Here is a 287,244-nt window from a genome sequence, read left to right as displayed (position 1 = left end):
AGGTGAGAAGTTCAGCATTTTGAAAGCACCTTGCTGTCCAAGCATCTGTTCAGACTTTAGTCACCCGTTTTGGATGCGTTCCATGCATGACAAATAGCACTCCGGGGATGAGGAGCCTTTTTCAACAGCTTGCCTGGAAGCTCCCGGAAAACCCCAACATGAGCAGAGGAGACCCAGAGAGAAAAATGGTGATAAAACTGGAATTTTTTAAAATGGGTTTGAAACTTTTTTGGAAATGAGAAATATTCAACAATACCAGTGGAAACATGCAAATACGTAGCTTAACAGTAACCATTGAAAAATAAGGTTATTTTGCTGCAAAATGAAAAAAGGGTTTTAAATTGCTTATTGAGAAGGGTACACTTTTTTTTTTAGCTTACATTGTTTTTGTTAGAATGTAATTTTTGTAGATTAATCTTTTTGGCAAATGGTATTCCTTGAATACTGTCCTATAGAAACATATAGGGGCTGCTGAAATATTACTGTCTTGTCTTTCCAATTTGAAAAACAGCAGGGAAACAGGAAGTTGTTTATAGCTCGTTAAAGGTTCCCAGACAATGACATAAAAAATGGGGTTGAGAAACGTGCTATTTTATCTCCCCCATTTATACTCAAACCATATTTTCCAGTATGTTTGAATGAGTATTTGAAACACAAACTAAGGAAAAACTGTCCAAGGAATGTCCACTCCAATATTTGTTTGGGACAGCTGAAATATTTGTGAGTTACCTGCCCTCTGATGTTACCTGTTCTGACCTTTTCCCCTGCAGGTGACAGGATGCGGATCGCCGGGAGAGCACCACAGTGATCGCTATGATTAGACCAGATCAGAGCTGCAGGGTGTGGTGTTCTCTGTGTCGCTGTCACACACGTCAAACAGTCAGGCGTCCCGATCCGGTATGAAGGAGCAGCAGGAGACACACAGAAAGACTAAAGGTGGAGAGTGACTCAAACCTCCTTTCCTCCACTTTTTTTAAAAATCTTTTTGGACTACTCCTCCTATCCTCCTATCACCTCTGAGCTTGTTTACACTGTTTATGCATGTAATGGGGAACCAGTGGGTAGGTGGATGCATGTGTGAAAACAAAGAAGAGTGGGTGTAAAAAAAATTAATGTCTGCAAAAAAACCCAAAACAACTTTTTCCACGCCTCTTCACACTGACTGACTGTATCATTTATGAACATCTCCCTGAAAATAATGGCATAGTAAAATAGCACAGACACGACTCACTCCAATTAATAATGTCATTTGGTCACCTCATCCCTCCCCGAGAAAAAAATAAACAATACATTTACAGACTGGATTCATGAAGCTTAATTAAAAATCTAATTAAAGTGAATTAAGGCTGACCTTATGGACAAATATGACTGAAAAACCAGAAAAGAATCTGATTTAAAAATTTAACATGTTTCCTAGCCCAACATATTTTAAGTAAATCTGTGCTGGAAAGATGCAACGTGAGTTTGGACAATGAGTAATGTTGTAGATCATTCCTCCCAGCAGCTGTTAGACTCCATAACCGTCACTGCTCCTGACAAACCCTTGTTTATGTCCCTGTTGTCATTTCCACAGTTTGTTCATTTTGCATATGGACTGTTTTTTTATGTTATGTGTAAAAATACATGCTCATTTTGTAGTGAATAATGATCCTACTGAGATGCACATCTCTGTTAAAAAACTGCTATTTTTGAGATCTATACAGCATCATTTTTTCTTGCTGTGCAGTCTATTATTTTTATTTTTTTCTTATATATTCTGCATGCTACCATCTGCTTGTCATTTTGCTCGTGGTGCACCTGAATTTTCCTATTATGAGACAACATTCTGTTTCTATTTCTGCCTGATCATGCCCAAATTCACAGAACAAAATGTTAAACTAGACCTGTGATAAACAAGGTCATATCCAGATTTATCTAGGATGGTTAAGGCTCACTGAAAAAAGCGGTATATCTAGGTCAAGTCTACATAATGAAGTCTACATATTTCTAGGTTTTTCACACATCTTTACCATAATTATGGAATCTGGTGAATGTGAAATTTTTAGAGCTACATTGTCATAGGAAAAAGTGTAATAAATGGAAATGTAGATTTTAAGCTATGCATGCTTTAAGACTCTTTGTGCGTGAAAGTATAGACAAAACTTTCACAATTACAAAAATACGTGCTGAGTCTAACTACCTTTGTAATTTTGCACCAATGTAATTTTTTTCTTGACTCTTTAACACCATGCATAGATATCATCTTTTAATTTATAAGCAAAATAATTTGATGTTTACACCAAACGTTGTAACAGAGATTTTAAAGCCTCGTGGCGGAACTTTCAACTCGAACCTGCACAATGTCCAACACTTTCTTTTGAATTATTTCTTCTAAGCAATTAAGCATTAAATTATATTTACAGAAGGCATGTGAATGATTTATAATATTTATTTCATCTTCAAACATGAAGTTCATATATTCTTAAGTGTGACTACTCAAGTTTTTGTTTTTTTTTAACAAGTGCAGACTTTTCTCATAAATAACGTCCAGTTGAAATTTGAGTCAAACTGACCTCAGTCCGGTTCTGAATTAGTACGCCAGCAGGAACATAAATTAATTATTCCATGTGTTCCAAAGGAATTATATGATTGATGAGTTTCTTTGTGCTTTGGTATGTTATTACCAACTAAGAGTAATGTAAAAAAAAAAATAGAAAAAGACTTATCTCTACTGATTTCTTTTGTTAGTGCCTTAGCTTTATTATAGGTGAAAGAAAGTCTTCTGCTGACTTCTGGGTGGAGGAGACTTTCTTTTGCACATCCAGATTTCAGTTTATTGTTGGGAAAGGATGGAGTGAAAGAAATTCCATTTCCAGACAGAAAGAGTCCTCTGTAGTTTTCCACTGTGTGTCTTTATATGAGCCTCAGCATCATTATGGCCAGCAGACTGTGTGATGTCAGCCTTACATCACAAACTAAAGGTGCAAGCTGGAACATCTGCTCACGCTGTTACAGTCACGAAGTCTCATGCCTCAGCCCCAGAGGGATCAGGCCACTCTGCAGACATATCAGACAATAAATGCTGACAGACAGTATTTGTTTCAACCAGTCTAAGTTTGGATTTTGCATTTAGGCAAAGATCCAAGGGACCAGGAGGTGCAGCTAATGATGTCATCCAGGAGTGGCCAAAGAGAAATCATCTGCTTCATTTTTTTTTCAGCAGCATTTTTAGAAAGGCTCATCTGGGTCTGTGGCTGAATTCAGTGTTTGGGGTGATTTGATGAACTGTCTGCAGACACAAAAATAATGATTGTGCTTTAATCTGTTGACAAAATTATACTCTAATTCTTTTTAGAGCTGTGAGTGTTTTCATTCTCAAACTGAAGCATCTTCAGCTCATGTCATTCTTTTCAACAGTGGGGTTTTGCTGGGGTTCTTCATGATGGTTTAGCTTTTGCCCATTCGTCCATCTGTCCGTTCGTTAGGTCTCAGTGGAAACAAGTCCATCAGGGAACTCTAGACATCCCTCAGCCAAGTCAGAGCCTTTAGCTCATTCCAGGGGATGCCAAAGCTTCTCCCAGCCCAAAAAAAGATACATCATCCTTCCAGTGACTTAAGAGTGTTTCCTGGGTTCTCATCCCAATGGGAAATGCCAGGAAAATTTCCAAAGGGAGAAGCCCAGGAGGCATCCTGATCAGATATCGGAAGCACCTCCTCTGACTCCTTTTCTGCTTTGATAATGAATAATGGATAATGAAGCTCCTCACTCCTGTCATCATCTGAAAGAAGCTCATTTTGACCTCTATTATCTAGGATCTTATTCTTTTGGTCATGAGCTATACCTCATGGTCATAGGTAAGGTTTGAAACGTAGACAGATCAGTCAATCGAGAGCTTTGCCTTTTGGTTCAGCTCTCTCTTCATCACAAAAGAGGGACCAGAGCAGCCCCAATCCGTCTGTTCTTCTCCTGTTCAATTCTACTATTAACAAAACACCAAGATAATTCAACTCCTCTGCTTGTTGCAGCTACCAACCACTACACAGAGGCGAGAACCATGGCTGCAGACTTAGCAGAGCTGATTCTCATCTTGACTGCTTCACTCTCAGCAGTGAACCACACCATTGCAGACTGGTGGGCATGGCCTGAAGAGCTTAAAATATCAGTGAAATTTTACCTTCACTTACTGCATCATCCATCCATTTTCTGTACGTTTCCATTTCTAACGTTCCGGGCGAGAGGCGGGGTACACCCTGGACAGGTCGCCAGGAAACACAGAAACAGACAGGACACACAAGCATGCACACTCACACCTAGTGAGAATTTAGAGAGACCAATTAACCTAACAGTCAGAAGCCGGAGTACCCGGAGAGAACCCACGCATGCACAGGGAGAACATGCAAACTCTATGCAGACTGTGCCACTGTGCAGCCCACTTACTTGTAAGATCAAACACAGAAGGATAAAAAAGATAACATTTTTTCAGATAAATTACAAATTATTTTACTGTCATTTGTCTGGACTGACCCTTTATGTGCTTCAGTATTTGACTGATGAAGAATAATAACCGGTGCTTGTCACTGGGACATATTGTCAAGCAGCTCATCTCCTTTTGAAGGATGTCTCCTAAGCTGGGATCACATGCTTCCAGCTGAGACCCTGGGTTTATATGATGGTTGAGTGAACAACACATGGCAAGGCGGGGGCTCAGACATGCCTGGTGCCCTGGTGATGTAAGGTGGACAGTCTCCCTCTTCTCATTATCCTCTCTCTGGGTGTTAAGGAGGAGTGGAGATGAGAGGGTGGAGGAGACTGGCTGGCTATCTCTACATCCCCCGTGGACAGGGAACAGATGGGACCTGACTCTCTGCTCATAAATCACTGCCAAGAAGGCTTTAGCCTGCTCCAGTGACCATTTCCAAAATGATAACTACTGTTTACCGAAACAAGACTGGAGTCATGGATCGAGGGAATGCAAAGAAAATTGAGAGATTACAGTCCAATAGCAAATAAATAAACTCCAGGTTGATGGGAGATCAAATTTAAATCCTGTCAGGTTTTATTGGAAGAGTAATACCAGAGAAGACAAATAACTTACTTTTGAAAATTTGAAAATGCTATAATATATTCCTTATCTGCAACTGTTGCATCTAAGGTTATAACAGCAAACATTTCATTTACACCACCTAAACCTTCTTCTGTCCACAGCTACGCAGCTGTATAAGGTCACGTCTGGATATACAGTAGGTTCGAACAGTGTTAAATAATCTTTTTTTTTTTTCCAGACCACGTTTTGTGGTTCTCTGGCTTAATTGCCATCGTTTGATTTATAATATAACTTCAAAGTTTTCTAACATCACCTGCTTCTGGATATAAAGCTGGTGAATTATTGCTATCCACCTTGTGGGTGTGTCAGCTGTGGTTGAGCGAGTTGTTTTGGTATGAGGTGAGCTGTGTTTCTGAACTATTTGCTGTGGAAGGAATTTCTTGAACTGCCACAGGAAGTAAAGTCTCTGATGGGGCTTTTTGTGAACCATGTCAATGTGTGAGGACCATTGCAGGTGATTTCCAGGAGACATATAACTCCATATAGAAACCATTTCTCCAGGTCATTCCTCATAGTCTTTGAAAGATGAAGGGACTGACTTCATCTTTCAAATCTTTCATTTGTGATAATATTATCCCATTTAAGTAAAAGTGTCTGCAAAAGGCCATTTGTTTACATCTAAAAATGTTGCTCTGGGAGTTACTAAAAATTCTAAGGAAATGCATCACAGGATTGAAAGATATGATGGCTACACCCAAACCTGATCCACCACTCAAGAGCCAATCTTTTGGTTTTAATTGCTGTCTGTGAGTGTGAAATACACAAAACGTAGCTGTTGTCTGCTGCTGCTCAAATAATACTGCCTTCCATGAAGCTTATAGGCATTTTTAATGCCCACTCATAGATACTGTATGTAAAAAAATAAAAATAAAGAACCCATAATGTGTGAAGAGGCAGCAAAAGAACATTATTGTGACAAAATGTCTGCTGTAATAAACTTTACAGAAACACATAACAATTCTCCTGTGGAATTACTGGGAATGATTCATCCCACTGATGGCCCATCTCCAGCCCTCCCTCCCACTTGTCACAGGCTTAGGGTACCTGGGTAATGTAGTCATCCACTGGGGATATAATTAGAGAGCTGCCACCTGTACTTCCTCCACGGTCCTCCTCCTCTAGAGCTCATTAGAGACTGTCTGTGTGGGGTGGGAGAGAGTAAATTAATCGACAGTGGAAATCTGACATTAATTAGTCATTTTGGCCTAAACACTTCCATGTCCACAGAGGCAATGACACGCTCACTGAATACATTTCATTTGTGCTGTCAAACACTGCAAGCAAAAACCCATCAAAACATTAACAACTCGGCTTTAACGAACATTTATGAACACAACAAAGCGGCCTGAGCAGTGAAACCTTTAAGACCCCAGAGAGTCTAGTGTTATGAAAGTATTTAGCCCTTAAATAACCACTGAATTGATTGTTCTGTGTTATTTGTATTTATGGGTTTTGACAATTAATTTATAGCAAGTGTTATAGATTATTACATTTCCATATGATATTGTTTTAATTTCCTTTTCTAGATGTTGTAAATTATGTTTGGAGCAGATTATGTTGAAGAAAATAAAACACCCCAAATTTTCAGAAAATACTGCATGTAATTAGACTATGCAAGGGAAACTTGAACATAATTTGAAAATTTGATGCCATAAATGAAAAACAATTACCAAGAAGCAAGTGAAATATGATGATAATGCACTCCTACAAGTTAAAAAAAGTTAAAAAAAAGTGACTTTTATCAATACGCTTATACAACAAAACAAAATAGATTAACATCCTTTCTTACTCTTGCATCATTTAAAAAAAACTGTAGCCTTGGGAGTGGAACTAACAGACAAACAAGTAATTAATGATGAAATGTAAGCGAATTTAAAATGAGAGAAAATAAATCATTCATGGATTTAGCATTCAGATATATAGATCTGCTTCATTAAAACACAAGGATGTTTTAATCTGTTAATCAGCTTCATTATTTGTTCTCAATATCATACTTTTGTCCTCCAACTGGTGGGCTCAGTGGCCTCCACAGTCACCAGATCTTTATCCAGTTGAGCATGTTTGGGATGAGGAGGAAAGGGAGATTTTCAGCCAACAAATTGTTGCTGAAAATGTGCTATATAAATAAAATTACCTTTATTTTTTTTATTTTTTTGTGAAAGAAGGAATAAAGACATTTCCAAATATTAACAACATATACCCATTATTTCATAACTAACTCCTAGCAGAAACTTCTGGTAGTCAACTGATAAAGTTGGATTTCTTTAAATATAACATGCTGTAATTATTAGGATTTTACTCATGAACCTACTGAGATTTCTAGCAGTTTATGATAACATCATCCATTACAATATGTGTAAATCTGGTGGAAATGTCAGTTTATTTGCAGATCTAAGATAAGAATGAGACTCTGTGACATGCAGGTGTTAAAAAAAACAGTGTAATCACACAGAGTTTAACTTAATTAGTTCCAGCCCACTGTAGGTGTATTCCTCGTGGTGCTGTTTCTGTCTTCAACATTGCAGCTCCTTTGACTGTGCCTTTTTTTTTCTAATATTTTGTAATTTTCCATTACGCTCCGCACAAGTTACTCATGAAAGACACAACGTTCTTCAGGGCCAAAAAGATTTTAGAAGGATTCAAGCATCTCAAATGTCCTTGGATCTGGTAACAGTTTGTTTAGTCCTGAAAAAATGAAGCGGCAGAACTGAAAAAGATGCAATAAACATTCGCATTAAGATGAAAACAGAAGCTGAACTATATGTTTGAATTCTCCGGGGAGGAAACAGATCAAGTAGTGACAGAGCAGGTCTTGTGGCTCACTGTAGTGAAGTCATCAGAGCAGAAATGAAGAGAAAAAGAGGTACAGTGAAAGCATCAGACATAAATAATGTAGTAGTTCTGGGAAAGGGTGTGTCAGGATTAATTTAATAGTCACAGCAGAAGCAGTGCTCATCATATAGTACTTATTAACAGAAACACCCTATTAAAAAAACTATTCCGCAGAGAGAAGGTCATGCAACCAGGAATTCAATGCAGATTTATAAAGTTTATTTTACTCACTGATCCTGTGCCAAACTGCTGAGATTGTTGGATTCACTCCTCCCATTCCGCTAGGGGGCTCTGTAGTTGTTTTGCATTGGTAGTGGAGGGGAGGTGAAAGGGGAGAAGAAACTTACGGCAGGCCAGTAATGCACCCAGACTGCCGTTAGCTGAAGCTAACAAGCTGAAGCTACAATAAGATCATACTCTACTGGCGTTCATGAGTTTTGCCCAACGTGGTGAGTTGTTATTAATGCTGTAAGCTGTGGGGAGATGAGTTTTTTTATCTGTTCTACGCGTGAGCTTGCTGAATTTGCTAGTGCTAATTAGCCCAATGCTAGCTGTGTTTGCTGCGCTGTGATTGTTGAATGCCGATGTTTATTATATGACGAAGTGTTCTAAGAATAAACTGCCTTATAACTGGTTAGTCAAGCCTAGCTAATAAATCTATGTTTAAGTTTGTGTTGATTGAATTCTGCAATACTAAGTGTTGATGTTTTGTTTTTTCTTACTTTATTTACAGTTTAACCGTCCGTGTAAAAGCACTCGGCAGTAAAATTAACAACAACAACGACTATCTTATGTTCTTTGTAACAGAGATCTTTCAGAAAAATTGTATGAAAGGAGAAAAAAAAAAACTTCTTATTTTGTGCCTATAATTGTTATGAAATTCCAAATAGTAGTTCCTTTGGAACAAGTGCTAATGCCATTCATTCTCAGATTCATTTTGCTTTGACAGAATGGGATTAAATAAATTATTAAGGAATTATTATTTAAGGAAAGTGAAGGTGTTACATCAAATTTTTAGTTTCATTAGCACCTCCTTCTCCTAGACATGCATGGGTCACATAAATAGTGAGTAATGGAAAATTATCCTCTGAAAGCAAAGATAGGATTAGGTTAAAGAAACAAAAATAAAAGCACCGTACAGTAGCGCGTGCAGTATTTTTATGCCTGAAACAAATTTGAAAAACACAAAAGTTACAGTAAAATATTTAATATTAAATGTAACATCAATGTATGTCAGGAATTTGAAAATGTTTTCAGTGCTGTTCTAGTAAGATCAAAATAAAGAGTAGGATGTTTTTTTTTTTTTTACATTGAAAAATTAAACAGGAAGAGAAGCTAGATCAGGAGTGAGAGCTTGGTTAATTAGCACTCCAGATTTAGCTGAGGATCAGGCAGCACAGTTGTCAGCAACATCATTAAGGCTCTCGCCACATGAACAAACAGCAAACTCAATGAAGAATTCAAAAAGAGGGGGTCACTGAATTACCACTAATGTTAAAAAAAAAAGATTTGTGACGTTTCTTCGTCGCTTGTGCAGGCCTGGATGTTCACACGAGTGCATGTATCATAAAAGAGAAAAGAATGGCAGCAGAATGATTGTCCCGCTACACAGCGGGGAAGGTATGTGGGAGGAGAGAAGGAGGTTTAGACGAGGAGGAGGAGTGAATGTGTGAAGTAAGAAGAGATACTTCAACATGTCCATGTTTCCAGTGTCAGCTAGGAGACAATAATGATCAGTGTGCCAATAGACAGAGGCAGCGTGTGAAAGAGGCTTTAGAAACAGTATAACACAGCAGAATAACACTGTTTTAAGTGCAGTTTTTCTAAAGACTTCTCGTGTAAAAAAAAAAAAAAAAACATTAAAAATGAGAGTGGGAGCAATTTAACCCATGCAGGTCAATTGTGTGTATTATACAGTATTCATTACCTGCACAGTTCCCTTTCCCCTGAAATATAAACCAAATTACAGCATTGCTCTATGCAAGTGATTTATTTTAAAATACATTAACAATCATCTATTGGGTAAATAGAAGAAACTTTTAGCTGTTTTCTGAATTCTGTTGCATTTTTTTCATTATTTCAGAAATACTATTTAATTCACAGCCTTCTAAGATGAAGAAAAGCAAGATTTCAGACACTCTGATGCGTGACTTTAAAAAATAACAGATTTTCATTTTCACACATTGCCTTGTAAAGTATGACTTGTTAATTGAGTGTGATTTAAAAGTGACATTTGTATTTTTAATGACTTGGAGAGTTCCTCTTTCTGTCTGTTTGCTGGTGGAAACTACAGTTTACAGGTTCTTAAACTACATGTTCAAAGGTTCAAATATGATTTCTCAATGACAGTCAAAGACTTAGATCAACTTGTGTTCAGTAAATCCCTTTTAATAAATGTACTTATACCTTTCAAGCAAAATAAATAAAGCTTGATGAACATTTTTTTTTATTTGTAACTCTAAGCTACTTTAGTTTGGGTTTGAATATCTGTAGGTGAAACTTACTGAAGGAATTGTGCTTCTGCTTCATAAACTTAAAATTATTGAAATAATGGCTGGTATTACACCAGCATGTTGAACGATTTAGCTTTCCTTTACAAATAGGAGTATTCCTTTTTTTGTTGTTTCCATTCAGAAAACTGCATAAAGTAAATGCCAGACTGGACTTCATTCGTCTAATCTCCTCTCTGCACACTTAGGTGTATTGCTGTGCTGCAGGTGTCATTTTAATGTCATCATCATTATTTAATTTCCCTTTGGGATTAATAAAGTATTTTTGAATTTGAAAACAAGAGCTATAAAGCCAGCAAAGAAGTCAGATGAAGAAGGATCTGGCGTATGTGGAAGTACTGGACAAAACTAGTCAAGAAAAATATTTTTAAACCCGAAATGTGGCTGCTAGCTATTCCCAACTCATGATGGAAACACTTATAGTAATCATGCTTTTTGTGTTGTGTACCATTCAACTGGTGTTATATCACAACATATGCATAAGCCTGTGAGTATCTGTGCATGCAGTGTATTTTGAGGAACACCATACCAATGGTGCGCTTTCCTCCTACTTGCCGCCACATGGAGAGAAAGCAAACAAACGCACTCACAAGTGTGAAAGTGATGTCGGTGGTCAAACACATGGTTAGCTAAGCAGGCGGGGAAACAAAACATCGAATGGCTATTTGAATGATTGAAAACAAGGTGGACACGTCCCTCTTTCTCTCTGCAGGGGAACTTGCAAGTGGGAGTATCAGGAACATGGCAATGTTTGTTACAGAAAATAAAATCTGTGCAACCTTCTTGATAAAGTTGGACTTATTACAAAACCTTTATCTTTCATACTTAGTGTACATTTGCACATTTGCTGTGACTTCCAAAGTGTGAATTTGGAATTATTTTAATTAGTGGAAATTATTGAACAGTTCAAGAAAAAAAGTAATGTTTCTTTTTGCGCTTCTTTGGTCAGGTGACAAGGTTGGAAATGTGACCTGCTTGCAAAGGAAATGTGTAAGAAAATTCAACACTGCAAGCCACCTTGAACTCACCATCTTCGTCAGTGGCAGCATCACGTTGGAGGGCTGAATAAGACCAGGGCAGTTTACTTTCAGCATTTCAGTATATAGTATAAAACCATATGCATGTGTTATGCATCACATAAGTAGTGGATTTATGGAAGACGTATAAAGAAAGTCATTGTTGACAGAAAGCCATAAGAAGACTAGTTTGAAGTCTGTTGAAAAATATGGATGGGACATGTGGAAGAAGATCTTTAGAGATGAGAAAAAATGTAAGTTTTTCACCAACTTGTCAAGGATTATGTGCAGAGGAAAAGAAGGACTGCACATCCCATTGAGTATTCCACCCACATGGAAAAACATGGTAGTATCAGCATCATGCTGTGGGAGTACTTTTATTTTATAGTGTCAGGGAAGGTGGTCAGAGTTATAGGGCTACACTGTACTTAGGCTGACTTTATGGTTTTGTTACAAACTGAAGACTTGTTTGACTGTGGTAAAATGTGGAAATGTTCTGCAGTTATTAATATTTGAATATATGAAAGCATGTAAAGTTCATTTAGATAAAAAGTTCAGATTCAAATTTATTCTGTGAATGAATGTCAAGATTTAAGTATTTTATAAAAATGACTGTGATACAAAATAAAAAAAGCTCACATTGAATAAGGTTTTAGATACTTTCTGTCTGTTTTAACATTTACTCTGTTGGGTAAACACAATGATAAGTAACGTAATTAATAACTGTTTGCATTCACAAGCTTGGTTCACTCTGTACTTATCACATGCGAGATGAGATGTGATATTTATTCTGTATTTTTTTGACATTGGCGCATATCTTAAAATTGTGAGTAGGTTTTTCATGAAAACACTCAGGCACTCTGGATTCCCACAAACACTCAGTTTCTGGTGTTTTGCCAGGGACATGCTCCTACATGTAAATTGGAGGATTGCAGTCCGTGAGATGGTCCATCAGTGAAGAGCTCACATTCGAAGGATAGCCACCTGATTTCAAAGCCTTCCACATATGTCACTCCCTGTGAATGTGCATAAATAAGAGTCACCAGCAGCATGGAAAACCCAAGAAAGATTGATTTAAAATGTGAAAAATGCTCCCATGGATACTGCAACTGAAAATGCATCAATTTAGTCTCAAGATGCATTCATAATTAGGTCGTTTAGCATTTATTCATGAGATTGAGAATAATAGCCGGGGTTTGATTGTAAAACTCCAGAAAACCATTAGCATCTTTTTGAATCAAACACCCCACTTCAACAAATCAATCCAAAAAAGACCCAGTGCTAAGTAAATAAAGCCTGTAAAAAATTAAGCTGAGTGCAATTACAAACAACCAGGCTCAAGCACCTGCCTGGTGGATCCCTTACAGACAAAAACAACCACCATTCTCCATGCTCAGTGGTACATGCAAAGATTTGAAAGAGCAGATGCAGCTTCTTTTTCTCCACAAGTATCCGTCCATCTGCAAGGTTAGATGTTCCTTAAAACACTGGAAGTACTGGAGTTAGTCCATTGAGCATTTCTACCTATACAGTCTAGAGATAGGCCAAATGACCTGAAGGATTTTATCTAGCAGGTGCTTTTGTTCTGTAAATAAGGCCATTACCTTATAAGTACCCTGGTAATGGCCTCAACGCATCTCACAGTTGCACAATTGTTCCTTAGACTTCGACTTCGACTGACTTTGTTGTCATTTTCAATGCACAGGGTGTATACAGAACGAAATTTTGTTGCATACGGCTCAGGATAATGTTTGAGGTTCCAATGTTGTGAGTAAAATAAAATACAGTATAAAATATGAATATAAATCTAAATATAAAATATAAAGTGCAGGACTGACAGTAAAATGGAAGTTATTTAGCTCTGTACATGTGCAAGGTATAAAGTGGAGACCAGTTTTTGAGTGCAGTCCAGTTAAGAGTTCAGCAGTCTGATGGCAAGTGGGAAAAAGCTGTTTCAGAACCTGGTGGACCTGCACCGGATGCTGCAGAACCTCTTTCCAGAGGGCAGCAGGGAGAACAGTCCATGGTGGGGGTGTGAGGGGTCACTGATGATGTTTCGGCCTCAGGACACGCGTCCTGCATCGATGGTTGACCTGACACTTCGCCCTTTTGCCTGAGCTGGGTGTGGAAGGTTGTTGCCGAAGCAGTTTCTCCTTGTGTGCCTTCTTCTCACTCACATGAGAGTTACCGAACTCTTTTGCAAGCTCAACCAGGAAGTCCACCCGTCTCTCCTGCACCCCAATGCATGCCTGATAAATGTTTCCATGTTTGCCAGGTTTGCTGACCAGCTGTCACATAGTGATGGAACCTTGGTCACCCCCCGCAAGATTATGACTGAAATAAATGCCATTAGTTCTTGTGAACTAAATAGGTGAAGCAGTCACCTATTTATCCTCCACAGCACAAAAGGCTGCATGCAAATTTGCATGTGCAAAGTCTCCCAGATTCTTTTGCTTACACTTTTTGCATGATTTTTTTGAGGTGGATCAACACAATTAATTTGGTTAGTTTATTTCTAAACTGTCATTTTATACCCTCTTAGCTTTATTTCAAAGAGAAACATTACTCATTTCTTTTAGAAAAACCTTTGCATATTTTTTGAAACAGATTGTATGTTTTGCAAACTCTATGTACATTTGGCAAAATGACCTGGATAATGCAGCACAACATCATGGATCAGCTGCAAAAGGTCACATCTCTCCAAAAACACTTCATGTATGCTTCAAAACTAAACTGACTAGTTGTAGGTATCATAGATACCCACCCCCAACATGGACTATTCACATTCTTACCTTCTGGCCTGACGGTCAACGGCCACATTTACAATTCAAGAAGAATGCTAATTTGAGCCATCAGAGTCGTCAGTTTGGACTCAGGGCCTTTTGGCCCTGTTTCAGTAAGTCTGGGGAGAAGTCGAAAACCTGGTACTCCTAGTTTAAATGTATTTTCACACATTTTAAAGAAACTAGATGCAAATATTTCATATTCTTTCACCATTTTAAAACGTTTCCAAGTTAGAAGGGAATAAAAATACACTTTATGGTCCCACAGTCGGAGAACTGAAGTGTAGCAGCAGCAAAGTTTCAGGTAATGAAAACATGTAAAGACGAAAGAGTAAAAATATACAAAAAAACCCCAAAAGAATAATATACTGTAGGGGCAAAATCACAACATAAAATACTGGGTGCATTAGAGGACAATCCAAGCAATGAAGTACAAGGAGTCACCTGTGCAAAGAAATTAAATTATACATCTAAATTATACATCTGAATATGTTTCAGGTTTAAACATGTTTTTCTGCTACTTTTCTCCATAATCCATGAAATTATTTATCTAACACTAAACTGATGTGCAACGGTTAAAACACAAAATGAGTTATTTCCAGGTAAAAAACATGAATAAGGGGAACAAAATTGTAGATTAAACGAATAGGAATAGACAATATCATAAGAGCAATATTTAAAATATTGAAAGAAAATGTTGCTGTTTGCAGCAGTTTTCTAAAAAGGAGTCAGAATCACAACCAAAGCTACAAGGAAAAAGTACAAACAGGGAGATTCTGCACAGTCCAATTTAATAAAAATATACATTTATTTCAAATTTATCTGTGAATGTTGGAATTTAGGCAGTTTGATTCCAAGATCATGCAAAATAAACAGCAATATTACCCTGGTAGGAAGTAAAGTGTAGTAAAATGTACGGTTAAGAGACAGATTTGAAGTAATTCAGAGGAAGCGCTCAGACATGCTGACCCTCCACACGGCTTCACATTTTCCTCCTCATGTTTTAAAAGCAAACCCGTCGGCTGTCATGGCTTCCTTTAGGTTGAAAAGGCAAACATTTCATAAAAAAGAGAAATCTCACGAGGAAGCAGAAAACCTGAAAGGCAGCGCTGGACGTAATTTCCTGCAGGAGACGCAGGTTTTCTGAAAACCAGAGGAAAATGATGTAAACAATCCGAGGAAGGAGAATCATTCATCATTACTATAAAATAATCTCAAATCATCATGGGAATTAAATAAAAGGTTTATAATCTACAGAAAACAACATTTCAAACACGAGAAATATTAAGGTCAGCTAAATGGACCTTACCAAGCTCCGCCCACAACCGACCCACCTGACCACAAGTCTCACAAACAAAGTTGTTTCTATGTAAACATGACAAGTTGTTTCTATGTAAACATGACAAGTTGTTTCTATGTAAACATGACTGATTAGTGCATCATTTCTACCGGATTTTCACAATATATCAGCTACTACAATGGACAGAGGAACTAACAGGTTCATGTCATCAACTGGGAGGAGGTTACTGGTTTCTCAGTCACAAGCTGGTTGCAAACCTGAGGCCAGCAGGTGTCAGTCAGTTATGGTAGATCTGAACTTCCACCTCAATATGAGAAGCTACAGACTGATAGGAGGAACCAAAGAGCTCTGTAAAGGTAAAGGCAAATCTTCCGAAGTTGGGATATAATTAATTTAATTTCACATAATTACCGCGGTAGAAGCCATTTGTTTGTTAAAATTTTATGAAATATATTTGTTCTGTTTGATGTTTGTTGTGAATGACGTAAACTCACAAACGAACGAGGTAATTAGTCCACCGTTTAGAAACTACAGCGGCTGTAATGCGCCACAGCAAAGGGAAACAAAGGTAAAATAACCTGAACAGGTGATCAACTCAAAACCACTCCTACCTTTTTACTCTCTCTCTCTCTTTGTAGTTTAAGCACACCTGTTACCGTGGCAACCGCCTGCGCCCCGCAAGACGAGCAAAGATTACGGTAAAAACATAACATTCAGTCCGTTACGATATCAAGTTTCCAGGCTTGATATTTATTTCTCGATTATTAATCAGCGCTTCCCTGAACACAGCGACGGTTGATTGACTAGCTGTACTTGGTGCTAGCGTGGCTAACACGAGTAACAGTTTAGTCCAAAGCCTTTTCTGCTAAAATAAAATCTTTAGTGTATGTCAGATACAGACACATTGCATATTGATCTGTTTAGCTAACGTAAGACTGTGTAGCAGACAGGCTTCAAGGTGTAGAAGTTGTATCAGTTCTGCCATTATGCTGCACTTAGCTAACGGGAAGCTAAGTGTGTTTGTGAGACCAGGTAGAATGGGCATCAGCCAATGAAAAGCGGCCCCTGTTATAAGGTCTATTGACCAACTTATCGGATGTATTGATGATTTCAATGATGACAAAATGTAATATTAGTTTCTGGTTCCTCAGTTGGTGACTATATGTTGTTTTTATGACTTAATTTTTGTTTTCAATTCAGTTCAAATGTAAAGATTTGAACTGAATTGTACATTAATTGTACAATTTAATTGTACATTAAACATATTTTGTGTTTTTATTATTTAAAGCCCTTTAATCTGCCATTTTGTTGATGAAATTTGCAAAACAAATAAACTTGATTGATTGATAGAATATTAAAGAGCAGCTTGTATTTAGATGTGAACATACATGTAAATAGGAATCAAGTTGTATTCAATAAGCACATTTCTGTTTACATCCAAATTTTAAAGATTTTTACAGTGATATGCTGCAGTATATGCATTGGAAAATGGTCAAGTATTTAAAATAATCTCTCATATGCCAAACAGTCCATGTTACATTTTTGATGTTTGGATCAAAATTCAAGGTCAAAATCAAGATACATCTTTGGTATTATTGTTCCATTTATTGCCACATTAATATACTTTCCTATAAAATATGATTTTTAAAAGTATTCGACACTGGGACAGTCAGGTTATTTGTCATCCTCCCACATAAAGAATCGTTTCGTTTTGTTCGGCCTCCCCGTCTCGCTCTCTCTCAGCCGTATGTGTGGCAGGTGGATTTCCTGTCTTTGTAATTAGAACCAAATTAGGTTAAACTGCGTTTCTTCCCTCACCATCGTGTTTTTGTATGAAAAGATGTTAAGACACAGACATAAAGTTTACAGCGCAGACACAGAGCCACGCTTGGCAACATGATTCTTTGTTCACAAAGATAAATCATTCTCACTGCTCACTCAACGCACCTCTTCAAGCACAACCACATGTTATACCTGCAGTTCACATTGAGCTGCACAGCAGAGCAACGCAGTGGGGTTTCATCTTGACTCCTACCTTGATGCAGGAGGTCAGGGGGCTTATAATACCCTGGGGGAAACCCTGGATATATGTAAACACATCAGTGACTCCTGGATTCCTGGGCTTCTCACCCCGTCTCTAAGGGAGCCCAGAGACCCAACGGAGAAAACCCCTCCAGTCTAACAAGGCAGCTCCCAGGAGGGGCACTCTCCAGTACCCCCTCCAAGGACTTAAAAAGGTGGGTAAACAGTCAGAACCCGACCCAAACCCGTAGGTAGAGGGAGAGGCTATCCTCTTGTTCACCCCAACGTACAGGCACCAAGATGGAGGCAACAAGAAAGCCCACTCCTGCCCAGCGCCTCTCACAAGGGGCAACTCCAGGGTGGGAGAACATCCAACCCCTTTCAAGGAGACCGGCTCCAGAACCAGAGCCATGCACAGCAGTGAGTCTGACTATTTCTAGCCGGAACCCATGGGCTCTTTTCGGGCTGAGCCCGGCCGGGCTCCATGGGTTAAAGCCCGGCCACCAGGGGCTCCCCAACGTGCCCCGCCCCCAGGCCTGGCTCCAGGGTGGGACCTCATGTAGGGGCGGGTACAACCACTGTTTCCAACGGTCGTATTCATCATAAGGGATCTTTGGGCTGCACTTGGTTCTGGTTCCTCACCTTGGACCTGTCTGCATTGGGTGGCCCAACCAGAGGCATGAAGCCCCGACAGCATAACTCCTAGGATCACTGGGACACTCAAACCCCCCCACCACGATAAGGTGGCAGCCCATGGAGGGGACGTGTAAATGTGTGTGTGTGTGTGTGTAAATATTAAGTAACCTATTAATTATGTAAGAAAGAGAGAAAATGAGAGAGAGGAAGAAAGTTGTTATTTAACACGAGGAAACGAGCACAATGTGGTGGGAAGCATATTCTGACTGTTGGTCCAGTTGTGAGGTGAAATGTATGTTTTAGTTTTTTTAGTCTTTTAGGCTCGAATAAAGTTTTTTAGGCCGTAATTTAACAGGTTGAACAGGAAATTAGGAGGAGAGAGAAGGGAAAGACATGCAGCAGATTCTCCAGGACTGGGAATTGAACCCAGGTTGACAAACCAAACCTAGAAGTAACATCAGAAATAAAACACTTTTTCTTTTAACCAGCTATAAAGCTGGTTAAAAGAAAAACTGGATTAGGCATTTCCTGCCCCTTTTTCTTCTCTTTTATACAAGCAGACAACACATAAGCTCAACAACACAAAAGCTTTATATTTATTACAAAATGTTCATCTAAGAATTGATTTCTTCCTGTAATGGAAATAATTTCTGATTAAGTTTTCTGTTTTCATACTTTCATGGATTGTTCTTCTTTTTACCTTTTCTACAGTTTTTCATGTTAAATTGCACTTTTTTGTTAAGTTTGTTAAACTATCTTGAATCTGTATTTCTAAATAAAGACTAAGAAAGATCACAGTAACTTTTATTTCTGATAAAACCTGTTTTTTCCTTATAACAAACAAACCAGATATAACAAGTTTGAGCTTCTTCATGGTCCGGAGTATTAAATTATGATAACAATTATCATCTAATATTATGTACAGATTAACTCTAATCTTAATTTAACATCCTGGAACCTGAAGAATCCAAACCTGTTAAATCAGCTTTTTTATGTTTGGTATAAAAAGAAAAACAGGATTTATCAAAGAAAAAAGGTGAATGGACTGAACTTGTGTCGTGCCTTGCTAGTCATGTTGACCACTCAAAGCGCTTCACACTACAGTCACATTCACACACACACACATTTACACCCACATGCAGGTCGGGGGGCAACTTGCCGCTAAGTACCCCGCCCCGGGGCAGCTCAACATGTGGCTCAGGAAGCTGAAATCGAACTTACAACCTTCTGGTCATAAGACGACCACTCTACCACCGAGCCACAGCCGCCCTAAAAAAGCCACTGCATGATCCTTTTGCTAATCTTCTTTAAAATACAGATTTAAACAGAATAACGAGCTACAATTCAGTGCAATTTAATATAAAAAGTGAGTAGAAAAGGTAAACTAAAGGACAAACCATAAAAGCACAAGTACAGTGAAAATAAACAGAAATTATTACTATTAAAAGAAGAAATTTTAATTCTTAAATCAATACGTTGCTATAAATATTGAGCCTAGTTGCGGCACTGAGCCGCCTGACACTAAACCAGCGAAGGGAAAAGGGCTAACGTTCGGCTAATTCAATTCATTTTACAAGTTTAACAATAATACTGGACATGGTTGGAGTTTCTTAAAGTGTTTTGGGGGCAATTTACAGTGACCAACTGACCTGACCTACATGTTTTAGGAGATGTGGGGGGAAACCGGAGCACCCGGAGAAAACCCACGCAAACACGGGGAGACCATGCAAACTCCACACAGATGGTCTCTGTGAAGACGCAGTGCTAACCGCTGCACCACCGTGCTGCCCACGTTTTTTCCAATCGGGTCGGGAAGGGATCTATTTTCTAGTTAGTCGATGGGGAAAAAACTTCATGGTTTTTAAATTTCCTCTTGACGGAGCGTGGCATGGCGCCCCGTTCACAGACCTCTCACGTCTTTCTCCTATAAATATCCAAATCAAGAACATTAAACATGTTCTTGATCGTCTTCAATCTTTTGGCTTTTTTTTGGCTTTTTCAATCGCAGAATGTTTTGGACTTTTTTCCAAATTGAAAATTTTGATTTTTTCTTTTTACCATCCTGCAGGGTTTTAGTATCTGGATTGTTTAAATCCTCCAGGATGGTTTCTCCAGCGATCTCAGTCTCTCCTGTGGATTCTGGATCCGTGGAACAACCTGATAATGTTTTTTCTGAGAGTTCCTCCTCCGAAGAAACCTCTGGACTGAAGACTTTAACCGGGTTGACTTGGTTCTGTGAGTCTTTCTCCTCTTTGAAAACTGGGATGTGTTTTTGATGGAGATCTTCTTCCTCAGCTGTCACAGTGTCGGGCAGCAGTACATCCTCTCTTGCTCCGTCCAAATCATTTATCGTACAACTCATCTCCTGCTGGTATTTTGCTGCTTCCTGTTTTAATGCAGTGACATCCGTTTCATACAGCCGGTTTAACTCCAGGTACAAACTCTTAACCTTCTCCAACTCAGCCTGGACACTCCTTTCCTTGTCTTGAAGGAATTTAATCTCAGTTGTTGTTTTATCTTGGAGGACGGCAAACTCAGCTCTCATATTGTCTAGACGCGCCATGTCCTCCTCTGATTTCTCCAGCTGAGCTTTTCTCTCCTGCTGGTACGTTTCAGCCTGCTGCTGGATATCCATAATGTCTCTTTCATATTTACATTTTAGCTCCTCGTAGAAGACGTTAACCTGATCCAGTTCATTTATCAGCTGCTTCTCTCTCTTTTGCAGAACTGTGATTTCTCTGGACATGTTTTGATAGAGCTCCTCCTTCTCAGCTCTCAGGTTGTCTAAACGAGCCTTGTCCTCCTCTGATTTCTCCAGATGATCTTTTCGCTCCTGATTTATCTGCAGCTGAAGGTTTTCTACTTGTTGTTGCAGCTCACAATTGTTTCTTTCATGCATAACCTTCTCTTTCTTTTCTCTGTTTGAAAGAGCAGTTTCCTCCTGGTTTATCTTGTGCTGGTATTTTTCACGGTGCTGCTGTATATCCATAATGCCTCTTTCATATTTACATTTTAGCTCTTCGTAGAAGAAGTTAAACTGGTCCAGTTTTATCATCTGCTTCTCTCTCTTTTGCAGAACTGTGATTTCTCTGGACATTTTATGAAAGAGCTCCATCTTCTCAGCTCTCAGATTGTTAATAAGCTGCAGATTTTCCTTCGTTCTTTCCATGTTGGCGTCTTTCTCATCTGTCGCCTCCTGCCGACATCTTTCCAAGTCTTGCTTTAGTGAAGAAACTTCGCTTTCATATTTGCAGGTCAGTTCATTATATGAACGTTTGATCAGATTTAATTCGTCCTGCAAAAGTTTCTCGCCGTCTTGCAGGAATGAAATCTTTTGGGACATTTCTTTAAACATGTCGTCCTTCTCAGCTCTCAAGTTCTCCAGCAGTCGTTGTTCCTCACTCAGCCTCGCTTCATAAAGCTTCTGTGTCTCGGCCTCCTGCCTCAGCAGAGCATCGGCTGCTTCATACTCAGAGCGCAGTTCCTCGTAGGAAGTCTGGAGTTTGTCCAGATCTTCTTGGAGTCCCTGACTTTTCTTCCTCTCAGCCTGTATTTCAGCCACAAATGCTTCCTGGCTGAGGAGGTGGGCCACCTTTAACTCCTCCAAGTCTTGTTGCAAGTTCTTCTTCTTCATGTACTTCACGTTGTTGTGAACCTTGGAAGCAATGACCGCAGCGTTACGGACTGCTGGATCACTGAACTTCTCTACTCTCTCAAGTTCCCTCTTTGCGTCTTTGGCCTGGTTGATAAAAGTTTCTTTGAGAGCTTTTTGCTTTTTTAACTGGAGTTTGGTCTCTTCCAGCTCGGCCTCCAGGTGGGACAGTTTCTGGTTGTCTTCAAACCTCCCGGCTCTCTCCATTTCCAGAAGGTAACTCAGCCTGTGGATTTCCCCGTGTAAGGCATTCGGGTGTGCAGGAGGGAACCTGCCTTGGGGGTTTTGCTGGCCTCCCCTTCTCGCGTGGGGTCCCATCATCCCACTGTGGTATCTCGCCGTATAATGAGACATTTTCTCCTAAATACAATCAGTAAAATCCTCGATTGGTAAACTACCGAAAAGAGCTTTGCGTCTGAACTGGTCAGTGATATTGCAAGCAATGAAAAATATGCAGAATTGTGTTGCATACAATCCTACAGTTGATGACATCACAGACTGAATCGCCAGTGACATCACAGAATCTTCCTTTGCTGGTGGAGTGACATAATTCCACCACCAAATATCTTCCTCTTTATTCTTGTTTACATTCAAAATAGTCCATGATTCAGTCGTTTTTATCCCAAATATCAGGGCATCAAACTCATTTCCATTTTGGGCCAAAATCTGAATGTTCATAAAGTTCCTGTTGCGCCGGATCGTATTGATAAAAACCAATTCAATTGTTAAAAGTGTTCCTTAAAATAACATCATATTGAACATCTTTTCACACTAATCAGTCCATCCAGGATTGTTTTTGTGGTTTTCTGCCATCAACATCACAGATTTCGTGGCACTAATTTAGAAATATTCGTAAGGAATTTTTACGATATTTGCTCTAATATATGATGTTAAATGTGACCTTTTATTAATCGCTCTATCGGTCATGGACTATAACTTGACATCAGGTCAGGCTGAGACAGCGGTCACTTGAACCAAAATGTTTTTGGTCAATTTTGAGAAAAAATGTTGATAAACTCAGAAAAATGTGGGGATCTGTTGATTTCTGTGTGAATTTTCCGGTTATTTGTGAAAAACTGGAGGGGCCTATTGCTGTAATTTGGAGTCTCGAGGGCCACATAGAAAGCTATGGCGGGCCAGATTTGGCCCTCGGGCCTTGAGTTTGACATTCTTGCCATATATGATAATTTGGAGAACTTTTTTCAATATCTATACTTTGGAAAGTTAATTTTGCTTGTTTAGTCAAACATTTATTTTCTTTTGTACAGAGGAAAAAGAGAGTGGGAAAGAAAATGTATAATAAATAGATGTAAACAACATGAAAAAGTAAAAGATAAAAACTATAACTATTGATTTCTAAATCTTGTTGAAAGTTGAGTCGGATTGATTAAACCTCGTTTTTAATATCAGGCTTAAGACTCAAAAATTGTAAATGAGTAATAATTGTAATGTACTAGTATTGTTGTGGCTTGTTTATTGTTGCCATAGCAACTGCCTACCAAGATGGCTGTCAGTTAAAACAAAGAAAGTTGTAATCTATATTTTCAGTTTGTTTTTGTTAGCTTTTTAAAGGCACCATGTAGTTCTTATTATAAATAGTTTTTCTCCATTAATTCCCGTTTTTACTTTTATCAGCAGAAATGTTTCAGTGTTTGTTATTTGTTACCTGTGTTACCTCCTGAAAATGGCGTTAGCTACAGTTTATTAGCTCTAGCTAGCTTAGTGAACAAGCAGATCACCAGCTAATCACGTTAGCATGTTTCAGTAGATATCTTGTGTCCAGTGTTGTATAAAGTACTGAAATCTCAGAGTCAAGTAAAAGTACAAGTACCTCTCCAAAATACGACTTTGGTAAAAGTCGAAGTCACTGACTGAAATGTTACTTGAGTAAAAGTCTTAAAGTATCTGAAACGTCTTGTACTTAAGTATGGAAATTACTGTAAAAATGGATGTACTCAAGTAATGTAATGAAAAGTACAAGTAAAAAGTAAAACAAGGCAAGTGTGAATGACATTTCTTATATTTTGGTAAACTTGTCAAATGAACTTAAAATAATGTACCCAACCAAGTGCAGGCAAAATGAAACCTGCTAATAAATTGTTCCAGTTTTAAAGAGTAGCGCATGTTAATGGTTTGTGGTTTTGAACTTGCATGCCTTTCCTATATTCGTTAAATTTAGTCTAAATTGCTATCGCTATGGCTTCTGTCCCCCATTGAACTAGGGTGACCAGACGTCCTCTTTTTCCCGGACATGTCCTACTTTTCAGACCTAAAAAGATGTCCGGGGGGAATTTAAAAATTGTCCGGGATTTTGGTCAACTGCCTCAAACACATTACATAGCTTACAGTGCATTATAGGGCACGGCGCTGCGTGTCACGTAATCCCTGAGCCGCGTCAGTGCGGGCAGCACTCTTCTGTGTTCGTCCGTCCCTCCCACCCGCTGTACGGTGTTCTGATTTCTGATTTCCCCAACAATGGGAGAAGCGAAACAGGTGTATCCTATTGGAGGTGATGAACAAGCCCAGGCAAGCAGGCTACGGACTTTGTTCGGTAGCCTACTTGCTAATCAGTAGGTGGGGTCAAAACACTTTGTTTCTCTCTCTCGCTTTTTTGTAACGAGTAACTAAACCACACATTGAAAATGTATCGGAGTAAAAGTACGCAATTAAGTTCGGAAATGTAGTGAAGTAAAAGTGAAAGTCATCAAAAATTTTCATACTCGAGGAAAGTATGAAGTACTCCAAAATATACTTAAGTAAAGTAGTGAAGTATTTTTACTTCGTTACTATACAACACTGCTTGTGTCTAACGGTTCATGGAAAGTTTGAGGAGTTTAGCTGAAACCAAACGTTTTGTGTTTCGAGAAACTCCTGCAACATTAGCCATGACTTATTATGTTTTGTTTATAGATTATAATCCACTATAATCTACCTGCTTCGTCGGGCCAGCTAGGTGAAAAATATAACAAAGATATACAATTTCTGAGGTAAATATTAGTTTGTTCATGTCACAGAACAAAACTTAGTAATTACAGCATTTAAACCTGATTGAAGTCATTGGGTTTGTCTTTTTCTGCCAGGGTATGTAAACTTCTGAACTTCACACTTCGCTGGTAAAGAAGAAGCTTGTTCAGGTCGGAGGACCCAGGAAGCAATCGTCTTTCGAAAGGTGAGCTGCAGGAAAGCTGAGGAGGTTTTGGTACCTGAATAGGACGCCCCGCCCCCCGTCACGGTTGCTTAGAGACGGTTGCTATGCAGCCACGGTGAGCTGCTATCAACCCGCGTCTTTTAACACTAGGACTACCAGGATTTTGAGAAATTCCTATCTCTACCAAGAGGGGCCAAATTGGGTATCTTCCTAGAACTACCGAGAGAGGGCCAAACTGGGTTATTAGCATCCAAATGTGGCCAAACTGACGACTCTGAATGGTCTAATTAGCATCCATGTAGATGAGCAGGGGGGAGGAGAGCCAAACTCACTACATCACCTTTCACGCTGATTGTCCTTGGAACAGGATAGTAATGGCCTTATTTACATAACAAAGGCGCCTCTTCACACCCTCTCTTGGAGGGCCAAACTGGTACCTGGACGAAGATTCCCATTTTGGGAATCTTTGGTAGTTCTAGTGCTAACAGGCAGTTCTGAGATGTTTCCTCAGGGTCTCCCTCTTTGTCCTGGACTCGTATCTTGGTATTGATTTGACCGTTAGCATGTCAGAAATTGATGGAAGAGTTCATCCTTACTTAAATGGAGCAAGTTATGTTTGTCTAAACAGCTGACAGCAAATTTGTTGCAGTGTAACTAATGAAAACAAATTAAAGTAAAAAATGATACAGACAAAATGGTCTTGAAGTGAAAGACTTTAAGACCTTAAAGTCTTTTATTGACAACATATTTTACTTTCTTTTTTACAGTACATTCTGATTTGGTTTCTCATTTATTAAATTGGGCAAAATAAGAGGGGTTTAAAAATAGATGGATGGACTTGTAATCTCATCTTGTAATCTAGAATGCAACTAAAATTATTTACATAAGCTTTCTGTGTAGAAATCAGGTTAAAAAGTTTAATTAAAATAGAATGCATTTAGAATGTTTTTGAAATAGAATTGTTTTTGTACCTTTCATACGTCACAATCGACTCACAGTTATTAACCACTAATGCATGGAAGTTTCAATCCCAAAAACTTCAACAGCATCTTAAACACTTACTTCCCTTGTTCACAAATACAACAGTTGTTGCATAACTCAGTTTTTTTATGAACAAAGCTAAAAGAAAAAAAAAGAATGTTTATTTGCCAAGGAGTCTAAGTACAAGCAACCACTCAAAGAAAGAAAATATCTTTTAACACCTTAAAAAGTGAGAAAATGAAATTATGCGGCGAAAGAATCTGCTTGGATTCTTAATCTACTATATGAAACCTGTTTCATTCAAAATTTTGCAAGCTGTCACAGCTGGTGTTAAAGTGATGACAACCTCCTTTCACTTTATTTTAGCACAGAAGTTTTGCAAATCAATGACAAAAGAAACAAGACCGACTATTTCCTCTCTGAATGCCCACTCCTTTCTTTTCTGAATGCATACAAATCACGACCTGCAACACTGAAAAAACATTTGATATGGAAACTGAGTTGCTAATTTGGTTTTTACTCCAGAGAAATTATGTCTGATTCTTCGATGGTTACATCAAACAAATGGAATTTTTGGCAGACACTGACATTTCCTCCAAGCAGTCTGTTGATCCCTTGTGAAATGCTGATAGCAACACACAGAGCATACTTATTATTTATGTAAACTATATTTGGATTTTAATAAGGACCGAGGACAATGATGGATGTCCAGTAAAAGAAGCTGAACAAAATACAACCACATGTGATTTTCAAACTGTTGCTGCATGAAACTCAGCAGATCTTTTGAAAACCCTAAACATCTTCACTGTGTCACTAAAAGCAGCAAATAGGTTTATATTGCCGTTATATTCTTTATCTAATCTAGGTCAGGGTGAAATTAAATGAACATAGGAAGACTTTCAAATTTCCTTTTGACATTAAATGCTGTTGTGCCATGTGGAGGTTTGTTTGAAAATCTCATTGAAGATGATTTGCTTATTTGATCATCTGGGTGAGCACAGTTTTTATGATGCAGGTTTATTTGCTCAGATGTAGACTTTCAAACTCTGATAATAATGTATGTTATGTTTCTGTCAACAGAGCAAGCGTGGCTAAAAGTCACTCTTTGAAATGCTTCCATTTGTGATCCACAATCATTTATATATATCTCAGCATGTATTTAATATTTGTACTTAATATGTTTCATGTTATTTTAAAATATTATTTACTAAGATGTCAAACAGAAAGATTAAATCAAAACTTTAATAATAACAATACTGGTTTAATACTTGACATTGCGCTATTAATTGTAAGAAGTGATAACCTATGTCATATTTAACAATAAAACTCTTTAAATAACATGGGCACATTATTTTACCTAATCAGGAAGTAATTTCATTGCATTCCTTTTTGATAGTGAAGAGATTAAAATTTTATGAATTTCCTCTCAGAATCATTGTATTGACATTTCAGTTAAAACTGAATCATTATACTGGTGCTACTCACCTATGATGATCCCATTTGTGGTCATACAAATACATATTTCATGATTAACTAAGTAAAGAAAATGAAATATGAAAGACAGAATCAGAAAATCATTACCAACAACCACTACCACCTACTGATCTCAATCTCTGTGGAATTTCATTATTTTAATGGTATCAAAACTGTTCAAACTTCTCTTTAGTGTCTGCAGTTTCTGCCTGCACAAGTGTCTCAAATCCAACCATGACAGGAGGATTCCTTGTGAGGAATCATTACACAGTGAATACCAATTAAGGCCAAGAAGTTCTAAAATCAAAATAGGAAAAAAAAAATGACTAGAATGATCTAGAATGGTAGACTTAAAGTCTTAGGGTTCTTCCAGAGGTCCCGAACCAAATGGTTGGGAAGAAGGAAGTCTGGGTCACTAATGCTTGAGTTGCTACAGTGGTAATCCGACCCCAGATAGAGTAGATAATAATGAAGGGACAACAAATTTCTAATGTTATGCAGATATATATCATTTGCAAAAAAAAATATTTGGCCAGTTGGATGGCCTTTTATTAACCTTGATGGACTTTTGTCATGTTTCAGAGGCTGAAATGGAAAATTTCACAGAAATGGATGAGGAAAGAAAGTGGGTTGATCATAATCACCATCACAACATTCAGCAACATTATAATCACATTTTCTTGTTGTTCTAAAGTCATTAGAACAATACTCTTCCCATTTGATACTTATATTTCCTCAAAATTGGTCAGAAAATTATTTAAACCTTGAAATGTGATAGTTTCAGTTGTGGTGCTAAAAGCTTTGAATGCTATTCCCAGTTGCCTATTTTCTGTTTCCAAAAGATTTATGAGGATGAAAACATGCTTTGTATAAATTATATATCACATGCTTCACTTTCCTGGCTAATTATGCCTGGAAATGATAGATCTGCTCCTCCGTAGTTTCCTCATCCGACCATTGTGGTCAAATAGTGGTCACCGCTGATGGACCGGTGAATGTCATTAGCAGGGCAAGTGTTCCCTAGCTGCAGAAAAGATATAATCCACAGCATTTTTTGGACAACATTATTGAAAACCAGTGGCTTGTTTTGATCTCACATGTGATATGAAATATTCAGTACCTAAATTCATTGCCAATTAGCCGAGCAGTAGGTGGTGAATGATGCTGAATGCATTCAGCTAAATGGATGGGATGTGACCACCATGTTGTCATCCTGTATCACAAGACTTTGTCTCTGTCCAACAGAGTGAACGTCCTTTTCCTGAATATTCTCCCTAGAGAGAAATAAATTAAAGTCTAGATTTATTTAAACTTAATTTATATCAAACATCTTAATTCAGAATTCATATGGATAACCTGAAAAGAGACTGTAGATATGTATATAATCCTCATAGTGCAAAGGTACAGCATCTCTTTCAGATATTTTGACCTGTGTAAAGACCACATTTATATTGCATTTTTATTATTAATAGTCTTAACTAAAGTGTTAAACCTATGAAACTTTGTCATATTTTATTGCATTACAGTCTTTAATGTCTTTTATTAGGATTTCATGTGATTGACCCACACAAAGCAGTGCATAATCCTGAAGTGGAAAGAAAATAATGCATGGTTTTCACACTTGCTATAAATAAAAATCATAATAGCTTCATGCTGTGGGTATGTTTTTCTTCTGCTTGGATGTGCAACTGGTCAGAGTTTCTGGGAAAATACATATAAATACACAAAAGTTACAGAAGAAGACATTGTAAATCTGTAGAAGAATTGCTACCAGGAAGAAAGTTAACATTCTAGCAGGACAATAAGTCTAAACATAGATCCAGAGTCAGAAAGGAATGGTTCAGATCAAAGCATGTCCATGTTTTAGAACGGCCTGGCCAATATCTAGAGCTAAATCCAACTGAGAATGTTTGGTGATACTTAACAATAATTATTTACAGTCACTCTCCATAGATTTTGAGTGAACTTAAACTATTTTATCCAAAATAATGAGCTTATATTTGAGTGTCCAGATGGTGGAAAGATGGTTGAGATCCCAAAAGATTGGCAGCTCTCACTTCAAAGCATTGACTCATATTAGTTTGTATGGAAATGTATGCTAGAAATAAAGTTTCAATGAAATGCATTAGAGTTTGTGGCTATAGTGTAAAAAAGGTTTAGGTGATGTTAATCCTTTTTGCCTAGAACTGCATAACGGTTAGGTACTAAATCTTTTTCAAGGTGTGCTTCTTACTTTTACATTTAAAATTTAAATCTGAAAATGTGATTGAGATTTAATTTAAATTCCTGAGAGGTTACATGATCGTTACAGTGTCCTTGTCGAGGTAAACCTGCTGAAGTTGTCCCAGGCTCTGAAAGTCTCATTTGCTATTGTTTAAGACAAGTGTTTAATCTTCGTTCCTTATCCTGGGACTCACCTCATGTGGAGCTGGGGTAGATCAGGTAATTTTGTGTGACAGCTGAAGCGGACAGAGAGGTAATGGTGACTTTGACAACAGGGAAAAATCGCACCTCTGCTAAGATTAAACAGCAGGTGAATCAATAGGGCGTTTGCTTCATGAATCATGTATGAGGGGCGTTCTCCCGACAAGTCTCTTCAAAGCCCACAATGAAGAGGCACAAACAAATTGTAAAATATGCAGCTGCAAATTGGATTGTTGGCCTTTGGAAAGAGGAAACGGGCAAAGAAATCAAACTAGTGATCAGAAAGAGAACTTTTGATTGCAAAAGAAGAATATCTTTCATGTTATATTTGCGTTACTATGATAAAATTAACAAAACCATAATCCCAACCCCTTATTTGTAGATATCCTAGTGTCTACAAATACATTCAGATTAGCTTCTTAAAAGTTTTCAGTGTTGTCGCTGGGAATATCTCAACATGAAACCTGAATGATTTGAGCTGCTTTTGACATTTAAGATGGAACTGCAGCTGTAATAACAGAACAAATGCAGCAAGAAGGATTTCCAAAGTTTATTTTTTTCCGAGTCTGTGCTCCATACCCTTCCCATCATTTTGTCCATTGGGAACAATGACCGTCACCTGTGTAGCTTTGTGAGCAAAGCCACCATATAAAAGTCCACTTTTGGTCAGGACTAATCAAGCTGACCAAAGGACTAATACACCTTTTGCCAAGTCTAAACATTAACTTTCTGCAGCATCGAGTGGAACAGATCCTTACAAGGACAGAAGTGAAGGACAAGGGACACAAACGCATTAAGAAACCATCAAACCTGTGGACACCCTAAAGTCCAGATGCATTCTGCTCAATCTTTTTGGAGTGTCTCAAATGCAAATATTTCAATATCAAATTAAATTCTATCAATCCTCAAAGGATGATTAATAATTTATGTGTAATATGATATTTTTATTTAAAATTGTTGGCTTGTTGATTCTGCTCTCAACACCTCGAACATCAAAGTCCTTCATCTCGGGAGCTGATTCCCCCCCCCCCCACAAAGGCAGGGTTGTTTCAGCACTGTAGCAGGCACCATCAAAGCACCCAGTGTGTTGTGTTATGATAGAAAGTCAGTGTGCAAGTCAAAGGTCATTTCTGGATGCGGGAGCACCTGCTGAAAAACTTCCAGTGATATAATCCAACCTTTCATTCAAATCTGCAATAGTTATTTCATCTGAATATCAAATAGATCTTCATTAATACTTCACTTTAACTCAAAACAACACAGACAAAAGGCTAACTGTGATTCTAGAGTACTTTGTACTAAATTAATTTGGTTTCATACAATTGTATTACAAAAGTATTCATACTCCTTGAACCTGTGGTTAAAGTCACAAAGCTTGTTGTGCTTCTGTGGAATTTTATGTTACAGTTTAGACTGACACAAAGTGGCTTGTAAAAAAAAAATCAAAACATGTTTTAGATTTTCTAGTTCAAAAAGAAATCTGAAAATTTTGTGTTTTTGCATTCAGCTCTCTTTACTCTGAAGTAAATAAAACCCAGCATAACTGCATTCTGAAGTCACTTAATTAATAAATAGAGTTCACTTGTGTGTAATTTTTAAATTTGCAACTATTTTTTAGGTTAGTTAGAGAACAAGAGAAAAACTAAGAACATTTGAAGTTAGTTCAATTTCTAAAAAGTGTCACAAACTCCATTAGTTTGTGTACAATTTTTCTTCATTTCCCATTTAGGTGCTATTTTGGGTTGGTCTGTCACTTGACATCACAATAAAATCCACTGAAGATCGCGATGTCCACATGACCAAATGTGAAAAAAATCCAAGTTCCATTACTCAGCTATTTTTGCTGGCATTCACACTAAACATGTTCATGTGTTTGATTATTAAAGGGATATATTTTTGCTGAATGCATCCTAAGCAATAGTCTGTCCAAATCAAGTCTTATGCATTGTATTACCTGCTGGTTTCATTTTTACATGCTTGAATTTCCTCTTCCACAATTTAATTAAAAGTTCCCCACATAGCGAGAGTCGTGATAATCAAATGGCAGGTAGCTGCTCTATCTGGTGTTGATCAGATTCCAATGCCATCATATTTGTGGAGCTCAACAGCGTGAGATGCCGTTGTAGCTCTGCTCTTGATCAGGGAGCTCAGCTGTTGCTTTTTAATAACTGTCAAAAAACACCTGCGCTCCATCTCATTGGTAGTCCAACTTCATCCAAACTCTCGATATGTGACCAGTTTGTCTTTAATCACCTCTCTAATACGGAATTTAATTATAAATCTTGTCACAAGTATCTGTGCTGTCCCAAATGATTTAAGAGGTTGAAAATTGACTGACTTGGAATTTGTCTCGTTTCAGTTTTCAAACAATATAATTTGCAAAGTACAAATAGAAGATCACAAATATGCATTAAGCAAAGGAGTATTTAATGACATATCATATCTTAATATGGCAATAGACTTCACAGAGCATTTTCCTCACTTCATTCTTGTTTGAAGTAGGTTCAGGTTTCCAACAAAGCTGAACTTGAAGGCTTACATACTTATACTTTGAGCAGGTAGCAACATAACTTCACACAACCACCAGACCTCCACTTTTCGGACTGTTTTTTTTTTTTTCTTTCAGAAATTTGATTCCATGGCAGGTGATTCCAGCACAGATGAATAGAGGCAAACATGCATCTTTACAATGCCGTACATTCATAAGTCGGTCAGATCAATATGGAGCGGTGGGTCTGGGCTGAATAGATGAGCGTGCGTGGGTTTGGTATGGTGATGCTGTCATTACATTAGTGAATAATCTTAAATGACTGTGTTTTATTATATTTTCCTGTAAAGCTCAGCCTTGACTGAAATCATTGCAAGAAATGTCCTTACTAATTGGCTACTTCGAAAGTTTCCTTTGACATGTAAAGATTGAGCTTTATTGGTTCAGGCCTGACACAGACTGAGAGGTTAGCTAGCCAGGAAGAGAGAAGGAATAGCAATAGCATGCTGAATATGTATGCATGTAAGACTTATAAACTCTTGAGAGATCTGCTGCAAACATAGAATGCATATGTCCTTTAAATATATTTAAATATATAAATATATGGCTACAAAACAGCTTTACCTATTTTTTTTACTGCTTATTTGAACGGGAAAAGATTAACCTATTTGCTATTTGGTATGCAACCATAAGCAGCAACACCTCCTCTGCAGAGCCCAACTGGTCAACACTTCTCCCAAGAGACTATTGTGTTATGCTGACTGCAAGCGTGAAAGCTGGTTGAAGAAACAAGCAGCTAATTAGCCGAAAGAACGGGGCAGGTTGACACAGAACAAGCACCTGGACAAGGAAGTAATTAAAGAGCACAAAAATATACGTTTTTAGATTGAAAGTATTGTCTGTACTCTGGAGACAGTGCACAGTACACCTAGAGACATCAAAGACCTAATTGTCATTAATTAAGAGGAAATAGAAAATAGATGGAGCAATGGCCGACTCCATGTTCCATACAATCTCTACTATCATGTTGCATATATTAAAATATGTGTTTCGATGAGATCCGATTGCCAGATTACGAGAACATTTTGAAAATAATCTTCAAGCAAGCATTAAACCTACTTTTCATTTTTGTGTTGCTTTTTAATTGTGGTTCTGATAAAATATTTTAACCTTAAATGTTTGTATTAGCTGTAAGCAGAAAGCTATAACAGAAACAAAATTTAATCATTGACATAAATGTACTTTTTTCAACACATTCTTTTAAAGAAGATAATTGCAACAAGGAGTTTATTAAAACTTTTAACCAAAAAAATATTTGCTGTAGTCTTAGTGTTGTGATAACTGTGTCAGAAGTGTCTGATTTCAATAAATTGATTAATCTTTTTAAAGCTTGGAGGCAATAAAGTTTCATCTATCAGTTTCCTATCTTCTGCTCTCTGGCTCATGCTCAATGCTACGTCATCTTCCTTTGACAACTTTAGACCTGTTCTGCTATCTCTGTATCAGTTTTATTTATGTATTTAGTTTAATTAAGCTGGTGCACCAGTTTACTTAACGTGTCAGACTTACAATACATTTAAAAGTAGTGCATGGTGTCGAGATCAGGATTTTAAAATAACTGATTAGCCTAGAAGGGTGCATACATCATTTTCTAAAAGAAATAATGCCAGTCTGTGAGGCTTCTCTCTTTGTCTTTAAATACAATGAAGAAAAGGCAAATAGATTTTAAAGTTGTGTGTATATAGTTTTAAATAATGTGGAGCATGTAGTCAAGAAAATGCACTTTACAAACAACCATAACCAATATTTGTTTAACATACATTGAAATGTATTTAATCAGTGTCTATTTCATTTTTGTCGATGTGTAACAGGACTGATGTAAACTTTTCTACCAATTTCTACCAATAATGTGATACGCCTCAACCTCCAGGTCTGTACCCTCCATGCAAAAACCATTAATTAGAGACAAAGACATTTGATCTTTCAGTAGCACGCGCTGACATCCATCTCAATTCATCTCATCCTCCTCATACATAATGAGGCATCTCGTTGCAGCACGGCCGTCTCTGAGCCACGTGAAATGTATCTCTCCCTAAAGACAGGTGCGGCTTGTTGTCTCCTTCCAGCTTGGAATGCCCTACTGAGAAACACAGCATCTCTTTTTTTTCAGCTAGTGAGTTTTTGTCAAGATCAAGGCAAAAAATACAAACTTAAAAAATGTAAAATCACATCAGACAAGAATACATATAAAAATAAATATTTAAATGTAAAAAAGCCCGGTGAAGGCCTTACTCATTTGATTCATGTGGACAGAGAGCATCTGCTCTGTTGTCTCTGTTAACTCTGAAAGTTTGAAACATGCAGAATATTTCCTGTATTGATCACTTGACATTATATTTTTCTCACACCCATTCCTGATCTTTACCACGATCATAAACCTGTAGCTAGCATGTATTTAGTGACCCCACTCACACCAAGCTGATGGAAACTGACAAGCTCTGTGGTAACCCGGTCACACCAAGAGGAAGCAAGGTCCACACATACACACATGACTCAGTGAGATCCTTGTTGCCCAGTATGGGGCTGCAGGAAGACTTGATCCGTTCTGCTCTCTCACCGGAAACTCCAGCAGGTCAAAGCCCATCAGCTCTGAAATCCCATATCCATGTTGTGAATGAATGTGGACAACTCACAGCCTGTTTGGTTCTTTTGCTCAACATAGAGGTTATTTGGAGATAAATAGAAATGATAGTCATGTATGATCGTAAACAGATTTAGTCAATAAGTAAGTGGGATTTTGAAATCTTTTGATTCAGTGGATTAAAAATTTATCCTCACCAGAACATTAAGTCTTATAAAAGAATTATAAGTAGTTTAATTTTTATTTTGGTAAGAACTCGATTTGGTTTAGATAACACATTCGTTTGGAACAGAAACAAGGGGTGGACAATATGGCCTTGTCATTACGTCACATTACTAAAAGAAATGCTGGGATTTTTTTTTTTCCTTTTTAAGAACAATTTGACCATTTGGCATAGAGGACAAGGTGCCTCCAGCACTTTATAGATATTCTTCCTTTAAATCTGCACCAAGGTAATCTGGACCTCAATTTAGAGTAGCAGACTTCCAAAATGACAATGGCATGTAAAGACAGCAAAGAACCATATTCATTTAAAGTCTTACAATGTCTTTTACAGGCACACCCACAGCCTGGACTTAAATCCAATTGAAAATGTCTGGAAAGACCTAAAAATGGCCTTTGACTAACACTGCCCACACAACCTGACTGAGCTCAAGAGGATCTGCAGAGAAGAATGGAGAAAAAATATCCCTAAAATAGGTGAGCCACAACTAAGAGATGAAGCTCACATTGCTGCCCAAGATGTTTCAAAAATATTAAACAATGGATGTGTACATTTATGTTCCCAATAACATTTTTACACAGCAGAAAAATGTCTGGAGACACTTTTTCACTTTGTCATTTTAGGGCATATTGCGACATGAAAACTGTACTCAAATTTATTTTAGAATGTGTTTGTGAGAAAATGTGAAAAAAAAAAGTATTTTCAACTAACAACTTATTAAAAGTGTTTTTCAGAAAGGCTGCTTAATAAGGTCATGTTTACATGTACACAAGCTCGATGTTGTCTAATTGCCCTGGTTGAAATGTACAAAATATGCCTCCCTTCATGCTGTTTACTGCTCTTTTAGGCAAACCAACAAGTCAAAGCATGCAGGGAGTTGTATCTGTTGGCTTCGACCAACAATGTGCTAAATGCCAACGACCAATTAGCCTCCTGTGGCCAACACTGCTGGGTCCTCCTGTAGAGCCTTAATTCCAATCAAGCTCTGGGCCTGACATCCAGTTCAAGGCCATCAGGAACAAGAAGCTCTGCTGTGTTCCACTGTAACACACTGGAAAGTGTACTATTAATCAGCTATTTAATATATACACTTAATATTTAGGTGGAGAAGAATTAAAAAAAAATGAATAAGCAATTAGTTTAAATTGTGAAAATTCTTGAAACTGCACTGCAGCTTGTTTATATTTTTAAGTTTGTTGTCTTATTGGTTAACATAAGACGTTGCTGCACGCTCACACCACCATCTCCCTGTGGGGGGGTTAAACCCTCTCCACATCTCTTTAGCATTTCAGCCACTAAAAACAAGCATGCATGCAAACATGGAGCTGCACTATGTTGTGCAGCTGCAGACTTGATCACTTTCAAGAAACTGATCACCAGATGTTTTACCATGATTCAGACCAAAGTTGCAATCTTATCTTTAATGTGCTTGTTGAATGACATTTTTCAAAATAGTTTTAAAATGTTAACCTGGTGGGAAAAGAACTACTGCCGATTTGTGTTATGACACTCCTATGTCTTATGCTATCGATTTATCCACTCGTTTGTTTATTTAAGTATGTATTTTTGTGACCATCATGTTCTCCGAATTTTGTGCATCCTCTGCTAAAAACAGGGCTGCTGGGTGGGATACAACACTACAAATGTATCAGTCAGAAGTGTAAATCTGCTACAGAGAAAGTCTTTCCTGCTTCCTGTTGGCTGCATTAAGTTGGTGAAAATTGGAGATTTTAATTGATATTATCCTTTTATATCCTCTTTTTTTTGTCTTAGCATCCATTATTTGGGTATATGCATTCTCTCTGAGCTATAAACACAGCACTGATTGAAGAAGAGTGAGTAATTGATCATTCAATAATAGCTCTGACTGAGAGTAAATCAGAGGGTGAGCATTGCGCTGCCCCTCAAACTTTAATGAAGGTAATGAATGAACATGAGCAAATTAGCCTGTCGCTGTCATGAGCCTCCTCACACACTCAATCCTCTCTATCCGCCTACCTCATCTGTGAAATTCACTGCACTCTAAGCAGCTGATCCATAAATTACATTAAGTCATTACCATGGAATACCCTCGAATGATATAGTTCCCATAATGCCATTACATGAAGTCCTTTTTGGTAACTTCAATAATTTGAATTTGTTGACAATGAGTTCATAGAAAAGTCTTCAACTTGCAATTTGTAACCTATTTGTTATTTTCAAAATGTTCTTTTAGTTTGATAAACTAGCCTCATCACATAGCCTAATTTACTGAATATGACTCTGCATGAAGCTGTGTATACTTTGTACCCTTTTCCTGACATATACCTTTGTACAAATCATTTTTGATATTTTGAAACTTTTTCACACATTTCATCTTTAGCTAAATAACCAACAGAGCAAATACCAAGATATTATTATAAGGCCAATAAAAAAAATTCCAGACTTAACAGGTCAAGAAGTAATAGAAATTAAATGACAAATTGTGGATAAATTGATGTAAATACAAATTTATAAGATATATTTAAATAAATATTTCACTTATGGTTTGCTTGACTATCTGGTACTGTTTAGTGAAGTTGGGCCTTTATCAATAATTGTTTTCTGGTCACAATTTTGACCAGAGCCAATTTCAAGTTAATTGGCCACCAAAACAACACTGCAGCTCAAGTTCGTGCCATAATTTGAAATGCCAAAACCCCTGTTTACCAACTCTTCTAATTAAAACACTTTGAAAATATTCAACACCGAATGACAAAATAATCAGTTAACTAACCTTTCTTTTCTTGTTTGCTGAATTTGTGTCAAACAGGTGTTCGCTGCTTGTGGTGCAAGCAGCAAAAACAACACTACTGCACCGGCTAGAGCTGTCAGTCACACCCCAGGTCTCCAGTATTCATCAATTTAATCAGTCTAGGCTTTAGAGTATGACCCAGTTCAACAAAGTTCATTTAAAAATGAGTGGAAATCTCTAAATTGACATAAATTGTCTTTTGTTTGGTGTGTTGCTCAACACCACTTTGTCTACAGTCACATCTACTTTCTAATTTCTAAAGATCTCTTCACTGAAGTCCTCATCCCCCAGATGAAGCTACTGAGAGGCAGCAAGGTCACAGCTTCACGATCAAATTTCCACAGAGAGGAGTCTGCCAACTCATTACACACAAAGAAGGGTGAGTGTCAACAGGACAGGGACTTAGCTTATCACTCAATCATTGATGACATTTTTATTCAAATCCTACCTCTGAGCTAAAAATTTGTGAGGCATGTATAACTGGGACACTGTCAGCAGACAGTGAAGGACTCTAAAGTCAGCCAAACCATAAGGGTCTGTTCCTCTTCAGTTCTGCACACCCTACTTAACTAAATGTTCTAGGAGCAATCACTAAAAAATAATGCAAGTAATGGTCAATTACATTGCCTTGGAAAATAATTAATACCCCTTGAATATTTGAATATCTTGTCATATGACAGGAGCAAACTTTAGCACATTTTATTGTGACTTTTTATGGCAGGCTGACGCAAAGCAAATCAAGTGGAATAGAAACAAAATAATTCAGCTTTTAACCTTCACAAATATGAATCTGAATAGCATGGCATACGTTTGTTTTAGACCCCTTATTTTATAGTTGGTAGAACCATTTTTTGCTGCAGTTGCAGATGAATCTTTCAGGGCATACCTCTACCATCTCTGCACATCTAAAAACTGAAATATTTACTCAGTCTCGTTTACAAAATGGCTCACGCTTGGTTAGATTGGACAAAGAGCATCTACGCTCATCATTGTTCAAATCTTGACAAATGTTATTTATTAAATTGAAGTTTTGACCAATTTAAGACATAAATATGTTCTTGATCTTAACTGTTCTAAAGTAGCTCCATGTTCTTTGATTAATGTTCTGTTTGACAGCTATGATTTGTAGTCTTGCCATACTCTTTTCTTGAAATTATTAACTGAACCATGCTCTATGAAAACCTTGTTTGACTTACAGAGAGCTGCTGTATTAACAGTGGGAACAAATAAACTGCAAATGGGAAAACTATTTACTAATTAAGTGACTTTTACTTTAAAGTTAACTTTGATGAGATGTTTGTATGTAAAGACATTTAAAATCAGATATAATTTTTTCTCTACTTCACAGTTTTGCCCCACATCATGTTGGTCCATCACATAAAATTCCCATTAAATACGTTGGACTTTGTGGTTGTTACATACAGGATATGTTTTTTCTTTTTCAAAATTGTTTGTCCCTCTAAAAACAATTTTGTCAACTTGGCATTATGTCACCAACCAAGAACACACAGCTGTTTGTTGTGAATTTTGTAGCTGTGCATACCTGACAAAATATAGCGGTTCCCACAGAAGAATGCTAATCAGTTTTTAATTAAAATGTTGAAGCACAAGGCATTGGTCAAGGATGTTGCTCATTTAGTTTCTGAGTCCTGAATTTCTCTGTTTTTTGACACTAGATCTATTTTCAGATGACCAAATAGGTCTTTCTTGTAAGAGCGGAAACATTGCAGAAGCCTTTTTTTCAGCCAGTTGATTGGCAGTGTGCAGGAACAGATTTGGAAGAAGCAGCTCTGTGTAACTGTATGTTCTATGCAAACTCCAGTCACTGTGGTATCTTCTTTGACATCTCATCAAAACAACCTTGTTGCCAATGCCTAGAAGTACATGTTTATGAGTCCACACATTGCTAATCATTTTAAAACATTTTTATCTCTGGTTTAGTATTTCTTCAAAAAGAATGTATCTTTTAAATTCTAATCTAAATATCAATCTATAAGATGACCAAACTGTTTCACAAAGTAATAATAGAGAAAAAAGCAAAACAAAAATAGGGCAAAAACTCATCAATCAATAAAATAATATAAAAATAACAAATGAAACATGTAAAAGAGATATTAACCATAAATACATATTTTATGGAAGTCATATCCATTTTAGGATTTCAGTGAATAAACAATCTTTCCACTTTAATATTCATAGCAACATTTACATTAGCTCATCAGTACACAACGAGGATATGTGACTGGGCTCTGTAGGGGGAATAAAAACTCCACAGCTCCACATTATTAAAATGTTTTTGTGCCTGTATTATTATTGTGCTGCGAGGTTGTCTCAAGAACACATTGCACTTATTTAATGAGAAAGTAGTATGATTTGCCTCCCTTGTTTATTCCCAGGCCGCTTTGCTGGGGTATTGTTTTTATGAACAAACATTTTCAAAGGGGAACATTTGAATCCAGGTTTTATAGAAGAATAATACTGAAAGCATTATCAATTCTCACAACATCAAATATTTACACATTTTCTTGATACCCTGATATTTCCCACCATTAGCAGCAAAACAAAATGCAAGGGGAAAGCTTAGCTCCAAGCATGACATAGGCACAGATTACAATAGATGGAGGTTGAACTCAGTGGATGGAGGATCATTGTCCTCGCGGTTGCAAGGGCCCTACACTTATGCTGCCCGTAACAGTGGTGAGCCAGACAGGAGCAATTATTCACCATAAAGCAATGTGGCACTGGCTGGGAGTAAATTACTGAGAGAGAGCCTCTGCCAATTACTTCTATTAATGGTGAGACAAATCTCATTTGACACTAAAACACCCCAGCATCAAAGGGATCGATAATGAGAGAAGTCCTTGTTCAAGCTAGCTAAAGATGAGGAAACAATCCTATCCATGAAACATAGCACGGAGAAATGTTTTTGACATTATTCTACCACTGTCGCCACCATCTTTTGCTTTTTTTCTTTTTTTTAAATGTAATGCTCTGTAATAAATAGAGCAAGTTAGATTGACAGCTGGTGATAAAATGTTTTCAGGGTGGCTTTCTCCCACCTGGATTTTTTTTTCACTTTTCTTTGGCCATAAACTTTAAGGTTATATGAGCCAATGACATGCAGGTTAACTTCATGCCTCCCTGCCCCGTCTTCCATTACAGATTCACCAAATGAAAATGTCTCTGCCAGAACATGCACAGTCCCTAATGAGCACAGTCCTCAGATCCACCATTCAGTTCATGGCAGCTCAGATCACATTACTGTATTAACTTTAAATGAAAACTATATCTTGAAGATTAAACACTGGAGCACTTCTCAGCTGTAAGTCAAAGCTGTTAACTGTAAAGGCAACAGCTGTCAGTCAGTGTTCTTTCTGCCAAAGGCAGCAATACAGTAGAAACCATATATTTATGTATATTATATATAATGCTGAGGTAGGTAGTAGCTAAAAGTTGTACTCAGGTAAGAGTAACACATTCAACACATTCTTACTCAAGTAAAAAGTAGCCGTCCAAAAAATTACTCAAGTAAGATTAAAAAAATATTTTGTAAAAGGTAACTTAAGTACTTAGTAACTAATCATAACATCTGATTCAATATTTTTCAGTGATGTTATCAGACAGACCAAAAATATAAACATATGTGCAAATTCTGGTAATTGAAAAACTAATTCAAAATTAAAAAACCTAAAATTTTAAGCAGAAGGAATATTTTTCTAAGTCATTTTTTCTATTTAAAATGTCAAACTAATAGTTGCAGTCTGTAATGTTAGAGCAGAGAAAATTATTTCCAGTGATCATTTTTACTATTTATGGTACATGACCTCCAAATGAAGCCACAGACTAAGCAAATAGAAAATAGTGTTAGACAACAAAGCTTGTCTACAAACAAGAAGTATCGCTTTAACATAACAGGTGTAAAACTGTGTCTCATGCATTTTTGGTCAAATATATTTGTACCTCATTTAGTAAAGTTATTCACAGTAGGTTTCACTGAAATAAGAGTAGTGATACCTCACAATGTTACTGAAGCTGGAGTAAAAAGTACAGCGTAGCAAGTTACTCCTAAAAGTACATTATTTCCCAAAAAGTTATTCAAGTAAATGTAATTAGTTATTATCCACCTCTGACAAAATTACACATCTACAAAGTTCCACATCTATGACTAAGGGAAAGTTATGTTGCTAAGAAGAAATGGTTAAATTTATATCTAGATGTGTGAACCTGTTAGACAAACCCCAAAACAACTGCAGTCGTAACTTCTGTGAAAGATGGTTTAACAAAACGTTAGCTAAGGGGACCGATTACAAATGCATAGCACATTTATCATATTTATATTTGTTAAAAGTTTGAAAACAAAAACCTGGCTAATATTCTGCTTATACTATTCACATTTAACCATGTATTCAACTCTCTCATGTGCCCTTTTCCTTGACTCTTGCAGTACAAATATCTATCTTTAAACAGCACCACAGGGTATGATTGTGGTTCTCATTGATGCTGCTTGGCAAATATTAAAGGGGAAGAATATACAGTAAATAACACCCAGGAGTATTGGCTCTCAACATCTTCTGGACCACCAGAATAAAACTGCTTTCACAAAATATGGCATGCTCTGTCTTTTAAATAAGCTTTAAGCTTAGCTGTACAATTCACTGCTAGACAGTAATGGGGGTGGTTTGTTGCTCTGCTGAGATTGGAAAAGCAACAATATGCAACAGTCAATATACTGGGATTTATATGACGCAAACTTGAAGTAAATCATAAAGTTTTGTTTTATTAACCACATATTTTCTTCTTACATATCTCAGATTCATCAATAATTGTGCCAAATTTCTTATACATGCTTCTGAGATTTCTTCTAGTGCGAAGAAGGTATCTACCTCTTCAAATTTTTTCTGCTCTGCTATTTAGTCACAAAATTTTTAGGTCATCAAACTAATTTTATGTCAGACAAAGGCAATCTGCATAAAATGTGGCTTAAAATCAAAGATTTTATTGATAGAAAAAAAGGTATCCAAACCAATTTGGCACTGTGGGAAAAAAAAAAAAGAATCATAATTTGAAAATAGCTTTTTGTCTGAGATAGCAAGACCTATTTGATGATCTAAAGTGTTCCAAGAAGGTAAAAACAAAACAAAGCTGTAGTGACGGTACGTTAAAATTTTTTGTATGGCATGCAATAAAATTATCGAAACTTTAGGCCACAGCTCTGCTCATCTCCTTTGGCTTTAGCTTCAGCTACAAAACTATGCTATCAACATCCTTCATCTGCTTTCTCAGTCGTTTGCTCCCCACTGCCTCATCAACACTTCCACACTACGAACAGAGACTTTTATTTCAGGAGCAGTCACTGACTGCAAAGATGAACTGTGAACAGCTAAAGATAGTGACTCTATTTTAGTCCCTGCAGATATTAAAGATACATACGAAACGGGCGACGCAGATGACAAGAGTGATAGCACACTCATTCAGATGGCGACTATGAAGCCACTTTAATCAAACAGCCAGAGGTTAGTTTAAGTCAGTGGCCAGTCATGTAATTATGCATGTTTTGTAGACAAAAGGTTATTGTGTTCCCGATTGGTGCGTGGGTGCAAATTTGTCCAACATCTGTTTATGATCGTTAACCCACTGACTCATTTTTTAGGTAAACAAATGAGCCGTTCAGGAGATTAAACCTTACTTGCTGCTATCTAATAGGAACTATAAAATCAGCATCATCCTGAACATTTACCGCTATTGCCAAACGGATGACTTCATTCCAAAGGAACGTTAATGATGTGTAAAATCCAAAGCGGGATGAATGACTCATTTACTCGACTTTGACCTGGATACGGTTCAGAATGAGCTTCCTAATCATGTATGACAGGAAATTAATTTCTTCCACAAAACAGATTGGAGCAGTCATGTAACTATTACTCAGATAATTTAGAGATATGTTTAGGCTAGAGTCAAAACAGATTACCTTCTCTATTCATCACCTACTTATTAGGGTGTTGCTGTGAAGGGGGCCGCTTAGAGGAGTTAGAGGAATCTGTAAAATGATATTAGGCGAGGCCACTTACATCACAGTTAGGAAGGCTAATGGACAAAATCTTTGACGAAGATAAGTATGAGGATTAACACCAAGAGGGTTTTGCATTATCTGCCAAAAGTGATAAACATTTAAGAGTGGTTCCTTTAAAGAAGTTACATTTAAGAATACCTTACAAACTGAAAAAAAAAGAAGATAAAAATCAATTACAAAATAGATTTTTTTTAGAGAGATTTATACTTTACTGTTTTGGAGCACAAAATGCTTTTGTGCAAAACTTGGTTATAGGTATGAAAGTCTAATCTAAACACATCTAGAGACATTATCACTTTGTCTATTTGCAAATGATAATGTATTGTTCTATAAGGTTTTTGAGAATACCAGTAGGCTAGAGATTAACAAAGTTATCAAGATAGGGTAAAGAAATGTGTCTTCCTGCTGGAGGCAACAGAATCGTTTTTTTATTTTATTTTTAGAGGTGAATCATTTATTGTTGTTTGTAGTGCGAGGCGTTCTATCGCAGAGCACAGGTTTTTTTTCTTCGTCAGCAGAGGGAAGATAAATTAACTCAACTTCTAACTTTAACAGGATTTAAAGCAAGCAGGTGAACTGATTTATCACCACAATTCTGCTGGTGTCAGGTGAATGATGGGCATCAAGGACTGACATTTACTACAAGATGACAATTTATTGTCCTGTTTGCTTTTATGTCTACCTTTGTGGCCACAAGCAAGTTCTGAGCTGGAGAGAAGAGTTTTATTTTCAACATCAGCCTTCGTAAGAATCTGGAAGCTTCTTATTCCTTTGCAGTTTCAAAGTTGATCTCTGCGCGATGATTTCATGCAGAAACAGAGTCTGCTAATGGATCGATCGATAGTGTGATGACAGTGGATACATATTAATGGTGCAGTAATGTGAGAGGGAGTGCGAGTACAGTCTAGCTGTGAGACCAGCAGCATCTCTAACAATGTGAGTAAAATGACATCAGGGGTCACCTGACAAGCTCAGTAATGAGTACAGTGCTCAAGTTCGAGTCCAGGAACACGCTCCCCAACCTCTGGCCTCTAAGCCCCCAGACGTGAGTGACGTGTTATGCCGGAGAGTGCTAATTGGGCTCTGATGTGCTGCATGCGTCTGTGGAGAGGAGAGGCACAGTGCAAAAAGCTGGAGGAAAAACTCAATAAATGGCAACCGATGTGTACTGCAGATGAAGGTTCAAAAGGAATATGGTTGCGAAATGTTGGGTATTTATGATTTTGGGGTGGAACTTTGCTCGGTGGGGTTCTCGGAGCGATCAATAAAAGACGCATGCCGTCTGCTGTGAAAAAATAAGATAAACAGAATCAACCATGTAGCATGGCGTGCAATGAACTTTTTACTCTGTTAATGACGGGAGGATGGCTAGATCGACAAAAACTGTCATTACGCATTTGTGCTGAGGAGGTAATGAGTCTTATTTTACTGCATGCTAGGGATTGGCGTTGGCCGTAATTGGACCCAGATTCAGATCCTGTTTGAAGTGTGATATAGTGAACTTCCTTTCAATGAAAATAAATGCAGAACTTTGGTAAAGGTAAGGAAAGAAATCAGGACAAGTAAAACAATGTGAGACTAAGGAGTAACATGAACAAACAGTATAATCCAGTAGGTAGTGAATGAAAGGGAGGAGATTATAAACTGGGAACTTGATTACTGGATGAGAAACAGGTGGCTAATTGTGAACAGGCTGCAGCTGAGTGTATTGAGAGATCTTCACATTTTTTCAGTGCAAGGCCTGTGGTGGATTAGATGTTTTTCTGGGTTCTGTTGTGACCTCCTAGTTCATCAATGTGTTCTATGGTACAGCATGTTTTGAAAACATAAAATCCTTTTGTTTTTTTATTTTTATTCAAACAAAGACAAAATCTGCGGTCTTAACTAGAACATTATATGAAGAAGCTTTTTAGTCCGTAACACCATCGGTATGAAAATTACTGGAGTTATTTTTATTTTTTTTACCAGGATATATCTTAAACCTCCCATACAAAACTCATTCATCTGAGCAATATTCATAAATAGAGCAACATACTAAACAGTATTTTTGCTTCCAGACTTCACTACTGCAACTTTTTGTAAATATTTTTGAAAAAAGAATTTACTCCATTTTTTGCAAGGCCTCTGTGAAGTAAAATAGGATAATACAAAGAGGAAATTGTGTTTGTCTTTTATTTTAGCTGCATTTTTTAGCCTCTTCTTCAACATATAAGGCCCTGATTGACCAAACTCATTCCTCTATTAGATTGCAGGTTTCCTTTTCCTCATAAACTGGCTTAGATTATCCTGAACTATCTATGAAGTTATGCCAAATATTCTTAGTTACATGAATACATGGGAAGATTTTTGAGAGGTTTCAATGTCTCGCCCTTTTTAGGGTGAGATATATCTGTAAGAAAATACATCTATTTAAAAAACATTTGTGGAAACTATTTGGTACTGTTGCAACCTCTGTAATGCTACCATAAGTGTCCAACTCCAGTCTTTGAGAACTGCTATCTTTCAACTTCAGTCATGTTTATTAATGTAACAATTTCAAAGTGTGTTTGTTCAGTTGTACCTGGCTTAAAAGTTTATTCTGTGGTGAATGTGTTATTTTTAGCTAAAATAAAAAGGTTGTATCTTATCCTTTTCTAATTCAAGCTAGGACATCTAAAAAAGACAAATATTTCCTCTCGAAGTGAGAGAAAAAAAGCTTTTTCAGCAAATGGTCAAGTTTCAATCCTTTTTCCAGGAAATATTCCACCATTTATTTTTAAAAATCCAATTTTTCTTCTGTCATTTTGAGAGAACAAGTTTGTGGGAAGCATGTAAAGGCTTGAGAGTGTAGAGAGTGTGGGCTGCCTGTAATAATGCACAACTCATCCAGCAGGCTTTGTAATGTCTGCTTTACACACAAAAATACAGTATCTTCTAATCACACTAGACTGGCGTCAAATGAAATACCCTGAATGTATTGACTTCATGAAGGTTACTCTTTTATCGCTGGAAATTTTCATTAGCAAAGGGAAAAATATGTTGTTTTTCTGGCCTTGAAAAGAAGTGTCATGTTGAGGGGGCACTGACAGACTCAAGTCTGGTATGAAAAATGTTTTTCAAGGTATTTCTTTTTACTTCGCAGCGTTACAACAGATTTGCTGTTGTCACACAGGTAAAGAAATGTTGAAGATTGGTAAAAAGAAACGTTAACAATTTGCCGGATCAGAACACACTATTCCTTGTGTAGGGTTTTGTCTCCATCTGTGACCAATTCCTGTGGCATGTCTTTCTTTTTAAATGTTTGATGTAGGTCACATAGTTTGGGTGTCTTTCCACAATCTTCCTGTCGCTGGTGTTTCAACAATGGAGCCACTCGGGCTCCATTGTTGCTTTCTGCTTTCTCATTTTTTTAAAGTGAAGGAGTGAAATCTTAGAGTTTAGATCTATAAGAACCAAATAAATCTGATCAAACTCTGTGAGGGATTTACAAAGTTAAATTACCAAGCAAAACAATTTATTTTTTTAGAAATAACTGCTCGATTTTTGCCCCCAACCTCCATCTGTGGCTTTGTTTGATCCAATTCTTCATTTCATCATAAACTCTTCAGTCAGACAGTGTACAGTCTCAATCAATTTTTGAATGTTTTAATAGAGTGACATCATTTTCAATCCACATAAATTTGATCAAATACAGTAGAAAACATTTCATGGTGTTGCAGGTGTAGTCGGCCGGTAGCTCAGATTGTAACTAATTAGAAATATGGCTGCCAACATCAGGCTACATTTTTATACTAAATCAGCATGTAACTGACATGACAAAATAAAATAAACCAAAAACGTTTGCTGGAAAATTAACAACCAACACTGCCTTCTTAAATGATTTATTTATTCACTATGCATGTGCGTTATTTTTAAGTTTTTAATTTGATTAATTCAGCTTAACTTGTGCTCATGTTTGCAGGTGCTTCCTCAGGTAACTTCTTACTACTTTCCATATTCGTAACAATTTCTGCATTTTGTTTTTTTGGTCTGCTTTATGTCTGGTTCGTTTTGTTTCCATCTGATTCACTTGCAAAAGCATTAGTTACACTCTGTGTGCCTGTCTGTACACTGTAATGAATCACTGCATTACTCAACGTCTTCCTTCTCTCCACCACAGACAGACAGAGAGAGGGAGAGGAAGAGGGAGACTGTGTGACTCTCCGTGTTTGCAGCATTCAGCCTGCAGAAGACACCGGAGCTTCGGCTGAATCCGTCTGAGAGAAACGCATCCTTTGTGATGTTTCGTTTCTCGCGAAGGCCACCAACACACCACCCACTCCCAACGCATTCTCCCGGGACTGGTTGCTTGGCAACGGCAGCTGATTGGGTTAGCAAGGTTAAGAAAGGGTCTGGCACGGGCCGGAGGAATCAGATCACTCCCATTGATCATCCTCTCTCTGAGCTCCACTGAGAACTGAGGACGCAGCTACAGAAAAAATCTAAGCCATGCCCTCGTGTCTGAGTGGGGGGTCATCACGCGCTCAGAGGTGGCAGGCCTGTTTGACCGCGTAGACCACCATCCCACCAACCTTCTGCAAATATAACTTAGCTGTAGCAGGAGGCGCCATGATAAGGTTTTAATGTCAACCTAAAAGTTTTTTTTTTTTTATATGTCTTTCCTTGACACTGACATGCACGTAAAAAGGTGATGAAAGAACAGAGTGGAGGACACCAGGGTGGGTGGTGGAGTTTTAAATGCCAGCCTCTGCACCCACAGAGTTTGCATTACAACAGGATATAAACTTCAGTTATTTATTTATTTTTTTTACAGGATTTTTGGCAATCTGGTAACAATGCAATTAGCAGTCTGGTAATTCTTCAAGCGTCTCCTTCAAGGGACAAAAGCTATCCAAAAGCAGATTTAAAAGGGATGTTTCACATTTGATAATTCACTAATCAAATTTGACCAAATCTGTAGAATCAAGTAATCTCTCAAATAGAACATGACTTAATGGTTATAGCACACTCTCAGTTTGTTTTTCTGTTTTTTCTATATTCTTTTCTCTAATATTCTTGATCGTTTTTTTTTTTATGAGGAACGGTCCAACATCTCTGAATTGTTATAATTTACTTTTTTTTTTCCAGATTTTCAGAGCTCCAGTAGTTAGAGTAAAAAATGTGGATTATAATACAGTTAAACCACAAAATATGCAGTCTAGCATGGATAAGTGTCATTATTTCTATCACCCTAAATATTTTTTTGCAAAATAATGCAAAGGAATAATTGTTTATATCCTTTTTTCATAGTTTTATAATTATTATTCCTACAGTCTACATTCACACTTAAGATAGCTTCTGTTCAACATAGTAATGCAGATTGGTGTTGTCAGCATTCCCATAGGTCAATGTGACTGTTCTGAGATGACATAAAAAATTTTGTGCTGCTTTTAACCATGTAATGTGGGAGATATAACAATATGAATGAATTCAGGAAGTGCAGTGGGCGGGGCTAAGATGATCTTAGCAAATGAGCAGGTCATGTAAGTTTGCTCAAGGTCACAAACTGATTTCTGAGATTTCTTCTTCAGGTTTTATCCATGAGCAGAGTTCATGGTTCCATCAATTATGACAAGTCTCTTAGGTCCTGAACCAGCAACATAATCCCCAACCATCACTCCATCACCACCGTGTTAAACTGTGGTTATGATGTTCATTTTCTGAAAGGCGATGTTAGTTCAGTGAACTTCTGGGTGAGTCGTTCATGGATTCTTGCAGAAATTTTAGTAGGCAGGCCAATTGTTATAGATTAACCAATATTTCATGTTTTTTCCCCCTCATTTCTGTTTAATGGCTCTTATTTTGAATCAATTCAAAATTCAAAATACTTTATTGATCCGAAAGGAAAATTACATATACATTAACTACAGTCACAAAGCCTTGAAAATGACTTCGTAACCCCATCTAGAATGATAATGTTGTCAATTTAATCTGTTCTGAATGTGTTTACATTCTGACATATGGTTTGCTTATTCAGATCTTTTTGCCTTCTTCTTGTGTGTCAGACTGGTTCTATTTAAGTGATTTCTGAATTTTACAGATCAGGCAGCAATCAGGCTTGTGTGTGGTTTGATAACACTTGACTGAAAATGTATCATCAATCACAAGTAATTCATGATTTAATAAGGGAGGCAAAGATAGGTAATCTTTGTACATTTTAAAATTTGTTTGCTTATCCAGCTTGTTGGATGTGACGAAAAAAAGCAAGTCCTGCAAGTTCTTACCGTTCATAAATTGTGAAAATGTGTTTTTTACACATGTATCCCCTGATGTCTGCGTATGCAGCCTCCTCTGCTTCATATTGTTGCTCTCTTCCATGGAGCCGGGCACGGCCAACTGTTCCTCCAGGCCCCACAGGCCCTCGGCGGCGCCTGCTGCAGGAGGGGAGGTGTAAAGTGCACCGAGACAGCGTGTGGCGCGGGCTGGGTGATCCCTCCCACGTCTCCCTTTTACTCATGCTGTCCCAAATGGAGGCAGACACCCGGCCAACTGGTGTCAAAGCTCCTCCGCCAAAAACCACTGAGTCACTGAGAAAAACCGGGAGGAGAGTCTCTAAATCCTCTCTTTCCCCTTTTGAATTTTGTTAATTCGGCTTGCTGATTATATCTGAGGTACAGAACATCCATACCATCCTAATGTATAATGACGAGTTTAACTTGCTGTTTTACTCTGTTCAAAGATTCACAGCTCATCTTTGATCTTTTTTTCTTTTATTATGTAAGACCCCATAAAGGGTAGAGGGTATATTTCACCTGAAAAACTACATATTTTTAGATAAATTCACATCTCAAGATATTATTAGCTTCAAAGATTGGACAAAATATTTGTTGTTTACAAAAATTTATTCATACAAATCGTACAACACCTTTTTTTTCAGACATTTATTGACTCAAACTTTATAGTAATCTAATATTCACTTTCCACACAGTAAATATATATATATATATATGTATGTATCTCTGAAGAATAATTCATTTTTGTAAGGCTATTGGCGCTTTCATTATCATACATGTCATATTTCTTCGGGGAGCTGCCACCTTCCCCCTCCCCCGCTGTTTTCACAAAAACATAGAGCTCTAAAACAAAGTGCCAAACAAGAAGCAGTGCAATAGGAATTGATGTCTAAGCAGTTAAAGATCCTATCAAACACAGAGACGAAAATGACAAAAAAATTTGTGATGAAGTGTGCGCCAAAGATGTGCAGCATTGTAGGGCCACTAAATAGCCATCCATGATTCATGGCATTTTTTTATTGTTTTTTTTTTTTTTCCTTTTTCTTTTTTTTTTGTTATAGTCGATGCAAGGCACCACAGCTGCAAACTGCTCCGCTGCGTCACAAAGCCTGTAAAGAAAAATTGATACAGTAACAGAGGGATGGAACAACTTTAATCCTGTTCTCTTTTTATTCCTCATACAGGAAATTAATGAATTAGAACATTGTCAATGAGGTGATTTCTTTCAGAAATTCAATTTAAAAATTTTGTCATATGCTCTCCAGGTTCATTACACATTAAGTGATACATCTTGAAAAGTTTCTGTATATTTTGATTTAAGCATGCATGATATAAAATCCCCAAACTCAATATTTAAAAAAAAATTCAACATTACATTAAACTTTTAACAGAGAAATGCAAGGTTATAGAAGACACAATCAAAGTGAAAAGCAACGACTTGGCAGTTGTTCAGCAAGCAATCATTGGCACCTAAAATGAAGATAAACCACTGGAGAAGATGCTTGTTCTCACATTTAAGGAAAGATGAGTGGAAGAGAAAATTGTGCTAGAAGAAAATGCACAAGTAGTAGTAGGATGACTACAACCATGGGATGATTGTGACACACTTTGAAACTGCAACAATCCAATTCTGAATCTAGCACTATCAATAGGAGGAATAAGGACACCAGAACCTACAGTACAGACGAAATGAAATCCATTATTATACATAGCCATTCTGTGCAGCATAATCTCTGTTGGTTGTGCACCTCTTTCTAATGTACGTTTTTCTTCCACTCAACTTTCTCTTGTAGACTTGCCTGCAGAACGTTTTAAATAGGAGGCTTCTTTGTGGCTTGCCCTATTTGAGCTGCATAGTAATGATTATCTGCTGGACAACTAGCTTTTTTTAAAATTAATTTAGTCTAAATGCTTTTTTTTTTTCATTAGATTTTCATCAAACCCGAAAAGAAATATGTCACTCCATGTGTAATGAATCTACAATATCTAATACTTGAAACTGACATTTTGTATTGAATTCCTGAAATAAATGTACTTTTGGGCATGTTTCAGATTAACTCACCTGGAAGTGAGTAATGGTTTGGTTAACTTTGCCTGAAAATCAGCAGATATATTGCCTGCTTCCCCTCAGTTTATGTGCTTTCTGTCCTTAATATGTCATCACTTATGGCAGCTTTTGTGCCTCTATTTGCAGGCAGATATCATAAGATGCTTATTTGAAAGTATCTTTAAAAAGTAATAATAGGCTTTAATAGATTCCAGCAGATTAAGCATCAATAAAGTACAATCAAAACAAGGTGCAACACACTACTTGTTTAGAAGAGTAAGTGAGAAGAACAGAGCACAAAATATCCAGCAATGGTAGATATGTATGTACGCAGAAGTCAGAAAGCAAGCAAAACCATGTAGTTGTCTGCACAGATGCAATGAGCTGGTGCAATTACTTTAATCATGCAGTCTGCTTGGAGTTTGTACAGCTGTTCACATGACAGAAAATAGGGAAGCACAATAGATCCAGAGTTCAAACCACTTTGTATGTCCTTTACACAGAACAAACTGATGGAGAAAACCATGTAATAAGTATTGTTTGTTTTGGGGATTTGTATGCTTGAAATGTCATTGAGACTTATTATATGGACAAAGAGACAAGAGAAAATCTCCAAACACATTGGATTGAAGTTGGTAGATACAAAGCATTGGCAGTTTACATGGGTCAAAGTGGAGGATCTCTTTGTAAACATTGCTGAAGTGGGAGGAAAAAAATAGGAAAAAGTAAAAACGAATTCTCTGTTCCTCCTCTCAAATCTGATCATTTCTACTTTTGGAAATCATCTGAATCTAACGGGACATGGACTCATTTCAGTGAGGTACTGTAAACTTACAAATAGTCATATGTTTATTTGTCTGAGGCAGAAAGGTATCATATCTTTATGAATTTGTAGAAAATTTAACAAATCCAAAGAGCAGTAGAAACTTAATACAAACTGTCAAAGGGGCAGGGATTTAATTAATTTTACCTCATTAAAACACTCTAAAAATGTTCACACCTGGTGATTCAACACTATATTTACTGATAACCTTCTATGTTTAATATAAAGTGGATTAATTAATGTGTGCCAATTCTCAGACACAACACAATAATAATGCTTGATTAAATTATGTTTAGATGAAAACTAAAGGCGAAATTTGCAAAAGTAAAAAGAAAAAAATCTTAACTTAGCTACCTTTGTAAATGAAGACCTGTAAGGCTCTTATTGCGCTGTCATTTGTAAAGTTATTGTCATTTTTTTAAATTCTCACCAAAGCTGAGATACTTCACTGTTATTTTAACTGTAAGATCAGTTTTTGCATCACTTTAATTTGATTATTTGTTTGTATTTTCTCATTTATGTATTTATTATGCATAATGTATTTCTTCTAATTGGTTTAACATGTTTGTTTGTTTTTTGTTTGTTGTTTTTACCGTACATGCATGTAGTTGGCATAAAAAACTTTAATTACATGGGTCACGGTGTGAGGAAATCAAGCAGATTTTTGGAGCATCAAGATTTTGAAATATATGTGCCAGTTTTGATTGTCCCAATATGAACAGTGCATGTGCATTGGGATCAGGGTTGTGGAATAGGTTAGAGGGAAAAGTATTTTTGCTGTGATGAGCATTCAGTGCAGGCAGAGCTTTTGCGTGATGTTATGAGATTAAGTATTGTTAATATTGGGTCTTTTTAGTGATATCTGAGTAGCAGACAGACATATTTATGGTGCATGTAATGCATGAGATCTGCAGGGTGGTTGAATTTTTTAACCAGTCATTGGAGCTAGTTTAGACAGTGATCAAAATATTATATACTACAAGTCAAATTCATAAGAAGGCGATGCTGCTATATCTTCCTATGGCATTTGATCTCAAGGTTGATATGTAGGAGAGTGATTGGATAATACTGAAGGTTTATAATATTCACTTTCACTAAGGCACATAAGAATTATAATTAAAGACTTTCTAGTGAAATATGAATCTTAAAAAGAATTACTCCTCATTTAGTTGCTAATGGTCATTCATTTGCATCATTTTAATGTATCATATTGCAATGAATCAAACTATAAAGTGTGAAGGGAAGCCTATGTTCCTCTTATTTTAGCTTCTTTTCTCCAGGTCACTGTAAAAGGTCCTCATCTAGTCAAATTAAGAAGCTACATGTAGGCTTCTTAATCCTACATGTAGCAGCCAGTAGCAAGAAATTTCTCTGTATTTCATACGTTTGAACACTAAAAGAGCCTGCTTTCTGTCAGCACTATGTGTGTCACTGGAATAATAACATGCAAAACCTCATGAGTGCTGATAAGTAGTTTTTACCTGTAACTTTTACTAGGTTTTATATGAACAGAGGCCACTTTGGATACTAAAGAATTCTGATTTCAGGAGGTGGTGTTGTATTTACAACCAGAAATTATGAATAATACAATTTCCATGTAGTAAGAGAACACAACAATACTTTTGGTGTCTGGAGAACATGTTTTTAGGGAAAAGGTTCCACTTTTCACTGGCTGTGTGATACTCAGATTGATCAATATACTTTAATTAGAGGAAATATTAGTTGGTAAGTGAATCTAATCTTATTGAAATTGGGATTCTGTATTTTCAAATTAGCAGATTGTTGGAAGTGTTACGAGATGTGAATTAAATAAGCAACAAAGTAAATACACTAAAACCTAGTATGCACCATATCAACATTCTCAAAGATTTCAAACTAGATCAGGACTGAAAAGCAAGTCAGCTCAACAAAAAAAATGTATAGGGCCTTTAGCTTGGGCTATTTTCTTTACTTGGGTCTCTGTAAACTTCAGTTTAGCTACACAACTACATGTACTCTTTCTCCTGTGTTTTTGATCACATTCACATCTGCACTGTCTCCACAATTAGCAACCTTGCAAAACCTATGCTCTGCCAACAGGTGGCAGTAACGTCAACAATACGTCAAATTTCCAAAGGAAAATATCCTAAGCATGGCCAAAGCTGTGTTAGGCAACAGATTTATCCTAAAACAGCCACAGCTACTGTTTTCATTAACAATAATTCCCCCTCAATTATAATGTGAAGCAGATGTGGAAAGACATTCAAATATGCCTCATTTTTGTTGTAGTATCTAGTACAAAAACAGAAACAAAGGTGGCCGGGGCAACTACATTATCATGTCTGCTACACTCAGATACCTAGCACCCACATAAATATCTCAAGTATTCATTTTAGAAAATATTTCTCAAAGTTAACTTTTTTTTTTCCTTTGGCAAAACTTCATATGCGAGTGGACGTGATGTGCAAATGCACCAGTTTCTGTTTTGCAAAATATCTGTGTTAATGTAGCTATTATTAACACAATATATCCTTCTACTGCTCAGAGGATATATTAACTTTCCTACAAACTCACTATTGTGCAGCATCTTTCCACTACAGGTAGATAGTATCTTTAAATTACCTCTCTTTAAAAAAGTCTAACCTGCCACTTTAACCTCAAAGGTTACGTCAGATTGACCAATTTCCTTTTCTCAGTCATCATCATTAGCAACCTGCGTTCCTGTTGTCTGTGAGCCAAAAGCACAGATGAGGTGAAAGGAGAGTTTGATTCGAGAGTCTAAAACAACCTCACAAAGTGAGAAAAAAGAATAGAACAAAGAAAAAAAAAGAAGGAGGGACTTGAGAAATCCCAGTTTCGGGAAAGAGCCGGAAACTCACCGCAAATTCGGGAGAAAACTGTTTCAGCCAGTCTCCCAAAAAAGCGTCAAGCTCATCCCCGTCCGGGAGGGCGTCAAAGTCTATCGCTTGTAGGATATGTTGAATACCTATGTCTTCAAGGCTGTTGTGAATAAAGACAACTAAACTCTTAATATCATGTTTCAGGGAGGAAAAAAGCAGCATTTAATGCATTGATTATCTTTTAAGCTGTTTATTTCCCTCTTGTTTCTATGTCTTTGCTAAAAGCTTAAAAGACAAAACTATCAGAACAGATTTTCATGTTAGACCAGGGACATATTTTCTCCCTAAATGAACAAAAAATGGTCCACATTGCAAATAAGTGCATCCTTAAGTGCTTCAAGTACAAAATGAAAACAATATTATCAAAATATTCATTTAATGGCTTACTTCATACATAAATACATGTCTTAGGAACACAAAAAGCGATCCACTGATTGGTAAAATCTCCAAAATGACTTCATCTGGGACTGAACACATTGATTTTTTTTTTTTTTTTTTTTTTGTGGGAGGGGGGCGGAGGGGTTCTCTATACTCAGGAGGCTTAGTGGGAGATGCTACAAATACGCCATCCGCCGTCCTTTGTTTCTAATTCTCTGTCTGTACCTTTTCCCCAGGACCGCCGCCAGGTATTTCTTGACAGCCATTTGCTTCCTGTAGCGGCTGTAGCTGTCTGTGAAGATCCCGTCTGAGTGTCGCTTGGAGAGGGGCTCCGAGCTGTCGTCCAGCGTTTTGCCCCCACTGTAGGAGATAAAATAGGGAGCCAAGTTACAGAGGATCTGTGCTGGGCACATATACAGTACATTTCAGTAACCCTAAACCCTAGAATAATAACATGGCTGATTAAGAGTGTCAGGAGAAGACCTTGAATGAAGAATCCTAAATAAAATTAGGGATTTCAGTGTGCATTTTCCACAAACTGCATCCACCCATTTCCCTCCAATCAGAATCCACTGGGATTTAGTCCCATAAATTATTCAGAGGGAAATAAATCTAAAACTGTTTAACTTAATTCTCCCTGACTGCTTTTTCCATAGCAGCCAGCTTAAAAAGTAACACTTCCGAAATTAATCAAAGAACAGTTTGCTCCTCTTCCTGGCGATTTCATGATGAGCTGATTTAGTAGGAAGGGGTGGGGGCACATATTTGGCATCACGTTGAGGGAAAACAATTACACCACAGACATATTACAGCATGAGTTATGAGCATTTAAAGACCCAGCACACAGAAACAAAGACGCACAGAGAACGAGAAACGGCAGATTTAAAGAAAAAAAGAGACGAACAAGAAGATTCTTACCCTACACGTTTTGCCATCAGAGAATGAAGGTATTTCCTTGCTGATAACTGACCCAGCGCTTTCCTGTAGGCTTTATTAAACATGCCGTCTGCATGCCTTTCCATTCTGGGATGATATAGATAGCCACACAGTAAAAATCACCACACACACTTAACGTAGCGGCACATATTAAAACTCTACAGGGCAGCAAATATCCATCCTATGATGTTATTTGGTGGAATTAGCTCAAATTTTTAGATAAAAATTTGGCAAAACTGCTAAAAAGAAATCATGAGATTTTGATAATTATGTTTATTATTCTAAAATATTATAGTTTAATTGAAAGATGGTATATATATGATATATAAAATTGTTAGTCTTACTTATCTTCTGTTTAGATTTATTTTTATAATAAGCTTTTTTTCTGACTGAAATTGTCAAAGGCATCTCCAAATAGTGAATTGAACTATGACAAATGAAATACAAGATCCGCTGGGAAATACAGAAACATTTTGACGATACACTGATTTTACACAGAACAGATACATAGACAGACATACAGAAACAACATGTTCAACAGGGATGTCTCATACACTAATGAATGACAAAGCTTTATTCTCCAGTTTTGCTTGTTGAAAACAAAATTACCTTTTCTCTGATGGGTAGAACATGGTGAAGACATCATCTGCGACAGAAGAGGGGCTTCTCACTTCCAACTGATCTCCATCATAATCCAGGGAGGGCAAGGAGTTGCCACCCTCATCATAAAGCTCACTGTCAAGTCTAAAATTTTATGTTTAAAAAAGGAGACAAGAATTTTACAACCTAAACAAACTTTAATTTGAAAGAGTAAAATTTTTAGTGTCTGTACAGGAAACAGTGTCTTATTGCTGTTTATTGTATCCATTTTGCTCCAGTTTAATTCCTATTAATTATACATCCAGATAGATTTATCGATTAATTGCCAGGTCAGCCTAGGGCTGTGGCACAGGAGCCTAAACTACATTACCTCCTCTCCCTGGTAAATGTATCTCAGCCCTATAGATTGTCTGTCAGTTGATGTTATCCTGTAATAAGCTGTAATACTCACAGACATAACTTGCAGATCTCGTACTTGCTGCTACGCTTGTACAGTAAAGGGATTTTCAACCAGTTCTACCAATAAATAAGTGCTAAAATGACTACATACCTTATGCTTGGAAAGCTTATTCCTACAGGCGAGCAGTTGATGCTGTGATGCATTATGATTCCATAGATGAGCAGTGCTAAAGTTGCTTTACTAGACATGGTCCTGCTGGGGGAAAAAAAAAAAAATAATAAAAATAACCATGAGACTATAACAGTGATCCCAAGGATATTATTGGATTAAATTAAATTCTGATTTTTATGGAAAGAAAAAAAAACATAATCAGAAGATGTTTTAATCAAAAATTTTATCACTTTTACGCTGCGTAAAAGCGCCTCTTCTTACCAGTTTCGAGACGATAGACACGATCTTCCGAGGACCTCAGCTGAGAGTGAGATAGGATCTCTATCTCAGTCTCTCTCACTCTCTTTCTCTGGGAAGTGTATCTTCAGCGTCCTTGTTGGGATTGTGCAGCGTACCGTGCGCCCTCAGCTCAGCTTTTTTCTTTCTTTCTTTTTTTTTTTTTTTAGTAGCTCATGGACGGGACAAAAAACTCCACAGCAGCAGCAGCTGCTGTCTCTGTCAAAACTTTCCTGAGTCTTGTGAAGTTACCTCTCTTTTGGTTTTTTATCCATGAATTCGAAAGGCTCGTCTCTTTGCCAGCACTTATCATGTTGGCAGAAGGGGTGGGAGTTAGAGTTAGAGGTGGGGTGTGGAGGTGGATGGCTGCGTCATCACCCCCTCCCTTTCTCTGTCCCATAAGAGCGCAGACGTCTTCCGCGTCAATGAAAGACCCAGAGCCGACTCATAAAAAAAAAAGAGAAAGGATGAAATGGCTCTTCAATTCAAACATCATCATTAATTAAACCGTGAATTAATGTCAACAGCTTACGTCACTCCATAAAAAGCGTCACGTGACGGGCCTTCGGAGGCTGTTGTGGGCAGGATAGGAGCTGTTCACAACTGGAAGTGCTGAAATGAGCGTTAGAGGCCAGAACAACACAAACGGGAGGAAGTCATTTATTTTATCAGGCTACTTTCAATTATGTTTCCTTTAAGTTTCCATTTGACCACTTAAGCAGTTCACGCAACTCAGTACTGAAGCATATTGTTCAAAAGTTTTTGATAAATCTTTATAATAGAATTAGTCATTTTTAAAGAACTACAATATTACTATTTTTCTCAAATAAAGCACTTTAAAAACAACAACAGCTGTGATAAAGTGCGGTACAGAAAAAGAAATGCTGAAAAGACAAAAGAAAATACACAACAATATCAATAAAATGTTAAAACGGAAGTAAGAGCAAAAGTCTCAAAGAAATAAAAAACACCATTTAACTTCTATTTTTAGTTTTAAAATGAATGAAAACGTGTAAACATATGCTTCCTCATCTGCATATTTCTGATAGTCTGAATATGCCATTTTCTTAATAACTGCCCTGTATATCTTTTCCTATATGCTGTAAATTTGTTCTTACTATATCTTATTCTTATTTTTGTAGTTTTACCTGCATGTTCTTGTTTACCTCAACTTGCTGCTGTGAAATCTGAATTTTCCCACTTTGAAAGATAGTTCTATTTTATAAAACTTGTGCAGAAAGAAAATGGGTGCATTTTCTTCAATAGAGGGTGGCGAAATATTATGCAAAAATGAAATAGTAAAACACACATTTTCAAAGCTAATGACAAGGAAAAACAAGTCTACAAATATTACTGGTGCTTTTAGTCATTCTATCATGGAAATTTAGTGTAATTATTTCACGAAAAACCTCAAAAACTTGCATTAGTTGTTATATCTATATTTAAAAATAATTGTTGGCTCGTTATGAGGCATTGTGGAAGGTAGAAACAGCGACTTAGGCATCCACAGGTTCCAGACCTGTGGTTTACTATTCAACATGCAACTGCAATAAATCATTAAAACTGGTTGCATGCACAAGTTTCAATCTATTGTAACTTCTTCTTTATTCCACACAGGCTCAAAAACATACATAAACCTCCAGTAATATTTAGATGCATGAATCTTAGCAAGTTGCAGTGCAACTAGATGCTTTTTATAGGCATCAAAGCATCAACAGCGCAATCTTTCCAAACCTGGACATAAAAATTTGATTTGATTTATTTGCTTGTGCAACAAATGCAGCAAATACAATTTGCGCTTGAAGGTGTTGAATTTGGGGAAGAGTTTTAATCTCCTTTTTCAGCTCCCTGTCTGGCGTCACTGTGGACGGTGACACCAGTATTCAAGCTGCTTCCAGTCATGGTGGCTTAAGCCTCGGTGGTTCTTGAACACTATTAAACTGAAAATCTATGTCTTCTGTGAGTGACAGTTTAGGTCATGTAGCTCATTTGATTTGTCCAATATACAAAAGAGGCCGACACATTCATCAGAACTGGTGTTAGAACGGATCGGGCAGGATAACACCAAGCTTCTCCAGTGGACTCCACATCTTTGAGAAGCTGCCATATGAGCAAAATTAGACTAAAATGTATTTTCCCAAAGTTGTGGGCAGAAGTGTGAAGTTGCATAAGACTAAAACTCTGATTAAAACTTGTGTTAACTTGGCTTTTTTTCATTTTTCTCCCTCTACCGTGTTCATTAGAAGTCAGATGTGCCTTTCCTCTGCGCAGGCATCATCAGGGCCATGTGTTGAATCTTTAGTAGGTGATTCAGACCTCTTCGGTCTTCTCCGCTCTTTGACGTCATGTGATGGTTTGCTTAGCTAAAAGGAAATGCTTTAATTTAAATTCTTGAGAGATAGAAGAAGGGGAATATGTAAAGGAAAAAAAAAAAACGTCTTAAAGATTAACTCTGTTTCTTGTACTGGGTGAGCACTGCACCCCAGTGGTTATGGGAAGAAAATGCACACTGATGCATCACAAGTCTAAGACAGATCAAGAAAATCAGCATGTTTAGCTACCAATCTTAAATCAAAGTTGCATAGAATGAGCTAAAGTATCATTGAACTGATTTAGACACAAATATATACTTAATGCTCTGATGTGTAAAAATAGGTCAACTGTCTCTTGGACACTTAACCATGTAATTATGACTGAAGCAGCTAATCATAACATTTCCATGACTATCTTATGTTGAAATGAATCTAAGTAATCATTGTAAAGTGATGATTACTCATTCAGCTTCAATCATCTCTTAATAAGCTCTTCTTCTGATTATAGCAGGATATGTGGATCTAATTACAGCCTGCATAAAGCAGATATGAATGTTTAGCTTTAATAAACCAATGCTTGAATCACTGCAACCTTTAAAGCCCTCATATGTTTAATACTGATAAACCTGCTGACTGTAGTGTATTATATTTGCCTTACACTTCACTAATCAAAATGCACGATGGCACCAGGTTTTTTGATAACTATTGCAAAATAAATACATGCACTGTTTGCTCAGATGTGCCTTCATATTGTTTTCTCAGAGGCTGAGGTCTCCGTAATCATATTACACCACATGGAGTAAAACTGAGCTTTATCACTTCAAACAAGACAGCAGAGGAACATATGACTCATTCTAATTTTAGCTCTGTTTTCTTTTAATAGCCTCAGCTGTCTCCGCAGCTGGTACGTTGTGTCTTAAGAATTTTATTGATGTTGCTGTCTCTTAGCTCAAGTGGTTACAGAACAAGCTTTTTTGGTAATCAATTTTGAAAGGTGTGTGGGCAAAGTGGCATTGCTCACATTGTGGACCCTCTGTGGGGAATTGACTTCATTGCGGGGAAAAGAAAGGAAGCCCTTTTGTTGTAAATCATTACATTTAATGTGAAGGTTTGTGGTCAGTGTTCATCTCCAGGAAATTAACATGACTCACTGTTACAGTATAATAAGTAAAGTTTAGTTCGGGAAATTCTGTGTACTTTTTAATGTGATATTTTTTAACCGATTAGAAACTGACTCAAGAAATAAAAGTCAGAAAGTTCTATCTTGTTGAGTCTACTGTTTAATTTATTGCTTGTTGTCTACTGTTTATTTTGTCTGAAAAAAATGACAAAAGCATTAACGGCATTATGGTGCTTTTGTGACAACTTACAAAAGACACAGTCGGAATAAGCAGAAGAAAAAGAAATATGAATTCAAACACATTTTTACCCTTTTTTCCCACAACACATTTGTTCAAACGCATTATCTTATTTTTGACAAATAAAGATAAAGATTGGTGAATTCTGACCAAGTATCTTTTGTTATTTTGGTGTTAGATGTTTTCTGAACATTGAGACTAAACTGTAATCTTTTTATTGTCCTTTGTCTTTCACTGGGGAAAAAATTGTGCAAAAGAAATGACATAACCATGGAGCCTACTAAGTTAGTTTTTGCATATAATTCTGTAGCAACTTCCTGAAACTGATTTGAAATACACACTTATCTAATGTATCAAAACGGATACAAACATTTTTACCATTATTATTGAATATATGATAAAAAAAATTAAAATAAAAAAATGTGATTTCTGAAATCTTTTCAATAAAGAGGACACAACATTTCCAAAGAGACAGATGTCTTGATTGTACAATACATAGTTTAAAAATGGAAACATATTTTAATATTTTTTCATTCGTCATACACCTGTTCCACACTTCCTTATTCCATGTGCAAAGATAACAGCGCACTGTTTTTATTTGCAATTTCAGCTTCATTATCTCCTTTGAGTTAATCATGGTAGAGTTTTCATATAAACTCAAAATTAAAAATGATCATACCTCATAAGAATTCATCGGTGGCAAGATAATTGACTTGATTTGTCAATAAACTGGGTCCATCATAGATAAATTAATGGCAGGAATAGCTCATCAACCACACTAAACTTCCTGGTGCATCGTCCTGTAGGTAAACATTTCTGATAAAAGTAATCATTTAGTGTAAGCAGACAAGACAGTGAACAGATTTTATGAAGTACAATGAAGGTTAAAATAATTAGTGCAATACAATACCCTATCAGTAAACCTTCCAAGACAAGTTTTTCAACATTTAATGTTATGCAATAATTGCTTTTAACCTAGTCATGGGCAGCAAAGTCAATTGACATCTATATCAGTTCCTATGAAATAAGTTCAGTTCAGTTCTCATAAAAGGTCCTTTCCTAATACCCATTAGGGGGACTGAAGGCTCCAATACAAAATATCCAAGTTTCTTTAAACAGACATTATAGATGGTGATTGCTGTGGGCTGGAAGTGTCTCCTGTAATCTCTGCATTACAGCAAATCTGTCATGATTTGCAGTTTGTGGTGGTGAGGTAAAAACTCGGTTGGACCCAGGACGAGGTGTAAATGATGAAGGTTTTAATGAAGAAACAATTTCACAAAATCCAGGCAGCACAGATGACCAGTGACAAAAGCTCTGAGTCTGGTAGCAACTGGTAAATCAAATGATAACTGACAGCTGACACTAGACAGACATGAGATGAGGAACCGACAAGGAGTAGGGAACACAAGTGGGATTAAATACTCAGGGAGACAATCAGGGGAAACAAGGGAAAGGTGTAAACTATCAAAGCTTAGACTGGGACAACACAAGGACTCAATAGAACAGAAACCTAAATAAATACACACACACAAAAAAAATCCTTACAAAATCTGTAAATATCCATCCATTTTCTAACACCCTTGTCCCTAGTGGGGTCGGGAGAGTTGCTGATGCCTATCTTCAGCAAACATTCTGGGTGAGAGGCGGGGTACACCCTGGACAGGTTGCCAGGGCAACACAGAGACAGACAGGACAAACAACCATGCACACACAGGGAGAATTTAGAGAGACCAATTTACCTAACGGTCATGTTTTTTGGACTGTGGAAGGAAGCTGGAGAACCCGGAGAGACACATGCACAGGGAGAACATGCAAACTCAGTGCAGAAAGACCCCGGGCCGGGAATCGAACTCAGGACCTTCTTGCTGCAAGGCAACAATGCTGCCAACTGCGCCACTGTGCAGTCCCATCTGTAAATATCTCTGACTGAAAACGCTCTCTTTTGGTATAGCTACCTTTGAAGAGGATGCTTAGTTGTCTGTGTGTGCTTCATTTATGAAGCATCTTTTAAAAAAGACTGCATGGAACTAGTGGCCTGTATTCAACAGTAGCTGGACAGGAGGAAGGGCATAGAGAGAAGGGAAAGACATGCAACAATTCCCAGGGTTAGGAATCAAGCTGGGGACAACTGCATTCAGGACAGTAGCCCCTTTGCATGGTGCTCTTGCTCTACCACTAAGCTTTTTGTTGCCCCACAGTATCCTTCTTTGCACACCCAGCTTCAGAGGTTCAGATTACTCTCTGCATGACAGTTCCAGAAGATTTACAATACCTTTCTGCGAAAACTGAACCACCTAAATTTCCTCAGGAACTGCAGTCTGTCCTATCCCTACTTGTAAACATCTTCACTGTTGCAGCTGTAGTCCAGTTTTCTGTCTAGATAAGCACTCTCTACGGAACTTACACTCTAATGCTACCTCCACTTGATTTCCCATCATGGAAATAGTGTTTGATCTATTCCCGTTTCTCCTGAAAGCTACAGCTATCTCCTATGTTTTGTTCACATTCAAGATAAGATAATGGTTTCCACCACCACCATATCTCTGTACTCAGCTTCCTGTAGATCACTGGCACAGCAGCATCTGCAGACTTGTCAAACTATATACTGGGGAGAGTATAGTTCTTGGTGGCACCCCTTTGCTGCTGATCACCTGGTCAGGCACTGCAGGCAGGGGAGGCCTGAATCAAACTTGACTACTCACTCAAGTGGGAGTCAAGAGGACTGATGGATGAGCGTTCTTTGGTACCGGATCAAGTAAGGATCTCTTCCACAGCACTAGAACAAGGAATCATTAGCATCCTTTTGACTTGGTTGAAGTGTTGTTATGGTCCTTAGGTGTTAGACATTTGGTTTTCAATTATGTTTCTGTTTTGATCATTTCATTGTTGTTTATTTACGTAGATCTTTTCTCTTTGTGTTAGTTCAATTATTCTCGTCATTGGTGGGCTTCCTGAGTTTTATGTTTGTTTCTGTTAGTGTTTATGTTTGTTTCAGGGTCTTCTTCTATTTGTTGAGGTTTATTTTCTCTCTTCCTCCCACTTGCTTCTTTTTCTCCTTTCCCTCAGCCTGTCTTTCTGTACAGTTGTTGCACATATCCTATTTTTTCTCAGCAAACACTCTTCCCCAAATCCCACTACTAACCTCTAATTGCTCTTCTCTTATTTGTCACTTCCTTCTCTTTGTCAGAACTGAAGTACCTCTCTTTCCTGTTCCTGATTTTTGTCAGTCGTTTTCATATTCCTTATTAAAGACTTTTTACCATGAGCCTCCCGAACTACTGTCTACATTTTGACCCTCCTCTAACACTAGCCTACTCAGAAGACTAGCAAATATTCTTTATAGCTTTGTACAAAGACTGTTTCCAAGAACTTCAACATAAAAGGCCTAAAGACCAATCTATTGAACAATATATTGCATTTTGCAATATATTGCTATATATTGATGTGCATTAAAAAAAACTACAAAGCTGGTCACAAGGGCGAAAATCCCATCTCATTATTTGGGGGGGGGGGGGGGGGGGGGGGGGGGGGTTACATTTCAATGTAAACCACGTTACATTAAAATGTAACGTGGTTTAAAAAGTTTTTAAACCACATTCAAGCTGCAGGACCAAAAGTGACTAGTAATGCACATCAAACATGTTTTATTCTCAGTAAGCAGCCTGCAGAGAAGTAAAACTAAAATCCAAATGTTGCTTAGACTACGTAAAATGCTCTTTTACGCAGTATTCACTCGGTGAATATTACTGTTTGACATGCAATAAACGTATAAAACCAGCAGAGGGCGCCACAAATTTACATTTGTGAATGGGAACGGTACGAGTGAATACTCCTTTTTTGGAGATTAAAAATTCTCCACTGGCCGGTCTGCTTGTTTTCACCTATTTCCCTTCTACTCTTTGTTATTTTACCCAGCATAAGGTTTTTCACGTGAATATTTCACGCCGCGGCTGCGCTCAGACCAGCTGCAACCAGACGGCTCCGTGTCTGCGTCTCCAGCTGCGTGGCTCCAGTCCCGCAGGCTGGGTCGGCCATGTTGTTGTGTGGGGGTTGATGGAAGTTTGGTAGTAGGAAGTGGAGAGGAGGCTCCATCTCTCCGGGATACTCCAGGATCCCACTTTTCCTCCTTCCTCTTTGTTTTCCATCAGCAGGCATGCCTCTGCCGGATTTTCCCTTCAGTGATTTCTCCACATGACGGACAATGACAGCCTCTTGCAGCGCCAACATCAGCCTTCAGGACTGCAACACTTGATTTAACTTAAAACCAAACCGCTGGATGGATGAAGTGAGGATGAAGGCGGATCGGTCCCGGCTGGAATAACTCGGATTTACTTTGTCCCGAACTGATTCAAGGAGAAAGTGGTGAAAATAGGAAGAAAAATCACACTGGAAGGACCGGGAAGGTAAAGGCAAAAATAATAAGAAATGTAATTATTTGTTTCTTTGTCAGAGCAGGATGATTAAATCAAGAAGGGCCAGCTGCTCCGCTGTGTGACCTGTCATCAACAAAGGACTGCAAGCATTGCCAACACTGAGAGCTGATTATATGCTATTGTGTTTTTATTCAAAAATGTGTTATATGTAAGAAAAAGAAAAGGCAATGCACGAATTTAATCCCAGTGGAAACAAAAAGAAAACACACTAATTCCCTGGAAAAATTTTAATCTGGAAAATTGCATATAATTATAGCTTTATTACAAGAAGCGGGAATCTTAACATATCATTATGGAGTATAGCTGTAAATGAAAACTTCCAACTCATTTTATTACCGTATTGCAATGTGTTTAACTCAAATATATATATTTTTTAATGGATTTTCTAAAGTACCTTATCATTTTGGTAAACTGTTAAATACTTAACCCTCGTGAGTCATGCTGATTCAGCCCTCTGGAACATCAAGATTCTTTTTTTTAACAGCTGGAGTTTCTCTATGCCTTTCATCAGCACAAACTCCACAGAATGCCTTAAGATTAGAACTGTTTTACTAAAATGATTCAGTAACATGTCACATCCTGAACAGCTCTTTGCACAACTCTACCTGAATCAGCTGCTTTCAAACCTTATAAGGTAGCTTGGACCTGGAGAGTTGGGAGTGCCGCTATTAAAGCTGATGTCGTCCTTTTTCTTATCTAGCTGTATGTTAGTGTATCTAAAATGGGTTTAAATCTGAAAAATGAAATACATTTTGTGACTTATCACAGACATAGGGTGATGTTTGTCACCCTGGCATAGGGTCAGAGTAGAACATCACCAGTTGTAGATAGGTTCCGCACCTATTTCGTTTTTTCTTTTCCAGGTCAATGAAAGCATTGACCTTTCAGTCTCAGTATGAAAGGTCAATGCTCTGTATACAGTCTATGAGGACTCCCAAATGGTCAATACAATTATTAGCTGAAATATCAGAAAGCAGGGTCAAAGTCCCTGTAATGTAGTCTGGGTGGAAAAGGAGATCCATGGGTCCTAGCTGTGTCGCTCAAGTTGAATGCATTTTCTTAATATCATTCTGAGAATCAGTTTAGACCTACAGGAGTTGTGTGTTGTCACTCTATGTAGTAAGAAATCCATTGTGAGTCCTTATACACATGCTGGGTGGGTCCAAGCATGTGTAGGAGTGAGGTGAGTGACACTTCATCAGTCAGACAGAGAACCTGAATACTGTAGTAAATGAGTAAGTAAAGTAAATATGGGATCATTATTGCGACATTTAGGTGTTGCTTGGTTGAATTTTAGGGTGGTGGTTCACATGATAGGTATAGCAAGATCTTCTGCCAAGAAAACATGAGACCAAAACACAAGATGTGTTCTTTGAGGACACTTTATTTACATTTGAGACTTTTATCTTAATTTTTTTTCTTGTCAGGTTGACTGCACATACAGTCAACCTGACTGTATGTGCTAAGTGCTAAATATGTACTAAGCTAGAGGGCTTAGTACATATTTGTACTAAGCCCTCTAGCTTGAGTTGAGTTCATGTAGCCAAATTCCTTTTGTCCCAAAAGATGTCACCTTAAAAATCCATCTGTATTTTCTAATATTTGTTACAAGAAATAGTCTATGATACTAGTTATGTCGTCCCTTTATCGGATTGCAGATTCCAAAAATAGGCCACATTTACACATCTAGGTATTCCCATGAGATCTGTTATTCTGGAAAATGTGCCTTTTCTCAGCAGTCAAGCGACGAAAGTGAGTTTGACATCAAAGTCTTAAGTTGTAGTCTTCTTGCATACTAGCCATGTTCTGTGATAATGTTGGTTATGCAAAAGTACAAAAAGAAAGATTCTGAGCAACGGACACACCGGTGTACCGCATACAAAACAATGATAACAAGATACAGACTATTTAAACATTACAAAGTTCACTTAAGTATACACAAAATATACAAACTAACTATCAAAAGTAGAACATAGAATTGTACTTTTGTTCCTAAATCTGCCCTAATCTGATCTAAATAGCAGGGTAATCTTAAACCAGAAATCCCTAACCCTCATAAGACTCAAAATAAACTAGCTAGTGATGGCTTTCTGAAGGCTATGAAGGCTTACTTGGATGTAGTGTGTTAGGTATTAAAATTAATGTGGTGCTCAGTGGCAGCAAGCATCTGCTACAGATCTGAACTTCAGCAAAGCTCCACAGACCGCCGTCCTGCCTGTACTCACAGCTGGGCACGCTTTCAGTCGGAGCGCTGGCTGATGGATGGAGGAACTCCGGTCTCATGCTTCCTTTAAGCTCAGCTGCCGGGCTGTCATCCAGCCAAATGTCTTGTGATCTAAACCCCAGAGGAGAAGAATCTGTTTGAAATAGTGAGACTTGTTTTATTTTAGAGTCAGCTCTCAGACCATTAATAATCCACAGTGCGCTTGCATCATTGCTATATCTGCTTATTTGTATTTTCAGCAAAACTCTATAAGCTTTGTTAAAGGGGCAGGGTTATTTGTTTTCCAGCCACATAGTATAATTTTTTTAGTACGATCAAAATGTCACCTTCAGTTGTATATATCAAACATGACTTAAAAGAATTGTCACTTCATAATTTAATATCTTTAAATTAGGCCTTTGTATCTTTAAATTCCTGCCTTCATCATGTCAACATTCTTCTATCAAGCATTTACAAATGTTCATCAGAGCGCTGGACTGAGAAAAAATACGGTGATGAGATTGTGCAACCTTAAGCGATAGGAATGGCAGGTCACTTGAGTTTACTGAAACTCTAGAATCAGCTGTATACCATTGAAAGGTCAGAATATAAAATTATGGATCTCCTTGCCTATTATAAACGATTCTAGTAGCGGTGGTGGTGGTATAATGCGTGGTGTGGGGGACATTTTCTATGAGGATGTGTCCAACACTTTGTTGAATCAATGCCTTGAGGAGTAAAGAACTCAGAATCATCAAGGTGTACGAAATAAAGTGGAACATTCATAGACCGCTGAGATCCTTTCCAGATTAACAGATTTAACTGTAGGTAAGGATTTCTCTCATACCTCCAACTTGCTCTTTCTATGAACTTTGAAAAAACTATTTGAGTTCAGATCCTAAGAGTTTTTGCCAGAAAATAAGCCTAACCTCTCCCAGTCTTATCAGCATTTTGTAAATCCTGCCTTGACTGATCACGCTGTGGTTGGAATGGAAGAAGGAAACCACAGGAAGGTCTTGGATATGCAAAGAATGATTTCCTAGCTTTAAAGCTCAGGGAGACATTGAATATGTTTTTTGTGCCGCAGCTGGCCGTGGATCTCTGCTCAAAGTGGTATGTTTTTGGTTAAGCGTGCACAACCCTGAGCCTCTGTGAAATCCCTCCAATGCTGTCACTGCACACTGACTGGAGTGTGAATTATGAGAGCCAATATTAGTAAATCAAACTCACAGAGTTGCATGAGAGCGTGCCTCTGAGACTAATGAAAGCACCAAAGACAGAGGGTCAAGAGTCAGAAAGCCTTTTGGACATGCAGCATCTTCTGTGAACGTCGGATGTTTGTGGATAGATTTTTCCTATCCAGACATCTGGGGCTAAATCAGGACGTCTGCAGATAGATAGAGTTTTTGTTTATTCTGTTTCCTGGAAAACATGACAATGATAACAATTGTTACTCAACAAAGAATCATCCTTAAAAGAATGCAAATTCTTTCAGTTAGAGGCAGATCACAGCAAGTCTTTGCTTTTTTTAAGGGCCTTGAGCAACAGACTAAACCCCTGTTATTCCTTCAGGCAGTCCGACCTTGCTGGAAGAGGTATTAAGCAAAATTATTGCCTAATCTGCCACACTTCTTACTGGACAGAGGCATGAGGAGCAGGAAAATAAGCACTAGCTGGAAAGGTATTGCTGCTTTTATTGCACATATTTGACTGTTTTTGTATATTATTAAGGAGAGACTACTGGCAGCGTTGACCAAGTGCTTTTCCCAGCCGTGTTTATATTTATGCAGAGTTTGGCTGCACAAGAAGAGATCTATGCCTGGAGGAAAAGGTTTTAAACAGTCTGTTCCTGATTGCTTAACTTCGATTCAGGCTGATTTAAATGCCTGATTTACGTTTGATTTTCAGTCTCTGTGAAGCAAAAAGGAGCACAAAGAGCTTCAGTTTGTGTAAATGCTTACTTCTTGTCATTGCAGCTTCCTCGTTTGAACTCTTCTCCTTCCTCTGTCACTGTGTTTGGCTCCATCTGGGAAGACTTGGATGTCTTCTTATGTTTGTAGGTCATGCTATCATCCTGGGGGCGGGATGTTGTCCGCAATTACAATAAGTTGCTATAATTAGCAGCACATCATAGTTTCCCAGTGGTTGCATGGCTGTACTGGTCAGAAATTGCCTCATGTGCAGCAAAGGGACATCTTGAGCTTTTAGATATACTATAAGACGTAATTGCATAAACTTGGCAAACAAGAACAAACACACAGATGTGATTCCAGATTGCCTCTCTGTTTTTAATGACTTTGCTGCACTAAACTAATATTTCATTTATTACATTACATTTGAATATACAATTGCAGAGGAAAGAATGGTATCATTATTATTTATCCTACAGTTAATATTTGATGATAATGGTGTTGCTGATATTTTTTAAATTTTTATCTATTTTACAATTATTAATTCATTTCCTCTTTTTAATTTGTTTGTTGCTTAACATTATTGTAAAAGTTGTATTGCAATAGTAGTCACAATTTCATTTATTTATTAAATAATTTGTTTATCATCTTGTACTTAATGTATTGTTATGATGATTTTTTTTTTTATCAGTTTGTTCCTTGTAGTATGGGTAAACCTGAAATTTAAATTTAAATATTTTCACATTTATTATTCTAAATGATGATGATGTTTAACTTGGTGGTAGCAGCAGCAATAGCATCAGGTCTATTATTGGCCTATTTATGTTTTATTAATTTGTTTGAAATATTAAAGAGTAGCTTATACTAATTAACATTATGTTTTGAAAGTCCCATGACACATTAATTTTTGTATTTTCTGTCTAGGATGAGGCACTTTTCAGTTGTTGAAATTGTATATAAAAAAAGAAAACAGTGTCGTTATGTAACAGCTGTCTGATTTATCCGACTGACAGTGAGTTGTCTGGCTTTAGCTCTGGGCAAAGTCAGGCTTCTGTGTGACATTACAGGCATGGTGAGCTTGGCCAAAATGACTACACACCCCCATGGACCCTGGTGGTCACTCTTACTTTGTTTTCTGTTATTATCCTCTTTGAGTAAATCCTTCACCCTTGTAATCCTAGTAGTTCCAGCTGGGAGAGCTGGCACTGTGTGTGCCTGGCTGCCCCCCTTTCATTCAGCCGGCCTGCTGTCTCACTTTGCCGTTTCTCCTGCTCCGCAAACAGAAAGGTCAAAATCATTTTAAATGTGCCTACACAAACACTCGGATGAATTTTTACTTGAACTCGCTGTGCTGGACTTATGAGCAGGGATTTAGAGGCAAGGCAATTTTATTTTTATAGCACATTTTCAGAAACAAGGCAATTCAGACTACTTTACATAAAGTAGAAAAATAAAACAGTAAACAAGCAAAATAAAGAAAATAGAGTAAGGAAAGACAATAGGAAGTTGAAAAACAGATGATGTTCCAGTTGTTATTAATCAAAGGCAGCTCTGAACAAATGGATATTTCTCCTTGATTTAAAGGATCTCAGTGTTTTAGCTGTTTTGCAGTTTTCTGGAAGTTTGTTTTAGAATAGAGGAGCATAAAAACTGAATGCCTCTTCTCCACGTTTGGTTGACTTCAGGGATGGATAGACTTGAACCAAAAGACCTGAGTGGTCTGGTACGTTCACACGATGGCAACATCTTTAATGTGTTTTGGTGCTAAGCCATTCAGTGATTTATAAACTTACAAAAGTATTTTAAACTCTGTTCTTCATCTCAACAGCTATTGCTGTGCATTTTCTTTAACAATCTTTGTCAGGGACTTAAGAGGTACAATATGTGTTTTTGATCTGTGTTTAGTTGTTTTACCAACTGAGGTATTTTCTTTAACATTCATCCTGGAAGTCTAAGACATTCTCCCCCAGAAGTCATAAAAGCAGAAATTTCTTTGAAATTTGCTTTTCTTGCGTCATTTTACAAAATTGAGTTTTTGCAAATGTGGTTTAGGCAGAAGAATAGGACTTTCATTATTGTTCAGCTTTTCTACCACTATTGCTGTTTTATACAAATAGCTACAAACAAAGGGTTGATTTTACCTATTATAATATAAGTGATATAACAAATGAAACATAAATCAGTTTTCAGCCTCATTGCACCTTGTAGGCCGTACATAAAAAAACATCAATAGATTATATTTCTTAAGCTTTTTTGCGTATTGTCGACATAAATAACGTAAATATAGTATAAAACGTTTAATAAGGTGGTGGTTTAGTTGAAAGGACTGAAAAGTCTTCCTGTTTTCCGGTCAGCTTGGCTAGGTGAGCCCTGAGCAAAATCAGCAGACTTTCATCAGTTTTTCTAATGAAATTTAGACCCCACCACCTCCTGCCATAGTTGACAGGATGAAGCCTGTCTCTGCTTTCCATGACAGTTGTTTCATCCTGAGGCTGGAACAGCGTCTGGCTCAGGAACTGTACGTCTCTTCTCTGTGCCAACATTCTCAGCATGTTGGCTGCACATCTAAAGTCAGACATTGGATTTATAGCCACACTAACTTCAAACCCTTTGTAAGAAATCTGTTATTTAGAAACCTCTGTAGTGCCTTAATACATCTAAAACTGGTTTCCTTAAGACAACCATTGTTGCAGCCTACAATTTAAGCACCTGCAACATTTTATTTGTGCAAACTGCTTTAAAATGTTTGAAAAATACCCATTTTGTTGAATTACTTGGCAATAAATTCGAAGAACTCTGTGAACTCTCAATTATGCACCTCCCTCTAAGATAAGACATAATACACCCTCCTAACATCAAGGCCATGGCTGCAGAATGAGAGAATGCTACACCTCTTTGACTAATCATTGCATGATGTTGACTCAGTAATAAAGTACCCTGATGTCTTTGCAACTGCTGCTTCACCAGTGTACCTTCATGCTAGTCAGCAACACTTTTCTTTGTATTATTTTAAAGGACACCTTCTACTGTTTCTACTTATATCTTAATAGAACAAGTTTTTGTCATATTTTGTATATTGAGAGTAGGATAAGAATGCAAACAGGAGCTTGGAATAAGCATGGCAAAAGAACTGATGAACAAAAAAAAGTAAACATACTAAAGTGAAGCAAAGTGAACCGGACATGGGCAGAGCAACAAACTAATCCAGCAATCAGGAATGAAAAACCAGGAGCTTAAATACTCAGGAAGGGGTGGAAAATGTCAAAGTAGCCAGATTAACTAATTAGATTCAATCTGGAATAGTTGTGGTAACAGTAAAGTATGGAGACTGAGGGAGGGAGACTAATGAATACAGAGGACGTTAAACTAAGACTCAAAAAGAATACAAATCAAGGAGAAAAAAACCTAACACATACCTAAGAAACTAAATCCAAATGCACAAAGAACAGAACACAAGAATAAAGCAATGTGACTGCACCTTTCTAACAATAATAAACACAGAAAAATGTACTAAATATGTCACGATCTATGCAAAATAAATGAACAGACAATTACAGGCAATCTGTAATAGTAATGTTTCATTAAAGAGGAATTATCCATAATCTGACTTTTTGGACTTTTTTGGATTTTACAGTCAGTTGTCAAAATGATTGTGATGAGTTCTGATAATCGCTCAATTTATTTTGTTATAGTTCTGAATAATATTCACTAGTTGTGAGAAAAAAGAGATCCGATAAAAAGTATCTATAAACATAAATGTTCAAGTCTAGGCACAGATTTCTTAATTAGATAATAGTCTGAATTTTCGCCAAGCCATTCTTTGACATGAGTAAAGTGTAGTATCATAAAACCCAGAGGCTCTCTTACATGTTGTCTCTCTAGTTTATACCTCAGTATATTCAGAGACTCATTGTTCATAGCTATGTTCAAAATTGTGATTCCAAGCAGATTTAGAATTCACCATATGTCCCAGTTACAACAGGGCTTAAAGTCTTAGTGCTTGAAGCAGCAACAAAATGATTAACATGGAAATATCAGGTCATTACACTTTGATTTCATAACATTTGTATCAGAGCTGGCAAACCATATGTCATGATTCCTAATCCAGACTCCTCCTCTTAAGCCTTTCACTCTACACTGTGCACTTCTCCAGATTCTGTTTGTGTTAAATTGATCTCTTTTTGCTTTGTCTGTTTGTGCAGGCTGAGACGATGGGCTGTGTGAAGAGCAAAGAAAACAAAGGTCCCACCATGAAGTATCAGACCGACAATTCCTCACGGTCTGACCCCAACACCTCCACCGCCGTGCCTCACGTTGGTCACTATGGGCCAGATCCGACGCAGACACAGCAGAATCAGGCTCCCACATCTTCCTCCAGCTCTGCAGCTCTGAATTTCAACCACGCCCTCACTCCGTTCGGAGGCTCCTCCTCTGCCATGACTCCCTTTGGAGGAGCGTCGACCTCCTTCTCTGGTCCCATGTCCAACTCCTTCTCTGGTGCCGTCTCTAGTGAGTAGAGTTTTCTTTCTTAAAGCTTTACATCATTACATTGCTACTATGTTTGCATTTCCAATGTATTTGTTTTCAAATATTTCTCGTCAGATTTAAATGTCCTGAAATCAGCTGCCAATACCTACTGTTGACATTTAACAGAACTCATTTTGTTGAGCTGCTCAATGCACTTTATGGCCAATCCAAAAAGCTAAATTGTTTGGTCAGTTAAAGACAAAAACATCCAATTGTCACAGAATTAATGACCCTTGTTGTGAGTTAATACGGTGAGTTTGAAAACTGTAAAAGATTAAATCATTAATAATAGTGTCAAAAATATATTTTTCCTTTAATGTATCATACTTCCTGCACATTTAAACTGAAAACAGACCAAAGATGCTGCAGTAACCTGGTTACATAAGTACCTATGTCATTTGACTAATATTGAGTTGAATGACTTTTTAGTTTTAGTTTCAAAATGCATATTTTTTTGGTGGGAGCTTCTTTTTGTCCACGGCCTGTCAGGCAACCTCACAGATTAATAAAGGACAAAACTCATTCAAAATGAATTTTCTTCCTTTTAAGTCATTGTTTTGTAGATTTGGATGTATGCTTTGACTCACAGTTATACTGAACAACTGGGTTCCCAAAACTGACCAGTATTTAAAAATATTCATGTTTTCAGCCACCTTATTAAAACTCAGATTTTCCCTGACGCATGACACTGCCATCATCGTGTTTTACAGTGGAGATGTTGTTGTTTTCGTTAACCACAGTGTTGTTTCTTTCTAGAATATTTGACCCCTAAGATGAGGTTTGTTTCCTTCAGGGTTTGAGAGAGTGTAGCCAGGACTGGACGTTTGCTTTTGTCTTCAAACCCTCTGCATAGACGCCCTACATTATTAGAGACCTGCTTTCTCTGTGTTTTCAAGACTAAACAAGAGGAGCCAGTGTTTAGTTCCCATCTCTGTCAGCTTCGGAACAGCCTTCCTGTCAACCTGAGATGTTGTTTAAGTCAGCATGTACATTTTGTTTACAGCAGCTATCGATCAAAGAAACTGAATAATTAACTGTTTGTCTAGACACCATAAAGTTTGAAAATAACTATTAAATTTGGACTTAAATTAAAAATGTAATTAAAGTTTTAAATTTGCATTTTAAATGCTTTGTGTTTTTAATATTTATATTTTCTTCTAATACATAAACACATAATAATTTACCAAGAAACAGAAAATCTGAATAAAAATGGCAAGACAGTTTTTATAATTTAAATAATAACACTATATTATTTGGCCTAACATGCAGTACTTAGGGTCACCATTGTTTAAGCATTTTTGCAATATGGAAAAGACATTGCAAAAAGTAAACTGTAAACTTGTTTTGCTTTTTTTTTTCTAGTTATACTTAAGAAAATTTGTACTTTTAAGTAGTACTGCAAATGGGGTGCACCCTGGAAAGGTCAGGACAACACAGAGACACACAAGAAAAACAATGATGCATCCATAGAACAATTTAGAGCAATTTAGAGAACTGACCTAACATATTTGTCTTTGGACGGGGAGGTGAAGACTGGAGTACCCAGAGAAATGTGAAAAACAGTGTCTTTAGACGTGCCATTAACTGTTAGTTGGGTTACTCATTATGTTTTTAGGCACTTTTTTCATAGAATACTGAATGAGGTGTTTACAAGCCACTAATCCTGTTTCATGCCGAAACCTCCTGCCTCTGTGTCATTGTTATTTTACGTTGATACATTTTTATACAAGTCTTTCTGTCAGCCTTGATCCACAGAGAAAAGAACTGATGATCAAACCCTCCTGTTTAGATGGGATTTCGGTTGTAATCCTCCCCGGTGTTGGATTATCTGCTCTTAGACGCGTCGCTGGCTTGCTGTTTGCTTTCTGCAGGTGATAATAGGATTGTTGTTGACAGCATTGTTGTCATGAAAGGCCTCCACGTGGGAAGGCTGCTGCACAGTAGGCATGTTGATTTACAGGATGTTGTCATGGGATGCAAAGAAAGAGCTGATTTATACCGTGTAATAATGACAGGTGGCTTTTAATGGTTCATTTGAGGTCCTGTTCTAATAAATCAAAGCCACCAACCTGATCTGAATTATGACTCAAAGAAACGTCATATTTCTGGAGACATGTTGGATATATATAGAATTTTCTTTGACATATGTAACAATGGTATTGTCAGATTCCATCTGTCATTTTTATAGCTGATGCCAGATATTTACATACACTGAATAAAAATGAACTTAATTTTTTCCCCCTCACTGTCTAACTAAACCGTGTCCATTTTAGGCTGTCAGCGTTCTGGATCAGCTGCAGTTGTCTGACTTTTTAGGCACAGCTCTGAAGATCCAATTGCAGTAATTAATTCAACCAGAGATAATTGCATGGACGAGTTTCTCGAGATCTTGCAGGAACATTAGTCTGTTTTTTTTTTCTCCTGGAAACATTCTTTAGGCGATAAAAGGCCAACTTTGTAACTGTCCTTATGTGTCTCTGAAGTTTGGGTTTGAGTCCATTACTACACAGATTTTGGGCCTTATCACAAGATTCTAGCTGTGTGCTGACTCTTGATAGTTCCTCTTTAGGTCCAAAAATATTCACTTTTGTTTCTATTCAGATGAAGAAAGTTGCATTGATTTGCATTTCACATCTGTGCATTGATTTGTTTTATTCATCTACTCAATGCTAAATTGTCACCTGGTGATATTGTAATGTAGAGCATAATATTGGAGACTTGTCTTGCTATTTGTTATAATCTGAGCATGTAAATATAAAATAAGATGAACCCCAGGATTGAACCTTGAGGAACCCCACATGAGATTTTTGTCAACTGTTGTGTAAAGTTAACTGAGATTTGTCTCATTTTCATCATCTGGGCTTTTCCAAGTTGTTTAAGAGTTTAGTATACTTGGTGTATTTAAACTTTGGAAATTTAAGAATGTAATAAAGCTTTCTTAATATTCCTTCTGGTCTTTAACTGAAACAAATAATGTTAATCTATGCTGACATAAAGCAGGAGAAGTTTAGTCTGTTATTTGTTTTTTATATACAGAACATATAGATATCTGGTTTCAACTGTGGATGTAGAGCCGATACCTACACAGTGAAATTACACAAAAAGGCAAATACTGACACTTTAGCCGAATGTGCCTGTATCTTTCTCAGTGGTCTTAAACTGGCATATTTTGTAATGCTTTCTATGCAACCACACAGTGGTCTTTAATTGTGGGTTTTGTTTTCATATTTTCAGGTGGTGTCACCTTCTTTGTTGCCTTGTACGACTACGAAGCCAGAACATCAGATGATCTTACATTTAAAAAGGGGGATCGCTTTCAGATCATCAACAATACGTAAGAATCTCCTCAAGTTGACATACACTCATCATAGGCAATGAAGTTTATTATGATTTCAAGATTTCAACAATGTATTTTAATTATTCTTTTTCCACAATGGATGGATTAAACAACTAACTCATGTAGGACAGTTTATAAACTATTTTGGGGTGCATAAGTTTGAATTTTATGTGGATTTTCACCAGTTGATGCAGGCCCAAATTTGATTTTTCACTATTTGACCCAAAATATGACACTCGTGAAAGGAAATTGCTTACCTCAAATCAACAGCTATTCAGTTGAAACTTGAAGATATGTTAGTGTTTCATTTAGATAATCATCTTAAACACATCAAAACTGATTTTGCAATAAACAATGTCGGCTGTCATTAAGATTCTGAAATAACATTTTTAAAACCATCTAAGATTTTTGGACTATTCCTAGAGGCCGAACCTGTGGCATAAAAACACAGGTCATAAATCACCACTTTTTGATGTCTGCAGAAAACAATTGGTTGAAGTAAAACAATCTAACAGAGGGACCTTAATCAAATAATCAAATATTTGTAGGAGTGTATGTATATATACAACAAATTCAAACTTGTTCAACCAAAAACATTGACATTGTATGCTGTATAACAATGTATGTAAACCTCCAACAGCAAAAGTAGCTTGCGATTGCACACTTTCAATGAGAAGCAGATTTATTTCATTTTCTTTAACGTCTTTTCAGAATCAAGTTCATGTCACAGTTTTTTTGATTTAACAGAACCTCTTTCATTATAGAGATGGACAGAAAATTATTAAGTACCATTACCAGTGTTTCATTGCTGCTCTGAGTCAGTCTGCCATATATATGTATAAGCCTCAGTCTTGACAGTTGACAGTTGAATGAACAAACTGTCTATGTGCTCTCTCCCGTGTCATTGTTCTCCTACAGCGAAGGAGACTGGTGGGAGGCTCGCTCCATTAACACCGGGAAGAAGGGCTACATCCCCAGCAATTATGTGGCCCCCGCTGACTCCATTCAGGCTGAAGAGTAAGACTGGGTTGTTGCCTCTCCTACCCTCTGTCTGCAGATTGTGTGTCAGAGAGTAGTGGCCGTAGCATGAGTGTGGATGTCTCAGTGTAGTCCAACATTATTGACTTCACACCCTTTTCTGTGAGCTTTCCAGTCATAGTGAGCCAGAATCTGCTGGGTTTGCTTTTCTTTTCTAGTCTCTTCTCTGTTCATATGCTGTTTTGTTTCGCAGGTGGTACTTTGGCAAAATGGGGCGTAAAGATGCTGAGAGGCTGCTGCTCAATCCTGGGAATAATCGAGGGACTTTCCTGGTGCGGGAAAGTGAAACAACTAAAGGTGAGTCATTCCTTCTTTTTGAACATGTTTCATTCAATGTCTACGATTCTTTCTGGTTTTACTGGTATGCACTTTAATTTCAACATGAGCAAAAGTCTGCCGTAAGCCTCTTGATGACATTTTAAGGTTTTTGGAGACTTCTTTTAGCTCTCATGATGAACTTGTTTGGATGGCCAGCATGTCAACAGTTGTAGTCAGTTTGTCATACAGTTGAACAGCTAATTTCAATTTCTGCTTTTTGTAAACTGATGGGACAAAAATAAGCTGTTTGGAAGATGTGTTTTGGTATTAAACCAACACAGAATTTCAGAAAAAGAAATTCACATTTAAAGTGAAACATAATGGAGGTAGTAGATGATCTGAGGAGGTTTTGCTGCTTCAGAATTTGCATAACCTGCTGTAATTGAAGGGACAATTAATTCTGCTTTCTACTGGAAAGCAGAATTCCAGTAGAAATCATGGGAAAAAACATGTCTAACTATAAGTTTGTGACATTAAGCTCATGCACTGTAGTCTTATATCAGTTTGGGATGCTGTAGCATGACCTAAAACAATCCACTCAGTCTTAAAGCCCTCCAACATGGCTGAATAAAACAATTCTGGATCAAAATTGCTCCACAAGAATTTAATGGATGGCAAAACCAGTTATTGTGTTTAGAGGGAGTTAATTTTTCACATAGATCCTGGATTATTTGGATAGATTTTTTAAAAATACAGAATTAAATCCTCATTTTCCAAAGAGTCTTTTGTTTTTGATAATCTGAAACATGTATGTGTGACAAAAGAAAGAAAAAGTGTAACCTTCAACAAGTTTAGCTTAAAAACAGGGATGTCACAATAGTTTGCTGAAACCTGCAACAGTAAGCTATGTTGCAGCTAACTGTATTCATTAAAAAGGTGTTAAAGCTAGGTGATCTTGTAGGAAAGGTGGTAGACTCTGGTGCAGAACAGGAAAGTTCCAAGTAAGTAAGGTTAGAAATACACTTTTGAAACATTGTCTTTCAGGAATCTGTGGCATACATCCACTGATTCATTCTCCACTTGTGAAAAGAATCCCAGAAAACCGCCATCCCAGCCCAGTTTAAAACTTTTCAAACTGGTCTTTGACCTTTCTTTAGGTGCTTATTCTCTCTCCATACGGGACTGGGATGAAGCCAAAGGAGACAATGTGAAGCACTACAAGATCCGCAAGTTGGATAACGGGGGATACTACATCACCACGCGAGCCCAGTTTGACACGCTGCCGAAGCTCGTCAAACACTACACAGGTATGGTCCTGTCCTTCCCTGCGGTCAGACCTTGGAGAATTATCTTGAAAATTGTTCTGTGCCACACACCTCGCTGTGTTGCCAAGGGAGATGAAGAATAGTTGATGTTATCGTCAGATTTGCCACATCTTCAGCCTGAGGCCGCCTCCGGTTAAGCCTCTGTGATTCCACTTGATTTCACTGTGACCCCAGAGAGGTTCTTCCTGTGATTTAAAAAACTTTGTGAAAGCGGCGCATCCTTGTAGCAGTTTTTATCTCCGTATCGCAGAGCACGCAGACGGACTCTGCCACAAGCTGACCACGGTCTGCCCCACGGTCAAGCCTCAAACTCAGGGGCTCGCTAAAGATGCCTGGGAGATCCCGAGGGAGTCGCTGCAGCTGGAGGTCAAACTGGGCCAGGGATGCTTTGGAGAAGTGTGGATGGGTAAGAACAAAGCTTGTACATGCTTAATAGAAGTGGATGTAGATAATAAGGAGACCCTGTGTCTGTAGTGTCTTTCCGTTGGTGTCAAAACTGGGACGTTATCCACTTCCTGCAGTTGCTTCCTTTGTTTGTTGTGTCCTCTTTATCTCAACATGTTGCCTCTTGTCAGATTAGCTGATGCTACAGAACTGTGCAAAACTTGTAAACCACCTCGTTATATTTACGTGTGGAATCCAGGGATGCCGACTTTTGCTCATTTTAAATTGGCCCTGACTATTAGTTGTACAGTTGATACTTTTGATACTTCTCTTGTTTTATCTTTGACTGCTTTTACTAATTTTTTGTAGTCATTAACATCAATCAAACATCTAACAGTTCCTGGGGGATACACAATCAGCAAGCCTTAGCATAAAAGATGTTTTCTTCCGTCAGAATTTTTTTTAAATAGGGTTAAAAGTTGAAAACATATCTGGACAAATACATCCATTTATGAATAAAATGTTGCTGAAGAGTTGATCAGATTGGTTTACTAAGCTTGTTTGTTTAGACCAGACATGTGGGCTAAAAATGGTCCAATTTTCAACATATTTCTCTGAACTAAATAAAGGCAAGTAATGAGAGCGACCGGAAAAAGCAACTAAAGAGATGTAGCATTATAGACATTTTTGATTGCAAGAGTGCACACTTCACACTCTGACCAAGGCTGTTGAAAAGGCCTTCATCATGACTTTAAAATTTTGTTGCATAAGCTTTTATTTTATGGGCGTTCTTGAAACCTGACAGATAATGTTTTCATGGCCTTGCTAGGTTGTTAGGATTGAAGCTTTTCTTTGGTTGTGTGTTTTACATTTTAGAATACCCCTATCTGCTGTCTTCAAATATTTACCTCAGACTCAAAACAGATAATTGTAAGATAAAGAGAGAGAAACGTTTGATGACGTTAAGTCTTTTAAATGAGCAATGAAATAAATCGTTTCTGCAAAAGATGTCCAATAGATAGTCAGTTCTGGTGAAAAGGTTAAATAATTCTTCTAAAATTAGATTCATCTTTGACAGAAAATTGCTAAAAGAAGAGCTTCGGAAAGATCGGAAGAATGTACATGAACAATATTATATGTGTGGTTGCTTAGAGGGAGAAAAAGATAAATAAGGGATGAACCAAGACTTTTGTACACCATTTGTTCTGCCACTTTCTTAACTGAGGTTGAATCTGCTCATAGCTGCATGACAGCACACGTCTGAGCAATTATAAGACCTAATTAATGATACAGCCTTTCTCCCAACCGATTATTCACACTGATTCCCCCTGTGACTTCCATTACTTTGCTTCCTGTCTTTGTCTCTGCAGGCACGTGGAATGGCACCACCAAAGTGGCCATAAAGACGCTGAAGACGGGAACCATGTCGCCCGAGGCCTTCCTGCAGGAAGCTCAAATCATGAAGAAACTCAGACATGACAAACTAGTGCCTCTTTATGCTGTTGTGTCTGAGGAGCCCATCTATATTGTCACAGAGTACATGTCCAAAGGTAACCAAAACAAACCCGACTACATTAGGTATTTTCCCCGCTGTAAAAAACACAACCCGGCTTTATTTTTCATCCAATTCTACTGAGTTCTTTAAAAGAGAAGTATCATAAAACCAATCTGTACAGCATGAGTTGGATTAATGCATGGAGATTTCCTTGAAGGAAGAATTTAAATTTTACAGGCATTTTAATTGATATGCTGTTCTGGTTGAGAGCCCCCTGTGGTTCCCTGAAGCCTGGAACTGAAGACTGCAGCAGTTTTGTTGGAGGTTTTTGCACCTTCAGCTGCAGCAGCACTTTTCTTTTTTTAAGTGGAGGTGGGGGGTTAGAGGTAGTTAGATTTATGTGAGGGTGAATGGTTACCATTTTACATGCACCACTCTATAATTGAATACAGTTTGTTCATCTATGGTGTGTTTTCAATGTGAGAAATAAACTGCATTAATATTTTTCATACTTTCACTTGCAGTTTATGGGAAAATATTTTATTTTACTCTCAGTGAATTGGATTCTAAATCACAGTTACTTCCACGTTGTTTTTAAACTGGATTTTGTGGTGCTCATCGACATTTAAGATTTGAAGTTGCACCTACTTTAAATACTTTCCCAGAAGTCTTTGCCAGACTTTTATGCCTACAACAATATCACAGGCTTCCTTTTATTTGAATTTTCAAATAATTTGAGTTAAATCAACATAATTGTTTGAATTAATATCCAGAAAGCTTCAGAATGACTGACTGTGTGTTAAATTTTGAGTGTTAACATTTTTTTTTACTTACTGGAATGAATATATGGACTACAGATAGTTTTTCCAACCCAGCTTGTCATTTGGACCTAAAAAGTATTTTCCAGAACCTTCTGTATATGGTGGTTGGAACGGAAATAAAATTATTGATTTCCAATCTGGTTAAAACAGCAAGAAGAAAGGAGTCGCCAGTGTAGGTAATTATTGTGAGTAGGGTTAGAAGCAATGCTTGGACAGCTGGTTAATGATTTATTACAGGATTATAATGTCTTCTAATCAAAAACAGGCAGAGACGTTGTAAAAATAAATGATTATACTTCATTTGTATTACACCAGACCGTGTATAGTCTTGTACGGTTTGAACCACAAAGACAAAATACTGAAAGCCTTCAATCTTAAATTCAGCTACGGATGAACTGAAAAGCTGATGAAATACAAGGAAAGGTATATTTCCCAATAGAAACATTAAAAATAATTATTTGAGGAATCTAAATGCAACTTTAAGCTCGAAATGTTGAAATACTTGCAGAAACTCAAAGTTATAGAATTTTTCAAAATTCTATAACTTTAACTTTAGTAAATTACTTCTTACTAAAGTAATTTCTGTACTGTACTGTAATTTCTGAGAAATATTCTTGCTTGCTAATGTACAATCCCTTGAAAGCCAATTGGACTACCTGAAACTGGACTTAACCACCAAAGGGAAACATTCTCATTTTCTGCATTAAAAGTGCCAACTTTGCATTATTTTATAAATAAATGATATTTTAATGCAAAGTTGGCACTGTTAATCGACTTTCAATGCAACTTTTAGAGGAACTTTGCATTAAAAGTTTTCTTATTTACCGAATGACACTTCACAAACACACACACTCTAAAATAAAATCCTATTTGCGCTTGGTAGCTCAAATACTCCACTTTTAAAGTGAAAAAAAATGTTTTCCAATAACAAAAAATTCCGCGTCCAGTTTCTTTCACTAAGCATTAACTGAATAATGGGCTTGTGTGATATAGAACAACGTAGACAAAAATAATATTTCTGCTGTAGCATGTGGATTATTTCACGCAGTCACATCAACACCTTCCTTTTTACAGCTTATCCTCTGTGCTGCTTTTCCAGGAAGCTTGCTTGACTTCGTCAAAGAAGGTGATGGCAAATTCCTGACGCTCATCACGCTGGTGGACATGGCCGCAAAGGTGAGACAAACACCCACAGTTTCCCCTTTAAATAAAGAGCCTCTGTTTGTGCATTGCTGATTTCAGAGCTTTATTTTAAGACGTTTATAAAAAGAACCGCTACAACAGGCAAGCCTGTCAGGTTTTCCTTTTTGCCTTTGCTTTGTGTGTTTTATGTCCGACATTGTTTGGAGCTGAAATGATTCACGCAGATATTTTATTTTTAGATTGCAGACGGGATGGCTTTCATCGAGCGGATGAACTACATTCACAGAGATCTGCGCGCCGCGAACATACTCGTGGGCGAGAACTTGGTGTGTAAGATTGCCGACTTCGGTCTGGCCAGGCTGATAGAAGACAACGAATACACGGCCAGGCAAGGTTGGTACATTCACGTAGACACACGCAGAGAAACAGCTTGTGAGTGTGGAGTAGGAATGGAAAATACAGGAGAGCTATATGTGGTCTCCCATCATGGTGAATTAGGCTAATAGTGGAAACCAGATGCTGCTATTTGCTCTGATTAGTTGCACTTTTCACACACCGTGAAATAAAGTATTTTTGTCACCAGTTAGAACACATTTCCTTCTCTACATGTTTTTTCTTGTTCATTGTAAGATCACCATATCAAATTTTGCACAGTGCTGCACTGTTAGTCTTTTTCACATTTTGTCATGTTGCATCCTGGAATCAGTGTGTTTTAATTTATGTGATAGACCAACACAAAGTAGGTTACAGTAGGGAAATGAAGGTTTAAACACGTTTTAGAAATAAAAATCTTAAAATGGCTGTTGTGTATTTGTATTCAGCCCCTCTTAATCTGAGACCCTCATATAAAATCCAGTACAACCAATTAGCCATCAGAAGTCATCCAAGTTATAAACATAGTCCAGCTGTGTGTAATTTCACTTTATAAGCCCAGATGTTCTTTGAAAGCCCCAGCAGTTTGTCAAAGAACATTACTAAAGAAACAGAAAACTATGATGCTGTGGTTTTCATGATGCAGACAGGTCAGTTTAAAGTGAGGATAAGTTATGAAGCAACTCCAATAGCTTCGAACCCCTCACAGTGACATGTTCAGCCAGTTATCTGGAAAAGGAAAAAGTATGGAGCAACTGCACACAAGCCAAGACATGGCCAAAAACCTCAACTCAGAGATCCAAACATTTCTGGCACAACTTTACTGACTCCCAATGAGGAAAGTGAAGGTTAAAAGAGCTTGTGAGGCAAAGACTCCAGGAACCCTTCAAGTACTAGAAAACAACTTTATTTGCAAATCAACACGTTTTGGCTTGTGACCTTAATTGGGGAAACAAGCCAAAACGCCGTCGGATGCTAATAAAAATTTTTTTCTTGAATGTCTCCACAACAAACTTGGAAGATGCTTTGGTCAGACAAGCTGCTGCTGCCAACACCTGAGTGTACTTCTTCTACAAACGATTCTCCTGATTTGGAGGAAAACCTGCAAAAAGACTGAGATGGTGATTTATTATCCAGCATAACAACAACCCTTAACAAACAGCCAAAGCTGCAAGATTAAAGCATCCTGTTAAGGTTCAGACCTAAATCTGATGGAGAATATTTGACTGTTTTAACGCTCTTCATACAATTACCTGATCTTGAGAAATTTTGCAAAGAACAATGGGCAAAATGTTCTATATCTTGATGTGCAAAACTGGCAGAGACATACCTCAAATATTGATTCAGGGGACTGAATATAGATGCACAGCCTTATTTATAATGGCTTTATAACATTTATAAAACAAATGTTCTTCCATTTCACAATTGTTTTGCTACTTTGTCCTGGTTTATATTATTCATTAAATACATTAATGCTGTGTTTGTAATCGGATTTGACTGCTTTCGTAAGGCATTGTATAAATCAACCTTTGTCAAGTCACGATTAGATTTGACCAAAGTAAAATATGCAATATATTATGTATTATGCAATATATTTTTGGAGGACACAGCCTCTGATGTTACACCTCTTCATAACCACCACAGGAGCCAAATTCCCAATCAAGTGGACGGCCCCTGAAGCCGCTCTGTACGGTCGCTTCACCATCAAGTCAGACGTCTGGTCCTTTGGGATCCTCCTCACTGAGCTAGTTACCAAAGGCAGGGTGCCCTATCCAGGTGAGCGACAAACTCCTCCATCACACACGCAGTCTCTTTTTGATTTATGACTGCACCAGATTGACGCCAGTCTGTCAGGTGTTGTCATGCTGCTGTTATTAATGTCAGAGGACAAAGTGAAACGTCTCATACTTTGTGTAAGGTGGTTGTTTATGGCTCTGGAGGGGGGAATACTGACACACACTTTCACACACATGGTCAGATTTGAGATTAGATGAGGCCATCTGGTGGGAGGCGATCAGGGGACCGAACAGCTCAGTTATTAATGGCCATCTGCCGGACTCATTCTGCATCTCGTTTTCCTGCAGTACTGTTGCAGATCACCTCGCAAGTGCCTAATGTTGCGTCTTTAAGAGATTAGTTCAGATACACAAAATAGATGTTTAAACTGTGTGTGTTATTTAGAAATGTCTCTCTTATATATCAAGTTTCAAGCTGTACAGAGCAAAGAAAATGTTGCATTATTGCAAAAAGTAAAATTTGCAGAAGGAGCTTCAGGAACATTTTAAAAAATATATGCAAATTATTATAATTCAAATCAGGAGTGTAACTTTTTTTAGCAAAAATTAGCAAGATTAAGAATTTGACTTACCGTAAGTATTTTCAGTCTGGATTTTGTCCATTCACTCATCCATCTATCCATCCATCCATCCATCCGACTGCCTGCCATCCATCCACCCATATGTTACTAATCCATCCATCCATCTATCCATCCATAATTAATGTCCCATACTTTAAAGAATGACCAGTGTAAGAATATCTGCAGTAAATTCATAATAAACATTTGTATTAATACCCAAGATATGCTGAAATATTCTAAAACCTCTCAGGAATGTCTGGAATACAACATAATTAATTCCAGACATTAATTTGTGTATTTTGAATAAAAGAAACACAAAAAAATGTAATCAGAATCAAGTACATTTAGACTGTCCAGATTTGTCCTTTCGTCCAGGTTTGTGATTATTAATGATATTGAATAAGCATCTGTCATGGATGTCCAGCTCTCAGTGTAATCTGCGATCCTATCGCCGCTCCTTTTAGGTATGGTGAACCGGGAGGTGCTGGAGCAGGTGGAGCGGGGTTACCGCATGCCCTGCCCACCAGGTTGCCCTGAGTCACTGCACGAGATGATGATGCTCTGCTGGAAGAAGGAGCCAGATGAGAGGCCCACCTTCGAGTACCTGCAGTCCTTCTTGGAGGACTACTTCACCTCCACAGAGCCTCAGTATCAGCCTGGAGAAAACCTATAGCCATAAGGAGGAAGAGGTTTTGCTTAAGACTGTTGAATACAACTCTACTTAATTTGTGTCCATCGTTTTTATTTTGGTTGTTTTTTTTTGTTCTTCCATTGTCTGTTCAGATTTTTGTTTTTACATGATTTTTTAAAATCATTTCACATCTGGTACAACAATTATTGGAGGGAGGGAATTTATTTGCCTCTTAATGTAGATTTTATCAATATGTATGATAGCAGTTATGGGCATACACATTCACGTTTAAATACCAGACATCACACAGTGTTATGTTTCTGTGAAATAAGCTGTGATTGAACATCCACAAAGAAATGTAATTGAAATAATTTTGACGTCTCTATGGTTTACTATGGCAATTTGCCTCCTTTTGCTGAACATATTCTCAATGATTTTCTCAGTTCACAACATGAAACTATGAAAGTATGGAATGTTATTTCAGTTTTAGATTTTTTTTAAAAAGTGCACAAATTTTATTATTTTCTTTTTTTTTTGGTCTAGTCGGTATTCCCTACACTTATAGAGAAGAGAAGGGGCAAAGTGCAGTAGCCAGTTCAGTATGTGGTAAAGACAGAAACGGTCCAGAGGAAAAGCTGTAGTGTCCAGTCTTTGTAGTAGTAATGTTTGAATCCAAATATTTAGTTCCCGATCCTGACACAAGTCATTTATGATTCGCTTTTTACCCAGGCTGACAAACCTTAACGTCAAAACCATTTATACACCCAAAACACTCATCCAATTTAAAGTAACTCGCTGCGTTTAATCAGTATTACAGGGTCCACTTTTGATTGTGCTCCACTTAACTCATTCGCCTGTGGCATTTTTCATGATGCAGCATGCATTTTGTTTTGACAGCAACCAATGTTTAGTCCGAACTCTATTTTCTGTTGGACAACCTTATGTTTCTAAAGGTTTCTGTGACTCAACTACTTCTATACTACAGTCTTCAATAAACCCCCTCCTCACTTATGCTGACTTCAGAGCAGTTTTCAGAAATGGTAGGCTAAGTTTGTTTTGTGTTTTGATATGACTCTTTGATAATTTGGCTTATAATGTGTAGAAATAACATACAGACGGTGTCCTTCTGCCTCATCAACTTAGCATTTTGTTTTGAACATCATAAAATCTAATGGATTGTGTTTCAGATGCTCTCTGCCCAGCCCTGTTACACAGTGAAGGTCTTTTTTAAAGAGTGAAACACTTTCTGAGTGATAAGGAACACCCAGATTCGTAAGATTGACAAAATAATGTGAACAACCTAGATACAGTTTTGCAGACGTTACAACTTGTAATACAATTGCTTTGATCAACTGTTACATCACAGTAGAAAACTGTGTTCCTAAAATCCTGAACAAGCAATACTTGTTTTGTTTTCTGAGTGTGATTTACAGCAACAATGAACTCTCATCAAGTTTGCTGTTTCAGTTTTTTTTCCCACTCCATAAGAGCATTGGTAAATATAAATGTAATTAAAGTACTACTAAATGTTTGTTCTTTAGCCGTTTTATTGCGTCATCGAATTGGTGTTCGAAAGTAGCCCACTTGAAGGTTAGGTTTTATTTTCATAGCAATGTTTCTGTACCAAGGAGCAGATGTGTTGCCAAAAAACTGTTTATCATCACTTTTATTATCACATTAAAAGCCCAAAATCATTGTGATCAAGTTTTAAAAACCATAGATTTTGTAAATGTACCATTTGTTATATTAGCAATTTCAGAAATAAGGTTAATATATTTTGTCAGTAGAAGTTCTCAGGGGGATAATCTCATGCATTCTTATTCATTTTGGGGTGATAAAACTTAAAGGAAATCTTACACAACTGAATATTATGTCCTTTGTGTGTTTTCTGTGCTCCATTTTCATATTTTGTTATAATATGCATTTTCTTACATTACACAGTTGGTGTCTAATAATGTCACTTGGAGACTTTCTATTTGCTCACCACCCAACCAAGCAGTAATTTGTGTCCTGATTATCACAGTCCTTCTCTATAACCGTTCTATATATTGTCTTACCTGTTGGGTTTTTACAGTGAAGCGCTGCTGAAGAAACCTATGGACTAAGGCTTTCTGTCAAGTCATCATGACATAAAACATTGCTTCCAGCTAAGTATGAAGAAGACCTTTGCTGACCTTTGTCTTGAAGAAAGCAAAGCCTTTTATCCACTAAACTGTGACTGTTGAGAAAACTTTGGACTTGCCTGTTTATGTAACCAAAAGGACTCTGCAAACACTATATTTAAGACATTGGATGGATGTTTTTAATGGGGTTTTTTTCATCTTTTTTCTTAATGTTCTTTCATGGACTCTGCAGGATTGTATTAAGATGAAAAGTGAGCACAGGCCTTGCAATGAGGGCTTTGTATCATAAAATCAGAATGCATTTTGAGGAGTTAACCTGTGGGGAATCATCTGTGGAATTTGTAGAATAAAAACTTGATTTTACACGCAATATGTCCGTTTTGAGGCAATTTGATATGTTTCTTTAAATCGTGGGTTGTGTTTTTTAACCAATGGCGGTGTGTTGAGGGAGTGGGTGGGATTATAATCTGCAGGTGACTGGAGAGTGAACCATTGTAATAGACTAGTTCATTTGAGTGCACAAATGTTGCAAAAAATAACTCATTTGACTGTGAGGGACGTGAGATTTCCTACGTCTTTGGAGCAGCACGGCTCAGATGCGATGGTGAGAAGTTTATGCACAAACATCGAGCAGATTAGGTTCAGATACAGTTACAGACCAGGCCTTTGTGCGCTGTTTTCTGTCCACGCTGCAGCACATGGACCCGGATTACTCGGCCGCTTACGTGGTTCTGGACACGGACAGTGGGCTGAAAAGTTTCGGGCTCACCTTCACTTTAGGAAAAGGAACAGAGATCGGTAAGAGTTGAAGCAGTTCCGGAGACGGCGTGGTGTGTTGCACGTGACCAGAGCTTTAACTTAGTGGTGCATTCAAGTGCTTATAGGAAGCTCGGATTTTTAATCTTCTTTGGGTTTTAGCAAGATTGGTAGATCGTGCTGATTGGTGGACAGAGGCTAGGGTAAACATCACATTTAGGCACAATGTAAAGATACATAGACAATATGTAAAAGTAATACTGAAAAAACAAGAATAATATATAACATATAAGATACAAATAAGAATTTTCACAAGTCTGATCTATTTTTATATAACATATTTTCATTTGTGACATTTAAACTGAAATAATATATGCACTCATTCTGAAATAACATAAGAGACGTATAAAAAAATATTTTGGCAATTAACGTTGACAAAGATTTTTTTGAAAGCCTTAAATTAACCTTTTCATTGAAATAAAATATTTTCATTTTAGGAAAAAAAAAAAACCCTGATATTTAATTTGAGTATTCAGGGAAGAAAAATCCCACAAAATCACTGGTGAAACAATTGGTTTAGTAACCTTAACAACTCCTTTAAAATAAGTTAAGAAACTTTATAAAATTTCTCACTTAAGTTGGTTTTTGTTTGTATCTTCTATCTGGAACCCAGAATTTTCTCTGTCCTTGTGAGACAAAAAGCTTATGAACCCACAATTATTTGTACCAGTGGCAGATTTGGAGTCAATGTATTGTTTTCAGCTGCAATTTGTTTCCGACTGAAAATGTTGCTGTGGTCCAGGTAGAATCTTGGCTTGAATCAGAAAGAGAAGGTATCAGGTAAGACAAAGATCAGGATAATGGCTCAGAAGCCATCCAACCTCAAATACCTGGAGGTCATCACCAAGTAATATATAATACATATATGGAAAACTTGAAATTTGATTATTTTTATTCAATACTATTTGTCACTGGTTATTAAGAAAAGTTTAATAATGCTTTAATTGATGAAACACATAATGCACTGGCTTTAAAAATGTAATTCACTAACAGGTTCTGGATAGGTGTGTTTCTAACATTACTGCAAGAAAGCTTTTCTGTTCTCCTGTCAAAGCCAACAGTGCCACCTTGTGGTTAGTCCGTGCATTTGTTAGATCTCTGTTGGATTAAATATTCAAATGTGCTTTGCAGAATGTGGTGGCCTTTATGCATACATTAATGCATTCTAATGCAATATTTTTCCATTTGAACTCCTGCAGTGGTGCGTGCCGTCCAGGCTCTAGCAGGACTGGTTGTTGGGAAATCTTTGCACGACATTGTGAGCAACTTCCGGGGTTTTTACCGGCTGCTGACGAGTGATGGCCAAATGAGATGGGTAAGTTGGGATGGATCTGAAACACATAAAGGCTTTTAGATTTTTAATTTGGTTGCTGTGTGAAATTCTCTTTCAGAATTCATAGAGGATTAATGCTGTAACCAAGGAGGTTTTGGTGCAACTTTTTAAGAAATAGTTTATTGATTTCTCAGTTTATTGACAGTAAAACTTTATGTTCATTACACAGAGAGTGAGTGTGGCATGGAGCCAACTGGCCTGAGCAGGTTTCATTTGAAATCTTTAAAAGTCTGGGAAGAAATAAAGCACAAAAAGTAATCTGGTTATACAGACTTTTTTTTTCCTTTTCCATGCTTTAAAGACAAGATCTAATAATAAATGCAGCTAATTTTACATATGCTTGTATTTATTGTAATCATTTTTTTAAATTCCAGATTCGCTGAATGTTTGGTACTAAACAAAATATCTAGTTTGTAAGCTAAATATGTGGTTTAGAGATAAATATTTTGTTAGCTGATTAAAAATTTGTCTTGGGACTGTGACATTTATAAATGTATAAATAACATGGTGAAAAGATGACTGAATAATTAGCCCCCATTTATTTCTCTTTTGATGATCTAAACAACTCAAATTGACTGTTCATGTTTAACTATGCAACTTTAATGGCACCCCATACAGCACCATCAAATCAAAATGATAAAAAAAACAAACCTTTTTGATGATATTTTAATTTGCCACTCAGCCCTAAAGTGGGGTATTTCCGTTAATGTAATTCGCAGCTGAAGATGAAGATATTTGTAGAAATTTTCCTTCTAAAAAACACAAAAATATCTACTTTACCGATGATAGCCTGTCTAGCCAGTTGCTGTCTCTTATTGTAGAAAACTATGAGATCTCCTCAGATGGGTAAATAATTAGTCATTAATTTTCCTGTCTTTATGGGGACCCATAAATCTTTTTATCCTGGACAAAATGGAACAAACAAACAAATGCAACAGAGGTGGAACGCTTCAATTCAGGCTTTTCTTTATTCACATCTGTTGTAAAACCTAAAAAAACACTCTATTAGAGATAAAATGTAAAGTATTGCTTTCATTAAAGCATCTGCAATACCTTATCTTGGCTGGTATAGCTGGGTCCAGAGAAAGGAGTGATCCACTTGGCCACCGCTGCCATCCTGAATGCTGTTTGGGACCTGTGGGCTCGGGTGGAGGGCAAGGTGGGACTTTCATATCAGGCTTTCGTGATAACATTCACAGTTGTGGGCTCAAGATTCACAACCTAGTGTCTCTATTTCCCTGTAGCCTCTGTGGAAGCTGCTGGTCGACATGGTGAGTGTGAGATAAATTAGATTCGCGTCCAGGATGTGATCACCGGGGACAGATATTGTGTCGTGTGTCGATTCAGGATCCGAAACAGATCGTCTCCTGCATTGACTTCAGATACATCACCGATGTCCTGACAGAGGAGGAAGCTCTTGGTAAGACACGTTAGAGGACTACTTGGCCTTTCGGTCAGAGCTTTTCATCCACTCCTATACATGAATTTACTATACTGCATTGACAAGTATAATTTTATAGACAAAATACAATATTTGGATTCACAAGTTTGAATTTGCTGTAGACTTTCTCTTATTCAAACATGTTGAAAATTATACATAAAAGCTAAGGAATACAAACTTATGTCCCTTAATATCTGGCTAAATGTCCAATAGAAAGCCCCTCAGAGACAAAACAACCTCTTTATCATCAAGAAGCCTCCAGTGTAATCCTGTTGGATGTTTGACCACACTTCTTACTAAATTTATATTTATTGATTGGTTTCTTGTTCAGACCTTGCCTTAAAACCTAAGCCACATATCTTCAATGTAGTTGAACTTTCCAGAATAGTAATGTTAACCTCCTTTATCTACTCAAAAATCCATTTTTGATGTCTGTTTGGCATAATGTCTTGTTGGAGCACCTAGTTGTGTCCAATTTCCAACCAGTTAGCTGCGGATTTGGGGTGAAATTGAATAAACTGTCCTTGATTTTCATTATTTTACTCACTTGTTGCAATCCACTTGGACGTCTGGCAGAAAAACACCAAAGCCAGCACCTTGGTGGTTGCTGGATTTCTTTCCCTCTGAAGATGATTATTTGGGTCAGACGGTTGATGATGTCAACATAGCCGCATGGTCCCATAGGAATACGGTCCTAAACATGAATCAAAATTAGAGAAGAGATGGACAAATCAACTAAAATGAATTCCATTGACTTCCAAAAAGCCTCATCCAAAGTCCTTTGTTCATAATTTTAAATTCTCGCTTGTGCACCTCTTGTTGTTTTTAAGTTGTTGTTTTATGCTGTAAAATTAGTCCAACCTCAAAAAAAAAAGGTTCAAATGTGTCTTTAAAATGTCCAAGTCATTATATCTGTTAATGAGAGGCAGTAAACTCTTCACTGCTTTTCTTAATGAGACTAGTCGGCTTTATTTGCTCCCTTTTGCTTTTTCAGGCATACTTGTGAATGCAAAGGAGGGAAAGCAGCAGAGAGGTGAGCAAACAGAAGACCCATTAATTTCACCTCTAAATTGGATTTCACATGAAAAACCTCTTTTGGCTCTAACTCAAGCACTTTTAGTTAACATAAATATCTTCACTAAGATCTGTTGTGGGTAATACTCTTTAACTGCATTGACTTTTCTCACCTGCTAGAGGACCTTATGATGAACCAGGGTTATCCTGCCTACACCACCTCCTGTGCGTGGCTGGGATACTCAGACCAACAGCTCAAACAGGTGGACTGCACAACAACCTGCTGCGTCTCCACACATTGGAGTGTCTCGTTTTAATGTTTTAATGATGTTGTTCCTCCAGCTTTGCACGGATGCTCTTCAACACGGTTGGACCCGGTTTAAGGTGAAAGTTGGCGCTGACCTAGAGGACGATATCCGGAGGTGTCGTCTCATCAGGCAGATGATTGGGCCTAGTAACACATTGGTAAGGTTATTTATTTATTCACTTTTAAGCATTCAGTGAAGTGTTTTTGTTGAATTTCGAAATATGTTTGTGTCAGATGATTGATGCCAACCAGAGATGGGATGTAGCCGAGGCCATCAGCTGGGTGACCAGACTGGCAGAGGTCAAACCTCTGTGGATCGAGGAGCCCACTTCTCCGGATGACATCCTGGGTCATGCTGCTATTTCTAAGGTGAGAGGAATGTTCATAAATATATATTAAACAGCACATTAAACCAGATTTTTGGTGTATTGTTTTTAATTGTAGTTTGTTTCTCTAAGCTTATTTCAGAACTTTTTTGTTGTTATTTTTTCAAGAGTTTTTAACCTGCTTGTGGTTTAGTTATATCTGGAATGCTTTGAAATGCAATATCAGCATAGGCCACGTACTTCTAGAAAGGTTTCAATTTGGGCTATTTTTGAGCTAATTTAAGGACTGCACATTTAGACAAATCACTAAAGATAATTAAAAAATGAATAAATATGAACAAATGTGATATAAATTAATATATTTTTTAAATGCAAGAATTTACAAATAACATTATGAAAACCTAGTATCCTAGGTCAGAACTTTAACATGTTTATTTTTTTTAATTAATGCCTCTTTGATCATAAATGAATTATCTCTACAATTCTTTTCTCAGGCTTTGGCTCCACTTGGGATTGGAGTGGCTTCAGGCGAGCAGGTTGGAGTTCAAGCATTTTCTATGCACTTAAAATAAGGCTAAGCAACTAGACTTGTTCCTCAGTATAACAATTTTGGTTTTTATTCTGCAGTGTCACAACAGAGTGATGTTCAAGCAGTTCCTGCAAGCTTCAGCGCTGCAGTTTGTTCAAATAGACAGCTGCCGGTTGGGCAGCGTCAATGAAAACCTGGCTGTGCTGCTGATGGCCCACAAGTTCAAAGGTAAAAAGCAGGACAACTGTCTTCAGTCATGCATCATTCAGAGACCCATGCTCTGGAAAAATGTTGTCAGCTTATTTATATAGCGACACGTCACAATAAATCATGGCAAGGTACTTTACAACACAAACACACCCAAAAAAACTCATTAGTAACTCACATACAGTGAAATTATTTTCACTGATGCCCAGTCATATTTGGATTAAAATACACACAATCCAGTTCAGTTAAAATTCAACTGAACAGCCAAGTTCAGTTGCTCGTTCAATGCAATTAGCAAGTCTCAAGTAGCAATTTGTTGATTTGAGGCATCAGATGAGAGACGGACATCTCCAGCAGAACCGGCTCGGTATGAGTACCCATCTGCAGTGACAGACTGGTGCGTAAGAGAACAGGAAGCAGACAGAGGAAAAGATGGAGGCAGTAATCAAAGAGTTCTTTCTGTAGGAAGCAAAAGCGGCAGCAGTTACTCTGTGAACGGGTTTGTCTAGCTAAACACAGAATCACCAAACCAGAGTTACTTTCCATGGGGCAAAAAGTAGAGTACACAAATTTCAACAAGGAAAACTTTAAATGGGAGAGAAAAACAATGAGGGCACAAAGTCACAACTAAGGAGCATTGAGGCAGGTCATTTCCAATAAATTAGAACATGATGAGGCTCACTTTAAAAGATTAAAAGTAATTTTTGCAAATTAACAAGTATTAAGTATGCTTTTAATACCTTTTTCAAAAGGCTACATTTCTGCAGAAGTTTATTACAGTCAGAGATTAATCATTCTTCTTTTGTACAAACTGATAATTACACTGTATAAACATGATCATTTCATCCAGAAGGTGGCCTTTTGGTGCTGAATAATCTTGCAATGTTACTGAATAACAAAGTTAAGACTATCAATTGTATCAACCGTGTTTTAACACGTATTGAGTACGAAGTATAAACATTAAACCCTGCTCCAGTTTCTTTATATCAGTGGATCCATCATGTTTTTAAATAGTATTGTGCAACTGTTTGTTTTTTCAGTGCCTGTGTGTCCTCATGCTGGAGGAGTCGGTCTGTGTGAACTGGTTCAGCACCTCATCCTGTTTGATTATATCTGTGTGTCGGCGGATCTCAGTGGCCGGTGAGAGGTGCTTTAATTACCGACTGCCATGAATAACGGTACCGTCTGAACAACCTTTGGTGCCTTTGCAGAATGTGTGAATATGTTGACCATCTCCATGAACACTTCACCAGTCCTGCGGTAATACAAAATGCCCACTATCTGACCCCGAAGGTAAAGAAATCACAAAAGTCACTGTGTCATATTTGACTGAAAGATGAAACTATGCTAAAGTGCCGTCTTTAGCATAGTAGATTTTGTTTGTTTATCTGATGGACCAAGGCAATGATCTGCAAATTTGAAAATTGGAAAGAATGTGACAAGGTTTACAAAATATTTTACAGGTAAAAAAAACTGGCATATAATAGTAGTCAGCCCCCTTTAGTCTAAATACAATGCAACCAAATGCCTTCTCAATTCACCTCATAGCATATACTTGTGTAAAGATGTCCCAGTGAAAGTCCTGACCTAAATCTAATTAATCTGTCCAGTCTGACTGAACTGAAGCTATTTTGCTAAGAATGGTTAAAAATTTCTGTGAGGCAGTGCCACAGCCAGACCTCAGGTGTAAACACAGCAAAAGGTGGTTCTACAAAGCATTGACTCAGGGTGGCTGAATACCAAGACACAACGCTTTCAATATTATTTTCTGGTCTCGTCTATCACTTAAAATAGATTTAGGCTGGTAGTTGTAAATTGACAAAATGTGTGGCAAGGTTTAGAGGTGTGAATACTTTTACAAGGCACTGAATCTGTGTGGTGCTTGTTGGTTTTAGGATCCAGGTTATTCCTGTGAGATGCTGGAGTCATCAGTGAAGAGACACGAGTACCCGGAAGGAGATGTTTGGAAACTACAAATCAACAAATAAGGACTTTATTGTCAACATTTCACAGTTAAATACTCACTGTAAATCATTTCTCTCAAATCACCAAAGTTTGCCAAAAGGCAAAATTTGGAGGGTTCTTGTGATTTGTTTGTTTCGAATCAGGTTGATCGCAAAGTTTTTTACAGAATTAGATAATTTATCAATTAAAATACAGGAAAGAAAAAAAATAGTCAAGTACCAACAAACAGTAGAAAACGTCTTTTGGGGCAAAAGAAACATTTTTCCCCTAAATTAGGCAAAACAAAGCCTTGTGTGAACTACAGTCTTTCAAGGTTAAAAGGCACACAGCCAATTTCAGGTCTCACACGGCCATCTGCATCTTTATGGTGGGGTGTGGGTTGTAGCCACAGATCTCAAAGTCCTCCGCCTGGAAGTCATTGATGCTTTCCACTTTTCTTTTGATTTTTAGTGTTGGAAAAGGGCGAATCTCCCTCTGGACCTGCACATTTGAACAGATCGCACGAATCAGAAATCAAACGCAACTACAGAAATGTTTTAGCTGAACTGATCGATCTAACCCACCTGCACTTTCAGAGGTTCAACGTGATTGAGGTAGACGTGAGCATCTCCCAGAGTGTGGACAAAGTCGCCGGGCTGCAAGGGACGAGATGTGAGACGTTGGACAACACGTCTGTAGATTAAACAGAAATAAGGCTTGTGCAGCGCTCGTACCTTGAGTCCTGTAATGTGTGCAATCATGTAGGTGAGAAGTGCATAGCTGGCGATGTTGAAAGGCACCCCCAGACCCATGTCGGCGGAGCGCTGGTACAGCTGACAGGACAGCTCCCCGTCGCAGACGTAGAACTGACAGAGGGCGTGGCAGGGGGGCAGCGCCATTATGGGGAGGTCTGCAGACACCGAGGATGTTCAAATCAGAAAACAAACAACGACAGAAAAATAATCAAGAACTGTAACCTCTTACCTTTGGGGTTCCAGGCACACATGATGATCCGTCGATCTTCCGGGTTTTTCTTGATGGTGTCAATGATGTTTTGCAGCTGGTCGACACCTTGTCCTGTGTAATCTGTTGAAAGAGCGGGGGAATCAACACATTTAGATGAATGAAGGTCAGACTAAAAGCTGTAATTAAAAAAGAACCCTTAGCAGATGTACTGTAGTTCTTAAGAGGTTTACTATAGGTTTTAAGGTTAATTCAAGGCATACCGTAGTAGTAGGTATTTTGAAAAAGGGATATTTTCATACAGTTCATGGACTTAATTAGTTATTTTACATTTATGTTTCATTTAAATAAACAAGTGTGTATTGGTTGGCTTATAATAGGTATCTAATATAAAAAAACTAAAGGATGGGCCAGTTCAGCGCTCTGCAGTGTACCATAACAGCTGCAGGTTCTGTTTTTTGTAGACTGTTAAAGTGTTTTGATAACAAATTAGATCAAATATGTTATTAAAGCTAAACAACGTGAGAAAATGTATTTTAATTTAAAAAAGACCATCGTATGATATGCTTTAGTGGACTTTATGGGTCAAACATTAAACATCCCACAGAAGCTATTCTAATAGCTTTGCTTTTTACAACAGTGCAGTACCTGTGTGCATGTCCTTGTACTCTGCACCGAAGTGCCTCCATTGGAAACCATACACAGGTCCCAGGTCCCCCTCCTCCCTCTCTGTGAAGCCCAGGTTGTCCAAGAAGTCACGGGACCCGTTGGCGTCCCAGATCTTCACTCCTTTCTCTGACAGCTCTTTGGCATTTGTTGATCCCTGCAGCATATAAAACAAATGCAACAGCCTCGTTAGCCCTGGTGAAACATAGAAAATGAAGAGTCAAGTGGGGATTTCCCATCATCTTCACCTTAATAAACCACAGCAACTCCTCCAGGATTCCTTTCCAGAAAACTCTCTTAGTTGTCAACAAGGGGAACTGGTCTGCAAAGAGAACAAAACCAAACAGATTAACTGTTAATAATGCAAATGCTCAATTTCGCAATTCTAAGATGTTTTGTAATTCATACCTTGACCTAAGGGAGCTCTAGTGTTTTGAAAAAAAATTACATCTTCACACACCTTTAACTCTTTCTGACTTTATTACATCACAAACAAAATATTGTGTGGGGATTTTTTTTTCAAGCCCAGCCAGCCTAGTCAAAGTCCATGTCTGGACTTTGACTAGGCCAGGTGTGCTCAGAACAGTAAAAGCCACATTTAAGTATGTAGAGCACATCTTTGTCATTCCTCTGTAACAGCCTCGCCTTGGTTATCTTCCCATGAACTCTAATTTTCTCACCTTTTTGGAAAACTAAACTAAAATCACCAAACAGAGTTCAATGTCCTAATCCCTTTTTGTTCTAAATCTTAGATCTTCGTAACTCAAAACATTTTATACTCTCTTACCATCTCTGTACCTGTACTGCATTTTCATTCATTCATTCATTCCACGACTATGTTTTTTACGCACATAGGCTAAAGCTGGTCTGTACCTCGTAGGCTGTATCGGACTTGAGCTCCGAACAAAGACAGGACTCCTGTCCCGGTTCGGTCTCCCTTCCTGCAGCCGTGCTCCATGATGTACTCTGCTAGACTCAAATATCCGCGTTCATCGCACAGAAAGCCGAACTTCTTCTCCTCCTTCTCCATTGCTGGCTTCTCGTCCGTCCTAGAGGCGGCATCTCTGCGCACCTCCTCGGTGTGTATGTCAGAGGTTGCAGGCATATTAACATATAAAAGTTGAGGTTGCAGCGGGAACGGAGCGGAGCCCGAGCCTCCTCAGTTAATCAAGACAGTCACGAACCCGGATGTTTGTTTGTATTTCCCGGGCAAAATGTCCCGGGTAATCCAGGGCTTCCTATTGGCCCGACAAGAAGGGGAGGAGCCACAGGGGGGAGGTGGAGTTCCCCTCCCCAGAGGCTTTACCTGTTTTGGCCGAGCGAGAAAAGTCCTTTACCTCCCACATCTCTCCCGCCACCCATAACCTTTATGCAAAAAGAAAAAAAAAAAAACTTCACTAAAGAAAATAAACTTTTGCTATGTTTTAGTATTATTTGCCCAATAAAATATTATGAGTATATTATTACAGAGCAACATTTCACACAGCACATTATTTAATAATCAACAGGTTATCTACACTGCATTAGCCCGGCACTATAAAAACAAATCAAAAATGGAAGTTGCATGATGCTGATTGTGCAATTGTGAAAACGGTGGTGCCCGAGTCCAGTTCTGGAATGCTACTAATCACTCACTATGCACATGCAACCCCAATACGGATAGATTTTATTTTTATTTTATTTTTTAACTTGCATAAAAGCTGATGCCTCAAGGTGTGATTCTCCGATTTCTTTATTTTCATTATGTCATTGTTGAGGATCATGCTGAGGATAAGTTTGGTGCATTAAGAAGGAAAAATAGTCATCAGTGCATCAGACTGTATACTGTCAAAATCTATCAATGAAAAGCCAAGAAGCTGAAAAGCTTTACCAATTTGTTTTAGTGACATAAACTTCAAATTATGCAGGATGAGTGGACTGGACTGCAGATTTGTTTCAACTTCAGAGAAATTTGTTCAGAAATGGAAGTGGTCAGTTCATTCCTGCAAGTAAAAAAAAAACAAAAAACATTTTTGATTTCTGTTCAATGTGACTGAGATACAAAAATCCACTTCAGCATTAAAGTATCTAAAGTTCTAAGAGGTTTTAATCGCAGTGTTTTAATTTTGATTTAAGGGGTTTCTAAGGTGACACACGGTGCATCTTGGGAATTAAGAAGAACATTTACCACTTATTTGCTGCTTATAGAGAGTCAGAGCATGGTCAGCAATATATTCCACGAAAGCAGGATCCTCTACCATTAGATCTGCTGGGACTGATACAGTTAGAGGAGCTGAATCCAATATGGACACAACCACACTGCTGTCAGCTCCGGGACTGCTAGTCCTCAGTTGCTGCAGATTCACCTGAAAAATAATCAGAGTACAACTGCATCATCTCACTATTTAAATAAGAACAGCTCATTTAGGTTTCTGTTAATAAAGCGACTATGTATTATTAATATTTTTGAAACTGTTTTATTGCAAAAACATCAGATACTGCATTAGCTTGATTATATTCACTCTTTATAAGCGGCAAATCTCTCCAGAATTGATGTTGCGATCCAAAAAGAGAGAATGAAAAGCAATACTTTTTCTAAGTATTCTCCAGACGTACTGCGATCACCCTGAAGATGCTGCTCTGAGCCTTTGAGACATTGGCCACCCAGCTGATCCAGCCATACTTGTCCCTGGTGTCCCCAAGCCACCTCTGTGTGTCCACTGTGTGTCTGTGAACAAGCTGCAGCCTGTCGTCATACTGAAGACGAGAGGCGTTCATCAGGGTGTGCATCTCTTCCATCTCAGAGTGCAGCTGCTGCAATTGCGGACACTCTGTGAGCAGAAACGTTAATAGAAGGATAAAATTGAGGTAAAAAACAAACGTTATTATGAAATCCTATGGGTCATAATGTTCAAAACATCTCTGGGATCTTTAAGTCCATCTTATTTATACCACTGCGGACTATTGTGTATTTTTTCTTACGAAGTAGGACTGAGGTTTTGCTGTTGTGATTAAAACTTAACAACGCCCACAGATGTTGTGCAAAAATGATAATTTTATTGATAAAAACACAATTCAAACAATATAATAAAAATTGTATAAAGTTTTTAGCTAACTTATTTAAGTTTTTTTGCAGCTCAACACCAACAGCATCATGGAACCTCCGCTTTCCTTCAATGTTCTTATTTTTAATTTTTCCTTTCGCACAAATTTTTCCATTTATATATAAACTCCATGAAATAAAAACCTGACATAGAACCAACTTACAGGAAGCACAAGGTTGTAGGAGACAAGTTTTGTTTTCATTTTCTTTTTAAACATCTTGAAAACCATCTGTCATTTCTTTTCACTTCATGCTCTGCTTTCTGATAACCCACCACTTAAGATTTGAATATAATACATTACGTTTATTGTAACATGATAAATGTGTGAAAAAAGGTCCAGGGGAGGCTGCATGTGCCTCTACCTCAAAAAGTTAACATAACTCTTTTCATCATGGTTTTTGTTACATCCTCTACAGTGAAAGAAAGCAGTACAATTTTAATTAGTTTAGTTAAATCAATTTATTAAGCCAACAAAGGGCTGGGAAACAGCACTTTATTTACCTTTTATTAGATTGTTTCCGCAGGTCTCACACAGGTTTTGGAGCTGCCAACATTGTGATGCCTGTCTGCGGAGCGTTCGACACAGATACCCATTTGGATGCTGTCCAAACGAGGAAAGCGATTCTGCATCTTTGGACATTAGTAAGGAATCGGTCATTTCTGCTCACATAAAATAGATAAAAATATATGGTGCATCAGGGTGTGTCAGAAACCTCTGTTTGAGTGGTGAAAATATTCATCAGCTTCTTGAATCTCTTCGAATACATCCTCCACCGTGGAGCTCAATTCCTCCAGCACATCTTTCCCAAACGCAAATGCTGAGTAAAAGATGTGATCCAAGCCCCAACTTTTTAAAAGACTATCATCAGATTCATCTGGCGATGCAGAGATCGACCCCGACTGGAGCTCTGAGGTTAAGGCTTCGAGAAGGGAGGGTCCAAGCACATGCTGCAAACTCGTCATCAGACTGATGCTGTGGTTGTACAAGTCACTGATGTTCGACAGCAGCTGAGTGAACGCAGCATCAGCCTGAAGAAGCTCCACGTCTGTTTCATCCTCTTTAATCTCAGCTGAACCAGATTTAAGTTTATCTGAATTCATCTCTGTGGCCTCAACCTGGGAGGCCATTTTCCTAAAAAATTCCTCAACCTGTAAATAAAGAGAGATTTTTCAGGTCAGCACCTGTTATGCATCATTGTCACTTTCAGCCAGTCTTTTTAGAAGTGAAGTCAAACCTTAAAAGCAAAGGAAGCGTAGCCACGGCGACATGTAGAGGTAAAGAAGGCCTTACAAGAATCCTCCAGACAAGGCCGACACTCCCCAAAGAAAGACTTAGTTAAATCTCGACACTGCCGCTCGGCCTCCTTGAGTTTCTGCTCCGTTTCCCTGGCCAGCTGCATGGCCCCCTAAAACAACCCCCAACAGACACCGCTTAATAAGCCAGAAGTTTGGCATGCAGCCAAGCCCATTCTTCTAAAAAGAACAGAAAACATATAAATCTGTAGACGGTTCATTTATCCAATGTGGGAGCACACAAGCTGTGCTCCCACATTCATGATTCTCTGACTGCCTTGTGGTTTCTCTGTGGCTCTGCTGTTTAGGAGGCAGAAAATAATAATTTTCTTTGATAAGAAGCAGAAAGACAAGCATAAAACTGTAATGCTCCTTCTCTGTCAAAGCTTTCAAGATGCAATTTTTTATTTTGAGTATATGCATCAGAAATAGAGGAGGATAAGAGACATTAAAAATGAGAGGATTCCAACTTTAATCTCAAAATTCTATTTTTTTTCTTAAACTTTAAATCTGACATCTTCCATGTTCCAATACAGGAAGGTGAAACTGACCTGCTGTGATACGTTTACCCTTCCTGTTAGCTGCTGAAGGCAGCTGGCTTACTTGTCTCTTCAACGTTTAGTCTCTGTGACCGATAACTAATTTAGTGAAATAACTAAAACTGCAAAAGTATTGAATGGTAAGTAAGGAAAATGACCTGCACCTGGTGAAGACCAACTTTCTATTGTAACATTCTGGATGAACAGATAACATGCCAAAATACAGATTTCCTTTAAATGGCTGCTAAGACATTTGGTGCTTGCTCTTGTTTCCTTTTTAGACACATTGCTGAAATAGAACATAGATCAGATAGACTACTTTAAGTCTTCTTCCTATAGGAATAATTTTCTCACTGTATGATGCATTCAGTGATCATTAAAAAGAATTGATTCTTAAGTTTGCAACCTATTATCAGAAGCTAGTACTTCCATCCACTAATAACATGCAAAACTGTTATTAAATTACAAAAATAATAAAATAAAAAATAGCACACCCTTTTCTTGTCTCCACTGTGCCTCACTTCCTCCATCAGGTATTTGTGCTTCTCTTCTTCTTTCTCCATTTTTTCTTTTACTTGTTTCACTCTGAGTAGAGATTTCTTTATCTCCTCATTCACATACTTCTCGCCGGCTGCAGACAGATCTACACAAATCAGAGAAGCTATCAAGTTTTCCTTGATTTTCTTTCCCTTTTCACAGTCAGATTATGTGCTGAAGTGGGAGACCTTACTTGTCAGGATGCCTTCACTCAGTGAAGGAGAATTAGCAGAACACAGGAAAATGTTAGTGATGCACAGGATTTGAACTAGAAGCCTCCTCATCCTGTTTTAAAACATCCAAAATGCAGAATTTCACTTATTTTTTGTTGGATAAAGCAAAGGTTTCTTATGTACATTGTAAATCTGGGAACTTTGGGAGACATTTAACTCATAAAATATGTGGAAGGTGTGGATTCTTTTCTATTTCAAAATTGCAGGAATTCTGAAAAGGCGGCCACAAGGTGGCGCCATTTCTCAAACCTTTCCCTCAAAACATGAAACATTTGCAACATAGTAGGAATACATGCAACTTGTGTGACCAATTATCTTACTTCGTAAGTTTTCTGGAAATTCACAACATATAACTATTAAACATTGCTAGCTACAGAGATTCTTTCTGAGTGATTCAGGAAGAGAACATTGCAGACATTTAGGCTTTGATAATGTGTGTGAAGTCATTAAATCAAACAATTCTGTTTCCTTTGGAGCACCTGTATATTATTAGCTGCTGCTTTTGGTACTTTACTTATTTTTCCATTTAAATGCTACGCAAAACAGAACCAGAAACAGAGTAGACCAGAGTTTTACCTTGATGAATAAACCAGACTCAGAGTGAAGGCTGCAGGTCCTCTTGGACGGATGAGAGTGGAAGAGTCTGCCTCCTGTATTCTATTTTTGTGGAGCTACTCAGCAGTACAGATCCTCTTAATGTATTTGCATTATGTGTGGAGCATACCCAGAGATCAACGTAATACCGGCATTAATACACAGTTGCGAGGCTCAGTTGTTTACATGTCTGTCTCTTGCACAGACCTGCCTGTAACAGACTGCAGGACCTTCCTCAGGTTAAACTTTATACTCTAATCTCCAACAGACTGACGGTAAGCCTCAACCTCCTGCAGAGACCCAGCACCTACTTCCTTTGTCTCAGACAGTGGCTAAGCTCTACTTTAGAGGCCACCGCATGTGCAGAACAAGAGAAAGATGTTACTGGGAGACAAGGAAACAACTTATTTAATTTCCAGCATAAAACATGTCTATTGTATACTCATGTTCATCAGTTGGCTAGTATTTTTCTAACTCTCTTTAGCTTTGCTCCCAGATCCTGGACACTCTGGGCAAACATCATGAGTATCTGTCTCTGACAGAAAGTTAGATCTAGACCTGGATATTTAGTTAGATTTGTGGGCATCTTCTTTCTGCGCTCTGAGGATGCAGAAAGACTCACAAAAACCATTTTTATGAACTAAGTTAGTGGTTGACTTTTTTGTAAAGAGGTCTTCAGATTGGTATCAGAAAGCGACAGTCCCGACATTTAAGTGTTTTTCCGAGCTTACTGTGGAATGTGTGTCAATGGAATACCGGTATAATTCTGAAGTCCTGCAAAGTCCTAGAGAGTCCCCCAATCATTGAACAACATCATCTGTGTGGAATCAGCTCAAGCATCAACTCTGACCCAGTACCAGTGTGAACGATTTCAAAGACCGGGAACAGCTGTGGGCGGACTTGTTGCAGGTTTATGTAGAGTCTCTCTCTGATTCAGTTTCTCTGATTCAAATTGCCTCTGTACTCAGGCACAAGGGAGCCCCAGTCCACACTGGCATGAGACCAACAGTGTGTCCACCTAATAATCATTACAAGACCTTTAGCATGTGTGATTTCATTTCAGTTCCACCTACTCTGCCTGATTTATTGGGCGTTTTTTTTGTCAGAAGGTGCACGAGAATTCAGATACAGATGGAGCCATGCAATCAGCCACAAGGAAAAAATGCATTCTGATCTGTGCAACATTGTGCAGCCATAACACGAAAGCCACACACAATATATCACACACAACCTTCCCGTGCTGCATAACTGAAATTGTTGGACTCTTAAGACCTATAAATTTTTTTCTTGGAGTATGAACCGTTTTTTTCCCCATGTGCAACCCAAAGATAGTAACTGGACTGAGTTTAAGGAATCTGGAGTTAAACACTTTAGAAATCCTATTTGAAAGGTGCTTTTCTGCTTCCTGTCATTCAAGCCTGCAGCATCAATTTCCCTCTCCTTCCACCAGCTCAGAAATGTTAGTTGACATACTTCTCTTCATAATATCCTCTCATGTAAGCTGCATGGTAAATGTGGAATTCCTTTGCCGTTTTGGAGCCTTGTTTTAATCCGAATCCGCTGCTGAAAAGCCTTGACCCAGCAAATGAGATCCGAGACCCTTGAGTGAAAGCCAGCAGAAGGAACCTGCAAAATATCTGACCCTGCATCTGCTTTTTATCATCTCAACACAATCTTTGAGCCCTAACAGAAACCTGCTGCTGCAATTATAACTGACAGTGGAATAAGAGTTTTGAAGCCTTTTAAAAAACAAGTAATTAGTGTATTTATCATTGAGAGGTTGGTCTGAAATCTGATATATGGCATACTTTGTAGTCTTTTGGAAAAAAAAATAGAGAGAAATAGAATAAAGAATACAGTTCAGAATAAATGAGAGCAAGGTTTTCTAAATCCTTAACTATAAATTAACCAGTTTGAACTTTTGTCAACATAAATTATCATCAGTAAATATCAAGACAACAGCATGCATTCTGTATTGCTTCCTGTTTGCCTGCAGGGATGCAGCTGGGCATTCAACCTTTGATCATTGAGCTGCATCTGTAGGCCGGACAGACTGCAGACACAGGAAGTGTTGGAATTATCACAGCACCTGGAAGAATTAAAGGAAAGTGGTTTCTGGTGGAAGCTCCATTTTGATGAGACGGGGATCATCTCGGTTGCTTTAGGGAGGTCATCTGTCTGTCACTGATAATGTTGACAATAAACACAATCCATCCACACAATGAAATGTGAAAAAAGATGAGAAGTCATCTTTGTATATTAAGAATAATTGAAATGTATTTATTTTTGCATGTGTGTATGTAACCAAAACACTTTTGTGTGAATATGTCAAATTTATTTATTTATTTATTTTGGTTGGAACACTAAATAAAATACTTTCATATTATATCACAACATATATTATGCCAGGACGTAATTTGGCTGAGCTTACTGTTTTACATATTTTTGCAGGTTTTTAGGCCTATAAAAAACACATACTCACACTTTTTATTACAAATATTCCACCGATTCAACATTGACAACATTGTTATCAACAAGATACAAAGACTTTTTAAATTTTATTTGTTCATTAATTTATAGAATAGGTGGAACGGGTATGTCTTATCAGGTTTCTGATCTATAAAGACATTAAGAATATTAGCAAACGTCAAAAAAAAGTTACAAAATGCGTAGGCTGCCTTTACTTATTCTGGCTATTAATTAGTATATGTGCCTTTTTAAGTATATAAACAAGATGATGTAAAAACAGGAACTCGGCACAAATGTTGTCCTTGAAACACAGTAATTGGTACCAGGTTTTCTCCTGGGGGACATTCATGACGGCCATTCCCTCCGCCGCTATACTCATCTCCGGATGGATTTGACGCTGCAGTGCCGCTCGTTGGAGCTTCGTCTTCCAACAGGAGGAGACAGGGCAACAGGAGACTGGACTCTAACGTAGAAGCAACAAGTCAAGTTCTAGAGAATACTGCGGAAAATACCGGAAACGGAAGAGCTGACAAAACAAAGGTTTCTCAGAGGTTGGACATTTTACTTTTTTAAAATTACAAGCAGATGGATACTTTTAACTAATCACTGGACTGGTGCTTTTGTCGTTGGACCCAATAACATTAACCACAAACATAACGCAAACACCGTAACTTGCATCTCTAGCAAAGATTTCTCCAGACCTGAAGCTACTTTTTGTTACGCCCTCTGGTGGATGATCCCCAGTATGCTACACGTGGCCAGATGCGATTATTAATAATGGCTGCGCACACACTTCATGAAGCGTAATCATCCATCCACCCATTATCTTTGCTCACTTTTCCTTGCAGTGTCCATTACCTCTATCCAGTGGTCACTGGCCGAGTGGTGGGGTCCACCTGGACAGGTCGATAATCAGAAACAGACAGTTTTCTTATTTTAGTTTTAAAGTAATAAGACTAATATATATATATATATATATATATATATATATATATATATATATATATATATATAACCTACTAAACACGTGTGACTAATTCAGAATTTTATATGAAAATATGTATAAGATTAAAATTTGATGTGTCTATATAATTGATCAATCCAATAATCTCATGACAGATTTTTAGATAGCTTGTCAAAAGCAAACAGTTCAAATTTTAAAGTAAGGCTAAAAAGGATATGATATAATTCGCTAATGCATTGGTTCAAAGAATTAAATACGATCTTCTTGACGTGGTCGCTAGACTGAGCTTTATTTTGAAACTAACAGCAGCAAACGAAACTCTCATCTAGGCCTCATTTTGGTTAACTTGCTTCAGCACAAACTACTCGGCTCCTCTCCGCGCACCGCTGAAGGATAAGATTCTCAGATCATCAGGGCAGCTTCCGGAGCTCCTCTGAACCCCAGCGAGCGGAAAATCAGAGACGATGGCATTTTAAATGCAGAGCTGGACATGAGCTCAGGCATATAACGCTGCAGATTGTAAGGCAAAGAGGAAGGTGTTGCTCTTAGCGTGAAAAGTTAACTCCTTTGCACTGGATGCGGAGATGCGCAGAAAGTGATTGAGATCCTCATCGCTTCTACAAACCTCAACGAGCAATTGAAACGCCATGAAAGGTATGAACTGTGGAGCGATGCAGCTTCATGCTTGTTTACCTTTGTAATGTATTCGTAGTTTCAATTTTTGTTTAAGCTGAAAATACGTTTGTGAAATGATCGGGGTGATACAGCTCTACGGTAAAGAAGTTGTAGATGACTGGGGACGTTTCTTTCGTTCTTTTTTATTATTCCAGTTATCTAATCATACAGCCAGACTACATACAATTTCACTCGGATGCTTACTTCAAACTCGGAAGCGTACACTAAAATGGCTCAAAGCAACTTGTCACATCTCAGATGATGTCGGAGACTTGTCAACATCAGGTCAATTAGCAGAATTTCAGTTAAATAGAGACACACCTGTGGATGAACTTTAACATATTACCTCAAATACATTGCTTTTTTTAATGACATCATTGAAAATTGTAAAGAAATAAATGAAGATATCAGAAGGAGAATTGCAGAGTGGATGATCTATGCAAGTTTGGGTCATTTTGGGTTCTATTTCCAGATTCTTGAACGTGTCACATTCACATGTTCAAACTATGCAAACTCTATTCGCATAGAGAAGGAGTCAGGCTATGTGTCCCAGAAATGAGCATGTCTTGGTATGAAATGTGGATATCAACCACCAAACCAAAGTCCATTCAGAAATGAACGGACTCTAAAAGCAAAGACCATAATTCCAGCAAACTATTCTGAGAATCTTGTGGAAGGATTAAACCCCTACAACAAAAAAAACATCTCTTTCAGTTTTTGGCATTGAGTAATATACATAATTTTGGTATTCTAAAATGATCTAAAAGAGGAAAAGTTTATTTAGTTTTATTTAAAATCAGACTGTGAGGGGGAAATGGAGATGTGTCAGGTTTCAACTGTATAATCATGCAGAACTGGTATGTACCAACTTAGTGAAACATAAATAATCAGACTCACCCACTAGCAATGTTAGTGCAAACATTAGTAAAGTTGCAAAGCTAGCTCCTGCAGGAAATTAAGAGGAAAAAAAGACATTCTATGGGATTGTTCATGGTTCTTTTATTGATTATTAAATTCCTGATTCCCTAACTCTGGCCCAAGCCCCACTGGCGTTACCCTAAATGACTCTAGAGGTTTTTAAAAACCTTGAAAAGAGAAGTAGTGAGTTGAATATTTTGAGATGGACAACAGTAAATCAAGTACAGGTGCTGGCTTCTATCTGGGAAGATCCAAGTCCATTCGAAAACCAATCAGCGTTTCTTATCAATATAAGTTGATGAAGATGAAAAGCTGTGGCTGAAATGACTTTTTTCAACAAACTGTGCAGTGAAATAGAATACTTTTTTCCTTTCTTTATATATCAACACCAAGTACAAATTCTACTGTTGTAAAATTTTGGTCAGTAAGTCTGTACTTATAAAATAACCAACTAAATATCCTGTCTCCCAATTAGTCTGGTTTTGGGACACAACAGTGCACTCTCATTGCTTCAGCGAAACTTTCAGTGACTTTGTGGAAGCCTTGAGTGTCAAGGACCACTATGCTGCACTTTTTATAGATTTGGAAAAAGTATTTAATGGCTTGTTTAACTCTGTGATTCATTCTTTTGTTAGCTCATTGTCACAATTTACAAAAACAAACTGTTTTTGTAAATTGCATTGGTATTTTGGGGTAAAATGAATCTGATGGCACTCCCCATTTCTAAGCTTGTTTACATACATATAAACTCTGTTGTCATGGAGTTTGACTGTCTAGTCTACAAGTTGCATTCAATGTCATTACATCACATTTGTTCCACCTCAAAATGTTACTTAATGTCAATAAAACAAAGGGTTTGTTGATTTTAAGCAAAATGAAAATGATTGCTGCTTTTCCGGCTGTTATGTCAACACAAAATATTTTGTTTTTTGTGTTTTGCTATATATCTAAATAGATTCAAAAAACTTCAAGTCACATACTAAACATGTGACTAACTTATTAGGTAAAGAACTTGAACAAAATTTCAATTCTTACAATGGCCACTTGCAAGACTTGTGGCTGCACATTTTAGTTGAACTGAAGGATTTTAGACCTGGTGTCTAAATTAGATTGCATACCTGTACAAGTAACAGGTAAAAAAAAAAATAAAAAATAAAGTTTGAGAACTATTGCACCAGTCTCACCCAGTGACCACTGGAGATAGACAACAGCTCTCCTGCAACCTCTGCATGCATAAGTGGGTATAGGGATTTGATGACTGGAACTTTTATATCAAATCATTAGAAATTAAACCAAAATCCTGAACAGGCAGCCAAGAGAAGATACAATTAGATGCTACAACAAACTATTCAAGGATGAAGCTTATTGACCACCACTTGCTTTGTTTCAGCTGAAACTTCAAACCTTTGCCAATGTGAAAGACATTGACACTAAGTGAATAGGAAGTGGACTGAATTTTATTTAGCACACAAATAGCTTTACACTACATCCAAATTCACTGAATCCCACTCATAAATTCATCTTCAGTTGCTAATTTGGTATTAAAAGCAATGCCTGCTGGCAAACCGGTACATGACAGAGGCAAGCTGGAATCAAACCCACAACTTTTGCCACAGAGATCCACTAAGTTACGCAAACAAATAAGTGATTCAGTCTTTATCCGCGTCTCTTCATCTGATCTCACCCCCTCTGACGTCCCAGGTTATCACCTCCTACATTTCTTACTTCTCCCCTCTCACTCATATCTTTCTCCCCTCAGCTCCATCTGCCTATCATTACCCAAGATGCTCTCCATGTTTTTGTCCTGGTTTTCATTGTAGTGTGGCATGGTGTAATTAGAGTTTACCGTCAACAAACCAGAGAAACCACAGCTGGTGGCATTCCTGGGACCACTGAACCCCACATATGAACACAAACACAAAGACAAGAAGTCTTCCTTGCATTCCTACACAAATTATTTAATTTGAAGATGAAAATCTAAGTATTTGGCTTCATGAACTTATCCATGTTTCTGTTTTTTTATGACAACAGCATTCTATTAATTTTTGCTGTATTTTTCCCATTATGTCCCCCAGACGATTTTGGAGACGAGGAGGAAGTACAGTCTTTTGGATACAAGAGGTTCGGTGAGTGGGAACTTCTTTCTGTTTTAAGTGTGTCTTAAAATTGTAGTGCAGAGAAACAAGCACACTTGGAGCTCTGATTATAAAACTTTTATGGCTTTTCAAAGAAGTTGCCCTCGGGAACAGACACTAAGTGTGTGGGCTTAACTTTTTCTGATATTAAACAGTTACTTACATACAATTATCCTTATATTCAGAAACATGATGCAAAAATTGTCGTATGCCTGAACCTCAACAGATATCTAATACGAATGCTGATGATTACATCACCTGATTTGGTCTCAAAATGCAGTAAGGTCCAGCTCACTGCAGGCGGAGTACTGTGGTTGTTGAAGGTCATAGCAGTGTTACTTGAGAAGAAGAATGATTCCTGAAAGCTGAAACAAAAGGTGCTTTACAAACTTTTTGTTTAAGGTATGCATATTTCAGCAACATGCTTATTGCAGTTTTTGTCCAACAAACTAGTTTGTTTTTTGCCTCAATTATACAGGATACGTCAGATTTAGTCTTGAAAAAACTTTCAAATGATTCATTAAAATATATTTAAAATACAATATCTTCTCATTTTAACAGGAGGACTCTTTTGAGAGACCCTGTGTCTGGTACTAACATTGATTATGACGCTAGCTATTAAATAAGACTGAAACTGTTCAGTTAACAGCAGGTCTTCAGTCTGTTAATGGGGCTAACCAGATCAAGACATTTTAAAAATGGTTTCTTCTGTGTATGTAAACAAAGCTAATTAAGTCCAGTGATTCACCCAAACAGGAATGGGACAAAAAAAAAAAAACTGGATTGCTTAAACTACATTTTTATGGGTCTGTTTTGGTGTTTAGGACAACATCTACCCTTGTGTTTGTTAAAGAAGCAAGCAACATAATAGTTAATTTGCAGTAATTTACACAAGCACCGGTTTTAAAACAAAGGATTTTTTAAGCAACAAAGGTAACACATTTTTTTTCTGCAGGGCTGTAATAAAAGAGCCCATAGTTAGAGACACTACCACTGTAAAAGAAATCTTCCCTTGTTGTTACTCATTACATACAGACTGACTTTAGTGCTAAAACACAGCAATCTGCGGCGAGAAGTTAGGAAAAAGAGATGCCTAAAACTTTAATCAGACACTTGTTCAAAAGTTATGGGATTGTTTTTTGTCCCGTTTGTTGACTTTTTGTCATGTGTGCTGGTGTTAATTTTCTTGTTGGTGTTCTGCAGCCAAAATTTTTCATATTTGTTTTTCACTTGATTTCTTTTTTCACTAATGTACTTACTGTATATCTGAAATGCTTCTATAAACACACCTTGATTCAAAGTTTCAGAAAAAATATTAGAAGTGATATCTCTCCACATTACCAGCAGTATAAATTCTCAGGTACATTTTTATCTGGTTTATCTGTTTTTCTAGGGATGCACCGATTTATTGGCCACCGATTTATCGGTGTCAATTTCCCTAATTTTGGGAAATTGGTGATTGGCCAATTTTTACACGTGAAGCCGATCTTAACCATCATTCTTATCTAATTCGGCAAAGGTATTTAAATCAACTATTATCTTCTTGTGCTCTGCTGTGAGAGAGGTTTGACTAGCAGACCGGCCCACCAGATCAGGTCTATATGTTTGCAGTTAACAATAGTCTTCTCACTGTTGGTTACTCATCAACTTTCTTGCTACATTTAGCAGCATTTTAGACAAAATAAATTGGTATCTGCCAAAATCGGAATTGGCAGGTCAGGATTTTTAATAAATTCGTAATCAGTGATCAGCCAGAAAACTGCAATCGGTGCACCCCTAGGTTTTACCCTGGTAAATGCTTTTAAAGCTGAGAAGTGTAATTCCCTAGAAAGCTACAGTTCTTGGAAAGGGTCTTTGAAGTGGAAAGACTCTTATGAGTAGATGAATACTCTTAAGAGTTTTGCCCATCAAACGTCACTAACTTCATCATAACTTCTTTCTTCTTCACTGCAAATAACACACAAAAAAACATTTTCTCCACTTTTCTGACATATCAATATTGTCACACTGTAATTCTGTTAATTCAACACAGGTTTGGAGACCTCTGTGTTTCTGTATGCAGGGTGTTACAGTTTAGTGTAACTCATTCAGACCAAGATTCAGACAAAGGTCCTCCACAGAGACCATGTAAAGCAACGACCAACTCTGCCCGACTCAGCACCGGAAAAGATGGATTTAAACTGTGTTGGAACGCAATCTCTTTCATCCCGGTCATCCGAGTAGGGGCGTCCTGTTTGTTTTTCTCTCTGAGCGCATGTGAGTCCTGTGAATGTATTACATTAAAGATCTGTGGCGAGGGGAGCTGAATCCAGCTCATTTTTTAACTCTGTTCAGATGAACCCGTCGCGTTTGTACAAGCAGAGGCAGAAAGTCTCTGAACTCTTTGCCGAGTGTCCTATGAGACACAGGGCAGCTGTTTGGGTGAGCTGGCTCCAAGGTTCTGCCTCACCACTCTGGAGGCTTTGTTGCACAACAACACTGCATGCATGCAAACCATCACAAGCTTTCATTCTTCTGCTATTAGAGCTGTAGTGTCAGTTCTCTTGGGATATCAAGCAGTTAGCTCCTCTTGACGTGCTTGGTCTTAATTCATTGCAGCCTTAATACAGTCTGAGGGTGTTTAAAATGATCAGGCATGTCAAAACTGTGAATGTTTGGAATCTGTCTCAAGTTTCTACAGTCAGGTCTCAGTTCTGAAAAACAGGACAATTCATCCTGACTGTTTTATGCGGTGAATAACAAAAAAAGAGTTCCTATTAATGTTCATATTCCTATACGGGATAGTTTGAATAACTCCAGAAGGTTTGCATGGTAACCATGAAGGCAAACACTGATCAGTTTTAGCTATTGACATATAGACAGTAGATTTGTCACATAGGTTAGTTCCTTGCTTTTAAATCATTATGCTAGCATCAGAAGAAGGCTCCGTACACACTTTAGTCTTACAGAATGTCATGCAGGACTGTAGAGGTTAGCCTCATGCCAAGGCTACAACCTCACCATGCCCACACTGGTCTGGCAGCGCTCCAAGTAAGCTGTGATGGTCAAGAGAGCCAACTGTGTGACTCTGGCTTTAACCAAAAGATAGTCCACATTCTCACCATCAATAAATACAGCTGCACATTTAGACCTCTTGCATACGAACTGGTTTGCTACTTACTTCCCACTGGGGATAAGCAGACACACACACATTTCCAAAATACAACCCTAGAGGATGGCTACAGCAGATTCGAACAATAACTTCTGAGATCTTTGTCCACAAGAGTGTAGTTGGAGGAACATTTATTTGTTTAATTTGTTGTGTAATAGAAAGCAGCCTACTGACATGGCCTCTATTTAGTCAAGATAAAACATATACACTTTAGTAAAGTCTGGCATGTTTCCCAGTTTCCCCAAAAGCTCCCATGAAACATGTGCTGTGTGTAACATCAACATGTGTACATGTAACACTATGTGACCAGGTGCTGAAATATGTTTAGAGGTACATTTGGAACTGTCAGCGGTTTTACTGATATGCAGACTTACCAGATTCTTGAACTCAGATTGAGCCCATTAGACCAACACACGCCCACACACGCACACGCACCCCCCCCCCCCCCACACACACACACACACGCCCTCATTAAAAGCAGTGAGATGTCTCTGAACCTCTCTGACTCACTTGTCATCCTGAAGGCATTTGAACATTTTCTAAAAGTACACAAATACATGCATATGCCTCTTCAGCTCACTTGAGACACACAGTTTGATATATAAGCTGATCAAGTTCATGTGGTTATTCTATTGTCCGCCCTGCCAAGGTAAAGTCAGGCATGACTTGTTTCCATGCTACTTGAGGTTGAAAGATATTTCTTTTTCTATGAGGGTCTGTCATTTAAAGGCCAATTAGGCAAAAACAAATTTACTTCAGCTTTGGCTGAACTCTTCCTGCCCAATTATCGGCTGGTTTAGTCATTGGCCAATATACTGGTACCGATTAACCCTTATGTGGTTCACTTTCAGCAGTAATACCACTCAACTAACCAAAAAGAGAAAGTAATGTCACTTATGCACATTTTATTTCTATAAACATTTTATTTCTAAAATCACAACACCAAAGCACACTACGTGAGTCACCTGCTGTGGTGGTCAAGGTCAACACAATTTATATAGCACATCCAAAACAACAATGCTGAATAAAAGTGCTCTAGAGACAAGATAGAAAGATATTAGCAAAGTGTTCATAGGATGAACAAACCTATTAAAAATGTAGTGAATAGTAATGACTAAAAGCAGAGAGCTATCCAATCCAATCTGACTTTCTAGGCAAACAAACTATAGTTCAATTAGAGCGGACCAAACATGGCTAGTTTGAATGTACCATAAAACAACAGTCATAAACCACTCCTAAGTTTTTGAAGGTATGGTCACGTGTGTCCAAGTAACTAAGAAAGGTCTGAGTAGTGGGGCCAGATTTTCTTTGTCCAACACATATAAAATGAACAATAGTGAACTCAAAATCAAACCTTGAGGAACACAAAGGGAGAGATGTAGCTAAGGATAAGACATAACGACAAGTGAAAAAGATAGGACAGAAATCAGCTCTAAGCTAAACCTCTAACACCAACCATCATGTCTGAGTCAAGGAACCAGGATTTGATCAACTGTATCAAAGGATGCAGAAAAAGCACCAAAATGCTTTTTGGTGTCCTAGAGTCCTAGAGTCCTATGTGGATGAATTGTATTTAATGCCAACTTCCAAGCACCACTTGCATCTAAGGTCAAGCACCACCCTGAGTATTCCCTGCTGTTGCCTGTATTTGCAGTGCAGCATCTCCGGTACAAAATCAGCACTTGACACTGCAGTTTACTAGTTTTTACAACTTAATTTGCTTTGAGAGTTCAGTTAAACAGATGAGTATCCATACCTATTAAGTGGAATGAAAATGGTATTCCATTCCACATATTGAGTGGAATGAGAACATTTTTATTCAGGGCACTAAAGTGAATTTAAACTTTACAAGGTTATCCTGTTGAGGGTCAAGATGAATAAAGACAAATTACGATAAGCCCAATATTAACAATAAATTCCAAGATGGCTGATGCAGTTATAGACCGATGCTCTTACTTTAGAGGGTAACTAGAAACGAGAGTTCTGGGATGTGCATTGATGTCGGAGGTCTCACTCACGACACTGTCTCTTGTTCCCACACATGTGGATTTGGAAAAGCTGGACTCGGGAGGGTTGTGGCTGGCGCAGGACCCTGAATGCACTGTATCTATTTCCTGCACTTGTTATGGTTTGTCCAGCAAGGCTCTGGAACATTCCTGGAGTCGTGCTTGGTATTGGAGGGGTGTCTGTGCCTTGAACCAGCTGTGTCAGCACAGACCAGCTCGGATCAGTCCTGGGGTCTTTGTGGTTGAGGGAGTACCCCCTGCTTCACACTGACACCTCACCCATCACCTCATCCCTCCTGGCTGATGGGGATTTAGACATGCTTATGTTAACATGAGCACTTGTAAAGCTCTGACACCTTTAATGCAGACTGCAATATTAGGATTTTATGCTCTTTTGTGTGGTTCCTAGCTGTATTCTCATGTTCTTCTTCCTTTCTGCAGCTTCTGAGCACTTAATACATCTGCGAGGTGTAAAATTCCCTTTTTCACTGCCTGCCATGCCACAATTTCTTCCATTGGCTTTGAGAATTCAAAGTCAGCATGTCTCAGCAAAGACATTAATCATGTGTGTGGATGATCTTAATTTTCTTTGATCACTTCTCTTTCTCTTCATGCAGTTCACACATATTTTCTTAAACTGTCATAATCTATTTTTCTTACGTTAAGTTACTTACTATAATAATGACGTTTAGTATCTAAAATGAATATGTGTCTAATATATTTGCTCTTAGTTTGGTCCTGCTGCTTTTGAAGTGGCCAAAATAATTAAAAACAAGTTTACGGGTAAGACACTGGCCTTAAGTGATCGTTTTATGTGGCTAAGAACTTTGTGGCCAAGTTGCTGTCCTTCTCAATCAATTTCATTTTGCTATAATACCACTAGTATTAATAGCAAGAAGTTTTAATGACTGGCCTTTTTGCAGAGGTGGCACGCAAACTAGAATTCACTAAGCAACCAAGATGGATCAGTTCTTTTAATGGCAATATACCCCATGTTTATACAGAGAAACTACTGTAGTTTAGTTATTTGTAAGAATTTTGGGTTCTTACAAATAAATAAAACAACTGCATTACTAGCACTTGTACCTGATTATTTGTTATTTGCACACATTGCTCATTGTGTATCTCTACACATCTAAGATAAACAGTATTGTTTACTTCATTTCTTTTGTTAAAGACGTATAACTTAATGTTGTGACATGAGGACAGTGAGGACAAATATATGTCATCACTGTCTTTTATGAGATGGCGCATAAACAAATGTAAGCAGATGGTACCAATTTATTTTCCCGCAGAAACACCCAAGTACACTGAATTAGTGTGAGTTGAAATAAATAAAGTCAGACGTCCAACATTGTGTTTGCATCTCAGTTTTACTTAGGGGACGTTGTTTTATTTTTGCTGGACAGTAAAGCGACAGACTTGTAGATAAACAATAAGATGGTGTCTGGAAAAAGGAGGAAGGATTTCTTCAAATCTGCTTTTTGGGAGTATCTCACACCCTGGGATAGAGAGACTTATCTCATAGACTTAAGATGAGTAAGGGGGTCTGGCACTATGGTATTTTATCCCAGGAGAAAGTACAGAAAAGTGAGAGGTGGGAAAAAAGGCAGCTGGTTGAAAACAAGGAACAGGGAGTAGTTGAATAGGCTTGGAGGAGTATGAGGTACTGTTGTAAAGATATAAGTGATTTAGATGATAAAGCAAAGCTTGAATGTTTCCAGATAGAAGGGTTTATTTGAATCACACTTCCCAGATAGCATGTTACCTAAGTGTTTTCTACGGGGAAGAAAAACAAAGAGAGCACAAAGTTGATGGTAACCACAGGTCTGTTAGTGGAACAACCCAGTGAAGATGAAGTTCAACACAGAAACACTGACTCAGGACTAAGAAAATAAGGCAAAGAGAACCCAGAGGTTAATGACAGCAATATTTTCTTACAGGAAAGAGATATAGCTAAACAATAAACTAGGGGTACTGTGTAGATCTACTCAAAGTTTTATTTCTATATAGAGTCTTTACTGGAGGGCCTCCATCAGGTACACATGGTGAAACCGGGGCTTAGCCCGGTAAATCAGTGAGGAGGCACTGCTTTACTGTATTGACAGGAGTCAGCTGAGTTGGTTTGTGCATCAGATCAAGATTAATCCTTGTTAACATCCTTTGTGCATCTTTCACGACATGGGGCTGGTAGAGAACTTGTAGAAGGGACTTTATTTAACTCTTCTGGCCAGAGAACTCCCTAGGATCCCAACAGAGTGAGACAGAGGGTGTTTTTGGCCTTTCTAACTCTGCAGCTCCAGATGACAAAACCTATGACCTGAATAATGTAATGACAGGCTTGAGAAAGCCTCTCTAGTGGGATCTAAAACACCTCAGTTGAGTTGTTCGTTTTATGGTTTGTTATGTAACTTTGATGTATCATTAAACTTCTAAAAACAGCTTTGACTGCATGGCGAGGGAACAATGGTGTTAGCATCTTTTTGGGCTCCAAGAGGTCCCATAAACCTTTTTGTCCTTTAACTCCCTTTATGTTTCTCTCATTGGCATGGCTTCATTAGGCTATATAAAACATTATAGCAAAACTCCAGGTGCTACATTATAAAGAGGAGGCTTTGATTGGTGATGTGCTTGTCAGATGAATGCATGTGCTATTAATTAGCTGCTGTTTTCAACATAGCCTGTGATCCCTGAGTGTCACCCACTATTCTGACTCTCCATTAAGAGTGAAGAAAACCAGCAAAGTCTGTGTGTTCCTCCTCAAGAATAATCTGGGTGTCCTTGATGTGACCCACATTACAGATGTCAGGGGAGAGTTTCAGGAGTTCAGCAATGCCTCCATAAAGTGTCTTTCAAACTCTTGGGCTTGACTCTTTGAATGAGTAATTAAATAACGGCAAAGGTTTGCCAAGACACCTGTGTTTCTGTAACTCCTGCAGTTGGAATGCTTACGCTTTGCTTTGGCAAGCTGCAGTTCTCTGTACTGCAAGAAACATACTTGTACCTTAGCTCTTACACCGGTATTCCCTGGAGGGTGTGTGCTTTTACATACATACGTGAGTTAAGCTCAAGAAAAACACACGGCATCACTCTTTTGTTGAACCAACTGGTACTTTTCCGTGCTCACAAACACCTCCGGCTGCAGAACACACAGGCACACTTTTACAATGTGTTTGGGGATTCTAATTTTTTCCTCTTTTAGTGTAGGCAATAAAAAAAAATTCAAGATTTGGTACTCACGCTCCAAGATGTTAATGAAAGGAGGAGAAAAAGGCAACTGAGGGTTGCCAAAATCAACCCACTGCTTCCTGGTTTGCAGAAAGGGAGTTGAAGCGGAGAGAAGCAATGTTCGACTCCAAAAGCCTGTCAGTTGTATAATGGTTATCACATTTTCCATGTGTGCATGAGACTGCAGACAGATGGAATTCACTATGTTTCATTTTCTGGTGCCTTTCCGCAGTTCTTATCATACAGATATGTTTAATAACAATGACTAAAAACATCCTTCAATCTACAGTACATCTCTGTTATCTTGCAGATTCCATACCTGATACCGTTCAGCATAATTTGATGTAAAAGCATCTCTGAACGTTCTGTTTTTAAAGGTCTGTGTCTTGTGATTCCATCTGTTCAACATTTCCAAGTTTCCAAATCCGGTAGTTTAGTTTTGTTTGTGGAGAAATAGCAGCTGATGTGCACATTAACAGGACTTTAGACTCTGACCTAATTTACTCTGAAAGCCACGAAAGAATTTGCTGGAATACTCTAGAATCCTTTGGATGAGTTTCATGTGTTTGCTATATGACTGCACATGCATTTTTATACATTTTAAACATACATGATTTATATGTAAGGTCTCTAAACTGTTTGTTTGTCCAATTATTAAAAATCATTATTCTGCTAAAAGATCCAGTGATGACTCATATTAACCCTTCTGCAAAGGCCACCAAATTGTTATAGAACACTTTCAGATATTTTGAAGAATTTACAACGCAGTCGGTTCCTCCATATAGATAGGATCTTAGTCATTGATGCAGCTTTATGACTCCTGACCTCCTGCTCCCTCTCATATTTTGCCTATTTTCTGAATGACTACTGCCAATGAAGGTCACTAGCAGGATGAAGTTTTTTTTAAAAAACAAAATGACTGACTGATCCTCGATTGTACTTAAGAGTGTCAATTTATTCAACACACAGGTAGCGGTGTGTTTGCAAATTCAACCTCAGTAACATTTGGCCAGTAGCTATTAGCAAACTCAACATACTTACAATTTTATGGTAGGTCTGAAAAGACGTCTTACTAGCATGCCCCTGGCGTAGCGTTTAATTGTTGCTATGGAGACTGATTACCCCGATATCACCACTCTTTGGATCTAACAGATATCTTTCCTTTCTTACAATTACCTTATGATTTGTTGCAATATGTAGGTGTAGCCTTTTTTAATAACAGTTTCAGTACCTTTACACAATTAATTATTACTTTGATGGTACCAGAGTGAAAAACTATGCTCTTGCAGCCATTTTCTGCCTTTTAAGATAAAAAAAACAGCTGCCTTACTTAAGTGATATGTTCTCACATATTCCCCATTTTTAATAAAGGCTGAAAATGTGTGTTTGGTCATATTTATGCAGTAGAAAAACAGAACGTAAAAAAAAAAAAATCCTTCATCAATCTAACTTGAAGCAGGACTTCATAAAATGACTCAACTGTCTTGTTTAGAGGTTGTTTGTGTGTATGTGTGCGTTAATATTTTCTCTGAGAAGGCAGCTGAACAAATTTGCATAAATCATCTTGTTGATGTTGTATGGCACTTATTATAACATTCACCACACATGTAAATCCAATTCAAGACATGTTCTCATTTTAGCAAATTGAACCAGGAATAAAAAGCAGAAACATGAAAGAGTTACATTAAGTGCTTGCTTCAGCTTTGGACATTTTTTGGTTAAACATGAATAAATCAGCAGATAAAAGATCATACTTTTGCATGTAATCTTCAGGACTGCAATGGCATTTTGGCTTTAATATTTGTCTCTCTTGTGGTATGAATGTAATTGCATTTTACTTTAACTTCCTGCCAAGATTTCCTTGCTGAGATAAATTTATTTCAGCCATGAGTCTGACTCTTTCCTTCAAGGATTTATGTGCTAGACTCTGCTACTGATTTGATCCTGAGATTTTTTTGTTCTGAAAATATTCCTGAAATTGATCTCTCCTAAATCAAAAAAAATTTGCCGCTGATTTCTGTGCAAAACTACAGCAACGTGAGTATTGTTAGTGACAGTGGCAACAGATGAGTTTTGTCTCCAACCGATGGCTGAATCTCAGATTTTAAACGCCCGCTCTTGATAAAGGTTTGTCCTCTGGCACTTCTTAATAACTCTAAACAAACTGTGATGTGGAGTAATTCAATCCCGTTGTCTGGAGTTGATTATTGCTATCAGTGTGTGTGTTAGTGTGTGTGTATGATTCACAAACCAGATGTCAGGCAGTTCCTCTTGCCTTGAGAGGGTTCATGTTGACTGCTAGGAAGTGGAGGAGCGTGCCGCCCTCACGTCTGGAGTGTGGCTGTCTGAATGGACGCTTCTTCCAGCAGCAGGATGGTTTGTTGTCTTTCACACCGACTTGCCACACACTAGCATAAGACCACAGAAGAAGTCGGAGGGCCCACCCAGTAAAAGACCCACCGTGCTGCATTGAAAGGTTATGTTTCAATTGATCAGCTCTTTTTTTTTTCTCTGTATTTTGACTTGTTGATTTTGGAGGTTCAACAGCATTTGGAATATGTGCATAATTGTGTAAATTAACATTCTGCATGTGGGTTTTAAAAATGTTTGTGTCCTTGAATGAATTTTTGTGGTGAGCACATCATACATGATTGTAGTTATTTTCTTTCCGTTCTGAGGTTTCCTCCTTAAGAAAGAAGTGTACTGGACTGTCCTTAATGGAAAAAATAACCATCACTTTCTGATGCTTGATATTTGTGTTGTCATGCTGTAGAGTGCCTCACAAGAGGATTCATAGTCATTCAACTTTTCAGATTTTGTCATATTATCATTATCAAATCAAAGGGATTGTCACCTTTAAACTTATAGCTTCAGCTATGTAGAGCACAGTTCGTCAGTTGTACAGTTATCTTTCCATTAGGTGTCTACCAATGGTAACTAGACTGGATTTTATTTAAAGGTATTCAAATAAAGGGGCTGAACACCACTCTTCAGCTTCTTATTTATAAAATGCTTTGATAACCATACAACCTGCTGCATCTGCTTCACAATTAAGTGTGTGTTGATCTATCACGTTATAAGACACCGTAGAGTCTTTATCTGAAAATATATTTAAAATTCAGTTGGGCTTCAGCACCCAGACCACAGTCTTATCCGTATTTTACTGCTGCTGTTGGATGATATTACACAAAACCCTAAAATCACAGAGCGGTTTCTTCCACCGTGACCATAATGTTATATAGCCACTGCCCACAAATGACAGCAGAGGTAAAACGTCAAGAACGCTGGATTGGATAGGGAAGTCTGTCCATGAAGACTTCTGGTGAAGACTTTATTTGTCCAGGTGGCAGGGTATGTGGTGGATAGGGCTGATCTGGTGACACGTTTTTCTTCGGGTGGGGGCAGTTTGTTAGACCACTACATTCTTGGCATGTTTTCCAGAGACACACATAAATCCTTCAACTGTTCAAGGTTTAATGTGGCAACATCTCATCAGAACAGTTAGTGTGTTTTAGTGCTTTTGAATGTCAGAGGCTGCCTTGGGATGACAGAGGAAGACATTCTCTCTTTTTATGGTGTTGTTTTTTTTTTTAGATGTTGTCAAATTGGGCTTTCAAAGTGGATTTTGAAGTTTATAATTTTGCTACTGATTTTATTCATCTGCACAAATTTATATCATTTGCATCAGGCCTAAAAGAGCCATCACGACCCGAGGCCATAAACATTTTGTTCAATCCCGATTCAACGTGACTAATCGTCACGTTGGCACTGGCCAGTGTATGTTGTCATTACCTACCAGTTTAAAATACTTCCAGATCTCTGACATTCCACTCTGTTGGCTCAGTAGTGTTACTTCTCCTGTTTTTAGCTTTTGTTTAGCTTCCATCTCCATTTTGTCACTTGTTATGAATGTAGGAGGAGTCAAATGCAAATCTTTTAGGTTATGTGATTGCATTAGTTGTGCAATGCGCTGTTTTTTATAGTCTAATTAACTTTTTCATCTTACTTTTGATGCTACTTGTGAATAAGTAGATTAACACAACTTTATATCACACGTTCTAATTTATTTTCTTTGTGCTGTATGCATTGTAGGTTTTTTAAAAACCATTAAGCATATCTTTTAGGTCTGGGTTGGGCTTAGGCTATAGATTTAAACTCGATTTTGCCTAATAGTGTCCTTGAAAAATCTGAATCTTAGAGCTTCATGTGGCTAGATGGCTTTTTGTTTTACTGCTTACTATTATTGCACCATAAGCAACAGTTTCTCAGTTTTCTTTCCCCCCCCACTCCCCTCACAACTTTAGTATTTTCATAAAAGTTATAGATTGAAATAAGACCAATGTCATAGTGAAGTGTTTTCAGCTGTTTTTGTTTTTTTGCCTCTGTGGTTATGGCTAAATAGCTAAGAATGACGTATTTGTCGGTTTCCGTAATTAAAACATGTCCTTCGAAATATCTTCACTATACTTGTGACCTTGTTGTTACTTTTAATGTTACAAACTGTTCTTTTAAAGCATTTTATTATGTTGAAATCAAAGGACAACAACTTTTAAAAAAAGAAAGCTCTCAAATAAAAAAAAACATATTCATATAGTAAGTTGTGTTTGTAAGAGATTGTCCTTTATAAAAAGTTCAAGTTGAACTATACCCCAAGTACCATTCTGGGGCTTATTATTCCAGCTACTCATCAGAGGGAGGACGTCACTGTATTTATTTTATTTCTGGTTTTCTCCGATTAGTGACATTTAGCTGTTTGTTTTTCTTTGAACTGCTTTCCATTGCTCCATCTGCAATGGGGGTCTTTGTAGTGGGTTCCACATTTTGACTGGCACTTGAAGAGAACAGCAGGAGGTCGGATAGAACTAACCAGAATTTGTGTTTTGTGCTGTTGCGGGTTTAAAGCTATGACAAACGATTAAAGATTTACAGTTTATATTGTTTTGTAATTTTAGAGATATAATGAAGAGTGTGACATAAGTGATTTAAGCAAAGATTAAATTTTTTGGTACTTTTACCATTGCAGATGGAGCAATGGACACCTTTGAATTGTGTTTTGAATCCTAGATAAAAATCTTTCCTATTTTCCTCGATTCAGTTCAGACTAACTTTTCTCCTTGCTGACAGCGTTGTTTTTCCTTTAAAGTCAAGTGTGGGCAGGCTATCGAGTTCTGGATGCTAATGTGATGGTCATTAAGCAGTGGGCCACACACACAAAACCAAAGGACATCACACACACATACTCACCCCAGGACTAGAACTTTTGGAGTGCTTAAGCTCCGATGTTTTGCTTTGAAACCAAAACCCAAGTCACTCTGTGGGCCCCAAATCTCAGAGCTGAGTAAGACCATTCCCACTGCCCACTGCTTTGTTGATAAAATTTTTTGGAAAGATGAACTGTTTGTTTAACTGCAGCAAGCGCTGAGTTTCAGAGTCGAGTGGGGGCCTTGGAGTTCGTGGGAGGGGAGTGGAGAAAGCAATGCAGGAACGTTTCTGGAAACTGCTGCAGCCTTGAGGAGACAGCATCTGAAAACTATCTTTTAAAGACTTTTTTACCTTTCATATCAACTGGGCTATGTAGTAGGACACGTTTGGGTTACACAACCTCCTGAAAACTGAATGGGAGTAATTTTGTAATGAAGTTGTTTTTGGATTATTCTTACATCTATTTGAGATATCAGACTCCAAGCCTCAGTGTTGACTTTGGCTTTACACAGAGTTTTGCCGTCTTTTAGCTTGTTGTTCTGGATTGACAGCCATGAAATCTGTTCTCATCAGTCCAACTTCAGCAGCTTTTTGCAACGGGAGCCAAAAAGCTGGGATACGTCTGCTGTCCACCACCTTAGTAACAACCATAGAAAACTGACTTTATTCTACAGGATCTCCTGTAATGCTGCTTCATGTTGTTTTTGTTCAGCTGTATAATAACAGGGTAATCATTGATGTTTACTTTTTTAGCGAATAATTATTAAATGAGGTAAAGTTGAACTGTGTCAATCTTTTGTGATCATTTATCTATGGTGATTCTTGTACAAGTAACAAAGGCTTAATAAATCTCAATAAATATATTAAAGTATCAGTGTTCCAGACTTGACTTATTTAAACTAGAGATAGTAAATATTGCCCAGATTCCTTACAATAAGTGAAATGTTCCTTTACTTTGGCAAAGATTTTGAAACAATAGATCAGATGCCAACTTCAGTGTCATTAGAAGAGAAAAGTTTATGGCAACATTGGGCTTACTAATAATTTATGTTCTGTGTGTTTCAGACTGTACCTTGTACCCAAAATGCTGCAACACATGCAATTCCAGTTTCTCAAAACAAAATGAGGCCTTTAGTTTAACACCTAATGGACCTTTTTTCCAAAATCATGTGATACTCTGCATCTTGGCAACTTCTTGTATGGTATTTTTACATGCAGCCACGCGAAAAACATGTGAGAACATCATGTTTCACAGCTTAAACTGGATGATATTGTTGTATCAGCTCCTTCATATTTCAAAAACTGGAGAGGGAAAAGCTTTAGAAATGGACTCTGACTATGTATACCAGCTTATTTATCTGACTTGTCAAATTCATAGTTACAAGAACTGAAGTACAATATAATTTATTTAGTTTTTATTTGGCATTTTCCATACTTTTTGATCACTGTTAGCACATTAATGGTCAATTTTTAAGTGAAACCATTCTGTGGCAAGCAAAAATGTGATTAGATAGGGAATGATCAGGGCATCATGCACAAAAGGGTTATCACTGATCATGAAAGAATGTAACTATGTTACTTGTTATTTTGTAAACACTTAAGTCTTTCTAGAAGCCTTTGTTGGTAATTGATTTAAACTAATCCACATATCCAGGAATACTAAGTGCTACATCTGGGGTTTGTGCCATTGAGTTTAATCTCTCAGGATTTATTTCATCCTGGCCAATAAGTGACCTGTGAGCGATGGCCATGAGTTTCAGAACTGTTTTGTGAACATAAAGAATCATCAAACAGCACTGAATAAGTTGGATATGAAACTGAAAATCTAATATAAACTTTAGCACCATTATTCAGTAGTGGTGCAAATGTCTATGTTTTTATCCAGGACCTATGCTGTAGACAACAAATTTGGGGGACCAACTCAGTTTTGAAATAATATGTAAATAATTTTATTTATAAAAATAAAAGTTTATTTGCATCTTGTCTGGTAATTATCTTATTGGTAAGTTAAGATACAACTTTATTATATGCCTTTTTAGCTACAATCTCATATTGCACTCCTCCCATGTAACACTTCACACAGAGTCTCAGTGTCCTGTAATGTGGGGAACAAAATGGCATGGCTTTCTGGAGCTTTAAATTTGCACACTTTTATTAAAGGGCTATACGGTTGATAGAAACAAGTAGTGGATCTAACTGTAAACACCTCAGCCTAAGTGCTGAGTTTTATTGATATGGAAAATGAGACTTCAGCTACCAAAAACAAAAACAATCCAGACTGTCTGGGAGATAGATTAAAGGAAGTAAAAAGGATTAAGTAACCAAGGTTAGTTCTGGTGGCCTTTTAGAATATTTTTGACATATTCTCATGTATATCTTTTACCTAAAGTCATAATTTACAGAGGTACTTGAAGGATAAAAGTGATCTCATTTCACCAAGATTTCAGTAAGAAAGAGGTAACAATGTACATCAAATATAGTCGCGAAAATGTCGGACAATTACTTCACAAAAATTGGACTCTACACACCTACTCCCCAATTTGGCTCTGTGTACATATGTTGGCAGCTCAGACACAGCAGATTAACACCGTCCCCATGCTCCATTACATAATTCCCACGTTGACAGGGCCGAGGTGTTTAGAGTCTGGATTTCTGAGAGATTGTAAAATAATGTAAGCTTGATTTTTTTTTTACATTTTCACAGTGGGTCTGATATTTGAGGCACATTGAGAGTTCTCCTGTCAGCGAAGTGCTACGTTTTTCTTGATTTTTTAATTTTTATACGGTTCTTCTGTCATGTGGCTATGTGCTGGAGAGATTCTTGGCTAATTCTTTTGACAGAAGTGAATGGATTTCAGTTTGTCCATCATCCTTTTCTCTGTCCAGCTCTTACATCTTTCTTTGCTTTCCTTCTCTAATTTATAGCTTTTCTCCCAGTCCATTCTGTTTGTAGCTAAACTTGGCTCTCTCATCTTTACATATCTTACTTTTCCCTCCTTTGTTGACAGGCTTGGGGCTTAATATCTGACTGTCTCGTGTGACGAAGGCGTATGTTTTCCATAACATGCAATACAAGAGACCGAGCCTGAACCAGACCACACAAGACGCTGGGATGGTGTTAGTTCCTAGCAAAGCGCCAAAGCATTCTGATGAACTCAGAGAGGGACCCAGAACTTTGGCCTCAATTCTGCCCTTCCTCTGGTTGCGTCACTTTCCAGGTACAACCTTGAAGTGACCACAGTAGGCATGTGGAAGGACATAATGTATTCTCCATACTGCTAAACAGTTATTAGGGGGAAGTATCCTGAGAGCCAGGACCTCCACTGCGAGAGAAAAATGTATTACCAGCAGATGGTTTTTAGCATGGATGCACAACATTTCCATTCGCTGCCTCCATTAGAGCAAAACACTCACAGGAACTCACAGGCGTTTTGTCTCAAGATATAAAACTACATTTTTCTCTCCTCTTCATTACTGCTACAACAAAATCCTCCTCAGAGTAAATATGCTCATTGAGTGCCTAATTTGACACTCAACCCAGCACCTGAACGTTTTCTTTTTTTTGTCAAAAACATGAACAGGGGCCCCACCTGATTTAGTGCAAAACCCTTTAACGTCCCACTGAGAAATTTGAGCAGCGGGTGACTCATTTACTGGGCCGTCATCTGCCTTCTGACTGTAAAACAACTTGGCCCAGATTACATTATGTCAGAGATCCTGTAAAACATCTTAGTAACGAAGGACAGATGGTTTGACATATTACAAGACTTTGGAAAATAACAACAGGAACAAACACGCTGAGATTTGGCGATGCAGTGTGCAAGATCTATGTATTACACAATTTTAGATGACTCATCACAAGATTAGATTTGTCAAAAGGATACACATGTATCTTTATTTTCCTTGGGAGTAGTGTGAATACAATAGCTTAAGAATGAATAAGCAAACAGACAATGGAGGTTTTTTAACAGGGTGGAAACTATTTTATGAGGGGAAAGATTCAAACTGGATTTCAAGGGAAACCTCCAGGTGAATTTCTTACACATCTGAATTTGATGTTCTGCTGCATCATGATGGTTGTCACTGTGGTTCTATATTAAATGATTTCTACAAAATCCAGTCAGCTAAACGCTCCTGCATGTTTTTTCGTTGTGGGTTGTTGTGAGTGTGCTTCACATTTTCTATTGCTATTCAAATCTTAACTTTATATTAGTTTTAGATTTGATCTCTTATTCACTTCCCATGCAAATCGATGCACTATTAAAAAAAAGTCTTGTTTTGAAAGCTATTTAGGACTGTCTTTAAAATTACAGATAAATTCAAGAATGTAATTGCACATTAGAAAAGAAGTGAGCAATTTGAGATGGGGTTTCTTTGCTTAATACGGACACTATGATGGATTTTTATTCAAACATTTTTCTCTCTGGCTGCCAAAGGTGGTGTTCTGCACATTTTCTGAAATTCCTGCAGAAACTCAACCATTGTACTGCTCCATACTTTAAAGAACAAACATCTGTAGCATGGCTACGAAGGCATCTTTGTGCACTAATACCACAGTGTTGGCTGTAGATTTGAATCCAGTATCACTGGTTTCTTTTCAGAAGAAAAAAACACTGATACTGAACCCTCACCCATCTATAGCATGACTAAAGAAGTGCAGGAATCAACTCTGATTCTTATTGTGGATTCTTGTTTATGGACAAGACGTGGGGTTGTTCTTGAACACCTCAAATTTCAGGGTGACATTTTTGGCCACAGCATTGAAATGATCCCAAACACACAACAGGACTGGATTTGAAACATATAAATCAGGTTAATGTTAAGATTGTTGAATTACTCCTGATCTCACTTCTGTCCAAAATGAATGGACTCTGTTTTCAATTCAGTTCCTCGTTGGGAAACCAACAAATTTGGTAGGTTCTTCCGTTACTGATCAGAAAAGTATTCTAATACTCAACCAGAATTATGCAGACAGCTGCAAAAGCTTAAATATATTTGTACTATGTGTGCTAATCCAAATTTGTGTAGATGAGAGAGAATTAATAGTAAATTGAAACATGTGTACCCAATTCTTGTTTTTAAAAGAATCACCTCGCTAATGGCTCAGATTTGTCTTTAAACTCCAAAATTTGTTATGCTGTTAATCCCCATAATAAGTGGCATGAACTCATCGGATCTAATCAGAAATTTAAACAGAAAGATAAAGTGAAATGGAGCTGTGGAAATTTATAAACATCTTTCATTGTTTCTATTAAACCCTGCACAGAACCGGTGAAAACCAAAGACGAATGTTTCTTCACTAGTGTAAATTTCTATATAACCGTACATCCATCACTTCTACATCCCTCTGGTGTTGTTACCTCCTCTCCAGTCATAAACTCTTCCTCCACTGCTGCAATTTGTGTTAAACTGCTGTTTCGCTTTGGTGCCAGGTGTAATTTTCTTACCAATCTCTTAGCAGATTTGCTCTCTGCTTTCTTGAAAGTGTTTAGCAAGGCTGAAGTCCAAAACACAGTTTCTGTGACCTAAGCAGCACAAGGCTTTGTGTTCTCCATGGTTTCTATAGAGTTCCTACTGCTGTTTACTGTAAATAAACATAGCCTTTAAATGTAAGAAACTCATGTCTCACTGTGACCTCATGGACTTTGTTTTGGCATTTCAGAGGGTTGGTGTCTGGGTAGGCTTTTGTTTTAGGAAATTAGGCTGATGAATGACACGGACTTGGAGATACATCTACATCACAAAGGTGAACACTCTGGATCACACCAGCGCTGTGGTTTTGCAGAAACAATGAGTGAATTTGAGCCAAAGAACATAGTGACAAAGTGAGGTTAGTAACATGTCAAAGTCTTGCAGTGTCCTTGTTTCAGAAAAGACCCTTTATTTCCAAAGCTTTGTTTTCTTTTGCTAGGGAGTAAAAGTGTGGCTGTCAGCCTGTGGCTTCACTTCCTTGGTTATTTTTCAAGTCGTTGCCTGTGTGACCTGACTTCATCTGTGTGTGCAAGCAAAGGCGAAAGATGATAGGTCAGCATCAGCCGATGAAAAACTAAAGCTGTGGTTTCTCTCAGCCTTTTTCAGAGTTTCTGTTTTCATTTTATGGTAAGTTACTGGTGATTTGTCATTTATAATCTATCTTTACCTTTTTCATATAAAGCAGTTATTTGTAGCATTGTATGTGACCTCTAAGGTAAATAGAGTGAATGCAAAAGTTCACAAAGGTTTTCACATTGCAACCAAAGCATACCCCCCAGTGTATGTCTGGGGGGATTTTATGCGATAGACTAAAACACTATTGCATAATGTTCGTAATTGTGAAGTGGAAGAAAAAAACCACATGGTTTTCAAATGTCAAATTTCAAAATAAATCCTGAATCTGAAAAGTGTAGCTTACATATGCATTCAGTCCGTTTGAGTCAAAGTTGTTTACATTCTCATTTTGGTGCAGTTTAAACTGCAAGTCTTTGCATATAGAGTCGTCACATAGTTTTAGAAAATAACTGAAGAACAGTCAAATTGGATAAGTATTCTTTTTTTTTGTGAGAGCGCCAAAACGATCTTCTAATTAGATTCTCCCACCTGAGTTGGGGATCCCTGCAACTCCTCCAGAGCCAAAATAAATCTCTTGACAGTCATTTCAAATATTTAGTATTTCTATCTGAGAGATCATGAAGTTATTAGGGTTGAATCAAAACAGAATGTCCCATTCAGAAATGAAGAAACAAACAAAAAAACCCGAACTATTTTCCTCATTTCTAAATATTTTCTACTTGTTTCTGTTTCCTGTATCTGGTCATGTGACCTTATCTCTGACTTATCAGCCACATGTATTTGACCGCCACACCAAAAGTATCCAGCTTTTTACGGAGCATCTAAACGTCATTTATAACCTGGAAAGTGTGTTTGTGCAGTTTTGCCTCCACAGATTTAACAAACACTGTCAGCTTGTTTACTCTGAAACAGCAGCTTTGAACAGAAGTGCCTTGATTTCTGTGAGGTGATGAGCTGATATGCATGCTTCATTGTGAAGTGTGCACAAAAAAACTCCTCATACATGTCAGAGGGATATGAATAATTTCAAAATGGAGTCATTTTATTGTGGCTGTATTCCCAGCATCCACTTTTCTGCTTGCAGTAAAGATTTCTGCTGAGTAACTCGCCCCACTCCCACATTTGCAGCAGATGTTTCTATAGTAGAGCCTAATGTTGATAAAAACCTTCCCTCGCTTTTATAAACTGTTTCTGACGTAATTGGCAAGGAATCTTAACATGCTGATTTACAGTGGGGCAAAGTGGCCAAAAATGAAATCACTGTATTTCAGTCACTCCATTTTTTTTTTTATTTCAGTGTGGAGCAGCAAGATGGAAGGTTTTGTTCACAACATGAATGCAGACAAAATATGCAAAAAATACGGATGTACTGCCAAAAGAAATTGGGTAGATTGGCAGTATTTGAGTTATTTAAATTGTATTAGCTATAGAAAATTGGAGTATTGTATTTAACTTCACAAACCTGTTCCTGTTTGTGCTGTTTCTACTTGAACCAGTCAGACATAGGGATTTTAAATAGTTTATATCAGAGGTCAACAGACATGAGTGGCCAATACAGATATTCAATAATCAGGCAATCCTCTTAATTGCCGGTTTTTAACAATTTACTCGTAAAGATGTGCCGCTTGAGCACATCTAACTAAAATTGCTAACTAGCTATTACCAGTTTTGTACAAGTCTGATTTCTGAGATTTTACTCCTGAAGGAAGTTTCTGTGAAGACAAAGAAATGACTGAGATGATTGGAACTGTTTAAAGATGTAGAAATCCACATTTTCTGGTGGTTAGCTTAACTTTCTGGTTGGAACTTCTTTCAGTTTCTCAGAAATTTGTAACATGACTTTAAAGGTACAGAAAATATTCTCTTGCACAACCCCTTCAGCTTGTGTTTGCAAATAAGAACAAATGAACAGAGTAAAACCCAACCGGTGGTCATAGCAGCAAATTAAATATGTCTTCTTTCTGTCATGTTTGAAATTAGAAAGGACCCAAATGCAGTCATAAACTGTAGAGTCTGAGGTTTAGCTCTCAAATTATTTTGCAGTTTGCCTGAGGAAACATGATCTTTAATTTGTTTTTTGTTTTTTTTATTTTGTTAATCTTGAGCTTTTACAACATTGAGTTTAGATTTAAAGAAGGTTGGAACCCGGTAAGGACCAGCTCTTAATAAATTACTTGACCCAAATCTGTACATTGTTTATTAATGTATTTGACTGTTTATCAGTCAATCAACAGAAGAAAAAAAAAATATAGATGAATATAAAATCACCTATTATGTTGGTGATATCATCTGTGGAAGATTTATGGTAAAAAAAGAGTCGTCTCTGTGTCTCCCAGGTCCAACCCCCAACTTTCACCATAAACCTTCACTTCCCGTCCTGCTGGAGCTGGTGCTTAATTGAGTCCTAACTCTCAGTGACCATTAACAGTCCCTTTACACCTATAAGGACAAGTCGTGCTATTAACTTTGGCATCTAAAGTCCCAGTGGGATCTAGCAAAACCAAATCAGTGCTGCGACTGTAATCTATGTAATCTATTCATCACTCTTGAATAGATGTGCACGATGCATGATTCCTGCTGGCTCCAATGTTTTCAAATGTTGAATGACTGATATCTTTATACTACATCTAAGAATTGTCAGGAAGTCCTACTCCAGGTGCATAAAAGCTAGAACACCCCCCTCCGCCCTGCTGGCACTCACACACATACGCACTTGGCCTCCCAACCTGCCCACTCACACAGACACACACTTCCTGAATTGAAAATGAAATGCAGCTGTGTTCCCGGCAGCACTGTGGATCTTGCCACTCATCTGTTATGAAAAATATCCTCAAAGAGGAATATTCCACTGGTGCCCTCGTAAACCGAAGGACCTTGATTTGACTCTGATCTTGCGACGAGGAGGAGGGGCCAGAGTTTGTGCTGAACAAAAGTACATTGAAGTTAAGGGGACTTTGCTGAGTGAAACGTGAGTTCGGGGAAACAAGCATGTTACTGAGAGTAAACAAGGCAGTGTTGGGAAGCGGGGGGCTGTTTTTGTGTCCCCTTCCCTTCACCACCCATTCCCAGAGGGAACTGTTGCTCTCTTTAATGTAGACCCAAGTTCTGTTTATCCAGATGTGGAACTTCCAGCTCCCCTAGTGGCCTTCAAACTCTAACAATATGTCCATGCTAAACATTTTTGCTCCAATATGAAACACACAAAATCATGTGGTATTCACTGTTCTCACCCAGGGATCCAGGAGGGCACCCAATGCACAAAGTGTAAGAATGAATGGGCACTGAAGACCTCTATAGCTCTGCTCTATGTGCTGTGCACCCTACTCACTATTGCTGTTGCTGTTCTTGGATATAAAGGTAAGATGAGTTTTCTCTTCTTTATATTATTTCTGACAGTTTTTCCTTTTATGCATATCATATCATTTTATGCATATCATCAGTGAAATCAAAATGTGATCAAGCAGTAAATAGTTACCAAAATCTGTATAATAAATAATTTTTTTAAAGAAAGGCATTCTGAATAGAAACTTGAGGTTGCTTCCATGAACACTTTTGCATGTTTTGAGACTTTTCCGCAGAGGCTCTGGTCATCCAGCTCACCAACGGGGAAGCTTAAATCACCTCGGACAAAAACTTTAAAAGGCTAGCACAATGACCTGTTTTGTATTAAATCTTAGATGTGTCTAGATTTCCTGGGGGTGGTTTATGTAACACTGTTTCCTTCCTAGCTGACTTATAAAATAAAACTGTGTGATTCAAGATAGCAATGAAGCAACTGGTTGGTGACTTTCCCAACTATGAGTGTAAACTAGCCTAAAAGGCTGGAATACAGCAGGTCTTCGAGACTCAAAACGTCAGCAAATGAAGTGAGACACAGAATGCTTACATCTGTTACGGAGGTCTCCGGATTCCAGCTATACTTGAGGTCAAGCTGCATCAAAACAAAGCAGCCGCACCGATACGCTTTGTGTGGGTCAGTGATGGAGAACAGAGAGAAGCACACATGTTAAGTACATAGAGGAGTCTGTGTCTTGCTGACATAACCATCTGGAGGTTGGAGTGTATTTGAACTGTGGTTCCTTTCACAGAGCAGCGCTTTCGTACGAGTAAAAACTCAATTTTAGTGGGTTCTGCTGAAGCTGCACTCAGTTCACCCGATGCCCATCTGGCAACAATTAGACCTGCATGACAACATGCAGCGTGGAATAAGAAAGACTGACTTTGCTCAAAACGTAGGGGACTGTCGTTGTACAGGCGGTCAAAGCACAGAGATAACCTCTAAAACACGTTAAGTTCATGCCGTTTACACCAATTGAAATAATGAGGGTACATATGGGAATGTTTAACACAACTGCAGCAGGGACATTACGGGTTCAAACTTGGAAAAAGACTACAGAACTGATTTCTGAACTGGAAAAAACAGAATCAGGAAGTTCAGTCCAGCAAAGCCTTTAAGAGGTTCTCCAGAGGTGTATGCTTGGGGGTGTGATGGAAAAATACTGGGAGAAGGTTATGGGGTGGAGACAAATGAGCTGAATTAAAAAAAAGGAAAGAAAGGCAGTCACTCAAAGTTGAAATTTAAACAGCCTGCTCACACAAATTACAAGAAATCAATTACTTCTTAAGATTTGTAGCGCCAGAGATCCGCTTGAATAAAGTGCGGGGGTCTAGAATTTTTTTTATCTGCACAAAAATGCTTAAGGAGCGAAGCAAGTTTTTTTTTAAACAAATTCTACTGAAATTCTTAAAGACAGTAAGATATATGAAAAGCAACATATACGAATAGGAAATATGGTATTGTGAACAGATTTTCACTTTTCTCAAATTAACATTTCATGTTTTAATTAAAAAGAAAACAATTTAAACAAATCTACACCAATGTGAGAAAAGAATTAATCCCTTGCTGAATCATGAGCAACTGTTGTTAAAGTAATTTTTTGGTTCATTAGTCAAACCAATGACAGTTTACTAGCTAACTTGGATAAGACATAACTTAAACATGCCTGCTTGGCAACATGAAGTAGGCTGAAAGATGTAAAAAAGGAACAAATCATGCTCTATTGAATGAAACAGAAGAGAAACAAAATTGCCTATCAGTCTGCAAAGGGTTGCCAAGTCACTTTCAAAAAATGCATTTGCATTGACCATAGAATTACACAAAGTGGAGTTTTTGGATATCCAGCTCAGATGTTTTACAGGCTTTTCACCTTCAAAATCTATCCAAATTGGCCAAATAACATTATATCATAACCGTTTGTTTACAACTGTAAAAATAGTCCCTATAACAGAATGGCAACAGTATTGCAGTGACCAAATCCACAACCCAGAAAACAGTGAAGTTTCATACTGTGGGGCTCAGTCCTTACAGCTACATGTGATTGGAGTGTGATCAATAAGTGACCTCATTTTTACTGAAGGCAATATTTGATTAATCTGTTTGACAGCATGGGCAAACATTTCACACATAGACCTTACCTTAGTAGGTACACAAATATAAACCAATCAGCCAGAAGAGCATGACTACAGGGCCTGCATAGCTGCACACAACCAGGGTGGGCTTAACGGTGTGTTCAATTTCATGTTGTACACTTTTGAGAAAAGGAACGTAGAACTTGCACTTAAGTTTCTCTTGGAGATTCATCAGTGTTAGAAGGCGCAGAGTTTCCAGTAAGGCGCAATAAGTCGTGCTAATGCTACATCCCCTTAAATGATTCCTGCGATTGTTATTTTTGTAACTCTAACAGATTTGAAGTCATAATTTCCAGTCATGATTTACAGTGTATGAAGAAGTGCTGAGACAGAATGGTCATGTCATACTTGGCCACCGTGAAGGCCGCTAGTGAGACAAAAAGCTGCAAACAGGAGGTCTCATTATAATCATAAGCTCACTGAACACCAAAGCTCTTGGCTGCATGATGAGAAACCTAATATGTTTGACCTCTCACATTTACAACATAGTAGAAGAAAATCATTATATTTAAGGAAACAAAGTACATTATCCTCTAATTTTAAAGATGTTCTAGCATCACAAAACCTTAAAAAATCAAACAAAAAAGTAGGAAATAAATAATAATATGCCTTTACAGTTTTCTATGGCAGATTAGTGGTTTTTAAAACACCAAAACCCATCTTCAGAGACTATAGCTAATTAAAATGATTAATTATAAATAATAATTATTGTAAAATATTTGTACCCCCAGCAGCTTAGATGTCTCCGCTCATTCCTGTAGCTGAGAAGCTACAAGGATGAGCGGAGGGTTAATCGTATTTCTTATCTACTGGGGTAAACAGTTTCCCAGTAGAAAAACCGATGCTGCTCCCAGTTGGAGGAAGTGTACCCCTGGAGAGGCTGGTGGTAGAAGTGGGCTGCTCCCCTGGAATCCCAGACACATTCCAGAGGAAATGAACGCTGGTGTCGCCTGTGGGGGCGCAAAGAGCCTCCCCGCAACAGTGTCTGTCTCCAGTGGGTTGTCTTTGATCCGTCTGTTTACTGAAGAATTCCCTTCACCCCCCCACACCCTGATGTCAGTTCCTGTCCCCCAGGCCCTGGCCTGTGTCCCTCCATGCAGCCTCAGCCTTGGTCCAACTCACTGACCACCCAGTATTTTTGCTAAGTCATTGTTTCTTCTTCTATTTGTCTTTTCCTCAACACATACATGTGTTGCCCAATTTCGAACTTCCTTTATTCACCTCTTGTCTTTTTTTTTTGCTTAATGTAAGCAATGACTTTAATAAAGTCTATCTTTATTACATGCCTACAAGACATGCAGATGAATTCCTGTAGTATTAATAAGGTATTTTCATTGGTTCCTTCTCTGAGCTCTTTTATATGATGATGTCTGTAGCTGGAGGTCCTTCTGCCTTTTTTGTGGTCTGTTTAAAGAAATATGATCTTGTTATAACACTAAACTTTATGTTACCCCCTTTGTTTTCTTTGCAGTGGTGCAAAGAGTCGACAGTGTGTCTGAAGGTATTGCAAGCTATGGCGGAAAGATAATTGCGGTCGAGACAGATCTAAAAAAGCTTGGTACATATTTACTAGAGGTTATATAAGAATACAGAAGTGAGAGAGCGAGAGATTTCTGCATTTCAATGTGCTGATGGTAATTTTCAGATGATCAAACGGAAGAGAAGTCCGAGAACACCACCACAGAGATTCAGGCTTTCAAGAGCAACATCTGGGCCCTGCAGAGGCAGCTGTCTGCGGTGCAGGAACACGTCCACAGCGATCAGGTCAAGCTGAATCAACTGCAGAGCATTGGCTCAGAGATTCAGAGCAGCCAGGGCACCGTTCGGGGGCGTCTCAGCAGCAACACAGCCGCCCTGCATTCGGTAAACAGCACTTTGCGGTCTTACGGCAACATCATTGAGAGTTTGCAGGAGGACACGGCCAGACTGCAGAGGGAGCTACAACAGCAAGTGAAACTGCAAAGCCAGGCGCTTCTCAGCATCAGCAACCTGAACCTCACTCAGGCCCAGCAGAGAGGCCTAATTGCAGCTCTACAGCGGGTCGTTGATGAAACCAGTCAAGCAATTCACAAAATGCGCAACGACTATCAGAACCTGGAACAGACGGCACGTCAGACACGCTCAGACGCAGAGTGGCTTCGTGGAAAAATGGAAAACCTGCAGGTCGTAGCGAGCAATGCCTCTACTCTGGCTAAAGCCAACAATGACAGCCTGGAAGACGTTGGGGCACAGCTTGCTTTTATGACCAGCCAGCTGCAGAACACCAGCAGGCTGGCTGAGGATCATGACCAGACGCTCAGGGAGATCATGGACCGGCAGAGGGACTTCAGCAACCTCACATCCTCAAAGTTTGACCGGGTAGAGATGCAGGTGGATGAGTTGGAGGAAACTATGGACCATGTTACTGGCAACATGAGCCACACCACACAACTTCTGGGAGCCATAAACTTGAACCTCAATGACTTGCGCAGCTGCTCCGAGACCATCGGCCGTCACTCAGATGTCCTACAGAACCTTAACGACAGCGTGTCAGACGTCAGGGTGGATGCATCCAGCCTGAGGTCACAACAGGAGGAGCTGGCAGCCCGCTTGGATAAGGAGGTCACCAGCCTCTCTATTGTCATGGAGGAAATGAAGCTGGTGGACACCAAGCACTCACAGCTGATAACAAACTTCACTATTTTACAGGGTGAGTAATCGGGTGAAGCCTTTCTTGAACTGCTTTTGAGAATTTTTCCTAACTTAAAATTACCTTTTAAATTTGAAGGCCCACCTGGTCCGAGAGGACCAAGAGGGGACAGAGGGCCTCAAGGACCACCTGGTCAGACAGGAACCAAGGGAGAGAGGGGTGAAAAAGGACCTCTAGGAATCAGAGGATCTAGAGGAGAGCAGGGTTCACCGGGACCACCAGGTCTTCCAGGGTTAAAGGGCCTCCCAGGTGTACCTGGAAGTCCTGGACCGAAAGGTTCTCGGGGGTCAGGAGGCAGAGCTGGACCTCCAGGAGCTAAAGGAGAACCAGGACAAGCTGGTCTTCCTGGACGAGATGGCCAGACTGGTGTACCGGGACTGCAAGGACCACCAGGCATCCGCGGACCAATTGGACCAGCTGGGGAGCAAGGCCCAAGGGGTCTACCTGGACCAGTTGGGCCCCCAGGGCCTGTGGGACCACCAGGGCTACCAGGAATCCCCATTCAAAGTCCAGCAGTGCCTTTTCCACCAGTGTCACAACAGGAAGAGGCAGTTCCTCATGCACTGTTAGCCCCAGGTAAAACCTTTTCTCTTCTTTAAATTCCAAATATTATCTTGTTCTTCAATGGCCGGCTTATGAAGATTAATATGTAAATCTTCCCAAGAGTGACTCCTACTTGCTAGGAACTCACCTGGTAGCAAAGCTCCTGCACTGGATGTGAACTGGAATGTGCAGTTTGCTATTTTTAGATTTAGTCAAAGCAAACTCTTATCTTTGCTAATGACAACCCAGTTTCTCCAAAACTCAGTCTAAGGTGCTGTGAGGTCGTTATTGCTTTTATTTGAGAATGAATCTCTAATATTTACTGTAATAATCTTGAAGGCAGTTCCCACCTTTTCCTTGTCCTTAACATTATTTGGAGACAAATGCAAGGCTAAAAGGAAGTTTTCTTTTCCACTGTTGCCATATGCATTCTCAGTATGTAAACGTTAAAGACGCAATGCAGTCAACTGGCCGCATGCCCCTTCTGGAGGAGTGGCTGCTCTAAATTTAGTAGCTTAATGAAGTGCTGCAATAAAAAAAAACCTTCCCGGCTGGTATAGTAAACTGATTCTTACTGCATTGTTTTGTAACTTGAGTGGAGTTGGAATGTACGTAATGGAACTTGAATCTTTCATTATGTCTGTATTTAATCTACTATATAATTTTCCTCAAAATAAATTGTTTTGTGAAGTGGCGCTTTATAAAACTAAATTGAATTAATGAAACTATACCCTACAGAGAAATTATCATCTGATTATTAGTGGTTGCACAATTCATCAGACATCAGAGAATAATCTGGTGCATTTTCTTATGAACTAATTATGGAATCTCTTAATGTTTTGCAGGTTGCCCTCCTGGTTGGGTAAACTACAAAAACAGGTGCTACTACTTTTCCAAAGACCTGGACAGTTTTGATGATTCAAAAGCTAACTGTGAATCACAACTAGCAACGTTACTGATCATCAGTGACAAAGAAGAACAGGTGATGTGTATATGTGGTCAGCAGATGTAAGTCAAAGCTGCCTTTGTGAGTTCAACTTGTCACTGACTGTTTTATTTTTCCTCATGTAGGAATGGTTGGAGGGGCAAATAGTTGGAAAGGGCTTCTTCTGGATTGGTTTGACGGACTGGGAAGAAGAGAATGTGTGGCGCTGGGTGGATGGAACAATTCCTGCTTTCACGTCAGTGTTAAATCATCATTCAGTTTTTTTTCTTTGTTTCCAGACTGATGTCATCCCAATTAATTAAGTGTGTTTTGGCATTGGTATCATGTACAAATGGTGTTGTACATGAAAGTACAACACCAATGTACTTTTATATCTTTACTAGGTAAGCATTGTGATTTATTATATTTCTGACTCTCCTAACTTGGCTCTTAAAGTGACCTTCTCAAGTTCTGCTTTAAGTCCATTTTAATCAATATTCAAATATCCCAATACAAATTATTTGTAGACTATCTACTAAGCATTTATTCCAATACAAAAAAAGCACAATAAAATGATTTATAAATTTAAGAAGATTTATGTTATTCACTGACAACTAAGGCAAATTCATTGGGATATTTTTCTGTACAAAACAGTTCAAACAATCGATCAAAAGTGATTCAATTCTCTTAACATGCGACATGTAAAAAAAAATACAGGATGATATAGATATATAGAAGACCCTAAAAACATATTAAAGCTAAATGTAGTGATGTAAAAATCCTTGTTAACACTGCAAATCTGAAGCCAAAAATGTCCTTTTCTTGTTACAAATTTATTAGCGGAGGTAAACATGTGCTCTTTTTCCACCTGCCTCTCACTGTACAGTTACTGTAAATAAAGACTGTTGTAATTATAATGTGTGGTGGCCCCCTATTGTCTACTTGCAGGAAGTGGAAGCCCGGACAGCCTGACAATTGGGGCCACAGCCATGAGTCGGGGGAAGACTGTGCAGGTCTGATCCACGAAGGTCTATGGAACGATTTCTTCTGTGAAGATCTCATTAGCTATATCTGTGAGAAAGAACTGGAGACCTGTAAGTCTGCTTCAGTGTCTGGATTTGTATCAGACACTGATAGATGACTATTACTGCTTAACTTGCATTTAAGCAGTAATTTTAAAGGTTCTTGTTTTTGTCTTTACAGCAAAATCATAGCAGTTAAAGGAGCACAGTGAGCAGCTCAGCTTCATCCTTGCAGCACTGATTGACTGAAGGGGCTTGTGGACAGTCTGGACAGAGAGCGGAAAGAGACGATTTTGAAAGGAGTCCATGGGCTGCAGTTTTCTTGGAAAACTGTGTCTTCCAAGGAGACTCGAGTGCATCATTACCAGCAAGTGCAATACAGCAGGACATCCAAATGGAGGAGAAACTGTTAAAAAATAATCAGCAACTGATTTTTCTATATAAAACATGTTATATATCTGTACTTGTACAACTAAACACCTGAATGTTTGTTTCATTAGTCAAGTCTTATAGGGAAGTATAAGGGTTATAAAAGTCAAAAGGATTGTAATTTTGTATAATTCAGAGATTACAATGTGCAAGATGATAAGTAAAAAAGCACATAGCAGACATACTGTCTTCAATGAATAGTGTATCTAACCTCATGAATGTGTATGTACTATTTTCATTTAAATACAAATATAATGAAAGTACATGTATAAGGAAAATGCCACAATCAAATTAATCGGTACCTAATTCAGTCGGGCACCGATTTCTTCTTTAAGGTCTCATGTGCCGATTGTGAATCTAAGGACCGCAGCACATATGAGAGAAAAAAGCTGTCGGTTGTTTGCTGGAGCTAATAGTTCTGAATGTTATAAGAAGTAATTATAAGATTCTTTTTATTTGGGCATAAAATCATTTGTACCAAATCTTTATCTGGTTGTTATTGAACTCAAAAAAGAGCATCATAGCAAAGTTGCATCCCAATATATTAGAATGTGATATGCAAGTTTCACTTATTGGTTTTAAAGATGAAAATCATGCAGATTCATTGCAGAAGTGGTTTATTTTAAGCAATTCTTTATAATAATTTTAATAACTTAAAAAAACATTACATGAATGCATTTGTCCCCGTTCTACAGTTTTGAACTTAGTACTTGAGCCCAGCTGCTATTGCACGAAATACTACATCAATCCAGCGTGGCATGGAGATTATCATCCTGTGGTTTTGATGAGGCGTAATGAAAGCACATGCAGCTTTGATGGCTGCGTTGCTGGCTCTGGAGAAAGAGTCTCGTCACTTTTCTCCTTGAGCCATGTAAGGCAATCCTGATATTTTTCCTGTTCTTCAAGAGTTACTTCGTTTCCTGGATGTCTGGATCTGGTGGTTTTTGAAGCATTAATTCCAGCCTTAGTCCACATCCCAGAAACTTTGAACTTTGCTTTAGAGTCCTCTGTAGGCTGTAGTTATCCTTGTTGCTTGCTCACCTCTTTCTACCACTTTTTCCTTCCACTTAGCTTTCCAGTAATATAATGGGATACAATACTTTCCTTGCCTCCTCACACTAGATCCAAAGGATTTCTACTATTTGCAGGACAGCTATCAAGACAGTAGTTTTCCGTGTGAATATATACCAGGACTTCATATAATATTTCAGTTACAATCCTTTTTCTTATCAGTAAACCAAATTATAAATTTAACAAAATTAATTGCCTGAAATATATCCCACTGACTGTAATGAATCTATATTGTAAAGTATTAAGTTCTGCATTTTATAACCGAAATAAATAAATAAATAAATATAATGGCATTTTAATTTACTGAGATGTACCTGTACATGTTGGATGATGCATTTAAAGACCAAAAAAGGTTTAAATTCTATTACTGAAAGGGAGAGAAATACCTCTTTTTAAATAGTTGATCTGCCAAACAAAAATTAGAGAATAAAGGATAAATTGGCTGATCCTAATCTCAAGCCAGTCAATTGGTACATCTCTAGGACTGTTATTGTCAATAAAACACAGATGTTGAGCCTTTCTACTTGTAGAAAATTTGCTTTTTTTCTGCACTCAGGTTTAAATTACAAAACAATGAAGGAAAACGTCACCAATAAATCCATTAAAACATAACGGTTGTTTGATGTCTACACAGCTTAACCGAAGTTCATCACAAACTCTCTTCGCTGTTGAAGGATTGAGTTTATTCATTTTGCACAAAAAGGTATTTTCACATTTCTTTTTAAATATCTTTCCATTAGATTTAACATTTGGTGTTTATTTTCTCCTCTTTAACCCAGATGATAAGCAAAAAGTGTTTATTCGCTTTGATTAACCACAGTTCATGCAGATCATTGACCGACATTTTCTTTCGGGTCATTTCACATCCAGCTTTCCTGCTTCAGGTCAACTCCAATCATGGTCACTCCTTCAGCTGCACAGAAGATTGAAAAGATCTTAACAATAGCACCTTTAATAGGATAGAGGCTAGCTACCTTTCTATGAGTATGGACACGTTAAAACACAAAACGAGACGCAGAACGATGACTCAGTGCGCTGACATAAATCTAAAAATGCTCTTTAACAAACTATTACCTCTGCAAAGACTCTTAGGAAGTGTCTTATGGATACAGTAAACATCAAAATATTAAAATAAAGCACTAGCTGAGCCAAGTAGACAGAGTTAAGTTGGAGCTGTGCTTGCTCTAAGTGAGACGGTGTGTGGTTTAAGATTTCACATTGCATCATTTACACATAAGGTAAAACAAATATACACAAAAGCAGCAGCACATTTGTCTAAATGTAGATTTATTGTTGAGGTATGATTTAACTTTTTGAACCATGATCTGTGCAGCCACATAGTTTTTAAAATCTGCCAATTAGTTGGGCTGAGGGACAATTCAGAGCACACAACGTACAATCTTCCTTCCACGTTTCTTCTCATGTTTCCTGTCATGACGCAGTGATGTGGCTCAGTTTCTCTTCGGTGCAATGAGATGGGGTAAAGCCAGTGGGTGAATGAAGGAATCCAGATCTCTCAGAGCTGAGACACAACTCCAGAACTGTAAACATCTTGCCAAATAACCATTCAAACAGGAATTTATCCAAGTTTTCGTCATCATCATCATCATCATCATCATTGCTGGTTGTCAGGCAGGTTGTCAGCTGCTTCTTGGGTCCCGTGCAGTTAAGAATGCCAACAGCCAAAAAGAAAAGGTGAGATGTGTTGGGGGTGAGTGGGTGGAGCGGAGGTCAGGTGAGGGTGATGTTTAGGCAGGCTGGCTCAACGGATAAGGTGGTGCACATTTAGTCATCCTTCTCCACTATGACTTCACCGTGGAGCACCCTCCTCCTCTGCCGCAGCATGTGCAAGTAGAGCTGAGGAAAGACTAAGAAGAAAAAACTCAGCACAGACATAAACTGATGAAAAATCACAACAATACAGTTGCCACGAGGACATCGAAACATTCTGATTCTGACTGTAAAGAAGGTGCAAGTTACGTAACCAACAGACAAACAGGTTTGTTGAGCAAAGGCAAGTACTATACTAAATATTATATGTTTGTTCATTTTTCTTCTGTCATATCACTCAGATATCAGCAAGAGTAGGGAGAACCCAAATTTGAAAAACCTGATGGAACAACTAACAAGTTAAAGAAAACTGGGGCTTCATAGTCCTTACTGCCACCTAAAACATTGCTGAGAGAGAACACAACGACTCACTTGGCTCTGATAACAAAGGACACTTTAAGACTGTTCTGGAATTAATTGCTGTCAAAACTGTTGTGAAAAAGTTGACATCAATGCAGAATGCAGAGTATGCAAATAAAATAATTGAGAATGAGGTTCTGGATTGTCAGGCATTTGATGGTGGCGCAGCAGGAGTTCAGGCTACAATCAAGGACCAAGCAAAATATAACTTTTACATCCACTGTCTCAAACTAACTTGAGTAGATGTGGTCAAACCTGTTCCACAGGCTAATTCTTTGCTGTGGTTGAAAAGCTCTATGTGTTCATTACTGAATCAGATGTCCAGTCTAAGTGGATAGCAATGCAAAAAGACATGTATGAAGGTGCACCAAGAGAGCTCCAGGAAGAAAGTGACACAGAATACGCATGTCAATCTATAGCACTGCAAAACATTTAAGACAGACAACCTGCCCTGAAGCAAGTGTTGCAAGAGAGAGTGCATGAACATAAAGGTTATAGCTGCATTGAGCCATTTGGGTCCCAAGGTCTACTAGTACAGATTCCTTGCTTTTATGAAGAGGGTAATTTCTCTGTAAACTATTTGCAGAAGCACAACTTCTGTCTGACACGCTACAGTCAACAATACTTAATTGTTCAAAAGTAGTAGATTTAGTTAACGCTTTGGTTGAGTCACTGAATGACTTCAGAAAGGAATTATTTTTTGATTATATATGGTAGTGGACATTTCAGACCAATGTGACTATGTAACACCAGCAGGCAAAAAATGGTGAAAAAAGCTAGGCTACAAATTTGGTGACAAATCTGTTTGGACAAGTGTTGGTCAGAGAGAGTTTAAACGAGATCAGGACTTTTTTCAAACAACCTTTTTCCACCCAGTCATTTGATCAAATGCTCAGTAGGCTGAACAAGTTATTTTCAGACAAGCTTTAAATCCCCAAACTGAATCATTCCTAACAAAACTACTTACATTTGATCGTCCGTATGATTTAAATCTTCATGACTTAAGGAACAAACTACTTCATTTAAGTGCCGTTGTAGGAAGAAAAGTGCAGAAAAGGTTGCGAAGACGCTCTACTCTAGCAGCTCTAACTCTGGTTCTTGAGCCATATAAGGAGGTGCTTTTCAGACATCGCAAGTTAACAGTTGCAATCACAGTGAGCACTGCAACTTGTGAACACAGCTTTACTACCGTATGTCAGTCGTAACTGAAGAGAGATTAAAAAATCTGGGACTACTTTGTATTGAGTGTATGTTTGTTTCCACAGATAGTCTAGGAATAACCCTGAGTCATCATTTCAACTTGAGCGTAACTGCTTCTTCCTGTCTGAGGGTGGTGCTGTTACTCCATTCAAGATATTGTGCTCTATGTTTTGAGCTGCTGATTATATTAATAAGGGTTTCTATACACTTGCCATATCTGGACTTAAACTTGTGAGTTACTAATCTTTTGTGGCTATTTTAAAATATGACTATGGATGACAGAGGGGCATGCTTTAAATATGAAACTTGTAAAAACCAGAGATTGAATGGAATAAAAATGGACAACAAAGGAAAACCAGAGCACAAGGAAGAAAGACAGAAAGGACAGAAAGGAGAAAAGGGAATCGAAAAGGACCGAATAAAAATTAAGAAAACAGGGAAATGCATAAGAGAGGAGGGTGAGGAAAAAATGAACAAAAGACTTTGAAGAAGGAAGAGAGAAACAAAAGGAGAAAAAATCTGAGGTGGAAAGAAAAGTATAAAGGATTGAGGGAAGGGAAAAGACATATGTAAGGAAGGATACAAGAATAAAAGGAAGCAGGGAGGGACACAATAGTTAGATAATGGGAACAGGAAACAAAGTTTGGAAATACAAAGATTTTTCCCTATTGTCTTCTTCCATCCTTATCCAGACCTGGAAAAAGCTGAAACAAAAATTCCAGACTTTTGCAGTATATGTTGAAAAACTTGTTTATGCTAATGTTGCAAGGAACATATGTAATTGTAACACTACTGCCAAATAAAATCTACCATTTTTCCTGTATCTCTACACAATGTCCCTACTACTTTCAGAGAGTCAAGAGTCCTTGCAACTGGCCAAATACATTATCGATATGCAGGGTTTGAGTGCATGACATTCAAAATATAGCAAACTACCAACAAAAATATTTGCAACTACCAAAAATGCAAAGACACTCTTTGCATCTTTGGATGAAGACAGCATTCTATGAAACTAGAACACTCTTTGCATCCAAAGAGTATTCTACAATTCTTGTGAAAGTTTTTACACTGATATTGTAATGACAAAGTGCAATTCAATACATTTAGAAACCCTTGATTGATGTCTGCTGTCAGTACTGGTTGTACAGTGGCTTCTAATACACAGTAGTTTCAGAAGCTTTACATGTCAACAGAACAATCTAAAACAACCTTTAGATCAATTTTGTTCAGTTTAGACTTAGTTTTGTGAGGATTTTTCTATTAGGTCACGTTTTGTAGAATTGACCAAGTTAAAGGTGCAGAGCATAAGAGAGAAATTTCTCCTTACGTGGGATGTAGGACAGCATGACGATGATGAGGAAGTAGTAGTAGTCGAACGACACATTATATTTGTTGGGGAGCCTCATGGAGTACATTCCAGACCTGCGCACGAATGGCAGAGCAGCGTAAATGGTGAGCAGCTCTCCGACGACTCCCAGTGGGTACAAGACGATGAAGAAGTTGTATCTGCAGAACAGAAAAACAGCAGGATGTCTTTCAATTCTTGTCTAAGTTATAGGAAAATCCAGTTGAAGACAGTAAGGTAAGCACACAGAAGACTTTAACACACTCACATGCAGCACCATCACTTCTTTCATAGGTTAATTTCTTTTTGATTAAAAGCCACTTGTCATAAAAAAAACAACTACAGGGCACTGATATTTTATGATACGTTTCATTATTTGTCACTACTTTTTTCTTTTGCATGGAAGGTCAAGCTTTGTTGAAAACACTAAGTTGTAATTATGGGAATTAATTAATTATTTAGGGGAACTGGAAAGAGAGAAATGTAGAAAAATTGCATTTATATATCTCCATGTTTTCACCATTAATTGCATGCATCCAATGCCTTTACCCAATTATATAATTAAAACCTTTCATTTATACCATCCAGGGACTCAAATATGAGGCTGAAATAGTGAAAGAGAATGGTTAATGTTTATCTGTGCTTGAACCTGCTGCGTATTAAGCCAGCCAGCGGATCATGAAATTGAAGAAAGCACTCTGTAGTTGGAGCTGAGGACCTAGATCCAAGTTATCTGCTCCAGTCAGTGATCTGGCAACTGGAGACTGTGTGTATGAAACTGGAACGACCTGTGTGTATACATGGCCTGGCGGAGTGCACTGCAAGAACTTGTTCTTTGGTACATACCAACAATGTGTGTGTAACAATGTGTTTTTCCCAGCCATGACACAATGTGGCATAGACCTCCATTGGACCCCTGAAGTTGTTCTAAGGTAACTGGCACAAAGATGTTCCCAGCAGATCCTTTTAGTTCTGGCATGAGGCCTTCACTGATCTGACTTGTTTGTTCAGGACATTTTACAGATGCTCAGTTAGATTGAGAACAGGGCAAATTTAGAGCCTAAATCTACACCCTAAACTTGTTTTGTCTCTCAAAGCTTTGCTGGAGCCTTTTTCTTTGTGAAAAGATGGGGTGTACTGTTAAAGAGGCTAGACCCAATAGGAAATATTGTATTCATGAAAGTGAGTACATGATCCGCAACAATGGCCACAAGGATGTCAGGTCCTAATCATCACACTGCCTCTACATGCTTGCTGTCCACTAATGCATTCTGCAGCCACGTATTTCCCAGGTAAAGACATAATCACACCTTGCAATCTACCTAATTCATCAGTTCATCAATTCTGTGTACAGTACTGACATTGGGTCACCCATCAGCAAGTCCTCTGTATACCGATGTCCCTTCTTTGGACCATTTTTGATAGTACTGACCAGGTAAACTCCACAGAAGCAGCAGTTTTGGTTTTGGCTCTAGCCAAGCCTCATACCCACTGGCTATCTGTTATATCCCACCTTCTAACAGGTACTGCAATGAGGACATAGCCAGTGTATTTCCCTACATCTGTCAGTGGTCATACAATTTTGCCTGATCACTTTAGAGTTACCCTGGGCACATTCCGCTCTAGCACCAAAGCTGAGTGGGTCAACAGCTTCATCCCATAATAAATTGAATTTCATTAACAGATAAAGGAGCTAATAATCAAGTAGTGCAGACAAACATTAGTTCATAACATTTGAACCGACAAGTTCAAGTTGTGGAGAACTATAGAAATGCAAATGCAAACACATACATTTTAACAGCATTTAACCAAACTTGGTCAATAAACAGATGTGTTTTGTGGAACAGCTGAAAAAATGACTTGTTTTCCTTAGTGTTTGTCCTGTATCTGTGAAGTTCCAGCAAATTCAAACAAACAGTGTGAATCACACCTTTTAGTCATTAGACATTATTGTATGCATTTAGACATCATGTCATATGAGACAACAGTAGAAGTTCTGCAACTAAAGTAAATATAACCAAGGTTTGATTGTTGGTGTGATGCTTATCAGCATGCCAGGTCAGCAATGATAAAATAGCAGGTAAGTTGATCTGTTTTAGAGTGTAATAAATATAATTTGTGCCTCACATGAGCTGACCAGCAGCTCAACAGGAAGCTGCAGGACAGAGATTTGGTTTGGCACTGTTTTATAGCAACTCAAGCCGCTGGATCAGACTGTGGCTGTAATTTGACCTCGGACAACAGTTCACAACAATAACCGCACCATGACTGGATGCACTTTGAGTATTTAACATAGTGACACTTGAATTTACACAAAGCACTTTTAAAACTGTTGTTGCAAATCAATAGTTTGGCACTGCTGAGCAGAAAATGAGGGACTTACTGTTATGAAATGTCCTTTAAACTTTCTTTATTTGCTTTTTTTCCCTCAGCCTGTCACAGTGACACTATTTATCCAAATCTTTTGAGCAACACTAATGAAAAGCACCAAATATGTATACCTTGCGACAAATAAAATGTATACCAGGGAGCCTCCAAAAAACCATCAGCTTGAAACTTGTATTACAGAAGATGATCAACTGAAAGCTGATTCATCTGTTGGGTGTAAAGATAACTTTTAGGCAAGGTATTCAAACCCCTTGAACTTGCACTCATTTGTGAACTAGAATCAAAACACTTGTAAACTCAACAGATCTGGTCTTTAGGGAAAGGTGGCAAGAAGAAAGCCATCTGAAGTTCTGATAAAAGTTGAAAGTTTGGATGACAAAGGGGATTTTGTCAGGGGAGACCATTATTGAATGCTATGGCCTACATGTAAAATGATGAATGTGGCAGAAAGTGAAACACTGCACTAAACTCAGTAGAACTGTGAAGGACGTTTTTTCCTTGGCATAGACAGGGGAACTGATTGGATTTGATGTCAAGAAGCTAAAGATGCAATTCTGGACGAAGGACAACAAACCTAAACAAACAGGCAGAGCTTGAAAAATATTCAAGTGCTTTAATTAGTCCAGTCAAAGACCAGAGCAAAATCTGAATGAAAATCTGTAAAAAGGTTGAGAACCTGATGTGCACAGATGCTCTCCATTCAGTCTAAGTGAAATTGAGCGATTTTCTCAAGAATATAAAAATAAATCAGTCTCTAGATGTGCAAGGTGATAGAAACATAGCAAAAACACTTGAGCTGCAACAGCAACCAGGGGTGCTTCTGAGAAGCTTTGACTCAGGGAGGCTGAGTACAAACGCATATTCAAGATTTTTAGCTCTAAAACCTTGTATAATCTTTGTTTCACTTCACAGTTGTGCTACTTTGTGTCAGCCCCAGTAAAATACAATGTAGTTGTACAGGGTATAACTAAGTGAAAAGGTTGTAAAGTTATACATATTTCTGTGAGACACTTTGTCTGCTGGCGATAAGGGTTTTCTTATTTTTTGAGAAAAGACCGCTCAATATTCTTCAACGGTGACAAAAGCAAAGAACTTTAAATGATCTCTAGAAAACCTAGAGAACTCTAAAGCCCCACAATGCACTTGGGTTCCTTGAAAGCAAAATATAGAGACATTACTGGTGGTTTAAAGTGTCTCTGCAAAACTCAGATGGTCAGAAACATGATGTTTTCTGTCCTGTCACTATGTTCATACATCCAGGCCAAAGTCCCTGCTTCACTGTACTGTAGTATACCATAGTACGATCCAGGACAGTGGAGATTAGTGGAGACAGCAGAAAGACTCAGGGGAGCGTCTCTGCGGATGTGAGAGAAACGGCGGCTGAACATTCCATGACCAAAACAGACGGTCTTAAAAACAGGAGCAGCTGAACATGAGCCCTTCTCCGGAGGCCTGGCTCTTCCACGCTTAAAGGAAGACGTGAAAAGCAGGGGAGAGGAGAGGTTTTCTCAGAGAGAGAGAATCAAGACCAGAGACCGAGCAAAAGGGACAAAAAATCCCCCCAGAAATAATAAAGCAGATGGTCCCTGCAGGTACAACTTCAAAGGGTGTCGCAAAGAGTAACGTCTCTCTGTGTACACACAGTGTCTTTCAGCACAAGGTAGTGCTTAACTGTGAACTGAAAGAAAAATTATGCATATTTGTATTCGGCCTTTTTAAAACGACGTTCTGTAGATCCAACCACCTTTTCCTGAAACTACAGCTGCAAGTCTTCAGGTACAGTTTGGCCATAAATTATACCCTTATTTAGGTTTAAAGCAATCTTTTAATTTTATCAGAAAGTTTCTGCTGACTGGAAGTAAAGTTAACGTTTTGGAGTTTTGACTGGAATCTGATGTGGAATCTGAGGGGGGAGCTAAAGATTTAGGGTCTTTCCATCACTCTAAAAGACCTCTGAGTCTTTATTATTCTCATTCTCAAGTCATGCTACGCTATGCTAATTTGTACTGGTTCACCATATAAAATCTCAATAAAATACATGAAAGTTCATGGATGTGACATAATAAAATGTGGAAAGGTTCAAGTCATATGAAAGTGTTTGGTAGACTGTTATTCCAGATGGTTGATGGTTCTGTCTGTTCTGTAAGACATGTGTGCTTGGACTGCTATCAGTGTCAAAACACTAATGTCTGTGTCTGATGTTCCCTCAGACGTCTCTGGTTTCAGGTGAGCCACTGTGAGGGCGGATCACCTCGTCACGAGTGATCACATACATCAGAAGGATAGCATGACTTTCCTCTACAACTGGAAGCATACCTACATTTTAGGTTGTACCTGCTGATAGTTAGGGATGCAAACCTCCAAACTTGGCAAATAGTCAATTTAAAACACATGCAGTTTATTTCTTCTGTACAATGTGAGCAGTTAGTTCCCAAGTGATGGATAACTGCTGTAAATTAAATGCAATAACAAACACATGCATTACTTCTTTGCAAGAGATAGTTAATGAGTGTTCACATGAATGTTCCATTACCAAACCAGACCAGCATGCTTGCAAAACGTATACAGCACTATAACATTAAATCATTACAGACGGTGTCTCCACCTGGCCCATTTGATGAAGTATGGCAGATGGTGGAGCAGGTTGAATGTGTAATAAGAATATCTGGTAATCTCTGTCACAGTCCACACGACCAGGAACAGGATTACACTTTCTTCGTTCTGGATCTTCAACAAAATTTACAGGTTATTGTCCATTATAGTAATAAGTGCTGTCCCCAGACATCTTATGCTGACTGCAAATACTTTGACACTTTATAGATAATTCTAAAGGCAATATATATCTAAAAAAGTTTAATTACAAATGATTTACCTCCAGAAAACAGATACACCAACAATTCAGAGTTTATCAAAATTGACTGATGATCAGCCGTTCAGAAATAATTAAAAAAAAAAAGTCAACGCATCATGCTTAAGCACTATGAGTCTAGGCTGCTAACAATGTAGAGCTATGACATATAAGGAAAGAAAAAAAAGAAGGAAGTAAACATCTGCCTTGTCTCTAATGAAAGAGACAAGGCAGGAAGGAAAAAAAAAGAAATAAAAGGATATGAGGTAGGAATAAAGGGACACCAGAAAGAATACAAGGAAAGAAGGAAAACAAAGAAAGATACAAAAGGAAGGAAGGAAGGAAAGAACGACAAACCAGTAGGGAAAGAATGATGGACACAAGAAAGAGTAAACTATATATAAGCTTTCAATTTATCCATAAGAGGCTAAATGTTTCTTTTTACTATTATACTACAACTTCAGCACTATTTTAATTTCTTCCTCAAAGAAAATTGTATAGCAATACGTCAATGGGAAAAGGTTATGAACTGGCCAAAGTGAACTGCAGAGGTTTCGAAAAGGTACTAAGTATTGCTTCTTTGCATTCGTGTCATTGCAATAAACAATTTTTTAAAGCATACCAACCAAAACAGCTTTTCTGCCACTGTGAAAGCATTCAGATATGACTGTATGCTAGATAAGATGAGACACTAACCCAAAGGTCTGAGAAGTCAATTGTATGCATCATTTGAATGAGATGAATATTTACCTGTCTGATGCTACTGGTGATGAACCAAACCATGTAAATCCTTGAACACACTTGAACCCCAGTTACAATCACAGAAGTCCTCACAATTCCTGCAGCAGAGGCAAAGGAAAGACATTCACAGCCTGGGAACATACCGAAGTGTATGAAATAGGATCAAATAAATAAATAAATGAAGTCAACCCTCACATACCAACGGCACAATGTCCCACCTGGATGACAAAGACGGTAGCAATTGGAATTAATATTGTCTTTCACTTATTAAATAAAACTTTTTTTATATTACAAACACTTACCTCAACTAATGCAAAGGTCTGGAAAAACTTGAGTGTCCTTGCTATACTTCTGTAGAGACCCTTATGTGTGCCTTTCTGAATGTAGAAGCGCATCATTGTGATTGCCAGAACCAGCCACCTGGAGAAAAAACAAGCCCAAAACCATAAATCCTGTCCAGACAAAGCCATGGTGCTCCCAAGAGACAACAACCTGTAACGGCAGATGGTATTTTTATACATTTGTAATAAAGAACGAGATCCCAACCAGTAGCTTCTGTAATGAGTTAGCATTGGAGTATATACAGTATATCACAATGTGTTACATAACAAAAACTCGATGTAAATCAGAGACTTTCTTTATAGATATGCTGTTCAGTAAATATTACAGTATCCAGATTTACTTAATCAAAACATTCCAAACATAAAGGCAAATTCAATAAAAATAAATAAACATTCCAATTTAATTGTAACTGTGATACAGTTGAGTCAAATTCTGCTTAAAATGTGAGTTAATAAAATGTTTTCTATTTACAGAAATCCTGCTGATTTTCGAACAGTGGAAAGGAGCAGCTGTCTTATCACATAAATACAAACCCAATCAAGGCATTTATTACAAAGACAAAGTCACAGTGGAATTAAATTTGTCTGCAAGATTCTCCACAGCCCTCAACACAATTTTCTCTTAACAAGCTTGTTGATGTAATGAAAGTTTTTGATCCACTGATTCTTCCTAGAAGTCACTCATCTGTTGTTTGAAAACGGCCACTGGTTTCATACTGTAAGACATACAATTTTATTCAAAGGACACATTGCACTGAACCTTAATAAGCTACAGTCTTATTACAAAAGTATTTACAACCCTCTAATTATTTTACAATTGTGTCACATCACAATCATAAACTTCAATATACTTAATTTGGATTGTATTAACCAGAACACAAAATCTGTCATCTGGTGCTTTTTTTATTTAAAAGCAGAGCCAGGCTCTGAAACAGTAAGAATTTGCTTACTATCACTGAGGTAATGCTAAATATTTATGCAAATTCGCTTTCACATATTCTATCAAACGACAACTTATACAGTCACAGGTAAGTGCATCGACTTTTCTTAGCTAAATATTTGTAATGGAGCCAATGACAAAATAAATCCACACTGGATGTAATATTACATGACATCCAGTGTCATGGATGTCATGACATTGGATGACATCAATTCACACATGCAAAGAAATCAAAGTGATTTAGTCACAAAAGAAGAGTATAGGCTGATGAATTCTTGGTAAGAAATACTTCTTGCACAAGGTTAAAATCTCAAGCATTTCTATATCTTATATGGTATGTTATTTCAAGTTATATTTCCATACAAATCCCACAAGGGAAAAACACAAAAGATTTAATAGCCTAATCTTAGTCTGTTTGTTAGTTATTAGGATTCAAACTACATTGATTATTTCTTGGTTTTCCAAAAACATACAGGGTTCATTCAGCCTGTTTCCATAGTCTTGCATAAGCCTGATGTTTTTCTTTGTTGCAAAACTCAAAATTAGATATAAAATTTTAAGGCAAGGCAATTTTATTTGTATAGCACATCTAAAGCAACAACGCAATTCAGAAAGTTTTACATGATTAGAAGAAAAATAAAGCAACAACCTAGCCAAAAAACATTACATTGCATTGGAAAATTAAGGGAAAATGATGGCAGGTTGGAAAATAGACTCCGCCTTGTAACAATCCAATTAATAATCAAACGCAATTCTAAAAAACAGTGGGATTTTAGCATTGAGTTAAAGGAATTCTGTTTTTCAGCATATTTGCAGTTTTCTGGAAGTTTAATCCAGATTGGTAGAACATAAAAACAGAATACTGTTTCTCCATGTTGCAAAGCAGACTTGAACCAGATGATCTGAGTGACAGCAAATGAGGAAAAGTGTTTGAAGCCGTTCAATTCAGACCTTGAAGAAGGTGCCTTTTGTGATTTTAGTGCGCAGGAGGAAGATGTGATCAAAGACTTTTTAGGCTATGGTATTTTATTCTTTTTTAGGCAGCTCTGCTTTGGCACTGGTCAGAAAAGGCATTTGCAGCGGTACATGTTGGAGTTACCAGCACGTATTTCATTAAAAATCTTTCCATTTAAATATCTCATGTTACAATGTGGACACCTGAGGCTTATAGACAAGTATGACCTATATGAACACTTTTATTTTCCTTTGCAAAAGATAGTGGGTGGGGCCTATAAATCAGGTGTGCTTAATATTTTTGGAAATTCTGGTATGTATTTAGCAGGAGCAAAGGCAAAAACTGTGCTTTGATATTGGGAAAACATACAATATGTGATATATTTATATGATGCAATGAACTCGCAATAAATAAACATAATTAAAAAGTGTTTATGATACTTTTTAAGTAGTGTTATGAATTGAAAAGGACACTACTCATATGTATGGTTATATATTTGCCCCAAATTAGGCAAATATATACTCAATATTGGAGTAGTATCCAGCTTCTGGGAAAAATTTAATCACATATTTCTATTTTAACAACAGGTTTTTAATTGAACGAAAAGCTTCTAACCAACTTTTTCTGTTTTGGTACTGAAATAATTTGTAGTTTCTTAGTAGAGCGTCACTAAGTACATCATCTGCAAATTTAAATGCCGTCCAGGTAGTTATGTGCTTGTGATATGCATGCTGTACAGTGAAAATACAATAACAATATCTGTGATGTATATTCTGCAAACCTACGCATTGTAGTGAAATTGCTGTAGAACTGTCACAAAAGACCCACATAGAACATATTGAAGTTTGTGGTTGTGCATACACTACATACAGTTTGTGAATGGAAGAAGGAAAAAAAACACTTTTCAGGACCATCTATGTGAGGGACTATTTTGTTCCATAACTAGTTAACCAATTGTAATTTGCTTTTATGCTTTGATATTATAAACCCACCATAGCCTACTTTAGCCTGACAGATATTGTGTTGTTTTTTAAAATCTGCTCATTGAGCACTTTCCCCGTCCCAGACTGGGTTCCAGTGTCACCAGCAGCTCAGTCCGGCTATACTTATCACTGCGACCGTGGGACTCAGTGGGCCTTGACGCTGACAGCATGCAGTCAGCCCTATTTGGACACAGCTCCAACACCAGCCTGTCACTTTAAACCCGCCACTGTTCATTCATTTTCTGTCCCCTCTTTCTGAAACCTCCCGTCTGGCTTTTCTTTAAACTCGTCATTTACTCTCAGAACCAGCCTCCATAAAATATTTTTCTACCAACTCCAGCAGCCAAGCAGCTGCTAAATCCTTCGAGCTGAACAGGCACTTTCAGGCTGACACACACAGGCTCAGTCCTATAAACAGCAACACACGCTTACAGTTTTTTAGGGAGCGGCAAACTTATCCGGCTTTCTTATTAATAGGCAGCAGGAAGAAGAGAGGGGGGTGGAATAAAGGGACATACCCGGCTGTCATGGCGATGTTGTAGAAAGTGAGCCATGCGGTTATGAGGGCGCTTTTCGTTCTCTTCTTGTTGTTGTTTTCCTTCTCCTCCACCGTGCCGTCCTCCTCGCTGGACGCCATGGCACCGGGGGCAGGGTGGGGAAGTCAGGAAGGGAGCTGACAGCTGGGGTGGGGAGCAGTGGGGTCGTCCATCCATCTAGCCACCCACAAAGACCCCCCTCTCTGTCACACTCTCTCTCTCTCTATGGGGCAAGTGCGTGGCCTGCTGGTGGGCCCCTGGACACGTAATTAAAATCATATTCTGATAACATTAGGGTCCATTTACATCTTTCTTTATACTTTATTAATTCCAAAGGAGAAATAAATGCTCCAACTCAGATGATCAAAGTCTCTTCAAACGTTGTAGATCCTGATGGCTGTGGGTAGGAATGATCTTCTGTAACAGTCTGTGTAACGGCAAACTAAAGAAGCTTCTGACTGAAAACACTATGTTCTTATGTAATAGTGTGATGAGGAGGATGCTTATGACACTGTACATACATGACATGACACCCAGTATTACATTTGCATAACATATTTGCAAATTTTAAGGTGAGTCAGGAAAATAAATAGTGGAGGTTTCACTTACTCAGTAATTTCCCCTTTAGCAAACCTCATAAGCCTAAATAAAGTTATTGGATTTACTGGAAGATAAAAAAAAACAAAAAACGACAAAAACTACATTCAAAGGTGGGAGTAGGTAAATACTGAATCATGAAGACGAGATCTACTAAGACTCCTGATAGCCTGAGGAAAAATAATAATTCTGAGTCACTAAGTCACGACCAAGACTGTAGGCTTACTGTTTGGAAGGCAGCTGTCTCCAAATCAAGATGTAATTTGTATGAATGTCTTGTTACAAAACCTCTGCAGAGCTGAATGACTACTGCTGAGGATGAGAACCATTTGATTTCGGTGAATTGAAGCAGGGATGCATCTAAAGGTTGCAGGATAAACAGGACTGGACTTGGGAAACCCTGTTGTTGTCAACTCTAAGATGTACATTCAGCAACACATTCTCGTTTCCCCTGAATGACAAGAAAACACTTTTATTAAAACACACCATGTCACATACAGTGACAGACTCTAATAATTTTTAGTTAGAAAAAACTTGCTGTTTATCAGATCATGTTAGGTGTTACTGGCTCAACATTAATATGATGTTGCCACTAGATGGCAGTGCATCAGTGAAGAGAACCAATTTGTTTTTGCCATTGTTGAATTGGGATTCTTGAATTAAAGATCTCAAATCCATTGATGTCTACTATAGATTATAAATATATGGAATCTTTACCTTTAGGTGCATTACAACTCCAACCTTCAAGGTGCATACATTGATTAATTTTGTTTTCTATATAAAAACAGACTAAATGCCAGTCGCATCACTCTGGTGATTCACAATACCTAGTGCAGTGTAAGCAGTTGGTTGAGCAGAGAGCTCAGGCTGTGGTGTGTGGAAAATGCTAGTGGAGGCAGACAATGCCGCAGTCCGAGGCCTGACCAGCCCTCAGAGGGGCAGGGGTCGCCTCACTACAGCAACAGCCCCCCACCGTCTCCCTCCTTTCCTTCTCTTTTTGCGATCTGCCACAGGATGGGATCAGGGAGCACACTGAAGTTTGCCCTCTGCGAGGTGCTGCAGTTTGCTGGCCTGTGTGTGCCACTCTTCATCGTGATGCAGAGATTTGCCATCATTGTGGCAAAGGTCAAAGCATCTGCGCAGCCACCCAGCGACACCAGCACAGCTTACTGGCTGATCGTGGCCTCCTCAATCGCCTATGTCACCTCCACCGCCCTGCTGGTGTGGGTACCCCTGAAGTACTTGGTGTTTATAAAAAAGAAGTTTCTTGTTGGGAGGAAGAAATGGTAAGTTTCCGATGTTCTTACTGTTTGTAGTCATCAACTTGGATCAGAGTGCAGCCCAGACTGGAACAAGACCGGTTGGTGTGAGACAAAACAGGCCTGTGACTGGTTTTAAGTTCATGTAAATACCATGAGTTAGCAACTTCTGTAACTGCCTCTGTCCTGCTCTCTTATCTTTTGTTGTCCTCACTTCAGGAGGCCTGTGGCCCTGGTATATGTAATCCTGTCCACGTTACCCTGCTTTGCCTTTCTCATTGCCAGCTCTGAGGTAAAAAACATGCAGAGAACTGTTTGATACATCTGTTTAGGTTTGGAGGACTTTGGAGCAAAGGTGACCATTAGCAAGAATCCCCTTGTTCTCAGGGGAATAATTTCTAACTTGATGGTTAAGAAACTACTGATAAGCAGCTTGGTTCCTCTTCCTGTCTATGCTGTCAAATCATCTATCTATGAGGCCCATTCTCACTTCCTTGTTGGCTGCAGTCCAGGCCTGATTTGCCGTTTTGTGAAGTTTTCTCAAAAGTTTGTACTGACCCTATGGCCCTTTCCTTATCCGGTGTCTTTTCCAAAAAAGCCGTAAATTCTGCTAAGATGGCCATCTTTGTCAGCTTTGTTCTGTGTTCCATCAATGTGAACTACTGACTCAAGCAAATACCATAGGTGCAAGAGATATAATGCAGCACATCAAGGTCATTCTTGCTGACTTAAAGTGGAAAGGTTTGGGTCATTTGTAACTCAATTATCAATCCTAACCCAAACTCATTATTGTCATCTCATTGTTTGTCCAGGTTCAGATAAACAACAACATGAAACACGATACATTTACGGAGATCCCTGTGTCTTTGGTCTTCTTCTCCTTAATCTGCATTGATGTTGTGGAGAGGATACGACACTGCAGATTGACCGGACAGGGTGAGAGCAAAACCAGCTCCTTTAATACCCAGTCATGTGCCCATTTAGAGGTAACTCCTATTGATATTAGATGATTTTTCAGAATAGAATACAGTGATAGATTGCTGACCTGTCCTCAGTGTATGTTACCTCTTACTCATTGACAGCTGGAGGTAGGCCCCAGCATCCCTTGTAATCCTATTAGGACAAAGTACAATGAAGGAAATTATTATTTGAACACCTGATAATTTTGTAAGATTCCTCACTTGAAATATGAACAAGCTTTAATTTTATGGAAGTTTCAAGATCCAGAACAAACACACTACTGACTATGAAAAGTTCAAATATGACTATCATGCACATTTATCTTCTTTCTTCAAGTACCTTTTAAATCTCCATAACAGACCTTTTACAGTTTGATTCCATTGGTTGGTGAGGATCTTTTTTATGAATAATATATAATTCAGTGAACTAAATGTTCAGCAGAATAGAGTGGTGGAGGTGACAAAGGCATTGAAGGAGTAGGGGAACCTGAATATGACTGTGTACCTTCAAATCTTGAATTAGAGTCTTCTTCATCCATCAAGAAAATTGAAGATGGGTAACTAGTGACCATCAGTTAAAACTCACTCAGGAAAATCTTTGCTAGAAGCCAAAAAGCTGTCGTTTCCAAGCAGTAACATTAGGATTCAGAGCAGTATTAAGGGTACAGAGGAGTAGAGTTCTGAAATGTGTACTTAGTTGTAACCAACAAGGAAAAAAAGTCTAGCTTCACAAAAGAGACTTCAGTGAAGTTTTAAGCCATGGATGATCAAATAGTTATTTCACTCAGTGATGTGAATAGAGTCTTCATGTTTTTGTGAGATGACTACATGCTTTTTTTTTTTTTTCATTTTTATGGCTTTGGGTTGAATTCTTTTTCAACACCTTTTTCTCATTTAGCCTTTTTTCGTTGCAGCTAATGAAATGGGAAGAGATGCTGAAATCCCCTCCACTGTCTTAACTCATGTGGAACCAATAACACCAATATCCCCCATCACTCCAGCTGTGTCAGGAGCTGCCGTTTCAGGACCAGCTGTGCCCGGCCCGGCTGTACCGCGGCCATCAATGCACAGGCAAGGTATGCCAAATCCTCTTCAGCCTGGAACAAGTCAGATAAGTGACAGGAACCACAATGGAGGAGGGATACATCCAGAGATCAATGGTGCCATACCTGGAATAAATGGGAACCCTGGCCGGCCATTTATCATCTCTTCTCCTGAACTGAGCTCACCATCAATGAGTGGACCAGCTTATCATTTGTCTCCATACACCTACACGGGCCCTCTGAGGTTTCTATGCGTCAGTGACGCTCGAGCAGATGTGTTTGTTGATAGCTTTATGTTCTGGATGGATACGGTGGAGATGGTGAGGGTGGCAGGACATCCATTGGTCTACTACTCCGGCTGGGTCTTTCCCATCTACATCTTCAGCTATGTGTCCTGCCTACGTGTGGTGGTCATGCCCAACACCCCACTCCTTTCCTCTCTAGGAGTCGCTCTGCAGGACTTACCTTTCTTCTTCGTGCGTGTTGGCCTCATAGCCCTCTTCGGGTTTGTCACGCCCGTACTCTATCTGATGAAGAATCTGTTGGTCTGTCTGGCATTTGTCTACTTTAACTTCATGACCAAGCTGAGGGTATTTAACACAGAGAGGATGTTCTTTTGAAACCATGAATGCAAGGACAGAATACTGTCAGGAAATGCAACCTGATGGCATTCAGAAAGGGGTTCCACCAGTTTATAATTCATATTTAGCAATGGTATTCAAGGCAGATCACAACTGGATGCAAATACACCATATATGTCATAGAGTTTTATGACATAACCACTACATAGCAGTGAAAAAACAATAAATTACTAAAATGACTAAATTGAATAATCTTTTAAATAAGAGGGTCTTTTAGGGAGGCAAAAGTTCAGTTTATCTGAATGAAATCTGGGACACTGGAGGCAATGTAGCAACCATCAGGCGCCACACTTCTTATCAGCCCTGGTACAGATTTGTATAAAGCTTTCCAGTACATTTGTATGTTATTTTAGTAGCATAATTTAGACTGAATTATTTTTAGAAAATTAAACTTTTTTGCTTTATTTTGCTAACTTGATCTGAGTGATTAGAAATTGGTTCACTACCTCTTCCCTTTAAAAATGACAATACAGGTCACTAATTTGATGAACACTATTTGAAATGGGAAAGGCAAGAAAAAGGGGCATTCAAGGAAAACAGATGGGATGTTGTTCTTTAGTAGTTTTAAAATAAAAAAAGTTACTTGTATAAGGAGGTCTGATTCTTCCCCTGATGAGATGCCACCCTGGGCAGTTGCCCATGTTGCTCATATCAGAAACTGCCACCAACTGAGCTGAAGAGAAGACATCATGATAGAGCAACCAGGTCTCCGGACGATGTAAAAACTGTGCAAGAAGAGAAGTAAATCAGTTACTCCAATGATGGAGATGGTTGGATTTCTTTAAAAAAAACAAAAAAACTGATATTTTGCTACTGCAGTTAGAGATTAATTTCTTTAAAACCCCTTTGGGTATCTTTACAAGGGAAACTAATCGAATTTAACTGTGAACAGCTCTGTTTTTAATAAAATTATGTAAGAAAAAATTTGTAAGAAATTTAAACACAACTTTCAATTACAAAGTGTTGAAAGAGCATATAGTTTTGCTCCCTAAAAAAGTGGTTTCTCTGTTAGTTGAAAAATAAAACATTCATTTTCTTAAAATAATAGTTTTAGAAAAGTGAAAATATTTGTGCTCAAATGTCATAGAACAGCTGGTGGAACCAAACAGTTTGCATTTGATTAATCAAAAATATTTTGCTGACATCATCATATAGTACTTTTCACAGGCCAAATGGGAGCTCTCAGGCAATGCAGACACATCAAGTGTCAATTAACTGCTGCAATATGTTTTATTAACTCCATGTGCAGATATACTGTTTGTACCCCTTTCTACTCCTTTTGCAAAAATGGTTGTATGACTATGACTGTATGCTATGTGTTTTAAACCATCATAATGTGTTGTGAATATGTGTCATATAATAAAACAGAGTTGTTTACATGAGATTTTAAAAAAATATATCCATAAGAACATCTGTGTGAGTTTGTAATGTAGATATATTTATTTTGGTAAGATTATTAAAGAAACTCTGAAAATTTTAACTTTTATGTGTAATTCATGTTGAGCATAGATTTTCCCTTTGTTCTGCCTGCTTTTGTCCCCCATTTAAACCTTTCACATTGGAATTTATACCATTTCTTCCCAAGTGCATCCTGAGAGAAGAGGTTTCCTGCCATTCGACCTGGCAACATTCCCATCACACAGATGAGCAACAGAGGGCATGGCTACAATGCACCTGCAAAGTGTGTTGTGGTTCAACACAAAGGCCTTCATCGTGTAGCAGTTTTGTTAAATTCAGGGTTTATAAATGTGGAAAAAATGTTACTTCAACATCCCTAATATACATAACTCAGCGTCAATCGTAAATTTGCTGATGTGAGAAATAAGAATAAGTGAAACAAAGTCATGCAGACATAATTAAAATAAAATTCTATGCTATTTTCTGTATGAATTTGTGGATACCAGTGATGATAAAATAGTCATTTCATCTTCTAAACCTCACATAGCAAGATGTCTTTGTCTAATACCTCTACCAATTTAGTTACATTTTTTAGCTTTATTGTCGATTCTTATCTGGTCGCATCTGGAAGAAATTCTTCTCTAAAGTGATTGTTTTCCATTTTTGAAGTTGGAAATGAAGTAAATACATAAAAACGACATGTTTTGCAATTGCTAAGCTACCGCAGATGAAGATACAAGACTTTAGGTAAATCACATTACAACATGTGATACCATAGGATATGTAAAGTGATCTCCAGTGATTTAGCACATATAGGCTCTCTATGCATCTCTTTCAACAGACATGTAGCCAATTTCCCTGTATCCATATCACTGTTGCAACATTTCTGGACAGTCTTGCAGACCAGATTGGGATAATCTCTGCTTACTTCCCCAAACAGGAAGCAGGTTTTCCTTCCTGCATACTATGTATCTACAACTAGAATCATCTCAGTAATCAATAAAATAAAGCCTGATTTGAGGGAATCCCATCAAAACTTAGACTGGCAAAGCAATGCAAACTTAAATTAGTCGTTCCTAAAAACCAATGATTATTTGCAAGTCATCTTGATAAATTTTTTCGGATTGATTAGATACAATCCAGACATTAAAGATCTTTTAATAACTTGTCAAACCTAAAGGACAACATTTGTTTCAGATGTTGTTCTTCTACAGGTCATTTTTTTGTATAATGGTGAAAGCCTATTTCCTCTTATCTTTTTCCACAAAACTCTTTGAAATCCCAGGGGAAATGCAGACATCTGACCAACCATGTTACCACGTGACAGGATGTCCATCACTGTGATTAAGGGGACAGAGTCACCATGGTTCTGTCATTGCTGCTCTTTGTCGAGCAACTCTCCACTCAACAGACTCCCATTCTCATGACTCGGAAACCTTCTGAGTCTAAACTAGACTTTGAGGATGTCACCTTTGTCAACATTTGCTCTGACTCTTTGTCTCCTGAAAGCCCTCCACATCAAAGCTGACATTGGTGAGTACCATGGACACATCTGTTGATTCAATAAGTTTGGGTGAAATTCATCAACATATTTGTGTGGTTCTGTTGTTTTGCAGACAGTGGTATTTTTCTGATCTTCAACCAGGGCCACAACAAGTGCATAAAGGTAGAAAGCGCCAGTTTCATAACATTGGCACAGTGCAATCCCCGTGCCACAGAGCAGCAGTTTCTCTGGGTCTCAGAGTCTCGCCTTCTAAGTCTTTCCCTCAAGCTGTGTCTTGGAGCCACGGAAATTAAAGACTTGGCAAAGGTGCTTCTTTTTGAGTGCGACGAGAATAACAATCTTCAGCACTGGCAATGTAAGAATGAGACCCTCTTTGGTTTGAAAGACCAAGATCTGTACCTTAATTGGGGCAACTTCAAAGAGAAGAATGTAATAATCTACAAAGGCGCAGGGACGTGGAGTCGCTGGAGGATATTTGGCACTCTGGGGGATCTTTGCTCAAAGGGGTTTCAAGGTAGGAGTTTCGGGTCTACAATAAAAGAATCTATCCAGCTTTCTGGAAAGCTTGGAGATGACTCAGATGGTTCCCCATACAATAATTTCCATGTAAGTGAGAGATACACAGTCTCATTACATAAAAAAACAAATCAAACACTGGTGTAAATAAAAGGCAAACAACTTGAAATGCAGCTCATCAAATAACTGACTGGGTGTGCCCAGCCCACTATGCATGCCCTCTGAATTTCACATTTCTTTAAGTAAAATCTGATTTCATCAAAGTAGTCAGTTAGGTTAAATGCATTAAAAGAGCTCTCACTTCTAAAAGTTTAAAATTTCCCCCTTTGACAGCTATTACAGCAATATTTATGGAAATACTGTTTTAACCTTAAAGTTATACTGTTAAATAACTTTCGAATGTGAGCCTTCGAATGAATTTCTTTTACATTCCCATGAGAATATATTTTTACCACTAGTTGCCAGCAGAGAAAATGTATGGGTCCTAATTTATCCCCCTCTGTTGCATTTTGTTTTGTTATTAAGTAGAAATAAAATATTATTGCAAATGAGATTACCACACACAGACACACACCCCAAACATTACACTCTGCATTTCATGAATTGTATTTTGTGTTTTTCTTTATAAAAATGGTGTGCTGTCACAATGAAAATGGCATAAAATGGTAAAACAAGTACAAAAATAATGTTAAAATTTAAATATTGCAGTTTTGATAAGGACTGAAGCTGATCAGACCTCATCAATGTTTTAAAAGAGAGGACAAAAAACAAAGTGGATTATTAGTGGATTACTGGATTACTTAAAAATTACTTTAAGTCAAAGGTTGTCAAAGCAGATATAAAATCCTGGCCATTTATATACAAACTGGCATGCAGTGGATTTGGTTTGTCCTGTAACAGACAAAAAAATGTAGGGTACAAAATGACAAATGAGCTAAATGACCAACACTATGTCTAATGACAGGACAATAATAGATGCTATTGGGAGCTTTGTATGTTTTTATAACAATATTTTTCCTGTTTTGTCTATGTTGACAGCATAATGACAATGATTCTACCCATATCCAATCTTTACATCTTCAGAGACCATTACCATAAGAGGCAATGCGTTTGGAGCCCCCTGTCAGTTTCCATTCAAGTTTGCTTCGAAATGGTACGCTGAATGCACAACAGATGGACGCACAGACGGGCAGCTGTGGTGTGCCACTGAGAAGGATTACGACACACAAAGGAAGTTTGGGTTTTGTCCAAATAAAGGTATGTCTGATTTTTTTTTTTCATTTATCATAAAGTTTCTCCTGGGTTTGTATTTTTGATCATTTTTGATATTTGTGTTCATTCTTAGTTATTCTTTGTTTTCTGTCATTTTGCTCATATTTTTTATTAGACTCCCCTCTGTGCCATAACTCCTACAGCTTGCCTGTTTTATTTCTCTCTCAACTGCATCCTATCAATAATCAGCCACCGGTTCTCTATTCATTGAGCTTCCCTAGTATTTAAGCTTCTCAGTTTCCAGTCACTAACTGATGGATTCTTTCAGAGTTTCTTTCATGTTCCCTTGTACTTGTCCTCACACTGGTAGCCCAGTATTTCCATGACAATTTTTATGTTAATTCTTTCATTGAAATCTTTACTACTCAAATTTGTTGGCCCGATGCCCTTCAGTCCTTCTGGAAAACCATGACACTTACATTGTATTTATAAATTACTTTCCCTGAATTATTAGGTGAATTATAACTTTTTATACTTTCCCGGCATTTATCAGGGTCTTGCTTGGAATACTTGAACTTTCTGGTCACTAAAACTTCCCAGGTTCTTCCTAAAGCTAGTCTTACTCTCCTACATCTTAAAAACGTAATTTCCCCCCTTCTGGGTAGTTTGCTAAAAAGTACCTAGAAAATTATGGATAGTGCCTGATTTTCCTTGTTGACTTATATATTTCTTACAATCCAGGATCTTTTGGTTGGGACACTGACCCAGTCACCAGGGTTCAGTATCAGAGGAATACACAGGCGACTCTGACATGGCACCAGGCCAGGATGAGCTGCCAGCAGCAGGGAGCAGATCTCCTCAGCATCGTAGAGCTGCACGAACAGTCATACATTTCAGGTATAAAGCAAATATTCAGTCAACTACCAAAATGATCCAGCTGAAAATCAATCACCCTCTGATTTATGTGTTGATAAAGGGTTAACAAATCATTTGGGAGCATCTCTGTGGATTGGACTAAACAGCTTGGACTATGAGAGTGGATGGCAGTGGAGCAATGGAAACCCATTCAGATATCTAAATTGGGCCCCAGGTTAGCTAAAGAACTTGATTCTACAACATTTATGTATCAAATTGGAGTCAAAGAGGTTGTAACTAACAGTGAATCCTTCAGGTCATCCATCTTCAGTCCCTGGGGACAGCTGTGCAACTCTAAATACAAGAAAAGCATCAAAATGGGAAAGCAGTGCTTGCAGCAAAAAACTTGGCTATATTTGCGGTAAAGGAAACTCTACCAGTCTGCCTCCACCACCAGGTAAATTGTTTAGAGAATATACTTCAAGATGATCCTTTTTAGGGCAATGCATCTGTATTTGCATGTGTTCTTACTTCTATTTGTCCTTAATTTCTAGATAAAGGGCCCAGCTTCTGCCCGAGTCACTGGGTGCCCTATGGAGGACAATGTTATTACCTGGAGAGGAGTAAAAAGACGTGGAGGGACGCTTTGGCAGCATGTCACAAAGAGGAAGCAGATTTGGCCAGCATAAGCAACATAGAAGAGCAGAGCTTCATTATAACACAGTCAGAATATTGTAGGTGGTGATTTACATTACTAGAAGTCTAAAGAGTTATAAAGCAACCAGAATTTGGTGGTACACTACACAAATATCTACAACATGAATTCAGTGTTTGGTGGTGGGCAGCTAAAATACACTTTCTTCTAAGTCAGGAAGTTCTCACCTTATTGACTCTAAAATGGCAAACATTGCTAAGTGGTACTACTTTTTACTTTTAATGTTGTTACACACTAATGTTTTTATTAGTTGCATTAAAATTTTTAAATCTTCAGTCGAAATAGGAAAATTCAAATTTTTAGCATTTGCTTTTTGGGTATTTGTTTTCCAAATAAATGGTACGACAGTTATTTGGAAAGGTAAAAATGCCCATAAAACAAATATAACTGTAGAATTTGTTTTAAATGTGAAATATCAAAAGATATCTGCATAAAGATATCTATGGAGATATCTTGTCTGAGGGACTTTACAAGTCTCACTTCCTGATGTTTATAACTTAGTAAAACATGGGGAAAAAAGACTATTCACCAAAACATGTTGATATCTATATCTTTTAAGCAAATTAAAAGTTTGAAACAAATACATCTGTGACAAACAAGGCTGGATGAATTATTTTAGTAATTAAACAAAACAAACAAAAAAAATGTCTTCCATTCACTTCCATCTCTGTGTTTTTCACCTCAGTACAGACAGATGTGCTCTGGATTGGGCTGAATGATCAGAGGAACCCGATGTTGTTTGAATGGTCTGATCACTCTCATGTGACCTTCACCAACTGGCAGAGTGATGAACCATCTCATGCTACCAACCACCAGGAGGACTGTGTCTTGATCCGAGGAAAGGTAACATCTATAACTGTCCTGTTGTAAAGACAGCAGTTAATGGATATGCTATAATTGTTTCCATATTTCTCATGAAGGATGGAAAGTGGGCAGATCACATGTGTGAGAAGACATATGGATATATTTGTAAGAAGAAAGCTTCCACAAAACCGACTGGAGGTACCCAAGAGGAAGTCAATACAGGATGCAAGCTTGTGAGTAATGTGGCTTAAACTTAATAAAACATAGAAGTGATACAATTCAATGCATTAAGTACTTTGGTTTTGTAGGGCACCACTAGATTTGGTTCCTTTTGCTATGAGATTGGACGTGAAACAAAAACGTTTGCAGAGGCAATGCAGGCATGCTCAAAAGGGGGTTCAAACCTTGTAGACATTGCTGACAGGTAGGAACCATTATTAATCTTGCAACTAAATGACCTTAAATCTAATGAAATGATAAAAATATTACTAAAAATTTTGTTCAGATACTATTTATAGCGCTTTGTGCTGAAACACTCATCAACTCTTGCTTTTTCAAAACAGATATGAGAATGCTTTTCTCGTCAGTTTAGTGGGACTGAGACCAGAAAAGTATTTTTGGACGGGGATGTCCAACACAGAGGACAGGAATATTTTCAAGTGGACAACAAGAAGAAAGGTTACCTTTACTCATTTCAATGTTGGCATGCCAGGTAATGTCCATATTCTTTAATTATTAAGCTTTCTCTCTTTATAGTTACATTTATGTATATGTTTCTTACAGCGGGTGCTTTGAATTACCGTATGTTGCATCTGAAAAGTGTAAAATAAACATACCTTGTCTCAATGATACTTTTTTAAACTATAGATTTGCTTAGTTGACCTCGGTTTGTAGTTTTTACTTAGCAAATGAAAAAATTTGAGCATAAACAAGCAGTCTTTTTTTAGATTTATTGGTAAATGTGTACATCTTCAATATAATTCTGCATGTGAATCTAATTTACATTTGTCGTTTCTAAATGAATAGAACTAAGATGAGTTTATACTTTTTTCTTTCTGAAAAAAAAGACAGAAAACAGGGGTGTGTTGCCATGACAACTGGGACTTTTGCTGGTTTATGGGATGTTATCAGCTGCAGCAACAAAGAGAAGTATATTTGCAAAAAGAAGGCAGACGGTGTGCTTGCGACAACCGTCCAACCGACCACCCCACCACTGACCTGTGCCTCTGGTTGGACTCCTGTTGCTAAAAGGAATGTCTGCTATAAAGTAAGAAAGAAGTTGTGAATTTTTTGTTTTTTTAATAATATGATGGTACTTGTAAAAAAAGAAAAATACATTTTCTTTTTTATTTGAAAGGTTTACAAGAAAATGAAGGAGAATAAAAAGACTTGGCAGGAAGCAGAGGACTTCTGCAAAGCCATTGGTGGAAACCTGATCAGCATACTGAGTATTAGGGACTTAGACAATATGAAGTATGTTAACCTGCACTAACATCCTTGTTGGAGCTTCCTATATTTGGCAGTTCAAAAGTTCCTCCGCAAATATGTTTTCTGTTTTCTTGTAGTATTTACAGTACTGATGCAGTCTGGATAGGCCTGAGACTCATGGGTCCCAATCAAGGTTTTGTCTGGAGTGATGGATCACCTGTAAGACATGCAGCATTTACGGCAATAATAATAATTAAAAAGTTGTGAGTGATCGTTTTAACTCTAATTATTCTTTTTCTCCTAAAAACCGTAATCTAGTTCAGTTTTGAGAACTGGGGCTATGGAGAACCAAACAACCACAATGACAACGAACAGTGTGCAGAAGCTCAGTTTTACTATGGACGTCACTGGAACGATCGGAACTGTGACTTCTATAACAATTGGATCTGCCAGATACCCAAAGGTAAAACTCGATGTCCCAACGAGAAACAAAGCGTAAACAAAGCTTTTCGCTTCAGCGTACTGGCAACACTTAGCTTTAAATCAGTCCTTTTTTACTGTTTTATTGTAAACAGTTTTTTGATGAGAAAAATTTACCAACTTCACCTCAATCAACTATTGCTAAGTACAGATAATGAGCTCAAATTGTGTTTTTTTGTTTGCTTTTGTTTTGTCTGTGTTGTCACAATTATATTTCTGTCTTGGAGGTGACTTTCCTTGAAATTATCAAAGTTAGGCTCATAATTATGACTCAAGGAGTGAAATATGTGGTAGTGAGTCAACATTTTGAATGTAGCACCCCATTAAATTCCCCAGATGTCACAAAACTGTTGTTAATTTTATTGCATTTTCAGGGGTGACTCCCAAACCTGAGCCAGTCTTCATTGTAGAAGGTAGGTTTCAACATTATGACCATTTTCATCAGAAAAAAAAAAATCAAGGAACAAGTCGAAACCTAAAGGGTAGAATAACAGTCACCTGGTTTGTTGAAAATAGAAACCAAGATTCACATGTCAGTTTTAGCAAATTAATAATATAATAAAAGGCAAAAACACAGCTGGAAATAAAAGATGCAAACATAACCTTTGGAATACTTACCAAATTGTGATAAGCTAACACTCATATTTATGTGAACTAAGAAAACTGTGGATCAAACAAAATGAGAAGCAATCTTAAGACACCAACTAATATTGTTGACCCGTAAAGCTCTTTGTTCTCTTTCCAGTATTCAACACCACAGAAGATGGGTGGCTCATATATAATGACAGTCATTACTACATAAACAAAAACAAGTTATCAATGGAAGCTGCAAGAGATTACTGTAAAAAGAACTTTGGTGAACTTGCAGTCATAACAGCAGAAAGTGAAAGGAAGTTCCTCTGGAAACAAGTGAGAATTGCATTTTATTACTAAATAAGGGAGGCCAGAATGACCACAATACTTGTTTTTTAAGTTATAAACAACAGTTTTTGATTTAAAGTTTCTCTTGTGTTTATGTTTGCATAGTTATCAAGGGGCTCTGAAGCTCAACAAAATACACAATACTACATTGGTTTGGTTGTGAACTTGGATCATTCCTTCAGGTAAATAAATTAATTAGGGCAATTGAGTTGACTACAGAATTTGTCAGTAGATTGAATTTAATCTTTTTAAATTAAATATTTCCCTATTTTTTCTATTGTTTTCAGCTGGGTAGACGGAACACCAGTAACTTACACTGCATGGGAAAACAATGAGCCAAACTTTGCAAATAATGATGAAAATTGCGTAACAATGTACACAAGCATGGGTAAGTCTGATTCAGATAAACTTTGAATATTTACTGTCGTCACTTTGCTTTATAAATTCTGTATTTGTAGGTTATTGGAATGATATCAACTGTGGTGTGGACCTACCTTCAATTTGCAAAAGAAGAGACAGTTTTATTAATACAACAATGGCACCCACTACCCCTCCTAAAGGGGGATGTGCACCTGAGTGGCTTACTTTTAAAGGAAAGGTATTATTACATGTTTGGCCCATATTTTCTCACTGTAGTTTCCCAGTAAATTCTGTTTACAAATTCTGAGGATATTGAAAGTGACGCTAGCGAATAAAATTTGTCTTGTAAACTCAGTGTTACAAATTCTTTGCGGATAAGAAGAACTGGAAAGATGCCAGAACCCACTGCCAGAAAGAGGGAGGAAATCTTGTGTCTATCACCAGTGAGAAAGAGCAAGGTCAGCACCTATACTGTCTCATAGATACTCATAAAAGACAGATTTAATTGGGTTTGCTCAAGATTCACAAACCAAATCAATCTTAACTTGTATAAGTTTACCAGAGAGTTGTCTAAAACTTAGGCACAATTTTAGTTCTGCTCTTGTGTTTATATTTGCAATTTAAAGTTCAGATTTGACTTATTTAGAACCCAAAAATAGCTTTGTAATTTCAACCAACAGTCTTTTGAGTTTTTGCACATGCATTTCACGCAAGTTGAGAATTGCCGTCTTTTCTTTTTCAGCATTCCTAACAACACAAATGCTGAGCCAAAAGGAGGATCTGTGGCTAGGCATGAATGACATCAATTGGGAAATGAATTTTGTGTGGACAGATGGCAGAGCCATTTTATTCACCAACTGGGCCAAGGGACACCCCACATCAACACCTGATGGACGCTACTTTCTGGATGAGGTTTTTGCAACTTTATTGAAGTGCTAGCCTTCAATTCATTTGCGGTTATATTTACTTTACATTTTGTTCTTTCATAATAGTTGTTTTGTAATTTAGTAAACCATGTATTTTTTCAATACTGTCTGTCATAATATTTGTCCTCTTTTTGAGGCTCCCATAGATTTTCTTCATCATAGTTTTATGTGGAAATACTTAAAATTCAGACTTCTTACTAGAGTGTTTTCAAACTGGCACAAAAATGATCTTAATCTGATTGAACAAGTCCTTAATTTTCACTCCCACTTTGCAATAGAAATGCTAGATACGATAGAGATATGAATATTAATGCTACATTACAAATACAGATTGTGTTTTAGGCTTTGCTCTTTATATTGTGGCCAGAACTATTCATTTATTGGATTAAATAAATAAATAATAAACCAAAATAGGTTTTGTAAATTTTGAAAAGAAAAGGGAAACTCATTTGACTTTTCTGTCTTCTTCCTGAGGCGTTTGACTGTGTGATCATGGTTGGCAGCACCCTCAAAATAAAAGGACAGTGGAAAGTGGAAGACTGTGGTGAAAAACGTGACTTTGTCTGTAAAAAGAATGTTGGTGAGTAACATATGGCCTTACAGCAGAGAAATAAAAATAAAATGAGTAAAAATAAAATAGAATAGAATTATGTTCCAGTCATACTATTGTTAATATCCTTTGCATTTTAATGACATATGAAACTATGGCTACACTGTTCCAGCTTTGCCTTTCTATGCAGCTGTAGCATATGCAATCTGACGTCCAATTCAACCAGAAGGCACAATTTTTTTTTAAAACATTAAGTTTGAATAATTTTTCACTTTCTAAGTTCACAAAAAATTAAACTCTATTTATGGGCCTGTTCACACAAGCCATCTTTGTGTAATCTTCTACAATAAAGCCTAGAAAATAAATAAGGTTTAATTCAACATATGTTGTTATTGAACGCAAAGTGAGGAAAAGACAGGCCTCTAAGGTAAAATCACAAAAAACACACATCTAAATCTTGTTGGTTTACTTTACCCCAATGACACAAACTGGAAGTAGCACAACTTCAGCAATGTGTGATTTCTTCAGCAGTAGTACTGCTTGAAGTCCTTTACTGCCAGAGGCAGTTCATTATGGCCTTTCATTTTGTTTGGAGACAGAACTGTTTTTTAAAACACGTTAAAGAAAGACGCAATGCCAGGATTTCTAGAATAAAACTGCAAAGACCACCGACTCACATGTCTTGTTTGTGCAGATTCCCAGATTGCGGTGCCAGCCACCACTGTTTCACCAAAGTCCTTTTACAAGATTGGCAATGACTCCTACAAACTGGTGGCCCAGAAGATGAGATGGGATGAGGCTCGGAGACAATGCCAGGCAGACGATTCAGAGCTGGCCAGTATCCTGAACCCTATGATCCAGGCTTTCGTCACCTTGCAGATTTCCACACTCAAAGAGCCAGTTTGGATCGGCCTCAACAACAATGTGGTAAGCCTGCTTTTAAACATTTCCACCAGAATTATATTTTAAGCATAAAACCTTTCTAGTTTTGTGCTAATTGTCAATTATTTTCCTTCCAGACCGGAGGTCGCTTTAAGTGGGTCGATAACTGGCTTCTCTCTTACACCAAATGGGGCAAGAATGAGCCAAAAAACCATGGTTGTGTGTATATAGATGTTGATAACACATGGAAGACAACAGAATGCTCCAGTACTTACTATTCAATCTGCAAAAGGTCACCAGGTAAGCAAATCTCTTAGTTACCTTTACAGCTATTCACTGCCTACACTATAGAATAACAGATCTTACCTCTTTTTCAGACTTGGCTCCGACTGAACCGCCACAGCTTCCTGGCAACTGTCCAGAGCCAAAGAAGGACAGATCCTGGATACCTTTTAGGGGTCACTGTTATTATTTTCTGGCCTCGGTGGCTGAAAACTGGGCTCATGCCTCAGTTGAATGTATAAAACTAGGTAAGTTGTGAAAACTTTGCACACACTTCCTTTATCTCAACGAGTGAATTCCACCAACATGTGTTTGGGTTTTTTAGGTGCTTCTCTAGTGAGCATTCAGGACCCCATTGAGGCAGAATTCATACAGAAGAATATTGAAAGCCTGCAAGATGAAGCCAAAACTTTCTGGATTGGTCTCTGCAAGTCCCGTGACAGTGAGCATAATAGGGCTAATTTCAGACTTTTTTGACTTAAAAAATGTAATATTGTGCTTAAAAAAACATGAACGTCTCATGTTAAAAAACATGAATTGTCTCTTTTCTTGAGAAAATTATTGTGGTGGCATTTTGTGGTGATTACTTTTTTTTCAGTTTCTCTACACAGGCTTAATTCAGAGTGTTTATGCTTGTTTTTAAGTCCTATTGTCATGGCCTGAGCTTTAACTCCCTTAAACACCACCATGCATAGATTTGGTTTAAGCATGCACACTATTAAAAACTCATTGTGGAGGTTGCAGTTCAATCATCTCCTGGTCATGCATATTTGTTTGTCTGATTATTGTTTCTCTGCTTTAGATGAGTGGATGTGGATCGATAACAGTGTTGTAGACTATACCAACTGGAAAATAGGAATGCCAAAGTCCGACTCATGTGTGAATATCCATTCTGACAGCGGAGAGTGGAGCACAAACAGCTGCAGCAGATACAGGTCTTACATCTGTAAAAGGCCTAAAGGTGAGTTTAACCTGCTGCTCTGTTATTTATATCTATATTTGGCACTTACACTGAGACCTTGGCATATTTCTACAGCCATTCCACCTACATCAAGGCCTCAGTTTGTAGGTAAGTAAATGAAGCAATTTATTCCATAGCATAATTAAAATTAATTATAGATCATTGTGTCTAATTTATGATTTTGTTTCTTTGGCAGTTCAAACTGTTAAAAAAGCATCATCACATGGCTCTGCTGGCATCACAGTGGCTATTGTGCTGATTGTCATAGCCATAGTCGGACTCGTTGCCTTTCTCCTGTTTCGCAAACGGATACGGTTACCCATGACGACCCTGGCCGAGTGCACTTTTGACAACAAGCTGTACTTCAACAATCCAAATCGAGTGCCTGTGGATACTAAAGGCCTGGTGGTCAACATAGAGCAGAACGAACAAGCATGAGGAGACAGCACAATAACAAATGATTCTAAATTATCTTGATTACCTTCAGTTTATGAGGAAACTGGCTGAAAGACTTTGATTACACTAATTGAAAGGTCATGATGCTAGAAACCAAACTCCATTGAGTTTATGTTCATATATGTATATATACAAACACTGTATTGCCAAAAGTATGGAATTACCCCTCCGAAAAATATAGTTTACTGTGTAAAATCAGAGCACCTACTGTAGCCGTACAGACTCCCTCTGCAAACATTGGTCATACCATAATAAGTAGATGTGTAATAGGTTCAGTTGTGACATTTCCTCACTTCTAAATACACCACAGTCAACTGTTAGTATTGTAATAAAGTGGGAGCAACACAAATCTTCTGTACACATATGGTGCACAGTAGTCCACAATTTTCTAGAGTGTCAATATCTACAAACCTCCAAACTTCCTGTGTCCTTCAGGTTACTTCGGTGAATGAGTTTCCATTGCCAAAAAACTGTATCTAAGCTTTGCCTCACCAAGTGCAATGCAAAGTGTCAGATGCAGCAGGGAAAAGAGGGCAGTTAAGTTTGGGATTTTCCCCTTCCTATCACAACATGACTTTACACCACAAAGCAAGGGCCAGAAAGCCATGGATGAATGAGCTTTGTGTGAAATAACTTTATTTCCCTCCACAGAGTCCTGACTCCAACTTGACAGAGCATCTTTGTGATGATTTAGAGCAGAGACTGTGAGCAGGGCCTTCCTGTCCAGCACCAGTGTCTGACCTTCCAAATATATTTATAAAGAAATGGCTAAAATTAAAGTATACAAATTCTTAACCCTTTCGGAGACTCATAAAGATTGACATTTTTAAGATCATATTAAGAAAAAATAATAAATAAATAAATAAATAAATAAATAAAATTATTGCAGGTAAATTCATGCATGTATGAAGGCAAATATACTAATAATTTTGGCTACATAGTGTATGTAACAGTTTAATATGCACCGAAATTGGTGACAAATCAGTGTAGTTGTGAATATTTACATGTTCAAAATCATGAAAAGAATATCTGTCTTTCAAGATCAACAGATCCTCCTCAGATGTGATGCTTGTTAATATTTGCTACAGACCATTCAGTACTCCTTACACTATTGTAAGTAGATACTGAATAAATAAAAAATGATTAAAGTGACTTTTTTGCCTATATTTTTCTACAGAACCCTATTAGAAGCAATGTGGAGTTGAATAACATTTTCTGAGCTTGGTTTACAAATGTACAAAGGATGTTAATCTTTTTATCAAAGATTAGAGTGAGTAGAGGATGAAATACCATATAAGGTGAAAAGGGAGGAAAGAGATTGATAGTCCTTTTTGCTTTCAAGGGTTCCTAAAATTGTACTTAATTGTACTGTTACTGTTTCCTTCCCATTTGTAACACGGTTGTAGATTACAACTTTTACCAGTTTGCAGTAGTTTACTCACACTACAGTTGCTGGTAATTTACTGTGAATGCAATAATGCACTGAAAAATAACATAATATGAAACAATTGCTAAATTACGTTAATTATGAGTATAATCTATTTTAAGTGGTTGTTACTGAATACTGATACATTTTACAAAGAAAAAGGTAAATGGTGGTGTTTTAATAGGTTTTTCCAGGATTTTCAAGTGAGGAAAAATATCATCTGTAACAGTACTGAACTTTACACAGCTAAAATCAGACCTTCTTTAAACATCAGTGCAGATCTGAGCCAGGCTATAAAATGTAGAATTAGTAATTCAATCACAACTACCATAATCTCACACCCACTACTAATCTTAATGTTGTAAATGAAGCTGTGACCCCTTTAAAGCTCTCACAGCTAATCTTCAGGGACTGATTCAACTCTTTTTCTTCCAAGACAGCTTTACCAGCTTCACCAACACTCAAAAAGTCTCCCAAAATAAACCTTCTGTTGATCCAACAAAGACAATCTGTTGTTGGAGATAAACAAAGCTGGATACAGCAGCTGTGAAGAGCAGCGCAGACTGGTAGTCTGATGTGCCAGGTGTCAGTGTTGTTTTTCAGGATCTTTTTTAGATAAAAAATGTAATTTTCTTGCTGCTGTGCTGATTCGACCTGCAGGGTGTCCCACGTGGGAGGATCATAGAAAGCCTGCTGTATCTTGCTCTGTATTTTTTATCTTTGATAAGTCAGAGATCATGAAAAAGTAAGAAACGCTCACTCAAGCTTGCTCTTGCCTGCTCCCAAAGTGGGAGAGACAAATTAGATCCACAAAGTGTATTCACCTGTGCCAGTATGAAGCACAGTGAAGAAAGGATGAGATATATAAAGTACATTGTAAGGAATCAACCCATCCCAAAGTCTGCACATCACTTCAATAGAGCAGCTTTGTGTCGTGTATTTGTTGTGTAGCTATTTGTTCCTTCTATCCTCATTTGTCTTCAAACACTAATTAGTTTCTCGACAGCAAACCAGCCCATTCTTCCCCCCTTCTATGTGCCCTGTTCTCTTTCACTTGCTTGCGCTAATCCTTTTGTTTGGGGCTGAGGGGCCCAGGCTTTCACTAACTAACTACGTAGTATTGTAAGGATTGGACCAACTCAAGGGTGCCTGCTGAGATCTCGTTTTCCATCCACTCAACCTGACTTTTTCTTCTCTTGATTTTCTTGTCTATGTTTCTTATCTATCACTTTCTTGGTTAGTCCTATTCCCTGTCCTCAGGGCTTGAAGAAGGCTATCCACGCTGTTGGGAACATGCGCTTTTGGAGCTCAGCTCCATGTTTGGTGCTCCTGCTGCATCTTTGTGAGCTGGGGAGAGTCACAGGAGGCAAAGCACAGGACCAGCAGTATCTGCAGGAGACTCTTAGGACTTTGGGTCTACCTTTGGGGAGTGATGAGAAACCTACACTCCAGAAGAACAGGACTGGTCTACTGATCACTAAATTGCTCCAGGATGTGCACTGTGCAGAGAGGACAGGCATCACACAGGACATGTGTGAGAAAGTAAGGCCAGCCTTATTCTTTTTATGATTCTGTCAATATTTGATAACCACTTGACAGTACAGTACAGACTGTGCTGTATTCATTTCATATTCCAAGAAAAGTACAATGCTTTGCAGATAAAAATAATATTTCCTCTGTCAGCCTCGCAAATGGATTTAGGTGTGGACTTTGTTTAGGCCGTTCTATCAGAGAAATGTATTGATAAAATTCAGGGGTTTGGGACATTTTCTGTTCCAGAGAACATTTTTCTGGAAGTCTTTTGTAGCCCTCACTCAACTTGTAAACCCCTGTGATCCAGCACTTATAATTTGATTAAGTAAACTGAGACATATGAACAGTAGATTAACAGAAATGATCAGTTTTTCCATTTATTTTTGGAAAACCTCTCCCTCTGCATGCTTTGGGTTTTCACAATAAATCTTGCCCTCATTTTATTCTTTCTGTCAAACAGAGATCTTATAATCGCTGACTGTTTTTGTATTCAAACTCTAATGAAACACAGAAACTCTCATTAGGTTGCTTAGGCCTGTGATGGCGCTCCAGACTATCTTAACGCAAAGATTTGTCACCAATTTCACATTGCAATGAAAACAAAAAATGAATAGATTGTCAGTTTATCAAAAACTTTCACTAGCTTAACTTGTGCTGTGCTGAATTTTAAACGCCTAGTCTTCACTCTTAGTTTATATTTGTTTTATTTTAGTTAATGGCTGGAATGCAAGTGCAGAGGCTTGAGCACTTGACCTCTCTGGCCGTTCATGCTGAGTGGGTTTAATGTTGCTCGGTTTGACCTAATAAAATGGATTTAGAGGTGGTGCATGTTTGCTCAGTTGGGCTGTCAATAGGATTATATGCCTTTCGTGCCTTGAAAGTAAGATTTAGAATTCAATAAAGCAAATTCCTCTGCAGATTTGGACTAAAAGCAGAGTTTTACCTACTTTGCAAATATTTAGACATTGTTGGTAGGTCAAACTGAGCTTTTGTATTTTCTTCAAAAGTAGTAGTGTCCTAACACTTATCAGGCCGACTCTTTAGTTCAGAAACTAAATTTAAAAAAAACTTCATGGTCTGATTTACATCTTTCCTGTATTTCTCCTTGCAGTGCCTGCCACCAAACGTGGCCCTCTCAGTGCTTGACGATGACAGGATTGAACTGACAGAAGAAGATTACCACAAGATCTCAACTGTCCTGCTGTATTACATAATTAACTTGAAGGATCTGTGTGTTTCAAACATCGGCCCCCCATCAGCCCTTCCCTCCTCATCTGCGAACTTACAGTTCTATCTGCTGCAATTCACTAGCCTGAATCCAAATGAAAACAATCAGTTCCTGTCATACAGCGAGACAGAGAGCATTCTGTGGCTCATCAACCAGCACTACAATCCCTCCAACGAGGACATGCGTGATTTCCAAGTAGGGGAACTTGGTTTTTAAGACAGATGTATGTTATCAGAATGGGTCCAAATGTCTATATAAATAATTTATCTTTGATTTCAGTGTATTCACTCAGCTCATCTTCTCGAAGAGATGGATGTAGATGGAAACCCTGGTGCAAGAATGGCAGACGTTCCCAAAGTAGCAGCAGCTATAATCAGCCACATCCTACAGGGACACTGCTTTGCACCGAGGAGCCTCCCATCCCCTGACTTCTTCATAGATTACATATTTCAGTCGCTAAATTGCTCTAATAACCTAAAGATCATAGGTAAGTGAAAGAAAACACCATCATGTAACAAGTTTTTACCTAATGCTTTTGGTTAAAAGAAAGTAGACTGTTTCAGTGCAAAGTAGTCATAGCTCAAAGTCATTATGACTTCAACTTTAATGTATGTATTAATTTACTTCTTATATGGCTCATAAAACATAAGTTTCAAAGGCTTTTGTTTACTATCGTATTTATAAAAAGAATTATGTGCAGCACAGGTGTCAAACTCCAGTCCTCAAGGGCTGGTGTCCTGCAACTTTTAGATGTGCCTCTGCACATCTGCAGGTCATTAGCAAGGCTCTGGAGAACTGATCTACTCAGACAATTAAGCCATTTCATTCCAGTGTTTTGTACCTGGATGTAGATAGAAATCTACATCCAGGTACATCTAAAAACTGCAGGACACCGGCCCTTGAGGACTGGAGTTTGACATCCCTGAGTACAGTTTTGACCTGTCTTCTATTTACCTTCTGCAATTCCCATTCAAATGGATATTATCTTCCGGGCCAAATTCTCACTGATGGTGACCCATTTTTATTTCACTATTGCTTGGTGTTGATCCAGATTTGATCGCTTCAGTTTAATGCGTTAATTCGTAATTGTTTTGCCCATTCCTGTCCCCTCTTCTAAGACAAATTTCTCCCATGAGAGACAAGTAAATTGTCTTATCTTATTATTCACAAATCTTTGGCGTCATGTAATAAGTTTGAACCAATGCTGCATTCTGACCATATCGCTACCTAGACCTGGAAGAGCTGCTTCATCAGTTAGGAGATGGGAAAGCAATGCACTCTTACAAACATGAGAAGACGGGCATTAAACAAAGTTCACATTTGCTACAAAACTTTAGCCACAACACTGATGGAGACTGGACACAGGTGAGGTTTAAAAACAATAGAGAAATCACTTTAAAACTGATTCAAAATGGTTTAATCAACTTGATTTTTTTGCTCTTTTTTCACCCAATTAGGTGTGTTTCCCAGCCAACCAGTTGGTGGATATTTTTGCTCTTGACCCTCATTTACCCATTTCCAGAGAGCAATTCCAACAAATTTGTCCTGCTATCATTCAGCAGCTGCTAGGCAATGCCTGTGGGTCACTACAGCAAAATTCAAGAGGGTCGGTACCTACTGCTATTGAGAGTAAGCCAGTTAATTTCATAACATCTCAATCCTTTTAAGTTACTGATTTTAAGTTGTTTAAAAAAAAAGAATAAAACTTCACAATAATGAATCTGAAGATTCAGCAGTGTAGCATGCTTCTCCTTTTAAAAAATATTAGTTTGATTTATTCTACTTTCAGTATAGTTTCATAATACCTTTACTATTTTGGTAAAATAGCACACATTTCTAATTTGATATCACAGATAAAAACAGTAATTGAATAAATGCACCAGGAATTTCAGGTGATTGGAATCAGATCAACTTTAGCTTGATCAATCCTGACCAGTAACTGGCTGGTTGAAAACTGAAAAATCGATTCCAGTCAGTGAATACGCCACGCTAATGTTACCAGTTGTCGCTGAGTGAAAACTCGGTGTAAACCATTTCTCAAATGTAGGCAAAACATTTTCTCTCTGTCAAATTGTTTAATTTTGTAATGTGTTTTTTAATATTTTATACCTTTAATCTAGACAGAGTTTCCTCCTTCCTGTAGAATACGGCTACAGCACAGCTGCCGTCCTGATCATCACAGTTGGATCCATGTTTGGGATCTGTCTGCTATTCTTCAACTCCTGTCAGGAGACCTACACACTCATCCTGCAGCTGTTTGTGGGCCTGGCAGTGGGAACCCTCTCAGGTGACGCTCTCCTGCACCTTATTCCACAAGTAAGAAATCCCTAAAGCATTGGAAGGACCCTTCACACTGGATCGTACCTGCATCATGACACAAAAACATAAATCAACAAAAAGAACATGGATGAAGTTTGCAGGCATCTCTTTTATGACGTCTCTTTTAGTGTGAGCTTCCCAACTTCTTTAAGATACACAAACACTTTTGGCACCAATGAATCTGTGTATCGTTTGTTCTATTCTTCTGACAACCAAAAATCAAAAAATGAAAAGTGATTTTTGAATTTGATGCAAATTTAAAGTCTATAGATTGTGGGACATTTTACAGATAGGATGGTAACATAGTGATGGAATTGTTAAGACAAGGGGGAAAAAAATTGTGAACACTGAGAATGCAGTATGGACAACAATGTTCAAATGGTATGTTGAGATCCAGGAGACTATTCAATAGTTTAAATCCAGTGTAAAGGGCCCCTTATAATCTACAACATATCTTACTTGTGAATTAAATTTTCAATTTGTATACTTTCATGTCCTTTGCAGATTCTTGCCCTACATGACAGCACTCACAGTCATGATGATGTGCTCTCCAATGAGGATAAAGACTATCTGTGGAAGATCTTGGGCTTGATTGCTGGGATTTATGGATTTTTTCTCATTGAAAGAATATTTTCCTTTTTAGCCCCTTCTCATGGTCATGTAAGAGTTTTGTTTTCTGGAGCCTTTTCAGATTTACTGACACAAAGAAAGATACTTAAACCACAGATTATCACAGGAAAGCGACTAAAACGCTGACTGATTTCTTTTAAATAAGCTGTGTGAGAGTCCTGCAAAGACAAACACTTTTGTCATGACTTTGCATGTTGAGTGACAACGGTCGCCTGATGTTCTTTTGTCTGCAGGGTCACTGCAGCGACCTTCCTCTAGACCTGAACTGTAATGGTCAGTCTCAGAGGAGCAAATCCATTTCTACCATCCAGTTGGTGAGTCTCATCGCAGCCCTGAATGAACTGACAGGTAGTTTGAGGATTCCTGGCAGAACCCCCTCATTTCTGTTATCTGCCCTTCTATTTAAGTTTTTGTAAAACAAGAGATGGAATACATGACAAAGCAACTTAGAAAATTATGCTACAAAAGTTGCAGAGAACAAATAAACTAAAATAAAAATAAATATTTGCTCTACTAAATTCCCCTTGAATCCTTCCTCCTCTGTTGTTATGTAATTGTAGATGTGAAGCGGTGTGGGAGGGAGTAAAGAAACACAGCAAGTAGGATGTTGGACAATGCAGGATTACATTTTCCAGAGAGCTTGTATTGAATTGAAAAGAGGCCTTTGAATGCCTACTTGAAAATATTTTTGGACAGACACAAGTCCAAAAATAAAGAAAAAAAATAAAAAACAACAAAGCATCAATGTTCAGGAAAAAAAAAATCTATATATTTACTGCACAGATACCCTTCTTTCCAAGAAAATGTGTTTTGGTTCATCTTTGACATTCAATTCATTGTGGTTAATTTTGGAATCTCAGACTTGGATCAAATGAAAGAACAGAGAACTTTGTTTACTTTGAAAGTACCGTATGCTCTGAAAACTGATACTCTAAATTTATAGCTAAGTCATAATCAATGGAATCAATGCTTGGAAACACTAACTTTGTTCCCTCTTTCTTAGACCTCAATGTGTGTTGGAAAACATATTTAGCATAGTCAAAGACCTATTCATATGTAATATCAATAAGTACATTAAAATATTTTGCAGGTATATGTCACAATAAAAGTATGTTAATGACTTGGTATGTTTTGTTTTACAATCTGCTGCCAAACATACATTACCAAAGATCGTCCGGTATAAAACACACATTGAGAATGAAACATGTATGCAAGTGTTTCTAGTCAGAATAACTGTCTAATTCAAGAATAAAGTGGTGGAAAAATAAAAACAAATAATGTTTTAAGTAAACGGAACTGTATGCATTTTCACATAATTTCACATTAGTCAGTTATTTCAACTGGAAATGCTTAGCAAGTTCCATTCTCAGCACGTGTTTCACACAGGAAGATTGTTCCTGTGTGAACAGTGTGTGAATAGAGGTAGAGGCTGGAAGCCGGGAAATAATAATCTAAAAAAAAAACAGACTACAGTGCAAACACGACACACAGAATCTTTATAGCTAAATATTACATCTACTTACTGTTTTGGGTTATTTTGAACTGTCCACATGACATGGAAACATTTATAGAAACTTGAATCAATCAAAAGTCTAGCAGGTTTGTAATATTTGAAATCAATGTATAAAGCATGTGGAAACTAAAATAATAAAAAGTAGTATGTGAAAGATGTTAAAATATGGGTTAATTTCCTCCCTTTGCAAGTTTGAACCCTCCTCTGGTACCAATTCATTGCCATTTGTCTAGATGTTTAAATATTATAGAGATCATGATCCCTAAAGTAACCAATTTAACTCAGTGATTTATTGAAGACAAATAGCCACATTCCTGAAAGTAGACAGTAAACTATAAGCATGTCACAAAAAAGGGGTTCAAAGAAGTTAAAGGCCCAAAGTAAAGCAGTTCAAATGGTGAGAGGTCAAAAGAATTGCCTCAGAGCTCGTAATAAATGTCTCCGTTTTTTTAGGGTTCAATGGAAGATGTAGAGGGCTCAGAAATTTATCCTAAACGTACAAATACAGAAAGCACTCCTGGACAGAGTAAGTAAAGCAACTAATTCAGAACGAGTCAAACAGTCCCGTGCTGTGTAATTAGTAATTTGGTACAACAGAGGAGCTGTCTGAAGACCAGCTATAATTACACAATCTGTGTGTCCAGAACAAGGGGTTCCTGTGCTGGCTGTGATGGTAATTGTGGGAGACAGTCTTCATAACTTTGCCGATGGCCTTGTCATCGGAGCGGCTTTCTCCTCATCAGCCGAGACCGGCATGGCAACCACTGTGGCCATTCTGTGCCATGAGATCCCACACGAGATTGGTGAGAGGCCATTATTTCTATTTGTCCTCTGAGGTTTGAGAACAGAAAACAATGTGCACGAGTGACCAAAATCTGCTACTTTTTGACTTTAAGGGGACTTTGCGGTGTTGCTCAGCTCTGGGCTCTCAGTGAAGACTGCAGTGGTGATGAACTTCCTAAGTGCCCTGACAGCTTTCATGGGCCTTTATGTCGGACTCTTTGTCTCTTCAGACACAGATGTGCAGGAGTGGATCTTCTCTGTCACGGCTGGGATATTTCTCTATTTGTCCCTGGCAGAAATGGTAAGGCATTTTCATGTGCTCTAAATCTGATGCGCAATAGATTCTGAGAAGAAAATGATTGACATACGGTGCACTGTCTTATAAATACCCCCTGGTAATGAGGTGTACAAAACCCTTAAGTGTTTTTTCTTTGCTAATTTTCTTTCAATCACAACACAAATATAATTTAAAACAATTGACATAAATACATATCTAAAATGTTGATAGGTTTGCAAAGAGGAGGGTAAAAACTTATTCTTCACTTCCATGTTTAGCTGGATGGTAAAAAAAAAAATCCCTAATACATGGATAATGATGTTGCAGGAGGATAAAACCTGATTTTCTAGTGCAATGAGATACATCCACAAAGTAAAACATTCTTGTAGATGCTGATAAAGTCTTTTGTGTTTGCCTGGTTTTTGGTTTTATTGGATCTATCCCACAATGTTGTGGTGCTGATTTTTACAGGAACATTATGGTCTTACAGACACTGATGTGTCTGTAAGAAATTAATTTACTCTTTGCCATTTAATAATGCTATTTTGGGTTATATACATAGAAATGGTGTTTCATAACCTGAATGTAAACTTTGGTTTAGCACAGCCTTAAACAGCAGCTTCCTCTTGAGATGGTGTAGAGAAAACATTGTATTAGACAGAAATAAGAAAATTAGAGCTAATAGTTGCGTTTATTCACACTTCTTGCTGTTTGTAGTTTAACCACTTATCTCCCCTCTGTTGCTAGCTTCCAGAGATGAATCGAGTGAAGACCAACAGACCATTTGTCATGTTCCTCCTGCAGAACCTCGGTTTGCTTCTGGGCTGGACTTGTCTTTTGTTGCTTGCGCTCTTTGAACACAAACTCAAATTTTAATTGCAACTGTCACGCAAGATTCAATTGCAGCAGATGCCGACTGTATATTTTGATGTTTTCATTTTTGCTTTTAAGTTAATGATTAACTCACAGATACAAGCACCACTTCCTGGAGAAAACTGTTCAATCACGATGTAATAGTCACAGCGCTGGCTTGCGAAAATATGCTCCATTTTCATGAACATTGAGACTTGTTCTATATTCTTGACGATTTATGTTTTTAACACCTTGATTTTTACTGTTATTGAACTACATACAATGCCAGTCACTACTATTCAAATAAAGTAATTTTTAAAATTCTAGGTTTCCATTATTGTTTTCATTTTTCATACTTCTTAAAAATGCAAAGGAACCCAGAGTAGCCAAGCTTTTACACAAGACTTATTACTGTTACTGGCAACATGCAAAACTTTAAAGTTTTCAATAAAGAAGGACCCTCTTTTTCAGGCAATAATGTTTTTTATAGCTATTTATAAAACTCTGTTGGTATAGTTGTTACTCTCATCTTCAATGCTTTGTTCTTTGTTTTTCTGAGGTCTCTGTGTGATCCAATATGAGGGCATTTCCACCCACCTGAGCTACTCATTTTCTCCATCCACCAACCTGGGTGACTAATGCCTGGTACTGTACAAACACACAGAGTCCGACCCACACAGTGCAAAACACTCTTCAGCTGTAAAAGTGGGCCTGCAGAAGGAGGAGAAGGTAGAGGACAGCGAGATGAATAGATCAGCTGCAATAAAATAAGTGAAAGATAATTTGACCACAGAACTGAATTTGTGATAATCACATAGTGAGTGGGCTCAAAACAAGTTTTGTTTCTTTCTTAATCAGTCTATGATTAACCTTGTCACCTTGATTTTTGTTAAACTGAAAAATCAGTTCCATCTGCGGTTCTCTGGTATTATTTGCCTATCGTGTCAGAAAAAGCTGACGCCGTTTACTGCGGCTTCCCGATTAGTGTCCAAACAATAGAAGGAAGTCCACAGCATTTTCTCCTATTCTTGCAAAACTGATGTTAGTTTAGAAAATGCCAGCATTCGTTGGCATTTCCAGGAAAGCATGGACCATGTGCGCTGTGTGTAAATCTGCAGTTCAGAGGTGAAAAAGACTATTTTTTTGGCATGTGTGCATCTTTTCAAGGCAACCGATGCCAGCATGGAGGAAGGAAGAGCTTTCAACTGGGGGCACGTTGTTGTGCAACGCTGTCTATCCTCTCTTTCTCAGCAGAGACCTGACAGAAGAGTTCAGCTGCAAGGGCACCAGAACGCACAAACAAGAGAGAGTGGAGAGACAAGGCAGGAAACATAAAAAGATTTTGCTTTTTATTTAAACCACATCAGTGACCATAATCCTTTGGATTTTTTGTTTTCAGACAAACCCACACAGGATCAATCCATAATTTCCGGCAGCAAAAATGTTTTCACACTGTCTGCGACATTTGTGTACAGCGAATTCTTTCCAGCACTTTGTCAAAGAATTGCTTGTTTAACCTTTTTAAGAGTGTGAAAGTGACAAGTGGAAAACAAAATAGTGCAGAAACAAGACTGGTTGATTTGTGTGTGATGTGTCATCTGTAACCTCAGGAAAATGTTTGAGGTTACAGATGACACCTCAGACAATTGATGCAGGAGTATCATTAGGCATGTTAATGGTTTTCCAGATAGATAAATAGATATAGATGCTATGCTGCTATTATCACAGGCTGAGTCACAGTAACTGCAACGAGGAAACCAACCTGAGATATTATGTGCATTTAGTAGCAATATAATGCAAATGCACCGAGAGCCACCAGAGGGCGATTATGAACAGTAAAGAGAACGCAGCAGCTCACTGCACAACACTATTGTGCGCAACACAACCAATCTTCACAAACCTGCTCCAGGTTTCTTATATATGGCATAAGAAAAATAAATGATTATACATTTAACTCAAGAAGAAATGTTTGTTTTAGATAATCTACAACATGTTAAACTTGTCAGAAAATACATATATATTTACATTTATTTTGAATGAGAAAATCAGTTGTCTATGACTGATTTAGCTCCACACTTTAGTATGAAAAAAATAGCTAAACTGTATCATGTTTTTTTATAGAAAAATAGAGTAAAGGTTTCATTTCACAGTGAACAAAGATATAAAGTCCAGCCTCTCTGAAATTTCTATTTATTTTGTGACTGTTAATAAATAGATATGTTTATATAGGCCTATCGTTGTGGCGTGTTGTACATGTAATTGTTTTAAAAAATTTAAGTCATTTAGATTAATAAAATTGTCATATCTATCACAGTGTGATCTGAAAAAAATAATGTTTTTGACAGGAGTGATAGGTTGCTTAGTGGCTGGACATTATAATACTGATAAACAGTTTTATTTTTTCTTAACTGGTTTGACCCTGTCCAGAGCAAAGACTAATTGAGAATAAGTAAGCTAAAAATTATGCCCAAAGACTCTTTCAAAGACACACATACTGAGTTTGTCTTAAAGCATTGGTCTCAAACTTCTGACCTGAAGGGACTTTGGCACACCTGGCTTCAATATCAGCTCATTAGCAGTGTTCTGTAAATCTTGACTACATGCTAGTGAGGCTGTTTTACCATTTTATTCAAATGTAAAGGACAATGGACACATCTAAAAGTTACAGGTCTCTGGACTTGGAAGGACTGCAGTTTGAAACCACCGTCATACAGACCAGGAAAAACATGTCTTCACCCGGAAGTACAAAGCTAGCGGACGCTCCAAAGGACTTGTGCAGTTTCAGCGGAAGAGGGCCCTACAACATTGAGTGACAATTTATATATAAAATTTAACACTTTAAATTACATGTATGTAATTTAAATCCACATTGTAACTTCACCTCCACATTCGTACACTACTTTGTGTTGGTCTGACTGCCACATAATCTCAAAATACATTGAAGCTTGAAGACGTATTGTGACAAAATGAATACTATTGCTTTAGACGAAGTACATTACACAAATCATGCAATACAATTAATGCATTTTTGTTCCCTGTAAACATGCTACTCCTTGACGAGGCTCTTTATAATCTGACGAATTAATGTTAAACTTGCCTCTTTTGGAGGAACTCTGTGATTTAAGTTCATCCCGTGAAAGTGTGAGGAGGCTGGGTGTTGGCGGTGGAGGACAGGGCGCACGGAGCGACAGCAGCGCGCTCTTTCCGCCCGTGTGGGAAGGAGAGCGCTGATCAAGAGGCTCTGTGATGCTGAAGGCTAAAATAAACGAGGAGTCACATCATCACCGGCATCGGAATCCGAGAGGCTCCTCCTCTAACCCTGCCGAGTCAAACTTGAAGATTGGCGCTGAGAGCTGAGCAACAAGCAGCTCCTCTCCTCTCCTCTGCTCTGCTCAGCATACACGTGTTAGGCATGCGCGTTTGCGTTCGTCTTGGCCGCAAGTGGGGTGTTTCTCCAAAAAAAAGAGGGTTCTTCATTGCTTTTATGAAGTGATGTAATGGTCGTCAACAATAGCCCCAAAGCTAAAGCAGAAAACCCTCCGGAAAGTCACATGGAGACTCTGGAACACCCGATGCTTCAAGTAAGTTGTTTTAATTTAAAGTAATTTAACTTCCTGCTGTTTTAGTGTTTATCGAAAAACTTTAACAACTCACCTGTCTAATTCCGTTTTTCTTATTGGTGAAAACGTTCTTAAATTAAAATACTCGCGATGTGTCAGATATATTTGTGCAATACATAATTTAAATGATCTATTTGATTGTGTAGTATTATTTCTTAGTAATTTAGTTTGGATCACATTTTCTGTTATTCGTTACTTAAGTTTATTTAGAAAATGTTTAGATTTTTCCAGTGCTTCTTTTCGTCTTCACTATACAGTTTTTTTTTACTTATCTGTATTTAATCAATTCTAGTTTGTTTTTTCACGTCTGTAAAACACACTTGCAATATTTGTTTGTTTGAGAAGTGCAATAAAAACAGAGTCTGATTATCTGACTGGTGGATGTTAAAGGTTCACAACTATTATTTAAAATTCTGGTGTATTTTAGCTGCAGGCTGGGTTACCCCCTGTCTTAATTGATATTCTGAGCAGAAATGCATTTTCCAAACAACAACAAAAAACAGCAAACAAAAAACCAAAAGAGGTCAGCCTATTCAAAAAGTTATTACTGCAATAATTACTTTTTCTAGCCAAATTGCACTGTAAGATTGATCTTAAAATTATTTATTTATTTTCTAAATTTCAACTCTTGCTACTGGTTTGTTCATATGTTTGTGACATTTTTTTTTCCAAATATCTTCAGCTTTAACACAGGTTAGTTGATTACCGGTATATATTATTTTCTTGTTCTCATGATAATGAGCTGAAGTGGGGCTATTGAGGAGCAGTTCTCTGTGTTCTCGTTTTATATGCATATTTAACATGTCCCAGGGGAGTGAGCTAGACTGAAAGGCAAGCTGGAAATAAATGTCTGTTATTCAGTTGCTAATGACAACATATGAGCATTTGCGCTCCAGGCTACTTTTCCTTCATCTTACTGCAGAGAAAGTGGACCACCCACATAATTGCCATCATTCTGTGAAATTGAACGAATGTTACACCTGAGAGAAAACAATTTTATTATTGAGTTAACAGCGATTTGATGGGTTATTTAAAATAGTATGTGTACAACCACATCTGAGGATAAACTCTCAAGCAGTTACCCCTGAAGATGGCATTTTCTATCTCTTATACCCGAGACCTGTTTTTGGTTTGACACTTTTCATTTTGTTGGAGAAATATTTCTTTAATTATGTGTCATTTTGTCTCTTCAGACTCAAGGCAAAGGAGCCAGGAGAAAAGGTCGGTTTAAAGGATCCGACGGCAGCACTTCTTCTGACACTACAACAAACAGCCTTGTTCGGCAGGTAACTAAGGCATTAAGTTTTATTTTAAAACCCTTTTGACATTTTCAGTTTGCATATAGTGGGCACTTTTGATCTGTGTTTTTCCAACACCTGGGGACAAGTTTCCATTATTTTGTACACAAACTTTGTGTTTGTCACCATTAATTAGGTACCAACTTGTTTTCATTCCCACTGAACTGCAAAAACACAGAATGTAAGGCGATGGATGGACTGATATAAGTTTATATATAATAAATCTGCAAATACACATTTTTTTCTCCATAATTCGTTTCCTTGTGTTTATCCAGAGCGGAAATCAGATTCCTTACGTTTCCGGACTGCATAGTAACCCCGCACTTAAGCGTTCAATGAGATGCACTTTGATGTCTTGTATACATTTTCTTTTCCTTTGGAGTCTAACACTTGTGTTTGTGTGTGTGTCTGAGATTTTTGTAAACAAATTGACAGCAAAAGCAATTTAGCTTAAGAGCTCAACCTCAGTCATCATCATCTATCATGGAGAAGATGTGCACAGCAGCGAAAGGCTTCTGTAAACACCTCTGGGTACATTGCGTTGAGTGGAAGTCGCTCATCTTAGCTGCATTCTGGTGTGGCTGAAGCTTCAACTGAGCGGTTTGTTACAAAGCAGACCCTGAGAGGAACATATTTAATGAGCCTGCTCTTTGTTGAGCTGACCTGCAAAGGGACAGGACAGGTCGGGATGAGGATGCACACTGCTGAATAGTTCTGCCTTTTTTGGAGGAAGCATGGGTTGTCTTGTCTTTGGCATGGCGGCGGCAGAGAGACGGGAAGCCGGAGCAGATCAGAACAAAATGGCACCTCCTAGACGGCCATCTGCTTCGTCTCAATGCTTCAGAGAAGCTGCTTAGTAAGAAATTGCTGGATTGTACCACCACCACCCCTGGGAGCTCATTCCCATTCCCACAGTCCTTTTCCTAAATGAGGATTTTCCCTGCAGTCAGAGTAACCTCTTAAGTGGGCAGATATTGGTCATCTCTTTACTTTCTTACACCATCATCTAAAGGAAGATGTGGCTGTCTATTAGCACAGGGATGTGAAGATGAGGTCAGCGAGGACCTTGCATGCTGAACAAAAATATCCTCCTTTACATATTTGCTGCAGGATGATCCCAGAAATAGCAAGCTTTCCCGTAACCTCCCCTCTGTTTGGATGATAATGTAAACACTGTTATTCAGCTGTGGTGGCAGCTCTGACCTTATTCTTCCTTTTATTTGTTGTGAATTATAGTTCTCCTTTTTGTACAAAGAAGAAAACGGTACAAAACTTGCGCCATCTTGAATTGAGTGACACAAATCAGTCTTCTTGTCTTTTTTGAACGGAGATATAACAACTTGCCAGTAATCAAGAGTTTGAAATAATGTTTCTACTTCCTGTCTGACCTTTTATTTCTGCACTTTATAAATGTTTTGGACCTGTAGGTGTCTTCAGAACATCTCATATGCGTCGCTGTTTGATCGATCCCGTACAGCCCCAAGCATCAGCTGCAACTTCCGCTAACTTCTCACGAACAGCTCCTGAAGGACAGAATTACTCATGCTGAGAGACAGAGAGCTGGTTGCGAGAGAGAGGATGAGAGATGCTCCCTGTGGTCATGTCCCGATGCCCTGGGGGAAGTGTGGAGGAGGCTGGGAAGGATGCAGGGCCATGCCAGACATGACTGCTCAGTCGTGGGAGTAGCGGGGTCAGCGTTTAACTAGAGCTCACCGCTCCATTGAGAGGGGAGCAGGGCAACACTGACTCAGATTTGGTAGAAAATGTAAACATCCAGAGGTAAATGGTTTGATATTTTTGTGGAGGTGGATTAGTTTTGCTGTGGAACTGTGTGGTTTGAAGCATCTGCCTGTTTTTAGATGGGCTGAAGGGCTTTAGTCCCTTTTGCAGTGTAGTTTGCTATTTAAATTGAGTCGAGCTTTGGCAATCACTTGTGAAGTGCAAGGTACCAGAATGTAGCCTGCGTGTTACTGGCTTGTCCATCCATTTTTTTAAGGTACCTTGTTTCAGTTCTGTACACTGCACAAATATTTATCATGGACTCATAAGGAAGTTTTGTCTTTATACAGGAAATCTTGAAACCAGCAGGTCCTGGTCCAAATCTGGATCTTATAAAGCAGTCATATCCTCTCCTGGTACTCCAACTTTGATTTTCCCTAAACTGCTTTCAGAACTGACTGTGTGTCTGGTTTGGAATGGCAACATGCACAGGATTTACCTGCTTCTCAATGATTGATCATTGGAGATCGGTACCATAGCTTCCCTGACAAGGACTACGTCGGTGCTGACAGTGGTTGACTCAATTCTTAAGTGCAAGTAAGAGCTAATCAAAGTAATTGTCACCAACTTTACTATAAATGCATACAAAGTTTTTTTTTTTTTTTAATAGGTTCAACAATATAAAGAACCATAGTAGTCTGACTACTACATTTTCCCTCTGGTCGGTAAAATGTTACTAATGGTCTGTTGAAGCTGTGAAACTTATAGAAAGCCTGAAAAGTGACTGTGAGAAGTAAAAGGGCTAAAATTTTGTAATTATTTTGGATATTTCCTGTACATTTAAACTTTCAATCAATTAAAAATATCACCATAATGTTTATTTAGTTCATTAGTGAAGCTTCTATGTCACACAGATTAATTACAGACACACGCCCCCACACCCCTGCCTACACACCCCCACACACCCCTACACACCCCTACACACACAGACAGACAGACAGACAGACATACATACTCTTAAAGTTGTTGTCGGTATGTTTGACTGCATGGACAGGTTCCAAGTCCTACTGGAAAGTAAAATTCACAAGAAAGCTTGTGAGTAGAGGGAAGCATGGCATTCACTAATGTGGCAGATGGTTAGAAACGATAAAACTCAGTAGACATCAGATATGACATGGCCTCCTCTTGACTCTTCCTCCTTGGTTTTGAAGTTTGATTTTCGTATGAAATGCATAATTGACTTTTATCTCATCTTTTCTCTTTCGCCGAGGTAAGACTACTCTAGTGTTGTCTTTGATTAAGGCAAGGATTGTCACATTTGTATGTTCGTAGATAGGTCTGTAAACAGCCAGCTTTTAATTAGTCTTGTGTAATTTTTTGTGAAATTACACTTGCTGGCAAGGATCTGGAAAAACTCTGGCAGTGCCACAAATTAGCGCTACACTACAGCAGTAGTGCCAATTATGCAATATTCAGGGTCTGCAGCTCAAATCCTTAACTGTGTAAGATATACGTAGCTTCACATAGTTGTTGCTCATAAATACTTGAATCCTTATTTGTGATCAACAGTGGAAACTACGATCTACCCCTGTGGCACACAGTCATTTTTCTTTAGCGGGTGAGTCCATTACACATTATACATCTGTAAGCTAATCTATTTTCAGTTTCTACTTTTGTATTAAGCTTCCTGAATCTGATCTAGACTCTCATTATATGCCCCCTCTCTTAAAGCAGAGCTAATAAACCAGACACACAGAAACGGAGAGCAAAACAAACAAAATCCAAATAGATACTTTGCTGTACTGTGAGCTATTAGGTTGTTGCCATTTGCAGTGATTAAGAAAATGACTGACCTTTTAAAGCAGAAAAATGTTGTCATGTCAGCCTTTTTGTAGGCTATATTTATCTCTATTTATTTACTTCTATCTTAAGATGTCAGTTTGTCTGCGCTCAACAGATCAGTTTATAAATATAAAAGTATCATTCAGACCTTATATTTATCAATAAATCATATGCTGTGATCTTTTTAGTTTACACCATAAGTAGAAGTAGCAATCTCATGTTGATTTTATTTGATTAATTCTCTAAAATACTCCCTTCTCACCCCTATGCCTCTCCAGAAGCATAGCAACCCCCTCCCCAACAGAACAAGCAGCTATTGAGAAGCTTTAGACAGTATGAAAGAGGATACAGAAACACAGTTCAATCAGTGATTTTTATGTAACTGAGCATTACGTCATAATTAACCTCTTGTTTCTTCCCACACTTATGTAGATGTAAATGATTGCTTCAAGTTGCCCACTTCCACTTTCTGCTGCCCGCCTCCTGCTTCTTTCACTCCATCATTTTACAAACATCTCAGGATTCCATCTACAGCATTACTGGGTTGTAATTTTACTTATTGTACCACATTTAGCAATAAACGTTGTTCAAACTTTTTTATTCTTTCTTTATGCGCTTCTCTCTATTTTCTGGACTGTGTTAACTCCAAATGGTAATTTATATTCTGTGATTAGAAGTTAATTTCTCTCACCAAAATCTTTGTGGATTTTAGAACAGAAGTGAGACGTCTTGAAGATGCTGTGGACACTTTTATCATTTCTCACAGTGGCACAAGACTGACATCTAGTGGTAAAATATATCATTGCTAGTATATAATCTGAATATTGTCGAACACCTTAAAATGTGAATGAAACCTACATTGCATAACCTGTTCAGAATCGTACCTCTGTATATAAGATGTCATACCATTTCTTTTGGTTTCTTGACTCATGTTGTTGATGCGATGTAATAGGATTTCATGTTCTTGTAATGCTTTGTGCAAGCTTACTTGTGGAGTATACAGTTAGTCTTTATCAGTTAAAAAAAATCTTGATTCACTTTTTAAAACGTTAATCAACTTTTTAAAGTTGATTAAAGCTCTCTATATTTTTTTGGTTCTTCTTTTTATTGAATTTTTTGCACAGTGATACAAATTTGTGTTTATTTTTTGTAGGATCTACATCATCTTGCATTTTTTCCAGTGTTACCACACAGAGCCTACACCCATCTTCAGTTTCGTCTGGGTTGCAAAGGGCTCTGTTAGAGTTTGGCTTCCTGCACTGCTGGGCAAGAGCCAGCAGCTTGGCTAATGCAGCTTAGTCCTCCAGCAGTTCAGCATCTGGATCGGGAAAGAGTGCTGTGAGTTAGAGGAACTCACTGTGGTTAGCTGCTGATTGTATTCCTAGGTTTTGTGCTTACAGTTTTATGTCCAAATCAGTTACTTTCAAAAAGACCTTTGTGGAAGTTTACTGTGAAATATCAGTTATACAAAGAGCAATTTTAAATATTATTTGGAAGCAGTTTCATAATATGACAAATTTGTAGTCTCTACAATATATTTGTATTGAAAATGGCTCATCTTTAAATGAAACAGGAATTTTTTAACCAGTTTGAGATAAATTCAATTATTTACTAGTCTAAAACCTATTAGCTGGTTGTTAGGTTACTGCAGAGCTCCTATCTTTGGTACAAATGTAACAGGAGGAGAATCATTGAAGATTTGTTAATATCTAGGGAGCTCTTAAGTCTCTGTGACCTAAAGCAAACATGTTTGATCCAAAAGTGTCTCATAGGAAGGGGAAGCTAAACATAGTTTAGAGGGCAAAAGTTTAATCTAATGAAACTCTGAAGTAAATGCTAAGAGAGTTTTGTTTATTTTCATAAAACTTTTAAAAAACTGGGATAGTGGCCATTTTTATCTTTTGTTTTCATCCAGAAAAATCCCCCGAGGGAAATGCTGACCTTCTTTCTTGTTTGCCTGATATGTGTCAGTCAGAGGAAAGAGGATGTGGGGAACACTATGAAACAATCAGTTTAACTTAACTGTTGCAAAGATAAAAGAGCACAAACATTAATTACATTTTATAGTGAAAACCTAATACTGTAACTTTTTTTTTTTTACCTAAATGCAGGAATGCACTTGTGTAGTTGACTACATAAGGTAAGATTTTATTGTTGAATTGAATTATGCAGGAATGTTTTGACGTTGGTGTTCAGAGGTTTGTGGAAGAGATCAATGCCGATGGAGATCAGAGTTATGGTATGTGAATAATTCTGTGGTATTCCAGTTGTGATGCTTAGATGCTGTGATTGGCTTTAGATTCACAGGTAGCCGATGTAGGTGATGAACAGCTGAGCTCGGATGAGTGTCTGATCCGTGCTAACTTGAACTTTGTCGCAAATCTTCGTTGGTGTTTTATAGGCGAGGGTGAACTTCCCATGCAGGTTTTGCTATTGCATCCTGAAGAAGCTATTTGGAAATCCAATGAAGGCCAACAGGATGAATTTTCTACAATACAGCAAGACACAAAGTCAGTCACAGGAGGACACTTGCAGCATAGTGACTAACGTTGGATGACTTCAACGAAGTTGGACAATCTGGCAACGCTGAGAAGTCATGCTGGTCCTCTAAGCTTGTTGCCTGACGTAGTGATTGGAAACACTTGAGAGTGGAGCACAGCAGTAACAACCCCACTCTTATGAGGAATTAGCAGCACAGGGAAAGGAGGGAGACACCGGAGTAGAGGACAGCGTAGGAAAACAAAATCGCTTAATCACTTTATGGCAGAAATTAACAGATTTTTAGTACGTAGAGCAAAAGTGAGCGTGAGAGAAATCTATTGGAAACACAACAGGTTATTAAAAGAATTTTGATTTGGGTTTTTTTCAAAGTAGTCCTTTTATAAGGCACTCAAAACTTGTTTGAAATGTGTAATGACCAACTTTGTTGGGCTTAGTATAAAGTTTGTAGACTGCTGTTAGACCATTGAGGCAGCTTTAGCATTTTATGAAGGATTTTTAAGGGCTTGGGACTTGCTTAACTAAGCTTAATTTGCCTAATCTACTCAGTATAATAGATGTTGGGAAGGAAAAAATGGCACTCTTTGAAGTTTAACTTGCTGAAGGTCTTGTTGGAACTTGCTATGTTTCCTTAAGCTAAATCAACCTAAAAGGAATGTTTATTTACTACTGTCCAGTTTGTAAAGTTTCATATATTGTTTTTAACAATGTTTTTTTAAGGGTTCAGTCTTTAACTTGTCAAAATCTCCATCAAAATGAGAAATCCAGTAAGATCAAGATTTTTGGAATTTGCCAGTATTCTGCCACTTCATGTTGTCATAGAAAACAGTGGAGTTGCTGGTTCAAACCACTGCTCCATTCATCATTACTGTTGTGTCCTTGTGCAAGACACTTCACCTGCCCTGAAGGCTGGTGGTGGTTAATTCAATGGTAGCCTCACTTCCGTCAGTCTGCCCCAGAGTAACTGTGGCTACCTTGTAGCTCTCCACCTAATGGGTGAATGACCGATCGTATTGAAGTGCTAAACAAGTGTGGGCTATTACAATTTATCAAAACATTTCAAACAAGCTACTAGAAAAAACAAAGTCCATGAAAAACATGTTATGCATAGGAAAGCTGAACCTCTCGCACTGATCCATACCAAGCATGTTTAATTACGTCCATGTGGTGTTTTTAATCAGAAAATGAAGTAATTTAATTAACTTGTTTCCATGTATTAAAAACCTGCTCCTGCTGCCTGAGTGATTAATTGATGCTGTCATGATTGTACAGAGAGAAATAAACACATCTTAACTGTTTTATTACTACCATGATTAGACTGAGTTTGTTTATTGTATGTAATGAGCAAAACCCAAAGCAGGAGTAAATGCATCCTTTAAGTTCTAAAAAAAATGTAATTGTGACTAAAATGAAAGCTTTTTTTTCTGTGATGTTGCTCTCCAGAATTCTTATTGGCACCACTTGCTGAGTGATGATTATGTCTTAACAGTTAAGGGCTCTGACAGGTTAGCTGATATAATGCTCCCCTCTCACTGTAAGGTCTGCAGTTCTGTTTATAATGACGCCTTTTCATCACAGCAGACGCATGTCAGCCCATGAAATATTGGCTGCAGGAAGCTTTGGCCCTGATGAACGATGTTGCCAGGTTTTTGTTAGATTCGGTGTTCGTCAGGCCTGGAGAAATATATAGATACTGATATACTGTCATGGATGAGCACAAACTGTCACGGTGTGCGTTTTGTTCACTGATGTCGGAGCAGAAATTCTCATAAGAAAAGAAATACCCAGATTTAAGAGAGAGAGAGAGAAATTATTTTACTTGTTTTTATTTTCTTTGGCAAAAACCACAACCTATATTATTAATGAGGAAAACTGAGTTGAGCTCAAATCACAATCACATCGCAGCCTAATTCACAAATTTTTGTTTTGTACTAGAGACAACAAAACATTTTTAGTTGACCTTTTTTTTTAATACGCCTGGAAAGATTTAACACAGATATTCACATTAAGCAGTGTATTTGATTAAAAAAGATTATTTTAACATCCCTTCAAATTCCAATTGCAAAAACTGGAGTACCAAGAGATAATCCAATCATGAACGGGAAGAAAAGGCTCTTGTCCAAGTTTAGAATCCAGGACCTTCTTGCTGCAAAAGCCAGAAGCGCTCACAGCTGAACATTTTCAGTAGCTGTGCTCTGAATTTTGATCGCTTGTCTTTTTTAAGTTCCAGTTTATATGGCAATGCCACCTGCTGGCCCTGGATGAGTGCCGCATTATTATTAGGAAGCCGTTTATTCTTGTCTGAATGGAGATTGTTGCTTGAACTTTAGATCAGTTTAAATAAAAAGTAGACTGTTTCAAACAGTAAATTCTGAAAAATAGCAGCAAAAAGCCTGCTCTCAAGCTACCTTTTTATAGTGAACATCAGATTGTGTGATGAAACAGAGAATGGAGATCATCACCACAACAATTGACATGTCCATGATCAAGTGTGAAGTAACTGTTTTCAGACTAATATAAAATTTTAACTTTTCTTTTTTTCTGCATATAATTAATTTACCATATCTGCCTTGTTTAAATGTTGTTTCAAAAGCATTTATTATTTATTTTTAATTAATAGTTGGACTAGGATGTACCGACCAGATATTTGCTAAATTAAATTTTAGCCACTTACACAAGAAAATGTGAAACAATTATTCAAATAGTCTTTTCCAGCTTTCATACTCTGAGTGATTATTAATTATTTACTGAATGTTTATAAAAGAGCAGTTGCTGTAACACCAGAATTTACTAATATGGCAGCCACCTCTAAAACTCTCCAGTAATATGAAGCAATTTCTGCTAGCAGGTGAATTACATTTTTTGTTAGAAAAGAGACTGGGTTGTTGTTCTGCTCATGATCAAAGTTAATTTAAGACTAGCTCCTGATTCAAATTTATGAGATGATTTATTTATGGAAAGATTTAGCATCTCATGAAAGATGCATCTTATTGAAAGTATATGTAGACAAAAGTCTCCTACAATTGAAATTTGTTGTTGTGATGTGGCAAATGGGATCAATTTTAAGGGGGCAGGAATAATTTAGCAGAGCACTGTATGTCTTCAAGCCCTGAAACAAGGAGAGAATGAATGATTTTTGTCTATCACCAACTAACCAATAGAAAGTCCTTCGTTTGGGAGGAAAGACAAGAGTGTGTGTTATTAAAACAGTGCTGCTACAGTCACAACTGAAGTGTGCAAATGACTTCCCTCTGGTGCATAAGCATAGATGGGCTGCGGCTCTGCTCTCTTTTGCTTCTTTGTAACATCAAGGCAGAGTCCAGCCTTTTAAGCCAGCATGTCTCGTCTCAGTCTGCCCCCATCATCCACACCTGAATGCATGAAAGCTGTTGCATTGCAAATGAGAACCGAGTGATGACGCAGGCGCTATCGGGACAAAAAAGTAACTTCACAAAGCCAGTGTGTGTATGTTGTGAACCAGTGAGGCGTAGTGACTCGTACATTGGTCTATCGAGGACACTTGGAACTCCACCTCCATCCCCCTTGCTGCTGAGAAGAAACTTGTGTGCAATGAGTGGGTCAAAATCTACTTGCAGCTAAAACAACGTGCCAGCCTGTGACTGCCACAGCACAGCAGCGCTGCAGAGAATTTGGCAGCACAAAAGATGTGCTGGAGCGTGGACAGATTCTGGCTTGGGGTAAACAGTTTAGGCGTGCAACTCGCTGGCGGACGGCGGTAGCCCTGCTGCAACAGTCTGGAGATGGGTCGGCAGGGGAGGATCACAATCTGACTTTCTGAATCATCCGAACTAGGGGGGGAGAGGGTGAGGGGATTAGTGAGTAGGACAGTCCTGTACTCTCTTGTCTCACTCCTGCAGTGTATGTCCTTGGCATTTGTGTGTGTTTTGGTGGTCCGCTACGCTGTGGATCAAGTCTGCACGCATGGATCTAGGCTGAGTGTTTAAAACGCCTCTGCCTGATGGGGAGTCTGTGAGACGGCCACCCATTCCTCCCCTCCCTGGTCCCCTTCATGCCGTGCTGTGGGCTGGGCCATCGCCGGAGAGCAGAGCTTCCATATGTGAGTTTGATGCTCTGATCCTGATTTATCACAGGGGCGCGAGGAAAGAATAAAAACACGATGAAGGCAAAAGTGGGCATCCTGTGCAAATTAATAATCTGTTTTCTTTCAAATAACAGTAACATAAGGTTTGCTGTGTGAATAATTCATTGAAGAACATGCTTCAAAGCACCAGCTTTCCTTCTTGATTTAATCACTGCTCTGCGATTTTTAGATTGTATTTTGATAGAGTCCAAAATGCTGCATCATTTAGTCGAGTTTCTTTTTTTTTCCACTTGCTGTATGCTGAAAGTTTCCAGCATCCAGCCAGACATCATAAATGTTTTATTCTGTATTTATTCTAGGCTTTGCACGGAGAACTGAGATAGTGACATGTTTGAACACAATGGCTTCATATTTAATTATTACAGAGACGAGCTCAGTTGACACTGTCACTTTATTGGCCACTGCTGGTTTATTGTTATTTGTTTTGCTGGTGTCTATAATTAGAAATGTCATATGGCAATTTGTTCCAAACAGTCATTCTATAGAGATGTATACGCTTAAATCACTCTATCATTTTAGTAGATTCTCTAAGTGCTTTAACTTGTATTCTCTGTGGAGAGAGATATTTTCTGCTTCTGTTCTCTAAATTGGAGCGGTAGATGATTTTCACCCAATGCTTTTCGACTGCAGAGAAGAATTATTCACACTGGTTGAGTTCACCACTAGATGGCGTCGTTATGCTTTTTAACTTATACTCGCATGAAAGCAAGTGTGCGCAGTGCAAAGGCATTAACAAAACTATTGTACACAGACATAATGTCCTAACATTATTGAGACAATGATTACATTTTAATAATGCTGAATTTTCTTAACATATTGCCTAACATGAGTCATTTCAACATTGGAGACAGTAGTTCTTTGAGTACAGGAACACTGTGTTCCCATCACATAAAACAGGCTTAAACTGGGATAACAACGTGCACATGGATTCATACTTGGTTTTTAATTGTGGTGTTTTGTTCAGTTTTATTCTACACCTGGCTTTGGGATTTGAAGTGTTGGAAAGGCATAATAGACTTTAAAAGGCTTTAAATGTAATGGTGCTATTACTGCTGTTCAGTGTTTTTACTATGAACATGTAATCTGCTTTAATCAATGAAAATGCTAATAATTACATTCTTTGATGCACTTAAGATGTTAATATAAATGTAACTTCCTGACCAGTTCAGGATAAAAAGTAAGGATGGAGATTTTTTTTCCCTCACAACTGATCACTTATTTCTGTCCTGCAAATAGCATTAAAGTTAACGAAATTAATGCTATAAACACTTGAAACCAGATGAGAAATGGAGTTGAGACAGTCCCTCGAATCACATCTTAAAATGTATGATTTGGGTCAAATGTTTTGGATATTCTTCCACAAGCTTATTAACAATTGTTTTTTCAAGAATTTTTGTCCACTTCTGATAATTCTAGTATGGCTGGGTCAAGTTTGTGGGCTGTCTTTCTATGCCCACAAACTCTCTATGGATTCAGGACTTGATAGCCATTCCAAAACATTGATTTATTGTCTTCAAGCCACTTCAAATCTAATTTGGCTGTCTGATTAGGGTTATTGTCCATTTGGAAGACTTAAATGTTCCCAAGTTTGAATTCCCTGACATATCCCCTTGAAACTGTATTTTAAACAGCATTATCATAGTTTTATTTTTCTAAAGTAGTAGTGATTTCTTCCTTTCTGAGTGAATTTTCAATCCATATTTGTAAAACTTGTGTCACTGTGAATAATGACTCTCCTTTACTTCTGTCAGCACCTCAACAGTGTCTTCAAATTTATTTCTGGAGTGTACTTCTCCTCTAACCCAGTCTGAGCTGTTTCAAAAGAAAAAAATGACAAACTATTCAAAGACCCACAGTCTGGTCACATTGCTTGGATTTATGTGATACAACGTTTACTGTACGACTGAGCAAGCTTTAATTTAACAGATGAGTGGATTGTTCCTTGACCATATCTTGAAACACTACTAAAGAATTTTAAAGTGCATGACTAAGGGGTTTGCATGAAAACAAGCTTTTGCTGTGGCTGAGGGTCTCTACCAGCATGTGTTTGTTTGATGACTGGGCAGAAAAGAACCATGAAGAAATTAATATAATGAGCTGGAGTATTGGCTAGGGGAACTGCGTGGCTGAACTTCAGAGGACTCCTGCTGCTGTGACGCAGCTCTCAGTCTATGACACCCTTCTCACGTTTCCAATATGGGGCACCTAACCGCTGTTTTACATCTGAAATGGGGCAGAACACAATTCTGCTCTGGATGGAATGTGGAGCACAGAGACCCTGCCGGATGAGAATCTGTCTAAAAGACTCGGTAGCCAATTCCAGACACTCATCATGGAAAGTCAGCTAATTGAAGACAGCAGGCCTGCTTCGTTCCCCAATTTGTATTCAAGGTTCTCCTGCTTACCATGAAGCAGCAGCAGAAACAGGATCAGGTTATGAGATCTCAGGAAAATCTGCTCAGATTAATTGGATCCAGCGGTCGGTCTCAGAGCCCTGCCATTGTTTTGCGTTTTTTTTTTTTTTTAAATGCACCCTCCCCCTATTCATGGTCATCACTGACATTAATAGGTAAGAGATAGCGTGAACCATGGACTTCATCATCAGACAATATTTTAGTCTCTACCAGCTCATTTGACACATTCCGTAATATAACACTTTCTGACACAACGTGTCAGCAAACTCAGGTTTGCTGCGTTATAACTCAGCAAACCTGAGTTATTAGTAAGTAGGTAGTGTAATTCTTCCCAGACTGTTTTTTTTTTTGTTGAGCTTTCATGGTAAAAGTGTATGCTGGAATTCCTATTTTTTTCTGCTACTGGGAAGCACGCCCAGTGAGGTGAGTCCAGCCAGCACAGAGTTTACTGCAGCAGGGTTTCCTTGGCAGCAGCTACACGTTCTTTCACTTTTCCAGAGCATGTAGAAATTTCCGGAAACCGAGCGACTAATTGGTCACAAAGGCCCCTCAGGAATGTCTCAGATTTTTTTTTTTTTTTCATTTCCATTGCATAATGTATCTCGTCATCGGAATGGAAAGTGTGATATATATCTGTGGAGGTATTTGCAGCGTATAGCTCGATTCCAGCCTGGAAACACTGATGTCAACGAGATCTTGCGTAGAGACTTACAGTGCTGCAGTTACGACTGTCTGAGTTTTATACCGCTCACTGGTCTGGAAAAAGTGAAATAATGGCTGGAAAGCTTTACATTTTTCTTAATATATCTTAAAATCAATTTAAAGCACTCAAATGATTATTAATGGTTTTTAAAGATGTTTTATATAGTTAATTTTAACTGTATATTAGAGTTTAATCTAATCAATATGCAATTTCTATAACAGTGTGCTAAATGTTGTTGCTCTCTTTGTTTCTTTCATATTTTCCTTCATTTTCTACAAAGACATGTTTGTCAGGTTTATCCTAACAAACATTATTTTAGCCCAAGGTATGAGTGAGAATGGTTGTCACTTTTAGTCCACAGGTTTGGCCTTTAACCAAATAGATGATTGACCTATGTCCAGAGTTAACACCCACCTGTGCCAGCTGAGAATTCATGTTAGTAACTTTAACATGCTATAAACCTAGATGAACTAAACAAAGAAATAGAACAATGGACTATGGAGGAATTGGTAACTTTTTGTGAGACAAATTGCAAAATGTAGAGCAATGGTAACTGTGTGTGATGATATGTTGCTACATATACAGCAATTTGCCATGTGTGTCTGCCTCCCATAATGTGCTATGTTTGCAGCTATCAGAGAAAAGCAGCTGCTCTGAGGGTTGGAGTGCTGTCATCTTTTTTTTGTGAGGCTTGTAGTTTCTGGCACAGCCTGCTTAGAAATTCCATCTTTAGGTGTCGTCACATTATATAACAACACTACACATGTCTTTAGAGGGAAATGTCTCAGTATGTCCTCTGGTGTTTGCTAAGCTGTGGTGTTTGCTATTTTTTCCCCTCCCCTTTTTGATTAAAGACTAATTTATGCTTTATTTTTTAAAACCATACAAACACAGCTACCCTCATTCCTAATTTTTTTTTTTCCAGTTCATTTTCGGTCTTAAGTAACTGCTGCCAAATTTGCTGGCTTTAACCTCCCAACATGATGAAATCTGTGTAAAAGCATGTAGTTTTGCTGACTTTAGACTATTAGAGCTCACACCTCTGGCAAGGATGCCCAAACTGAACATCACTGGAAACAGGAGCAGATGTTTGTTGAGGCCAATTAACAACATTGAGAAGAAGACAACCTTGTGCACCGGAGGGGGGTTGCTGGCTAATATGCATGCTATAAAATTAATTAGATTTACAGACATGGATCACGAGCTGTGCTTGGCCTTGATTAACTGAGATATTTTGGGGGTTTTTGCATGCTATTTTTAGTCTTTTCTGATTTTAATGAACTGTGTTTCATCGTCATTTAGGTAATATTTTCCCCACACAAACTGTAACATTAAACATGACTTTTAATTGGATGTGAAGTGTTCCTTTGTAAAAAGTTAAATCTCCTTTCTTTGTTCTAATTTTACTGAGTAGGTAATTAACAAATTACCATATTATTAGCCACATGTACTCAGTCTTGCAGTCATTAGTTGTATTAAGGTAATTATTGGAGTATAAAGTCAAGTCAGTAATGTGTACTACACCCAAGCGTTCTTCCATGACTAACAAAACATTCAAAATGTCTTCCAGAGATCCTTGCAACATGTCAAGGAATATTTGTCCAATAACCAAAACTATGGACTGAAATTGAGTTTCCTGACACATGTTCATACTTTGTTTCAATGGCTATAAAACTTTCAGTCAAGCCTGAAGGCAATTAAAAGTCTGGGGACTTGGATGTACTGGAATGCTATATCAGAGATATATCAGCATATTTCAGGCAAGAAGAAGCAGACATTTTGTTTTTGACAAGCAATTCCCTGTTCAAATTTTAAGCACCAACATAATCTTCATCTTATAATCCACTGCAAAGGCCACAAGGCTTATCTGAGTACTGTTGAATGAGAGATTTTTAGTAAAAAATGAATGCTATATTTTCTCCGACACAGTGTGATAAGAGAGAGAGATAATTTTACTCTCCAGTGTACGAGCCAACAAGCTAAATGCATCCACAAAGCTGATTAGAGATGCACCAATTAGCTAGCGACTGGAAGTGGTCAGTTGTCTTCTTTTCCTTCTTGGTGATCTATAGCTCAACTGCTGGAAAATGGGAGGAAAATATCGTCCAATAAATGCCTCAGAACTAATAACTCATGTTCAGTCTGTACACACACATTACTCGATATCCATCCATCCATCCATTTTCTGTTCACCCTTGTCCCTAATGGGGTCGGGAGGGTTGCTGGTGCCTATCTCCATCTATGTTCCAGGCGGGAGGCGGGGTACACCCTGGACAGGTCGCCAGTCTGTCGCAGGGCAACACGAAGACATACAGAACAAACAACCATACACACACACACCCCTAGGGAGAATTTAACCAATTAACCTAACAGTCATGTTTTTGGACTGTGGGAGGAAGCCGGAGTACCCGGAGAGAACCCACGCATGCACAGGGAGAACATGCAAACTCCATGCAGAAAGACCCCGGCCGGGAATCGAACCCAGGACCTTCTTGCTGCAAGGCAACAGTGCTACCAACTGCGCCACTGTGCAGCCCTAACTCGATAGCATGCACTAAATAAATACACAACATTGATAAATATCTCATTATTAATTTCTGAAATTTGCTATTTGTGTTGGATTCAAAACTACTAACTGTCTAAGAAGCTGCAGCACATTTTCTCCTATGTTATATCATATTCAGGAAAAGAATTGGAATCTGCAGCTCAGATCTCTGAGAAAATTGGATCAACTACAAAATGTCTTAATTGTTGCAGACTACATCAAACTAAATAAGTTAATAAAGGCATTAGAGTTGCACAAAATGTTAAAAAAAACTTTCATAAAAGAGAGTGAATAAACAGTCCGTCCTGTCTGAAATTCACCAATGTTTTGAAAATCTACTTTTACCCCCGAAAAACTGCAGCTACAAAGTGGATTATCAAATTCATATTTATAATCCTGGATTTACATTTGCCAAACAAATGAACGATTTAGCTGGTTCCTTCCTATTTACTTATTTAAGTATGCAGCTTGAACAATCCACAACTAATATTATTGTTACTCGGTGAGACAGTAGCATAATGCCATTATAAGAGCAATGGCATGACCTCAATATCTTGATGAAGTCCTTTTTTTGCAGGTAATGTTACATCAAATATACATAAAAACTGATTTAAAATAAAATGCATTAACTCCAGATAGATGTTGTTTTGTTGTATAGGACATTAACCATTTTTGCAGATGCTGATCAATTCCAGCCAAGTTTAGCTTTTAAAATAAAATAAAATCAAACTGTGTAGCTCTTTTAGTGTAAGTGACAGGGGAAGCTGTAACAAAGTGAGTGAAGCAGGAATCCAGAGGGGTTAAGATCAAAGTCTCATTTATTCCTTGTGGTTCATAAAAGAGAGGATTTAATATAATAAAAGCTATTATAAAAGACATCAAAGGCAGAGCTGCCTAGCTTTTTTCTTAATATCTGTCCCGGTATTTGTCTCTTAGCAAAAGGGCACCATGACAACAGATAGTAGTCAGGTGACAAAATGCACCCCTGGGAGAGTAAGAGCAGAAAATACTGGACCGTAATGAGTGGAAAAGGAAACTACAGTAGACTCCAATTTGAATTTTTTTTTGTTTCTTGTTTATGTACTCACTGATATCTGTCTTGTGTACTTGACAATGGAGAGCTCTGTTCTCTCCTCCAGAGAGTCACCGTCTTCATCCTAATACTTCTATAAGCTCACCCTCGGGAGCTGGCCACGGCAATCTGCTCTGCGATTGGGCACATGCTGTGGCTCAGGAGGGCGGGGTTAAAACTGAAGGGATGCTTCATAATAGTAAGCTTAAATTCATAACCAGTCCATCAGGTCACATAGCGCTGGCATCAGAAGGAGATACAGAACATTTTTACCCAGTTTTGGCTTTTTGCCTCATCAAGAAGCCTGAAGAAGTCTGTGAACTTTCTTATTAGTCCATGCAGTGGGACTGGAGACTTGTCAGATGCATTATTCAGTAAGCGAGGACACAGTTGCCTTGTGGGTTTGCAGGATAGAAAATGACCCATGGCTGAGCTTGACTTACCCTCGTGCCATCAACCTTTGAACCTGCTCAGACACGCCCAGGAAAAAGGTTGTTGGGCTGATATCTGCTGAGGACCTGGGCTCCTCTCGCAACCCCACCGGCCCGCACTTGTTGCCATGATCAAACAAAACAAGAATAAAAATGTCTCATGGGTAAGTGGTGAATCTTTGTATAATTTTACCCTTTTGATTTTAATTTGAGTGATTTCTTTTTTTTTCTCCAGAGCAGCTGAAATCACAATATGTAGCATTGTATATTGAAACTGATGAGCTGTATTGTATTTCTGGTGTGCATTATCCTTGATTTCTAATGCTTTGGAACCTTTTGGCTGTTCCAAAGAGGGGCTTAGAGATTTAGTTATTATATAACTACAAGTTACTACATGTCCACTTTATGAAATCTAGTCATTGAGGCTGCTAAAACTGCCTATTTTACAAAAAAACAAGTCACATTGTCAAGATAATTTAGAAAACGAGCTCTAGCTTCTGAGAAAAGGTTTACACTTTTGGTGAAAACATGAATAATTACAACAGATACATCAGTGTCTTTTTTTCATAAGTCAGGTTTTTTTTTAACATGTGCGTGTTTGATATTTGATTCCCTGCCAGTGCAGATGGATCAGGGGAGATTATAATGAGAGTGGCTTTGCTGGGGATGAAATCGACTACTTGGAAGTGGGGGAGAAGTGGCAGGAAATATAGGATGGAGTTAGGGCGTACGATTGGATGCACTTCCTGTATGATTTTCTTGACACATTTACTGATTATTTATAAAAAGATGTGCTACCTGTAGCTTTTTATTTAATGTAATTAACAAAGAGTCAACAGATTTACCCACACTGGTGTAGCGTAAATACAAACCAAATCAAATTGCATAACAAAGTGAAGTCAGCAGACTTGGTGATAACATAGAAATATACCAAGATTGTATTCATACGGGGCGTCTAAAGCCTAATTTAACTTCATCTTATGCACTTTCCATTAATTAGCAGTTTGAATTGTCATTTTTGTGCAGCACAGTGTACACATGGACATGTGCATAGAGATGTACTTATGTGTTTTCCTCCGGAGGGAAACACTGCTCCACTTTCCCTCAACCTATCCATATGGCACATATGTCATGCTGCTGCTTTTTGTGTCCTCACCCTGAACCTAAATACTCCTGCACAGACAGAGCTGGAAAGTTGAGGTTGTTAACCTAATAAAATATATTCTTGGGGTGGGAGAGCTACCCTCTCCTTCACACCCTGCCTCACCCACAGTCTGTGGGAGGAAATCGGAGTACCCGGAGAGAACCCACAGATACACTGGGAAAACATACAAATTTTGTGCAGAAAGACCTCATTTCAGGATTCAAACTTTGAACCTGATGCAAGGCAATAGTACCAACTATTTTTTTATACATATTTCTACAATTGTTATGAATAAAGACCAAAAAATGTTGCTTACCAAGAGAAAAAATTGAAATAAATGAACTTTTCATTGATTTTTTTAATATTATTATTTCAATAATGCAATTCAAAAGAGGGAAACCCATGTAGATTTAATGCACAAAGTGTTATATTTTACATCAGACACTGATGTTGGAAGAGAAGACTGTTCACATAAAGTTGGGAGCATGAAACTGTCCCATGGTGCCATTCTTCACAACTGTTTATCTGGCAGTTTGGTTTGCACTTGGTGTAAGATTTGGATGCAGCTGCTTGGTCATGAAAGCATGTTTAATGAAGTTCTGTACACCCTATTTTTTCAGGCTGCTCTGAACACACAAAGAGCTTGTTGTCTGCTGACCTCTGCACCACATGTACCACCTAGTTCCTGAGTTGCTTTCATTTCCAGTCACATCCATGTTGTCATAAAATAAACAGATGACTAATATGCAGTTGGGGGAAAACTCATGACTGTACACACGTGGCATCTTAACCCAGTACCATGATTAATTTCACTGAGCTCCTGCAAACAACCACTTCTTTGACAAATATTTGTCGATTCAGCCTGCAGGCCTATGTGCAGCATTTTCTCTACATTTGGTCTTGGAAGTGATTGGAACTCCTGAATTCAATGATTTGGACCAGTAACCAGTACTTTGGGGAATGTGGTGAATGCTTTACTAGCTGATCAATAAAGTGATGAGGCTCCCTTGCCCTCACAGATTGAAAAATGTCTTGGAAAAGGCGTCCCACATAAGGACAAAAGCACACACCTCCAAATTGTGCACAATAGGCTGGCTTCTGAGAGACCGAGCAAATTTGTTTTTTTTTTAGACAGTCTTTTACATAAAAAATGTATTTGTTGGACTATCGAGCATGATACTGATTTATAGTTGGTAGTTCTAGCAGGGTAAGTTGAGATGTTTCACACATTTAGTGATATTTTTTTTTGCCCATGCTTACTTGCAAAATAACTCAACCTCTGTCTGACTGCATTAGGCATATGTTAGAGCAACAATTTTCAAGTCTTTCCACAGATTATGAAATGGTTTTAGGTTTGGACTTTGAATAGGACATTATCATACATTTATCTGATCTAAACCATAGCATTATAACTCTAACTGTATGTCTAGTGTTGCTCTTTTATAGGGTGAACCTCTGCACCAGTCTAAAGGCTCTAACATTTTATTGCAAGACAAAATCATTTAAAGGCCTGTTCTTCAAGAAATCATAAGTCCCACATTATAAAAGAGTTGTGAAAAGTTACATTAAGTTAAAAAAAAATAAAGCTCTCTTTCTGGTCTTTCCAATCCTTCTCTGTTCAACTGTTGTTCATCTAGATGAAAGTAACTGCATGCACTGAGTTATCAAACTTTTGCAACCAGTGGAAAAAATTTATTGCCACATTTAAGTAATTGTGCTTCATCAGTCTTACCTAAAATACAAATTCATTTTTAAGTAAGCAAAACTTTTTTTTTCCTCACATGTCAACTTGCATTACCTTTTTTTTTTTTTCTCGGTTAAAACTTTTTGGGTTCAGCGTCTACCCTTCTGCGACCCTCCCATCCAGTGCGTCCACTTGTCTGTCCAATAAGCCTAATGACTCTGAGGACCATGTTTATAATCACCGGGGTGAGCCGTGCCAGGCGGATTAGAACTCCAGATGGTGCTGTTACTGCCTGCCTGCCTGTCTGTCTGACCACGGATGCACAGCTGCAGGAGGTCACATGTTTTACAGCAGAAGTCCAGGCCGCTCAGCATTATGGTGACACTGTGACTGAACGTTGCTGCTAACTGCTGAGTGCTGTTGGGAGTTTTAAGGTGTTTGCAGGGTGCGTGCATGTGGTTTTTTTTTTGTTTGTTTTTTTCATGCTGATTTAGATTGTCTCTGAAGGTTGAGTGGCCCATGTACCAGATGTCACGCTATCAAATTAAAGCTTAATGCCAAGCCAGATAAAAAAAAAAAAAAAAACACTGCAGGGCTAACCATGACACCACAGAGCTTAAACACTTGGTTGTGTGTCAACTTGAGTCCATGTCAGTGTGTGATCTGCCTCTGTTGAGACTCTTCAGTCGACTTCACTCTACACTGAGGTCTTCAATATGCTGACAGCTTACCTCCTCTGCAGTAGGTTTCATCTACAGCTGGAAAACCAAATGTATTTATTTAAGAGCAACTTGGCAGGCAGAGGAGTAGTCACCGTTGTCTGTTCTGACTGAGAACGACAGTTTTTTTGTTTTAATAATGCCAGGCGTCAGATGTTTGCATCCCTGGGTCCTGGTACTGCGAACAGGGAAAAAAAAAACTTATGCAGGGTTTGCATAATTCATGACAGTCGCTGCAGAGCGGAAAGACGGCACAGGTGTTCTGCTCGTTGTGGGAGAGCAAGCATGTCAAAGAAGAAAAAGGTAAAAACAAAAGTCATTTCTATGTAAATCTACTGCTTGCTTCTCTATCCAGGGTTTATCCCTTGATTATTCACTGCACCTTCTGTCTCAGTGATAGTTCCCATTCTTTTATTGTGGCATCTGTGCTGATGTTTGTGCATCACGATTAAGATAGTTAATGGATAAGGTCTGTTCCACAGAATCTACTCTTAATGGACTTTTTGCCTGGTTCGTTGCTGCCTTTTTTCTGCAGATTGCTGTTGGTGAAAGACAATCTGCAGGATCGTCTTTCTGTTTTGGAGATGAGGAACTCGGGTCCAGCAGAAAAACAGGCTCATGCACGCCAAACCCTCTGTTGAATCATTCAGAGAATGTTTCAGCTTTTTCCCCTCTGTTCTAGAAAACTGATGCATACTTTGGAAGGCCTAGTCATATAAAGTCCTCTGCACATTTTTAAGTTTTAAAATCTACTTTCCTAAAAGGATTTACTCTATAAAGACAATGTTGTAGACCCTGAAAGACATCAGAAATCATTTTATCCCCTGTAAACTTAAGGGAAATAAATTTCCAACTAAATCCCACTGCCAAAGTAAACCTTTTACCTCAGAAATGTGTTTTAAACACACCCTCAATGTACAAAAGTATTTTTGTATGTTGAGTTCAGGCTTCCTTTTTTAACCCTTGATATGCTGAAAGACTGATGAGGATTTAAATCTCCTTAAAGAAGCGATCGTTACAAGAGTTGGGGGATCAACTGGATGCAAACAGTCACCTCTTCTGGTGTTCTTTGAATTTTGAATTCTTTGAGCAATTTGAATTTTGTCCTCCTGATTGTAAAGTTGCACAATATATGGAGAAGAATGGATGTTACTAAGCACCTCAGACAGTAGGACTGTGGTGTTGCTTTTGTTGCGTCCAAAGGAAACAGAAACGGACACAAATGGACAGTGATAGGCATGACTGTTCAAACTTGGCTGCAAAATAACCGGCTTTGTAATCATTTCAAGTTTTTGTGAGTTAGAAATTGAGATTATTGTTGACTTTTAATGCGACATGAATCCTATACAAGAGAAAAATAAAAAAAGCTGCAGTAACCTGGTCGGATAAGTATCTAGACTCTGAAAACTAATACTTGATTGAAGAACCCTCTGATTAAGTTTCAGCAGTCACTTTTTTGAGTTCACATCTGCCATTAGTTCTTGTGAATCTGATTAACCGTAATAAAGTTCAGCCGTCCCAGAGGATTTTTCTGACATTTTCATTCTTTAACTAAAGCCACGTTCAGAAAGCTGATGAAAAGACTGAAGTGACTGTCAGGAAATTGAATTAGGGCAACACAATTTCTCCTTTAAGTTCATTGCATTAATTCACGCTCTATCAGTCTGTATATTTTATTAAGTTATCTCCGTTCTGTTTACTGAGTTACTCTGTTTTTGTTTTATGAAAGCGTTGTAGACCCGCAGCCCACTCCACCCTCTGCCTCCGTTTGTCCTGATCCCATGCGTGACTGCATTTTTCGCAGCAATTCTAGCTTGCCTGTTGGAGTGATTTTTCCAATGACTCCATGTGGAACAGCCGATGCGTTGATGTGCTCAGCGAGCGTGAAGTGACTCAGTTAGCACCATAAGCAGCGCTAGACGTCGCACACCGTTTTACATGTCAGCACTTCATAAGTCATCAAGTGCTCCTACCTCTGAGCTCATGATTTTCATTCCCGTTGACCTGCTTGACTTGCTTCCTTTGTCTCCGCGGACAAAACACTTTTTGGAAAGGGTAAGTTTGTGCCAAGTTTTCAGTTTTGTTTTGAATTCTTTTGGAAATCTCTTGGTTTGTAATTCAGGGTGTAATATCTGAGTGGTAGCCTGATTTCTGTGAGGAGTGACCAGCTTTAGAGCTGCTTTTAGCTCTGTTTTATGCGGTAGTGGGATGCCCAGTGGTGGAGAGGAAGAAACAGCCGTCAAACTCTTTAATTGCTCGGGGTGATAACAGAAGATACAGCAGATGCGGCTTCCATCTCACGCTCTGCTTCTGTTTATTTTGCTTAGCGCAGTATTTTCCTTCTAATCTTTCTTTTACTGTTTTTACCTTCATTGCTTTCTTTCCTCATCTGTAATTAGAGATGGTCCCAGGGCTCAGACATCCTGGCATGTGCTGTAATGTCAGTCTGATGCTGGCTGCCGACTCTGGGGTTTTCAGTGGGCTACAATCACAGGCATATAAAGCCTGGCATGGTCCATGCAACTCTGATCTTAATGATGTTATAGATTTAGGTTATTTTTCTATAGAAACTAATCCCTGGAAGTTCGTAATATGTTAGATTTTTGTTAATCAAGCACATTAAGATCGAGGGTTTTTCTGTTCTCTCTCATATCGTCTATCCTGACAAATAATTGTAAATGTCTAAACAAAACGCAACAAATTTTCCGTCTCTAGTAGATATGGACTCATGTGAGGTCCTTATGACATGACAGTCACTGTCTGATCGACTGCAGAGCAGTTGTTAGGACCAGGGGTTTGGCCTGTGTTGTGTATGTTTGGGTTCTTTCTAGTTTCCCCGGCTTCCTCCCATAGTGAAAAAGCATGAATGTTTTTTTTAAGTTTGAAAGTGTTGATGGACCAGTGAGTACTCCGCCTCTAGCACAATGAAAACTGGAGATGGGAAGCAGCTCCTCTATCAGGTCATTAAGTGCTGCTCCGTACAGCATAGAATGGCAAAAAAGGCATATTATTTTGTGCAAGCAGCACATTTACGTAAAAAATATTACTGTAAGCTATTCTGTATCCATTATTATAACTCATCATCTGCATGTCTTGCTGCTTTTGCAGCAATATCAATAATTGATGCTTTTTGGTTTTAAAACAAAGGAATTGATGTACCCGTTAGGTTAAACTATATAAGAAAACCGACCAACTTCTGATCTTTATGTATGTCTGATTGCAGCACTCTAAAGAAAAGTAGGATAAGATAATAACCTTTTTGTCAAATGATAACCAGTTGTGAGATTATTTTTTGAGACTGAAAAAAAAAAGATCCAGCAGCACTTGAAGGCTTCTTGGAGAGTTTCATCTGTGTAATGGCATTCTTGGCAAAGCATGACCCCTTTGGAGAGGCCTTTCTTGATATTTTCTCAGTCATATATTTATAGTGCTCTTAAGCCTTTCGGGGATCTATTTCAGTTTACTACGCATTGAATCCATGTTACCATAGCACCTTTGACAGAGAGCAAAACCCTGTTTATAGTACTGGACATAGTCTCTGTCACTGGCAATAAGTCGTGTAAAAATCTGTAAGCTTGATTTATAATTTTAGTTGTAGATTAATGAATTATCTTGTATGTTTTATCACATGTGTTGTTTATTTTAAAAGCAAGTGGTGGCTGTAATCTCTGTTAATCAGGCTTAAGCTGGGCAATATAAAAATACATTCTTAGTGTAGAATTATCTTTTTTTTTATTTTCCACTTTCCGTCTTAGAGAACGTGCCTCTGAGTGGTGACTACTGAATTGAATCTGTAGAGGAAGGACTTATTTAAATACAATCTGCACTTATTCACATCTTAGTGCTTATTCACTGATTTTATTTTTTATTTTTTTAATTCCTGTGGAACTTGACTACAAATTATTTGTAGAAAATTTGCCTATTTGCATTCTATTAAATATATTAAAACATGTATCTTGGAAAACTGAGATACCTTCATTATATTGTAGGAGCAACGAGACACAATCTGAAGTAAAAGTGTACAAAAAGACCGTTTGTGGCTTGATAATAAATAATTTAGAAATGGACCTTTAGTTTAAACTTTATATAACACTGGACTTCAGTTTATTTTGAATTAACAGAGTACAAGAAGATTGTTTTTTGTATTACACTCTTTACATTTTCAGGTATTCAAAAACTGAAAAGATTAAACATCTGTAATCTGGTTAACAAAACAAAATGATAAACCATAAATCTTTTTCAATAGGATTTTATATTTTATAATACAATAACCTGGATGATATTTGCATGTTTACTTACAGTGAGATGTTCTGTAATCTAATTTTGGAGAGCTTTGTTATTATAAACATTGCTGTCAAAGAAGTGTTCACCACCTTGCAGATTTCTTTTTTTTTTTTATTTTGTTTTTGGTGACACTGAAATGTTCCAGATCAAATAAATGTTTACATTTGTGTTTGTTTAACCCTTTTCATTAACATCTACCATCAGCTTTTAAGTGTTGGTGGATGGTGATAATGAATCTTTTACATTGCTGTGCAGGAACTTTGATTCAGTCTTCTTTCAGAATTAATTTAACGTAATCATCTGTATTTTATTGGGTTTTCAAGCATGAACAGCCTGGTTAAGGTGGATTTAAAAAGCCAGACTTTGAGTAAGCCAGTGAACACAGCATTTGAGCTTAAGGTCAAGAAACTGCCCCAGACCATTACACCACTCCTGGAGTTAATTACAGTTAATTGGTGACTGTGTGGTGTCTTATATGACTTTGCATTTTTATGTTTTTTATGATGTGGAGCACTTTGAACTGCCTTGTTGCTGAATTGAGCTTGGTTAATTCTCACTGTAACACAAAGGACAGTTTGAAATATATAATGAATTAGGTTTACATAGCTTTTTTCTGTTAAAGTAATTCTAAAATCAGTTTTGTATTTACTTAAGTTGTCTATATCTGATGTCTCGATGTGTTAGATGATCTGAAACATTTTAAAACAGAAGGAATCTGTATGGGACAAATACTTTACTGCACTGAATGTTCATCATGGACCAATATCAGATTTTAAATAAAAAAATAAGAGGAAACCAACTGGAATCAGCCTCAAAATGAAAAACCTTACAAACATGACTTCTGCTTTCTGCATATGATGCATATGATGCAGTGGCTGTCAGACCATCCACACAATAGTAAAATGTTGTCATGTAACCTCTAGATTTTAACAAAACATAGCTAAAAGTAGTATCTATTGTCTATTTTACCTGTTAAAGTCATTGCGGGGGTTCATTGCTTGCAAAATGTTTTACAAAAATATTGCCTGAATGTAAAGGCAGGCAATAAATAACTAATTTCTTTATAATGCAGTGATCACCAAGGTAGGGAACCATGTCATTTGCTTCATAGAGTACAAGGTGACTTTGTAATTACAGGAAACAACTGCTGGCAGTTTACTTCTCTATGGGATGTTATATTGATTCCCTCACATGGTCCAATTACTGTAAGCTGGTACCAATGTTTGTCTGCGTGTGTTTGTCAGTGTGAATGTCTGCTGACGTCACTGCGTGCATGGACACTGATCAATAGGCCAAAGGCAGAGCAATGCCTGCTTTCTGAGCTGTAGGACATTGATCTGCTCAAGCCTACTGAGATGGCTCATTCAAAGAGAGCCAATTGCAATAAAACGCTTTTATATTGTGTTTGATGTAACGTAATCTGGGCTGTTGGATCAAATAAACTCCTGGTTGTGTCAGTTGTAGCTGCAGAAGAGTGACAAACAAGCCATAATTTCCATCTATCGTCTAAGAGAGTAAATTTGTCTTTCATTTTTACAAAATGTATTGAAATGACTTGCGTTTTACGGAAACGTGACAGAGACATCAAACCAAGTAATGTAAATATCACAGTTACTTTTAGTCCTGTAGCTTTCATGGATATTTACTGAAAAAATGGGAAAGAGATGAACTTGAATAACTTGGAAGCAGGCATTTTTTTCTTTATAATGACATTAATGGTTTATGTTCTACTATGATACCCCTAAATCAAATCCAGCGGAACTATTAGCCGATGAGCTGTACTGTTGAGGCCTCAGAGGTTGTTAGATGACTTTAGAGAACAGAGTTATGTGGAGCATTATGAAGATGCATGAGGCAGGGTCAGGTTTTAATAAGAGGTCAAAACATGGCCGCTCAGCTAAACTGTCCTGCCAGGTAAAGAGAGCATTGTTTGGAGAAGCGATAACAGGACTCCGGATAATCTAGAGAGGACAACCAGTCTCGCACTTCACAGGAAGAGCGGCAAAGAGATATTTTTGTAAGAAAACCACAAAAAATCATGTTTAATGTAACACAAAGGATGCTGTAGCTATTTGTGAGTAACTGTTTATTTCCTTTCTGCGTATCTGATTTGCATTAAAACTGGAAAGAGTAGAAAAGTAAAATGTTTTCGACTTCTGCTGTGATCAAATACAGGACTTGAAACATTTGTTACGGTCAAATGGGGATAACAATTCATCAAATTGCACGTGCCATACACACAACCTGATGCTAATCCTCAGAGAGGGTCTAACCATGATCAAACACAATATAATCTAGGATTTATGTTGGGCTGCCCAGAAAACATTTTTCTACAAATCTGGGTTTAGCAGACAGTTGAATAAAGCTCAGCAGTTGGGCGATCCTACAGGTTGGAAGAACATAACGTGTAAATTAGTCTCCTCCAGAGACTTCACTGCTTTCTTCAGTTGTTGCTTCTGTTTTAAAACCGGAACACTTGGATTAGTTAGGGTTACATTTTTGGAAACTCATGACCAAAAGAGTTTAGCTCGTGTTTTATTGCGTCTGTAATATTTAGTGTTTCTCCCTGCATCTTCTGAGCAGCTTTGATTTCAAAGCACAACACGGTGTCTGATCCCAGATCACAAAGATAGATCTAATCTTTCAAGTAACCGCTACATTTGTTAGATGCAAGCCAGCTGCTCTGTCTCTTGATTACTTACCCGTTCTTTTTATATGCCTGTAATGTTAATAGAGGAGCTTGCATTATGTAAATGTACTTTAGCTCTTCCTGAGAAACGCACTTTTAAATTCGAGTCAAACACAAGCAGGCTAATGTGCCATCAAATGTTCACACAGAGGGGGTTTGCTGGTTTTCATCCCAATGATGATGAAAGCAAATATGGCATTTTTTCGATCTTGTGGAGATAATTACTTCCTGACATTTCGGTCTCTGCAGCCATGTGTTGTGTCGACACAGTCAGCTCAGATCTTTCAGGAGCCTCTTGAAAGCAAAGGAGAACACATATAAACTTTGCAGATCACACGCTCAGACATAAAAAGCCACTGCAGCTGCTTTTGGTGTTTTCTGGAATTTTCAGGCTGGCCCCATTGGTCGGAGATCTTACTTCCTAACTAGCAGAGTGTGTGTGTGTGTGACAGGGAGAGCGTGTGGGTATGTGGGAGGAGAGAGGGGCAGAGGGGGCTTGTTTTTTGGGACTGGAGGACGGTCGCAGTGCTCTGAAGGAGTTCAGCGTGGGAAAGACGGTTGACTTTGCCTCTGCCTCTCAGGGACTAAAGTAGGCCAAACAAGGACTGAGGGGAGCAAACTTTCCTTCTCCGGCTAAAACTTTCTATGCTCGGGTTGCTCGGGAAGAGCTGTTCCCCGCTGGAGCTGGGGTAGGAGGGTTTGTAGGTGCGAAGTATTCCGGCTGGCTGGAAGTTCTTGCATTCGGACAGAAGATGAGCAGTAGCTGAGGAGCTTTCTCCCTGCCCAGCTCATTTGGCTAGAAATGTTTTACTCTACGAGTGAGGAGTCAGATCTGGTGAGTTTGTTTAAACATATGCTAAACTTTTCGGAGCCCCATTCCTGTATCGTTTAAACAAAGAGGGAGGGCTGGGAGTGCTGGAGAACGGAGGGGATAAATGCAGGATTTAAAGAGGCAAACAGTACAAAGACAATCTTATTTTCTGGAAAGATAGCAAACGCTCATGAAGATGCATTTTGTGAATCTCCCATCGAATTATGTTTTAAGACAAAGGCATCCACTAGGAATCTGTATGAGCTTGGATTGGAGGAAGGAGCTTCAAATGCTGAAGGGAGAAAAAGAAAACACCCAGGATAAGTTTGACTAGACCGGCAGAGAGCACAAAACCTGGTTTAGCCTTAAGACTTTACGTTTGGAGCTAAAAGGCACAAAAATCCAAGTTTCTAAGCTCTGTTGGCGTAAATGAGCTGACATGATGTCTTCACTGATTCAAGTTATTCATATCCTGTTTGAAAAATTGCATTCTGTGGTTATCATGAGCACTTCTATAGGTAAATAACCCATGAAATAAACATAAAACTATGATAAAAACCCATAAAAGCTCACAGAAAATGCTTGCATTTATGATCAGGCTTACATTTCATTTGAGGACTCCTAAAATAATATGGATTTTCTCTGTTTTTATAGTGATTTTCACATAAACATTACACAATTATGTTTTGGAGCAAGACGGTATATTACAAGATATCATAAATGACAAATTGTTTTTGCAAATGTGGAAACTGTGGTATGCATCTGTATTTAGCTCCCCTTGAGTCAATATTTTGTAGAACCACCTTTCACTATAATTACAGCTGTAAGTCTTTTGGAGTGTGTCTCTAACAGCTTTGCACATCCAAACAGGAGATCTTTGCATGTTTTTTCCTCACAAAATAGCTATAGCTCAATCAGAACGCTTTCAGAGAGTCTGTGAGCATCTTCAAGTCATGCAACTGTTTAAATTGGATTTAGGTTTGGACTTTGACTGGGCCATTCCAGCCATCCAATTTGTCAGAAGGTTTGCTCAGTGGTTGTTTTCCTCCACATATAGCACATAGTGTGTAGACACAAAAGCTTAACTTTGGTTCTGTTGGACCAGATCATCGTCTTCTGTATGACTTTTCATGGCTCTCATTTTGTCACTCTAAGATCTGATTTGGGTAATGCACAACTAAAAATTTGTCATGAAGTGCGGGTGGTGAGAGTGGTGAGGCAGGCGCAGCGGACCCAGGTATGATGAAAAATGATGGATTTAATGGATAAACTCAGTCCAACAACGAACAGCAGGCACAAGGAAACACTGACGACAAAGAAGCTAACATTGACGAGGACCCGACGAGGAACAAGGAACACAGGAGGAGTTAAATACATGGGAGGGTAATGACAGAACGAGACACACCTGGGAACAATCAAGGGGAGGACAGGACAACGAAGAGACGCAAGGACACAAAAAACTCTAAATGAACACAGAAAACACAGATCCTGACAGTACCCCCCCCTCAAGGGCGGCTACCAGACGCCCACAAAACAAAAACACAACAAGGGTGGGCGGAGGGGCGCTGGACGGGGGGCCAGAGTCCAGAAAAAACAAAAAACAACCCACCATTGTGGGCGGAAACACAGGAAGGGCCAAGAGTCCAAAAACAACAAAAAACTACCCACAAGGTGGGCGGAGGCAAAGGAGGCGGGAACCACGGAGGTGGTCTGGCGGTCGTCCGCGGCGGCGGGAACCATGGAGGTGGTCCGGCGGTCGACCGCGGCGCTGGAGGCGGGAACCACAGAGGCTGTCCGGCGGCAGTCCGCGGCGCTGGAGGCGGGAACCACAGAGGCGGTCCGGCGGCAGTCCGCGGCGCTGGAGGCGGGAACCACAGAGGCGGTCCGGCGGCCGTCCGCGGCGCTGGAGGCGGGAACCACAGAGGCGGTCCGGCGGCCGTCCGCGGCGCTGGAGGCGGGAACCACGGAGGCGGTCCGGCGGCCGTCCGCGGCGCTGGAGGCGGGAACCCCGGAGGCGGGACCCCAGGAGGCGGTCCAGCGGCCGTCCGCGGCACTGGAGGTGGTGATGATGAGCCCCGGGGGCCGCCCACAGACGGCGACGACGAGCCCCCCGAGGCAGGGTCTCTGGTGGAGAACATGGGGTCTCGGTCGGAGCACAGGGGGTCTCGGTCGGAGCACAGGGGGTCTCGGTCGGAGCACAGGGGGTCTCGGTCGGAGCACAGGGGGTCTCGGTCTCGGACGGAACTCTGGGGGTCTCGGTCTCGGACGGAACACTGGGGGTCTCGGTCTCAGACGGAACACTGGGGGTCTGGGTCTCGGGTGGAACACTGGGAGTCTCGGAAGGAACACTGGGAGTCTCGGAAGGAACACTGGGAGTCTCGGAAGGTGCGCCGGCTGGAACGCCGGCGGATTCGGCCTCGGGTGCGCCGGCTGGAACGCCGGCTGATTCGGCCTCGGGTGCGCCGGCTGGAGGTGAGCCGGAGCGGAGCCTCGGGGCCGGCTGCGGGGGCGAGCCGGAGCGGAGCCTGGGAACCGGCTGCGGGGGCGAGCCGCAGCGAAGCCTTGGAACCGGCTGCGGGGGCGAGCCGCAGCGAAGCCTTGGAAACGGCTGCGGGGGCGAGCCGCAGCGAAGCCTTGGAAACGGCTGCGGGGGCGAGCCGCAGCGGAGCCTGGGAAACGGCTGCGGGGGCGAGCTGCAGCGGAGCCTGGGAAACGGCTGCGGGGGCGAGCCGGAGCGGAGCCTGGGAACCGGCAGCGGAGGTGACAGCTCCGGAAGGCGACGAGGTGCCGGGTCCACCGGCGGCTCACGTCGCTGTCTCCGGGCTGACAGCGGAGGTGACGGATCCGGAAGGCGACGAGGGGCCGGGTCTGCCGGCGGCTCACGTCGCCGTCTCCGGGCTGACAGCGGAGGTGACGGATCCGGAAGGCGACGAGAGGCCGGGTCCACCGGCGGCTCACGTCGCTGTCTCCGGGCTGACCGTGGAGGTGGCGGCTCCGGAAAGCGACGAGGGGCCGGGTCTGCCGGCGGCTCACGTCGCTGTCTCCGGGCAGACAGCGGAGGTGGCGGCTCCGGAAAACGACGAGGGGCCGGCTCCACCGGCGGCTCAGGTCGCTGGCTTCCCGGACGGAGGTATCGACGGGGGCCGTATCCGGGGGGTGCCAACACCAGTCTTGTCCCCCGGAAAAGCTCCCGCTGCAGGTCGGCGAGGGCTTCCGCTAGCTCCCTCTCCTCCCTGCCGGATCTCCGCCTCCTTCCGCTCTGCTCTTTTGGGGGGAACCTCCTGAATGCAGCTGGGTCCATCATGAGCAGCCTCACCGTTCGGTCTGGTCGGGTCCTACTGTCATGAAGTGCGGGTGGTGAGAGTGGTGAGGCAGGCGCAGCGGACCCAGGTATGATGAAAAATGATGGATTTAATGGATAAACTCAGTCCAACAACGAACAGCAGGCACAAGGAAACACTGACGACAAAGAAGCTAACATTGACGAGGACCCGACGAGGAACAAGGAACACAGGTGGAGTTAAATACATGGGAGGGTAATGACAGAACGAGACACACCTGGGAACAATCAAGGGGAGGACAGGACAACGAAGAGACGCAAGGACACAAAAAACTCTAAATGAACACAGAAAACACAGATCCTGACAAAATTGACTTGTTAACACATTATGTTTGCTTAAATTGTTGATCTGTGTAGCTTTCAAAGACAATTGGGTGCACTACTGTCTAAGTTACCACAGTGGACTCCTCCCTCTGATTTTGGATATTGCACAGTTGGAATGATTTTTGTTCTTATGTTTTTTTTCTTTTGGACAGTTGTCATGATGCATAATCAACAAGCAACAAGGTATTGTTTTAACTCACTCTCTCTGCTCGACTTTCTAACCGTACAGCCAGACAGATTTAAAGAGCGGCAAAAGCAGATGAGGTTGAGTAGTAGTGCTTGCCAAGAACTGATGATGTCATCCAGCACGTGTTGTAGTGGAATATTGTCTCTGCTACCTGATATGGAGCTTTTGAAAGTCATGAGATTGTCGTACAGAAACCGTCTTCACTCTTCAGGTATGTTGCAAGTCTGACTGCAACTGGAGATTCTTCCTGCCCACAGAATAACCCTCCACAACGATTCTTTGAAGATACTTGTATGATAAGAGTAATGACACAATTTAATTTCCCCTTTGGGGTAAAGAAAGTACTTTTGAATTGAATAGAATTTTCTTTCAAATATGTCAGACAGAAAATTGAGTGGATAGACGAATTTTCATCAATCAATTTGGACTCACATTCCACAGGAAAATCCATGAATAGGTGAATCTGCGAATACTGAGCCACAATTTTTATTACATAAAATATGAAACGATGCACTGAAGTTAGTACCGTAGTTGTGACTTGCCACAATGTAAAAATGTTGAAGAGGAATTAAACATTTTGCAAACTGTTGTAGTTGATTAAAATGGACTTTATAATGTTTCTATAAATGTTAAAGTTTTCCAGTGTTCACATCTCCTGCTAGTTGCATGCAAAGTTTCTGCAGCTGACTTGAAATTGGAGCTATATGAGACAAACCACTTAATCTATGGCTTGCTGCTCCTCATTAGTTCCTAAAGAATCAGTTTCACACAAAAGCTAGTTTGGTTATATATAGGTTGTCCTCATGGGTCGCTGTTCAAAGTGTCCACATATCTTCTTCTGTAAACTAAGGTGTAGCTTTGTCAGCCAGCTCTGTGAAAAGGTAACTTGATTTGATATTGCTAAATTTCAGGAGGTAAACTCCAGTTTGGGCCTTGGATTGGACGTGCTAAAATTAAGCATTCAACAAAAATCAGCTGTTCTCATAGTTGTTGGAAATAGGTGTTCACATCTCAATAAAAGTCTTAAAAATTTGTGTTTTTAATAAAAATAACACATCTAAACTATAAACTTTAACGTTTGAGATGTAACTGGAATCCAGTCAACCTTTGACTGGCGCGTTAAACCGTTAAAGCAATACTGCTTAATTTTCTGAGTCTCGATGCAAAGCCTCAACATTTTCTAAACTACAGCTCTGGTTTAAAGTTGTTGCTTAGTGTTGTTATCAGCGTGCAGAAAATGAAAGATGGAGAACAATTACAGACAGAACCAGTTAGTGGACTGTATATTTTTACAGTCATAAGAAGCTCGTTCTGCTCTCTGAGCCAGTTCTCATCAATCATTTGCTGCCTGCCTCACACAGGAAGCCTTGTTACTTACCTTGTTGTCTTGATTGGCTCTCATCCTATTATGGCTCTGTCTGTCTTTGCACTGAGAAACCTGAAAGAGAATGTACAGCTAGTTAACTTGATCTAATTGAGGCAGCGCTGCGCATTTCCATGTGAATTTCACTTCACTTGCACTCAAGCAGTTTGAACTTCACTAAACTTGTTTGTTTAGCATCTGATTGGTGCTTTGGAGAACTAGTAGGGTACCCTTTCAGATTCAGGGTTATTAGCCGCAAAGAATCGAAAATGCTAAAAATAAAATTTTTCATCTTCTCTAGGAGCATCCCAGCTCACCATTGTTGTTTAAATGTATATATTTGATTATACTTTGCTCTTAAGAAGCCAGATTTTCTTGCAATCATCCTCAATGTCTTCTTTTACTTTTGAACATATTGAAAACAGATTAATTTTTGCAGAGATTACAACTATTTAATTTTGTACAACACAAAATATTATATAATATAATGTTTTATTTCTGTAACACACATTTAGAATGATTAAAAGCTGTGACCTAATATTTTAGAGAGAAAAAAATGGTTTATTGGTAGAGCTGCATTAGATTGTGAATCTTTTATTGATTGTAAGAGTAAGGAGCGGTTGATTCTCTTTTTTGTTGCTTCCTTTCTTTCTTTTGTTTTTCTTTCTACCTTGCTTACTCTTTCTTTCTCTCATTCCTTATTTCTTTTTTTCTCACTTTCTTTGCCGATTTCCCATGTTGTCACTGGTCACTACAAATACAACATCAACTAAAAAACAAACCCTGTAAACTTAACTTTTTCAAAATTTATGTTTTTACATAAGACATGTCTATGAAGTTAGTTAATTTTGAAACTTCTTCTTTCAGTAGTAACTACCACACCAAAAAGTGATATTGCCTCTTCAATCTTGTAACACTTACCTATGGAGTATTCACTTATCAGAGAATTTTGTCTCTGGCCATCATTTGATTTCTTGGTGAATCTCCATTAGTATCGTTTTATATCAAAAGTTAATTCGGGCAGATATTTTTGAAAGATGATAAACTTGTTTGTTCTTCTCGGACCAAATAGGTTTAGTCTGGAAGCAAAATAGTCTGTTTAGTTTCCAGACTATTTCCAGTCTCCATGTTGGTTTATGGTCTTTCCCAACTTGCTTTTAACTACAGTAACAGTCAGTAATCCTGTCAGGTGACAGAGTACATTGGATGATTCTCTGATTTGATATACTGGTTCATGTAGTGCTGAGTAAACACTCCTGAAGGGACTGTCAGTCTCACCTTGACATCTGTAAAGCATTGTACAAAACGTCTTTTTTAATTTCTTTCTCCCATTCTTGGCATTTTCTTGCACAGATGCACCATCAATCTGTTTCTCTTCCCCGTTCTCGCTCTCCTGCTTTTTATTTCTTGCATTGTAAGAAGTTTAGTAACCAATTATTGTAGCAATAACACATCTCTCACACTTGGCTGTCATGTCTACTGCCATTGTCTCCTTCTTGACGAAGGAGACACTGTTTGTAATTTAATTGACTTTGCGCTGCATCAACCGAAGTGGCAGTGATGGACAGATGGCAGGAAAAAAAAGAAGCTTTAGTTCTAGCCAGCAATGAGTCACTCAACGTCTGAAGCTGCTTGCACACTCGCTCAGCCTATTGTCAACTTGCTTCCGTCAGCTACAGTGTATCACAATGATCTCTAGAGGCTTTGGCATCAGTAATAGCATGTTTTAGACAGCTATAATAAAAGATGGAAAGCAGAAAGTAGACTGACCAGTTTATATGGTGTCTTTGAGTAAAGACTGGGGCAATTTCTTGGTAAATTTGACAGATTGTACTCCAGTTATTGTGTAATACTCATATTATCCTTTTATGTACTGCATAATGCATTAAAGTACCCAGATACTCTTCTAATCTTTTCATATTGTCTTTATTAATGTTTCTTCAGGCTTTCTAAATATCTTTTTTGGTTCTCTTCACTCGCTTTCTAAACCTTATTCAACCTTTTACTGAGGAATGTTTTTGTTTCGTCTCTTAACTCTGATGTATGACTCAGCCACCCAGGAGTCCTGGTCATTTTGCTCTTTCGTCACATCATATTTTTGCAGTTTGATCTATTTGTTGACCAAAGACTGAGCTGTTTGTGCTTCTGACTAACAATTACTACCAACTAGAAGTTACTCATTGTTATTTTGGTTTGATAATGAGTCAAATGGTCTAAACCGGCATCTGGATCAAATCTTCAGAACGTAACATGCAATTAAATTAAGAGTGAGATTTGAGATAAAGACATAAAAAATAATATGGACTAAATACAGAAAAGTTGTCTTTTATTAAATATTTCATGTTTTGTATAACATCTTTAGTCATTAGGATTAATTGTTTTGATGCTTAAAATTGGTTTAATGAAGTCTTAGTTTCACAAATGTTGTAGAGAATATTAATACAGTCAAAAAGGTATAAAATATGAATTTTTTAATGTTATTTTTGAAATGATTGTACGTAGTTTCATTCATTTTTTCACATTTTATCTTGCATGGATAAAATAAAAATAACTACAGATATTACTGTATCCTACCCACTGACAATATAGAAAACTATTTACAGATGATATATAAATTAAGTACAGTATATACTGTATATAATTGATATATCTTCACGTCTTATGGTACTTATTGCTTTCAAGCACTTAATTCTTACTAGAGACAGGGTTTTATTTTCTAGTGGGAACTCTGTAAAAATACAGTTAAATTATGAATCTCTTTATATACAGTATATCACCGCTCACCTTTGCTGCTTCTATCATCATACGGATCAAATCTACGGCCCAGTGAGTGAATTTTGATAAATATTGTTGCAGAACTAAAGCAAACAGCTTTGACTGAGCTCATGGCAGTAAACAGAAAGCATCAAGTGGGATTTGAGGGAAATACGTCAGTGGCTAAATGCGTAACCATCTTCTCTGCTTGCGCAAAACCAGTGAGTCAAGAACGTCAAAGCTACTGGGAATACTGGGGTGGAAGTAGAGCAGAGAGAGAGAGAGAAGAAAATAGAGACAGGAATGGAATAAGGTGAAATGAAATAACAGGAAAAAGGAGGTAATGGAGGGATACTTAAATGACAAATGACATTATTGAGAGTGCAGCTTAGAGTCAAGTATGTAAGGTTGAATAATGGACCACACACGGAAACAACCGTAACTTTTCTGCGTGATAGCAATTTTTTTAGTGGACTTCTATAAAGCCATGATAAAAGTGACTTAATGTGAAAATGGGAGCTCTCAGGCAATGAAGAGGTGCGCTGCTTTAGCTGCTTCAGCCACAGTAAGTGATTCTGTCAGATAGAGGAGGCTGCACAAGCTGACTCAGGACCTTTTCTTCCACTCTCGCTATTACAACTGTGATTTGTATGTTCTAATGTAGTCATTACCATGCAATCGCTCCATGTAGGAGTCGCCGGTGGTCCTGGAGAGCGGACCTCTGCTTAATGAACCATGATTAACAGTGGAGACTCGAGGATCATTACCTTTTCAAAACCTCCTTGGGTGGATAGAACATTTTTAATAGTCTGGTACAAGCACCCACTCTGGATTCATTCAAGAAGAGAGTTCTTGCTCTAGTTCCTCACCACACGAGACATACTTTAGAGATATATATTTTGTTATTCAGTAACCATCAATTCCCTCACAAAATAAATTATTAAAAAACTGTTTGCTTATAGATAAGCTTAAAGATGGCTGAAGACAAATACAATTTAAATACAAATTTCCAAACTTGTGTTTTTGGAGTAAAATAAGCATTTGATAAATTTTATGTTTCATCTTCATAAGAGTTGTCTTTATGTTTCAAAAATAAAAATAAAGACAGTCAAAATCTTGCCAAATTGTATCCCCATTTTGCCCCAGTACATTGCAAGTTCATCATTGACTTCCTCTATTTCATACTTGTTAATAAAACATTCTGTTCCTATATACCTATCCACTGTAAATCTGTTCATTTCTAGAGCTGGGAAATATGCTGATGATTTATAAACATAAAATAGTCATACAAATGTTCCAATCTCACACAACAATGCAAAGTGTAGAGATATATCAAGTTTTAAATAAAACCCCCAAAAATCGTACTAATTTTAAAGCCCTCATGTCTAAATCAGGACTTCAAAACTGGATGTATTCTTCTATTTATGATTAATAATGCAGCATGTTTTAACAGCACTCTCTGAAATATCCCCTTTTGTAATCTCAGAATTGATTGTTTTGTTGGTGGAGTGAGCACTTCTACTACAATCATCCTCTTGATCAGAAACATGGATGAGCTTTCTGTGTAAATATGTAAAGTGAACAGATTTCTCCTCCTCCATATGTTGGACAGTTGAAACACTTTGTCTGCGAGTGTCATGAAATGGTTGCAACTTTGACTTTAAAGGAGATAGCAACTCAAAGTTGATTTGCCATAGTCAGTATGACTGTTGTTTTTTAACTTAAAGTTGAGTAGTTATTGTTAATCATTCTTGTCAGAGCCAAGTAAAATGTCTATATTAATGCTTCCATCATTTTAGTGTTTTGATTTAAAGTTTTTATAACAAGCCCTCATTCACCAGACTGGTCTAAAGACTGAGAGCTTCTAAATCTCAGGGTAAGGTGCTGGTTTGTTGGGTCTCCAATCTGCTGCTCTCTTGACTTCCTTGTCTTTATTTTATAAATTGCCATGTAGAGTTTGGGTTACACTGTTTCCACTGATTGTGGTTCAAATCTTCATTTTTACCAGGACAAGTTATGACTTGATGAAACCAAAACTGTCCTCTTGGAAAATAACTAAAACTGCAAAAGTATTAGATTATTGAAAGGACAAAATGATCACCATGTCAGAAAGAACAAGGATATTGCTGCTTTTTTGTCAAAGGCTGACATTTATGTAGTTTTCCAAGTTTCAATTAATAGAAAAATGTTTGCGCAGTGAAGCAAAGAAACAAGAAAGTCACTGGTTAGCATCTCTTTTTGGCCCCATATTTTTCTACCTAAACAAGCCAAAAATGTAACATTTTAGCAGACGATAAGATAATTAGTTTGGCTGTAAATTTCATGGTACATTATCTAAAAGCAGTCAGTTAAATTTTACCCAGAATAACAAATATCAACCTAATTATAGTGTTAGATGAATGTCATGAGATTCTGTAATATAACTTATTGGAAGGACAGATTTCTAAACCCATTTTAAATCATTTCAAGGAGATGTTTTCCCGAACGTAAAGACTGTGGAGATTTTTTCCTGGTTATGCAACGCTGAAGAAGTGGCAGCAAGAACCCTTCATTATTAGAATTAATTTGTGTCTTCCAAGAATCAGTTTTATGGATGTTTCTTGATACCAGCTGCTTCAAACAGAGCTCTCATTGTCTCTCAGCCTGAAGAAGATTTAAATGTCATCATACCACTGCCATATCATTATTAGCGGATTTTGTGGGAGTGACGCTGTGCCGTCGGGGTCAGCACAGCATCGGGTCGGGAGGCCTGTAGTGTCAGGTTGCCCCGGGTCCTTTCTGTCGCTGTGTGTTTTTGTCAGAGTTGCCAGCAGAGTGCAGCCTTCACAGACGGCGTCAACACCCTCCTCTCTGGTTCGGAGCATCTGCGTCCTGCCCTGAGAGCAGCGGTGGCAAGTGTCAACACGGCATATCAAAACATATGTGACATTCCGACAGAAGCATTGGTTTGTGGAGTTCTATAATGCTGATGTTGTTGCGTAGAGCTGATGCTACAAGATTTCTTGCAGATATGATTTACTCAGTAGTCGGTGTGACTATAATGTACTGTAACTTCTTTAAGACATTAGTCTGTGTCATAATTTTCCGTCCATACCAGCTCACCTTTAGAATAAAAACAACTTATTTAGTTTATGTAATTTCCTTCCTCATTGGCTTGTTTAGTCAAAAGAAGCTATAATCACACGAACAGCATTTATTGATATGAGGACAATATCTATACTAAAATGAAACCTCTTTACTGATTTTAATGAGCAGCAATGGTTAAGACAGAAGCACCAGGTTTCTTCTGAATATTTTGACCAATGTATCTGCAGTAGAAAATACTTTATCTAGATATTACCATATACGATGCGTTTTGAGGTGTGAAATACGGCCTGTCAGATATACTTAGTTTTCACTTATTCATTCTTCTGTCCTGATCTCTTCTTGTAGGTACATGAAAGTTCTCTTGTAGGATAAGAGAGCTTTTGATTAAACAATAAGTTGTGTAATCACATGAGCTGTACTCAGGTTACTTAATAATGTAATTTAGTCTTAATTTACACAACTATGTGAAACATTCGTGGCATCGGGCCTGTCAAAAATCTTTCCTTAGTTTTACAGAATCATCGCAAAACTCTGAACGTCAAGATGCCAAATTTTTCTGTGGTGCAACTGATCGATCTCAAAATCACAACAAAGTTTTCGTCTCAGCAGTTAGAAAGGACTGTTCCTAAAATGTTAAGATTTGTTTTTACTTTGTTTTAGCTATTTTATTTCATTACAGAGTAAATTAAAATTATAATCTCATATGTACATACAAGAGTGTGGGACATTTGGTTGCATTGTTGCCTTGTAGTACAAAGATCCTGGGTTTAAATCCAAGTTGGAGATCTTTCTCTCTGTACATACGTAGGTTCAGTCTGGGCACTCAGGCTTCCTCTCATAACCCAAAACATGACTGTTAGATTAATTAGTAGCGTTGTTAAAGTAATTATGTGTGCAAACCAGAATCCAATAAGTATCAGGCCCCAAGAACAACATGAACTTTTTCAGATATCGTCATTTTTATGTGATGGAGCAACACAACATCGTGTTTTATTGTCACTTTAAAACTTAATCTTACATTTAATCAGTAGAGTCCACTTAAGTGTAATTGAAGCTCAGTATAAACACAACTGTTCTGTGAAGGCCTCAATGGATTTTCCTTAGAAAGCAAACAGCATCCTGACCGCTAAGCAGCACAGCAGAGAGGTCAAAGACAAAGTTATGGAAAAGTTTAAATCATTTTATACAATTTGTCAAGGTTTGGACATATCTGAGAGCTCTGTTCCGTCCATCATCTGAAAAAAGGGAGCATGGAAGAACGTCAAACCTTCCAAGAAATGGCCGTCCGCCCAAACTGGCAGGACACTAATCAGAGAAGCAGGCAAGAGGCAAAAAAAGAAAACAATTGTTAAGAGAAACAAGAAAGTACTGCCAAAAATGTTGGGTTGAAGTAGAAAATGTGGAATAAGGTACTCTGCTCATAAGAGAACAAAAAGAAACTTTCTCACGTAATGCTACTCACATTAAAACATGGTAGTGGCAGGATAATGCTGGGGGATGCTTTTCTTCAGCAGAGACTGGGAAGCAGAAGTAATTGGAAGGTGAATGAAGCTTAAATACGGGGTAATCCTGGAAGAAAACCATTTAGTGGCAGAAAAAGTCTCGAGACCAAGGCAGAAATTGATTTTCTGGAGAAGAAACATGCAGCCAGAGCAACAGTGATGGATGTCAATGTATATTCATGTTTTGTTTTTTTTTTAATGAATTTAACAAGGAACAATCTTTTGCTGCTTATTGGTGTCCTCGGGTGTTTATAGCTTTGCTCATAAAATCACAATAAAATACATTGAAGTTTGTTGTTTTAATATTAAAATCTTAAAGGAGTGTCAATACTTTTGCAAGACTGACATTGCACATACAGCAAAGTACAGTCTATTTCTTAGTGCAAAAGAAACCTAAATGTATGCACTGTTGACTCATGACCACCATTCATACAGCACATGCAGTTTCTAGAAATGATTGCAGCAGAGACACAAGGAGCAGATGGACTGACTGTGCGAGGAAAAAAAAAGGAGAGGGGTGATGGAGGAGAAGGCTTGAGGTAGAGAAAGCAGAAATGCTGAAATGGCACAGTGGAGCTTGTAAGAAGGAGTCGGAAAGAGACACTCTGACAAGCCAAGTCACGGTGTGAGAAAGGGAGAGCTTGCACCAGCAGCAGCTTCATTATCATCGGCAGGAGAGTCAGTCACATGCAGCCACACCGGGACTCTCACAGATGAACCGTCACGCGTTGCTCACGGAGCAGTGCGAGGAGCCAGCGACGCAGCAGGACAGGGAAGCTTGATGGAGGGTATGAGGAGCATCGCTGCCACCTGACTCACTCTGGGAGTCAACCTCACCACCTGCAGCGGTACGCCGAGCTCTCCCTCCACCAAGGAGTCTGAGGCAGACGAGGGGGAGAGAGCTGCTGAGATTATGCGCGGGGCAGCGAGCTCCAGCGGATTCCCCATCTTTGGCAACAGCGACGGCAGCAGCAGCGGGGGTAGTTGGAGCTTTGGCTCTCCAGACGATAGCAGAGCCAACTGGAACTGCAGCAGAACAAGGAGCTCCGACTCCAAAGCTATTTATTTATCCGGGGATGAAAGCAGCATTCACAGCCCCGGCGTAAGAGGAACCAGCTGCCGATGTAGCCACAGTGTTGAATGTACCTGTAGCCAAAGCAGTGACAGCTGCTGCAAAGCTGGTGCAAAGGACACCTCAGCGGTGCAGTTTGGTTTAGTTGTAGTAGCAGCAGGGGGGGGCAGTGGCTCAGGACACTGAATGACCAGTGTGGCTCATGAAGGCCACCTGGATCCGCTTGCTGAAACGAGCCAAAGGAGGTCGAGTCAAGAGCTCTGATGCCTGCGTAAGGAGGATTTTCTACCGTTTTTGTCGTGAAAGTTGCTTCTGTGCATGCACTTGTGTGTAATTCATGGAGTCTGTGCTTTTCCCGTGCATCCATCACTAGTGCGAAGTGTTGGGGTTCAGCGTGGCAGTGTTGTGGTGATGAGAAGTTGTGTGTCGGTATCGGTTATGGCTGTCAGATTCTGGGCAGAGCTCCAGATCACTTCCCTGCGACCCACTGGGCTCATGATCACATCTCTTATTTAAAGGTGACACTGAGGGAGGCCAGGTGTGCTCACCTGCACCTTTCAGAACCAAATGTACCTCGTAAGCAGTAAATTTCATTTCATTTGAGTGTGGCTTCGTAACCTTGAGCAGGTGTTAAACTACCACTAATTGCTTTTCTAATCAAATCTGATTAGTAAGACTGGATCTGTTTGTTTTTTATTTATTTCTTCTCCTCTGTAGCAAAGTGGGAAACATGAAAGACATTCAGATGATTGATGAGCAGCAGGGTTTTGCGTAAGATGGAGGGCGTGAATATGACCCACCTTTTTCTGTCTAGAACAACAGCACCTCCTGGGCTGTCTCTTTTACATAAGTCAGATAGTGCGAGTGAAGAGGATGAAGTGGTATGATCTTGGTTTGGTAATTCTAATCATGCACAGATTGAGGGGAGGCTATTTTTAACTCAGACAGCAGAGTGTAATGGTGCAATGAGATGAATGAAAGACCTTGTGTGAGTGGCTGCCACAGGAGTGTGCAGGTAAGGATAAAAGGTGCACCGACTCCACTGGATGAAAGACGAGCTGATTTATTCGCAGTGCTTGATGACTGTCTTAGAAAAATGAAGGGGTGTTCCTCATTCACAAATGGAAGATTTTTGGCGCATTATTAGGACATTTCCATTCATATTTAAGTGTTTACACAAACCTTGAAATAAATGAATAATCTAGTACAGAAGCATAACCTCACACAAGAAAGTTTAGAAACATACAGCTGTTGATTTGAATAAATGTAATTCATTGAGAAAAATTCTCACTTTAAGAAATAAATCACCAGTGCAGGAAGGTTTTTAATTTGTTGAAGAACCCTTTTTTGTCAATAAGACAGTGAACCGTGTACCATAACATTTTACAATGTTATAGCATACAGTGAGATGGATCTTTGAGTCATGAATCCGATCAGATACTCCTCTGTTCTGCTCACTTTATGGATTCTCTTTTGAATTTAAGTCTAGGAGTCTTAAATTCTTCAATTATTTAAATTTTATCTCTCAGAGAGTCAAGTTAAGGTTTTTAATACTAGGTCTTAAAATGTGTATCCTCAGCTCTTGCTGCTTTTTTTTTATTACTTTTTTTAGAGTTAAAAATACTGCCACTATTTTACAATTATACATGAGTGTATTTTATTTTAAGGGGTTTAAATTGGGCATTGAAAGTGTAAAAGCGCTGCATTCCCATGCCATTATCAAAAAATACCCAGTTGTTCATACTGACAGTTAAGAATGCAAAGATATGAAAATTTAGGCTGGTATTAGAAATTAATATTGCTATTATAGCAGATATCTTAAGCAGATACTTACAGGTGGGTGTGTAGATGATAACTTTTAATCAGATTTTTTCTGCAGTGGCTTAATTAAATACAGACACATTCAATAAATTGCATTATTAATGAAAAGTTTCTTTATTTCAGTAACTCAATCGACAAAACGAAATATGTATATTCTTTATGTAACTCTTAAAACCTCCGAGGTTTTCAAAAATACTTCCATTGTTCCCAAGGTGTGAGTTCATCTTTGTTCAGTTTTAGTTGTTGCTGAGGTGCTGCTGTTTGTGTCTCCACAGGGTTCGGCCGACTCTTACACCAGCCGTCCATCAGACTCCGATGTTTCCCTTGAGGAGGATAAGGAGGCAGCACGCAGAGAGGCAGAGCGACAGGCTCAGGCACAGCTCGACAAAGCCAAGGTTGGATTCTTTAAGCCAGGAATAGGAAGCTCTCTTTGGCAATGTTAAGTAGCACTAAAATGGTCACTTTGAATGATTTTAAAAAGCATTCTTAAAATGTTTTTTTTTTTTTCTTCAAGTGTGATCTCAACTTTACAAAAACAAAAAAAGTTTCCGCTCTGTTTTGTGGAATTTGTTTCTTGTTTACTACACAAAAATAGTGCAAAAGCTTGATGTAACAAATATGTGTAAGAAATGTGTATATCCTTATTGGTTCTGTTGGATTTGAGAGGAAAAAGTAGCTGCCAGATACTTTGAATTGAATGCATTTTATGAAATGATCATCAGTTAATATAACTGCCTCTATAAAATCAGAAAAGACTTCAGCATTGGCCATAAAGAGGCAACTGACCATCAATCTGGGTAGAGTTATATTGTCATCGCCAAACAATTTGAATTCCATCATTCCATCTTAAAGAAGATTATTCATGATTGGAAAACATTTAGGGTAGTTTCCAATCTGCATCTTAAAATTTACCCATAAATGTGCATGGTCATAAAACGTCCTAAGTCTGATCTATAGGTTTTAAATTGGATTTAACAAAGTCCCACATATATCTATTAATTCTGGAGTCTGGAATATGTAACATTTTCGACATAAATATGCTGATGTTCAATGATAGTGTAAAAGAAGGCATGTTTCTGGACATCACTTAAATCATGACATCCATTCTTTACTGAAGGTCTGGTACCATATGATTTGGTGGTCACCTCCCCCTAGTGGTCTGGAGCACCTCCATTCTGTGGGGAGAGTTTGCAGCATTTCATACTTGCTGTTGTTTTTGCTATTTTTGGCACTTCCTCTTGTGTTTCTATTTCTTGTGGCTGCAGTATTTTGTCTGTGGTTGTAACATTTCTTTCTGTGTTTGCATACATTTTTGGTTTCTTTTGGGGAAAAAATTGTCATAATAAAATTAGCCCTCCAATGTGTTTTCTGCCTAAGGTGGCTCTATGAGCTGTCATGGGGTGCACTTAGTTTTCACAGTTTTTTCCTGTTGGCTTCACCTCAGTTTAGCAGATAATAAAAAACATAAAATCTGATGTAGTTTTTATAAACTTTTGGACAGATTTAAGTAATTCTAGAAGCCTGTTGAAGACCAGATCATTTTTTTGCATATTTTGAAACATAATCCTTGAATTTAAAGAGGATGTGGTGGATTGTTTTATCACAAAATGTAAGTCATGTTGATGGTAACTAATAAAAGCAAGGCCTTGCAAGAAATGTCTCTACAAGTATAGAAATATAAATGTGTGTTTGCAGATAAAATTGGTTTATTTTGTTTGATTAAGTGATGGCAGGCATCACTCAAACTATGTTGTAAACTTTACATGGATCTGTTTGTTGTTATAAAGCTGAGTCCACTTCCTTTCTGGATCCCTCCGAAAGTCCTCCATGTTACTCAGTTTGCTCCATTTAGACTTTAGTTAGGTGAATTTTGCATCGTAATTTGTGTCAAATGGATCTAACCGGACTTAAAGTAAACCTTTCATTATGGCACCTCTCTTAGTTTTGAGATAACTCTACGTTAAAGCTTTTTTAAATGGATTTCCAAAGAAGCAGGATGTTGGAGTAGAAGTCATATGACTTCTATGTCATATGAAGTGGTCCTTTTCGGTGATCACTGATGTGAGAGGTTAGGGGCCTCAGAGGTCTCAGCGTCACTGTTTGTCAGAGCTATAAGCCTTGCCTGATCTGCTCTTGGCCGCAATTAGCAGCACATAAACAAACACACACATGGCTTGGTGGACTCGCCTTTGCACAACAGGAATTCCAATCAGAGCCCACTTCCGCAGAATCACTGAAATGCTCTGTTAAGATGCAAGTCTTTGATCTGCAAAATAATTTTGCTGTGCGTTTTACTCTCTCTTCCAGCCCACTGGATGGCTCGTAGTGTTGCAGTTTTTCAGATTAATTCAAGCAACTGTCTGAGAAATGTTTGTGTTGTCTTTCATTGGGTGTTTAGTGTCTGTAACAGCTAGTTAAGCTTTTGGCTATCCATTCATCCAGGCAGACATTTTCCCCTTGCGCTTCGTCTCAGAGTAGCTCCTAGCTGGCAGAGACGGATCATTCCTGCAGATCTGTGTCGTTATTTTCCAGAGTCACCCTCTCTAGCACACTAATTAAAATGATAAGTTGACTTTATAGATAACCTGGCATAGATTACCCCCGCTGGCATTTTACATGACAGATGAGTGGTAAAAAATAGCTTCTGGTGGTCTGGCCAGCAGAGCGAGACAGAGCAGGCTTAGGTCAGAGGAAGTGCAGACTCTCTGACTGCGAGCTTTTATGTGCAGAAAGTCACACTCGCTTCCCTTCAACTACAAATACATAAGTATTTAGGAAAGATTGGGTACTGCCAATGACTATATTTTATTCCTGACATGCATGAACAAAACATCCTATATCCATCGTCAAACCAAAATGGGCTCCTCCTAATGGTTTTACATCATAATCAGTAAGTGCACTACTTTTAAATTAACTAATCCATTGAAAAGGAAATGAAGGAAAATACATTGTAAGATGAGTGATTTGCTGAGAAAAATAAAAATTATTTTAAAACGTAAGCATAAAAAAGATTCCTGATTGCTTAAAAAAAACTTGCTGTAGGCAGCTTGTTGCAATTATTACTGACTAAACGTTCATATTTCACATGGATTATAATAGAAGGATTTATGATAAATTAGTTAAATCACTGCATTGCTATGTCCTCATTTGTATGTTACTTTGCATTAAGCCTCTGTCAAATGCATAAACATAATTAAAAACATATACCAGTGTTTTATGCTAAACTCTTGCTGCAAATTCAACCACTAAGTAAACACTTTTTTTTCTCCAACTATCACCTTATTATAACAGAATTCACCTACAGTAGGAGTGCAACCTTGTAGCACAGCAGAGAACACTTAAAAGCACGAGTTAGAAACTACTAAAAGAGCACAGGAAAGACTCTAAGGGGCTCATCTCTTAACTTTCAACAGGTTCTCTGTTTGCAGATTGGAAGTTTTTTTTTGTAGGGTTAGAGTTAGGGTTAAACCTAAATGGGTTAACCCTAAATGGCACAAAAGAGGGCATTTCTCCACACTGAGTCTACTTTTATTCCTTTTTTAATACCTGAGTGTCTCTAGCTAAACTTGGACTGCATTTAACCTCATAACCTTATTTATGAAACTAACATAAAACTGAAAAAATTTAAGGCCCCCCAACTCAAATCAGGACTTTCTGACCACAGCACGAATCAAAGGCAATGTAAACTGAATTTCTTAATATTTCAGAAAATTTTCTGATGTTTTTTGATATTTCATAATACCTCCTAATCATTTCATGATAATCACTAATAATTTTCTCTTTGTTTCTGATCAGTTCTGGCAGTTCTTATATTTCCTGAGCAGAGCTGATTAATTGGCACTTTGAGTACATGAGCATGACTAACTAGTGCTTAGACCCTCCTCCAATATGTTTTAAAAAACATATTGTTTATAAAAGTCACATACTGCAGCTTTAAGACTTAGAAACACTGCAGTTTTAACTCTGTAATTCAGAGATCAGTAGGTACATATTGGTTTGGTGGTTCTAATGTTGAAAATCGGTGTTTTAAACTAGTAAACACACAGAGAAATTATTAAATGTTGGAAATAAAACAGTCACTCTCCAGCTGTGCAAGAAAATCAGAAGAGTAAATACCTGGCAGCTGGAAGGGCCCGGTCGATATACTCAAGCAACCTTAGAGAATTATAGAACAATCTTCCCATTATGGAATAATAAAAGTTATTATGGTGCCATATAATAATGGATGCTACAGACTGGGAGTACTGCCTGAGGCCGGTGCACAGAGCTGTGGAGAAATCATTTCAAATCGATCCACAACATTCAAGGTGAAACAATGTTGGGTTGTTGATTTATAGTGTGTGTGGGGGGGTGTGTGTTTGCGTGTGCTTGTCTTGGAAAGCAGTGGTATGTAAAATGGTAAATCAGCCACAGCAAAGGCAAGTGTTCCTGAGCAGAACACTGCTGGTGTTCTCACTCAGCTGGTGAAAAATACATACGAGGTGATATTAGATCAAGCATTGTGGGTTGTTTCCAATTCAGAGTTCCTAGTTAAAGTTTAATTGGCTATGCTGTGTCTCATTCTCAGTTCCACTTTCCTTTGTTCCTATTGAGTTGTTTTCCTTGTTTTTCGTCCTCATCATTGTCTGTTTTTCTGCCTCAGTCATTGCACCCTGTACAGCCTCCATAATGAAGGCTTGTGTCTTGTAAGAAGCAGTGTGGTTCTGATATGCAGATGAAGAGTCTTCGTTCAGAAGTCTGCAGTAGATGTTTTGTTTGAATCTTTCAGTCATCAGTGATGTACCTGAGCATGTGTGCATGATTGCCTCCAGGTCTAATATGTCCTGATAAAGCCAAGTCGAGCTGAGCATAAGGACAGGAGAAAGAAAAGAGGCAGCTGCCTGTGAAATGAATGGAATGGCATACATTTGTAATGGACTTCACAACTTCATTCAGTGTATGCAACGCCAAGGACTCTCTGTCCTTCAAGACCTCCAGCATTTCATATTTTCAACTGGGTGTTTTAGAGGAGGCACATTTGCATACATTAGACTAAAAGTATCACTCCACTGAATATTTACATTGTTATCTGCATGAAGAGAATCATTCCATAGGTGGTTATTAATTAGCAATAATTGTTGTTTTTCAATGAGCCTGACAATTATTCTACAGTGCTGAGATTCAATAAGCATTACTATCAGTTTCCTACAAATGCAACAGGACCTTCAGAATTTATATAAATCAAATGAGTCTTCCCACCTACAGTAGATTTTGTACTGTCCCAACAAGCCTTTTTTTATTACTCTCTGCTTGAAAACTCAATAGCTATAAAGTACAATAAAAATAGCACCAAGTTTCACCAGTATTAAATGGGGTGTGCATTAGTATTGTTCTTGTGACCCATCACCAAAGGCATTCCAGAAGTTGTTGTCTCTCTGAGCTAAGATTTTTTACTTCCAGAGTCTGAGAAGGACTGCTTTAATATGCTACTCCAGCCCATTTTAGAAAGCTGCAGATTCTGTAAAACACTAATTTATCTACATATATCAGACTCGGTGCTTGCAGATACACTTCAGTATGCTTCTCCTCATGCTGTTTCCATGTGAAGCAGTTTGCTAAAATGTTAGGTCAGGGTTACTGTGTTTAATCTTTGTTTTGATATGACTCATTGATAATTTGTCTCTTTTAATGCAGCTACAGTTAACCATGGGCAGAAAAAAGCCAACAGAAAGCTTACCCGCATAAACGCTTGTTCCCTTGCTTTATAAACTTAGCATTGTTCTTTGCATATGTTTTAGCTGCTCTTTGCATAGTTTTCCCATCAGTGTGCAAAGGAGGTCACATGACACAAACAGACTGGAAGGTGCAGGAACCATTACAGTCTCACTATCAGTGTGGACAGGGGGTGAAAAAGTACTTACATGAATGAAAGATTTCTAAAGTGCCTTGATGTTGAATTGGAACTGAGAAGAAAGTCAGACTCCAAAGACTAAGATACAAAAATCTTTTATAAAATTTATTTTCAAAGTGGTGTCTGTCAAATAATAACATCCAGTCAGTGGCTGTCATTTTCATTTTAGTTCATCATTTTATTTGAATGTATTAGCTTTTCTCTTTGAATGTACTCCCATAAAAAAATCACATCACATTAAATCATCAGCTCCAATGTCTAAATATCTAATCTTTTTTTTATATTGATAAGTGGAAAAAATTCATCAGACAAATTATGTGTCCAAATATGTTAGGAAAACCTGCAGGCTCTCATGGATTGTCCTAATTATTTTTGCCTAATTCTAACCTGCACTAAGAATAATCTATAGGCATAGATGGTCAGGATTGATCTTTTGCAAGTGCAATATATTATTGCTTAGACCTTTTAGTTGTTCAGATCTCAGTTTCATCTAATCAGAGAAGCAATCAGTGCAGCTTTAAAAGGACAGCACAACATATTTTTGACTCTTACTACAGGGTGAGATATTCTAATCTGTCCTTCTATGTTTCTCATGGAGTTTTGCTATAGGGCTAACACTGTGGTGAATTTTATCTCTGTTTTCCTGTTTTGTTTTTTGGTTGCCTAGAGGAAATCAGATTGCGGTGCAGCAGGGGAGATTTTAGTGCACTTTGAAAGCATTTCTCAAAATCTGTGTAAAGTCCAGCTGAATTATAGCCTCAAAGCTCTGATCCGGTGGGTTCATTTTGGTACCCGGTTGGATATTACACATCACAGCTCTCTCTTTTTATCTGCAGGTAAATATTTAGCATGTGAGGGTGCAGCTGGGGGATTATTTTAAGCTGCATCCTTGTGCATTCTGTTTGTTTTTTCAGTTGACTTTTATCCAGCTTTTTGCTCTGTCAAAGACTGAGCAAATGTAATCTGGTTGAGGGCATGACCATGCTGCCAACTGTTGCAGCCACTGCCGCCAGACTGGCTCCAAGATTATGTCCAAAAGCATTTTATGTAACTCTTAAAGGAATGTGTGCCTCAATTTAATATTTTAGCATTACCAAAATAATACCAAATCATAATTATAGTGCAGAAAGAGAAGATGTGTGTTCTTGCATTTAAGCAGAAATGCTCATTCTTAAACATCAGCGGTGTAAAGGTGCTCCCATCACACCTTCCAGAAATATTTTATTAGATCTTGCTTTATCGTAATGATTATGTGTCCAAAAGAGGAAGGGCAGCAGTTATCAGACAGGAAGGTCATTATTGATCCTGCTGTCGTAAAGAATGTTAAATTGATTTATGAACCATTTGCACAAGAGGTGTTTGTGCTTTTTATAAGTGTAAGACAAGAGTGCTGCTTTACAAAAAGGTGTGGAAACATTGACCACTGACAGGCTGCCTGTGAATTACAATAGAAATAGTAAACTTGTCGCAGAGACAGTGCTGCAGTCAAACCATTTTTGGTGAGAAGTCTAGATGAATAAGAACTTGCACAGATCTCTTACCCAAACTTATTTTTACATCTGTAAAAACAAATTATCCCAGTTTTTGAGATTACCAGACATTTTGTGTGTTAACCATTAACACACAAAAACTGTGGTTAATAGTTAACTCATGATTTAAAGGGGTTAGGTTACTTTTTCACATAGGATTAGGTTGATTTGGTAGGTTTTTTTTCACCCTCAATAAATAAATTCCAATTTTAAAAACAGTTTTTTATTATTATTGTTATTTTATTAAAATTGTCTTTGTCTATTTGCATTACTTTGATGTTTTGAACCATTTAAGAAATCTGTAAGTTCCTTGTTCATGGCTAGAAAAACTCTGGATTAGCAGCTACAACTTTCCAAGAGATATTTAACCAAATATTTCTGGGAATGCATAAATTTGAGTTTGTATTTCTAAAATTGATCCTGTGTGGATTGGATAACACTTTTAAAAATGTAAGCTTTTTCACTCGATTCTTGGTTGTTCCATGTTGTAATATATCTCCACCTTGGAAAAGAAGCAGTTCAATTGTGCCATTGAAGCTCAAAATTCTTATGACATTTGTGATGATGATGATTTTTATCTTAACGTCCTACCAGAAATGTTTTTTTGTCAAATCAAGACTTTATTTGATCTGACATTTCTGTCTGTCTTTACATTTTGTTCCTTTTGGTAGACCAAACCAGTTGCATTTGCTGTCCGCACCAATGTCAGCTACAGTCCGAGTCATGACGACGACGTACCTGTGCCCGGCATGGCTATCTCCTTCGACGCCAAGGACTTCCTCCATGTCAAAGAGGTGAGCAGTTACTGTTAAAGTTGATATTTAAGAAGCTGATATTAGAGATGCCCCTCATGCCTTTAAGTGTATTGTTCTGGCAGAAATTCAACAACGACTGGTGGATAGGACGTCTAGTGAAAGAAGGCTGTGAAATTGGCTTCATTCCCAGTCCGGTGAAGCTGGAAAACACTCGCATCCTCCAGGAGCACAGAGCCAAACAGGGCAAGTTCCACTCCAGGTATTACCAACCTGTTCATTTCTGTCATTTTTGTTTGGCTACGAAATCCGTTAAAATGAGCAAAAACTATTTCCACTCTAGTTTTTTCTGACTTAAATGACAAAAATTTGCGGTTTCAGCAAACTGGGAGCAAACTCATCGTCTAGTTTAGGTGAAGTGGTTCCTAACTCAAGGAAATCTACTCCTCCTTCATCTGGTAAGTAGCTTTGTAGAAAAATTTGATTTTTTGTTCATTTTTAACCAACCTTTAACAACTGAAATCTAACTGAAGGCGAAGGGAACATTTTCTATTAATATGTATGTATATATGTATTTTTTATGCTTCATTTACTCTCTCTGTAGTAACTCCATTCTGCACTACATTCAGTGTGACCCATCAGCTGTGATTACCTCTGTGTGATGTTGCTCTTGTCTGTCTGTGTCAGTAGCTGTTGACATAGACGCCACAGGTTTAGACCCAGAAGAAAATGAGCTCCCAGTCAACCTGCGTTCCCCTAAAGCCAGTCCAAACACTGTTATATCACCCCTAGCAAAAGAGAAACGAATGCCCTTCTTTAAGAAGGTAAACTCTAGAGCTCCGCACTGCCTCTTCTTCTTCTCTGCCCGCCGGCACGGCTCTGTCTAAAAACGCCTGTGGCCCCTCGGCTTCACACAGCGCCCTCGCTTGTTTGTCAAGCACAAGTGTCCCTGTCGTCCCACGATGTGCACTCCACTGTTAGCATGCCTGCCTGATCTTAACCTCTCTCTCTTTCCCTTTCTTCTGGCTAATCACAGCTAAGCAGAAGCAGAAGTCGGTAAGTTTTGGTGTTCAGACCAACATGACAGCAGGGTCTGAGGAGGAATCTTCTGATCTGTTTAAACTCTGCCTTTCCTAAGCAAGAGATTTCACCTCTTTACTAACTTCCTGCCCTTCTCATTGTTCCCACAAACCTCTCTGTGTTGATGTTTGTATGTGATATTGTAATCCTGACTTACTGGGACCTCATTGTGAGCAGTTTTTCACTAAGAGTCATTGTAGGCACCATAATGTTTTTAGTTCATATCAGTATTTGTAGGACTAATACTTAAACAAATGTAGCTCATTTAATCTCACTGCAATGTAAACTATTTCTGGATTTGCGGTTGATTCTTACGGAACTAAACTGAAAACAACACTTATGGCTCTACACACTGTTCATTCACAGCAAAGTACAAAGTCAAAGAGACAAATTTTCTAAAACAAGTAGATAATGGAGACAATTTGCCTGCCAAAATGAGGTTGAAGTAACATTACAACTAAACTTGGTATTGTATGACAGATAGGAGGAGAAAAAAATATTAAGAGAAAATTATGTTCCTTGAGGGGCTAAATAAGAGAGGATTTAGAAAATCTTGAATTGGTTTGTCCAATCATAAATTTAAAAAAAACTAACATTTGTCAATTACGTGCTTTATAAGCACGTTGGATAAGTCTGGATCATCTTGGGAATTACTAAGACAGGTTATTATGAGTCTTAGTTCAGGAGGAGGATTAGAAAACTTACATAAAATATTTTGGAAAAATATAATTTCTCACACAGGTTCAGGTTTTTTTTGTTTTTTTTTACCAAAACCCTGAAATTGCATCTTTCCTAAAATGTCAAACTTGTTCTGTAGTCTGTCAAAGACATCGATAAGAATAGATTCAGACAACATTCCAGTGAGCATGGCATTCTCAGTTTGACGAAAAGCCATGTTTCACATGATTACATTGTATTACAAGGATTAACTTCGTCTACCAGAAGTATTTGAGCAGAACCACATTGTTCAATAATAGCCCAGCTCTAGCCAACGGCAGTGTTCATCAGTTCCCACAGTGTAGTGACGTGAGAAAACATTCAGAAGTGGGTTGATGAGTAAGAGAGGGTGATGGACTGCAAGAAAAAAAGTCACAATAAATCCACTGAAACACTTATTAGAACAACATATAAGGCTGAGGCAGGAACATCAGCGTCAGGGTGACGGAGAACATGACTGACTGATGAATGAAAAATCCTTTAGATTAGGTTCCTGTTTCTCAGCTGGTTACCCCCAGAGTTCATGTTGAGTCACGTACCCTTTCTTCTTCCGGGAATAGAGGACTTTTTTTGTGCTGCTCTTCAAAATGAAACATCCAATTTAAAATTAAAAACTTAAACTGTCTTTAAACAATACATGAATAGAAAAGTAGATCAGCAGTGGCCCATCGGCTTTAAAAGCTTATAAGGATTTATTTAGTGTATAAGATTGGATAATGGGGATTGTCAAGGTTTGTACAGGAATTTTATTTTATTTTTTAGATTTCAGATGTTATTTCTTATACCTTATCTAGAAACAGTGTCTAAAGTGTGACATATGCGGCCCTGTGAGTGGTAAAAATGTGACCTGCCAGTGCAGGCGATTGATGTGGATTTATACTTTTTTTTTTGGACAAGACTTGCACTTTCAAAGCAGATGCATACAGTGGAAAATGTTGGGCAGGACACAAATTGTTCTTGTAAGAACAACTAACCTCATATTTTGATTGTAATATAATTTCACTTTAAATGGGACATCTGACTCTCAATCAAAAGCAGGAAGGACTGCGCCCGTTCACTAAACCTGGATTAATACAGCAAGCATCTTCTAAAATAGTTATTTGTAGTCATCATATCACATCACTGATGCGGAGAATAGACAAATAAGATTTTCTTAACCCTCTGATGCATGAGTGACTGACTATATAGTCTTCCGTGAGTGGGTCTTTCTTGACCTGGGTTACAATCAATGTGTTTTTTTGCTACTTTTGTCATTTTGATTCAAAATAATGTTTTGTATAATACTTTCTACTGTGTTTTATTTCACACAAGAAATATTTCATGTTTGAAATATAAAAATTTTTCACTTTTTTTAAACGTTTTCAGAACAATTTGTAGAACATTTGTGACAACTTGTAGAACATTTTTAAAACAAAATGACAACAACAGCAATTTTACAACAGCAATGATAAAATCTCAATAATGGACAATGTCAACATCCATTATGCGTGTGTGGGTGTGTGTGTGGACAGGGGGGTGGATGTGAAAGAGCATGTTTCTTGAAACTAGCTAGCTAACCAAGCTAGCTAACATTACTGTCTGTATTTTATTATGCTATGTGTATAACACATGCGAGTGTATGTGTGCATTTATTTATCCATCCATCCATCCATCTATCCATCCATCTTCTTCTGTTTATCCGAGGTCGGGTCGCACGGCTAACAGCCTAAGTAGGGAGGCCCAGACTTCCCTCTCCCCAGCCACATGTTCAAGCTCCTCTGGGGGAATACCAGGCCAGCCGAGAAACTTAGTCCCTCCAGCGTGTCCTGGGTCTTCCCCAGGGCCTCCTCCCGGTGGAACGTGCCCGGAACACCTCACCAGGGAGGCGTTTAGGAGGCATCCTAACCAGATTCTCCTCTCGATGTGAAGGAGCAACGATTCTACTCTGAGTCCCTCCTGGATATCTGAGCTTCTTATCCTGTTTCTAAGGGAGATCTCAGACACTCTATGGGGAAAACTAATTTCAGCTGCTTGTATCTGTGACCTTGTTCTTTCGGACATGACCCAAAGCTCATGACCATAGATGAGGGTAGGAACTTAGATCGACCGGTAAATCGAGAGCTTCAATTTTTGGCTCAGCTCGTTCTTCACCACGACAGACCGGTACAGCGCCCGCTTCACTGCAGACGCTGCACCAATCCGCCTGTCGATCTCCCGGTCCATTTTTCCCTAATTCATAAACAAGATCCCCAGATACCCCATAGGGGCAGGACACCCTCTCCCCCGGACCCGGAGAAGGCACTCTATTCTTTTCCGGCTCATTTACATTTATTCATTTATTTATATAGCTATGAATTTTTTATTTATTTATTGAGATAATAAAAGAAAGAACCTTGAACACATTGATCAACAGGTTTTGCATGTCATTCAACACATTCTCTCTTTTGGTTTTCTCATCCAGGGTGTCAGACACACACAGAGACACCCAGACACACACACACAAATAATACACATGCACAAAGTATAGGCAGTAATGTTAGCTAGTTGGTTAGATAACTAGTGTTAGCTAACTTTGAAGGAGGCTAATATGTTGATTCGTGACAATAACTCTGTCACAGTACTCATGATTGACACACACACACATTTGTGAGGTAAAAATAAAGATAATACTTATATGTAAGTGTCCTTGCTGTGTAAAATATTATTATTATTCAGGGGTGAAACTTAGTACTCAGTGTGTATGGTTCACAGAAAATGTGTTCCTGACAGTCACAGTTGGTAAGAAACAAAGATTCCCATTAAATTCCATAGGAAATGAATGCGGGTCATTTTTGACCCACTCACGGAAGAATGGGGTAGTGATATAAAACATGCCATTTCTTAAAAGGTATAAAAGGTAAATTAAAAATTTGAATTGCATGATATCAGTAACATATTTTTTTAAGGAATACCTGGAATATGAAGTGATGAAAACTTTTCATTACAAATATATTCCAAAAAGATGGAATATCTTTTTGAGCCTCACCGGGTCAAAAAGGACCCACTTACGCATCAGAGAGTTAAGCAAACACATGGAAAACAATTCATTTGGACTGTGTGACATTACGCTTGGATACTACTGATCTAAAGATATAAAGTAAAATTCTAATTTACCTTATCAATTGTTTTGAGCCCATGATACAATCACACATATTATTATTATAAGATTAAAAAAAGGTCAGCTTTGCAGCTTTTTGGTCTATACATACTTTCAGTTCAGAGTTTCAATTTCAGCATGTTATTTATCCATTTGATTGGCATTTCTGTTAAATGCCAATCAAATCATTAACATATTTTTTTGGTTCTACAAATGAAAAAAAAATCACAGTGCTTCAAATTGTGCTTCAAATAATCTAATTAGGATAATTCAGTCCAAGCTTGTTGACAAGTCTAATTGTGGTAGACTTTAAAATTTGTATGTCAAAGAGAAAATCTCTAAAACATCCCATTAGTACAATGTCATATAAGAAACTAACTTCAATATTGTGTGGTTTACAGATCTAGGGATGATGAAATATTCAAAATGAAGTAAAATTGAAATAGGATCATCCTCCTTCTTGTTGACCTTAGAAGTTAGTACTGTACTTTGAAGTTAATCAATTACATCACACTAAATTTATGTTCACTTTAAGTAAATGTTTGCAGCAGCATAATCTCACATTTGAGAAAAGGAGGGAAATGGCACTCTTAATTTAAATAGCTTTATTTTTCTTTAATAACAAAATAACACCAGTAGTTCACAATTGTAACTCAAAAATTCGTCATCATTTCAAGAGACACACTTGAGTTTTAAGTGAATATTAATGCCTTTTAATACTTTTCGTAGATCTTTATCTGGGGTTCCAATAAGAAAGAAAGTTGGAGTGGTTTTAACGAGAACAGAAAATAACAAGCAAAGGGTTTTATTTGGAGACTGAAATAACTTTAGCTTAGCAAAAAACATTTCAGTTTATATTTTAATGGAGTTTAAGTCACCAACATTCACTGATTTATATTCAAAGAGAAAATTCCAACAGATTATTTCATCTGACATTTACGAACTAAGTAAATTATGCACAATAACCAGATAATGGACTGAAAAACTTTACTAAATATAGTGGATATCTACCGTGACATCAGTCTACAGCAGATCTGAATGCTGATCTGAAACGCCTCAGACTGAGATCCCAGCTTGTCCCAATAGTGAGCTTGTTTTTCTAGCTGTGTCCTCTGTTGATCTTCTGTCTCCGACTAACCGTCCCTGTACGATGACCTTCTCCTTTTTTTCTGTTTGTAGTGACATGGACCATGACACATGCGATACGTTCTGTCTGAAGTTGTTTTGAATTTATTAAATTTTTGCTTATAGTGGTCTCTTTTTATATACTCCAAAAACCACTAACATTGTTAAAACTTGAGTTAACTGGCTAATTGCGTTAGACATCAAAGCCTGCTTGTGTTGCGATAGGCTCAATGGGACATACTGTGTCATGGTTCTGTAAAGTTCTAGCATTTTTAATATATATTTCTTACAAGTGTTTGTGTCTTTTTATTGAAAACTGAGTTTCTCCTTTCTCCGTTTTTTAAGACGGAACACATTCCTCCATACGACGTTGTGCCTTCCATGCGGCCCGTAGTTCTGGTTGGACCGTCTCTGAAGGGCTACGAGGTGCAGCAAATCTTTGCATTTTAAAACTTTGACATATTCAGTGTGAGAAAACGGCAACTTTTGGTCACCATCTCTCACCGATCTCCTGTCAACAGGTGACGGACATGATGCAAAAAGCACTGTTTGACTTCCTGAAACATCGATTTGAGGGAAGGTGAGTGCGCTTAAGTTAAAAAACACAAGCTTCTCATCCCACTTCCTTCCTGAATTCTTTCTCTCTTCATGTCAATAAGCTGGTATTTATCTGTCCCCTGAGGTTAGAGAAGGGAGTGTGTTACACGTTTGCTTGGCCTGGAGATGTGTGCTGCTGCTTTAAATAGGTCCTCTCCATGTCCTTAATAGGCCATAATGAGCCCTGGAGCAGAGCAGGGTTCTTTTTATTCAATGCTGAAGCCATGAAGTTACTTCAGATCCACTCAGGCTGTCAGCAGCAGCAAAGAACATTGCTCATTTGATTGTAATCTGATAACAGGGTGTTTTCTGCCCTCAGTCTTTACTTTGTTGGCAGTTATTTTCTCACTTCTCCTTAAATGCAATGAGGTTATACGTGATACTCATCTGTAAATAATAGGATAACATATAAATTACCAGGGATAACGTGTGACGCCAATGGGAGTCAAATGGAAAGTACATGTAAAATTGGACTAGCCCTATAAATACTTTTAAAACAGCATTTTAACAATACAAGTCGTATACATACAGAATCTCTTATATATGCCCATGCTTTTATACAGCAATAGGTTTGCAACTAAGGGTTGAGCCTTGCTAAATGGCCCTTCAACATATCGTGGGGAAAACTGGTGTCAAACTCACAACTGCTGATTACCAGACAACTGAAACACGTGGAAATCATATTGTTTATTAACATGCAAAATATTGTCCTACATATTTCACATGTGAAAATTGTACTTTTTAGTAATGTGAAAACTTTCCACAAGTTAAATACTATTCTGCTCATGTCTGGATATTGCATTTTGTAGTACTATGTAAAGTACATTTCTGTTTGTTTTTTTCATGTGACAATCATATTGTGTAGTGAAGTGAAACACTTATGTAAATACATTTCCACAGATGTTTTACATGTGAAAATTGAATCATGTAGTAAAATGTAAAAACTTAAAATGTGGGATGAATTTCGATGTGTTTTATGTTTGGAGTCGATTTTGTGTAATAACATGTTAAATATATAATATCCCTATTAATATGTAGAAACATTTCCCCACTGTTTTCACATGTAGGATTTGTGATACTAGCATGTGTGCACAAGTGTTAAAAGCTTTGGCATGTAGAACTTTTTTTTCATATTTCACATATGAAATTGATACAATATGACATGAACTCTATAGAAACATTTAACTTAATTTTTAAAATCTATTACATGTGAAAAATTTATTGTTCAGTAAAATATGAAACAAATGTAAAATCTTATACATGTGAGATAAAATTACACACGTTTTACATTTGTGTAATAAGGTTGCCAGAAATGTTGTGGCTCAATACTCTTCCTGTCCAGGAACTATTCACTTTACTGGCCATTCACTAAATCTTGAACTGAAATAAAAGCTATGCAAAGAATTTAGCTTTTTTTTCTCTTTCCAAATCAAACACAGATTAGTTCCTTGATCATCTGTTCTGCTTTTCAGCCATCTTGTTTGTTTTACTGTGAGCCAAATAGTTTCTCAGAAATCACTAAAAGAGGTATCTGCTTTCCTTTCAATATGACTGAACATGATGGAATTTGGTTGGTGCTTCTCAAAACAGCAAAAAGAATAAATGTGTTTGACATGTGATCGTTATGAGGCAGATTTGTCTTCTTTTTTTTTAACGACATTGGTTCAGCTGACTGAAGTTCTGCAGACATTCATTTCTGTGCAAGTCTGCTAAGGTTTTAGCACAGCATTTCAAATGGCGTTAAATGAGAAGACATGTTTTTGGGGTTTTTTATCATTATTACTAAAACTTTGCGTACTTAAGTCATTTCCAGGTTATGGACCACTACCAGTTGCTTGACCAAAGTCATTGCTTATGTCCTACCACCTTTTTGTTGCTGCTTAACATTGTATGCCGCATTTCTGTATATTATGTTTTGGAGAAATTCTATTAATATTGTTTATATATATATTTATTATTTTTTAAATTTTTTTTGTCAAGTCAAATTGATTCAATAAACTCCATCCTTCTCTTCTTTCAGAATTTCAATCACCCGTGTCACGGCGGATATCTCGCTTGCCAAACGCTCGGTACTGAACAATCCCAGCAAGCACGCCATCATCGAGCGCTCCAACACACGATCCAACTTGGGTAAGTTTGCTCTAAATCAGCCTGGGAACATCTGGGTTCCCTGATTCATAATGTTTTCAAGGAGAACAGTTGACGCAAACACGGAAGGAAACAATTATAGAAACTCTTGACAACGATAACGATAACTCCCAAAAGCTCTCTGTGGCCTTTGCTGGCCTCCCTTTGTTGGGGAATGAAAGATTGGGTGTAGAGGAATGATAACAAGCACCACAGCTGGTCTGATATGACTTATGTTGATTAGAGTTTAGATGTGATTAGAATGAAAGGGATTCCTGAGCAAAATAAAGGCGACAAAGGCTAATCTTGACTATTTATCACCAGAATCATCAGTCAGCAGCTACGGCAGCATTAGGAGCCCCTGCCGAAGTGAATAATGAAAGCAAAACATGCTATTATATAATTTGTACTTAAATATCTCGTCATTTAAGAGAGTTACCACACTGTATGATGATGATTTAGTCTGTTTCTTGTTGTTTTTTCTCCTCTAATTGTTTCTTTAGCTAAACATAGCAGAACAGATACAAATGATTGTGCTTCCTTTATATTTGATGAGTCCCACATGAGATCTATTGAGTCAGATCACTAACAAAAATATCCCCCTCTTTATGAAATAATTGAATAAAATATGATGGTTGAAAGAAGATTACTGGAAGATTAGAGCAGAAAACGTCTTATTGAAAACGAGTAGAAATTATTTTTCTGCTTTGTTTTTTTGTTGGGAAAATGACACTTTAAATGAGTTGTGGTCCCTGCAGTAAAGCTGGAACGTTTTTCATGCTGTCTGTTTATATCAGGCTTAGTTACTGTTGGGAGTTTTAAACTTTTACTCCTGTCTTTCTGGGATGTTTACAGACGTGGTTTTCCTGTCAAATCTTTACTGTTTAAGTTCCATCTATCAGTGCGCGGTTTTCTTTCTGTCCGGAAAAATTTGTACTCATTTAAATATTCTTCTGATTGGAATGAGCAACAGAAAAAGCCTGGAATTTGAGTGAAGTATTTCTGGTCTGTGTGGTAAAAAGGAAACCGTTGCCTGGAAATGTTATAAATTTAAAACCATGTTTTCTGTACCATTGTCTAAAGGTTGTGTGCATCCATCCATTTACTCATCTGTGCATCTATTCATTAGTCTTATTCATCTCTCCCTCTAGTTTGTAGTTTTTCCAGGTTTGATATTAGATCAATGACATCTGAAGAAATACCTGGCAAAAATTCATGGTGAACTTTTGTATTTAGAATTTAAAAATTACTCAAAAAGCAAAGAGAATGTAAAAAAATGTTGTCATTTTGGCATTAAAAGTGTATGAAACCTGAAATGAACAGAAGCCCTACCCCTCAGGTCCTAATGGTTTTATACCCAAGTCTCACATTTTACTTCTTTCACTAACTTTAACCAAATACAACTCCACAGCTGGTATAAAACTAAGTTTTCCCAGTTCTAACCTCTCTCATCCTTTCAGCTGAAGTCCAAAGTGAGATCGAGCGGATTTTCGAACTGGCCCGTACGTTGCAGCTGGTGGTTCTGGATGCCGACACCATCAACCATCCGTCTCAGCTTGGGAAGACATCCCTAGCCCCCATCATCGTCTACGTGAAGATCACCTCCCCCAAGGTGAGACAAAATCAGCACGGAAACAAGTTTTTCTGTAGGCATTACTGGTTCAAATGTGTCATAAACTGTCAGCATGTGTTGTTTTCCTGTAACTTTGCCGCTCCCTGGCAATAATCTTAATTTCAGTATGTCAGACGGGATTGCCAATTTGTGAGAAAGAAATGTAGGGGAGGACTGATTCATCACTCTGACCTTCACCAAGTGTAAAAAAAAAAAAAAAAAAAAAAAAAAGATCGTGATTCAACAATCAGTCGAAACAGGCATGTGAGTAATGCAGAAAATGAAATTAGATACTAAAGATATAAATGATAGGTTTTAAGTTTGTGGGTGATGTTCACAGTGAGACATAATGAATTGACTTTAATGGTTGAACTTCCTGTTACCACAAAGACAAAATCATGGTTTATATTGTAGAACTAACGTTGCCTATAAAGAGAGAGGGGAGGAGTAGTCAAATCAATAAATTATGTTTAATCACTTCAATCCATCTGATGACTCAAAAGGATTAAGACAATCTTACTTTGATTTGGAGTATCATGCAAAAGTCTTAAGCCGGACCTCTTTAATACTCTCTAAAGTTGACTAGATTCTCTAATCTTTTAAAGTAGCCTTGACCAATTTTTATTCAAAATAACCAAAACTCTGCTGCTATTTCCTTGGACTCTATTGTCTTGTTCTGCAATCTTAAGCAACTGTGAGTTTGTAAGGATTTTATTTTGTTCTCCTTTTTCTAGGTGAAGATGAATGAGTCTTGTTTTAATTTAGTTTTCTGTCCCTACTTGCTTTCAGGTGCTGCAGCGGCTCATCAAGTCCAGAGGCAAGTCTCAGGCCAAACACCTGAATGTCCAGATGGTGGCCGCTGACAAGTTGGCGCAGTGTCCTTCTGTGAGTACAGACAGATCTTCACTAATGGGACCGGGATTTAAATAACTTTCAGTTTAGTGCTCTTTGGCTCAAACTTGAAGTGTTTTTTTGTTTTTTTTTTCTCAGCAGTTTCTTTCGCTGAAAGCTTCATATTTCTCAACAGTAATTTTTCCACTCATTAATCAGCTTCGATGTTATTTTTGAAAGTGGGGTGAGCACCCCCAGCTTGCAAAAGAACAGGCTTAATTTAATTCAAATAGCCCTGGGTGTTCTCAGGGAATTAATGTTCAAGGTTTTCCTGAGAATTCATCGCTAAAGTTGGGGGTATTTTATTTGGCGGAATGTTTGTTCAACATAAGCTCTGACATTTTGTGCTTATGAAGAGTAGGATGAGTTTTTACCATTGAACATGTCTGTTGTCATCTGCAGACTTCTCTCGACGTGCCAATAGTCAATTTCTCAACAGCACAGTCTGATATTCCTTGACCTGGTCAAGCCGTGTGTCTGTTTCACTTCCTTACACTGGGACTGTCTCACTTCTCCCAGGAGATGTTTGATATCATCCTCGATGAGAACCAGCTGGAAGACGCGTGTGAGCACATGGCTGATTACCTCGAAGCTTACTGGAGGAGTACTCACCCCACCAGTTCCAGCCCTCCTGACCCGGTATTGACAAACCTGCCCGCAGCGGCCCTCCCGAGCGCACAGACGCCAGCCTCTGCCGTGCAGGTACGAATCCCGAGGGGTTTGGCACAAGGACAATAGCACATGTGCAGTCGGAGTAATGCAATGTTAAAACTGGCTGTACTGGTCAGTCGATGTTTGCATGTTTGCATTCCAAAACAAGCCATTTTGATTTTGTAACATTTAGCTTTATTTGGAATACATCCTTAATAACGCCATATGGTGCAGGGTTGCATGATACAGGAAAAAACTGACATTGCAATTCACCTGATATAAGCCTAGGGGTTTTACATAAAGTACAATGTTTACAAAACATGCATTTGTTTTTTTTTAAAAATCTTTGCCACCCCAAAAAATGGGACTCTGGGCCTCTGCCTCTGTAAGCCTTTTCTATAGTCTTTCTTTAAGAAAAGTCTAAAGATATTTGGTTGATGACATTTTAGGGTATCATATTAAAGAGGATCAAACACAAATCTACGGCATACCTTTCAGATTTTTGAAGAAAATGTAAAAGCACATTATGTCTTTCCATTTCAAAACCATACACTCCCTGTGTTGATCTATGACATGAACAACCAACAAAACACTGAAGTTTATGGTTGCAAAGTAGAAAAATGGGGAAAAATTTCCAGAGTTTGAATAGTTTTGGAGGCTCACTTAAATGCCTGTTTTATTAATGCTCAGCCTGTAGTCAAGTAGTTAGAGAAGTCTGCAAATGGTAAGGTGTTTACCTGCACTCTTTCTCCACCCACTGCCATCACTCTGGGAAATGTAAGACTGAGAATGAGGACAATGTCGATGAGGATGAGGAGTGAGCTTATATTTGCTTGTGTGGTAAGTGTGGCGAAGCCGTGCGATTGAGGTGCAAGGAGTAGCTTAAAATCTTTCCTGGATTTGACAAACAGTTCTGTGCTCTTGTGTGATGATCCATGCAGGGTAGGTGTGCATGACGCTAAGTAATTCTGTGCTGAACTGGATGTGCTGAGTGATATTTTTATGAGGTTTGCAGTGAGGTTTCCTGGATATTCTCATTGTTTTGTCTTTATTGATAAAGTGCCACTGCTTCCAGGGCAACGGAACGGAGCAGAAAGGAGAAAAGGCGTTGGTGGAACAGAAAGGGTCCAAAGAAGACAACCAGCATCATCACCATCACAAGCACCATCACCACCACCACCAGAGCCAGGAGCAGGCAGACATAGAGGCTGATGGGGACAGCAATGAGGAGGAGAGGCCTTTAAGGACAGAGTCCAGCAAGAGAGCCCCACACATCCACCACAGGTCATCATCCACCAGAACTGAGCATCACAACCACCATCACCACCATCACCACCACAGCAGCAAAGCCAGGGGCCTCTCCCGGCAGGAGACTTTGGACTCAGAGACCCCCGAGAGCAGAGAGAGTCGCGAGAGCAAGGACTCGGCTCGCATCGAGTCACGGGCTCCGCTCCGCCATCAGGACGAGGAGGAGGAGGAAGAAGAGGAAGAGGAAGAGGAGGACGATGACGACGAGGAATTAGGGGAGGGGCACCCCCAGCAGCAGCAGCGCTACGAGCCACTGCCCCACCGGGACCACAACCACCATCACCACCACCACCATCACCGCAGCGGGGTGGATGAGGCCGGCCAGGGGCATCACCGCTCCAAAGAGCGTGAGCAGGACCACAACGAACGAAACAAGCAGCGCTCTCACCACCACCATCGCCCAGCACGAGACCACCACCACTACGACAGGGACAGGGAGAGGGACCGTGAGGGGGAGGTGGCTCCCAAAAAGAGAGGTGAGGCAGGTGAGGTGTGGGCCAGAGACTCACACATCCATCAATGACAGACCAAAGTCCTGCTGAAGCCCTTCTGGACTCTTCGTCCCCCTCCATCATGCTGCTAAACCCTGAAGCATCCTGTTTCTCTCCCCATCTTTGTAAATGCCGTCACGTCTTTTACAGGATTTTGATTACATAGATATTATATATATACATATATATATATATATGTATGTATATATATATATATATATATATATATATATATATATATATATATATATATGTGTGTGTGTATCTATGCATAGACATTATGTGTGGATATGCATGACTATTTTTAAATATGCATATTTTAAACCTGTGTTTTGATAAAGCATGACACAACAGCAGATTTTTTTCTGTTCTGAGCTGTGCTTTCTGTGATTAGCATTATAATTTTTATTGTTATTATTTTTAATATTATTATTATTGTTTAGTTTTATTGCTTGCTACCACTTGAATAATTTGTTCCTTCCGACTACTGGGGGAGGGGTGGGAGGTTTACTGGCCGACATGGTTTGATGCTGTAATTGGAGATTAGTCTGGCACTTTGGGAAATTTGCTTATCTGGATTAAAACTCAGTGGGAAAAAAAGTTGAAAAATATTTATTTATAATGCAAAAGTACTGCAACAAATATATTCCTTTTAGAATTTTATTCATAAGTAAAGAACTATATCTAACTTTGTTTTACTGCTACTGTACTGCAAGAAATTTTCTTGTCATGAAGGTTGATCCTGGTTTTAAGAGATTTGGATTTAACTTTACAATAATTTTAGCCAAAATGCAAAACTACTAACAAGCCACACCCATTCACACAAAGTGGGCATAGCTTGGATACCCTAATGATGTTCAAATTTTCTGATACATGGTCCAAAACTGTTAAGTCAAAAAAGCTTGCTGGCCAAAAAAATAAAAGTTCTGTCCAAGCTGCCATATTTTAATTAAGCAAATAGTTTTGTTGGAAGGGGTTGTGTCAATTGTATATCCAAAACTTAAAATGGGTTTTGCAGATTTGCCTAATTAAAAGAATGGCATCCAGTTTCAAATTTATTCAGATCTAAAAGAAAATTAACTTTGTGCTGTTTTTGAATTGCAGTCAGGAGTCACAAAATAATCTGTCCAATGGCCGCAAATGGCCCTTGAGGACATCCCATCCTTGCGGTGCATCTGCATAGTTATGTTCTAATGATACATTGCTGCTGGAATGTTTCATGTTATGAGGGTTGATTCTGGTTTGGAGGGATATGGGCTTAGCTTTATGATTATTTTAGACTAGACAAGAACTTTCGTCCTAAGCCTTACTTACTTTTCCCAAAAGTTTAAAACATACAGTTTTAACTACAAAAGTAATAAAGTGAGAAATATCCTCATACATACACCCACATGATTTTGTAAGAGACTGAGCTGACTTTTGTCTTTATATTTACCAGAAAATATAAACATAAAGAAAGCATTTTCCCCAAAGTGTCAAACTACTCCTTACATTTTCTGTTCAATTTTCACTGCTCAGTTCCTTCTCTTCTTTCTGTATCTGCAGTTTCAGACATTTACTTTTGGCATATTTATGCCTCCTTTGAGGCGGATGAGCTCACCAGTAACTTTCTCTGTAAACATGCAGTACTATTCTTCTTATGGGTCCAGAAGCATTTTCTAACATTGGTACACCATTTATCCTGCATTTTGTTTCCGATTCATACCAGGTTTAAACAGACGTGGTTTCATATAACACTTAGGAAATCTCCATTCTGGTTCATCTTTTCTCAAGTCTGACCCATTTCCTAATGAATGTTGTTGAATTCCCTGCTGTACTCCCACTTCTTACAGTACAAAGAATGTTAATTATAGGAAATGTTCAGAATGTTCTGCACTTAAAATATTCATTCATAAAACAAGCTGAAAGTGTTCTAAATGTTCTTGTCCGCCATCTGTTCACTCCCCCAACCTGATCTGTGCAGTTTCCACCAGATATTTCTGCTCAAGCTACGTCTTTCATGACACTTTTTTTAAAATTTTGACTCCTCTATTTTCACCCCCCCTCCCACCACCACCTTTTTGTTCCCACCTGACAAGTGTAATTATAAAGACTATTTCTATGCTACATTTGTAGCCTCACAGATTTTATAATAGTGTACATGTGTATGTACATAATGCATAAATATGAAGAATAAAGTTGACAACAGAGAAATGTAATGGCGGGGGAAGATCTTGATGTGTGGTTTGTCAGAGGAGTCTGTTTCAGAAGGGATGCTACGTCTATAAATAGTCAGGAGAAACTCTGCTGGAGAAAAAAAGAAAACAACTGAGGAAGGCTCACCGGCCCTTCCCGCCCAGCCCCCAGTCGTCATGACAACCTCAACATCAATGACAACATGGAGCGTCTAAAATAGCAAGGCGCGTCTTTAAGCAGGGCTGCCATCTACCCAGACAAGTCCTCCTTCAGGTGCAGCTGATTGGCTCTTTTTAAAAACGTCAGAACTCAAGCTGCTCTTATCACAATGGCTTCCATATTTCCATAAAGGGGTGCAATGCATATTGAGTAATAGCAATTTGCTTAAAAAAATTATTTCATTATAAAAAATATATGATTAAAATAAAAGGTTTTCGTATGTCTAAGGTCGCTACAGTTCCTCCCATACTTGGGGTCTGTCTCTGCCTCAAACAGTGGAGTCAGGTATTTTGGTGTCTAGTTCACAAGTGATGGACGTATGAAGCAGGAGATGGACAGGCCTTGCCAGTCAGTAATGTAAGCCAAAAAGCAGAATTCTTGATTTAGTGGGCTATCAACATGACATTTTTCAATATGGGTGCTGGGACTAATCCTCACTGTACCATTATGTCAAGGAGAAGAGTGGGTGCAATGGGGGGGAGAAGTTTTGTAGTTTTTAAAATTATTTTTGCTGTCATCACACTGGAAATAGTATCTTATTGCACTTGAAATAAGATAAAACTAACCTAAAAGCTATAAGTCAATAAGTCTTTAATATTGATAGAAAGTTCTACTTCCACTGGCAAATTTTGTAATTTGTAAAATGTCGTTATAAGTGAAAAACAATCTGCCAATTAGTCAATATTAAAGAATTATTGACTTAAACAAGCTCCTTTATTTTACTAAAAAGTTACTTGTAAGTTAGTAAAATTTTATTTCAAGTGTACTAAAATATTTGCTCTAGAAACTAAACAAAAATATCATATGGTGCTTGCAATTCGGTATTGTCCCCAATGTGACCTCTGTATGTATAAAACCGTGATTTAGCTGAATAATGAACTGATTTGAGATTTCTATCTGGCGCTAAATTAAAGGGTGGTTTCATTGTTTGAAGAATCTTGACTGCATTTGATTGTTTAGGCATTGAGAGGACCTTAAATTGAGATGGGCATAAAAAATTTAATATATAATTCTGAAGGTATAACATGTTTTTCATAAAATGTTCCAACACCTCAGTCTAGGAGCCAGTCAGCTGGCTGAGAGCAAACTCATACACTTATCCTGCCTGTTCAAGAGAGGCAATTTTGGCTGTCTAGAAACACTTCTTGTCACAAAAAACACAGACAGTCATGGTGTGGAGACTTAAGGAGCACCACCCACACCATACTGGTTTTAAACGAGTTTGCAAGCTACGAGTGACATGTCTGAGAAGCAGCTGACTGTAGACTCAATTAGAGTTGATAACCTAATTATGTTGCTCTAAATGCTTGTGCAAAGCTATAAAAAGCAGAAAAACAGTATGACATGGAGTTTTTTGTGTGTATTTTTAACATCAGACTAATCCAGAAAAATAAGCAGCAGTGATTATAGTTATTTCTATTTTTTTAAAAATGCAATTATATCATAGTTTGTCAAATTTGTGTCAGTACTGTAAAACATATGCTGTATCTGCATATGTACACAGGTATAGCTTATCTCATAGTGGCCCATTGTAAACAGCAATTTTAATAATTTTTTTTGTCCCATAAAAACAATTTAAAAAAGATAGAATAAGTTTACATTTTTTCATGTAGATTTTTTTTTATTGCATTAAAAAAGTACTTCAGTTTCTCAGTACTGAATAAATCTTCACACAGTTTATAAAAACTGAATGAAGACGGCAATGAGCAGATGTGACAAAAAGTGAACACAACATAACTTTCCTCTGCAGACTTGAACATCAGACAGACTAATTACACATCCCGGTTGTCTGCACCACCAATGAATTGTTAATACCTCTTATGACCTCTTTCTGTAAGCTACTTCCTGAATCCACCGTCACCATGGCAGCTGTGTCGTCACTGTTGTTATGGCGACCGCAGCGCTGCTACTGCTGCATTTGCTAGTGCTCCTTCAGTTTCCCTCCCTCTCCTGCTCTGTGTTTGTAAAGCTTATCCCTATATGGCCTGCAGTTTTAAAGAGCAGCTGTTAAGAGGCAGATGCTGTAAACTAGAGTGAGTTTGCCCGTTTTATATGGCCCATCAAAGTAAACACAGTGTGTCAGTGTAAGCAATACAGTTCCCCCCCGCCTGGGTGCAAGAAAGCATGTCCTCCGGTCATGTTTTTAGGAACTTGGCGATAAAGAAGCCGATGGTATCTGTGTCTGCCCTGCAGGTGAGGGGCGCTGTCGTGTCTGTCTGCTCCCAGCTCAGCTCAGGACTGAATCTTTGGAGGAGGCGTAGTTGCTCAGGTGACAGTCCGGCTCCCAGCATGCCCTCTGAACCGATGTGAGGTTCCTGGGAGAGGCGAGAAGTTTCAGTGGCATCTCCTCATATCTTTGAGCTTTGAATCTTTCCATGCGGTGAAAGTACTCTACCTGTGGCTGCAGAGAGAGGCAGGGAAAGGTGTTGAGGGCCCAGGCTACCTGCTCCTCATTCTCTGATAAAGTCACGGTGCAGGTGCTGTAGACCAAAACTCCACCTTTCTTCAACAACCGCACCGCCTGCAGTAACAAAGACTAATTAACTCTTTAAATGTAAAGAGATCATATCGTAAGTGTTAGAGGTGCTTATGCAGTGACGAGTCCTGATTCAATTCAAAACAGAGGGAGAGATTAAATGTTGCAAATGATACAATTGTCTCTAGAGTTTTTGTAGATGCTGATGTTTGCTTTCAACCACATGTAACATTTATATGTGGTCAAAAAAGTTGAATGACAATCTCATGTGAGCAGAGCGTTTACTTCCCAATATTTATGTGAAGTTTTATGTATGAAGATTTTTTGTATAGCAAAAAAGCTTTTTATGGCTGTCTTTCATCAAGAGCTTTCTTCTCAGTCTTTACTGTTTATTCATTAATGTCCTCTACCAAACCACTGACAACTTTAGACAACTGCTGTATTTATAATGAGATTAAATTATACAAGTTACAAGTTAAGAGGAATTCTAAAGTATTAAACCACATTTTATTTGGAGGTGAAATTTTGTGTCTTCACAATTATGCATTACTTTATTTTGTGCCATCACAAAAATCCCCACCAAATATTCCTGTTGTAATCTAACAGATTGTGAAAAAATTCAAAGCGTATGAATTATTTTTGCAATTAACTCTGGCTTGTTGGGAGCATCAAAAATCTTAAACGTTTATCTAAAAATACTTTTTATAGCCGGCTAAATTTAAGAAATCAGAAAAAGTATTTCAATATTTGGAGTAATTTTACACCCTTACTCATAATTTTTACAGTTTTCCCCTCAGTCAGAAGTTGGGAAATTTCCCAAATTAACAAGCATCAGAAGGAAACAAAAGTTTTATCACAAAAACAAATGTTTGAACATGAATAAAATAAGTCTTAAATAAGCATAAGTACTTGCTTTAGATTCTAAAAACTTCCTAAAATGTCTGATAATTTTGCTTCATAAGACTTAAAGGTAACCAACTCTTAACATCTTATAAATGGTTTTATTCACACTTGTCACATATATCTTAGATTGGATGAATATATCTTCAGAGAAATCATCTTATGGACAGTGGACATTTTTCCATGCGTCAACAGAAAAATGATTCCTGAGCCGCTATTTTCTATCTAGACACCAAATGTAATTAGAAAAAGAAGCTCAAATCGAATTACTAATATTATAGAACTAATATCTTAATAAAACTTGAGAACAGACTTAAAAATATATTTGATTTAGAGTTTGCTTCTTTCAGCCTAAAGGACACATACAGTATATGGTATTCTTCAGAAGCTCTTTGTTTCACTTAAACGTGATTAGTGTCCAATGCTGTCCTCTACAGGTAAAAATGAGTAAACGACAGAAGTGTTGTATCTGTGTGTAGTAAGGCCTACTGCCTGAAACAACTTGCGCTGCAGCGGCGGGTAGGAGCAGAATTTCTTCAGGCTCCAGGTGCTGGCCATGTTGGGCCGCTGACCCAGGCCGCTGCAGGGAGCGTCCAGCAGAACCCGGTCGAAACTCTCCGGAGGGAAAGGAGGTCCTGGAGTAATGGGAAAAGTAGACTGCTTGTTATTTAACTCAACCAGAAACACACAAAAGGCTTAAAGGTGTCATGCTTTACCTTCAGCTTCCTGTGTTGGCTCGTCACTAACAGCCTGAGTGCTGTTGAAGCAGAAAGCTTTGATGCTCTGCAAACTCAGCATTTGTGCGTTCTGACGAATGCGGTCGATCTTGTTTCGGATTCTGTCCAAGGCCACAACTTCTCCCTGTGTGGGACAGTCAAGGAGGACTTCAATTCTAATAACTATGTACTCTAATTATGTGAAAATGTTTTTAATTATTTATAGAAAATAGGAGCGTCACTACAAGAAACATATATTTCACAAATCATGTGCTGAAACTGTCATAAAAGTAAAAAAAAAAAGAATAAATAAACAAGCAAAAAACTGTGAAGCCCCACGAAAAGCCCACTCTTCATTCATTGGCATATAAGCAACAGAAAACTTGTTGAGGAGCAACATTTTTTACTTAAAGAGTCCACATCAAAATCTACCACAGTACCTTATCCCCCATGAGGGCAGCAATGTGGCACGTCTTCCCTCCAGGGGCAGCACACATATCCAAGATTCGTTCTCCAGGTTGGGGCGTGAGCACATGCCCCACCACCACAGAGGGAAGGTTCTGCAAAAAAGACGGCAATGTTAGCAGATTATGCAGAGCAGCTTCAACTGGTGACAAGAAAGTTCATAGGCTTTATTAAATAAAGTCTGGACTCTGCCCGAGTTTATCAGATGACCAATTTATCATCCTCGCTTTAATAGGCTTTGACAGAAATACCTGCAGGAACACCATGCTGGGCAGAACACCATCGAAGGAGGGACTCTTGTAAAGTGGATCCACCATCCGAACACCCACACCTCTGGAAACACACGTCACCATAGAGATCCTTATGAGCACTGCTGTACAGATATAAACACTTCTGCTTTCTGATGAAGTGTGTTGTATCTAGTATTTATTTCCTTGGATATAGCAAAAATTACATTTCCTCCTTAAATAGTTATAATGGTTGTCTTACGGCTTTAAAATGTGTTGCAAATGTCTATCAAAATTAAAATAAACTCAGTTTTCTATTAAAAAACTGTCTAAGTTATAAATAGTGAAAACAGCTAAAGACCAGACAGCAAAAAATGCCAATTTTTTATTTACATCTAAAGAATGATTACACTTAAGTTTATTCTTTTATTTCTGTTAAAGATAACTTGTTTTAGTAGCTAAAGCAGAAAAATAGTGTAATAAGAAGTACCAGATAAATATGAAAAGCTTCATGAAAATAAATGAGTATGTAATTGTATAGTGGAAGGAAGATGATCCTTTTTTTATATATATTTTTACAGATAGAAATCTGAAAAAAAGTTTGTGTTAAATTAGTACAGAACCACTGCCCAAGTATGAAGACATTTTTAGGCAGAGCTCTCATGAAATTCTAGATGGACTTAAATCTACAATAAAATCTCAACCCAACAGAGTTTTTCCGCAATCATCTTCTCATATCATTCACATTATTCTGAAACTTTCTTGGCTTGCTACTGGTTAAGAAAAGAAAACATTCGACCACCTGGCCGGGGTTTCAGTGGCGAAGATGGCCGACCGATCCATCTCGGCAACTCCGTTCCCCACAAACACCTTGTTTCCCTGGAAGCTTGTCGCTCCACGAGTGCACCTTCCTCCTAAATCGGAGAAGACCGACACCATGTCTCCTGCCTTCATGTCTGAAGACAAAAGCACAACATGAAGAGCTGCTGGAGGACATAAGGAAGACAGTTGAAGTGATATTAAATACAGCTGTGTTACACTTGGGGCTGGCGACGATCCCTGGGGCGAAGACATGAGCTCCTCTCAGTACGGCGCTGCCACACTGAGCACCTACCACCAACTCAGAGCTCAGCCGCTCCACCGCCCTGAGGATTCAGAGGAACACATGCATTTCTTACATGTATTTCTATAGTTATTCATTTAATTTCCAAGCTGAGGTTTTGGGTTCATGTTGAGTGCGAGCTGCAGAGACATTCTGAATTATGTCCCGGCATTCCTCGCATACCTCGGGCCGTCAACAGGAAGTAGCAGCACATCTGTGATTCTTGGGTGTGGAACAATCTGGACAGACGGTACTTCTGCTGACGAGCCGCATTTCTGCTGCTTCAGAAATAAAAATAAGTGTCTCATCTGTGACTCTAGTGAAAACTTGATACACGTAAATTCTCTTGCTCACCTTCTCGAGCTCTTTCTCCAGACTGAGCCTGATATCTTCCAGAGGAGCCAGGTGAGTGCTGGCTCGCACACATGTGGAAGAAGGCGGGTGAGACAAACACGTGAGCAGCTTCTGGAAACGACTTTCTGCCTCCTGGGTATCCACAGCAGCTAACACCTGAACAATTTACAGCCAACATGAAAAACACTTCATTTTCAGATCAGGTAGTTCAATGGGTTAGCATGGTTTCAGAGTTTTTAACATAGTCCAGTACATTTTCAACGGGGTTGAGGTCAGGCTACTTGCTAAACGGCAGTGTGCTTTATCCATTCTAAAACCAGATTCAATGTGTTTAAAATCAATGTTCTGCAGGAAAATTTCATAGTGACTAAATGTCAACCTTGTAGCTCAATGGTCAGCAATCTGCAGTTCGAGAGGCAGAAATGCCTCTTTGGTCCTTGTACAATGGCCAACTGATGTTTTAAATATAGAAATAATAAAAAAACTCAGATTTTAGCAGGTTTTCATTGAATAATTGCATTGAGTTTTCACAATGAAAATTTCTTACATCCTTTTCCACAAATAACATCCCATAGATAGTGCTTCAATTTTCTTTATTTCAAAACCTAAATATAAACATAAAAAGTTCTTAAAAACTATAGAAAATGACAATACATTTTCTATAGTTGACATAAATCAAAAATTGTCAAAAGCTGGATTTTTTCACAAGTTCATGTTACATTTGTGGTTCTAAATAGGTTGTAATGGTTCTTTGGATTGTAATGGCTGCAAAATCCTGATCTCGCAGAAAATTGGAGGTGAAGTTGAAGAAATAGGGAGGTTTTTAAAATTATTCTATCCACTTTGTGCAGGCCCTAGTCATGATGCTATCACTGCCATGGTTGGTAAAAGGTAAAGGTAAAGGTAATTTTATTTATATAGCACATTTTAGCAACAAGCCAATACAAAGTGCTTTACAGGATTTAAAAGGAAATACAAACAAAATAACAAACCAAAAGAAAGAGCAAAAAATGCTTTACGGGAATTAAAAGGAAATACAAATAAAATAACAAACCAAAGGAAAGAGCAAAAGACAAAAAATAATCTAATGTTGATCTAAAGTATGTAAACTAAGTGCTCCTGTTCAGGGTTGCTAAGTATCCTCTGGTCTAATTCCATTTCTGGGTTGGGAAAACAGGAGTCTAAAAAAATAGTCTAACAATGTTTATCCAAAAGTGTCCTCTGGGCGTCTGGTCTGTGCATCAAAATAGTGAGTACTCTACAATTTCTGATAAAATAAACTAAAGAGTGACTAATCTAATTCCTTTTCTGGGGTAAAAGTGAGTACTACACAGCTTCTAAATAACTGACAATAATCTAAAGATGAATCTAGGAAATGTAGTATTGGTCTTGATCGTGATTACTCCACAGTTTCTAAAAAATAGCTAAATTCTAAGGTTGTTCTAAAGCCTTTTCTAAATGTTTGAAGCATTTATAGATTTTTATAGCTCCATTTAACTCTTACAAATATATTTTAAACTAATTTTAATAACAGAACAGAAACCTGAGTAAATACCAAAAGTTGTTTTCAAATGATGATATGAAAACATCAAAACATATTGGATCCTTTTTAAAAATGCAATTTGCCTCCCATTCTTAAATCATGTTTTATCTGTGATTATTACCCACTTTTTCACTGATCCCACCCAGTCCTTATTATTGTCACCCCTATTGACTCAACTGAACATCAAAGTTAGAGCCTTCATCCACAAATGGAGAAAACATGGACAAAGGTTAACCTTCCCAGAGTAGCAAGCTATCAAACTTACTCCCAAGAGTGCACTGAAAACTTATCCAGGAAGGATTGAAAAAAACTCTAACCAAAAAAAAAAAATACAATCGCCTCACAATTCCCAAGAAAAATATTGTTGATTCATTTGGGCCATCAGTTCATGATCTTAAGCTCATGTGTACTTTGATATTGCTGCAGGATAATGGTCCAAAGCGCACGAGCAACTCTAAATCTGAAGAAACAAAAATAAAGGTTTTGGAATGGCCTAGTCAAAGTCTGGAATTAAATCAGACAGAGATAATGTTCCATAAACTTAAACAGGCAGTTTTGTGCTATAGAGACCGCCAATATAACTGAATTTAAACAATTTAGTAAAACAAAGACCAGAGAAATATTAGACAGTTATGCAAAAGACTCATCAGTTATCTCTTACACAAGATTTGAGTTGTTGCATGTGTTGTTGCAAGCAGAATGTTGTGTAAAAATAAGAAAAAAATCGCAACTATGACATAGCGTGCTCAAGCTCACAACTCAAGATTATAATCTGTTTCCAAAAAAATACTTACCTCTTTGTTTAGGAAGACATTTCTAAGATATTCTGTCACTTCTGGCTTCAGGGAGATTTTTGCAAAGACTGACATTTCTCCTGGGTGCATCAGGACGTGATTCTGTTAACAGAAACTGTTCAAAAATGCTGTTGGACATACTGAAATACTGATAAACATCACTGACTGGAGACTTTTCTGGAACTCTTTCAGAGACTTGACTGCGATAAATGATTCCTGCTTTGAATGACTCCCAGTACATAATTCCAAAACCACGTGTTCAATGGTTATATTGATTTTTGTAAGAAAATAAATTGGCTCTAAGGTAATGATATAATAACCGACACCTCTGACCTGCTTAACAAGTTCGCTTTTTATGAACATTCATAAAATTAGCATTAATACTGATTTTAAGCAGAAAAACTTTACCGAAATTTGTAATTCCATACTTACGGCATGGTTCTGATCTGGTTGTTTTGACTACTACTTCCGCATACGTCACAGATAAAGTCACATGACAAAAAATCTAACGTAAGTAGTGTTACGTCATTACGTAACACGCTTATAAGCGAATAGTCGCGATTGCTCTTCTGTGAGCAGCTAACTGGCAGAAGTCCTACCCAGCTGTGTGGACGTATCGTCCCGTTTAACAGCCTTTTGTCCGATTTGTTGTGTCTTGCATTTCGTGTCTTGCATACCCTGTCGTTGGGTATATTTTAAAGAAACGGACGCGCATGGAGTCTTTGTTTTTGGGAAGGCGCTTTGTCGTAGAGAAAATGTGCAGTTACTCTTAGCTACCGCAGCCAAGCTCGGACCGCCGCCGCACGGTGTGGACAAGCACGGAGCGGAGAGAAGCTAAAGGGCTGCTGTTAGTCGACCACCCCGAAACCGATCAGAACGATGGGCCTGATTTTCGCAAAACTGTGGAGCTACTTCTGCAACCAAGGTAGGTGTCGTGTTTGGAGATTTTAAAAAAAAAATAAAAAAAAATAGCAATGACACTGTTACGGTTCACTGCGAGCTCAAGTCTACCGGAGATGATGGAAGCCCGTTAGCTTGAAGTGAGCAGCAAGAGCCGCAACAACAGATGAAGGGGTGAATTATCTCGCCACGCATCTCTTCGGCTCTGAGTTGTCCTCTTCTTTGTTCGGGTTGAATGACAAAACAACAACTAAAACTCTCAATGTGTCTATCCGAGCCACCACTGCGGTGCTTAATCTGTTTATCACCTAGTGGACGACATAATTACATTAAGTAAGAGAGCCTGCCTCAGTTTATCCAGTTTGTCAATCAGCTTTAGTTCACTAACCAGGACACAAAGCATTGCATAACTTATCATGGGCTTTCTAAGAGTTTGATGAGCTAGATAAAATTTTCTACAGTGCTCCACTCCATCGAAAAATGGATAGTACATGGTTTTATAGAAGTTTTGAAATGCTTTTCCTGGCCCGAAAAAGTTGACATAAAAGATAGAAACTCCAAGATCCTCCCAGTGACGATGATACCTGTATATTAGCTGTGTATAACGGCACACTGTACAACTTTTTTTTTTATGAAGTCTTTTAAAACTTTGCTCACACGTTATTACATAGTTCATTGTGGTGTGGCCAAGCCCTAAACCTGTTATTTTCTAAAGAAGGACCGTGGTTTTATAATAAAGAACAATGTTTAATTGAAGATGACTTGAGCCTTGTCCTTTTTATGTGATACCAGAGTGACCTACGCTGTCTATTACTTCTATGGAAGATAACATAACACAACATTTCCCCCTACCTGCCCACTGGCCCGCTGCTGGTGATCTTCTACACTCTTCCTTCACTTATCAAGATATTCAGTCCTACTAGGAAATATTTACAGTATGGAAAAACACAAACAGTAATGGTGTGGAAACTAAAGGTGTCCCACTCATCAAGTACCACTGTTACAATGCGACAGTTGGCAATCTAAAAGCAGTATGTGTGTTAATCTGACTGCGGCCGCCTGCTAAGTTCCTCAACGACTTACCCAGTTAAGATCAGCTTGTTAAAGCTGCATCATTTTAAAATAGAACAAAATAAAAAAAAAAACAATATTCCGTGATTCTTGTGACTTTAGATCATGGCAATGATGAAGTGGGTATTTTTATAGTTCTTATATTGGTCATGTTATTTGACCTTGAAGAAAACTGAAATCTAATTACTCTCCAATTTTATAAGAACTACTGCAAATTGACTATTTTGGGGGTGGGGGAGGGGGTTTCTAGGGATGTAGACAATTGACTTGTGATTAATTGTTGATTATTGGTTTATAAGATCAAAATTATTTTCAATCAATTAATAACTTTTGCTTAGACCTTCTTTTAGTGCTGTAGTTTGACCACCATACCAGAATGGGAAAGATAAACTGTCAGTTAGTATAGGATGCAAGATGCACTTTATGTGGCTCTGTTTTGAAATATAAACACTTGACAAGCACCTTAAGTTTCACAATGTCGGGTTTTTTTTGGTTTTTTTAATTGAGCATATTATGAAAATTTAGCCCTTGTTGTTTTCCGGAAAGACGGTTGATCCTCTCCATACAAGAGAAACATCTGGTTTTTTTGTTGTTTTAAATGGTCGCTTATTGGTTAATTGTTAGTTGATCGATATGATTAGTCAACTTTAGATGAACTAATCAGTAACTTGCATCGGTAGTGGTTTCATTTTTGCAAAATAGTTAGTTTCTACATTTAGTAATATTTTGATGATTGAGTTGAGTTGTTTTATTGTGTGTATTGGGGAAATAAAAGCAATATTACTCTGAGCTGCTTTAATGAACCTGGGGTCAATTAAAATGCTTAGAAATTTCCAGATTAACCATAAACAATAAAGTTATGTTGCGAGACCTTAACTTGTTGACTAGACTGACTGGAAACATGGCCACGCGCACACAAAGCTTTCACATGAAACCATTACAGATTCTCTGAAACTCTGCTGCAAAGATATTGTCTGCTTCTTTTTTGGTGGTTCCACAGAAAATAAAAGAAATGGAGGTGAGAACAAGAGTAGATACGTGCGACTGAACTAAATCAAAGTGCCTGAAGGAAAATATTTTACTAGACTGGATTCTTAAAATAACTCCCACACAGCATGCTTAAAGAAGGCAACACATTGAGTTTAGATGGCATGGAAGCAAGATTAATCAATTTGCATTGGCTAAGAACGGACAGGAACTCTTTGTGTAGCATAAACAGAAAACTCCACATAGTTAATGCATAGATTACATTCTTAATTGAGCTTTCTTTGGGAGAGACATGAGCTTAACTGCATGGTGAGTATCTCAAAGAATTTGCCATTAGTTACTACAGTTTGAACATTTGTGAGGTTGTCTTTACAAGGGCTATTAAATTTCATAGTTTTGTGTTGCAGCTTTTTATTTTAAATTGCCATAATAAATATCATCTAAGAGCAGTGATTATATTTCATTTTTGTATTGTTATTTAGACTGTACACTACACACAGATTAGCCGTGTTTATAAAGGATAAAGTTTTAGTGAAGTTTAAAGCAGGATTAGGTTTCTAGAAACGATATCCCAAACATATGAGTACAGCAGAACAAGGGTACAGCTGTGCTGTAGTCCGAGAAGCATATAAGAAAAGCTGCAGTATTCACAACTTATAGGATATGTTAACAGGGCAATTCTTCATAAATATGGACTGTGTGGAAAAGGAAAACACAATTGTTGGGGTAAAAAAAAAAAAAAACAATTTCTGTTTGCAGCTTTTGACATGCCATATACAGAAGCGTGTAAAGAAGGTGCTCTGGCTCAAAGCTGAACTTTTGTTTTGCACATTCAGAACACAACATCCACACAGTGGTGGTAGCATCATTCTGTGGGGTCCCACTTAATCAGGAGATGGATAAAGCTAAATACAGGACAACACTGAGAGTCAAGGGAACTTCAAGAGTCAAGAAAAAATTTGAGACTTTGAAAGGGGTTCACCCTCCTGATTTAAAAAAAAAAAAAAGACTTTTTTTTTTTCGTTTTTTTTAAATGTATATATATATATATTTTTTCTTTCCACTTAAATTTTCACTAGTTTGTATTTTTTCACATAAAATACAAAGTCCAAGTTTGTGGTTCCAACATAGGAAAATATGAGAGTTTAGGGAGTTCAGGGGAATACTTCAATCAGAGACTGGAAAATAGTCAAAGATGAGAATAAAATCTGTTCCCGTCTTAGTGTCTTAGTTTTATAAAACAGCAGGTAAGAGATTTTGTGTTCGTGCACAAATTTCATTGCTTGTCATCAACACATGGTAGCAGGCCATGAAGGAAGCAATACACAATGTATATCCTGCAAAGCGAGACCAGCAGAACTTCCTTCCCTCCTCGACTCAGAGGAACAAAAATGTTCATGTTGGCTCCATTACTGTGTTCATTCAGCCTAAATACTCCCTGTAGTTCTTATGAATGGTAAGAAGTGATGTCAGGGAAAACTGAGACAGGAAGTTCAGAGAGTGATTATTTTTTTAAAATGTGCTGCTGTGGGTGTCGGGGGTGCTTTGTGTTGACTGAAAACATCACGTTTAGTTGTTTTTTCCACTCCTCTCTGCCACGCAGTGCTGTTACAGTAAACTGTGCAGTTTGTGTCTTTCCTCAGATCATAAAAAAATCCTGGTTAACTGTTTTTGTCTCAGAGCACAAGGTGATTATTGTGGGTCTGGACAATGCGGGGAAAACCACCATCCTTTACCAATTGTAAGTACAATCTTTGAAACCATCCTGAAAACATAAACTAATTTTTTCCACTGCTCTTAGGTTCTTTAACTTTTTTTTTTAATTATTGTATAGTCTGATGAATGAGGTTGTTCATACATCGCCCACCATTGGGAGTAATGTGGAGGAAATAGTGGTGAAGAACACCCACTTCCTCATGTGGGACATAGGTGGACAGGAATCGCTGAGGTCCTCCTGGAACACCTATTACTCCAACACAGAGGTGAGAACCACGTTACGTTTTAGGTCAGCATTGTTCCAAACTTTTTCCCAGCACTTTTGTCTTGGGTTTTTATTTTCCATGTTCCGTCTCCTGAGTGGCAGCTGGTGCGTTCATTCAGAGCTCAGACTGCAGCAGGGGTCGCTGATGTCAGCTGGGTTAGCTTTATCACAAAGGAGTCTGTCTGAGAGGCAAAGTTGGGGTCAGCTGCCGCAATACTTAGGATATAAAAGGACAAAAAAAATGAACAGGAGAGGCAGATGTGTTGGGAACAATGCTGAAACGCCACCAACACTTCTCTCATGATGGGAGTCATTTAACAAAAGCTTTTATTACATCTTGGTGCATCATTTCTGAAAAATATTCTGATCTTTGTCCTTATCAGTGACAACATTTTAAAGCTGAAGATTAGCATGTTCTTTTATGGCTATTGTGAATTCAATTAAAAATACTTTAATCCTAAAGAATAATTAAATGTTTTTGTAACTTGTATTATCCAAGTTTCTTCAGCATTATTGTAGATGCTGATGGTTGTGGGCAGGAGGGATCTCCTGTAGCAGTCTGTATTACAGCGGTTCTGAAGGAGCCTAAAGGAAACTGGAACTCCTTCTTTTATTTACTTATTTCATTTATTTTTTTAAACTAAACATTAAGTTAATAAAAACTGTAACTGCACAAAAATTGGAAGCTTGTTGATCAAGAGTTTTATTGTTGCTTTTGAGTGCCCAGTTTTGGTGAAACTTTACGCTACCAATACTAATTTGAGCAGTTTCTGATTTCACTTTAGGTGTCTAAATCAACAGCTTTAAGTTTTTGTTTTTTCCTAAAATACTTTCAGGTTTATGTTAAAATAAAACTACAGTGGAGTAAAACCATCTCTATTGTCTTATTTAGATAATTTATGTTTTATCCCTTTACAAAAAAGGAATAAAAAGAAAACAAGTGTGCTGATATCGGTGTGGCCTGGTAGCACTTATGTTTCATCTACTAATTGCAATTTTTTTTTATTTTTGAATGAGCAAGGTCAACAGAGAATATCCTTGTTCCTCTTTCATATTAAAGAGGCTTAAAAACAAATGCAAGGATTTTCAAATCAGCACAGAGAATCCTTTTATATGAACTTATTTAGGTTGAAGTTTTTCTAGATTGCCTATTGCATCCTGAATGTGTCCATCTCTTTGTGCAAGTCAAGTAGTCATGTGACCACCTGCTCATGATTGGTGTGATATTTACATGTTAAATACACCATGTCAGCCCATTTGCAACTTCCGCTAGAGTCGATTTGATTTTAGTGCTGCCTCTTTCCAGACAAAACATTTCTTTGGTCTCCGGTCATTGAAGGCTCCTATTTCTCATTCAGAAGAGGTTTTTGGCTTAGGGGTCAGAACGATTGGATATGCCCACCTATCGTGTTGCATTTAATTCCTTTAAAAGTCTCTCTGTGATTTTCTTTTCTTTTTTTTTGTCTCTGCAGTTCATTATTCTGGTGGTGGACAGCACCGACAGGGAGAGACTGGCCATCTCTAAAGAGGAGCTCTACAGGATGTTGGCTCACGAGGTGGGCGACGCTTCAGGACGAAAATAAGCTTCACTTTGTCATTTCTGTGCCATAGTTGCACCATTGTCAAGAACGTGCAGGTCAGAAGATGTGATTTAAGCTGCATTGTTCTCTGAATTGTCCCCTCAGGACTTGCGGAAAGCAGCTGTGTTAATATTCGCCAACAAGCAGGACATGAAGGACTGCATGTCGGCAGCGGAGATCTCCAAATACCTCACCCTGAGCTCCATCAAAGACCATCCCTGGCACATTCAGTCCTGCTGCGCTCTGACAGGAGAGGGGTGAGACGCTCTACTGGTTTACAAACCAATACCAGATGATTGATTAAAATCTCTCCTTCTGTTCAGAAAATGGAATAGAAAAAAAGTGATGCATGTTCTTTTTCTTATTTGTTTGATAAATTCACACAGTCATAGTACACATTCAGCCCCTTTTTAGAATGACGCCACTAAATAAAATTCCGTTCTGGAGATGCTGGGCTCATCTCTCAGCAGGACAACCCTAAGCAGCATATAGCCAGGGCTACAGTGAAAGTATTGTGTGAAAATGGACCAGCGTCCATTCCTGAGAATCTGTGGGGAAACTTGAAATTTGATATTCCGACACTCTCAAACTAATCTTACCGGATTTACAGGCTTTTGTTTGTAGAACATTTTGAAAGATATATGTTTTCCATTCAATTGTACTACTATCGCATAAAATCCCAAAAATACATTTCATGTTAAAAAAATAAATTCAAGGTTAAGAAGATTTTAGCTGTTGCAGAGTGACTTTCAAAACTACAACCAAGTCCACATTTTTTATACTTGTGGTAGATTTATAGTTTTAATTCATCCAAAATGTTGTTTTCTAAAATGATGTAAAAAAAAAAAAAACATATTTATTTTAAAAAAATTTATTTGCTTTGTTGGCCAGTTGTTCCACGTTTCCATTGGAATTGTGAAAACATGTGAAAGTGACTCTTGCGTCTTTCCATCACTGTAAACTTAAACCTCATCCACAGATTCAACTCCTAATTCTGGTGATTAAGTTAAGATCACTTTACTCAGACCTGTGGCAGATTTAGGTTGAATTTTGGGCTGATCTGCAGGCCTTTGAATCTGTCTTGCTAGAAGAGCTGTTAGCCACCAGGTGTCGCTTTTTTCACTAAACAGTTTCTTTGAACTTGAACGTTTATGCGTGAGTCAAGTCAAGATGCTAGCATTGTTATAAGCAGCTAAAGGTGTCTGAAAATAAAGTTCTCTGTGGGCTTTGGGTCTTGAATCTCATTACACCTCTTCTTTGTTCCAGTTTATGTCAAGGCCTTGAATGGATGACCTCCAGAGCTGGACTCAGATAGCCCCCCTGTCCTGCCATCAATGCCTGACTACCTGCACCTCTCCCTAATGAGGTGGCACACCATTTTTGTCCTTACTGGCTTCATTTTTTTTCTTCAAAAAAACAAGATGTTGTTGATGTTGACACAACAAGAGGCAGCACCGCCGACGGACCACCACAAAATCATTTTGTGGAGTCGGAGCAAAAACAAAGACTGCGAAGAAGGTTGTCAGTCAAGGACAATTTACACTACATACATATCATGTCGCGTTACATCTCATCAAGCTGAGTACTTTAAGGGAACTTTAATATGGTGCAGCTTTCTTCAGGTTAAACGGAGGAGTTACACAGTATTATGAAAGCAGCTCCAATGATTATATTCACACTAAGATGTTCTATTAATTTGACACAATAATGTTTTATTTGGTTCTCATTCTAAGCACAGATGTTTGTTACATTTTGTTTCAGGTTCATAAGTTACAGTCATCATGTCTCTCATTCATTTGGAGTTTTTAAACCAACCTGTTTTTTTTCTTTTATGCCATAAATGATCCAGCCAATGTTGACATGCTAAATTTGGAAGATGGAAAATCACTTAAACATCAATTGGACTGCAAGTGGAAGCTTGGTTTTAACAGTATTTCTCAGCATTTTATAAACGATGCATTGAGTTATTTTAGTTTTGCTCTATAGTGATTTTAGTGAATAAGAGGTTAGTTTGTAGGCTTATTTTACTCAATCTTTCTCTTGAACTGTTTTTGTACAATTTAAACAAAGGGATCAGCAGAAGCCACTATGAAACAGGTGCCAAGCGTTTAGAGGAAACTGTCGCTCATGAACTGCTTGCACCGCAAGGTTCGGTGTCCCACCGACTTGATGTTTCAGCTCTGGTACTTGATGTTCAGCCTTAACTCAACCTCTCTAGTCTGCCTGATTCTTTTCCTCTTCCGGCTTGTCAAATGAATCCTTTACCATCACATCTATGCACGTGCCACTTTGAGAACTTGTTGTACAAGTTCAGGCGTGGCCATATTTGGAGGCGCATGGCTTACAGTGAGCCTGAGTCGTCAGGCGGCCAGATAAACAGGAAGTTGAACCATGCACCTGTTAACTCTGCGGCAGTGAGGCTTCCAGCTGGAGCTCACAAAGCAAGGAAACGGGTCACATGCTGTGGTGACATCTCGTCTCCATCATGTACTGCATTTGTTTTTTCATTAAACAGTTGTTTTTGAACAAGTGCTCTGTCATCCTTTGAAGAGGTCAAGTCATCTGTCGGTACATCAGTTAGCGTTCCAGATAGGTGCAGTTTAGACAATAGAGGGTTCCTGAGTCTTTCCTTTTTAAGACTCAATTTTCATAATTATCCGTTTCAAATATCACATTGAAGTACAGAGTTTAATGGCAGATATTTCTAAGGTGGGTACACTTTACATATGGAGGTGCACTAGAAACTAGAGTACAAAGAGGTAGGACACAAGGAATTGTAGGGAAAAGATGTGGGCAGGATGGAAAAGGAGGGAAGAGATTAAACAAAAAGCATATTTTAAGGAATAAAGTCTGGGAATAACCTTTTCTCAAAACTACCCAGAGTTGGAAAATGCCAAAATCAAAACAGTTTTGCTCAGCTCCACCAGCATGTGTGATAAACACCTACTTCATCCATGTAGCTGATAGAGATGTCAAATGATGCATCTATAAAATATGATCCAACCTGGCTTATTCCCAGGGATTCATCATTAATTTTTACAAGCAGCTGTTGAGGTAAAAACAACTGAATCAGTGGTGCGATGAGATTTGTTGGGTTGGCTGTTTCACCCACATCTTTCATGCCACAATACTTAACACTTTCATTGTTCTGTGCACCATCCTCTGTCAGGTGTGTGAATCTACTCCAGTGACATTCCAACAGCCTGAATATATTAGTACCTTAACATTGAGAACATTTTCTCAAAATATCAGTGAATAATATTTTATGCACTATTTGCAACACAGAGGTGCATATTATTTAAAATTACATTCAAAAACTATTACAGGTCATTTTAGAGATTCTCATAAAAACCCCAAACTAGTTTCTTACAAGACTAGAAGATTATGCAATGCAAGTTATTGTTTCCTTCCACTAAACTTTAAATTAACATGCCAAGATATCACGGTCCGCTTCATTATGTTATGACTTTTTATGGTTTAATATTAAGCACTTACTATGATTGCATAAACAGTTTAAATTATATTTCATTTATACTATTAAAACAAATATACAAAAAACAATTGGGAGATGTTCATTACCTGTAAACCATAGTAATCAAAATAAATATTTACTGTATAATTAACCTTTTGACTTCATTCCCAGATAAATCTAGAGGCTAAACCTTCCATTGTTCCAGTTCTGTTGTGGGAGAAGAAATTCAGGCTGTTGGGATATAAACACCGATTTATTAGGATCTGTACCACTGGCCAATCAAAACAAGGCACAGTAGTCTTAAAAGGACACCGGACGCATCCCGTCTTTTAATGAACGTAAAAGTAGCCGTGCAGTTTTTGAAATGTCTAACCTGTACTCTAAAAAATTTACTACACATTCACTTGTTAAAGAAGCACTGCAATGAGGCAATGAACAAATGAAAAAAACAGCAGGAACACACACTGAGGAATGGAGCGTTAAAATAAACTCAATCCAAAATATTACAAGTGTATATCAGTGAACGTCTAATAAAAGCCGATATGTTGTCCAAGCTGCAGCCTAGATGCAAACCCCTCAGTGTCAGAACAGGTACAGATGAGAACTTGCAGTAAATACCTACCATAAGATAACATTTCAGTAATAAAAAGGGTTTTTAGGATGTCAAACATTTCACAGTAACATCACTTTCACACATAAAAAGACATTGAAGACACAAAGCCAGCTGTCCATTCAGGCCTCTCTGCCTTCCAATCAACTCAGCTCAGTCCAGAGATGGACTTAAATGTTTGTCGTCACTGGTGCTGGTGTAATCTGAACTTCCCTGTCTATTAGGAACAAACCAAACTCTCTGGCAGTCTTTTGCATCTTTCTCTGCCATAAATCCACTTCTGCTCAAGCGCCCTTGACAAAGTCTTTGGGAGAAACAAAACATGTAGAGAAGAGCCCACCGGTCAAAAATTATACATTGTGGGTGATAAAAGGAACTTCTTGTTGCGGTGGGGTGCCTTCACTAAAACGTCCACCACTTTGTGGCCGCAGAGTTCGCCGTTGGACTGAAAGCGACCAAACATGCTTCAGTCCCAAACAACAAAACGCCTTTGGATGAGGCAGCAAAACTCCCATGGATTTTAAACAAAAAAGGACAAAGAACAACAGGAGTACGGGTACGGGTGATCTTTGGACGTTGCAGATCTAGGATCTACACACACAGAGCTCTGGGGAACCTGAGGAAGAAATTCAAAAATGTTAGTTGAGAAAGAAACAATGAGGGGAAAAAACAAAAAAACACACAACATCTTAAGCCGTGAGTAATCTCACCCTTCCTCGGTGAAGCCGTCCATCTCTTCTTCGTCCTCCAACTCCATGTCCAGCTCGTTGTCGAGGCAACCTCTGCCGTAGCCACTAAGAACACTGTAAATAATCACATTGGTTTTAAATCTTTAAGCAAGTTCTATTTTTAGGCATGGCTCTACTATATACATTTTTTAAGAAAATTTTTTGCTAATTTGTTGCTGAACAAATAAAGATAAAACCTAAACCCAAACAAAACAAGCTTCAGTCCTTCATGCTGGTGACAAGGCAGAAGGAAACTAATCAAGTCGATTTAGACAACATCCTCTGTGTAATGTTGCTTAAACCTTTCTGATTTTTGTTCCAGTTAAATGATGGAAATTCTTGGCTTTGTTTGCAGTTAGTACAGCAAAAAGAAAAAAAATAAAATTTACTGTTCAACCTGCTAAACACTGATCTGAGTCAATAAGAGGAAAATTGGCCAATATGTTCATCTCTGATTCATCCACTACATTGTTCAAAATTCTGCCTAATCCATTCAAATCTCGTGCCTTTTCTGACACCATTGATCCAAATGCACGGAAAGAAATCTGGTCTGTTTTGAGTGCCCTTTAAAAGAAGAAAAAAAACAACTAAACTTTTACTAGGAGGCATCTTTAATAAGTAATGCTTACTGGCACAGACCTGACGGAGCGACACGTGAAGAACACGATCCTCTTCAGTTTTTTGTTGTAAAAGAAGTAGTTGAAGGACCAGAGGCTCCCCTCTTCACCAAAAGGATCAGAATCAAGGTCTGGGTTGTAGCTGAGAAACAAGGAGAAATAAAAGTGACTCCATCTGTCAGAATGGTGCGTTTAAGCGTCGTAAACCACCAGAATGCTGACCTGTAGATGTCACAGCTCTGCAGGTTGATCTCCTGGTCGATGGCGTTCCACAGCTCGGGTCCTACAGAGTTGAACTCTTCTCCCACCGATGAGAACAAGCTGCTGTTCACTGCGTTCACCACCTGAGGAGAAAACTACAGTTTAGCGACATCCCATTGTATTTTTAGAATAATCACACATCCTGTGGCGGCAGAAGCACTCACCCAGTTGAGGCTGGGCTCTCGGCTGAACTCGTGGGCCCGGGCGGCACTGAAGTCGTAGTCCGGCCTGAAGGACTCGTTGAGCGTGGTGATGAGGTAGAACAGAGTCTTCCTGCAGACCTTGTCGCTCAGAGGGTTTTCACCGTCCTCGCTGCTCTTCCCCAGCCTACCAAACAAACACAATGGTCGGCATCCCTTAAATACTCCCTGTTACTTTCTCTGATTTCTGCTGAACTGGATTGCTGTGCTCACTGAGAGGGGCTTGTGGCGCTGGTGGACTGAGGGGGAGAAAGGGCTTCCAGGACGTGTGGCTCCCCCTCCTGGCAGAACTGCTTAAACATGTGTTTATCATCTCCTGCCATCTTGCAGGAGTAGCTCTCAATCCTGCAGGAAAACAGGAGTAAAAACAAAAAAATCATTAATGCTTCAAATAAAAACATGTGAAACAAAGATTGTTATTGTAATGTTTGTTTTTATTTATTGGATGATTTGACATATAATAGCACCATAACATTTTGCAAAGTAGAAAGCCATAACATTATCATCCAACTAAACATGCTTTAAGTTGCAATTATAGAAGAATATCTAAGTTTTGCCATAGATCCTCAATTGGATTTAGGTCTAGACTTTGACTAAGCCATTCTAAAATGAATATGCTTCATTGTAAACCCTTCTATTGTAGCTCTGGTTGTTTTTTCAGGTCTTTACACATTTCTTTCAGAAAGGTCCTGCCTTTGTGCACAATCCATCTTTTCTGCAACTCTGACCAGTTACCCTGGAGTTCCTGTGGATTTAAGACATTGGAAGCCACATGTACTTTTTCCTTCCAGTTCTGTTATTAACTACTATCACATCAAATCCATTAAGTGTGTTTTGGACTATTTATCAAGCTCTGGATATCCTCTGGAAGCCATAGCAACACAAACGCCTCGCCAGTCTCCATCAAAGATCTCCTGCGCTCACGTAACTGGGTCAGATGTCTCTGGGACAGATATCAGCGGGCAGCAGACGGCAGTTGTTTATTTTCCTCCCGTGCACTCTGACTGAGGTTACACAAGGTGCTGCAGCTAAGGATAGAGCGAGTGTGAAGATCCTCCCAGATTCTGACGGCTTTAATTATAGGAACATCCAAGGAGCACGGAGTGGAAATAGCAGCACTGGTATTCCCAGCACAACACAACACAGCTGACCTTCTGTTTGAATCCTGTTGGCAACAACTCAGCCATTCAGACACAGGAGTAGGCAGCATGCATGTGTAATGAAGGGGCTCATGCATTAATTAATGGTAAAGCTACTTATTTACAGATGCAAGAGATCTTCAACCTACTTTTCCTGCTACCTTGTGAAGCCCTTTGCACCTAAATCCTTTACAGATAAGCAAATACTTAAATCACTTCAGCTTGTCTGAACTTGAATCCATTCTCCGCTACAGCTGTCCTGCGCTGAAAGACTCCTCCAATCAGGCTGAAACACCAGCAGAACTCAGCTCTCATGTAACGAGTATGTTAACACTCATGCCAGCTTAACAACGGTCTCCAAAATAACCACAGAACGCCGTGATCTGCGTCAACCCAGGCCACGGCCACCACACTGCTCAGTTTCACCAGCCCACACAGCAAAACTGCATAGCTACACAGCCCACTGGAGTTTATGTAATTACACTCCTTTTAGCTGTATCTGCAAGGCCCAGCTGGGAGGAGAGGGTTGCATAACCTGAGGCACACTGATATGGTTTACAGTCTGCAGACTAAATAACAAGAACATCATCGGTGAACTTTCAACGCAAGCTTTGAAAGTACGGTAGGCCCGTAGAGTAGTAAAACACTTCAGTAAAATTGTGTAACCTGTAGAAGGCTGCTGCAGCTTTACTACCCCAATTCAGCACAAGGTCAGTGATCGCTGTATGTGCCGGCAGTCCTGTTCCATGACGTCAAAAAGGTTAAACTTTCTTTCTGTGCAAGAGAAATGCACAATACAGACTGCTTCCTCCGAATGCTTTATGCTAAGAAGTTAGAAGTGCAACCATGAGGATTTACTCTCTGCATCTAGAAAACAGAGTCAGGGTCGATTGGAAAACGGTTGAGGAAAAACTGGGAAAAGGTTAATGGTTAAGGCAAAGTTGAGCTCTAGTCATGTTCGTGTCCACTGCACAGTGGAGGATCACAACATAACTCAACTTTCCAAAAAAACTCCCAACAGTTCCAAATCCAGCATTTTCAATGACAAATTTAAGGTCTAATTAGATAAAAAACAGAAAGTAAGTTGTACTCTGTTAAGCCTTCCTGTTATCTGCTGAAAGTCTTGATCTCTGGCAATGTGATGAAAACCCCGACAAGTGTGATCATATAACATTTCCCTTTATATTGCTTCTTACACAAATAATCACTCATATTCAGTCACCACTTCCACACTGAAGGGCTGAAGCATTACTACAGAAGGGATTTACCTGCCGAGGATACGGGACTCCCCTGTTTCCACACACAGCCGGGAGCTGAGGGCTTCAAAGCTGGAGTTTTCCAACAGCTTCATGGCAACCTGGGGTAGAAAAAAATACATTAAGATGACATTATAAACCTTATATAAATTAACAAGCACACTTCTATTCACAAATAGTGCCGATAAAGTAAACAGAAAAAGAAACTCGAACAAGAAGACAGAACTGCGCAGCAGCGCCCCTCTTGGGTAAATTACAGACCAAAACACTATTTCCTCTAACAGAAAACACTGCCCCTCCCCCACACACAGTCTTCCTGGTTCAACACATCGATTTTAATTCACTTACCAACAAATTATCTTCCACACAGGCAGAGATAAAAAGCTTTAACCTCGTAGCAGTCGACTGCGCCGTTAGAAACTGACCTCTTTTGTCAAAGCGGTTCACGAGGATTAACGATCCGCGCTTTGTTTTTTTTTCTACCAGCTAACGCTAGCTGCTAGCTTGAATATTTATTCTTCGGTCTTCGCCTCAACGCGAAACTAATACCGTGAACTTGAGCTTTGGTATCTTACAGAAACACTCGGTCGAGCGGGAGATGTTCTGAGGCTCTTTAAGTTTATAGAGAAGCTGCTCTTCCCGATTAAATGCGACGAGATTAAATCCAGAGACAGTTGGGGTCCGTCGGAGTCTATCTGCAGCGGCATCCCTTTCGACCTGATTTTACAAAACGATCTGTGTCGGGGGGATCAAGTCGCTCTTTTCTCAGCGACTCGATCAGAAAAGCAGCAAAAAAGCTACTGAGCCTATTAATAAAAAAAATCACAACTGAATGCTGTTTGTGCTGTGTATCGATAACCTTCAACAACCGCTCTGTTCTCACCAAAACAACAGGATCTACTGTACGTGTTGACCCAGCCCCTTTTCATTTATATACAGGTTTTGCTAAGGACCCACCCATTTTTTTATGTCCCTTTGTGATTGGCTACTTTTGCTTGTCTCTATGTGTAGCATGAAATGCGATTGGTTCTGACAATTGAGGTAGTGGCTTAATGTTTAATGTCAAAAAAGGACATATCTTGTGGTTTCCGACACTACCCAGTTCCGTCAGATTCAGTGGAGCTTCTATGAATATAAAGTTTCAGAT

At 38.3% G+C, this 287,244-nt stretch overlaps 14 protein-coding genes across 31 annotated transcripts; 8 read left to right on the top strand and 6 right to left on the bottom strand.

The window, feature by feature from the left end:
* Positions 1 to 50,897: 50,897 nt before the first annotated feature.
* On the bottom strand, positions 50,898 to 59,148 carry adcyap1a (adenylate cyclase activating polypeptide 1a). Of its 3 annotated transcripts, XM_032551475.1 has the most exons (7): positions 58,803 to 59,141; positions 58,521 to 58,625; positions 57,980 to 58,114; positions 57,353 to 57,457; positions 56,660 to 56,794; positions 56,036 to 56,156; positions 50,898 to 51,416 (listed from the first exon to the last, which is right to left on the bottom strand). In XM_032551475.1, exons 2-7 carry the CDS (start codon positions 58,616 to 58,618, stop codon positions 51,408 to 51,410), a joined length of 603 nt encoding a protein of 200 aa, XP_032407366.1. In that variant the 5' UTR covers positions 58,619 to 58,625; positions 58,803 to 59,141; the 3' UTR covers positions 50,898 to 51,407. The 3 variants fall into 3 exon arrangements, with proteins under 3 accessions (XP_032407366.1, XP_032407367.1, XP_032407368.1); XM_032551476.1 differs by lacking the exon at positions 57,353 to 57,457 and having other exon boundaries at positions 50,898 to 56,156; positions 58,803 to 59,148; XM_032551477.1 differs by lacking the exons at positions 50,898 to 51,416; positions 56,036 to 56,156; positions 57,353 to 57,457 and having other exon boundaries at positions 56,414 to 56,794; positions 58,803 to 59,140.
* A 7,197-nt stretch (positions 59,149 to 66,345) lies between these two features.
* Positions 66,346 to 91,216, top strand: LOC116711780 (tyrosine-protein kinase yes). 2 transcript variants are annotated; one of them, XM_032551283.1, is made up of 12 exons: positions 66,346 to 66,893; positions 75,239 to 75,545; positions 78,798 to 78,897; positions 79,819 to 79,917; positions 80,132 to 80,235; positions 81,354 to 81,503; positions 81,772 to 81,927; positions 83,276 to 83,455; positions 85,321 to 85,397; positions 85,604 to 85,757; positions 87,381 to 87,512; positions 88,557 to 91,216. In XM_032551283.1, the coding sequence occupies exons 2-12, from the start codon at positions 75,248 to 75,250 to the stop codon at positions 88,763 to 88,765; spliced, it is 1,659 nt and encodes a 552-aa protein (XP_032407174.1). In that variant the 5' UTR covers positions 66,346 to 66,893; positions 75,239 to 75,247; the 3' UTR covers positions 88,766 to 91,216. The 2 variants fall into 2 exon arrangements, with proteins under 2 accessions (XP_032407174.1, XP_032407175.1); XM_032551284.1 differs by lacking the exon at positions 66,346 to 66,893 and adding an exon at positions 70,684 to 70,807.
* Positions 91,217 to 91,307: 91 nt separating this feature from the next.
* Positions 91,308 to 100,335, top strand: enosf1 (enolase superfamily member 1). The gene is made up of 15 exons (XM_032551285.1): positions 91,308 to 91,450; positions 91,542 to 91,644; positions 92,862 to 92,977; positions 94,068 to 94,154; positions 94,240 to 94,266; positions 94,343 to 94,415; positions 95,431 to 95,469; positions 95,631 to 95,713; positions 95,793 to 95,915; positions 95,992 to 96,126; positions 96,578 to 96,619; positions 96,711 to 96,840; positions 97,860 to 97,959; positions 98,031 to 98,112; positions 98,715 to 100,335. Exons 1-15 carry the CDS (start codon positions 91,370 to 91,372, stop codon positions 98,805 to 98,807), a joined length of 1,314 nt encoding a protein of 437 aa, XP_032407176.1. The 5' UTR covers positions 91,308 to 91,369; the 3' UTR covers positions 98,808 to 100,335.
* tyms (thymidylate synthetase) lies at positions 98,797 to 102,011 on the bottom strand. Its single transcript, XM_032551288.1, has 7 exons — positions 101,266 to 102,011; positions 100,641 to 100,714; positions 100,375 to 100,549; positions 99,748 to 99,849; positions 99,498 to 99,673; positions 99,348 to 99,419; positions 98,797 to 99,264 (listed from the first exon to the last, which is right to left on the bottom strand). The coding sequence occupies exons 1-7, from the start codon at positions 101,495 to 101,497 to the stop codon at positions 99,127 to 99,129; spliced, it is 969 nt and encodes a 322-aa protein (XP_032407179.1). The 5' UTR covers positions 101,498 to 102,011; the 3' UTR covers positions 98,797 to 99,126.
* Positions 102,012 to 102,128: 117 nt separating this feature from the next.
* On the bottom strand, positions 102,129 to 106,128 carry LOC116711782 (clusterin-like protein 1). Of its 2 annotated transcripts, none has more exons than XR_004337328.1 (7): positions 106,038 to 106,128; positions 105,802 to 105,950; positions 104,711 to 104,881; positions 104,189 to 104,624; positions 103,977 to 104,105; positions 102,560 to 103,202; positions 102,129 to 102,374 (listed from the first exon to the last, which is right to left on the bottom strand). XR_004337328.1 is itself a non-coding variant. In XM_032551287.1 (7 exons), the coding sequence occupies exons 1-7, from the start codon at positions 106,126 to 106,128 to the stop codon at positions 102,543 to 102,545; spliced, it is 1,386 nt and encodes a 461-aa protein (XP_032407178.1). In that variant the 3' UTR covers positions 102,129 to 102,542. The 2 variants fall into 2 exon arrangements, 1 of the variants encoding a protein (XP_032407178.1); XM_032551287.1 differs by having other exon boundaries at positions 102,129 to 102,737; positions 102,988 to 103,202.
* Positions 106,129 to 110,466: 4,338 nt separating this feature from the next.
* LOC116711715 (collectin-12) lies at positions 110,467 to 146,225 on the top strand. Its single transcript, XM_032551182.1, has 10 exons — positions 110,467 to 110,758; positions 113,773 to 113,823; positions 136,702 to 136,824; positions 140,408 to 140,494; positions 140,582 to 141,625; positions 141,704 to 142,201; positions 143,014 to 143,150; positions 143,240 to 143,349; positions 144,042 to 144,187; positions 144,297 to 146,225. The coding sequence occupies exons 1-10, from the start codon at positions 110,752 to 110,754 to the stop codon at positions 144,305 to 144,307; spliced, it is 2,214 nt and encodes a 737-aa protein (XP_032407073.1). The 5' UTR covers positions 110,467 to 110,751; the 3' UTR covers positions 144,308 to 146,225.
* A 51-nt stretch (positions 146,226 to 146,276) lies between these two features.
* hacd1 (3-hydroxyacyl-CoA dehydratase 1) lies at positions 146,277 to 160,234 on the bottom strand. Its single transcript, XM_032551183.1, has 7 exons — positions 160,065 to 160,234; positions 156,630 to 156,747; positions 156,527 to 156,545; positions 156,337 to 156,425; positions 155,344 to 155,465; positions 150,333 to 150,511; positions 146,277 to 147,483 (listed from the first exon to the last, which is right to left on the bottom strand). Exons 1-7 carry the CDS (start codon positions 160,181 to 160,183, stop codon positions 147,401 to 147,403), a joined length of 729 nt encoding a protein of 242 aa, XP_032407074.1. The 5' UTR covers positions 160,184 to 160,234; the 3' UTR covers positions 146,277 to 147,400.
* Positions 160,235 to 161,484: 1,250 nt separating this feature from the next.
* Positions 161,485 to 165,207, top strand: LOC116711999 (transmembrane protein 236). The gene is made up of 4 exons (XM_032551657.1): positions 161,485 to 161,965; positions 162,158 to 162,230; positions 162,751 to 162,874; positions 163,812 to 165,207. The coding sequence occupies exons 1-4, from the start codon at positions 161,694 to 161,696 to the stop codon at positions 164,558 to 164,560; spliced, it is 1,218 nt and encodes a 405-aa protein (XP_032407548.1). The 5' UTR covers positions 161,485 to 161,693; the 3' UTR covers positions 164,561 to 165,207.
* Positions 165,208 to 167,350: 2,143 nt separating this feature from the next.
* Positions 167,351 to 179,983, top strand: mrc1a (mannose receptor, C type 1a). Of its 2 annotated transcripts, XM_032552099.1 has the most exons (30): positions 167,351 to 167,512; positions 167,596 to 167,997; positions 169,083 to 169,256; positions 169,953 to 170,108; positions 170,188 to 170,301; positions 170,383 to 170,523; positions 170,621 to 170,800; positions 171,467 to 171,624; positions 171,702 to 171,818; positions 171,894 to 172,009; positions 172,149 to 172,297; positions 172,653 to 172,852; positions 172,943 to 173,058; positions 173,151 to 173,232; positions 173,332 to 173,476; positions 173,868 to 173,906; positions 174,239 to 174,402; positions 174,520 to 174,596; positions 174,702 to 174,802; positions 174,873 to 175,012; positions 175,130 to 175,232; positions 175,517 to 175,686; positions 176,175 to 176,280; positions 176,945 to 177,177; positions 177,270 to 177,432; positions 177,510 to 177,662; positions 177,740 to 177,856; positions 178,217 to 178,375; positions 178,451 to 178,483; positions 178,572 to 179,983. In XM_032552099.1, exons 1-30 carry the CDS (start codon positions 167,443 to 167,445, stop codon positions 178,811 to 178,813), a joined length of 4,320 nt encoding a protein of 1,439 aa, XP_032407990.1. In that variant the 5' UTR covers positions 167,351 to 167,442; the 3' UTR covers positions 178,814 to 179,983. The 2 variants fall into 2 exon arrangements, with proteins under 2 accessions (XP_032407990.1, XP_032407991.1); XM_032552100.1 differs by lacking the exons at positions 167,351 to 167,512; positions 167,596 to 167,997 and adding an exon at positions 168,016 to 168,089.
* Positions 179,984 to 180,036: 53 nt separating this feature from the next.
* LOC116712220 (zinc transporter ZIP12) lies at positions 180,037 to 189,716 on the top strand. Its single transcript, XM_032552101.1, has 12 exons — positions 180,037 to 181,799; positions 182,902 to 183,213; positions 183,298 to 183,505; positions 184,250 to 184,383; positions 184,476 to 184,647; positions 185,162 to 185,334; positions 185,842 to 185,997; positions 186,201 to 186,281; positions 187,934 to 188,006; positions 188,125 to 188,283; positions 188,377 to 188,564; positions 189,288 to 189,716. Exons 1-12 carry the CDS (start codon positions 181,551 to 181,553, stop codon positions 189,414 to 189,416), a joined length of 2,034 nt encoding a protein of 677 aa, XP_032407992.1. The 5' UTR covers positions 180,037 to 181,550; the 3' UTR covers positions 189,417 to 189,716.
* A 2,926-nt stretch (positions 189,717 to 192,642) lies between these two features.
* On the top strand, positions 192,643 to 262,529 carry cacnb2a (calcium channel, voltage-dependent, beta 2a). Of its 10 annotated transcripts, none has more exons than XM_032551574.1 (14): positions 192,643 to 192,973; positions 194,206 to 194,298; positions 238,715 to 238,834; positions 246,530 to 246,652; positions 246,736 to 246,872; positions 246,992 to 247,068; positions 247,298 to 247,434; positions 252,993 to 253,073; positions 253,169 to 253,227; positions 255,265 to 255,374; positions 256,832 to 256,983; positions 257,773 to 257,868; positions 258,394 to 258,576; positions 259,601 to 262,529. In XM_032551574.1, the coding sequence occupies exons 1-14, from the start codon at positions 192,890 to 192,892 to the stop codon at positions 260,354 to 260,356; spliced, it is 2,208 nt and encodes a 735-aa protein (XP_032407465.1). In that variant the 5' UTR covers positions 192,643 to 192,889; the 3' UTR covers positions 260,357 to 262,529. The 10 variants fall into 10 exon arrangements, with proteins under 10 accessions (XP_032407465.1, XP_032407466.1, XP_032407469.1 ...); XM_032551575.1 differs by having other exon boundaries at positions 192,646 to 192,973; positions 247,301 to 247,434; XM_032551578.1 differs by lacking the exon at positions 247,298 to 247,434 and adding an exon at positions 247,647 to 247,666 and having other exon boundaries at positions 192,653 to 192,973.
* A 1,779-nt stretch (positions 262,530 to 264,308) lies between these two features.
* nsun6 (NOP2/Sun RNA methyltransferase 6) lies at positions 264,309 to 271,810 on the bottom strand. 3 transcript variants are annotated; one of them, XM_032551586.1, is made up of 12 exons: positions 271,728 to 271,810; positions 271,296 to 271,397; positions 268,959 to 269,114; positions 268,788 to 268,882; positions 268,541 to 268,647; positions 268,305 to 268,458; positions 267,527 to 267,608; positions 267,251 to 267,370; positions 266,811 to 266,955; positions 266,584 to 266,729; positions 265,114 to 265,239; positions 264,309 to 265,033 (listed from the first exon to the last, which is right to left on the bottom strand). In XM_032551586.1, the coding sequence occupies exons 2-12, from the start codon at positions 271,383 to 271,385 to the stop codon at positions 264,854 to 264,856; spliced, it is 1,401 nt and encodes a 466-aa protein (XP_032407477.1). In that variant the 5' UTR covers positions 271,386 to 271,397; positions 271,728 to 271,810; the 3' UTR covers positions 264,309 to 264,853. The 3 variants fall into 3 exon arrangements, with proteins under 3 accessions (XP_032407477.1, XP_032407476.1, XP_032407478.1); XM_032551585.1 differs by having other exon boundaries at positions 268,788 to 268,885; positions 271,728 to 271,805; XM_032551587.1 differs by having other exon boundaries at positions 268,788 to 268,879; positions 271,728 to 271,805.
* A 69-nt stretch (positions 271,811 to 271,879) lies between these two features.
* arl8 (ADP-ribosylation factor-like 8) lies at positions 271,880 to 280,343 on the top strand. Of its 2 annotated transcripts, XM_032551590.1 has the most exons (6): positions 271,880 to 272,220; positions 275,934 to 275,994; positions 276,088 to 276,235; positions 277,707 to 277,790; positions 277,920 to 278,071; positions 279,081 to 280,343. In XM_032551590.1, the coding sequence occupies exons 1-6, from the start codon at positions 272,175 to 272,177 to the stop codon at positions 279,127 to 279,129; spliced, it is 540 nt and encodes a 179-aa protein (XP_032407481.1). In that variant the 5' UTR covers positions 271,880 to 272,174; the 3' UTR covers positions 279,130 to 280,343. The 2 variants fall into 2 exon arrangements, with proteins under 2 accessions (XP_032407481.1, XP_032407480.1); XM_032551589.1 differs by lacking the exon at positions 271,880 to 272,220 and having other exon boundaries at positions 275,298 to 275,994.
* Positions 280,344 to 280,488: 145 nt separating this feature from the next.
* On the bottom strand, positions 280,489 to 287,008 carry maf1b (MAF1 homolog, negative regulator of RNA polymerase III b). The gene is made up of 8 exons (XM_032551588.1): positions 286,446 to 287,008; positions 286,110 to 286,198; positions 283,916 to 284,047; positions 283,667 to 283,829; positions 283,464 to 283,585; positions 283,264 to 283,383; positions 282,607 to 282,699; positions 280,489 to 282,512 (listed from the first exon to the last, which is right to left on the bottom strand). Exons 2-8 carry the CDS (start codon positions 286,190 to 286,192, stop codon positions 282,488 to 282,490), a joined length of 738 nt encoding a protein of 245 aa, XP_032407479.1. The 5' UTR covers positions 286,193 to 286,198; positions 286,446 to 287,008; the 3' UTR covers positions 280,489 to 282,487.
* Positions 287,009 to 287,244: the final 236 nt, after the last annotated feature.

This window comes from Xiphophorus hellerii, chromosome 21, assembly GCF_003331165.1.
Source record: "Xiphophorus hellerii strain 12219 chromosome 21, Xiphophorus_hellerii-4.1, whole genome shotgun sequence".
Taxonomy (NCBI): Eukaryota; Metazoa; Chordata; class Actinopteri; order Cyprinodontiformes; family Poeciliidae; genus Xiphophorus; species Xiphophorus hellerii.
This window is presented reverse-complemented; position numbering and strand designations above follow the sequence as displayed.

What these genes read in the sequence shown, in the direction of transcription:
- LOC116711782 (XM_032551287.1), bottom strand. Translation starts at nt 106,128, where the DNA reads ATGAGGAGGCTTCTAGTTCAAATCCTGTGCATCACTAACATTTTCCTG. An exon ending in TTTTCACCACTCAAACAGAG is followed by an intron (nt 104,106 to 104,188) that starts GTTTCTGACACA and finishes TAATGTCCAAAG; the next exon opens with ATGCAGAATCGCTTTCCTCG. An exon ending in GCATCTTCAGGGTGATCGCA is followed by an intron (nt 102,738 to 102,987) that starts GTACGTCTGGAG and finishes ATTATTTTTCAG; the next exon opens with GTGAATCTGCAGCAACTGAG.
- nsun6 (XM_032551585.1), bottom strand. Translation starts at nt 271,385, where the DNA reads ATGCACCCAGGAGAAATGTCAGTCTTTGCAAAAATCTCCCTGAAGCCA. An exon ending in GCCACTGAAACCCCGGCCAG is followed by an intron (nt 267,609 to 268,304) that starts GTGGTCGAATGT and finishes GTGTGTTTCCAG; the next exon opens with AGGTGTGGGTGTTCGGATGG. An exon ending in GCCTCTCTCTGCAGCCACAG is followed by an intron (nt 265,034 to 265,113) that starts GTAGAGTACTTT and finishes CGCCTCTCCCAG; the next exon opens with GAACCTCACATCGGTTCAGA.
- maf1b (XM_032551588.1), bottom strand. Translation starts at nt 286,192, where the DNA reads ATGAAGCTGTTGGAAAACTCCAGCTTTGAAGCCCTCAGCTCCCGGCTG. An exon ending in GAGAGCCCAGCCTCAACTGG is followed by an intron (nt 283,586 to 283,666) that starts GTGAGTGCTTCT and finishes TTTTCTCCTCAG; the next exon opens with GTGGTGAACGCAGTGAACAG. An exon ending in GACGGCTTCACCGAGGAAGG is followed by an intron (nt 282,513 to 282,606) that starts GTGAGATTACTC and finishes TTTCTTCCTCAG; the next exon opens with GTTCCCCAGAGCTCTGTGTG.
- tyms (XM_032551288.1), bottom strand. Translation starts at nt 101,497, where the DNA reads ATGCCTGCAACCTCTGACATACACACCGAGGAGGTGCGCAGAGATGCC. An exon ending in AGTCCGATACAGCCTACGAG is followed by an intron (nt 100,715 to 101,265) that starts GTACAGACCAGC and finishes TTCTCTTTGCAG; the next exon opens with ACCAGTTCCCCTTGTTGACA. An exon ending in CACACATTACAGGACTCAAG is followed by an intron (nt 99,420 to 99,497) that starts GTACGAGCGCTG and finishes CGTCCCTTGCAG; the next exon opens with CCCGGCGACTTTGTCCACAC.
- hacd1 (XM_032551183.1), bottom strand. Translation starts at nt 160,183, where the DNA reads ATGGCGTCCAGCGAGGAGGACGGCACGGTGGAGGAGAAGGAAAACAAC. An exon ending in AACATCGCCATGACAGCCGG is followed by an intron (nt 156,748 to 160,064) that starts GTATGTCCCTTT and finishes TTTTTTCTCCAG; the next exon opens with GTGGCTGGTTCTGGCAATCA. An exon ending in CATGCTGTCCTACATCCCAC is followed by an intron (nt 147,484 to 150,332) that starts GTAAGGAGAAAT and finishes TTTTCTTCTTAG; the next exon opens with TCTTTCCTCAGCTCTACTTG.
- adcyap1a (XM_032551475.1), bottom strand. Translation starts at nt 58,618, where the DNA reads ATGTCTAGTAAAGCAACTTTAGCACTGCTCATCTATGGAATCATAATG. An exon ending in ATAAGCTTTCCAAGCATAAG is followed by an intron (nt 58,115 to 58,520) that starts GTATGTAGTCAT and finishes ATAAAATTTTAG; the next exon opens with ACTTGACAGTGAGCTTTATG. An exon ending in TTCTACCCATCAGAGAAAAG is followed by an intron (nt 57,458 to 57,979) that starts GTAATTTTGTTT and finishes ATATCATCCCAG; the next exon opens with AATGGAAAGGCATGCAGACG.
- arl8 (XM_032551589.1), top strand. Translation starts at nt 275,720, where the DNA reads ATGTCAGGGAAAACTGAGACAGGAAGTTCAGAGAGTGATTATTTTTTT. An exon ending in ACCACCATCCTTTACCAATT is followed by an intron (nt 275,995 to 276,087) that starts GTAAGTACAATC and finishes ATTATTGTATAG; the next exon opens with TCTGATGAATGAGGTTGTTC. An exon ending in TGCGCTCTGACAGGAGAGGG is followed by an intron (nt 278,072 to 279,080) that starts GTGAGACGCTCT and finishes TCTTTGTTCCAG; the next exon opens with TTTATGTCAAGGCCTTGAAT.
- enosf1 (XM_032551285.1), top strand. Translation starts at nt 91,370, where the DNA reads ATGTTGCAAAAAATAACTCATTTGACTGTGAGGGACGTGAGATTTCCT. An exon ending in GGGCTCGGGTGGAGGGCAAG is followed by an intron (nt 94,155 to 94,239) that starts GTGGGACTTTCA and finishes ATTTCCCTGTAG; the next exon opens with CCTCTGTGGAAGCTGCTGGT. An exon ending in GATGGCCCACAAGTTCAAAG is followed by an intron (nt 96,841 to 97,859) that starts GTAAAAAGCAGG and finishes TTGTTTTTTCAG; the next exon opens with TGCCTGTGTGTCCTCATGCT.
- LOC116712220 (XM_032552101.1), top strand. Translation starts at nt 181,551, where the DNA reads ATGCGCTTTTGGAGCTCAGCTCCATGTTTGGTGCTCCTGCTGCATCTT. An exon ending in TAGCCCCTTCTCATGGTCAT is followed by an intron (nt 185,998 to 186,200) that starts GTAAGAGTTTTG and finishes TTTTGTCTGCAG; the next exon opens with GGTCACTGCAGCGACCTTCC. An exon ending in CCATTTCTACCATCCAGTTG is followed by an intron (nt 186,282 to 187,933) that starts GTGAGTCTCATC and finishes CCGTTTTTTTAG; the next exon opens with GGTTCAATGGAAGATGTAGA.
- LOC116711780 (XM_032551283.1), top strand. Translation starts at nt 75,248, where the DNA reads ATGGGCTGTGTGAAGAGCAAAGAAAACAAAGGTCCCACCATGAAGTAT. An exon ending in CTTCTCTGGTGCCGTCTCTA is followed by an intron (nt 75,546 to 78,797) that starts GTGAGTAGAGTT and finishes TCATATTTTCAG; the next exon opens with GTGGTGTCACCTTCTTTGTT. An exon ending in TTTCAGATCATCAACAATAC is followed by an intron (nt 78,898 to 79,818) that starts GTAAGAATCTCC and finishes GTTCTCCTACAG; the next exon opens with CGAAGGAGACTGGTGGGAGG.
- mrc1a (XM_032552099.1), top strand. Translation starts at nt 167,443, where the DNA reads ATGTCACCTTTGTCAACATTTGCTCTGACTCTTTGTCTCCTGAAAGCC. An exon ending in AACAATGTACACAAGCATGG is followed by an intron (nt 174,803 to 174,872) that starts GTAAGTCTGATT and finishes CTGTATTTGTAG; the next exon opens with GTTATTGGAATGATATCAAC. An exon ending in TGTCTGTAAAAAGAATGTTG is followed by an intron (nt 176,281 to 176,944) that starts GTGAGTAACATA and finishes TTGTTTGTGCAG; the next exon opens with ATTCCCAGATTGCGGTGCCA.
- LOC116711999 (XM_032551657.1), top strand. Translation starts at nt 161,694, where the DNA reads ATGGGATCAGGGAGCACACTGAAGTTTGCCCTCTGCGAGGTGCTGCAG. An exon ending in TTCTCATTGCCAGCTCTGAG is followed by an intron (nt 162,231 to 162,750) that starts GTAAAAAACATG and finishes TTGTTTGTCCAG; the next exon opens with GTTCAGATAAACAACAACAT. An exon ending in CTGCAGATTGACCGGACAGG is followed by an intron (nt 162,875 to 163,811) that starts GTGAGAGCAAAA and finishes TTTTCGTTGCAG; the next exon opens with CTAATGAAATGGGAAGAGAT.
- cacnb2a (XM_032551574.1), top strand. Translation starts at nt 192,890, where the DNA reads ATGGTCGTCAACAATAGCCCCAAAGCTAAAGCAGAAAACCCTCCGGAA. An exon ending in CACAGCTCGACAAAGCCAAG is followed by an intron (nt 238,835 to 246,529) that starts GTTGGATTCTTT and finishes TCCTTTTGGTAG; the next exon opens with ACCAAACCAGTTGCATTTGC. An exon ending in GAATGCCCTTCTTTAAGAAG is followed by an intron (nt 247,435 to 252,992) that starts GTAAACTCTAGA and finishes CCGTTTTTTAAG; the next exon opens with ACGGAACACATTCCTCCATA.
- LOC116711715 (XM_032551182.1), top strand. An exon ending in TGCTGTTCTTGGATATAAAG is followed by an intron (nt 136,825 to 140,407) that starts GTAAGATGAGTT and finishes TTTTCTTTGCAG; the next exon opens with TGGTGCAAAGAGTCGACAGT. An exon ending in GACAGATCTAAAAAAGCTTG is followed by an intron (nt 140,495 to 140,581) that starts GTACATATTTAC and finishes GGTAATTTTCAG; the next exon opens with ATGATCAAACGGAAGAGAAG.